At 38.4% G+C, this 235,549-nt stretch overlaps 5 protein-coding genes across 8 annotated transcripts; 3 read left to right on the top strand and 2 right to left on the bottom strand.

The window, feature by feature from the left end:
- Positions 1-8,268: 8,268 nt before the first annotated feature.
- On the top strand, positions 8,269-11,295 carry LOC148870266 (elongation factor 1-alpha-like). Its single transcript, XM_088972403.1, has 3 exons — positions 8,269-8,352; positions 9,267-9,758; positions 9,861-11,295. Exons 2-3 carry the CDS (start codon positions 9,297-9,299, stop codon positions 10,746-10,748), a joined length of 1,350 nt encoding a protein of 449 aa, XP_088828529.1. The 5' UTR covers positions 8,269-8,352; positions 9,267-9,296; the 3' UTR covers positions 10,749-11,295.
- Positions 11,296-22,912: 11,617 nt separating this feature from the next.
- LOC148870265 (vicilin-like seed storage protein At2g28490) lies at positions 22,913-25,707 on the top strand. Its single transcript, XM_088972401.1, has 5 exons — positions 22,913-23,626; positions 23,759-23,943; positions 24,046-24,126; positions 24,225-24,509; positions 24,674-25,707. Exons 1-5 carry the CDS (start codon positions 23,326-23,328, stop codon positions 25,115-25,117), a joined length of 1,296 nt encoding a protein of 431 aa, XP_088828527.1. The 5' UTR covers positions 22,913-23,325; the 3' UTR covers positions 25,118-25,707.
- Positions 25,708-29,356: 3,649 nt separating this feature from the next.
- LOC148870264 (beta-1,4-xylosyltransferase IRX9-like) lies at positions 29,357-31,354 on the bottom strand. The gene is made up of 2 exons (XM_088972402.1): positions 30,542-31,354; positions 29,357-29,514 (listed from the first exon to the last, which is right to left on the bottom strand). Exons 1-2 carry the CDS (start codon positions 31,213-31,215, stop codon positions 29,442-29,444), a joined length of 747 nt encoding a protein of 248 aa, XP_088828528.1. The 5' UTR covers positions 31,216-31,354; the 3' UTR covers positions 29,357-29,441.
- A 16,285-nt stretch (positions 31,355-47,639) lies between these two features.
- Positions 47,640-52,674, top strand: LOC148870263 (protein IQ-DOMAIN 3-like). 3 transcript variants are annotated; one of them, XM_088972398.1, is made up of 6 exons: positions 47,640-48,082; positions 48,664-48,762; positions 48,883-49,230; positions 49,978-50,205; positions 51,125-51,244; positions 51,569-52,674. In XM_088972398.1, exons 2-6 carry the CDS (start codon positions 48,688-48,690, stop codon positions 52,286-52,288), a joined length of 1,491 nt encoding a protein of 496 aa, XP_088828524.1. In that variant the 5' UTR covers positions 47,640-48,082; positions 48,664-48,687; the 3' UTR covers positions 52,289-52,674. The 3 variants fall into 3 exon arrangements, with proteins under 3 accessions (XP_088828524.1, XP_088828525.1, XP_088828526.1); XM_088972399.1 differs by having other exon boundaries at positions 47,679-48,082; positions 48,640-48,762; XM_088972400.1 differs by having other exon boundaries at positions 47,885-48,082; positions 48,567-48,762.
- A 306-nt stretch (positions 52,675-52,980) lies between these two features.
- On the bottom strand, positions 52,981-203,800 carry LOC148870262 (tRNA ligase 1-like). 2 transcript variants are annotated; one of them, XM_088973552.1, is made up of 28 exons: positions 203,269-203,800; positions 202,150-202,638; positions 201,080-201,130; positions 186,297-186,379; positions 185,993-186,092; positions 182,238-182,316; positions 165,325-165,448; positions 157,963-158,069; positions 154,692-154,820; positions 154,110-154,174; positions 153,765-153,929; positions 133,880-134,040; positions 133,708-133,739; positions 112,580-112,758; positions 91,757-91,836; positions 91,374-91,439; positions 90,647-90,936; positions 87,652-87,759; positions 75,019-75,116; positions 74,845-74,905; positions 73,682-73,758; positions 64,444-64,515; positions 64,270-64,346; positions 61,869-61,949; positions 59,409-59,511; positions 56,205-56,363; positions 54,554-54,953; positions 52,981-53,330 (listed from the first exon to the last, which is right to left on the bottom strand). In XM_088973552.1, the coding sequence occupies exons 1-27, from the start codon at positions 203,449-203,451 to the stop codon at positions 54,561-54,563; spliced, it is 3,612 nt and encodes a 1,203-aa protein (XP_088829678.1). In that variant the 5' UTR covers positions 203,452-203,800; the 3' UTR covers positions 52,981-53,330; positions 54,554-54,560. The 2 variants fall into 2 exon arrangements, with proteins under 2 accessions (XP_088829678.1, XP_088829677.1); XM_088973551.1 differs by lacking the exon at positions 52,981-53,330 and having other exon boundaries at positions 54,331-54,953.
- Positions 203,801-235,549: the final 31,749 nt, after the last annotated feature.

Here is a 235,549-nt window from a genome sequence, read left to right as displayed (position 1 = left end):
TTATGCCCGTTATGTAATTCAAACACTAAGGATTTGAATCATCTATTTCTCTACTTTCCTGTAGTTTGGGCGGTTTGTTTTGGATCTTGTTTGGGATTTCATTTGGAGGGCTGTAACAATTGGACAATTACTTCATGGTTGGCATGCTGGTGGTCTCAAATCCCCAATACACCATCAAATGTGTTAAGTCTCTTCAGTCAATGTTCGATAATCATGTGGCATTTTTGGAATGCTCGATGTAAATTGGTTATGGAACAAGTTCCTTTTAATTCCATTTCGGTACTAGCAGTTACCCAAGCACGAATGTCTGAATTGACACACTTTAAAGAAGAGCATAACAGGTTACCTATCCAAGCCATTGTTCACCAATACTCCACTTCCCTTCATTGGCATGTGAAGAAAACTGAAGTGAGGAGAGCTGAGAGTTCGGCAATGAGGGTCTGGGAATGAGAGTTTCGAACTTATTCTCTTTCAGCACCCTAATTCTATTTTATTAAGATATATTTGAATAATTACAAGGAGGTTTTTAGTTGGGTAAGAATTTTCAAATAACTTAATATAGACATGATGGGCCCAAAATAAGACCCATTACAGAAAAATATAAATAATAAGGAAGAAAATACAACTTATGGGCCATTCAGCCCATCTTCTCTACACTTCCCCTCAAGTTGAGCATGGATGTCAATCATGCCAAGTTTGTTGGTATCATGCTGAAGTTTTGCCTTGGGAATGCCTTTGGAGAGAAAATCTGCCAACTGTCCTTCAGATGTGATAAAAGGAAGCCACATTTCACCCAAAGAGACCCTTTCCCTAATGAAGTGTCGGTCAACTTCAATATGCTTGGTTGTATCATGTTGCACTGGGTTGTGAGCAATGTTGATGGTATCCTGATTATCACAGTATAACATCATTGGCTTGTCATATTCAACTCCAAGTTCTTCCATCAAAGATTTTAGCCATAATAATTCAGAAACTCTTTGTGCCATGGCCCTGTATTCTGCTTCAGTAGAAAATCGAGCAACAATCGATTGTTTCTTACTTCTCCAAAAAACAACATTACCAACCACGCAATACCTAGAAGTAGATCTTCTGTCATCAATGTTTTTGGCCCAACCAGCATCGGTGTAAGCTTCAAGTTTCATATGACCATGCTTGACAAATAGAATACCCTTTCTTGGGGAGCCCTTCAAATAACATAGTATTCTCTCTGCTACTGCCATATGAGTGTCTCGGGGAGCATGTGTGAATTGGCTAATGCAATTGACTGCATATGCAATATCTAGTCGAGTTATGCATAGGTACAAAAGTTTCCCAAGAAGTCTCTAAAAGATTCCATTGTCTTCTAACAATGTCCCTTCTGAGGCTGAGAGTTTATGACTCATATCAATAAGGGTAGCAACTGGTCTAGCATCCATCTTTCCAGTTTTAGAGAGCAAGTCAAGAACATACTTCCTTTGGGAGATAAGAATCCCATCCTTGGATCGAACCACTTCTATGCCAAGAAAGTATCTCAATTCCCCCAAATCTTTAATATCAAACTCTGTATGGAGAAAAGATTTTAGATCATGAATTCCTAAAACATCATTACCAGTCACTACAATATCATCTACATACACAATGAGGTATACTGCCAGAGGTCCACTCCTCTTCACAAAAAGAGTATGATCGGACTGTGTCTACACATAACCAAAGTTAACAAGTGTTGTTCTAAATCTCTCAAACCATGCTCTAGGAGACTGTTTTAGTCCATAAAGAGATTTTTTCAGCCTGCATACCTTCCCTTTCATATCAGTTCCGTACATCTTTGGAGGAAGAGACATATGAACCTCCTCATGTAATTCACCATTCAGAAATGCATTTTTCACATCAAATTGATAAAGGGGGCAATCAAAGTGAGCAGCTAAAGATAGAAAAACCCTCACATATGTCATCTTGGCAACAGGTGCAAAGGTCTCTAAATAATCAATCCCATATGTCTGTGTATAGCCTTTTGCACCAGCCTGGCCTTGTACTTTTCAATGGTGCCATTAGCTCGGTATTTGATAGTAAAGACCCATTTGCAACTGATTGGATCCTTCCCTTCAGGCAATTCCATCATTTCCTATGTGTCATTCTTATGTAGGGTATCGATTTCAGATCTCATAGCATCCCTCCATTTTGGAATCTTAAGAGCTTCTGACACAGACCTGGGAATAGGATGAGAAGCAACAGAAGAGATAGGCAAAGTATGAAGGTGAAAGCAAACTGTAAGAAATGTGCTTGGAAATGCAGTGTGCAGTGCACTTCCGTTTTCTTTTCCTAACAGCAATGAGAATATCAAGTTTAGGGAATGATGAATCCAAAAGTGCTGAAACAGTACCTGTTGTTTCATCTGTGACTAGAAGTGTATGAAGCTCATGTGTTGTAGGAGAAACAACCTGTACATTTCTGGATCTTTGCCTGTGATACATATTGGGATTGAGGATAAGACGAGGAGATAGAGTACTGGGACAAGGAGAATGAAACAACTGATCCTCCCTTGATACATTTGAAGGAGAAGCAGACACATCAAGAGGCTTGACAGGGACAGGAAGATGAAGAGAAAACACCTGTGACAAATCCTCCCCTTGTGGACAATGTCCTTCTAGAGAGGAACCATAAAAGGGGGAAAGCTCATCAAAGGTGACATCCATTGAGACATACCGATTGTCAGACTTTGGATCAAAACAACAATAACCCTTCTGTGTGGGGGAATAACTAAGGAAGATACACTTTTGAGCTTTGGGTTCTAATTTATGCCTTTGGACACTTAAAACATGTACATAACAGGTGCAGCCAAAGACACGAATAGGAACAGGAAAAAGGTCATTGTCCGGATGGAGAAGATTGAAGGGAGACTTAAACCCCAAAACCCTAGATGGCATACGGTTTATAAAGTAGGTAGCAGTAAGAACAACATCACCCCAAAACCTGGTAGGAACATGTGAGGCAAATAAGATACGTTTTGCAACTTCAACAATATGCCTATTTTTCCTCTTAGTAACCCCATTTTGTTCTAGGGTCCTAGCACATTAGCTTTGATGAATAACCCCCATGTTAGAGAAATAGCATGATATGTTCTTCTCAAAGTATTCTTTTGCATTGTCAGATCTGAAGATTTTAATCCTAGTATCAAATTGGGTTAGAACAAATTCATGGAATTGTTTTACAAGTCTTGGAACTTCATCACGGGATTTCATCAGGAATATCCAAATGAACCGAAAAAAGTCATCAACAAACAGGATAAAATATTTGTAGCCACCCATGGAGGGTAAGTGGTAAGGTCCCCACACATAAGAATGCACAATATTAAAAAGAAAAGAAGATCTTTTATTGCTCAAAGGATAATTGTTTGTACAAATGCTTAGACAATTCACAAGACTCACAATGAAGATTGGACAAATTAATTCCCTTAAACAGTTCAGGGAATAGATGACTCAAGGCAGAAAAAGATAGATGACCAAAACGACGATGACACAACATAATCCGAGTAACAGACTCTAAAGAGACAGCTCTGAGAGCAACATTCCCAAGATGATCAGTGCATTGTCCCGGAGTATCAAGAAGGTATATTCCGTTCGTCTCATGGCCAATCCCAATCACTTTCTGAGACTCCAAATCCCGAAAACACAGTGGCAAGGAAAAAAGGTTACTCAATAGTTTAGTGATTTGGTTAAACTACTCACTAACAACAGATTTGTATTTAGTTTAGGTACATGGAGGGCAGAAGGTAGGAACAAGGAATCCATAGCCTTGATGTTTCCCTTATCAGAGATAAGGGCAAGTGAATCATCAGTTAAAGTGATTTTATCACGTCCAAGAAGCAAGTCATATGAAACAAACAAGGTAGACAAATTGGACATATGGTCAGAAGCACCTGAGTCAATAATCCAAGGGATCTTGAGATTACCTGAAGTGGTAGCATGATTGGCAGAAGCTTTATATCAGAATGAGCAAATGCTGAAGCAACAGAATTTCCTGAAGGGTTGGAAGGAGATGTCACATCACTCAGCTGACTGATCATCTTCCCAAACTTTTCATATTCTGCTTTCATGGCTGCCAACTGTGCAGAAGTAGACATTTCTTCACTATCTGGCCCACCAGCTACATTCGCACTTCCTGATCTTTTACTATCATGTTTTTTTTGAAACCGAATGGGAACAAGTTTAGGATGTAATTTCCAACACTTGTCTTTAGTGTGTTTCGGCTTCTTGCAGCACTCACATATAATTTTTTTCTTTCTTGTGCCACCAAAAGTTCCAGCATTTCCTTTAGGTTTAATCCCATATTGGCAAAGTGATAAGTAATATTAGCCCCATGAACCTGGACAACCCTTATGCTCTCTTTACTACTCATTAATGCATAAGCTTGTGACAAAGAGACACACTCATTGGAAAGAATATTTTGTTTTGTGATATCATATTATGGGTTTAGTCTAGTTAAGAACTCAAAAACCTTATTCCTTTCAACCAATTTTCTGTAGGTCTCTGCATCATTGGTGGTGTCCCAAGTTACAAGTTCTATTAGGTCAATCTCTAGCCATAAGGACTTCAGGGTTGAGAAATATATAGCAAGAGGTTTCTCCCATTGCCTTAAATTCTTTATATCATTTCTGAATTTATATGCCCGAGCCACACTGTCCCAAATTTCTTTTGCTGAATTCATCAATCGGTAGTGTTGACTAATTTGTGGTTGCATTGAGTTCACAAGCCACCCAATGACAGTGTAATTTTCTTGTATCCACTTCTCGTAGGATGCATCATCTTCTAGGGGAGCCTTTTTACTTCCGGAAATGAACCCCCACTTTCCCCTACTACATACATGAATCTTTACTGATTGTGACTATGCCAGATTATTAGTTCCATCTAGTTTAACTGTGGTCATAGTCAATAAGAAACCACTTGGAGTCCCCTGAACCATTCCATATTCAGCACCACTTTTGTTTTTAAACTCTGAGGAATACATCATGTAAACACTCCAAATATGATTTCAGATGACTTCTACAAGTATACTGAATGAGGACAAGCAATAACAGAGTTTAGCCGACCACAAGAAGGCAACACACTGAATTCATCCGACCACAAGAAGGCAACACACTGAGTTCAGCCGACCACAAGGAGACAATACACTGAGTTCAACCTTCAAGAAGTAAATAGAAATTTCTAAGCATTCAGTCGAAGTACCTTTTCAAATATGGACTTTAAGGTAAATACCACTTGGTATTCTGAAATAGCCCTTTTTACAAACACAGTGTGGGCCATAGAGACAAATCTTATTGTCAAAAAAGAAAAAAAGGCCTCAAGAACAGTTCGTACAGCCCCAAAAACAACCAAATATAAGTAACAACCCATAGCCTTGTTACAAGGATGTTTCGGCAGTTTTGACAGTCCAAGAAGGAATGAAAAAATAGCCCAGAAATTTTTGGGTTGAACTAGATTCAATGGTAGCCGAAGGTAGTACAGAACAGCCAGAGTTTTCGGACACTTCAACGGTCCAAACACAGCTGAGAGTAATACAGAACAACCAGAGATTTTCGGACACTTCAACAGTCCAAACACTGTCGAAAGTAATACAGAACAACCAGAAAACTGAGCACAACTTACAGTTCGAGCTTCAAAATAGAACTGAGCTGTTCCCCTTCCTTTTTTTTCTCTGATTCTTCCTAGCCACCGAACCACTTGTCCAAGAGATTCTAGTATTGGGCACTTCCAATGACCTCTAAGAATCAGGCAATACGAGCCTAATCTTCTAGCCTTAGAATATTGAAGTTCGGGTATGCTCTGATACCATGAAGAAAACTGAAGAGAGGAGAGCTGAGAGTTTGGCAATGAGGGTCTGAGAATGAGAGTTTCGAACCTACTCTCTCTCAGCACCCTAATTCTATTTTATTAAGATATATTTAAATAATTATAAGGATGCCCTTAGTTGAACAAGAATTTACCAAGAACTTAATATAGACAGGATGGGCCCAAAATAAGGCCCATTACAGAAAAACATAAATAACAAGGAACAATAAACAACTTATGGGCCATTCTCTACAGCATCCACGATGCACCTCCTCGACATATCATTAAAACTAATGTTAAGTTGGGACTCAGAATTCTTGTATTGGTATCATCATGCGAGACCACCATGTCTCTCTTATTTTTGAATGCTCTATTTATCTTACGAATGGCAAAAGATTTATGTCTTTCTCACATTATCATCGAAGGAGACACACAAAAGATTGTACTTTCCTTGTTGAATCCTTTCATTGAGGCTACTTTGCGGTTGCATACCATCATCGCAGATTGGAAGGAACTTTTGTGCTCTTTTACTTCATCTCTTGTCTCCTTAACCCCTCGTACAGGAAATTGTGTGGCCCATAATTTTGCCAAAATGGGGTGTAATATTGACTTGGTCTACACCTCCTGAGTTTCTCAAGCGTGTGCTTATGAATGTCTTGTTGCAATAAATTAGCCTACAAGCTTTTCTTTCAAAAATAAAAAAAAAAGAGCTAACTTAATTGGCACATTTGTTGGTTTGTTGCAGTAAAAAAGCACATTCGATTCGCACAGCCACCAACTTTGGTGAGGGGAACCAAAGCAAAAAAAAAAAGAAAAAGGCTATTAGGGGCCAAACGGTACCATGAGAGGGGTAAAACCCTATTTCCTTAGACATGGGCGTGAATGGGTGAATGTGTCCTACCATAAACACTCTCGGCCAAAGTTATGTCGTTACCAGAGTGGGAATGCACCATTCAAATGGGCTTAATGGGGGTTGGGGTGTATCACCAAAATATAAAAAAAAATAGGGATGGATTTTCATGGAGAAATTAAAAATGGGAATGAAAATCCCATTCACCCAACCAAACAAGAAATTGAAACGTGCCAATCCAAACCTCTATTCCTGTGAAAACAAATGAATCTAAGGATTTGTTTGGTTTATAATCAAAATCGGAATCAGAAATAGAATTGAAATCCCTCAAATGGCCTATTCTCATAACCTATCTTGTTTAAACAGGAAGTCGATTGGGAATTGAAACCAATGTTCAAATTATTGGTACAAGCCGATACGTATTAGTACTTTTTGTAGGTTTTTTATTTTTTCAAAACCGATTCAGAAGAATCAATTTAAGGCCTGACTACCCTCTAAACCACTGTTTGGCCCGATACAGTCCCTGGAGGAATGTATCGGGATGCCATTGACACATATGTATTGGCCCATACGTATCTATATTTTGAACCTTCCTCAAAGGGGGATGCCATTCCACTATAACGAGCGATGCCCAAGCACAAGCAGAGATAAGGATTTGAGAAATGGCGAAGAGAGAAACAAATGGAAGAAAATTTTTAATTAAAAAACATTCGGATTTCCTCTTTCGAAGGTCGGTGGGCTTTCCTTTGGATTCTAAAACAGAGCCATGAGGGCAAAACATGGATTTTGGAGGGCAAAAAAAAAAAAAAATTCTTCCTTGAAGGTCGCCGGAAACGACAGGGAAACTTGTTCGTTCTCCCGTTCTCCCCTCGCAATAGCAGGGAAACTCAAAAACAGATAGTGAAGAGATTCGAAAGGCTGAGCTCTCTCGAAGAGACTCAAAACCCCCATTTGTTCTCCCTTCACAACATTCCATCTCATGGGCTTCACAACATTCGAAGGTCGTCATCCTTACCTTGGACGAATGTTGAAGATGGAAAGAAGCGCCTTGGACCGGCCGTTGGTTTGAGGACGACACTTTACGACACGATGGAAGGGAAAACGAGAAATCTCGGTTTCTTTCTTTTTTTAGGTTAGTAGGTAATGGGAGAAGTGGGAGGATGAAAGGGAAGACGAAGGTTGAAGAAGTGATTCGAGAGAGGATGGAAATCGGATACATCTGTGTCATGCACGAATTGTATTCGGACAAAGTGACATGTGCGAGTTTAGTGGAGCCCCGATTTGCACGCTCAAATCTCTCGCACGTGAAGGCATTCCGCATTAAATGATGCCTTTCCGGTATCATAGGTAATACCCCTATGACGCCGGAAAGGTAATTTATGATGGCAGTATCGTGTTAGACTGCTATTAGTTTGACACCGGAGGACACAGTGTTCAAATCAGAGCAGATCCGAAATCGAAACGAACGACATGATGGCAACATTTTAGGAATTTATTATGACTTGGACAGAAGCCTAAGCCATTGGATCAAATAATCCAACGGTTATGATAGAAACCCTAGTCGCTCGGGCTTTAGAGAGACCTTTTAAGACGAGTAGTCTCGCATTACTAACCCTCTTGCTTGCAACAAGTCCCTCCTCTCATACTCTTGTGAGAGGTTTTTACGAGGCGATCTCAGTGTTTCTTCTGCTTCGAAAGGTAAGCTCCATGCTTTGATTTCTTACTTTTAGTTCTTCTTAGTTGATGATTCTGCTATATGCAACTCTTGGATTGTTATTTGTTAATCTATAACTATACGAGTATGAAGTATCATTATTTTATCTGTTGTATTTTTTTTTTCTCCCAGGAATTTCGAATTAAATTTTTAGTATTTGGGCGTTAAGACCCTTTTATGTCTTCCATTTTAGTGATACGCAGGATTTCTTTTCTCGTATTTTGATTGTTTCGGTTCCTACGAATCCATTCCTTTACATGCCTTTATAGTTTAGGAGATTTTACTTTGCAAATGAATGTTCTGAGCTTCGTCTATATCAGTTAGCTTTTTCCATGAATACTCTGGATCTGGAGACTTAGATCCGATTTCTTTGTTGCTAATTTCATCCTGCTTATGTACTTTAGGGCTTCATAACTTCTAATTTTTTTTTTGTGGAAATTAAATTTTTAGTATTTGGGCGTTAAGACCTTTTTATGTCTTCCATTTTAGTGATACGCAGGATTTCTTTTCTCGTATTTTGATTGTTTCGGTTCCTACGAATCCATTCCTTTACATGCCTTTATAGTTTAGGAGATTTTACTTTTCAAATGAATGCTCTGAGCTTCGTCTATATCAGTTAGCTTTTTCCATGAATACTCTGGATCTGGAGACTTAGATCCGATTTCTTTGTTGCTAATTTCATCCTGCTGGGCTTTCATAACTTCTAAGTTTTTTTTTTTTTTTTTTTTGTGGAAATTATGTATGATTTGCATGTTTCTTTTAGTATTCATATTACAATCCTGAGCTTCACCGTTTTAATCTCTGCATTAGATGTTCTTAACAGGCTGTGTCTGTTACCATTTTCTTATTGCAGATTGATAAATATTCTTTGTTGTTTTTTCTTTTTCCGAATGTGCAGTTTATTGTTTTTCTCCCCTAAACGATCATCATGGGTAAGGAGAAGGTTCACATAAACATCGTGGTCATCGGTCACGTCGACTCTGGTAAGTCGACGACCACCGGTCACCTTATCTACAAGCTTGGAGGTATTGACAAGCGTGTTATCGAGAGGTTCGAGAAGGAGGCCGCTGAGATGAACAAGAGGTCATTCAAGTACGCCTGGGTGCTTGACAAGCTCAAGGCTGAGCGTGAGCGTGGTATCACCATTGATATTGCCCTGTGGAAATTCGAGACCACAAAGTACTACTGCACTGTCATCGATGCTCCCGGGCATCGTGACTTCATCAAGAACATGATCACTGGAACTTCCCAGGCCGATTGTGCCGTCCTTATCATCGACTCCACCACTGGTGGTTTTGAGGCTGGTATCTCCAAGGATGGCCAGACCCGTGAGCACGCTCTACTTGCTTTCACCCTTGGTGTCAGGCAAATGATCTGCTGCTGTAACAAGGTATCATTGGAAATTAACATTTTAGTCTTTTTAAGGGAACATTGGCCTTAGAAATGAATTTCTGTTACTGATGATTTGGTTCTTCAATTATGATATGTGTAGATGGATGCCACCACCCCCAAGTACTCCAAGGCAAGGTATGATGAAATTGTGAAAGAAGTCTCCTCCTATCTGAAGAAGGTGGGTTACAACCCTGATAAAATCCCCTTTGTTCCCATCTCCGGTTTCGAGGGTGACAACATGATTGGGAGGTCGACCAACCTCGACTGGTACAAGGGCCCAACCCTCCTTGATGCTCTGGACATGATCAATGAGCCCAAGAGGCCCTCAGACAAACCCCTCCGTCTCCCACTCCAGGATGTCTACAAGATCGGTGGTATTGGAACTGTTCCAGTGGGTCGTGTTGAGACTGGTATCCTCAAGTCCGGTATGGTCGTCACCTTTGGTCCCACTGGATTGACCACTGAAGTCAAGTCTGTTGAGATGCACCACGAGACTCTCCAGGAGGCCCTTCCCGGTGACAACGTCGGTTTCAACGTGAAGAACGTTGCCGTCAAGGATCTCAAGCGTGGTTATGTTGCCTCAAATTCGAAGGAAGATCCTGCCAAGGAGGCTGCCAGCTTCACCTCCCAGGTTATCATCATGAACCATCCTGGGCAGATCGGAAATGGATACGCCCCTGTTCTGGACTGCCACACTTCCCACATTGCTGTCAAGTTTGCCGAGCTACTTACCAAGATCGACAGGCGATCCGGTAAGGAGCTTGAGAAGGAGCCCAAGTTCTTGAAGAACGGCGATGCCGGGCTTGTTAAAATGATTCCCTCAAAGCCCATGGTGGTTGAGACCTTCTCTGAGTACCCTCCACTCGGTCGTTTTGCTGTGAGAGACATGCGTCAGACGGTGGCAGTCGGAGTCATCAAGAGTGTCGATAAGAAGGACCCATCTGGTGCCAAGGTCACCAAGTCCGCTGCCAAGAAGTCTGGCAAATGAACGGTGTGGTTTAAGTCTGGAATGTTTGGGAGGGTTATCCATGGTTACATTCGGTTTTGGTTTTCTTGTCATATCTTCTGTTGATGTATCTTTTCTCTTCCCACTCTATTCTCGCTTTCGAGTATGGTGTTGAGCAGTCGGTAGCAAAGCTGGGTGCTTGACAGGCGGTGGTGAAGGATATATGTTTGTCTTTTTTATTGGGGGGGGGGTTGTTCACAGATTGAGTTATTTTACTGCGTCGTGATTCGAGGAAAACAGTTTTAGCGGTAGAATTTAGACTCTAGTTTTCGATTTAATGATTGGAGTTGATAATATAGGGTGATTCTATCTTTCGAGTATGGTGTTGAGCAGTCGGAAGCAAAGCTGGGTGCTTGACAGGCGGTGGTGAAGGTATGTTTGTCTTTTTTATTGGGGGGGGGGTTGTTCACAGATTGAGTTATTTTACTGCGTCGTGATTCGAGGAAAACAGTTTTAGCGGTAGAATTTAGACTCTAATTTTCAATTTAATGATTGGAGTTGATAATATAGGGTGATTTTCTCGATTTTACTTGTTATCTTGTGATTGCTCAACAAAGTTGATAGGTCTTGATAGATTATAGAACAGAGTTTCTTGCAGCGGACTCTACATATCGTGACAGGCCTCTGGCTCAATTGATAATATTTATGGTTTTTGATGGTTTGACCATCTTTTCCTCCAAGCGGCTCGTGGACTTGCACTACTGTCGGGTGCCAACAGGCGACCACCCTCTGACTTCTCAATCGCTTAAAGTCTTGTTATTAAGTTTCAGAATTCACCCCCACTGTAGGCTTTTGTATTCCCTCTTAGTTTCTACTTGAGGCTGCGTTTGACCGGTGTAGTTAGACACTCTGGTCCTTGGAGCAAATTATACATCGATGTAGATTGAATGGCGTTGAATTTCATCTTTGTCGACAACTATTTACACCACTTTCGAACCCAGCCTAAGATATGTAAAATGGTAAGCTGTGTAATTTGCTTAGTACCCTCCCTGAACCCACCTAGATTATTGTCTTCCCTAATATTCCAAGTTCCAACGATCGGTTTCCTAGTCAAAGAATATCTCAAGATATTTGAAAGAATTACCCCAACGCGAGTCTTGTCCATTGAGTCAATGTATAGAGTTATCGTCATGGCTTTTAGAAAGTTTAACTTAAAAGCAGGTTCCATTCACGGAGTGCCGTGGTTGGTTCAGAAATCTTATGCAAGCGATGCTTAGAAAGTTCAATTTCTTTCGATCCATCTCGTTTTTCTGACGCTCTCTATTTAGGAATTGGGATCATTCCTCAATTGCTTTTGATCCATCTCGTTTTACTGACGCTCTCAATTAGGAATCGGGATCTGTTCCTCATGGAGATGTATTTGTGAGGAACTGATCGGGACTCTTCAATTAGAACTTGGCAATGCCGGAATCCATGTGGGCCGCATGGCTGGCTTCATCAGGCTACCCACCCAAACTTGATAATTAGAAGTAATTTCACCATGTTATATGAGACGTTTCTGTAAAAACATGTAACCACTTATTCAATGAGCACTTATTTTTCAAATAAACACTCTTTAGACCTGGCCGGAATTATATAGGCTCCATTTTGGAATTACCCGCGCTGTAGCCCCGGATTGAAGGTATTCCTTTTAGTCTCAATTACTCAATTATAATGTCATTCTTGACAATGTGGCTCAAAAGTCTAAAAGTGATTCATTCAATTTTTCTAACCTTGCCATGGGTGGTAGTAAGAATTTCCAGTTTATAACTCCTTGAAAACCTGGGCACTTGGATATAAGCAAAGTGTGCATCTCTACAAAATTTAGACTACCATTGATGTAAGAATATAAATTCATGTTCTGCTGTTGGTATTGCAATGCAGTTGCAAACCAACCATGCCGTGTCCCTGTCAATACTAATGATTTGATGAGTTTTCCTTGATCTTTTTTCAACACTTCTCCTGCTTTCCAGCTTCAAGTTCACAAACTCACTATTATTAAATGCATTTTTCATGCAAGAAGGCTACAACTCTTCATTCTGTCAAGAGTTCCTAAACTTCATTAAAATTTTTGAATATCAATCCTCATTAACAATGTACACTTTTACAGTTTGGTTTGAAATTGAGTTTCACAAACTGGTCTATAGGCATCATCTCCTAGGGTTTCAAACCCTTTGATGCCATAGAGAAAACATCATTAAGAAAGAGATGGATTCACCTGCCAAGTCACCACAAGTGTCTCTCACAGTCTATCTGTGATTTAGCTTCTGCTTTCTCTGCTTCACTCGAAGCAAATGCATTGAGTTACTCAACATCCCTTTGATTAGGTAGAAGGGAAGTCATATCTGTCACTTGGTAAAAGTCTGGCCGATACCAAGTTTAAAAATCAACATGGGCAATGGTTTTTTTTAGTGCAATCTATCTTCCATCAAATTCAAATCTATGGTTTCTACTGAAAAACAAGCTTTATAAACATGGTTAAAAACAGTATTTTTGTACCATGCTTTCACAAGAGCATGAAAACATAAGGAGATCATGTTTTGGGAAAAAGAGGAAATTTATCAGCTGACCCCATATAATTGGGATAAGGCTTAGACGATGATGATGATGTTTTAGCAAACATTTGAAAAATATATAATTTAAATTATCATTGAACAGCTGATATAGTTGAGCGCGCACACACACACACATTTGGACTCTTTTTTTTTTTTATTTGTAAGTGGTGCCTAAGCTTCATGTTAAGATCTATATGAGCCTGAGTCGAACTCGGGTCAATACGAATAGTTTAGAGGTATGTTTGGAGCTATGTTGTGTAAATATAAGGACAAGCTTAGTTTCTTATCTTGTTTTAAATCCCTTAGGACAGCAATTTTTGCTTTTCCAAGCAACCACAGAGTATTAAATAAGTATCATCTTTATTATATTAAAGCATATTTATTTTTGGCCTAAATGCCATCATCCAATGTTGGTCCTAGCTATCTGGGGTTTTGGGAGGGGTGGAATGGATATGGATTTAACCTTTTGCATTTTTTTTGGTGGGCACAAAGTGGCCATCAAGTTGAAGTTTTCAGTATGAAAATAAAAATAAAAAACTAGAAATACACTTTACTCTGTGCTCTCATCCTCACCATCCCTCCTTATATGGATAGTTTTGGTAAGTTTGTTTATTTGTTTTTTTTTTTTGTTTTTTTTATAATTTTGACATATGCTCTAAATTCTGAACAACATACTTGTTCGGCATAGAAGAACATGCTATATTTAAATATACTTTGAGAAACTTTCTAAATGTTACTGTATTTGGGATTTTTAGCACCCTTAGATAGGTTGATAAAGTAAAGCATCTTTCTATCAAAATTAAGAACTCATTCATCTTCACTTTAAGTATCTTATACTTAGCATAAGGCCTCAAACAGTTCAAGATACCAGGAGAAGGAACTTCTTTCCACGTTGGTAGTTATTATAACCAACTGCATGTGAGAAACAAATCACTCTAAGCATAAAAAATTCAACTACAAGTATTCCTCAACAGAGTGCATTGGCTTAAATAAATGTCTAATATTATCCCAAGAGATATTTGAAATGGTGAAATGTATTTGCAATACCGGGTCTATATATACATGGTATTTACATATAGAATTCTAACACTCAGTTTTCACATCAATCTCTTTCATTGTGGCAAGTATCAACATGGTAATTAATTCTTTGCCACATTTGCCACATGGCGAAGAAGTAACATTCCATCAACTCATATATGAAAAATTTCAAGGAAATTTGTCTATCGATCACAGGAAATATGCAATTGCTAGTGAGGTAGCACGGGTGATAAGACTACACACGTGGCCAATCCATTGTGTCCACTCCCAGAAATCTGGCCCCTTGTGTGTAGGAGTGTCAATTGGATTGGATTTGGTCCAATCCGCTCCAGTCCAATGTGAATCCATTACAAATGGACCTGGTCCAATCCAGTTCAATGAATATTTTGGATCATTTTGGACCGATCTACAGAGTGTTCAATCTGTTCAAATTCCTGTTAATTTAGATTGGTTTCAACTCAAACCTAATCCATTGACACCTATATTCTTATCTTTTATCAATGAGCTAGATATTGGTACAATCCAATATAAATTCATTATGGACGGACTAGATTCAATCCATTATATTATATTAGTCCATCCAACCATCCAAATTCAATATCTTTTTTTGTTTCATCCAATCCGTTAAAATGAATTTTGATTTGGACAGAATCCAAATGAAAACCGGTCCATTGACACCCGTAATTGTGTGGTGAAAGGTAAACTGATTTCACAATATGTAAATATTCTTGATTAGTTATCGGTTACAGTTCCTCATATGAAAGGTAAACTGATTTCACAATTTGTAAATATTCTTGATGAAGCTTACCTTGATATGTCACTAACCTAAGGAAATTATGTCAGCAAGCAAACACAACGATGAAGTTTACCATATTTTACAACTTCCTCTCCATCATAAAAGAGCTTAAATGCCGGGTATTAATGGATGATCACTTGTTTGCCCTATTTCTACTTCATCATCCCTTTCCTTGGAACACGCAAGTCCTCCCAAAGAGTTATACCAAAAAAATTCCTCCCACAGAGAACCCAGGTTCTTATTGAAGCCAACTTTACCATTATCAGGCTATCAGCAATGAAAAAACATAAAAGAACACCATCAATTCTAATATGTCTATAAAATAGAGGGGATCTGATGGTATGCGATTTAGAAGCTCCTAGTTGGAGAATTGCTTGGACATATTCGTGTGGCGAGCTAGATCAATCTATAAAACTGTACTCAGAGGGACTGGGGTGGAAGACCCAGTGAGATCGTTTCGATACTTAAGTCAGTATTTTGTGTGTTTGCGAGATAAGTATGAATGCTAGAGAGCTTGGGTGCAAGTAATCGCGCGTTCCTTCGCCTTGAGGATCGATGCTCTTATATAGTTGATTAGTCGTGAATCTTACGAAAAGGCTCTGGGATCTCAGGGCTACAAAGATAAGATCCATTCCATTTCTGAAGGAGAGCAATGCGCAAATTGATAAGGTTTATCACTTTCCTCCGATTCGGGCGGAGTGAGGATGAGCCCTATTACTAAACGTCGTGATCCCGAGAAATTCAGAGTCCGTTGGGGAAGCTTCTGGAGTCGACTACGTGGCACTTCGGTTCTTTGGCCCTAGACTGGTACTTCGGTTCTTTGGCCCCGAACTAGCACTTCGGTTCTTTGGCCCCAAACTAGCACTTCAATTCTTTGGCCCCAAACTAAATTGGGTGCCGGGGTGCCTTTATGCCGAGGTGCTCAAGCTCCCGGTCTCCCGAACTGCTAACAAGGCTCCCTTGTTATCCTATTGGCTGATCGCATCCACGTGTGCCTCAGTCGCTAGGACGGGCCAAATCACCCCTCATCAATTGCCCCCCACTCTCCGTGCCAGGGGTTGTAATCCCAATGCGGGGAATTCATGGTCAGTGCAAGCAGGTTGGCCCGATTTCTTCTTGGTTCACCTCCCAGTTTTATGGTTGGACCGATGTTACCCATGTGGCTTAGTGGGAAAAACCATATTACGTGTCGAGGACGCGCAGGGTCAATGCGGTTTATAAACTTCGCGGATGCCAAAATTCGCGCTTAAGCAAAATCTTTCCTCGAAGGAAGTGCAGTCGGTTTTCACGAGAGTCGTAGGATCGCATCGATCTGAACCGTCAGTTCCTGGATATGGTGGCTATAAATAGGGGGTGACCCAAGTCCCCTTTCCTTCGTCCTTCAAAGTGCATCCAAGGGTTGAGGTCACACATCCGTTGTTTAGCTCGTGTTTTGTATCCTGGGTAGTTTGCTTTCTCTTTCGTCTTTTAGTGAGTTTGCCTTGTACCGCCCCTTTTTTACTTCGAGTTTTGATTGTTCCCTTTTTATTCATTATGTCTGGCCTTATTTTAGATAACCTTGTACATGGGAGCAGTGAGTCCGCTGGAACCGAAGTGGGTTCGTCGACACAGTTCGCGAAGCCTCATCCTGCCAAGGTGAGCACTTCGGCAGAAGATGAGGACCCCAATTCATCCGAGGCAGACTCACCTCGGCGAGAGCGAGAAGCTTCTAGCAAATCGGCCTCCTCCTTACACTGAGGTCGCCTGCCAGACAGCTTCAGTCTGTCTACAATGACAGCGAATAGGCTCCTATCCTTAGTAGATTGATATAAACTTCCCAACGATTTCGTTTATAGTATCCTCTTAGGCAATTTTTCCTTGGGATCATGGTCATTTCCAACCCACTTGGGACCTGCCATACAGGACTAAAAACTTGCATCCAAATCTGATCCGTAATCTGGTCAGATTTGAAGGCTTTGGATTCTAACTCGAATCCTAATAGACTTGGACCGATTCGGATTTAATCCGACTCTATTTTAACTTTTTAAAGTACAAAAAAAATTACTTTTCAATTTTTATATATAATAAATTAGTGTAAATATAACATACTGAACTCATTATATATATAATAATAATATATAAAATATAGTTTTTATAATCATAAATATAATTATATAAATTTTATATATTAAAATCAATAGATATTATAATATAATCATATCAGATGGGGTCAAATCCGATCCAATTATTAGTTAAATGTAGATTGTAACATATAAATCCTATCTAAAGTATCATTTTGTTCATATTATATTCTTATTTTAACTTTCATACCAATCTTAACTTATAAATTATAAAGAGAAAAAACTATCATCCTAAGCCTTATTTTATTTAATTTAATTTTAATATTGAAAGTTTATATATAAGATGAGGAATATGCTAGAGTATACAAATCCTTCAATTAAAATATTTTGATTTTTTTTATTTAAAATAAAATATTGAAGACATGGTTCAAAGAAAGTATAATTTGGATACGCAAATATCATGTTTTCAAAGTTTTTAATAGCCGATCCTTTATTTATTTTTTTATTTTCCAGTTTGATAAACTCACAAAATAGGTATGTTAAGATTGGCGTTAATGTTTAAACCTCTGAAAAAGTTCTATTTAGTGCTTTGGTACCCTGAAAACCAATACATATATGCTTTGAACTATTTGAACATAAGGCTCAGTTTCGAAGGAGTATAAATGCAAATTTATAGAGTATAAATAATTAAGATTCGCACGGTTTGTTAAAGGGGATCATGTTTATTGGATAACAATTACTCTTTCCCATTTTTTACTATAGAATTCTATCAGAGGCACGACCGTTGATTGCAGCTACCTGCAACATGCAAGATCTCGACCCGGCGGCAACTGAAACTGAATTTTCCGACTAGTAAAATGAGTGATCTCACAACTTACAAGTTATGGAAGGTTATTGTTGATTAGAGCTCTTTCTCTACAGAACTCCCGTATTGGGTAGAGGATTCAACTCAACTTGTATAATCTTTTGTGAATTAAAACTTGAAATCGGAGTGAAAAAAAAAAAAAAAAAAAAAACTCTGTATTTCAGAGAACGAGGGATAAGCAGAAGTCTCAAAGGAGAAAAGGCAAAATGTAACATCCTTCAAGATGAGGCATTTGCGGTGGAAGAGACCTCAACTCAAGCTCCCTCTCTCCCTCCTCATTTTTCTCTTTTTAGGGCTTCTAGTCCCCGTGCAAAGTGAAATATGTCGATTTCTAACTTAGAGATTCAATTAATTGTTGTGATTGATCATCAATGCGATTTAGTTTTGATCAAATTACTATTGGATATTTTGGTCACAGGTGTATCAGATTAGGTTGGTTGGTTTCTGCAACCAAGATGGTTGAACTTACAAGGAACTGGATGAAATTTCAAAATCTCCTCCATAATCGTCACTGAAATATCAGTTAGAAATTTGAAAATCTCCTCCACAATAGTCAGAAAATCTCTTTGAGAGACCTGGGTTTAATGCACATAATTTTTTGTAAACATCAGCATATATATATATATATATATATATATATATATATATTGTATGTAACTTTGCACTTCTGAAAATGAACGAGATGAATGCAAAGTGGACATGAAAATCTGAACCCATTTTGCACTGACCTGAACCGGAGAAGGTATATTTGTAGAGTGCAAATTTGTATTTGCACTTTGGCTGTATTTGCAAATATGTATTTGCACTCTTTCCAAATGGAATTCTAAAAATAAATAAATAAATAAATAAGACCCCTTTGCAAATGGAGCCTTAGGCTGTGTTTGGTTGCAATACAAATAAATTTGTACTGGTGCAAAATTATGGCAGTGCAAATGATTTGAATGTAAATTTTAACTTATTTTTGTTTCACATTTTAGTTTATCTTATTTGATTGTAGTACAAATAAAGTAAATTAAGACATGAAGCAGAACAAAGTAAAACTTAAAACAAAATTAAATGAGAATTTACATTTTTTTTTCATTTGCACTCCCATACGTTTATACTTGTGCAAATAAAATTGCACTGCAACCTAACACAACCTTAAGTGTAAAATTTGCATCAGTTTAATTGGACCATATCATTTATTCTAGTTTACTCCTCCCAAATAAATAACCTTTCTTCTGCCTTCATTATTTTTCATATAAAGTGGGAACCACATTATTTATTTCCCATCTTAATCCTTAGAATCAAACAAAATAAAGTCAAATATGAAGTAATAATATAAAATTTGGTTTTGCAAGTCAATTCTTATTTGACTTTCATACATTTTCACCCATAAAAGGGAGGGTGTTTGCGTATATGTATGATCATGGTTTTTAAAACCGATTCGGTGATTTAACTAGTCAAGGGTTCGGTTATCAGGTTGAACGGTTCGATTATTTGAATCGAACGCTTGGCCCATTCTAATAGAAAAATTAAAAAAATTAAAAAATTAAAAATGGTCAAAATGGTTTGAACGATTAACCACCCGATTCAGTGGTTCGCTGACCAAAATCAATGGTTTTGGGGGGAAATCTGATTTTTGGAGAAAAGGAACCGGTCACCTGACCGATTTCCGGTTTTTTTGGTCTGACCGTTCAGTCCAATCCAATTTTGAAAACAATGTGTATGATTATCTTTTAAATAAAACAAATGGACTTTTTATGTAACACAGTTTTATTTATTTTTTAAATAAAAAGATAAAAGACTTAAAAATACATTGAATTTTTAAAACGGACATAAAGATACCTTGTAGATTCACCCTACTAGACTTAAACATACCCTCCACCAATGAAACGTTATATGAAAATTCATTTAAATCCTATTTTGTCCTTTAGGCTCAGTTTGGAAGGAGTATACATGCAAATATATTGTAGAGTGCAAAACCTTGTATTTTGTATTATTTTGTATGTATTTGTATTGTATATATTTGTATTTATACTCTTTCCAAATTGAGCCTTAACAAATGAACCTTGTTGTTTATTCACCTATTGTGTTATTTGAATTATAATAAGGATGGCCTTCACTATTTTATTTGAAAAATTACTCGTCAACAATTAGCATGGAAAATAAATGTTACACAATGGTACAAATTAACCAATGCATATCATATCCATTGTATTTTATGGTATTAATTGGAGGAGTAGATCATGAAAGCATAAACGGTTCCACTAATAATTCTTTTAGGGGGCGTTCTTTTTTCGGATTTTGAGAGGGGGGAAAGTTGGTCAATAGGATTTTGGTTCCCATTGATCAAGAATCCCATGTTTTTTTTTGTAGATTTATGTGGGGACCGGGGAAAGTTTATTTTCCTGGGTATCACTTACCTAACTATTTCCTAAGTGGGTAAATAACTTTCCCACCCAGGGGAAAGTTGCCAATACTTGAATGGGACAAAAATTCCCTTTTTAATAATGGATTTTTATAGCTAAAATGGTCATTGCCTTATTTACATGAGAAATAAAAGAGCATGGTAAATACACTTACCTAGTTAAGTGTTTCCCAACTGCACTTATCCAGGTAAATAACTTACCGAAAAGCGAACGGGGCCTTAAAGAAAATGTAGCAGTTTACTAAAACAATTGCGATATTTACAAATTAGATCACGCATAACTCTCATAATGGTAGGTCCTTGCAGCCACAACTCCCCTTGGGGATGTTTGGCATGATGCTGTTTTTTGAGAAAACGATGCCACATCAGAGAAAATGATCAGCAGTGCTTCAAATGCCTTCTTGTTTGGTACCACTTTTCTAGAAAAAGCGTTGCTCGAGTCCATGTCTTGGAAATCGGGAAAGTGTGGTCTATAGCAATGCCAAATTCAATGTTTTTTTTTGAGAAAACGACATGCTATTGCTAGCAGTGCAATGATGTAGCATCAATGTGACGTCATCTTGGACGTTGGATAATATACACCAATATTAAAGATGTTACTGCCAATAGTAGTACCAAACAAAACTAGTGTTGTTTTCTCAAAAAACAGTTATGTAACAGCACAAATTCTAAACAAAAAATAAGTACCATTTTTGAAAAAACAATACAACTCTACATACTCAACACTGTTTTTTAAAACAATGTAATATTCCCAACACGGATGCCAAACACCTACCTTGCTGTCCTAAAAGCAACGCCTCCCCAGTGACAGGATCAACTATTTTGGCTTCCATGTTCTGAGATAGGCGTCCAAGTCCAACAGACCCATATCGCTTGTGCTTCTCGTGCCAGCTTTTCTACCCCGGTAGTTGACTCGGTCAACCCTAACCCTAAGAAGTGAATAAATAGTCCCTTACTTAAATTGCATACCGAGAGCTTCCAGGTCATGATTGATTACAAGTAATTTGTTTTCTGCGCTCAGGAGTCATCTCATCTGGTGCTCTTTAACTTAAAACATCGAATGTTAGAATGTGAGAATGATGGTTCATACCTGGATTAGAATTTTTAAGTTCAAAGTACAGTTGGGGTGGGTGTCATCTTGGAATTTGTGCGAATTTATGGCAGGCAATGGTGTATAAAGTGTCGGTTTTTGGCATTTTGAATGTTTATAGTTTTACAGTTGAAATAAAAAATCTACATTGGGCCTGTCCATACTTTTTCGTAGAATTTATGTAGACAAAATTCAACTTGAACCGGGTGGAGCTCATTAACAATCTCTAGATTTGTATTAAAGCCTCATTTACCCGAACGGTCAGACCGTTCGGCTTGGGAATCATCTAGACAACCGGTTTCATTTTATTCCAAATATTGGCAAAAAACCATTGAATCAATCAGTGACCCGTTGGCCTGGGCAATTGAACTGTCAACCCTTTTAATGGTTTTTTGTTGTTTTTTAGTTTAACTTTTTTTTGTCAGAACAAGCCGCAAGTTTAAACCAAACAGTCAAACCATCAACCTAAAAACAAGTGGCCAAAGCAATTCTGGTTCTAGGTCATTACATTGATGTCTTATTTGGATTTATAATCATTCATTTTGGTTCTTTTTGAAAACTTGAGAGAAATTGAAGAGTAAAAGTCACAAGCTATCTTTTAAGTCTATTTAAAAAACTTGGGGTATATTTAAGTCAACTAAGCTATGTCCTTCAAACCAAACACAGCCTTAATTAAAACTTAATGTATGTTTTAAGTCTTTTACCCAAAATAAAATCCTGCAGTAAACCTATAGGCTAGGTTTGGAAAGAGTACAAAAACAAATATATACAAAAATGTACATTGCAAATACATACAAAATAATATAAAAAAAAACAAGGTTTTGTACTCTATATATTTGTATTTGTACTCCTTCCAAACTGAGTCCAAGAATACAAATATAAATATATATATTGAAAACCTTATATTTTATATTATTTTATAAGCATTTGTACCGTACGTATTTGCATTTGTGAGCCATAGCAACAGAACATTGTCAAATTTATACAATTAAGGGATCAAGCAAATTACTTCCACAGTGATGGGACGTTCTACCATATGAATGTCTTTTGTTTTCATTTGTTTTTGAAATCAAAACATCAGCAAAAAAACGAAAAGAAAAACTGTTCATTTTCAAAGATAAAAACAAGTCAATTTTATCTCAAAAAACATTACATGTTGGAATCATCAAAAAAATGATTTTTAAAATAAAAACAAATTTTGTACATAGTTTAGAAAAGTAGAAATTTTATGACTTATAGAACAAGATATTAAATAACATATGAAAACATGTTTTTTAAACTAAATTTTTTTTTTTTCATTTTTGAGAACAAAAAAAGAAAAAAACCACACACACAACCAATAACACGTTTTTTTTTGTTGGCTTTTGTTTTTGAAAAATAATAAGTTTTCAAACCAGATGTTTTTTATTTGCTTTTGAAATTGGCAATAAGAAAGAGAACTCACGTTGTAAAACGCCCCTTGAAACACTCAAACGAGCTGATGATACAAGCGCGGTTCTGCGTAATAAATGGAAACTAATAAGAGAAATAGACTCTGACTCGGCTTAAGGCATCCACGACCACGAGTGAATCAAAACTCTCTCCAGATCTCAACGGTCGATACATAGAGATGGAGGTTGCAGCAGCATACCCTTAAAACCCCGCATGACTGACGCTTGTGACAACAAGCTCCCCCACCCACCCTTCATAAGCTCATCCCTCTCAAGGCCTTAATTCCACTCGATCAACAGAGGTAAGCCAAGAGAAAAGAGACTGAGACTGAGACAATGGGAATGTCTATGATGAAAGGCAAAGCAACGTTTTTCCTGGTGCTGTTACTGCCGGTGTTCTTCTCCGTAGGATACGCAAGAGAAGAAGAAAGACGAGAGAGAGGGAGAGGAGAGATATTCTTGTTGCAGCATTCGAAGCAAGTCTTCCAGACTGATGCTGGCCAGATGAGAGTCGTCAGAGGACTCAGAACAAAGAGTGTGGAGAGCCCAATGCACATCGGCTTCATAACCATGGAACCAAACACTTTTTTCATTCCTCAGTACATTGATTCCAATTTGATCATCTTCGTTCACGAAGGTACGTACTGGGTGACCACCTCGCTTTGTGTGGCTGTGTCTTCTCTGCTGGGTTGCACGGGTTTCTGATTCTTCTTACGCTGTGTCTTGTCCTGCCTCTGCCTGACTCTTGCATGCTATCTTCAATGCGCAGGCGAAGGGAAGATCGGACGGATCTCCCACGGTAGACAACTGGAGGAGGGGCAATTGAAGGTGGGAGATGTGTATAGAATCCCTGCTGGTTCAGCATTCTACCTGATGAATAACGGAAAGGACCAGAGACTCCAGATCATTTGCGGTATTGACACGTCCGAGAGCATCCAAAGTGGTCTCTTCCAGGTTCATCCATCCTTTTCCTCATCTTAATTTAAACAGAAAACTATATATAGATGAAATGAGATGTGATTTCGAGTCTTGCTCACACTTAATTACTCTCTGCAGTCGTTCTTCATTGGTGGAGGATCTTACCCCAGATCTGTACTCAGAGGGTTTGATAAAACAACTCTTGCAGCGGCATTTAATGTAAGACCACACCTTCTTTAGTTATCGTCATCTAATTTGAATATGAAGGTGAAAGGAACACTCAGAATTAGCAAGACTGAATAATATCATCATCGCAGGTTTCATCGAGCGAATTGGAAGATATCTTGATCGGACAAGAAGGCGGGCCAATCATATTCGTCAAGGACGCCGACCACCTGGACAGATGGACGTCAACGTGGACGGAGCTCCTTAAATCTGAGCACAGACACAGAGGCGTTCCGTCTACTACTGCCTCGTACAGCCTCTACGATAGGAAGCCTGATTTCAAGAATAACTATGGATGGAGTGTTGCCGTTGACGAAGAAGATTTCTCCGCTCTCCGACACTCCGGCATTGGTGTTTATTATGTCAACCTCACTGCGGTAATTACTAGCCTAATTACTTACCCGCCGGTGAAACATTTCTGTTAATCACCTACTATTGACCATAAACAACACCACTGCACGATATCAACTGTGCTCTTTGGTTTACTTGTACGTCGCCGTCGTGCAGTACTGACGTCTGCAATCCATATATTCGATGTTAGGGATCGATGATGGCGCCACACGTCAACCCAACGGCGACAGAGTATGGGGTTGTGTTGAGAGGATCTGGGTTGATCGAGGTTGTCTTCCCGAACGGAACCACTGCGATGACCGCAGAGGTAGATGAAGGCGACGTGTTCTGGGTGCCGAGGTACTTTCCCTTCTGCCAGACTGCATCCATGATTGGGCCCATGGAGTTCTTTGGGTTCACCACATCGGCCCGAAAAAACCGACCCCAGTTCCTGGTGGGGGCCAGCTCCATCCTCCACACCATGAGCGGCCCTGAGCTAGCTACGGCATTCGATGTGAGTGAAGAGAGGCTCCAGAAGCTGATCGACGCCCAGAGAGAATCGATCATCCTCCCATCTACACCTGCAGTCCCAGAAAATACGCAGCAGCAACAAGCCAACAACGGCCGAAGAAATCTGGGCTTTAATTATAGCTAGAACAGAGGATGAGAAAGCTGTGGTTCCCTCTCTCTCTCTCTCTCTCTCTCTCTCATCGTTGAGTTGGAAATAAGAGGATTTTTTTTGTATTTTCACCGGGACTCTCGATAATCAACTATGATGGTTAGATCAGTTACGCCGATCGACTAAATATCAAAATCAAGAGAGTGATCTCAGATATAAGAAGAACAATAAAACGTTGCAAAATCGAAAATATTGAACTCTGCAAAATAGGAGAAAATATTACAAGGTAAAAAAACAATTAATTAAATATTAAAGTTCCATCTGACTAGTTCTTTTTCATGATTTTCTCTGCTATCTACTACTGGTACCTTCTGATTGGGCGAGAGAACATCGTTGATTTGGTATCATGGGGCTTGGTATGTGGAGATGCCATAACATGATTTTGGAGCAATCTTCTGGTGGGATTCCCTTCAATTTGGTCTCGTCTTCAAGAACCACTTGCTGAATAAACTTCAACGAGTTCTGTGGAATTAAATATACTACGTTAACGGGGTGTTTGGATAGTGGTGGTTTGATTATAATGCCAAAGAGAATCATTTATAAGAAAATCATCCCATCTTACTACATAATAGTGTTTGGTGCAGTGGTTTCTGTTGTCAAACTTGCTTTTGTTAAACATGTCTGAGGACATCAAATTTTATATTTCAGTAGAAGTAGCAATTTGTATTGATCAAGCAAAACGTTACAGCTGCAACACAACACTATTGTACCAATTACACCTTTTCAAATCCTCAGCAATGGGTTATATACTTAGGTATCGATAGGGGCTGGAATTAACTTTTCGTTGGGTGGAATCAGAATATTTCTGATGGAATGACATTCTTTCATTTGGGAAATGGTCATTCAAGGGAATGAAATTCCATTTCAGCTTATTTGAATTTCTGGTCTGAAAATGTGTTAACCCCTGGCTTATGTAGTACATCATGGTTCTATCAAAAAATAAAATTGCTATCTGAATCAAACAGACTATGGGAATTAGGACTGTAATCGGATCAAATGCAGTAAAATCCGAATCCGATTCAATTTCTGAGAAATTACACTCAAATCGGATTTAAAAACGGATTTGAATTAGAATCCTAACGGACTTGGATTGGATTTAGATATAATTAGACTCCACTGTAATTTTTTTAAAATATTAGAAAAAATTAAAAATTTATTTATTTTCAACTAATATATATAATAAATTAATATAAATACAACATACTAAATTTATATATATTAGTAATCGGATGGGTCAAATCCGAATCCAATTCTATTACTAATCGGATGTAGATTGTAACATCCAAATCTGATCCAATTACACAAATGCATCATCCGAATCCGAGATAATCGAACTGGATGTCAGATTGGGCCTTGGATTTTCAGGTACCACTAACAGGCCTAATGAGAATAGACCATTCCAATTCCCATTTTGATGCATCAGAATCACTGAGACTGATCTTGTTGCATCTTGAATTCACCAAAACACAAGTATCACCAAGGATCATGATTTTCAACCACCGTTGACCTGGACAATCGGACCATTCGGCCCGTGAACTGTCCAGGCAACCGATTCCATTTTACCTCAAACCCGATCCCTGGCTAAAACTATTGAATCGATCAATGACCCATTAATCTTGACCTAGATAGTCGAACCGTCAACCTATTCAACGGTTTTTAGTCATTTTTATCTTAATTTTTATTTTATTTTATTTTTTATCAAAATGGACCATCCATTCAAACCAAACAATCAAACCATCAACCCAGAAAACCGATGGCCAAAACGATTCCTCCCGATCATTTTTTTAAACATTGCCAAGGATACTATATACACTTGCTACGAGACCAACTAGGCATTATGGCCTTAGGGGTGCCCAATTTGAAGTTCTACATGGATCTAGGCATTTGGGCCCAACCTATTGAAATTTTAACTATTGCTCAGCCCAACTCGCCACTAATTGCAATCAAAGCACAAGGCTCTGTTTGGTTGAGAATTTTGTGGAAAAAAATCTTATATTATAAGCAATTTTGCCTCCAACAGTTTACAATGTCCAATGACATTGTGGTTGTATTGCGAGCAGACGAGACCTAAGGCTCCATTTTGTTTGTGGGATGGGATTCTCTTGTTTATTTTAAGGGAAATAGAGGGATGGGATTAGAAAAATGTGGAATGACAGATCCCAAAATCGTGGAATCGAGATTGCAGCAAAACATTGCGGCCTCAGTGGAAAAACTGAGCAACCACTGTTACTTCCTCTTCCCCGTTTGAACCTAGAAGGAGAGCAGCGGTGGCGACACCCCCTCTCAGCCACTCCCTTCCTCCTTCTCTCCTCTCTTCTTCTCTTTCTTCTTTCGTGTTTTGTTTTTTGCAACACTATTCATCATCTTCTCGACAACGAACACAGGAAAGAGCAAAGCAGCGACAGTGACCAAAGCACTGTTCATCATCTTTGCAACATTGTTACATCTTAGCTTTCCGCCTTTTCGTGTTTTGTTTTTTGCAACACTGTTCATCGTCTTCTCGACAATGAACATAGGAAAGAGCAATGGCGGTGACCAGAGCACCCCACAGTGGCTATTCGTCTCCGATCATCCTTTGTTACAGAGAAAGTGCGAAGAAAGGGGAACCATTTGTGGTGGTTGATTAAGCACCGGTGGAGGAGGGGGGAGGACATCTTCGGATCTTCAATCATGGAGTTCTCAGTCTCTTCGCCCATTTTCCTCTTCCTCTTCCCCCTCACCTTCTTCTCTCTTCTCCCTAGTAACAATGTTTTCCTATTATTTTCCCATATATAAAACCAAATAATGGAAAGGTAAATTTTTTACACTTTCCCATCCCACTGAAACCTTCCCACAAACCAAACGAAGCCTAAAAGATTAGGCCTTGGGATGTGACCATGTGACTGAAACCCAGAGTTGGCGCACCCAAGGTGCCTAATGATAAGGCCCCATTTGGCTCACAGGAGTAGGAGTCTAGAATCTGAATCTCATTCTCATTCCTCATGGAATGACATTCTCCCTTTTGAAGGAATGGTCATTCCCTCACCCACCATCGGGAATCAAATCCAATTCCTATTGATTCCAATTATCACTCCCATTCTTGTCGGATCTAACAGACTATGGGAATGGACCACTTAGATTTCAATTCCAATTCTAATTGTAAACTAAACAGAGCCACACTGTGTTTGGTTTGAAGGAAAAAGTAGGAAAAGGTAGAAAAACCTTTACAAACCTTAAATGACTTTCCCTAACTTTCCCTTCCTTTATCTACCTTTTCCTTCAAACCAAACCAAAGTACCAAACATAACTTAAACATCTTTACAATATAATCCTCGTTTTTAATTTTTTGCCTTGACTTTACATCAAAATGGCCATTATTCTAAAATTTTACTGTCTTCAAATGCAAGTGCAATTCAAAGTGTGTCAAAATTTTGGCTTCACGCCAAAATGGCTCCATAGTTTAGTGAAATAATGGTGTTATCTTCGTCTTGAATATATTTTTCAGCGAACGTATATTATTTAAGTTAATGAGTAAATTATATTACGTATGAAGCGTCTGTAGTTCAGTGGATAGCGCGTTTATTTCTTAAACAGAAAGTCAAAAGTTTGATTCTTACCTAGTGCGTTTTATTTTGATTTTTGTAAATTAAAAAACAGATTTTACCAAAATAAACAAAAGAAAAAAAAAATCAAAGCATAATTAATAACTGGTTCAACAGATCAAATAAAAAACAAAAGAAAACAATTCAAAACATAATTAATAATTGGTTCAACAGATCAAACCGAATTACACAAGACTGAGAATGAAAGAAACAGGACGGGAATCCAAATATCCAAAACATGATGCAAAATTGAAATGTGATTCTCCGTGTCCCCCAAGTTTGCATATGACATAATTAAGCAATTCAAATCTTACACACACTAAAATTGTGTTTGGTTTGATAGAAAATAAAAGAGAAACAGAGCAGTTGAGAGAGTTCTTAACAAATTTTATTAAATTTCTTAAGGCTGCAAAATTTATAAAATTTCTTAAAGTTGTGTTTGGTTATGGTTCAATTTTATTTGTACTAGTATAAATATTGCATTGGAGTGCAAATAAAAGGAATGCAAATTCTGGTTTGCTTTTATTTTGGGTTTGCTTTACTCTGTTTCATGTCTTATTTCATTTCATGTATACTGCAATCAAATGAAATTTGGCAAAATTTGAAACAAAAGTTAAATCAGAATTATTTGCACTGCCATAATTTTACTTATTTCCATGCTAAAAACCATTGAATTGATCAGCAATTCATTAATTTGTACAGTCAAATCGTTGATTCATTCAATCAGGTCCTTCAACCACAATCCTCTTCTTATTTGCAGAAACAAAAGCTACTGGCCATGTCCCAAAGGCCCTGCAATTAAGGTGGAGTTAGGGTTAATTCACTTAATTGTTGAGTTGTCAAAAGCTACAGCTTTAATCACTAATCACAAGGTTGCCATGTGCGCTTTTGGGAGGGCTGAAGTGCTGCACATTCTGGCTGTTTAAGGTGGGCCTCACATAGACGGCCTATAAGCTATATTTGATGAAAAATCCAGAGAGCCAAATTGGCTATTAAAGGACTATCCGCTTCAGCTTTTATGAGTAACTTATTTCAGGGCGCATCAGCTTATATCGATATTCATGGTTGTCAGAAATCATATAATAATACAACCTTCATGGTTGTAAATATGATAATACAACCTTCATGGTTGTCAGAAATCATATTCTGAGCTGGGTCAGAAACCCTTGGAATAATGGGTTTCCTACTTTTCATGGTTGTCAGAAATCAGGATAATATTTTGTGTTCCATTTCCTCCTAATCGTCCTTAACAACTGCACTAACTAATCTATAAATTACAATCATATAATAATACTAAAGTCTCTTAATATTTAAACTGCTACGTACTCTCCACCCATACCAGTAGATATAATATATCAACCAATCCACCTAAGAGCTAAGAGGCCGACCATAATTAATGCCTAACACTAACACGATGAGCTGCATTATCTAAATCTGCAGTAAACATATGTAATGGCTGTGCAACTCTGACAGGCAAAACAGGGTTGGCTTGCAGAATATGTTTACAGCAGAACCCAGCTCTGAAAACGAAGCCAAAAACAAGAACCCAGCTCAGAATTGGATTTCCAAAAAAAAAAAAAAAAATCATGGGCTTAATCATATCGTTAGGATCATAAGACGTCATGAGAATTGAGACCCATAAATAATTCGATTTGGATTTCAGTTCTTTGTGTGCCCTGTTCAAGGTAGGGGTGGTAGTACTCTGGAGTCAGGCGTTTGGAGGTGATTTCGTCATTTCTCTTCTGCACGAATAATGGAAACTAATAAAATATGAAGATATTTTATAGAAATATAGAGTGGAAGGAAAGGGATTTCATACTCGATTCCTCTGACCTCCTGGAAGAAATCAAGATCGTAGACATTGGAAGCTGCGGCAAAGTGAACGATTCCATTTAAACGATGGTGCTCAATGTGATTAAGCGCGACGTTCCTCTGATGGTCCAGCTCTGCATCTGGGTCTGTGAAATTCTCTTTGAAAACCAAATGCCGGTACATTATTCCAGATTTCCTCAGCATCTCTGAGAATCCCGAGGAATCGGTCTGGGCTTCCACAACAATCCAAAGAAGGGGAGGAGGAACCAATTTCAATGTGTTAGCCATTTTCGTCAGAAAGGCACCTTGAGTAGGATCCTTTGATCTTGTCGGTGTTATAAGAATCAAAAGCTTCCGCGGAACCAATTCTGCTTCATCTTCCTCCACCAGAGATGTCTCCTTAGAATCTCCGGAACCAGTGGGAACCGCCACCTGGGTTTCACCCATCAGGCTCTTATCGAAGTTCCCAGCCTTTGTCAATTGATGCAACATCTCTATCGGTTGAGGCGAAAGTTCTCGACGCTCCACTGATTGGTTCCACGCAAAGCTACCCCAGAAAGTAGAAGTTCTGCCGATGGGAAAGAAACCCGTGAAGAATCCAGTAACGAAACATAACAAGAAATGGAACACGGCCTTCTTCCACATCTGAACACTTTTCTTGGATCTTTCCGACGAACCCATCTGTCTAAATCAGAACAAAGCTAAGGCACACCGCCCGGAACTAAGACCGGAACCCAGAATTTCCGTCGATGCACTGTCGTGTTTCCGCTTGTTATAATCCGGTATCTCAACTCCTTGTCAGCTATTGCAACAAGGAGTTGGCGACTTCCAACGCATAAAACATAACATTAGATTTTATATTTCAAACGTGAGAGAGTGAGTAGGAGCTGTATCACAGAAAGTGCAGCAGCCAACGGAGCTACGACCTACGAGTGGTATTGAGTATCGACGAGCTCAAACGTCTATATTATCGAGCACTTAGGTGGCAAAATAATCATTAGACATTAGGTGAGAGCTGATCCGTTTCCTCCTGGGTGCCATTGGTCCATTGCTCAACTTGGTGCGGCCTTTAAGTTAAAGAAAGCATTGAGTCGGACTGCTGCATTTCACCAAATTGTTGTTCAGATGGAAACCTATCACCTAAACCCTCTTTTTTATATGGTCTTTTCTCCAACAACCGCTGCTATCCGAAATGCATGTGAGATTTGATGATCATTCTGTATTATTTATTCCCGTAGGTGGGACCTCCTCGCACTTGACCTCCAAACATTTGGTGTTGGTGTTCATATTCAGTCTTGACGATCATATTTCATCAAGAAAGTAAGGAGGGTGACCCAGCACTAGTGGAATTATCAAGCCAAATTAGGAGGTAATTGGGTTCCTATAAACCAGCTGATGTAACGAAAGGAAAGAAATAAAAGAAGAGAAAATGGCGTGGAGTGAAGCTGAGAACGAATGCAGTCGTATTTTTTGGTAGAAACAATGAAATGAGAAAGATGGAGCATTATTATTTTTCATGCTTCAAGTTAATCAATTTTTGTGATATGAACTGATTTTTCATTCTAAAAAGAATGTGGCCCTTGGCAATAATTTTGTAATCAAATACTATGATGTTATTTATTTTTGCCCATTCTTACCTAGAATGAACATGGATTAAGAGAATGAGACCCAAAGCAGTGGACTAAAAATGGCCTCAGCTGCATAAGTCACTCTGGCCTAAGTCTTATTATCTATGAACTCTCCTATGTACATGGGATTCTAAACTTATTAAGGCTTGGTCGATTTCTAAAAAGCTAGGGCGGGAAAGTTGGTGGATTCCATGGAAAATAAATAAAATCATGTTCATATTTAAGTGGTGTATTCTATTAATTTTTGAGTAGCAGGTAAATAATACTCTCTTAGGACTTGGATAAATCAATTACTTACTTATACTAATACTTAATGGGATAATATTATACTTTTAATAATGCTACTTTTTTTGATAAAATGGTTATTGCACAACTTTACTTAATAAAAAATTTATTGATGAACAAACTTATTGAAATAAGTGTTTTTCAAAAAACATTTGTTCATATAAATGCATTACCCAAATAAATAACTTAAAGGAGACTTTAGGAGTTTTTTGGCCCAGGTAGTAAAAGTAATGAATCATGGAAAGATCCATTAGGGTGATTAACATAGACAATTTAGGAGACAGACAGGGTGGAGTGGGATTACCACTGGCTTGTTGCTGCGACGGTAAATGCACAGGTTGAAGGTTTAGGCATGAAGTTTGGGTTTGAACCTGCTACTGCAATCACCAATTCACCAAAGGAGGAAACGAGGGTTGGCTGTTGTTATTGTTTTCAAAAAAACAAAACCATGCATTTTTTGGAGGGTTCTATTTGTTTGTAACAATGTTTTAATTTAAAATCCAACCTGGAATTGAAACCATTTTAGTCACTAATTTTACCAATTGCCTAGATGGTTCCCAAGCCAAACAGTCCGACTGTATGGGTCAACAACAGTTTAAAAATACGGGTTTGTAATATTAAACGGAACTAGGTATAAGTTTTGCATTCCATTTTGTTGTGACAATAATTTGCACTTATGTCTAACACAAAAGTTGCACTTTTGGCAGTGTTTGTGGTGAAAGGTACTTATGCACTAATGTAATGTATGGTAATGAATGAAAATAGGTGTAACAACCATGACCATTAGTGCTAATCAGGTTCGGCCATGCAGTGGCATCTATATTTATATTTTCTTTTTCTTCATTTTTTTTTGGGGGGGGGGGGGGCGGGGGGAAGAAGTACAAATTTGGATGCACTTTTGCAGCCTTTTCAAGGGAAATTTGTGAATCAAACAAGTGGACACAAACCTTAACGGATGTGCTCCTACGATTCGGTGTTTGTAACTTTCAAAATTTAATACCTTGGCCGTTGGCGGCATGATTATGACTGAGGTTTATCTGAATGTTTTGGCTGTGTAGAGGGCTGTGCAATTAATGTGTAGAACTTTATCATTAGTTCCACAGCCCGCTGAACGGTCAAAGCGTTCAGTTAATCCAAATACATTAGGGTTTTTAGCAGAGAAGGGCAATTTTTTCCCTTAATATCAATAAAAATAATATTTTTATATAATAATTAAAATGGGATAGTTTTTTTGGAAAAATATAAAAAAAGGGCAATGAACATTGTTGCTCATCTTCCTCCTCAGCCTCTGTATTCAGCGAATGGAACTTTTAAAAAATGATGAGAGAAAACAAGAATCCTGATGATAAATTGTCAGGTTTTTCTCACATGCACAAATCATATTGGATTTGAATTTTGCTGGATCCGATCTGCTTCTTGGATAATAATGAAAGTGATTCATATTGTCATGGTTCAACTATGGTGCATTCATTGTTATTGGTTACATGCTAAATTCAAATGTCAACTAATTACTTTAAGGACGCCTTACTTTTCATTGATTTGCTTATCACAAACTGTACTTTCACATTTAATAAGGTATAACAATCCGTGATAACTTTGTTAAAAGTAATTGTGTCAAAAAGAGCCTTGCCCCATTCCCAATTGGGTCAAGTCTCAAGTGAGATTGAGTCCAATCCAAAGATTATTTTTTGATTATGTATTGTTGTCAAAAGGAGCCTTGCACCATTCCCAATTGGGTCAAGTCTCAAGTGAGATTGAGTCCAATGCAAACATTATTTTTTGATTATGTATTGTTGGATAAATTATTATTAAAATTATTATTTTTTTGTTAATTTAAAACTATAAATTTTCTTACATCATTAATTTTATTAATAAATTTATAGTAGTATTTAGTTTTATTAATTTTTACTAACTTTTATTATTTTATGTTAGAATTTCTAATGGCTACATTAAATTAGTTTTAATAAAATATATTTATTATTTTTATTAATTATAATTTTTAGTTTATTATTATTATTTTATTGATTTTATCATTAGTTTTTCAAATGCAATACTATTGGATATTAAATTATAAAAATTTATTTCAAAAATAGTAATTTCTTACTAATATTTGTTTTGTTTTATTAATAACATTGTATTAATTAGAATTAAAATAAACACAAGCTTAGTGATGATCATGGGTGTAGCCAAGTCAGCCCCATGATAGGCTTAACTCATGTGATAAGGCTTTGGCCAAAGCTCGGGCCCGACCTGGGTTCTAGGCTAAAAATATAAACCCATAGCTAGTCCTACATGAGCCACACCTAGGCTTAGCAATTGTAATAAGGGTTATGGCCTATGCTTGCATAGGTTCATGCTTAATTTCAAACCTATGAATTTTATTATAAAATAGTGAATATCTTATATTATATGTACTATAATATCATATTTATATTATATGATATATATTGTATTATATGTCATATAATATGTATATAAAAATTATTTTGTAATATAAAATATCTTATATTAATATATTATCTGTACTATAAGTATGCATATATAATATAAATATATACGAGCCATAAGGGGCTTGGGCCAGGTGTGAGGTGTTGGGCCCAAGCCCAACCTTGCAGTTTGTTGTGGTAATACAAGCCTAGGCATGTGTCACATTAAAGAGTGAAAATGATCACCCTATAGCTAATTGAATTTTAAAATAATAAATATTAATTTTAAAATTAACAATATTGTTTAAATTTAATTTTACTAAATTTTTTTGATAATTCACATTATATTATCAATTAGCTAAGATTAATAAAGCTATTATGTTTAGTTAATTATATACTTTGGTTAAAATAAAACAATTATCATATTATGTTTTTATTAATGCAAACTATATCTGAGTAATAAATTATCCTTGTACTACAAAAAATAATTATTAGTATGCCTAATACAACCCTTAAGGAATTATAAAAAGTAACACCCACATATTACACAAAACCCAATAAACACACCCAACGTCTTTAAATTATAAGTAATTATAAGTTAAAAACAACCAGCACATCAAGGGAATTTTAAAAATTGGTCATTTAATATTCACATTAAATGATTGATTAAAAGTCTCCATTACCCTATTCTCAAGATTGATTGAAGTTTCACTTGCTAAGCACGAAAATTTCCCTTGCGGTTTATACATTGCATGGAATTATTTAAAATAAAAAAATAAAAATTAAGAAAAGGAGAAAAAATATAGATGCAAGATCATGGAGTTACATGCTTATCATGTTAATGCCAATCACCAACCAGTAATCTACTTGAACGTAGGGCTTTGTATGAATTACTATTTACTGGGCTTGGAAAAAAAATCAGACATGCATGGTTTGGTTTTGAATCACCTTTAGGGCAACTAATTCCGAAGTACATAACGTGACGGGTTATCATCAAACCAGATCATGCAACTACGTTATCTCGACCAATTGAATCTAAACAGTTTGGGCTCGATATGCTCGATTATACTAAATATATATATATTTAAATAATAATATAAAATTTTAATAAAAGTAATAAAAATATTAAACTACATATTTATATGTTAATAAATTAAATATTTTAATATTATTACCTTATTCATTATTTATCAAATTTATCATTTCAAGCTTAAAATATGATTAAAATTTTAAGAAAAATAGAAAAGTGTTATATATATATATATATATATATATATATATATAATAATTGATTGACAAGACATGGAACCAACCCAAATTAATCAGGACAAAATCATGGAACCAAAACTAATCGCTTCAATTAGTTCGGGCCCATTGGATAGGCTCAATTCATTGACAACCCTATCGAACATACACTCCCGCTTTACAAGCCTATTTGGTTGTAGATGAATTTTAGTGAGGGTGGGAATAAACTTATCCAGAAAAGAGTTTGTCCCCCGCATTGACACAAAAGCTATTGTCTCAAGCCTCCAGCAAGGCACTTGGCAGTAGGAACCCTAGTGAAATAAAACATGTGTTTATCCATTCTACTAAATATAATAGATATTAATCAGAGTCCGTGTAATGCACAAGCTTTGTTAAAAATAATTGTATTGAAAATGAGCCTTGCAACATTCCCACTTGGGTCAAGTGAGGTCGAGTCCGACCCAAAGATCATTTTTTTTTTTTTATTATGTATTGTTGGATAAATTAGTGTTAAAATAATAAAATTATTATTTTTATTAATTTAAAACTAAAATTTTTCTTACATTATCGTTTATTGTAGTATTTAGTTTTATCAATATTTTACTAACTTTATTATTTTATATTAGAATTTTTAATGTTGTTATTTTAAGTTGATTTTAAAGTCAATAAAAATTTTTAAAACTAATTTATTATTATTAATTATAATTTTTAGTTTATAGTTATTATGTTTATTGATTTTATCATTGTTTTCTCAATGCAATTTTAGTGGATTTCAAATTATAAAAATTAATTTTAAAATTAATAGTTTTACTAATATTTGTTTTGTTTTACTAATAAACTTGTATTAATTAGAGTTAAAATAGACAGAAGCAGAATAGTGATGATCACAGGTGTTGCAACATTCCCACTTGGTTCAAGTAAAAATTTTCTTACATCATTATTTAATGTAGTACTTAGTTTTATCAATATTCTACTAACTTTATTATTTTATATTAGAATTTTTAATGTTGTTATTTTAAGTTGATTTTAAAGTCAATAAAAATTTTTAAAACTAATTTATTATTATTAATTATAATTTTTAGTTTATTGTTATTATATTTATTGATTTTATCATTTTTTTCAATGCAATTTTAGTGGATTTCAAATTATAAAAAATTAATTTTAAAATTAATAGTTTTACTAATATTTATTTTGTTTTATTAATAAACTTGTATTAATTAGAGTTAAAATAGATGGAAGCTGAATAATGTTGCCATATTGGCCCTACTGCCCTAGGCTGGGCTTAGTACATGTGATAAGGCTTTAGCCCAAGCTTGGGTGTGACGTAGGTTCTAGGCCAAAAGCATAAGCCCATACCTAGTCCTACATTGGCTTGGCTTAGGTTTAGCAATTGTAATAAGAGCTATCACCTTTGCTTGAATAGGATCAGACTTAAATCCAAACCTATGAAATTTATGTATAAAAATAGTGCATAGATTTAAAGTTTTATATAATATGTCATATAATATGTTTATAAAAAATATTTTATAATATAAAATATCTTATATTATATGTATTATAAATATGTGTGAGCCATGCGGGGCTTGATTTATGCTTGAAGTGTTAGGCCCAAGCCTAGCCTTGCAGTTTGTTGTACTAATAAAGCCTCAAGCACGGGTCAAGCTGAAAAGTGAAAATGATCACCCCTATGAATGTGTGAATTTCAAATTAGTAAATACTAATTTTCAAATTAAAAATTTTATTTAATTTTAATTTTACTAAAAACTTTTGATAATTCGTGTTATATTATCAATTAGTTAAGATTACTTGAATTATTTAAATTTAATTAATTAAATTATAGTTAATTATATAATTTATTTATAAGTAAAATAACTATCATATTATACTTTTATTAATAATATAGTTAATAAATGTAACCTATTAATATTACTTTATCTGATTATATGTGAGTAATAAATTATCCTTATACTACAAAATGTAATTATTAATACACCTAATAAAACAGGTATTTGAGTAATAAATAATCCTTATATATACAAACTAATTATTAGTATGGTATAACCTGTAAAATAACACCCACCTAACCTATTACACAAAACCCAAAAAACACACCTGCTGTAAAGTGAAAGTAATTATCGTTTAAAACAGTTAATACATCAAAGGAATTTTGAAAGTCTCCATTAGTATGCCTAATGCAGTCTACCAATTTTGAATTCATTTACTTCCTTAACACGAAAATTTCCTGAACTCCTTATAAATAATACGGAATTATGTAAAATTAAAAAAGGAGAAAAGAGATAGAAGCCATATCAAATTATTCTATTTTAATAGATCATACCAATGTTTTTAAAATCGGACTGGACCAAATGGTTGAATCGGAAAAATTTGGAACCGGTCACCTGACTGGTTCCGTTTAACCCCAAAACTGCTTTTTGGGCCAAAAATCATTAATTTTGTTAGTGAATCATTGGTTCAGGCGGTTGGATCGTCGAATCATTCAAGTGGAGAATGGTTTTTGACCATTTTTTGGATTTTTTTTTTTAAATTTTCTATCAGAATGAGCTGTCCATTCAGACCGAACGGTTAGACCGTTCGACACAGAAACCGGTCCCAGAACAGTTCCCCGTCCCGTCTGATTTTAAAAACCTTGTATCAAATTATTTCGTTTTGTGCAGTGCGGTGGATTCACCATATATAGATTTTACCTACATTGCCAAAATAAATTTACCAATAAACCTTGTATGATCAAAGTTCAGTCCTAGCCTGTGGTAGATGTAACTTTAGGCTGTCGTTTGATTTGAAAAAAAGGTAGGAAAAGGCAAAGAAATCTATACAAACCTATATTAGGTTTTCCTTCCTTTTCCCTACCTTTTTCATCATTTCATGCAAACCAAACACAACCTTTAGTTTGATACTCAAACATGTGCAGGATGTCACCTTCTTGTGACTCCAATAATATATGAACATGCCAGTTGTTGTCTTTTATTCAAGCATTTGTGTGATATATGCTTTTTTTATTTGGTAGCTGGTGTATCCCCGTTGTCTTAACACAAAATCCTCCCTTGTGGTTGTGGAAAGGGTCAATTATGAAAATAAGAGAATTGTTCACCCGATGTTCTGAATTTATTAGCATCAGTCCTGTTCCATTGGAGGGATTAAACGTGAGTGTGGTCACAGCAGATGTGAACTCTCGCAGTATCCCTTTGTTATCTCCCAATGAAATACGAACATGCTGCTCTCTATCCCTCGTAGATGATAAATTTAAAACAAGCTGCTCTCTCTATATTTTTTCCATCGCAGTATCCCTTTGGGATGTGAACTCTCGCAGTATCCCTCGTAGACGTGCCCTCCACTTTATTAGTGGTTGCAAAGTGCTGCACCGTAACTGCACTAGATGTAATTTTGGGGTTCTTGGCCAAGAAAAATACACCATAACAACAATATAAGTCGAGCGGCTCATATTTATATTATATGCATTTGGATTGTACACATTCGTATTTACTCCTATATGACAGATGAGCCATTATAGCAAAATACATGAATAGATGCTTCCTAAAAAATACCATTTTAAACTGTGGGTGGGTGGGTGTTGGTTTTCAAATTATTGTATTTTTAGCCGCCTTTGGGGAATTATAACTGCTTCCATTTAGTTAATTGACTAATTCTATCCTCATTATTTATATATTATTTTTAAAAGTGTTTTTAAGTTTTTTTTGGCAATTGTCTAATACATTCATTGTCATTAACTTTCCATTACATTATTCCCATGTAATTGATATATTTTTCAAAATCCCCAAAATACCCTTTTATAGTTCCACTCCATTTCAATCTTTGCCTCCATCTCATTCTGTTTCTATCTCTGCCTTCGACTCCGATTCCGTCTCCGTCTCCTACTTTGACTCCTACTCTTATTCTGTCTTCATCTCTGATTTTGTCTCCAACTCCAACTCTGACTCCCTTTCTGTCTCCAATTCCTTCCTCTTCTCATTTCCAAATCCATCATTTGAATCATCTCCCATCATTGGAGACCCCACAAGTCTAATGCACCCACTAGTCGTTTCAAACCCACCACCACAAAGGGTATTTCATTTGACTCTCTCTCTGGATGAGAATGGATGGAGTAAAAATAGGAGGATTAATCCACGGATTTGAAACTAAAGAGAGGTTGGGAAATAGGTAATAGTAAATCACTGAATTTTTGGATAGATGGATGGATTAGAGATAAAGCTATTGTTGATTTGGTTCCTCAAAGAAACATTATTAATGAGGGACTCTTAGTTAATGATGTGATTGATCGAGATAGGAATGTTTGGAATAGAGAGAAAATATGCAATCTTGTTCCATATGATATTTGGTTGAAGATCAAAACTATTTTCATCCCGTCAGAGTCAAAAGAGGATGAGTTGGTGTGGTGGTTTAATGCTAATGGAAAATTTTCATCATATTCTACCTATAGATTGAAATGTGGTATTGTTTCAAATCCAATAAATAGTTTTAATTGGAGTAAGAACATTTGGAAGCTAAAGTGCCTGTCAAAACTTCAAGTGTTTATGTTCCTATTGCTGAACATTCGACTTCCCTCTAAGTCTCTTCTTAGACGCAAAGGGTTCAATATCGATGGTGGATGTGATGTTTGTGGTGAGGATGAGGATGTTGATCATATTTTTAGAAAATATTCTGTTACAAGGAATTATTGGACGATTATTCTCCCAACTATTCAAGGACTTGAAGACTAAGATAGGTTTATAAAAGATTGGTGGCCGGACCTTTCAAAGAGTTTGTTACTCGAGGAGGAATGGCAAAAGGAAAAATGTGTAATCTTTAGAAGAGTAGAAATTTGAGGGTTTTTAAGAATCTTTCGATTCCTCAATATAAGGTCATTGATAATGTCATTGGCTTGCTTATGGAATTTCAAGAGTATACACATGAGTCTAAGGGTGAAAGTTTAACCAAAGATTGTAGCTATATAAGGTGGAATCCCCCTGACTTGGGTGTGATTAAAATTAATTTTGATGCTTCTCAAATGGAGGATGGTATGTTCACCATTGTGGCTCTTGCTAGGGCTGTTCATAAGAAGACCCAACCCAACCAAACTGACCAACCCGGACTGACCCAACCCGAATCGATCGGGTTTTCTTCAGCACTGGTTGGTTTTGGTTTTCATATGTGAAAGCTTAAACCGACCCGAACCGAACAGACTCAATAGTTAGTAGTTAGTTCCTAGTTAGTATTTACAACCTACTTAGTTCCTACTTAACTAAGTTGTCTCTATCCTAGTTACAACCTAACTTAATTTCTAGTCTTCTAGTTAAGAATGACATTAATGGCAAGTATTGTAAGACAACTAGACAAGGATTTTTTTTGGAAAAGTTTAAAGAAAAGAATCAAATGATCCTATTTTTTATGGTCTTTTACACCAAATAGGCAATCAATTACAATTAGAATTAGGTGTCATTTTTTACTTAGATTAGAAGGTTTCTTAAAATATACAAATTTTAGTCTTTTTTCTCTAATACAATTTGACTTTCTATTTTCTTGATAACTTCTATTCTAACTTGGTCCGCCCCCTACCAATTTCAGTCTTCTTTCTCTAATAGAATTAGGTGTCATTTTTTACATCAAATTTCAGTTTTCTTTCTCCAATCTACCAATTTATTACCATGGTTGAATTTAGAGTCGAAACCGACCCAAATCGACCCAACCTAACTCAAATCGACCAGGTCGATTTTACTTAACACAGGATCGGTTTCAGTTTCAATTTCAGGTAACCTGACCAGGTTGGGTCGGTTGAAAAAATCTCAGTAAACCGACCCAACCCGACCTGTAGGCTCCTAGCCTCTCTCCTTTGTCAAAGAAAAGCTGCAACCTTTAGGAATTAACAGACCCTCTTGATTATTATCATTCAAAAATTAGAATCACACATAATCCTTTTTTGATTTGGGTTTCTTGTAGATTTGAAAGATAACTCAACAGAAACTTCCATGCAGAGTATCTCTTAGATCTGAAATTCTGTCTACCTAGCGAGGGAGTTTCTGTTGAGTATCTCTCTGCAAGGAACCCAGATTTGATATCTAAGAGATACTCGGATCTGAACAGGTCTGAAAGGAACCCCAGTTTCTGTTAGTGCTTAACGAACGCTCATTAAAGAACAGCCAGGTCTATGCAATTTTCAGAGCCAGCTTGTAGAACCGGTTATAGATGTTATCTTGTAGAACTGGCTTCAACTTAGATTTAAAGTAGAAAGGTCTCAACTGGGTTTTACTTTGAAAATTTGAGAAATAGTAAAGGATAAATTTGACATTTCATTTATTTCTATTAGTACTTACCGATGATGTCAATTTTCAGAAAACTTGAAGATACTTTAAAACAATATATAAACAATAAGAATAGAGTTAATTAATTAACTAAACCATAAGGATAATTTAAGAAAATTTCCCTATATATATAAATAAAATATTAAATATTGGGCAATTTAAGTTCATCTACAACATGTGTTCAATTAAGAAATTGAATATAATATAGACATCTTTTTAATGAATTTGGATCCGGTCCCAATACAGCATCTCAACAGCCATTGCAGCTGTATAAGGGAGATGATCCTAATGCATGGCTGCGAGGGCTGTTGGGACTAAATCCAAACTCCTTCTCAACACCAGCTCGTACATAGCTTCTTTTGTTTCATTTCAATTGTAAGTCCATCATTCTTGAAAGAAGAGGGATATTGAGTGGGTGTTTTGTACTTGTGGATTAATGCTTGGCTATGAAAAATGCCACATCCATTAGGCATTCTTTTTATAGGGCGTTGCATGTTTTGAACCGGGATCCGCTGCTCACACTATTGTTTATCACTTTCTATGTGATCAAAAGACCAAAAATTAGTATTTTCTTGTTTGGTAATCAAAAGCTGTTAAGATCAGAAGATGCATGTACAGAATGATCCGAAAAGATTGAAAATGGCAAATTTCGAAAAGTTTCAAATGAAGTTTTATGATCTTTTTGTACGATAAATATCCTTTAAACACATTTATAAAAGCCAGTAGACCGAGTCACTTGACAAAGGTCTTTATTTTCAAAGAGAAACCCCAAAAACTTAATACATCTTTTAACCATATAAGCTAATGAAGGATCTTTCTGAAAAGACATACCAAACAATACCTTAGATGATTACTGTACAATATAATAAATGCCTACAGTGTTTTATCCAAAATTTTGATAACAATACATTTCATCACAGAACATAATTTCAACCATTCTGTAATGGCGCCCAATAGATTTAAACACATGTAGGGGTGTCAATGGACCGGTTTTGGGTTGTACTCCGTTCGAATCAAAATTCATTTGGATGGATTGGACAGACCAATAAGATATATTGAATTTGGACGATCTGGATGGACTGATATGAATATTGGATTGGACCTGGTCTGTCCATAATTTATATTGGATTGAGCCTATATCTAGTCCATTGATAAAAGGTAAATATATAAGTGTCAATGGACCAAATTTGAATTAAAAAATCAATCTAAATTAATAGAAATTTGAACAGATAGGACAATCTCTGAACCAGTCCAAAATGATCTGAATTGGACCAGGTCCATTTGTAATGAATTCACATTGAATTGAACAAAGTTGGACCAAATCCAATCCAATAGACACTGCTAAACACATCACACCTTACAAGATCACACTATGGTACACTTCCCTAATTTCTATAAATTACAATATTCACAATCCAATACATACATATTACATTTTATATATAGATATAAATATTCAAAAACTATCAAATGGATCACCTCCATCGGATCAAATTCCATATTGAATTTTGATTCGGATAAACGGATAACATTTGCAGCCCTACTTGCATCCCCACCGTGGAATCAACTAAAGTCAATAAGTTAATAGAGGGTCCCACCCAAGGCAATCCTATCTCACGGCCTTAAAAATTGGTAGGTGAGTAGTCATATACGACATATCTGGATACAGGAAACGCATATGGCGGCAAGGCTGTCGATTCTTTCCCAAATAATTTCAGTAGGACAAGTAGGTTATTATTCTTTAACCAGAAAATAAAAAGTAAACGATTGATTGTATTCGAACGTTTCTTTCTCAAAGTAAAGCTGATTACTCTCCAACTGTTGGACAGGAGGACTAAAAGCATCCAATCCTGTTGATTAAAATTTCAAAACCCATCGGCATTTCTTTTTGTTCAATTCAGCGCCAAACAACCACATCCACTAGCAGCACAAGTACAACACAAATTGCTTCCCCTATAGCTGGGGCCAGTGATTTGAGTTACTATATATGAGGTCAGTCTGTGCTGGACTGGCCAACATCTTGGTAGGGCAACATCTGGGGTCAGTGATTTGAGTGCACGTCGCCAATGCAAATTTAACACGTCATCATTCATAACGGCGTTGTGGAAGGCTGAAATTAATGACTTTTATTATTATTATTATTTTATTATGTTTTGAAAAACTCACCAATCCTTTTTCAATGCTTCATCTTTCTGCCCCTTCTATTCCACACCAACCGTTGGCGACGATTGCACCATCGGACATTGACCGCAGGCGATGGTTACTTCTTCTTCTTCTTCTCTCTCTTCCAATTTTCTTGTTTCCTCTTCTTTCCTCTTCCTTCGAATCGACATTCCAGCACTCCGTTCGGGCTACTGTTGCAATCACCGACGCTGCTGCAACCACCAGGCATTAGAACATCTAAAGTGACAATCTATAGATATGAGAAAAATGAGTTATTCCCTTCTTTTACCTTCCTTTGTTATGTTCCACCCATTAACAAATGTTCAACCCCAACTCGCTCAATTTGCATCTCTACTTTATTCCTTACTTCATGAAATTTACCTTTTTGATTTTTTGGATCTTTGAATGTAAAGTTATTGTTCAGGTACTTGAATGCTGCAACCTTTGAGAAATGGTTATATTCATTAATAGGTAATTACAAATTATTACTTAAGAAAAATAATTACCCGGATTAATAAAATAAGTACTTAATTACGTAATTGATAGCATTTGATTATAGTAGTTAGTGATATGTTTAGAAGCATTACTAAAATGCTCTTTATCTCCGAATGCTTTTCATCTTTCACTTATAATGATTCATGATCCATATAGTCACAGACTCACATACACAAACATGATTCATCAGCAACAAAGCTAATTAATCTAGTCAACAAGAATAAACATTCATTAAAGAAAAGTGGGTTTTAGAGCTTTAGTCCGGAATGTAGATGCTAGATCCGGATATACACACATTTTGAAGTTCCTATCTATACTGTTGGAATCATATTTTCAAATTTATAGGTCAAAGTATCAAAAAATTAAAATAAAAAAATCAAAATCTGCTCTTCTTTTAGAATTGATTTGTATATTACAGGTTCTTCAATGTCTTGACACAATCATCAATGTTGTGTATTGACCAAGCAAAACCCAAAGGAGATATTTAATAATCTTTCATTTCCATGTGTATTGACCAAAATCTCATGGCTGCATGGATGCACTGATCAATTTTTATGCTTCAATATATATTGAGATCCCTCTCTATAGATATTAATACATTGCTTTGTACTCTGTACACCAAAATCAAGTACAATTAAAAGATAAGGGAAATTTGAGAAAAAAACAAACTAAAGATTATTGTTTCCCTTGAATTCAACTAACTCTATAAAGAATTCAACAAAAATGAATTTACATTTGAGATTAGAGGAGTATATAACTTGCTATAAGTATGAAACTAAAGAAAGAATAAGAAACATTTAGGTGGTTGACCAAGTTTAACTATCTTTGCAACAAGTCAACACAGTCATCTAGGAAGTTGGTAAGTTGAGAAATATATAGATTTGGGTTATTTCTGAAATGATCAATAATTAAGGAATTTGATAGATTAGGTATTTCATTTGACAAGTAATAGTAATACTAACCTGAATTCGTATCAATATCATAAATAGTCTCGTTAAATAGGAAATATAATCAAATTAGCATTAAACTAGACCAAAATTCAATGATGGGTGCATTCAACCATCATTTAACCCAAACCCCAGCATGAAGCAACCCTCCAAACCCCAATATTTAATCAACTTCTTTTACTGGAATTCTTTTAAAAACACAGAGAAATATTATTAGTATCTATAACAGAGCGGGATGAGAAGGAATAAGGGTTTGATGTAACGCATCAATGGGAAGACGATTGGGATGAACACTGAACAACTAAAATTAGGTATGCATATAGCGAAGAAAAAATCTGAAATATATATATATATATATATATTATGTATAATGGTTCAATCTAGAGAAGCAAAAACTATTAGAAAAAAAGCAAAAATCCCGATCCCTTAATTATTGTAGCAAATAATCAACACCGAAAACAATAGACATTAACTAGGATTTTAGGGTTCAAAATCATAAGAGGTTAAAATTTTAACATGTTGTTCATGCTTTGTCCGATGCCCGATGGTTGCAGTAGCATCAATGATTGTAGCGGTGGCCTAGACGGAGTGCTGGGTTGTTGAGGAAGAAGGAAGAAGAGAAAAACTTGGGGGGGGGGGGGGAGAGAGAGAGAGAGAGAGTAATCATTGCCGGCGATCAATGTCTGGTGGCGTAACCGTCGTCAATGGTCGGTGGTTGGTGTGGACCAGGGAGGGTGAGAGAAAGGAGTGCTGAGCAGACGATGTGAATTCCCAAACAAGAGGAAGGGCAAGAGAAAAAAAGAGGGGACAGAAAGGAAGCACCAAAAAAAGACTAGTGGATTTTTCAAAACATAGTAAAAATAATAAAATAAAAAATGATCGTTAATTTCAGTTTTCCACACTTTCGTCACTAGCCAATGACATGGTTGCTGAGTTTTTTCTACAACCACGATGCAGACGATGTAAACTCACAAATTGGGACAGGGTAAAATCAGAACTGACCCGGTAAGAAATCGAATTAGACCTTGTAGGGTTGTAATTTTAGACCAAAAAATGAATTAATTGATTCTCGAAACAATTGGATCTGACCCGATAGACCAATTATATATATAGTTTGGGTCCGATAATAATTAGGGCAATACACTAAAACCGCAACCAATTTATCGGTACAGATCCTAAAACTAGAACTGGCACAATCGATTCAAATCCATTGGTCAGATCCGATTCATTGAAACTTGAAAGCCCTACATCTTTGAACCGGGATTATGGTGGGATCATGGTCATATGGGGCTACTCAAACTTGGGCCTGAAATGAGGGGCGGGCTCGGTTGTGCCACGTGCACCTGGATTCATGCTTCATTCCAAGGATGAGAGAGAATAAGTAAAAGAAAGTATTGAAGGAGTTGATGAGGGCAGATGGTAACATGTGATGATATTAATGTGACCACCCCATACACGCCGATCTCTTAAACCTCTGATGTGAATTCAGATGATCAGTTATTTTAACCGATCAGGGACGTTGGGAATTTAATTAGCGTCTACGCTTTGCATCTTTCTCATTCTTCCCTCTGTTAAAGAAAAGCTGCTTTCTTTTCTTTTTCCATGGCAGTGAAGTGAAAGAGTGATTTTCAGTCATTTTCATTTTGGGCACATCCGCACATGAGAGAGAGAGATTGGTTTCATTAAAAAATGGGTGTGCCCATATCACTCCAGAATTTAATCTCAGTTATGCAGGCATGCAGCAGCACCTGCGGAAAGTAAATTCAGAGTCGGGCAGAGACAAGTTGGTTTTGTTGAGAAAAATTCGAGTTCTTATTAAATGGGACCAAAGCTTGCTTACGTAAAGTGGGTCCCAGTGGAAAAACCCAGCTGTTATTCTCCATTTCTGGTCGTTGAAATTTCCTTGGCAAGATCTGGTTTTTCTCCCTCACAGATGCTTGCAAGGTCTAATCTTTTTCTCCTCTCGTTCTGTGGAGGGAAAGATAAACACAGAGAGAGAACAAGACCTGAAGATATTTTACAGAGATCTGCAATTTCATTATCAGGTATGTTTGTTTTCCTATTGCTTTGAATATTGAATGGAAAATTGGCTTTTTTTTTTTCTTGAGATTCATTTTTCTTCGCCTTTTTGTGGGTTTCGGTGCAACTCTTTTTTCTCCCTGGTTTCTCGCTCTCCTCTGTGTGTGTGTGTGTCGGCACGTCTTTTGTAATATAGATATGGGTTTCTGGCTTTCTTGAAGATCTTGCAATTTCTTCGATTGGGTTATATACTGCCCCATTTATTGGTTGGAAATTGAAGTGAAGATTTTCTTCGTCCTTCACACTGTTGGCGTTTGTTTCCAAATCGATTATTTCGTTGAATTTCCAGGTTCTGACTCTCGTAGATTTTTCTTGGTTTTCGATTTTCTTTTTGTTCATGAAGTTTCGATTTTGGTTTGAGATATGGAAATGCGGCTATTTTAGAGACCTGTTTTTTTTTTTTTTAATTATTTATCTTTATTTGTTTCATAGTCTTTTTCTTTCCCACAGATCGGAAGTGGTATTTTGTTATACTTGGGTTCCTACTGTTTATTAGAAAGATGGCTTCTTTGATCTGATTCAGATTTGGGTTGTTTATCTGTCAAAGATCGAGTCGAGGAATGACAAGGAGATGGGGAAGAAAGGAAACTGGTTTGTTGCAGTGAAGAAAGCTTTCAGTCCTGAATCCAAGGAGAAGAAAGATCAGGTTCGGAGAATGCCATTTGTTTCATTTTTTTTTTTTCTGGATTATTGGATTGCCTCTTACTTTTAAATTGCCTTCTCATTCAACCTTCTTTCGTTTTCTTTCCTTTATATTTTTAATCAGAAAAGCAGTAAATCTAAGAAGAAATGGTTCGGGAAAGAGAAACACCCAGATCCCTCTACTTCCTCATTTGAAACTGCTTCTGTGGTGCCCCCTCTTCCCCAAAATTCTCCTCCTCCACCTCCTCCACCTCCACCTCCCGAGGAAGTGCAGCTCACCGAAGCAGAAAATGAACAGAACAAGCACGCATACTCTGTTGCGATTGCCACCGCTGTGGCTGCTGAGGCCGCCGTTGCTGCAGCTCAGGCTGCCGCAGAAGTTGTTCGCCTCACATCAGTGACCCGTTTTTCTGGTAAATCAAAGGAGGAAATTGCGGCTATCAAGATTCAAACGGCATTCCGAGGATACCTGGTATTAACTCCTATTTCCAATGGGCATTCATCCTCCATAGGAATGTCTGAGATGGTTCCCTTATTTTGTTTTTGAAATCTGAACAATAAACAATTTGAATTTTCCATCATCCTTTCAAAAAGATCAACATCTGGCAAGTAAATTAATGATTTTTTTTTTTTTACATTATTATTTGTCTTTGGTTTGTGAAAGTAACGGGAATCAAAATAACTGCTAGCTAAGAACATCAAACATCTTAAATCAGTTGCAATCCTTGTTTTTTAATTTTCAAACCAGTACAAAGTATCTTGTAGATAGGAGCCATTGCTTGGTGTGATGGTAAAATCTCGGCTGACATGACTACTGTGAGAACGTGGGTTCAAGTAGGTGCCTCTGAAAGATGAGCTAATGACTCCCCTTTGGTGCTTGGTTGGTTATGCTCAAGAAAATTCATATTCCTTAACTGTTTCAACAATATATTTTTTTGCATTTGTTTTGGCTATTTGTCTAATGTTTCCAAATGTATATTCATTTTAGATACTTTTGGCTCTACTTGTTTCCTGAAAAGTTTTGCACTGAGAAAAACTAAAAGAAGAAATCATATCCATCTTGGATAATCTTCAGTACCTTGGATGGCTTTGATTAGATATTTGGGGGGGGGGGGGAGTAGAATGCAAAGGACATTGTGAAATGTGTTTCTTATATATATATAAGTGGATATTGTGAAATGTGTTTCAGTATGGTTCTTCTTCTTTGTCATTTTTACAGGCAAGGAGAGCATTACGGGCCTTGAGAGGGCTTGTTAGGTTGAAATCACTCATACATGGAAATTCAGTCAAACGTCAAGCCACAACCACCTTACGATGCATGCAGACACTGGCTCGTGTTCAGTCGCAAATCCGTTCAAGGAGAATCAGGATGATGGAGGAGAACCAGGCTCTCCAGCGGCAACTCCAACAGAAACGTGAGAAGGAACTTGCAAGTTTACGAGCCTCTGTAAGTGCCATGATTTGTTTTGTTTTATTCTTCAAGAAATAGTTAACCAAAAAAAGTAGAAATTTTCAAGAAGTTACTTTATGTACTTCACTAGTTCACTTGCTTTTTTATTTGTTTCTCTAATTTCCAGTCTAACCAATCTCCTTTGTGTCATTGACTATTGACAAATGACAATCTGCATTTTGGCTGTAATCTTTCAGAAAATTAAGCTGTACTGATTTGCAGTTGGAAATTTTATTTCGATTCCTCAATTTTTCCCAACTTGGAGATAATTCAAAACTTTATTCAACCTGTGCTTTTTTTTTTCCTCCGTTATGCATGGAATGCTTGGCAACTGCCTGGCTATGGCACTTTTACTTGGGCTATTGCCATTACGGGTTTGGTTACACTTTAGACAAAGCAGGAGTAACATTCACCAACATGATTTTCAACAAATTGGACCCGAGTTGGTAGCCTAAATGGATCTACTTTTTTCCATATCACCCTCCTTCCACATGGCAAGTTTTAAACCAATAGGCCTCTAGCACAGCGCAGAAGATTATTCTTTCATCTTTGTTGCTAGTTCAAATTTCAGGGGAAGTCATCTTGCCTGGATGTTTTATTCATGTGGCTGATTGGGAGATGCCCTAATCAGCCACATGATGGATAACTTGGCTTATCAAGAGGTTCCTCATTAGATAGATAGTCTCAATCTACACATCACCCTCACTGTGTTTGCTCCTTCATTAGGTTTGCTCGGTCAGCAAGTTTCACTACCCATTTGTCCGTGTCTAACCCTGGGTATATTAGCATTTCTGTTTCATATAACAGTAGGTTAATATTACAACAAATATAAACATTTACCAGGGAATTATTTTCCATTTAACCTCTTTGGAAATCCTTTTCTATCTGATTTGTGTACTTTTTAACTCTGTGACAGATGGGAGAGGATTGGGATGACAGTCTGCAATCCAAGGAACAAATTGAAGCAAGCCTATTGAGCAAGCAAGAGGCTGCTATGAGAAGAGAAAGAGCTCTTGCTTATGCATTCTCTCATCAGGTAACCTCCTTTGCCACTTTATCTTGGTGTTCTCTAAGGTTTTATATTCCATGTTTCTTGTTTCTCTTCCCTGCTAAACAACTTGAATCAACAGTAGTTGGGATTCAGGAGAACTTGATGAGTCAACCTGTGAGGTTTACCTAGTAAAAGAGGAGGTGATTTAGCTTGGATGAAGGAATGCCAAAATCTGATTGGATTTTCCTTTAGAAAGCCAATGTTTCTCTTTGAACCTTAGAAATTTGCCAATTATATTAAGATTCACAGACCTGCAATCTTCAGATTAACTAGATTACGTGAATAACTCGGTATGAGATGGTTCTGCAGCAAATGTGGAAGAATTCAAGATCTGTTAACCCAACATTTATGGATCCAAACAATCCTCACTGGGGATGGAGTTGGCTAGAGAGATGGATGGCAGCCCGGCCATGGGAGAGTCGTAGCATGACAGAGAAAGAGCTCAACAATGACCAAGCATCTGTAATAAGTGCAAGCCGCAGTGTTGGAGGAGAAATCAGCAAAGCTTATGCTCGTCGTGAGCTCAATGCTGAAAAGCCTTCACCAACAGCCCAAAAACCAAGCCGCTCTGCTACCCGCCAATCCCCATCAACTCCTTCCAAAGCAGCTTCATCATCAGTAGCTGGGAAATTGAATATGGCAAGTCCAGGGGGGAGCTTGTGGGGTCAGGATGATGACTCAAGGAGCATGTTCAGCATGCAGTCAGAGAAGCATCGGCGGCACAGTATTGCAGGGTCATCAGTGCGAGATGATGAGAGCCTGGCGAGCTCTCCATCTGTCCCAAGCTACATGGCACCCACCGAGTCTGCAAAGGCTAAAACACGATTGCAGAGCCCATTGGGGTTAGAGAAGAATGGAACCGGGACCCCGGAGAAAGGATCTGCAGGGTCTGTTAAGAAGCGTCTGTCTTACCCAGCTTCCCCAGCGGCGTTTAGGCGACATTCAGGTCCGCCCAAGGTGGACACCAGCTCCATTAAAGACATTGGCATACCTGCAGAGCACAGTGTGAGCAATGGAGGGAGCAGGTAGTTGGCACCTGATCAAATGGGGAGCAGAAGACAAGACACACGCATGGGTTAGAGGGATCTCAAGAAGAGGGGAAACAGGAAGAAGTGATCAGGTTGGTTTCTTCAACTATTTTAGAGCTCTCTTATTTATTGTGTAGTAGAATCTGGATTGGTTGAAATTATTCTTCTGCCTTTTTTCTTTAATTTTATATGTTTTCGTAGTATTTTTCCGGAGGTTTCTTCCCTGTTTCTGTTATTTTTTGTTTTCATGTTGTTTTGGGTTGGTTCCATTGATATTCTGAAATTAGATAAGAACCCGATTCTTTGTATTGGTTCTCTAAAACAAACGCTTGTGATTTTATTTTTGTATCATTCGTTTACTTGAATGGAAGAAATCATTTGTTGTAAGAGGTGTGGCCTGATGCTCTATATGTTATTTTTGGGTAAATATGGTTGAATGGGTTTAATGTCCGTAATAAGGGATATATAATCGGGCCAGATTGAAATGAGATCCAGCAGCATTCGTGATCGATTCCTTTATGGTTTATATGGTTTAATATCGAATTTGAATCCGGTCGGAATCGTAATCGTCTTAAATATGGAGTATGGACAGTTGGACACGTTAGTGATCTTAGTCCATATTTGGTGAAAAAGTGTCTACCATGAGCATTTTAAAAATCACATGACAGGCCAAGATGAATCAGTGCCTAAAAATACGCACCGGTGTCAAAATAAATTTATTTATATTCATAAGCATTTAGTGGGGTTTACTTACCAAACGCTAATAAGCATTTATTGGTGTTGTCCACTTATCCTGACCACAAGTGCGTGCTTATTTTAATAAGCGCTTAAAATTAAGCACTCCCAAACATGGGCTAAAAAACGCATATCACCTGGAATTTGTATGACGTGGTCGCTGCAGATGAGCTTCCGCCATCTTAAGAAATAAGAACGACATTTATAACCTGGTCAGACCGATTGCACCTTTATCAGTTCTAATCCTCGCACGTTACATTCTTCGTATGGCGAAGTCCGGGGTCTAGAGATACATCACCCATGGGAACCTGTTGTAAAACTCGTAAGTCTTCAAAAATGAAAGATCGAAGCAGATTGCACGTTGCAGACTGCATTAGGAAAGCCAAAATTTTCCATATAGCTAGAACTTTAAGGCTGTGTTTGGTTCGAAAGAAAATGTTAAAAAAGGGAGGAAAGGGCGAAGAAATTATACAAACTTAAACTATGTTTTTTTACCTTTTCCCCATCTTTTCCTTCAAGCCAAGTACAGCCTAAATTGACTTAAAATGTACCCTAAATTTTTTAAAATGACTTGAACATAAATTGATCTTTGTTTGTGGCATTTTGTTCATCTTGTAACAATGTCTCAAAACAAAAAACAATTCAATTTTGGTTGAAGGCTGAAGGTGCTGCAACAAAGGAGAACCAAATATATGCTTTGGTTATTGGTTTCAGAGAAACAGAATGAAGGCAAGAGGCTTCTCATATCTCATCTCAATTTTCTTTTAAAAATAGCAATGGTTACTGGTTAGCGTTGCAATTTTTTGATTTCCACTTTTCCACTTTTCCCTTAATCTTTATTAGGCTTATTCTCATTTCTTTTCCATTAATAGGCAGCATAGATACCAAACAACCTCACTGACACCTAATACAAAAATAAACAGACAAGTGCCTTTTATTAAGCTGTTTTCCCATGGTGAGATGGGCCCACCAATTTGTCTTGTTTGATCGTTCCAATCCACAGTTTCGAGTTTTTATAGATTGACTCAAATGTGCCCCGAAAAATAGAGGCAATCTGATACGTCCACCATCAATGAGTTTGAAAGTTTTAGGGTATATTTTAAAAATTTGAAAGAATCAAACGGTAAAAGAGTCAAAAGGTATATTAAGTCTACTTGAAAAACTCAAGGTATGTTTTAGTCAATTTATAAAAACCCAGGGTATGTTTTAATTTCCCATGTTAAATTGTTAAATAAGAATTTCCTATGTTTATTGGAGGGGTCATGTCCACCACTAATCAAGAGCAACACAAACTTGGGAAGAGCTTGATAAATTGAACTATTTGTTTTTTATTCTATCGTAATTTGACAAAATGTACACCTCTAAGCTATATGATATAGTCTATACAAAAATTTTCCCTTTCCCCACGGCATCCTTCCGTTTTATCCCATACCCGCAAAATCCAAGGAGGAAGTGGTTAAGTTATCCAGGATGTAGAGACATTTGAAAAGCAACACAAGACCCAGACAGTTCATATGTAAACTAAACTCACCAAGAATTCAATAAAAATCCAATGTTCCTAATATTTCGATTGGTGGGTCTATGTTGATGCGTGTTGCCTTCCCCTCGGAAAGAAGCTGTGGTAGCGTGTTTGCTTCCTTGGCTGCAACTCCTTCTCCAGTCCATATGGTGACATGGGGCCACTGGTTTTTTGAGATTATTTTCTCACCATCAACAGAGCCAAGGTCTGCCTCAAGTGCAGCCAATTTATCAGAAAAGAGCAGTGCTGTCAGATAAACTGGGACATTTCCATGGAGGAACACGCCATAACTGGCAACAGCGGTGACACCATGGCTCCTCTTATGAGCAAGAGTCACATGAGCCTTCTTGAGGGAATTCTCCATATCTTTATCCTTGAGAAAACCTTTAACCTGAGGATTCTTCTCGGCCATCTGTTTGAAAGAAATGTGTAATTGTTATTTTTTGAAAGTGTCATCAGAACTGAGAAAGCATCATTACCTATCCATAATGCTAAAGTAAATACACCAGAACAGATGTCTAACCGTCCTAAACAACCAATCTAATAACTTTTCTTGATTGCCTAAAGAACATACCAAGATCATGGAACATCTGCCTAAGATTATAGGTCAGGTTACTTTTCCACCTGTGCTGTGCAGGTTGGGGGATAAAGTCTTGGTCTTTCCAACTTGGATTAAACAGTATTCCCTTCATATATCTGGATTTGACTGTATGGTTGTCCTGATCTATCCAATTCTAGTGTAGGCATCAAATGGACCAGCACATTAAACCTGACTGGCCCCAACGTGGCTGTAATTGCCACAAAGAACTTGAAACTTTCAATATTCAGCCCCAGAGACAGACTCTGGTCTGCAGATGATTCATTTGGGCATGAATATAAAGATAAGGGCCTGGATTATGGGTCTAAAGCTGCAGAACCTTAATAGGCTGGCCCACTGCACAGCATTCTGTTGTTATGGGGAAGAGTTGTATATTTTTGTCTCATTAATACAATATTTTACAGTTCAAAAAAAAAAAAAAAAGAAAAAAAGAAAAAAGAAGCTTGCAGGACTGAGCTGTATTCCCTAAGATGAATTTGTAAAAAGTGTTGCATGGATTCTCCTAAATGGATGACACCTCTGACACATCTTGAAGTCCAACACTCCACAGATTCTCGAGGACACTTAACATTTCCTTTTTATCTCCTAGATTGTTTGACATAAACGAACAGCTAATTTATAAGACGAATGCCATTCTTCATATATAATGTTAAGGTTCGACTACAATACAGGGAAAAACTTGAAATCAATCAACCAGTATCATAACAGTGGTAACCAATTAGGTGGAATTAATCCAAATTGGGGGGGGGGGTGATTGGGAAAAGCTCTTCTGGTATATAATGTCTCTCTGGAAGCATAGATTTTCCAAAATGTTAGTAACAAAAACAACATATTTTTTCAGGTATACAATGCTAGAATTCAAAAAAGATGTGAACCATTATAATAGTATATACTTTCCCAGACTGCCCATGAGCCCATATTTTCTCATCTAGCTAAGTCAGGCACTTGGACACATTGGATTTTGACCCTCCATGTCCATATCCATGCACCAGTGCTTGTCAACAAATATTAACACCTTTCAAGAAATGCACAGAACCTAGTAGGAAAATTTAGATGGAAGACTACCTTACTCAGAAGGCTACTGATCTCTGCGACAGGTAAAGTAACAGCTGCAAAAACAATAGTTCCAAACTTCCTCTTCTCTGTATTGGATGTTGTATAATCACCTTTTGCAACAATTTTTAATTGCTCCAACACTTTCTGAACAGAATAATCAAATGGAACCTGAAACAACCGTTACAGGGGTCACATTGTTGCTATTTGTTATTGACAAAACTGATGATACTCAATATAACATAGAAATTAACCCTGACCAACAAAACAAAGAAACAAAATATGGATATTTTTATTGGCGACAATCAAACAAGACTTATTACCTAAGGCTCTGTTTATTTTTAAGTAAAAAGGGTTTTACCTGAGTAAAATCTTATGAATAAAATTTAGCGAGTTAAATAATAGTTCCATTTTAGTTCAACTTTTAAACCATTTTGTTTCTTTTCTTGCTTGCATAAAGGAAAATGCAAGCAGAAAATGAGACCAATATGTCAGTCCAATTTGTTGGTCATGTTGGTCCTAATGGGCCCTACATGTTTTCACCCAACATGTGATTCTCTTATATTGGTCACATTGTATGGGACCACTTGTTGGTCATGTTGGACCCATATGCATGCTTTACATACTGGTCCATATGGATCCACATGTTGGTCCCATTTTGTGGGTCTATATGTCATACACAATCCTGCATAAGGGGTCTAACTTGGGTCAGGCTAACTTGAATCCAACTCAAAAAGTCAGGTTGACAATCAGGTTATTAGGATTTATGGACCTGAATTAATTTTAGGTTGAATTAGAGTTTGACACCTTGGGCAACACTGGAACAGTCCAGCCCGAACACAACTCTAAATATACGGCATAATATAAGATATAGGTAGTTCCAATGCATTTCTAACATTTCTCATCTATTTAATCAAAGTTTTAACCCTAAAGCAACCACTTTCCTCTCTTTTGTTTGCCAATCTCTCTCTGTTCACCAACCTCCATCTCTCTGTTCTCTATGCTCACCTTGGATTTTGGAGGGATATTCTCCGGAAGCTCTGGTTTCCACCTTTAAGACTTCTAAATGTTCACTGACCTCTGCCTTGGTCATCATAGACCAACTTGCTGTCGGCCATCAATCAGTGGCATATTAAATAGCCAGCACCTGGGCACCAATCAGTGGCATATTCAAGTAATAGGTTTGGACTGATGCCCCTTTCTTATCAACTCTTCATTAATTCAACCATCAGTTCAAATTGAGAACTTAGTTGCGTGGCAAAATTTCTACTTCTCACACCCTTTTGAATTGAAAATACAGAACAATAAGTGGGCCTTGGACTGAAAATTATCCCTAATTATAGCTCTCTCTCTCTCTCTCTCACCCACACTACACACACAGTTCTCTCAATTTTCATTTATTTTTTTAAAATTTCACGAGTTTCCTACCATTTATTGCTTCATCCAGCATTTATCTTTATTAAATGGATGGTTTCTGTTAGGGATAATTTTCACTTTTTCAGCATTTTGCTTCAAACCTGGACTCTATCAAACCCCACTGGTTAATTTTCATATTGGACAAGAGTTTATTCCCAAATGTTTTAAGGAGCAGAGAGAATGCTTCTTTAATTTCAAGGTAATTTTTTAATATTTGGATGAGATTGAAGATCCAAAGCAAATGGTGATGCTTTTGTTACTCATTTGGTGATATTAAAATTATTGTTGCTTAGAAGCTTTATTACTCAGAAGATTTTTTTAAGTTCTCATGTAATGGTTCATTTTGTTGGTTTTTGGTGTGCTTTCATTGTATCATTGTCAGAACATATTGCCAAATTGCTTTAGCAATTTCAATTTGACTTTCAAATCTTTCTGTCCAGTCTTTCATTTAGATATGTTACCAATTACTCTATAAGGCTTCTTAACAAAATTGCCAATTAGAAAAAAAAAACAGAAAGTTCTTAAAACTACCATTCAAACAAGTCCCTTCAAATTTAACACCCTTTTTTCTTTTTCAATAAAACTCCTTTTTATTTATTACCAAAAAGATGTTGGAATCCCTTCAATCTCAGAAATGTTATTATCATAATCATTTCCAAGTTTCAACTGTTGCTTCCTTTGAAGTTGTGCTTAGATTTTAGTTATAACGAAGTTTCAAGTTTTATGTATTAAAAGAACTAATAAAAACACCAAATGGGCAAAGACCAATGAAAAAAATATGGTCATGATAGTTGAGTTTAGGTCCCTTAGACAGGAGATTTTAAAGTTGGGCTGAGCCCAACAGTAAGTAAAAAGGTTGGGTAATGGTTGACGAATTTTAAATTGTTGGTTTTTAAAATTTACTCTCCAAAGTAAAATCTCTGGTCAGCAAGAAGTATTTTACTTAGCCAAGTCAAATTGAAAGGGAGTCATTGCTTGGTGGATGGGTCTGAAATGCTGCCACTCCATTCAAAACATGCCAAATGTTAGGTCTGTATCCAGTGAAGCCTTCCCAAGCAAACAATGGCTCTTTTCTGAGTTTCTCTGAGTAAGATAAAAAACCAACCATAGTTTTCAAGGTGCCAAGGCGAGGCTAGGCAACCGGGGGGGGGGGTTGTCGCCTAGGCAATAGATTTTTTAAAGTAAAAACATGTATCCTATGGTAGTTCCCTAGGTTCCATAATCATATTTCCTTAATAAATATCCATAATTTTCATAAGTATAAACTTCATGTTAAAGTATAGAAAATCAACATATTCCAACATATTCATGAGAAGAAAAGGAAAGAAAAGAAAATTAAAAAAATATAGGGGCTGAACCCCTATTTCTGTTAGTATATAAACACACAAAATTAGTAATGAAAAATAAGAAAATGTGTTGATTGGATAACATTTTATGTTCTTCCTTGCTTGTTGGTTCAGGTTTTGAAATCTTTGAGGGTTCAATACAGCATTCAGCAATGTTGTGTTGATTAAACCCTAACAAATAAGAAAATAATAAAAAGAAATTAGTATATAAACACACAAAATGAATATTTTAGCTTAAAAATGTCTATTTTATAACCTCAAAAAATTAAGAATATAAAAGTTTTTTATAACACACTATAGAAAACTACTTTGTGATTATGTGAGGCGAGCCTCCAAGGGCGCCTTGTCGCCTAGGCGTCGCCTTGACAACTATGAACCAACCAAACAATGGAAAAACCGAACTGAATAAAAACTTCAAAACAAATGGAGCCTTAAATAAAAGGATACTACATACCTGAACAGAATTCAAATAATCTGCATTCCCAAATAGGACTTCCCGTAATTTCTTCTCCCATTTAGCCCACTCTGCCGCATATGCTCCTTTAGTGGAATCCAATCTAAATTCAAGAATTTTAAGAATAAAAATGAGAATGCAGTAAAATAATAATAAAGGGCCTGTTAGGAATGTACGCATAAAATCATGACACCAATAATCATTTCATATATTGTGTTGTTGATAGTTAATACTAGTGATTCATCAGCATGAACGAACAAGCCTGTTATAGGTTGCAGACTTGTAGTCATAAGTCAGATCCATCTCCAGCAAAAGGAGGAACTGGTTGTATTTAGAATGGCTCGATCAACCCTAGGTTTGATGGTTCTATTTAGAATTATTAGTTTGAGGGGAGATGTTGTTAACTCAATTTCCTATCTTTTATAAACAATTGGGTTATTACACCTACTCCAAAAGAAGGAAAAATGAAATGGTTAAGCATTAAGAAGAGAAACAAAAGATGAGGGAAGGACTTCTCCTAAAAGACGTACACTTCTCAGAATCCTTACAAGTTGACAGCATACATTTAATTCTCCCAAGATGGCCTATATGATGGAGGCATAATCTTTCAAGCCCTTTTTCTTCAAGGTTTCATTTCCTAGCAATCAAAAGCTCCCACTAAGATTTGACATAGTGGGAGTTCATAAGCCAGAGAATGATGTGAAATTACTTATGTCACCATTGAAGCTTAGGTTAATGATGTAGACTCACTTCAATCACATTCAAACCCACATATTTTACTAGGGGCCAAATGTCATATCTTTTAAAGGATCCTATTCCAGCTATTCCAAGAAGTCTTAAAGGAATTAAAATCCAAAAATGTAAATACTGCACATAATAGTAGAGGAATTCATCACAGTACTTTGGGCAATATCTTGATTCAACTCGGCTCAGTCTTAATCCTTAACTATTTGGGCTTTGCTACTTCAGAACACCTATGATAAACCTAAGAAATAAATTTCAGGCATTCATCTGATATAAATAAAAAATGTGAGAATAACCAAGTACCCTTTTAATCACTCCTGTCACAGATCTCTACCCAACAAAGCTCTCTCCGGCCATATGAGGTCAGCCACATGAATTCTATTTTACCATTCATCCATGTTTAATGCCATATTCATTGTTAACTTGTGGGGCCATCAAATCATTTCAAACCACTTCAATTCATGTCCATTTTGGCCTCCCCTACTTCTAGACCCTTAACTTTTAAGTTTTAAAGGTCATTTCTTTTTACTGGTGCCATAGATGTTCTTTGCACATGACAAAGCAATCTTAGTCTACTTTTCCTTATTTTAGTTTCTTGTCACAGATCTATAGCATGTCCATAAATTTGGCATCATTTTTCCAATTAATGTGCACATCATTGTTACATTAGACTTGTTTTAGAGAGGAATATCAAATATGTTTTCTTGGTTAACAATCTAGGCATCAGGACATGTACATGGAAAAATCAGGGCAAAACTAAAATCACAGAATTATGATTTCCTATTATTGATGACAGGATTATGACACATAAAACATGGAACTAGATTCAACACTTTGTAGCCAAGGGAACATCATGTGTTTTATCACAATTTTCTCCTGCATTTTTTTATCAGAAACAAATCAAACCAATTTTACTAAGATACTATTGAATGAAAGATACAGATATAGCAAAGCTACAGGAAACTTAACACATGTACCTATAAAAAGGAAACTTATGACTGCCTATCTCCAAGGAAGACCAAACCATGCCCATAATTATATGTATAATTCCTATACATCTGTTAAACATATGCAACCAAGATATGGGAGTTTGGTTTGGCCTTGATAGGCCCACTCCATCTTCTGATTGGGCCTCAAGGTGTTCAGGTGCTGATATGGGGCAAGGGCATGGATATTCAAAATAGGGATACAGAAATTTCTTGAAATCCAGGACTAGGTTTAGAGAATAAGTATCCCATTTAATATGCTAATACTATGCTTACACTTATAATTTTTTAAGCTCATTGTCATTTTTTAACATACATATTGTCAAATTTACAGAAATTCTAATATACAAACACTTTTTATAGTATAAATTTTTAGATATTTCATTTTTTTATATTTTAAAAGTATTAATTTCATAAGTGTCTATGCAGTATCCAGCATCGTATTGGGTACACTTTGTGTATAAAAGGGGTACACTAATCATGAATTGTTGTCCAGGTATTCTATACTGGTTCCATTGTTAGGCTGGGATTTGTTGGGAAACATAAACCTAGCTCAGCCTGGTTTTTGCTGCTGCTTGCTACCTCTAGTTATGGGGCAAATGGTGAACAGCTTTCTTATGTGCTTGTTAGTCTAAATGAAATATTTAAATAAACCCAGCAGATAGTCGCAACATACAGATAAAAAAAAGTTTTTATGCTTTCGTAGACCATTTCAAACACATTAATTTACCTTCCGTGCTTGTTGGTATGAAGGCTGTAAAGACTTAACCCTTCTTCTAGTACAGATTTCACAGGATCAGGTAAAGGATTCCTGCAGATGCATAAACAATCAGACAGAAAAAGAAAAGCAATGACAAAAATGTTAAAAGAGATCAGTGAAAATGATAGGAGACTGGCTGCATCCCAAAAGATGAAAGATAAATATGAGGCAAAAATTTCCCAGAAATGTTTCATTATCATTTTTTTTCAGCAGACGAGCTACAATAACCACAAATTCAACATCTAAGTAAGATATGGAACTGCAAAACATTGGTTTGAACTTTGAAGCATAGGAAACTATCATTAAGGATCTGAGCATTGAGACTAAAAAACAGGGCCATACCCAAAGTTGGTCCTGAGCCCTGACTATTTGGGGTCTTGGGAAGGGTGGACAGGATGCAGACCTAATCTTAGCCACTTTTTGCACAAGGTGGCTTTTTATGACTAAACATGCTTCTCATGCTTGTCAGATAGAGATCTTACATACATTAGAAAGGCATTGAATCCACTGGCTAGCAATTAAAGCATCCATAGGCAAGTTATCTGAATTTTACATTTTTTCATCAATAACAGAAGAATTTCGTTTATTATGGAAACAAGTACAAAGAAGCACCACAGAGAGAGATAAGCTCTCTCAACTCACTCCGGGATGACCACTAGAATTATAAATTACAACACAGCCCCCAAAAGTTGATCCCTTCCCAGCCCTTGCTTAATCAAAACATCAGCAAAAGCATTTGCACTTCTTTTTACCTACTGCAGCTTAGCTTCCATATTTTGTGTAATGCACTAAAACTTTCTTTTTTCATTAGCAAAATTCTAACAACCAATCTCCTCTTTTTGTAGCCAGCTTACTACTAACTTTGAGTCCCCTTCTATTATCAGCCTACTGATGTTCAACTCCTTTGCCTTTTGAATTCCATCCATTACAGCCATGGTTTCAGCCCTCAATGAATCACCCATGCCTATCAGACCTGAGTAGAAGGCAATAATTGTTCCCTCCCCATTCTAGAACACTCCTCCAATGCCTGAAGGGTCCGGATTCTCCCCACTACTACCATCAAAATTCAACATGATAAGCCCATGAGGTGGGAGCCAAGTTGGCCTGAGGACACCTTTAAAACTGTTCAAAGTTTTTACCCATTGGATCACTCTTATGGTAATGGTCTCAACTATCACATCACTACTCATTTCCTTGTATGAGAAGACTCTTTGATTCCTATCTTCCCAAATCGTCCAGCACACAACTGCCTTAGTTTCCTCCAGATAACAAGGGTAGACTCAAACAAGCCTTGTACATTTGGTGGGGGGTTCCACCTGCACCCAAATAAAGAGAGAAACCATTCCCAAATAATAGCAACAAATGGGTATGATATTAATAAGTGGTAGCAAGTCTCACCATTTGCCTTACAAACGATACACCGGTTAGGGGAAAGACACCAATTTTGTCTCTTTCTTTGAAGAAGATCACAAGTGTGATTCTTTCCATGAAACTTCCCAACATAAACCACTCACCCTAGGGGGAATAGGTTTGTCCAAACCTCCTTAACCAAAAATGGCATTAAAGAACTGTCTGAGGGTTGGGTCAGGGATGAAAAGAATGAAGCGCAAGTAAAGGAGCCAGACAAAGCCAGACACCAAATCCTACTTTCTGACTCAGAAGGGTTCAAGATTCTGAATTTTACATTTAAAAGGTGAAAGATATGAGGGCTGCATTCATGGGAACTTAGGGTTGCACAGATAGGTTACAAGTTGAGGATAAGTCAAGTAAGATGGTTTGATTATGTGCTCTAAAGAGAATGTACTGATGAGAATGAGTTTGGAGCAGGTTGAGGGCATTAATAATTGTTATCTCTGAAAATAATATAAACAAAGTTTTATGGCCAAGAATAGCTGGTGCCACTGACACTAGAGAGCTTATTTTTGGGGGGTGGGGTGGGTTGCAGATGAACCTCCCTATGTTTGTCTTTAGATATTACAATATCATATGACAACTATAATTTTTTTGTAAAATTGTAATATTAGGTTAATCCAAATATGGAAATGACACACACAATTGAACTACTCATTGATGAAGAATCTAAGTTGTGAATCATGTCTCTTATGGGAGGAACAATCCTGCCAAGGTTATCGTGGATTAATCTCCCTTGTACAGTTTTGTTTATCCAAATCATAAACCCTTGGTTCAATCAGAAAGAGAGATGGGGGAAAGGGGAGCAAGAAAAAGAAAACAATTTCCTTTTTGATCAGGATAATAACAAAAAATGTTATTAACATCTCTATGAAGCTACAAAACCAATCTCATCAGAAAATTGATGCTAGCTTGAGACAGCTCGAGTTTCTATCATCAAATACACCGGAAGACCACTGACCTATCTGCATTGAGCAATGGCATCTTGACAAGGGCTCCAAAACGTTCAACTAGTTCGCTCTCAAATTCTTTGCGATTCTAGAAAGAGTAAGTTGACATCAAAAAGAAGAGGATGAAAAAAGGGTCAGAGTCAAAGTTATGAAATAAATACTCCATTAATAGCAAAGTGCCATACCTTGCCCTCATAAAGGTGGTAAAACATCAGCAGGACATAACCAGCATTTGCAGATGCTTTGTCAAGATTTCCCTTTAAAAATACAAAAAAAAATGTTAAGGCATGAGAAAATTGCTTGAATTATATATCACGTACAGTATGCCTTCTTATAATCATTAATCTTGCTGGAAAGGAAATCTATTACTTTTTTTTCATTTTTTTTTGGAGAAGATAACTAAGCATAATGCATTACATGGAAAAAAGAAGGTTGTAGGGCAAGGGGTTGCACAAAGAATGCATAGAAATTGGAGCAGAAGCCCTTCACTTGCATAAAACTAATCAGGTAAGAAGCTTTCACTATACAAAAAGACCCTCCCAACCCCTAACTTGGCTAGCCAATCTGTTATTGCTCTTAATGCCCTAAAAATCTAGCACATCTGAAATTCTGAATTGAGCTACCAATTACTTATTAGGAAATATTAGTTAGGAGTATTATAGTGTACCTTAATTTATATTTATTTTATGCATGCCTTGCCTTTACCTTTACAACTTCCTTGTATGCATGTAATAAACTAACAGTCCAATGCTAAAGTCATAACGCTAGTCTATTAAATAAATGCTCATCAACTTGACCAGAAAAAGGATAGAGGAAAAGGCTAGACCAGCATATAAAATGGACATACCGTGACGTAAGGCCATGTAAGAGTTTTTCATGTCCTCTTTAATGATTGGAATTTCTTATGCACCATTACAATCATATCTTCATCTTGAAGGACTTTGGAATCATCACTTCATTATTGAATGAATTAACCATCTCAATGATTGTCACAGCTGATTGGAATTAAGGACACATTCTAAACAAAAATGAGAACAGGTAATATGCATAGGGAAGTGGTGGTGTTTGTTTTTACCTTTGTTTTGGAGGGGCATCTTGGAGATATGGACCATGTGTTAGTGTTGATTTTTTCTATTCAGCCACATATGCAGAATTCTAGGATCAATATTATGCAATAGTTAAAATAGCATCCGATCAAGTATCCCTTAGACTAGCCCACCCCACCTTGACCCAAATCACCTTGGATCTTGCACAGGTTGTGTCAGTGATTTAAAAGGCATGCCTGGGCGCACAGGTGAAACTCTAGGAACCCCCTATTTGCTAATGTTGTTTATTCATTCCTCCTAATAAAAGATATTTTACAAGATAATTAAAATTATAAAATCATATTTTTTTGTAGCAATTAAGAATTTAAGACCCTAACATGGACTTGTTTAGGCTTGCCTCAGGGCTTGGTACAAAGGTGGCTCGTAGAATTAGGAATGAACAATATTTAACATCACATTATCTATTTGAAATAATGCATTTGAGAAAGAAATGAAGAAATGAAAAGTTTGACATGTTTGAATATGTTTTGTATGTTATTTTTTATTTTGTTTTTGCATTTTTCACTTTGAACATGTTTTTGTATTTTAATATGAGCTAATAGGATTTTTAAAACATTTAGTTTAAAATTAAAGTTTGTATTTTTTAATTAATACTATTTTAATATTTTTTAATTTATTTTGATTTTTTACTTTTTTTTTTTTTTTAAATTTTCCGCCTTGCTTCGAAGAGGTGTGCACCTTGAGTGCAAAATGGCCTTTGCATTTTTTTTGCACCTTGAGCTTTTAAAACACGGTTCAGTTCATTTTGAACCTTTCCTAGGTTGATGCCTCCATGTTAGATGGAACAATCTTTAACAACCCAGGGAGGATTCCCTATTGCCCCTAACAAGGTAGCAACCTTTCCACCTTGCTTTAGGGCTAGATTGATGATAGGAGTTATGGTTTAGAAGATCGGGAGATATGCCTCACAGTTTCAAAGATGGCAAGTTATTAGGTCAAAGGCTTGACTATATATTAGACATGCAGCACAGTTTTCGCAGCCTAAAATAGATGCATGAACAGAGAAACCCCCAGAGTGACATGGCAAGTTATTCTTGGCTTGGAATTCCACATAAACAGGATTCTGTTAGGATCTTTGAGCAGCGAAAAATAACTTTTAGGCCATAGGTTGCCTTTTTGACGATTATAGATGTGATGATTGAAAGGTTCTTGAAAAAACTGCACTAGCCAATCTACTAGTCTATCTTATTTCTCTTTCTCCATGCTGACATGGGTGGTGGAGATTCTTGAGAAGAAAATGCAGTTTCTTCCCTGTTTTGGTGGGATGACCCAAAAGATGAAATGTGATAATCTTGTAGAGTAACAAAGGATTTCCTCTCCAAAAGAAAATGGGGGCCTTATTATTAAACCATTTCAGTTGATGAACAAGTAATGTAGGCATGGAAGCTTCTGTAGATCTATAAATTAGTCCACTCATAAAATATTCTTGTAGATCTATAAAGGAAAATGACAACTATTTAATGGCAATTCTTTTTGTCCATTTGTAAGATATTATTGAGCCTTACTGTCCACTTGTAAGCTTGTAAGCTTCTGTAGATCTATAAAATGGCAGTTCTTTTTGTCCACTTGTAAGATATTCTTGACCCTTATCATCAACTATTTAATCTCCCTTAGTCACCTTTCACCTCTGGATTATGTCATTGCATAGCCTTTGTCAGTCTTAATCCATGCGCAGCAACCAACAACTAAGACTTGTTGCATTTCCAAATCCAATAGTTTTTAGACTTTAAAAATCATTTAATGTAACATTAACATATAAAGTGATGTAATATCTCAGTTATGTACTGAAGGAGTACTTTGGTCCATTTACCTCCTTTTATGTTATGTATGGTTGCCTTAATATATAAATAGAATACCTGGTGCCACCAGCCAGAACTTTTGACTCTCACACTTTTTTTCTCTCTTCTCTCCTTCCTTGGAAAACATGGTACCAAAGCAGGACGGTGCTCTCTAAATCTGTTCTTCTCTGATCATAGCACATCTTCTTTCTTTCCTGGACTGAGAATGGAAGGAACAAACTTGTCCCAGACCTGAGAACACTTCGGCCCCTCTCTCTCTACTCAGAACTTGACTGTAATCTAAGAAGGACAATATCAGAGATATGTCGATGGTTGATTGAAGCTTTTCCTAGTGATCGGTGATTATTTTTTCTGTTCTTTTGTTATTTCTGGGTTGAAATCTTCAAAGAATCTTCTCAGACTGAACAAGGGTAAGAACTAAATTGTTTGTAGCCTTGGTTCTTGGCAGTAAGACCAAGGACAGGCTAAGTTCTGCATTGGCCGAATGGTGTAGGGGTTGTTTGACCCTGCTTTGGATCTGTAGATCCAAAACTGAAAGGTTTGAAACCTTTGTAGGTCATGAGTGACCTGGTTCGATTGGCAGGGTAATGCAGTTGCTTCTATTGATGTTTCTGTGGCTTGTATTGACCTTGGAGAGGTCTGACAGAGATGTACATGTGTGTGACAGCGGTTGCTGTGTGTGAATGTGCTTTTTGCATGCATAAAAATCTCTAGGGAGTGGGAGTGGTTGTCATCTGTGTGTGGACTGAAAGATAACAGTTTATTGTTCACTCTAGAGTTATTATATATGGAAATTGAAGATTCTGCAACATCAGGAACTACATCTAATCAGGGTGGACTGAATGGTGGTTCTATGACTATCACTCCCTTGGATGGTAGGAATTACTTGGCTTGGTCCAAGGAGATGCGGCTGTATATTACAGCCAGGGTCGTATCAAAGGGAACCTAGATAGGGACTGCTGAATATGACAAGTGGGACCAAGAGAACTGCATGATTATGTCGTGGCTTTTGACATCCATGTTACCTTCCATTAAACAGAATTTCACGTCGGCTGAGACAGCTAAGAAATATGGGAACAGGCAAAAGCAACGTATTCAGAGCAAAGGCATTATGCCAAAATTTACAAATTACAAGTAGAATCTTCAACATGTAAGCAGGGGGAGAGGAGTTTATCTGCCTACTATTCAGCCCTAACTTCACTCTAGAAAGAGTTGGATTACTACTAGAGCATTGAGTGGGAAAGTGAAAAAGATGCCAAAGCTTATAAACAACTTGTATCTCAGCAATGTGTTTTTGCTTTTCTATTGGGCTTCAATCCCATGTACGAGCCCATGGGTAGTGACACGAAATTTTACTGGAATTGACATTTCCCCAATGAACACTACCAGCACTATGTGGATACAAGAGATAGTTTCCATTTCCATTTCCATGGGTAGCAGCATGAAATTTTACTAGAATCGACATATTCCCCAATGAAAACTACCAATACTATGTGTAGTCCAAGAGATAGTATTATAACATAAATTGGTGACAGCATTGTAGATATGTGAAGTAACAGTGTTATTGACTACCTAACCTACATGATTATCACTTGGAGCTAGCTCAATATTCATTTCAAACATGAAGTTAAATATTAGCTTTTTGTTTGTGTAATAGATTATTTGGTTGATCTATTACAACCATTTACATTTTCTATGGGTTAAAATTTTGCTTTAACTCATTCTATTATGAAGCTCTGAATCTTAAGGTTTACAGGGCAACTTCAGAACATATTCTTTTGTCTATAACCTTAGTTTCTTAGCTTTGTTTAATGATTTGGAACAAGACAATAATTCAAAAAGGTGTGCTTATGCTTCTTTATCATTTCATAAAATACCATTCTATATTTTGCATATTTTACAATGTTTCCTCCATGTCTATAATTTTTACAATATTTTCATACGGTATTTCCAACATGTTTCTTATATTTGGATGACCAACATTTCCACCGACAATGTTTTCCTTGCTAGAGTGCAGATCTTGGGCAGCAAGGACCTTCCATTTGTCCAAGAGGTATATATGCCTTAGTCTAGCTAGAGGAAAGTAGGAAATCAGCTATGAATGCTCTTGAGGGAGAGATTATTGCCTGAGCAATAAGGGGAAACATAAACTTGGGAAAAAAGGGGAGAAGGCCAAAAAAGAGCAAATGATAAAGACAAACTGTGGTGCACTCATTATCAGAAATCCAGGCACACCCGTAAAAGTTGTTGAGTTGACCGGGAAGCCAAAGTGGGCGAGCAAGAAGTCAGCACAGGATCAGAATAAGAAACCAAATAAGAAGAAGTATACCTCAACCAACTTAGCATCACAGGATTCATAGTATTGGCAATTCAGCAGTCAATTCATCTCAAGATTGCCTCCCCTGTTCTGATCTCAAGGAGGATATTATTAACTCCTTCCATGACCATTTGGAGCAATAAGGTTAGGGCTCTCCAACATGCAGATACTGAAACTACACCTTTGGCTTCTTTTGCATCCTTCTCAGGTAACTTAGCCTTTGCTTTCCATGTAACCTCTAGCACTTTGAAATCCCCATGGATTATTGATTCCGGTGCCTCGAACCATATGATTGGTAAATCAACCCATTTCTTTGGCAGAGAGATAAAGTGAGTTTAGCAGATAGATCCTTCTTCATCATTGCTAGCTGGGGATCTATATCTTTGCCCTTTGGTCTTCCAATATCAGATGTCTTGCATGTTCCAAGATTGCCTATTAATTTATTGTTTGTTAGCAGCATTAAACATGCATTGAACTGTTCATTAACCTTTCTTCCACATTCTTGTGTTTTTCAAGATTTGGCCTTCGAGAAGACGATTGGCGAGGGATAATGGTTGATGGCCTCAATATGCTAGAGAATAAAGTTGGTCTTACCTTTCAGAGTCCTTGAGTCAGTCGAGTAAGAGTCAAGTCATGTTGTGGCACCATCATTTGGGCCATATGTCCTTTAAGTCTTTTTAAGTATTTATTTCTAGATTTGTTTAAGTCTGTTAGTTAGTGACTTTTAATGTCAAGTGTGTCAATTGAGTAAGCACTGTAGAAATTCATTTCCTTTATGTAATAAAATATCAGATCTTCCTTTTTATCTTGTGTATTCTGATGTTTGGGGCCTTGTTAGTATTCCAACTGAGAAAGGTTGTAAGTACTTCATTTCATTTATTGATGATTTTTCACAATACACTTAGGTTTGTCCTATGCACTCTCGAGAAGTTCCTAGACTAGTGAAAGACTTTTAGCACATGACCTATGGTGATCTGACTTTTTTGCTTCCTATGGCTCCTTTCACCGAAGCTCCTATGTTCGAACCCCTCAACAAAATGGGGTTGTAGAACGGAAATATCGTCATCTCCTAGAAGTTGCTCAGGAATTACTCTTGCAAATGAATGTCCCAAAAAGATTTTGGATGGATGTTGTCATTACTCAACCTATGTTATCAATCATATGCCATGTCGGTTATTGGAATATAGGACTCCACATGAGCTTCTTTTCCCTAAGGTTCCTTTGTTTCCCATACCCATGTGTGTCTTTAGTTGACAATGCTTTGTTCATGATCTATCTTCTCCCACTTGAAGTAAGATTGATCCTAAAGATATTGTTTGTATTTTCCTTGGTTATCCTCTTTCTTAGAAGGGTTACCATTGTTTTGACCCCATTTCTAGAAAATAGTTTGTGTCTATGGTTGTCTTGTTCTTTGAGAATACTCCCTATTTTCGGTTACCTCCTCTTCTTAACCCTCCTCCATTCTATGTCTTCCATAGACAATGTTATAAAAGCTAAGGCAGCAAAGTTCAACAGTTATGGAGCAACTTGAAGTTGTGCAACCAATGCCATCGGACTCTCAGGGGTTAGATTCCTCACCCCATCCGGATACCATCATTCTGGTTGATACCCCTGAACCTATTGATATTGATACTTCAAATTATGACCTGGATTTTCCCATTGCAAAGAGGAAAGGTGTCAAATCATGTACCACACACCACCCTATGGCTCACTTCTGATCCTATGAGAATATTTCACCCTCATTTCGTGCTTTCCTTTCAGCAATTGATAGTGTTCCCCCTTCCTAAGAGTGTTGTAGAGGCTTTATCAATTCCCGAATGAACAAATGCTATGAAGGAGGAGATTAATGCCTTGCATAGAATGGCACATGGGAGTTGGTAGATCTTCCTGAAGGAAAGGAACTTGGGTGGTGTAAATAGGTGCACAATTGAGAGATATAAGGCTCGCTTGATTGCAAAAGGTTTTACTCAAGTGTATAGGGTTGATTGTATAGAAACCTTTGCTCCAATAGAAAAAATGAACTCTATTCAGGTCCTCCTCTCTCTAACAGAAAGTCCGGATTGGGAACTCCAATTATATATTAAAAATGCTTTATTGAATGGTGATTTGGAGAAAGAGGTGTACATGACCCAACCTCCCAGTTTCCGTGCTAAGGGTAGTGAACAGAAAGTTTGCAAATTGAAGAAGTCTCTGTATGGGTTCAATCAATCCCCTAGGGCCTGGTTCAGATAGTGCCAAACTGACCACACTCTTTGTAAAGAAGGAACAAGGAAAAACTGCAGCCTTGATAGTCTATGTGGATGACATAGTTATTACTGGCAATTAGGTCTTAGAGATATGGTGGTTTAGGAAATTGACAAACTCTACCCCTACTGTTTACATATGGTCTTAAGTTTCTGACAAACTCTACCCCTACTGTTTAGGAAACTGACCACACTCTTAAGTTTCTGACAATTGACCAATCCTCCCTTGTTGCTAACATTCGTTAATAGAAAGAAGGAACATATTTTGCCCATCAGTCTTCTTTAAATGTTCAAAATGAAACATTTGAATAACACCTTGCTGCTCTTTCCCATATTCTCAAAGGAGAAAACCCCAAAAACAAGAACAACCTTCCCACTTCTGGAAACCCATCCACCCTTCTGGAATTCCTTTTACCTTTTATTAGTTTAAATTGACACTGTTTGGGGCCCACTCTGAACATAAACATTGCCCCACTACAAATCCTCCAATTAAACCAAAGAGTCCGTCCTTCCCTGTAATTCCTAGAAAACTGCAAAAATCCATTTGGTTGTCTCGTGATCTAAATGAGGATCCACATTGTCTAGTAACTCAGGCATTTCTTTTGCCATTCAAGCAATGGAGAGAGCTAACCCAATACCCTCTTCTTAACCATCCATGGAGTAGATTTCTAGCAGCCACCATCTGGCTGGTGATACCTGAATGTCAGCCATCTGGGTGGCCTGAGAAGTTGTTCCACAAAAACAAGAAAGAAAGAAAGTGGGGTAGAACTAGAACTGTGGAAATTTCTGAAGAATACCCACCCTCCCAAGTAGAACTGTTCACCTAAAGCAATGGAGGCCATAATGGCAACAACCAGGTTTGTACAGGTTGGTACACTGCCACAAACACATGGTCACCCCTGTCAATGCACCAGATCTGAACAGCGAAGGTGATCCCTGAAGCTACCACTCCCTGCAACCCAGACGGTCCTCAGGTCATTATCAGTAACCCAAAGTACACTCATCTATAATAATACTTCATTGCAAACAGTGAAAAGCACTGAGAAAATGATTAAAGTATACCTTCTACGCTTTAAAGTACCCCTAAGTTTGCAATAAAGTATTGGAAAAGGTATTATTATCGAGCAAATTTGCTCTATCCATGCAAGATATCGGCAACATATTGAAACACAACCATTTATGAACGATGTGGTTGAAGCAAACTGTTCAAGCACAGAATCACTGACCAATGGTTTATTGGGTTTTAAAAAATTTCTATACATCATGTGGTGTCACATGTGAACAGTTTGTGATGAAACACTAACAGATGTTAACAGCAAGGGAGGACTTAGTCAATTGTCAGAAAACTTGGGGGTACTTTAAGACAATATGTAAACAGCAGGAGTATGGTTGGTCAATTTCCTAAAACTTAGGAGTACTTCAGGAAATTTGCCCTAAATAGAATACATGACGCTGCCAGCCAGAACTTTTGACTCTCACTTTTTTCTCTCCTCTCTTTCTTCTTCTCCTTTGAAAACATAAAACATCACTGTTAAAAATACATAACATGAATAGCATCTATTTGGCCTGGCCTGATTGGGTTTTGAGGAACCTAACCAAGTCCTGCCCATCATTATACAGGCTTATGACCCTAGGAAAAGGTGGCCCATGAGTAACCTTGCCTGAGATTTTGGAATTGCTTTGATAACTGGAAGAGAATCATCTTTATATCTAACAGTAGTGCATAGATGTATGCAAACATGTAAACTTTGAACATTGACTACCCTATAGAGGCCAATTAATATTTTGTATAGGGGTTTATCCTTCAATCAATTCATCAATATGAACTTGCAATTATGTTTGCAAAAAAGTTAATTACAAAATAAGAACTATTGTATAGAGGTGATGATTAAATTTAACCACACAGCACATATCCTCTTCACCTAAAAAGAGAATTAATAAAAAAAATACAAGCATACCGGGTGATTAACTCGCTGAAGCACACGGAAAATGAAAACAGCTAATGCATCAAGTGAAAACGGATTTGTATCAGTTCCTGTAAATTTCAAACAAAAAGATTAAAAAAAAAAGAGCTTATCCAATGGTGGATGTACACTGAATCAAATTTTGCAGAAACTAGGTGATTTTGGCATCTCAACCTATTGTGACTTTTTTTATGAGTACCAATTGTAACTTATTTGATTAGTGGCCTATAGTTTTTCCACTTGTATGCCAGAGAAACAGTAAGAAAAGGCCACTGTGATGCATGCTCTTATCCCAGTAAGAGCAACTATGAAAGTTTAGCCAGCATTCTAAAAGGATCAAAGTATCAAAGGTAAGGTACAACTAGAATGACACACTGACAAATGATAACAAAAATATGCAAGAAAAGAATTGCTAAAATAAGAAGCTTTGTGGTCATAGAATGGTAGCTAAAAGGATCGAAGTATCAAGGTGATAAAATGGTAGTTAAGCATCAAAATCATGTCTGACAAATAGTGCAAAATGCATAAACTTTGCCTCTCAACATAATATAGTGAAAATAGTAGATTATGTAGCATGCAAGGATGCATGCACATGGATGAAACGGGCTCATGGGGTACCCAAGCCCCAGAAAACTTGGGGAACGAGCTGCCTCTAGAATAATGCAGGCCATAGCTGGGCCTAAAATTGTTTTCTTTTACTAGTGTGAGGGCACGTGCTATGCACTTGTGCAAGTAAAGATAACAATATGTTATCAAATTTAATTTTTCATGACCTGCACTAAAACCAAGGCAAGCAAGGTTCATATTACAAGAAGTCAGTCATCCCAGAGCTGGGCCTAAAATTGTTTCTCCTTGCACAGTAGCTAAATTTTTGTAATTCTGTAAGGATGACTAATGGCTAAGTTTCCAAAAGCAATTTTAAGGTTTACTTTGAACAATAAAGTAATGTCCATCGCTATTGATAATCATCAATGCCAATGTCCATCGCTATTCATTGTGGAAACACAAATCTGGTTCTCCAATTCCAATCCTTTAGGCGATAACTTCCTTAAAGGAAGCACTCAGCAAAGAAGACATGCTAGATGTGGTAAATTATTGCACCAGAGACAAACTGAATGCAAATGGAACTTGTACTTCCAAGGGAACAAGATAATAACCTTCAGAATCAGGAATCACTGGAACAGCAGAAGCCCTTGTGCTTCGACACATGTCCTCAATCTGCAAAATTGGAAAATGTCCATAACAGTGAACCCTTACAGAGGGAGAAGGATGTGGTAAATAGTGTACATTAAAACAGTACATGTTAAAAGTCATATAGTGCCAAAGCTTACCTGCCTCCAGACCTCTTCATTAGGTGCATTTTTGTCAGCAAGAGTAATGCTATATGGTTTTCTCCTGCGTTCCTCTGCAACCTTCTGCCAATATCTTCCTGTGGAGTGTGGACAACGCAATTGAATGAAGAAAGATTGAATTAATACTAATCACAAACATTGGTTGAAAGGTTCAAAAGCATAGTACTGACTTTATGACAATGTTTCATTTCAAAATTTTGACCAATCAATTCAGGCTTTAGACTAAATCTTGATTTTTCATAAATTTCTAAGAGCAACTTAACATATCTCATCATCACAAAGAGGTTCATGATCCCCTTCTGTATAAAACCATATAAGGTGAAACTCAGAAATTGGAATAGATGTCCATTATTGAATTGACAGAACTATATAGCAACATTTTCTGGAATTCTGGGTCTCAAAATAACTGAACATATATTACTTGATATATGGGGATACAAACAGGATGTTTACCAATGGTTTTTGTTGTATCATTTTCCCCCCTTATTCTGGAATCAACAATGGAAATTTTCATTAAAATATATGAAAATGTGTACATGGTGGTGAAAGAGGAGGTAACATTGTTTGCATTTCTTTTTCTGCCATGAAAGAGGAAAAATAGATGAAAGATGTTATACAGAAGTTTTCTGGCCTTTTTTAGTTTTTACAATACAAGTGGATCTTTTGGATTTTATTTGCTTCCAAAAAAAAAAAAAAAGAAATTAATAAAACCAACTATTATGTTTGTGCCTTGGATTCTTTATTGTGACCCACGTCATGACCCGCTCCAGATCAAGTTGAGAAAATTCCAACAATACAAGTGTGACCCACATCATGACCCATGCCTTGAATTCCTTATTGTGCCTTGGGTCCGACCTGAATACGATAAGTTATGTAGTTTGTAGGCAAAATTCCAGCTTTTGGGTCCGGCGTGAACACAATAAGTTATGTAGTTTGGGGTTTTCTCTATTATGTATCTTTTGGCTTGAGAGAGAAGTTGAGAGGTTTTGGGTGTTTTGGGGTTTAGGATTTCTGTGAGAGAGGTTGTGCTCTCTTCATCTTATTGTGCCATTCAAATCTGTATTTTTGGCCTCCGAGGTACTAGTCAGCCCATCATACCTTGAAATCTGACAAGTAGGAATTATAATAATATGCCTCTGCTCAATGTATTGATGCAGCTTTACAATCAGATTGAAACTCACAATGATGCTCATTTTTATGCTCCCAATGGTTATCTGGTAGTCTATTTGAGCTATTTCAGCTTCCTGGTGATTTATTTCATTCAGAAGTGAATGAAGAGAACAAAAAAGAAAGCAGGATGACAAGAGCACTTCATGGATATGAAATTCAAATTTTCTGCTGAAAGATGCTAAGAGATAAAATGCATTGCTACTTCCAAGATTGGCAAGCATAACATTATAATTGGTTATGTTTGCATACATCTCATATCCACATGCACAGGAAAGGGGGAGTGGGAATTGGGGTGGAAAGAGACATGGAATGACACTTCAAAAATAAGCATACATCTCATATTCACATGCACAGGAAAGGGGGAGTGGGAATTGGGGTGGAAAGAGACATGGAAAGACACTTGAAAAATAAGTTCAGGATTCATGCTTAGTATAGAATAGTTGGTTACTTGGTTCCCTTTTGTTCTCTACTGATTGCAAGTGTCCAGTCCAAATTCTTCAACTTCAACTTTTAGCATCTCAAATATGACAAAAGCATCGGCTATTATTTTCTAGTATGACAGCTCATGAGTGTTATTCTTCCATTATCTTTTTCTTTTTCTGATAAATGATAGAGTTTTATTAAAAAAGAGAAGGGAATACATCAAAATTTACGAGACAAGCCATCTCAATAGGGACGCGAGGTGTGAACCTAAACTACAACAACACAAATTACAACTGAGCCAAAAAAAAAGTTCAGACTTATTCACCCCCATCTTTGCAGAAAGAAAAAACAAACACTTCCTTGAGGTACCTCGAGGGATGATGTTATATATGAATGTTCCAAAAAAGTTTTGGATGGATGCTATACTTGCAGCTGCTTATGTCATCAATCACATGCCCTCCAGAGTGCTGAACTACATGGTCTCTCATGAGAGTATTTGGTTGTCGTGCCTTTGTCCATGATTTATCTCTGCCTTGTAGTAAATTAGACCCTCAGTCCATTCCCTATATCTTTCTGGGGTATCTCTCTTCTCAAAAATGGTATCGGTGCTTTGATCTCGTTAGTCATAAGTTTTTTGTCTCTATGAATGTCTCATTCTTTGAGTCTGAACCGTTCTTCCCTGCTTCTCTTCAGGGGGAGAGTAGTGTAGAAGAGGAGAAGCAGGTTCAGGTCTGCTAAGTCTCTCTTCCTTCTATTTCGGACCTTGCCCCCTTTCGTGTCTTCCAACATACATGCCGTAGAGATCAGCAATGTGACAAAGATGTGGAGCTACCAAACATTGAGCAACCGACACCGTTAGACTCCCAAGAGGTAAGTCCAAGCCTTGTTGCATCTATTGATGCCCTTGCTCCTACTGTAGATGACCTTGACATTCCTATTGCTCAAAGAAAGGGAGTCAGGTTGGTGAGGCTTGGTGCAGAGCTATACCCCCTAGGGTTGGTAGTTTTTGTTGGGAAGCCTATCTGGAAAGAATCAACACTGGTGATCTGCTCCAAAAGAAGAGACCCAATACTTGCTTGTCACCTCAGTGGTGTGTTCTATGTAAAGCAGATGAGGAGACTGGTTTTCATCTACTGGTGTCTTGCCACTTCGCGAGGTCAATTTGGGATTGGGCTTTCTCCTTATTTGGATGCAATTGGAATCCCCCATTAAACTTGCAGGGCCTTTTCTCCCCTTCCTTTTTTAGGTGGCGGATAAAAAGGGGAAGGACAATGTGGAGAGGACTAAGGACTGCAGTATGTTGGACACTGTGGGAAGAAAGAAACTCTAGGATATTCTCAGAAACTCAGAGAGGAGCAGCAGATCTGAGGGCTATCATACATATTAGGGCGGTACAGTGGCTGAAATCTTTGGAACTATTCACACATTACACTGTGGATGACATGTTGAGGAAGTGGGGTGAAATTGCAAACTGCACGCAAACCAAGTCAGTAATGAGTGTGGCTTGGACCCCCCACCTAGTGGATTCTTGAAATTAAACTTTGATGGGTGTAGTAGGGGAAACCCAGGACAATCGGGGATCGGGGGTGTTTTTAGAGATGAAAATGGGGTCATTTCTGCTATGTTCTCAGGCCCAATTGGAGTGGGTGAATCCCTTAGAGCTGAGATCTTTGCAGTTATGGAAGAAGTCTGGAAAGCTAAGGAATTGAACATCAAGAAACTCATAATTGAAGGGGATTCATAGGTGGTGATAGGGTGGCTGACTAAAGATCAAAATGATTTATGAAAGTACAATAATGAGAGGAGGAAATTCAGGTGCGGGAGATGGAAGTTAAGACATGTTGGATTAAAAGATCGGCTAATTCCTTTCTTGAAGCTCTTTGTGACTCTTGGAAGATAAGTGTGTTTGTCTTCCACTTGTAAATTTTCTACTGATGAATTAATGAAAGTGTTATTGATAAAAAAAAAAAAAAGAAAGAGAGTCAGGTCATGCACTACCAAACACCCCATTACCCAAAGAAGAAAAATAGTCTTTGAGAGTGTGGGACTGTTTAGAATAGATGCAGAAATCAAAAGAAATCGAAAAAACAATAGAAAATACTTCTTCTATGGAGTAGAAGGTGAAGAAGGAGATGGTGGCAATAAGGGTTTAGAGTATGAGAGTTTCAAACCTTACTCTCTCTCTAACACCCTAACACTATTTTTATTAAGTTAAATTTGAATAATTACAAGGAGGCCCTTAGTTGGGCAAAAAATTACAAAGAACATAACATAGAAAGGATGGGCAAAAAAATTACAAATTACAACCCATCTTCTCTAAACTCCCCCTCAAGCTTAGCATAGATGTCAATCATGCCAAGCTTGCCAGTATCATGCAGAAGTTTTACCTTGGGAATGCCCTTGGTGAGAAAATCTGCTAATTGTCCTTCATATGTGATGAAAGGAAGACATACTTCACCCGAAGAGACCCTTTCTCGAATAAAGTGTCTATCGACTTCAATATGCTTAGTTCTATCATGTTGCACTGGGTTGTGAGCAATGTTGATGGCGGCCTGATTATCACAGTACAACATCATTGGCTTGTCATGCTCAACCCCTAGTTCCTCCATCAATGATTTTAGCCACAATAGTTTAGAAACTCCATGTGCCGTGGCCCTGTATTCTGCTTCTGCTGAAGATCGAGCAACAACCGGTTGCTTCTTGCTTCTCCAAGAAATAACATTACCAGCCACCAAGCTGCAATACCCAAAAGTAGATTTTGTCATCAATTTTCCAGCCCAGTCAGCATCAGTATAAGCTTCAAGTTTCATATGACCATGCTTGGCAAACAAAATTCCTTTCCTGGGGAGCCCTTCAAATAACACAGGATTCGCTCTGCTACTGCCATATGAGTGTCTCGGGGAGCATGCATGAATTGGCTAATGCAACTGACAACATATGCAGTATCTGGCCGAGTCATGCATAGGTACAGAAGTTTCCCAAGAAGTCTCTGGAAGACTCCTTTGTCTTCTAACAATGTTCCATCTGAAGCAGAGAGTTTATGACTCATATCAATAGGAGTAGCAATTGGTCTAGCACCCATCTTCCCAGTTTCAGAGAGCAAGTCAAGAACATACTTCCTTTGGGAGATAAGAATCCCATCCTTGGATCTAGCAACTTCTATGCCAAGGAAGTATCTCAATTCCCCCAATCCTTTAATCTCAAACCCTGTATGGAGGAAAGATTTGAGATCATGAATTCCTGAAACATCATTATTAGTCACAACAATATCATCTACATACACAATGAGGTATATTGCCAAAGGTCCACTCCTCTTCACAAAAAGAGTATGATGAGAGTGTGTCTGTACATAGCCAAAGTTAACAAGAGTTGTTCTAAATCTCTCAAACCATGCTCTAGGGAACTATTTGAGTTCATAAAGAGATTTCTTCAACTTGCATACCTTTCCTGTCATATTTGTTCCATACATCCCTGGAGGAAGAACCATATAAACCTCCTCATGTAATTCACCATTCAAAAATGCATTCTTTACATCCAACTGATAAAGGGGCCAGTCAGAGTGAGCAGTTAGAGATAGAAGAACCCTCACAGATGTCATATTGGCAACAGGTGCAAAGGTCTCTAGATAATCAATCCCATATGTCTATGTATAGCCTTTTGCAACCAGCCTGGCCTTGTACCTCTCGATGGTGCCATCAACTTGATATTTGATGGTAAAGACCCACTTGCAACCAACTGGATCCTTCCTTTCAGGCAAATCAACCACTTCCCAAGTGTCATTCTTGTGTAGGGCATCAATTTCAGATCTCAGAGCATCCCTCCATTCTGGAATATTAAGAGCTTCTGGCACAGACTTGGGAATAGGGTTAGAGACAACAGAAGAGAGATAGGCAAAGTATGAAGGGGAAAGCAGACTGTAAGAAAGGTGTTTGGAAATGCAATGTGCAGTACACTTCCGTTTTCCTTTCCTAACAACAATGGGAATATCAAGGTCAGGGAAAGATGGCTCCAAGGGGGCTGAAACAGTACCTGTTGTTTCATCTATGACTGGAAGTGCATGAGGCTCATGTGTTGTAGGGGAAACAACCTGATCTTTTCTGGATCTTTGCCTTTGATACACCTTGGGATTGAGGATAGGACGAGGAGGTAAAGGAGAAAGAACACTGGGACAGGGAGAATGGAACGACTGATCCTTCCTTGATTCATTTGAAGGAGAAGCAAACTCATCAAAAGACTCAACTGGGACAGGAAGAGGAAAAGCAAACACCTGTGACAAATCCTCCCCCTGTGGACAATGTCCTTCCAGAGAGGAACCATAAAAGGGAGAAAGCTCATCAAAGGTGACATCCATTGAGACATACCGCTTGCCAGTCTTTGGATCAAAACAACAGTAACCCTTCTGTGTGGGGAAATACCCAAGGAAGATACACTTGTGGGCTTTTGGTTCAAATTTATGCCTTTGGACACTTGGAACATGTACATAACAGGTGCAGCCAAAGGCACGAAGAGGAATAGGAAAAAGGTCCTTGCCCAGATGAAGGAGATTGAAGGGAGACTTAAACCCTAAAACCCTGGATGGCATACGGTTTATAAGGTAGGTAGTAATGAGAACAACATCACCCCAAAACCTTGTAGGAACATGTGAGGCAAACAAACTACTTCTTGCAACTTCAACAATATGCCTATTTTTTCTTTCAGCAACTCCATTCTGTTATGGGGTCCTAACACAGGAACTTTGATGAATAACCCCCATGTTAGAGAGATAGCAGGATAAGTTCTTCTCAAAATATTCTTTTGCATTGTCAGATCTGAAAATATTAATCCTGGTATCAAATTGGGTTAGAACAAATTCATGGAATTGTCTTACAAGTCTTGGAACTTCATCACGGGATTTCATCAGGAATATCCAAGTGAGTTGAGAAAAGTCATCAATAAACAAGATAAAATATTTGTATCCACCCATAGAGGGTAAGTGGTAAGGCCCCCACACATCAGAGTGCACAATATTAAAAGGAAAATAACTTTTATTGCTCAAAGGATAATTGTTTCTACAATGCTTTGACAACTCACAAGATTCACAATGAAGACTAGACAAACTAATTCCCATGAACAGTTCAGGGAATAAATGACTCAAAGCAGAAAAAGAAAGATGACCCAAACGAAGATTACACAACATAATTCGACTAATAGACTGAAGAAACAGACCCAAAAGCAACATTCCCTGGATGATCAGGACATTGTCCCAGAGTATCAAGCAGGTATATTCCTTTCGCCTCATGGCCACACCCAATCACCTTCTGAGACTCTAGATCTTGAAAAACACAGTAGAAAGGAAAGGAGGTTACACAACAGTTTAATGACTTGGTTAGACTACTTACAGATAACAAATTTGTATTTAGTCTAGGTACATGCTCCAGATCCTGAAAAACACAGTAGAAAGGAAAGGAGGTTACACAACAGTTTAATGACTTGGTTAGACTACTTACAGATAACAAATTTGTATTCAGTCTAGGTACATGAAGGGCAGAAGGTAGAAACATCGGCTAAGGTGATTTTATCACGTCCATGAAGCAAATCATATGAAACAAACAAGGCAGAAGCCCTTATACCTGAATGAGCAAATGCAGAAGAAGTCAAATTTCCTGAAGGGTTGGAAGAAGAAGTCACACCCTCTAGATGACTGATCATCTTCCCAAACTTTTCATATTCTGCTTTGATGGCTGCCAACTGTGCACAAGCAAACATTTGTTCAGTATAATACTTGTCACTATCTGGACTAGTAGCCACATTTGCACTCCCTATCCTTTTACTGTCATGCTTTTTCTGAAACCGAATGGGAACAAGATTAGGATGTAATTTCCAGCACTTGTCTTTGGTGTGCTTTGGCTTCTTGCAGTACTCACATACAACCTCTTTCTTCCCAAAGCCACTAGAAGTCCCTGCAACTCCTTTGGGTTTAACCCCCACATTCGCAAAGTGATCACTAATACCAGCCCCTTGAACATGGACAATCCTTCTGCTCTCTTCACTGCTCACCAATGCAAATGCTTGTGACAATGAGACACTCTCCTTGGATAAAATATTCTGTTTTGTGATATCATATTCTGGGTTTAGTCAGGTTAAGAACTCAAACACCTTGTTTCTTTCAACCAGTTTCCTGTAGGTCTCTGCATCATTGGTGGTGTCCCAAGTTATAGCTTCTATTAGGTCTATTTCTTGCCATAGAGACTTTAGGGTTGAGAAGTATACAGCTAAAGGTTTCTCCCCCTGCCTTAAATTCTTCACATCACTTCTCAATTTATAGGCTCTAGCCACATTTAGTTTTTGGTAATAGGTTTCTGCAACATTGTCCCAGATTTCCTTTGCTGAATTCATCCATAGATAGCGTTGGCTAATCTGTGGCTGCATTGAGTTCACAAGCCACCCAATAACAACATAATTCTCTTGCATCCACTTCTCATAGGATGGATCATCCTCTGGGGGAGCCTTCTTGCTCCTAGAGATAAAGCCCCACTTTCCTCTACTACATATATAAATCTTTACCGATTGTGACCATGCCAGATAATTAGTTCCATTCAGCTTGACTGTGGTCGTAGTCAATAAAGAATCAACTGGAGTCCCCTGAGCTTGTCCAAATTCAGCAACATTCTTGTTTTCAATCTCTGAGGAGTCCATCATGTAAAACACTTCAAATAGGATTTCAGCCGACTTCTACAAGTGTATTGAATGAGGATGGAGCAAGGACTGTGTTAAACCAGCCTCAAAACAGCAATACACAAAGCCAAACCACACCCGGAAGCTGTGAGAACCAAGTCTGAAGCAACACCTTGTTGTTTACACGAGACACTAAACAACTTGGTTCGGCCTTCAAGAAGTAATCAGAAAACCTCCAAGCACTGTGCACCCAATCGAAGCTCCTTTTCTAATCAGAAATTCTAGGTACTCGCCAAAAAGTACCCCAAAAAGAGCAAAGACCAGTCCATATTGATGAAGAGGCCTTTTTACAAACACAGTGTGGGCAGCAGAGAAGACCCCACTGTCAAAGGTGAGAAACACCTCAGGAACAGTCCGTACAGTGCCCAAAAACAACCAAATAGAAGCAACAACTCGCAGCACTAAATCCAAAGATGTTTCGGCAGTTTGACAGTCCAGAAAAGGAATGAAAACAACCCAGAAATCTCTGGGTTAAACTAGACTAAAAAACAGCTGAATAGCTGTACAGTTTTCAAAGAAACTTCGAACGCTTCAATAGTCAAAAAACAGAAAAATAACCCAGAAATAACTGAGCACAACTTACAATCTCTAACTTAAGCTCCAAATCAGAAACCGAACTGTTCTTTTTCTCTGATTCTTCCTGGTCACCGAACCACTCTCCAAGAGATTTGAGTCTTGGGCACCCTCCAATGACCTCCAAGAATCAGGCAACACAAGCTGAAGCTTCCAGCCCTAGAACACTCTCATGCAGTCGACTGGACTACACCCACATGAAAGCCCAAGCCAAGTTCAGGCCTGCTCTGATACCAAGAAGAAAAACAGTCTTTGCGAGTGTGGGACTGTTTAGAATAGATGCCGAAATCAAAAGAAATAAAAAAAAAAAACAACAGAAAATACTTCTTTCATGGAGTAGAAGGTGAAGAAGGAGATGGTGGCAATAAGGGTTTAGAGTATGAAAGTTTCGAACCTTACTCTCTCTCTAACACCCTAACACTATTTTATTAAGTTAAATTTGAATAATTACAAGGAGACCCTTGGTTGGGCAAGAAATTACAAAGAACATAACATAGAAAGGATGGGCCTAGAATATGGCCCATTACAGAAAGGAACATAAACAATAAGAAAGGATAAACAGCCTATGGGCCATTCGGCCCATCTTCTCTACACCCAATATGTCTCCTATGATCACATTTCCCCCTCATACCGAGCCTTCCTATCTGTAGTTGATTGCATCCCTGTACCCAGAAATGCTGCAGAAACCTTAAAATACCCTGAATGGACAGATGCTATGAAAGGGGGGATTAATGCCCTCCATAAAAATCAAACTTGGGAATTGGTGGATCTTCCAAGGGGGAAAGACCCAATGGGGTGTAAGTGGGTGTTTACAGTTAAACACAAGGCAGACAAGATAGTTGAAAGGTACAAAGCAAGATTAGTAGCAAAGGGGTACACTCAAGTGTACGAGGTTGACTATGATGAGACATTTGCACCAGTAGCTAAGATGAACTCAATTCGAGTTCTTCTGTCATTGGCTGCTAACCTTGACTGGGAATTGCATCAATTGGACATAAAGAATGCCTTTTTAAATGGTGACCTAGAGGAAGAGGTGCACATGGTTTAACCTCCTGGATTCTGTGCCAAGGGAAGTGAAAATAAGGTGTGCAAACTGAGAAAGTCTCTTTATGGCTTAAAACAATCTCCCAGGGCTCAGTTCAGTAAGTTTCATATGACAGTCCAGCAAGTAGGATTCAAGCAATGTCAGTCTGATCACACTCTCTTTGTGAAGAGATGTCAGGAACAGGTTGCTATATTGATAGTGTATGTGGATGATGTCATCATTACAGGAAATTGGAGTTCAAAAATACAAAAGTTGAAACAATTCATTGCATCTCAATTTGAAGTGAAAGATCTAGGTCCTCTAAAGTATTTTCTTGGAATTGAAGTTGCCTGCTCAAAAAGGGGCATCTTCATTTCTCATAGGAAGTACACCCTTGATATGTTACAAGACATAGACAAGCTAGGTGCAAGGCCAGTAGATACTCCCATGGATGTTGATCATAAATTGGGTGACTGTGATGGTGAACCTCTGAAAGATGTGAAACAGTCCCAAATGTTAGTGAGAAAGTTGATTTATTTGTCCATGACCCGCCTAGACATTACCTATTCAGTTGGGGTCTTGAGCCAATTCATGCAGTCTCCTAAGAAACCACACATGGAGGCAGTAGAGAGAGTTCTTAGATACTTAAAAAAGTATCCAGGAATAGGTCTACTATTCAATAAACATAATCATCTAAAGGTGGAAGTCTTTACAGATGCGGATTGGGCAGGTGTTGTGGATGATAGAAAGTCCACAAGTGGGTATTGCACATTTGTGGGAGGAAACCTAGTGACATAGAAAAGCAAGAAACAAAGTGTGGTAGCAAGGTCAAGTGTTGAAGCGGAGTATAGAGCTATGACACATGGGATGGCTGAAGTTCTCTGGCTAAAGAACCTTCTAGGGGATCTTGGAGTTGTTCATAATCCTATGTCTCTTTACTGTGACAACAAGGCAGCCATAAACATCGCCAACAATCCTATCCTACATGAGAGGACCAAGCACATTGAAGTGGACAAACACTTCATAAGGGAAAATTTGGAGAAAGGGGAAATCTGCACCCCTTATGTCAACTCTAAGGAATAACTTGCTGATGTCCTCACAAAAGGACTTCCACACTCGCGACACAATGAGTTATGTGATAAGCTGGGCATTATTCATCCCTACTTGAGGGGGAGTGTTGTTAGGGTTATTTATTTGTTTTTTATAGTTGTTGTTAGTATGCTATCAGCCTAAGATGCTGTCAGCTAGTTCCTTCTTTTTTATTTGTTCGTTATTAGGGAGTGCCGCCAGGGGCATATTTGTAACCTCCTACCTATTTTACGTTAAGTTAATATAAATAAGAAGCTGGGCGCTGCTAGCTATAGTTTTTGACTCTCAGTCGGATCTCTCTCCCTTCTCTTCTCACTCTTCTCTTCTCTCCTCTCTCTCTCTCTCTCCAAGAAAGAAAACAATAACTAATCATTGATCTATGTAAATAATAATAATAATCATATTATTATTAAGAAAAACCAATTAGGAGAAGAAATGAGAAAAAATAACAAACTTCGGACATTACATTTAGAATAATAAGAAAAATCTCACTTGATTTATTCAAAACTAAGAACTTGATTAGTCCCTTTTGTATTGAACTACCTTAAAACACTAAGAAAAACTAACATAATTTGATTTGCCTTATTAGTTTTCCATTTTTACTTTTTTATTTGGTCCATAATTATTGAAGTGTTTTTCCTATATGTTTTAAATTATACAAAAAACATTTTTTTTTGCATTAAATCACTAATTAATCATTGATATTTGAGGCTTACGCCTTTTTACACCTCAGGCTACGCCTCACACCTTGAGGCTTGAAGCTTGCGCCTCATTTTAAATTATACAAAATCTGTGTGCATACACCTCACGTTTCAAGGCTTAAGCCTTTTAAAATAATGCTGCTTGGAACTCCACAAAAACCAAGTCCCCTATTCCAACTGGCCTGAGAAAACAGCAACAATATGTCCATTATTCCTGAAAACTCCTATGTCATACGGACCTGGGTTCCCTAGACTGCCACCACCAAAGTTCAACTTGATAAAGCCTTCATCAGGAGGTTCCCAAGCTACCACTGGTTTGTTCCTCGAAAGAGAAATCTGAGAACTTCTAGCTACAGCTCCCCAGTTTCTCCACAAGTCATCAAAAGATAAATCTGAGAACAGGCTTGAGGCTTTAACCCAATGTATAGCTCTATTTAAGATACGCTCTCACACTGCCTCCTCACTCCCTTCTTTATCACTGAAGACTCAGCCATTTCTCTCTTCCCACACCTTCCATTATCATCTAATGTTAGTTTTAGTTACCAACCAGAAAAACATTTTTGGTCAAACTTTACCTTCTGCCATGGTGTCACAGATTCTCAGCTGCAGTGAATAAGAAGATTGCTTATAAGTAATTAAGTGGTAGCTATTTGATTCCATTGTCAAATTGCTTTAATACAAAGGCACATGGTAATGAATGAAAACATGAGTTAATATCTATTATTCAAATTAGATATCTAAATGGACCAGAATATATTATCCCTGACTGATAATCATGTGACAAACAGAAAACTGCAAGAACATGTCATTTCATTGGCTAAAACTAAGTGTTTCCATACTCCAGTCCTGATTCTTATTCCACAAGCTGATTCAGAAAGCAAACTATTTATTATGACAACAAATATCCATACCACGAACCTTTGATTAGGTCACCCATGAGGCTATTTACAGGTCGTTCGTCCCCAAGTCCACCTGGAGAACTTAGAATTTCCTTGCACAATGCAGACTTAGCACAACCTGGTATACCTGAAGTGGGAATGAATTAAGATGGTTATCAGCGTGGAGGCAAAACTTTCCAAGCAAGAGATGTTTAAAGTAATCAAATTTGTCATTGAATACTTTTTTCTTTAAGATTAAGATATTAGGAGCTCTTAGGATAGAGAACCAAGGAAAGAAGTTATCAAGAGGCAAAAATTGCTAGACAAACAAAAATAGAATAGCAAAGCAAAGAATACAAATCTACTATATAATGCAGACACTTGCCTTGGTCTCCGTGCAGGCAATAAAAGTTAAATCAAACTATAGCATCGTATCATATAAGGTTAAGGTGTTTTAAAAAAAGTAAAGCAAAATTTCAAAATCTGTCTAGTCATTTTTTTTTTAAACTTTTTGCCTTTTTTTATCTTTACTTGCACAAGTGCATGTCGCTTTCCCTACACTAGTCCTATATAATGCCAAAACATACTTTGGCAAGTGGCCTCATGTTAGTGTGACCAACCACTTTTGTAGATGCCTATAAAAGTTAAACCAAGCATCTCTAGCAGACCCTAATAGTTATAAATGTCCTAACTGAAGGGAATGAGAGATCCATCCCATGGACGCCCAAAGATTGCGGAATAAGGGGCGAATTTCAAAAAAAAATTTCTTTCCCTTCAACTGGGAATCACATTCCCTATTTAGAAAATCATATTTTCAAGGATCAATCTTGAACCTTAAACTGAACCAGATCTGAACCAAAAGGAATGGGAGAGAATAATACCTGATACGGAGAAGTAATATTTGCCAACGAAGGTGTTCACACCCAAGGAAGGATCCAAAGACTGCTCCCACTGAAGATGGCGTAGTGTAGGATGGAGCAGAATCAGCAGTGTTCTTCTCCAAGAACTCTGTCCTTCGCAAGAAACAGTAGGATGGAACGTGAGCACAGCTTCCTTTTCAATCCTTTCTCAAAGAACTGATGTCAAGATCCAATCTTGACTTCTCCCACAGCTAGAGATCGAACTGGCAAACAGGGCGGCAAGAGCAGGGAGGCGGCAAGAGAGTATTCGCAGGGTGCAGAATTCTCTCTTCTTGATTTCAGCACTAAAGAGGATTAATGTGTTTCTTGTTCTCTCTCAAGGCTGCCGCCCCCTCCTTCTTTTTGTTAACTTGAAAAGATCAGCTCCTAATCCCATTAGGAGGTGCTTATCCAAATCATATTTGGATCAGCCTTCTCTTCTAGTGATAAGGATAAACCCTTATCTTATCTGCAAATTAGATTAGCTTTATCCTAATCCCATTAGGAGGTTTCTAGATCTGAATCACATTCAGATCTGGACTCTCTGAGTGGATAGGGTTAAGACCCTATCCTATCTGCTAATCTATCTCAGAATTCGCCCCTTTAATTAACTAAATAAATAACCCAGTTCGAAATGGGCTTTAGGCCCATTAAGCTTATGTGCTCACTTAACCTTCCTAACTGCTGCCCAGTTGGGCTTCCTTGTATGGCGTGGCACCCAAGCATTGATCTACACATCAGCCACATGGGTTCGGCCCAGCCTTTGTTACAAGGCCTGGTCGAATACACTGTTAAAGACAGCGCACCCCCTGAAACCCATCAAATGGGCTCTATGGGCCCAACACTTACCCTAAGTGGTCCTTGGGCCAAGCCACCTTGTAACACCCAGGGACTGTGGGCAGATGCAAGATTAGCCCATCAGGTATTATCCTCAATGGTCTTACACTTAACCTCTCAGCCCATAATGATCTTACACTGCCCGACAAGAGAGGACCTCTCCCTCGGCTGCAAGGAATAGTGTTGCACTCTCCACTTATATGGATCCCGGGAATTAAAACCTTTTACAAACATTTTAGAAACCATAATGTATATACTTTTATATCTCATATAAAATATACTTTGCAAAACAAATTTCAACGGTTGAAATCGGCTGCCGGTAGTCTTGGTTTCCAACAGTGAGAGCACATCCCCGATCATTACCTTTGTCCGACAAAGGGGCTGATTCTGTCACTATGATCACCCACTCAGATGAATTCTCGGATTGTCCCAACATACCCAGGTTTTGACCCCCGCTAAGGATCTCACTGATTGGTACATCAAAGACACCCCGATCCGACACCTAGTGCAGTATCATAATCGAGTCTAGGGGTCGGGTGTAACTTTCCAGTTTTTCCCATCAATCTCCAAGGTCCAGGGCAATACTGGAAATCTAGTCCAGTTCAAAGATTCAATTAATCCCACACTGTATGTGCCTAGGGTCTCACCCCGGTAGCTGAGACAAGCCACCCCAACCGACTTGGTGGCACCACAGTGTCAGCCTTGTCAGGATAGGTCTCCCCAGACCGACCCACTGGCTGTGAACATTCTAAACTAACACGAGTCTCAATAAGTGTCCAGTTTAAGGGTATTACACAGAAACATACCAAGGGAACATGAATCGAATATGCACTTTCATTCATTTACAATAAACTCATAAAGTACATCAATTTTGATTGAAGCTAAGGGCATACAAAACTGTCCAACACTAACTTCACCAAATGCATCTTTCTAAGGATAAAGTTTATTTCAATTGTACCTTTTTGCATTTCCCTTTATAAGCTTTTTTCTTTTTTTTTGAAGAATAAAAGGAAAATGATAAGATATCATCCAAAAGGAGAGAACAACTAAATTATTATCCTTCTCAAAAAAAAAAAAAAAAATCAGCTACTATCTTATAATTTGCATGTATGCCCTAATTGTATATTTGTATTTGGGTAAGAGAAGAATTTTAATATCTATGTGCATTTCCAACCTTGATAAATACTTGTTGAAGCTAGTACACACCCAAGCCAATGAAAGTTACAGGTTTAGTAATGATACACACGAAATAGATACAGGAAAATATAATCTAGGTTGAGCTCATCAGGAGAGTTTTACCTGGAAAGAATACAATCAGACCCTCACTTTTTGGAACTATGTCCTTCACTGTTGGACTCAGACTTGAAGGTGATACTTCCCGCTCTGTCTCAAGGTCACCCTCTTCATCCCTGCCTCCTTCAACAATGGCCAGAAAATCTTCAGCTCTTATTAAGTTTCCAGCAGATCCTATCAGAGCTTGATTCTCTGGACTGCGCTTTGCATACTGCTCCAGGAAAGGCTCAGCTTCACTAAGATAAATGGATGATGACAGTTGTTTGTTCCCACATTTCCTCCTTATGTACACAGCCCTATTGATGAAAAAAATATCCAACTGGCATATTACTTTTTTTATTGATAAGGGAGCTTCTCTACCTGACATGACCTATTTATGCCATATGATCAGATCCTGTGGCCAATCCATATCATCCATTAGATGGGAGACCTACAGGATTGGCCACATGTTCAACTGAACTCCATGTCAACCTTATACCCCATATAGGAGTTTCCCAATATATGGTAACCATCAATAGTTTTATTTTTTTAATATAATTTCACATGGTAAGGTCTTTCGGAGCTGAAAACTTTTCTCTGAATCAAGGGTGCAGAAAGGAATACGAAAACTCCTTTGAACATCAAAACTGAATAGAAATCCAGTCCCCATCATCATCAATAACATAATGAAAAAAGAAGATAATGAAAGTGTAAGATATAAAACAGAAAGCATCCAAAGTAAGACTAACAATACCATTCGTCTAGCATCTTGCTGAGTTCCCTCTGCTTTGCAGCTGATGTGTTCCATGTTTTCATTTGCCTATCAATGTTGAGATGCCAATCATATATTAGGTAATTTAAAAGTGGAAATTATTAGTATGATGGTTGTAGATTAGACTGCAGTGAATCACAAAAGGCAAGAGCTCAACTGCAAAGATTAGAGAAATGACTATATTATGGTATGGCTGTGTTCAAGTGACTTTTATATTGCCAATCTGAAGAACCCTTATCTTGAATTCAAAAGACAATTTCTAAATTCACAGCCTAAAGTAATTACATAATGCACACAATACTGTCATTACTCAACCCTCTAATTAATTGCATTCTATAACAGTTTGGTAAAAGAATTATACTCACCTCAAGTAGTATGCTTTGTAAGCAGATGGACCTTCTTTGAAGAGAATGGATAAGCCATTGCGTATCAAGAAAGTTCGTAACTGTGCATTATAGACAACAAAAGCCAACCACCAGAGTGTGAAATATGTTCTCACATAGCACACGAATATACATATCCATCTAATAGTAGCAATATTACATTTCCATATAGGAAAAACAAGGCTTAGATCCTATTTCATCCACATAAATGCAAGTAGAAGATTTGAATGTGTTTGTTGGTCGTTCAGTTAAGATAAGTCAAAGACTTGGATTATTGCTTACATTCCTTTACCCATTTGCTTCTAGACTTTTATCTGCATTTTATTTCCTCCCTTCATAGAATTGTATCAAGTTCATATTTTAAATTCCAACTATGCCTCATTTCCTCTTTTGACGTCTGCTTTTTATAGGAAATGGTAACTTCCATTGACAATTTGAAATAAAATTACAGAATTACAGATTTACCACCCACAGGATGGATAAAACATCAGAACAAAACCTTACAAACAAGCCCAAAACAAAGCCTCCTTAGTAACTAAAGTATCATCCATTCCATTTGCTGACCTTCTTACCCATTTAAATTGCACCTCAACCTCCCTTGCTAAGCTAATAATCTCTCTTAGAGGCTAAGTGGCCAAACTCCCAAGTTTCCAGATTGCATCCACCCTATTACCAGCTTGGAGTCTCCTTTCACTTCTAAGTGCTGCATTTTCCATCGTTTTGCCAATCTCAGGCCTTGGAGTAAGGCCATGACTTCTGCCCTTAAGGGCCAAGACTTTTCCTTCCTCATTTCTGAACACACCCCCAACTCCCAACTGACCTGAACTACCCAAAGAGCTTCCATCAAAGTTTAACTTCACTCTGAATTGAGGCGGTGGTAACCAACTTTCTTGAACCACAGGGGAGGAGGGAGAGGATACAGCCATAGCACTCCAATTTCTAATTAAATCAGCTGAGGAGAAGTCCTTGAAGAGATGTTGCATTTTCAGCCAATGCATAACCTTGATGGTAATAACCTCAACAATTGCTTCCTTGGACTTCTAGTGCCCTTGGAAGATCCTATTGTTTCTCTCTTCCCAAATTGACCAAAGGATGGCTAAAGTGGAAGAAGTCCCAAGAACGGTGGAAATGGAAATAGGCGAAACTCAGATTGTGGTTTGGTTGCTGTCATCAGTGGAGGAGAGATTGTGGAGAAACTTGTGGGAGGTAGAAGATGATGACATGGCAAGGGTCAAAGAAAGGGAAGAAGAAATAAAGAAGATTGACAGCTCTTGCAAAAGAAAGGAAGTTGAATGGTCATCATATTCGAAAGTTCGAAATTGGTGCATTAGTGAAGAGGTTAAATACGAACTGTCTATTAACGCACGCATGACCTGTCAAAGATCTTTTGCAGAGGTGACAGCTGGAAGAGGCAGTAAAACGTCATTTAACTTTAAACACACATCAGTAGTCAAACCAATGGGTGAACCGAGCGAACCAAGGGCTCAGATGTGCGGGTCAGCCCAAAGGTTGGTGGACAGTTGCAGGGGTCTATCATCGTCTTTTTCGATCCCTGTTGCTCGTCCCCCGCCTTGAGTTTGACGCAGAGTTGCAGAGACGCCTCTAAAGCTCATGGGGACGCCAAAAAAAGTGGTACCCCCACATGGGGATGGATGCCAGTGCAGACGAGCAACTCTACATCTCCAGATAAGCCCAATCCGAAATTTAATAGGCACGAGGGCGACGAATCTGAAGAGGATAGCGACTGGGAAGACCTAAGGCAAGAAAAGATGCATCAATCAGAGCTTCTTTTAGTATCAGAAGTGTCAACACTGCTAAAACGTGTATCTTGTGGGACGACGAAAAACTGGGAACAGAGTTATTGTTCGAAGACCCCTCTACCTGCGCCAGCGTGGCTCCAAGAGATGAATACGGTGATAGTCCTGCCCCAATCTTAGTGGTGAACCCAGTTTCAGTTAGAAGAGAAGATGGAGAATTCCCAGGGGAGGCACAGCGACAAGATATTAATAAAGGAATGTCAGATCTTATTACTAACCCAGACAAAGAAGCACAGGAGGAACAAAACAGTAATTTTATATCAGAGTTGCCTGCCAAGGTTACCGAACCAGTGGGTATTGATAAAGGGAAGGACTCGGGATTGCTGACACATGGAGTCCCTAACCCCTCTTCTTCGTGTTTACCTTTTCAGCTTGTGAGTCCTTGTTTAGATCCCTCTAAATTATTATCATGTGTCTGCGCAGGTACAGCCAATGCCACTCCTCTCAGGAATCTCTAAATGAAAAGTGCCACAGCCCAAGATTCTGAGAACCTATCAGACAATAGTCTAGAACAAGAGGGAGCTAGAATTTGGTCCTTAATTCTGGAAAGCCTATTTGACCCGACCCTAGTGATGGAGAGTAATGAAAATAGAGTAAACCACCCTGTGGGTGTTAGGAGGTTGAATCGGGAGGAGAAAAAAGAGGCAAAGGGAAAGAGAAGAGTGGGAAGGAAGAATGAAGGAAGTAAGGTATACTTGAGGAAAAAAGGAAAGAAAAGAAGAAGAAAGTGAAGCGAATTAGAGAAACTTAAGTGTGGAATAAATTATGAGAAGGAGGAGGGGAAAAAGGAAAAGAGGGGAATATTAGGCAGCCAATGATAAGGGGTCACAAACAGGTCGAAATGAAGATAGTTAGCTGGAATGTAAGAGGCCTAGGAAGTGCCAAAAAGAGGGGGATAATCAGGAATACTTTCAGAAAAGAAAGACCGAATATGTTATTGATTCAAGAAACCAAACTTTCAGAGATAATTAGAAGGTGGATAAGAAGTATTTGGGGAGCCAGGGGTCTAAGCTGGTCGTATGCCCCATCATGGGGAGCCTCAGGAGGGATTTTGACTATTTGGAGAAATGAGGAAATGGAATGTGTGGAGGAATTGATTAGTAGATATTCAGTCTCCCTAAAAATTAGAAGACTTTCAGATGGGAATGAATGGGTGGTAACAAATGTATATGGTCCTAACTCCTATTGAGACAGGGAGGCTTTTTGGGAGGAATTATGTGCTACTAGTGGAATCTGGGAGGGACCATGGTGTGTGGGAGGTGATTTCAATGTCATCAGATTTTCGGGAGAAACAAACAAGGACTCACTACCAGCATGAGAAAATGTTTTGGAATGGTAGAATACTGATGTATTTCATTCTATTGCCAATTGGCATATTTATACAGTAAGCTGCTGCAATAAATAGAAAGAAGAAAAAAATAGAAAGAAAAGAAAAGAGAAAGTAGAAAAATAGAAAGAAAGGAAAATAGAAAGTACGAGAATAGAAAGAAAGAAATAGAAAGAAAAACTTTCTAAATCAATCCTTCCACAATCCTAGGAATATATACAATTCTATTTTTACACAACTACCAAATATAGATCTACACCAATAACCCCACGTTTTCCAACACTTCCCCTCAAGCTGGTGAATAGAGATCCTCCATTCCCAGCTTGGCTATAATTCTTCGAAAGTTTGTACTATTGAGCCCTTTAGTAAGTACATCGGCCAGTTGTTCTTTTGTAGACACATAGGGAGTGCAAATCAACTTGTTGTCCAGTTTCTCTTTTATAAAGTGTCGGCCAATTTCGATGTGCTTCGTCCTGTCATGTTGAACAGGATTGTGATCAATATTGATGGCTGACTTTTTATCACAATATAGTTTCATAGGCTCTTCTCGTGGAATCTTCAGGTCTTCTAAAATTATCTTCAACCAAAGTAATTCACACACTTCTTGTGCCATAGCCCCGAATTCTGCCTCTGCACTTGACCGAGCCACTACATTTTACTTCTTACTCCTCCAAGTGACTAAGTTTCCTCCCAAGAAGGTATAGTAACCGGAAGTGGACCATCTATCTACTGGAGATCCTGCATAACCGACATCTGTATATGCTTCAAGAGCTAGTCCCCCATTTCTTCTGAATAAAATTCTTTTTCTTGGATTGGCTTTCAAATAGTGCAGAATTCGATGAGCAGCCTGTAGATGAATTTCTTTAGGATTATGCATAAACTGACTTATTACACTTACAACGTATGCAATATCTGGTCGTTTATGTGCAAGATAAATGAGTTTTCCAACTAGTCTTTGGAACATCTCCTTGTCTACACTTGCATTCTCGTTGGCTTCTCCAAGTTTATGATTGGGATCTATAGGCGTGGAAGCTGGTTTACATGCCATATTTCCTGTTTCTCTCAAAAGATCAACAACATACTTTTGTTGAGAGATAAAGATGCCTTGTTTGGAATGTGCAACTTCAATTCCGAGAAAATAATTTAGTCTCCCCAAGTCTTTTATCTCAAGTTCTCTAGAAAGGCAGTTTTTCAATGCTTCCTTCTCCTTTTTATCATTCCCAGTAACGACTATATCGTCCACATAGACTAATAGTGCAATAACTCCCCTTGAGGCTGTGTGTTGATAAACAATGTGTGGTCATCTTGACTTTGCTTGTAACCTGTACTAAGCATCACCTTTGTAAACCTTCCAAACCATGCTCTCGGAGATTGTTTGAGGCCGAATAGTGCTTTCTTCAACCTACAAACTTTGTTCCCCTTAATGCCTTCTCCAAAACCCGGTGGAATGTCCATGTATATCTCCTCTTCTAGATCACCATGGAGAAATGCATTCTTTACATCAAACTGTTGCAAATCCCAATTATAGTTAGCAGCCAAAGACAACATCACCCTTACTGTATTCAAATTAGCTACTGGGGCAAAAGTTTCCTGATAATCTACCCCATAAGTCTGTGTATATCCCTTGGCTACTAGTCATGCTTTGTACCTTTCTAACGACCCATCAGATTTGTGCTTAATCGTGAACACCCATTTACAACCTACAGTCTTCTTGTTTCTTGGTAGATCCACAACTTCCCATGTGTTGTTCTTTTCTAGTGCCTCCATTTCCACTCTCATGGCTTTTCTCCACTCCTTATTAGAAAGTGCCTCAGCTAGACTATTAGGAATTGGAATGGTGTTAAGGCTGGCTAGAAAACTTTTATGGGATTTAGAGAATCTTTAGAATGACACAAATTTGGTTAAAGGGTACAATGGGCGTTTGGTACATTCTCTGGTTCATTTTCTCAGTGCAATAGGTAGGTCATACTCAGACTGTGAAGGCGCAGGTTCAGGTTCTGCATATCCCTTAGTTCCAGGATTAGGAGTTGAATCTTGGACTTACACAAGTTGAGGATCTAGATTTCTTCTCCTAGAGTAAACCTGCATATATCTCACATCATTATGCACATCATTGGTGGGGTTAAAAGTGTCTGAATTTGGTTCAATGGTCGGGTTGTTTGACTCATGTTGAGACTCGGGAATGTGGGGCTTAGAGGATTGTGACTCAGAGGGATGTGACTCTTGACGGTTGGATGACTGTGAGGAGGGTAATACATCTAAGGAGAGTAGATCCGAGGCCTTATCTTCCATTAATGAGGGCTCCCCCTAAAGATAAGGTTGAGTGAAAAAGGATTGTCCCTCCTCCAATGTGACACCGATGGAGGTGTAGAATTTTTTGGTGGTTGGATGATAACATTTATAACCTTTCTGAGTTGGGGAATATCCCAAGAAGACACACATGATTGCTCGTGGTTCCAATTTTCCCTTATTATGGACATGAACAAAGGCAGTGCAGCCAAAAATTCTTGGTGTGAGATTATTTGAGGCTCAAATATCAGGGTAGGATTGAGAAAGGACTTGTATTGGGCTTCGTTTGTCAAGAACTTTAGATGGTAGTCTATTTATGGTGTATGCAGCAGTAAGGACAGCTTCCCCCCAATATTGTTTTGGCACCCGGTTTTGAAAGAGAAAGGCTCGGGTGGTTTGCAAAAGATGGTCATTTTTCCTCTCAGCTATCCCATTCTGTTGGGGAGTGTTAAGACAGGAGGATTCATGCACAATGCCTTCTTTCTGAAAAAATGGGGACAAATTCTGGCTAAAATAATCTGTAGCATTATCAGATCGAAACCTTTTAATTCTCACACCAAACTGAGTTTGGACCATGTTATGAAAGTTGGGAAGAATGGTACCCACATCAGATTTAGACTTAAGAAGAAAGATCCATGTGACCATAGTGCAATCGTTAATAAAGGTGACAAACCATCTAGAACCAGTAATGTTGGGAATTTGAGAAGGGCCCCATATATCCGAATGAATTAAATAAAAAGGAGTTGAAGATCTTTTATTGCTGATTGGGAAAAAAACCCTTTTGTGCTTAGCAAGTTCACAAACATCACAATGAAAGGTTTCAACATCAATTCCTTTAAACAATGAAGGAAGCATCGTTTTTAAAATAGGAAATGAAGGATGATCGAAACGGAAGTGATGACGCCAAATTAAATCTTTATTGGAGGTAGATAAGAATGACTCGTGTGTGACATGCATAACAATGTGAGATGGTTTGCTGGTTGTTTCAAGGTAGTAGAGTCCATCTCTTTCCTTAGCAAGTCCAATCTTCTTCCCCGAAACCTAGTCCTGAAATACATAGTAAGAAGGAAAGAACACAACATTGTAGTTCACATCCTGGGTGAGTTTATGTATAGAGATAAGGCTAGTGGATAACTTAGGAACATGAAGCACATTTTTAAGCAATAGGGATGGAGTAATTTGAATATTCCCAATCCCTGCCACTATGGTGAAAGAACCATCAACAACAGAAATTTTTCTATTACTAGGACAGGGTGTACAGGTGAGAAAATGTAGTGAAGAGGGTGTCATGCGGTCAGTAGCTCCAAAATCAAGAATCCATGGAAAAACACTAGCCGCGGCATGTAATCCTAGAGATAAAGACTCACCTGAGAGAGCAAGAGAGGTAGAACCCCTTCCTGGTTTCAAGGATTTCAGGAAGCTCCTTAGCCTTTCAATTTCTTCATCATTAAATGGTCCCAGACTTGAGTGTTCTTGCTGCGGGGTTGTGGAGACATTATGGGCCTGTTGAACTCCTTTTGAAACTCCTCAATTTCCCCATTCCTTGCTGGATGTTGGAGGTTTCCCATGAAGTTTCTAGCACCGATCTTTTGTGTGTCTGGGCTTCTTGCAATAGGTGCACCAGAGGTTATCGTTAGAGTCACAGGTAGTTGTGTCACGAGCCAAGTTGTGATTGTTCTCACCCTTTGAACCACTGTAACTTCCTCCCCTTGCCACCATGGCTGAGCCTTCGGGATCTTTAGGCTCAAGCGTGATTCCACGACGGCTTTTCTCAGCTCTGACAAGGGCTATGACTTCATTCAATGGAGGCACTTCTTCTTTGCCAAGAATTTGTATTCGGACCTGATCAAATTTAGCATTTAGTCCGACCAAAAAATCATACACCCTATCTCTTTCAATAAAATTCTTCCAAGATCACAGCATCATCAGGTCACTTTGTCTCAAGAACCCGATAATGATCAAGCTCATGCCATAAATTTTGCAACAGATTTGCATACTTTGTAACACTTCTGCTCCCTTGTTTGGCCGCCACTGTCTTCACTTTGACCTCATAGACATGAGCAGCGTCATGGGCTTTGGAATAGGTTTGTCGGACAACATCCCAAATAGCCTTTGCAGAAAGAAGAAACATACAAGTATCATTGGTCTCGGGTGTCATTGAACTCCACAACCATGACATAATCATGGAGTCCTCTTCGTCCCAAGCATCAAAATTTGGCTTGCCCAACTTTGGCCCTGTTCCAAGAAGGTGACTAATTTTTCCTTTTCCCTTCAAATAGGTACATACTAGTTGTGACCACTTCAAGTAGTTCTGGCCATTCAGTCTATATGTTGTCCGAATATTCTGCAAATCACCAGTGTGAGGATGAGAATTTGTTGCTCCTTCATCGGTTTGGACGGGAGCACTTGTTGCAGTCATGTCGGATATTGTTAATGGAGGAAAAATAAGGCCAACAGGAAAGGAGAATAAAGGATGGAAGAACTGGCCGGAATAAAGAAGAATAAAGGAACACTTCCGGTTACAGATCAACACAGAAGGCCAGAAGAGAAAAACACGAAAAACTAGCAATGAAGGCCGAAAAAAAAACTCAAGGTTGACAAACCTAGAGCTCTGATACCATGTTTTGGAATGGTAGAATACGGATGTATTTCATTCTATTGCCAATCGGCATATTTATACAATAAGCTGTTGCAATAAATAAAAAGAAGAAAAAAAATAGAAAGAAAGGAAAATAGAAAGTACAAGAATAGAAAGAAAGAAATAGAAAGAAAAACTTTCTAAATCAATCCTTCGACAATCCTAGGAATATATGCAATTCTATTTTTACACAACTACCAAATATAGATCTACACCAGTAACCCCACGTTTTCCAACAGAAAGTTTAATAACTTAATTGATTCCCTAGAATTGAGTGAACCTCCGATACTAAGGGTGGACTATACTTGGTCAAATTTTCAATCCCCCCCCCCAACCTATTCCAAACTGGATAGGTTTCTCATTACTCCCAACTAGGAAGAATTGTGGGGCTCAATAGTAGTGAAAGGGCTACCTAGGGTTACTTCAGACCATTGCCCCATTTCCAGTGAAAAGGAAAGTCCAAGACGAGGCCCTACTCCATTCAGGTTTGAAAATATGTGGTTTGAGGATCACTTATTTAAAACCAGATTGAAGGAATGGTGGCAAGAACTCAGACCTTTGGGGAGTATCAAAATGTTAAGCTTTGCATGGAAATTAAAGAGGATAAAAGGGAAAACAAAAGAGTGGAATAAAGAGCATTTTGGGAGGGTAGAGGAAATAAAAGTTAATATAGTGAGGAAGATTGAGGAGTTAGACAAGAAAGAGGCTATCAGAAGAAGAGAGAAAAGATTGATGGAAAATCAAGCAAGAATTGGAAGAAAGAAAAACTAGGTTGAAGGAGATGGTAGCACTAGGTTTTTCCATGTAGTTGCTATAGAGAAGATGGGCCGAATGGCCCATAGACTGTCATTTCATGTTATGTTATGTTTCTCTCTGTTGTGGGCCTTATTCTGGGCCCATACTCTGTAATGTTCTGTTTTTTTTATTTTCCTGCCCACTCGAGGGCCTCTCTATAATTTGTCAAAGGTTAACTTATTAATAAGATGTTTAGAGTGTTAGAGAGGGGTTATGTTTGAACCTCTTACTCTCTAACACTCATTGCCGCCAGCTCTCTCTTCTCTTCCTCTCTTGCTGGTTTATTTTCTCGTTTGCATCTAATCTCAAACAGTTCTGTACATCAAGTGGGTTGTTTTTCAACTTGGTATCAGAGCGGGCCATTGCTTGGCGTGTCCCTCATGTGGTTCTAGTTCAGTCAACTGCATGAGGAGGTTCTAGGGCTGAAAGTTTACAGTCATCCGCCTGGTTCTTGGAGGTCATTGGAGGGTGCCCAAGTTTCTATACACTTGGAGAAAGGTTCGGTGACCAGGAAGAATCAGAGAGCAAGTTGTTTGACCTGATTTGAAATCAGAGAAAAAGAATTTCGAAGTTGTCTCAGAGAACAAGTGCTCGGCCTGGTTTATAGTTCAAACTAGAGACTCTCTTACTGTAAGTCTTTTCTCAATCCTTTGTTGGGTTATTTTTTGTTGTTTGGGAGGACTGTTAAAGCATTCAAAGCCCACCTCCATTCGGCCCACTATTGCTGGACTGATTCTACTCAGAAATTTCTGGGTTGTTTTGGAAGTACTATTCGGCTGATTATTGGACTGCCAAGCTGCTGAAACTGATCTAAACTAAGTGGTACTAGTCTCATCTTCATCCCAGCCTCTTCTTGGACCTATACTAAACACTTTGAAGTGGTTTCTTCTAATTAACAGTAGGCTGTTAACTACTGCATACTGAGTGTTCGACAAAAGGTCTCTTAAAGACTGTGGCCTTTTTTTTCTTCTCTTTGGGATAACGGCTCATGGGAACCTGAAATACCTTGTGATTGGAGGTTTGCTGGGTGTCCTTTGAAGGCTGAAACAGTATAGAAAGAACTACCACCAAACTGGACTGTCACAGTTATCAAGATTGAACTGATTCTGTGAGCTAGTTGTTGTTGCCTATTCAGCTCAAACTAAACTCATCAAGACCCCAGTACTTTGGGAAACCTATTGAAAATCCTAATTGGAGCCTTTACATAATGGACAGATTTTGGGAACCCCAACCGATTCTATGCTGGCTGTAACTACAGTTAAGCTTGATGGGACCAACTACTTGGCTTGGTCACAATCAGTGAAAATCCATATTTGTAGCAAAGGAAAATGGGGTTTTATTTCTAGGAGCAATAAAGCTCCTCCAGAGGATGATCCATCTTATGAGAGATGGGTGCAAGAAAACTATACAATGATTGGGTGGCTTGTGAACTCAATGCAGCTACAGATTAGTCAACATTATCTGTGGATGAACTTGGCTAAAAAAATTTGGGATAGTGTTGCAGAAACTTACTCCCATAATTGAATGTTGCCAGACCTTACAAATTGAGAAGTGATGTGAAGAATCTAAGACAGGGGGAGAAATCACTTGCAGCATACTTCTTAGTCCTAAAATCTCTACGACAAGAGATTGATTTGATAGAGGCTATGACATGGGATACCCCTAAGGATGCTGACACATACAGGAAATTGGTTGAAAGGAATAGGGTCTTTGAGTTCTTGACAGGGCTGAATTCTAAATATGACATTACAAAGCAAAACATCTTGTCCAAGGAAGATGTTTCATTGTATCAAGCATATCAGCAGTGAAGAAAGTAGGAGGCAAGTGCAGTTTCAAGGAGTCAGTACCAATGATCATTTTGCAAATATGGGAATTAAACCCAAAGGGGTTACAGGAGCTCCCAGTGGCAAAGGATAGAAGGACGTGGTGTGTGAATATTGCAAGAAGCCGAAACACACCAAGGAAAAGTGCTGGAAATTGCATCCCAGTCTTGTCCCTATTCGATTCCAGAAGAAGATTGATAGTAGAAAGACAGGAAGTGCACATGCAACCACAAGTACAAATACAGAGGTTGAGTCGCCAGTGCACAATTGGCAGCCATGAAATCTGAATATGAGAAGTTTGGAAAGATGGTCAGCCAGCTTGAAGGTGTAACTTCATCATCCAACCCTTCTAGAAGTCCAGCCACCACTGCATTTGCTCACTCAGGTATAACGGCTTCTGCTAACCATGCATCCACCTCAGGTAATACCAATACACCTTGGATCATTGACTTAGGTGCTTCTGATCACATGACCAACCTTTCCACTTCGTTTGTGTCATATGATTTGCTTCCTGATCGTGACAAAATCACCTTAGCTGATGATTCTCTTGCCCCTATTTCTGGCAAAGGAACTGTCAAGCCTACAAACTCTTTACTCTTATCTTCCACTCTTCATGTACCTAAGTTAAATACCAACTTGTTATCTGTAAGTAGCTTGACCAAGTCATTGAATTGTTTTGTAACCTTTTCCCCTTCTCACTGTGTGTTTCAGGACCTGAAGTCTCGGAAGGTGATTGGGAGTGGCCATGAGGCGAATGGAATATACTTGCTCGACACCCCGGTCCAATGCTTTGATCATCCCAAGAACGTTGCTTTTGGTTCTACTTCTTCAGAGTCTGTCAGTCAAATTATGTTGAGTCATTGTCGGTTGGGTCATTTACCTTTTTCTGTTTTAAGTCATTTGCTTCCCAAACTATTTAAGGGAGTCAGTGTGTCCAGTCTCAATTGTGAGTCATCTCAGTTGTCAAAGCATTGTAGAAAAAATTACCCTGTGAGCAATAAAAGATCTTCTTTTCCTATTCATATTGTACACTGATGTGTTGGGGCCTTACCACTTATCTTCTATGGGGGGTTACAGATATTTTATCCTGTTTATCGATGACTTTTCTAGATTCACTTGGATATACTTAATGAAATCCCGAGATGAAGTCCCGAGACTTGTGAGGCAATTTCATGAGTTTGTTTTAACTCAATTTGATACCAGAATTAAGGTTTTCATATCTGACAATGCAAAAGAGTATTTTGACAAGAGTTTATCCTTGTATCTCTCTGACATGGGGGTTATTCACCAAAGCTCCTATGTTAGAACCCCTAAACAAAATGGAGTTGCTGAGAGGAAAAATAGACATATTGTTGAAGTTGCAAGGAGCCTTTTATTTGCCTCACATGTTCCCACAAGATTTTGGGGTGATGTTGTACTTACTGCTACCTATCTCATAAACCGTATGCCATCCAGGGTTTTAGGGTTTAAATCCCCCTTCAGTCTTCTTCATCTAGACAAGGATCTCTTCCCAATTCCTCTTCATGTATTTGGCTGTACCTGTTATGTTCACATTCCAAGTGTACAGAGACACAAGTTTGAACCAAAAGCCCACAAATGAATCTTCCTTGGTTACTCCCCGACACAAAAGGGTTATTGTTGTTTTGATTCAAAGACTGGCACCCGACATGTCTCAATGGATGTTACCTTTGATGAACTTTCTCCTTTTTATGGTTCCTCTCAGGAAGGACATTGTCAACAGGGGAAGAGTCTGCCACAAGTTTTTGCTATTCCCCTTCCTGTCCCAGTTGAGTCTCTTGACAAACCTGTTTCCTCACCAAATAAATCAATGGAGGATCAACCACTTCATTCCTCTTGTCCTAGTGCTCCTATTTCTTTACCTCCTCGTCCTACCCATAATCCCAAAGTGTATCAAAGGCAGAGATCCAGGAATGAGCAAGTGGTTTCCCTTACAACAGATGAGGCTCATACACTCCCAATCACAGATGAGATAACAGGTACTGCTTCAGCTCCCTTGGAATCATCATTCCCATTGATGTCCCCATTGCTGTTAAGAAAGGAAAGTGGAAGTGTACAGCACACTGCATTTCCAAACACCTTTCTTATGACCTACTTTCCCCCTCATACTGTGCCTACCTCTCTTCAATTGCTTCTAACCCCATTCCTAGGTATGTATCAGAAGCTCTTGGGATTCCAGAATGGAGAGATGCCATGCAGATTGAAATGGATGCTCTACATGAAAAAGGTACTTGGGAGGTGGTGGATTTGCCTGAAGGGAAGGATCAAGTTGGGTGCAAGTGGGTTTTTACCATTAAAAACAGGGCAGATGGGACTATTGAGAGGTACAAGGCCAAACTTGTTGCAAAAGGCTACACACAGACATATGGGATTGACTATCTGGATACTTTTGCCCCTGTTGCCAAGATGACATTCGTGAGGGTTCTTTTATCTCTGGCAGCTCACTTTGATTGGCCTCTCTATCAGTTAGATGTAAAGAATGCATTTCTGAATGGTGACTTACATGAGGAGGTCTACATGTGTCTTCCTCCAGGAATGTATGGGAAAGATATGCAAGGAAAGGTATGTAAACTGAAGAAATCTCTTTATGGCCTCAAACAATCTCCTAGAGCCTAGTTTGAGAGATTTAGAGCTGCACTTGTTAAATTCGGCTATATTCAGACACGGTCAAATCATACTCTTTTTGTGAAGAAAAGTGGATCTCTAGCAGTGTATCTCATTGTGTATGTTGATGACATTATAGTGACTGGTGATGATGCCTCAGGCATTCTGACCCTTAAGTCTTTCCTCCGTATAGAATTTGAGATTAAGGATCTGGGGAAGTTGAGATACTTCCTTGGCATAGAAGTTGCCAAATCCAGGGATGGGATTCTTATTTCCCAGAGGAAAAATGTCCTTAATTTGTTGTCTGAAACTGGAAAATTGGGTGCAAGACCAGCTACAACTCCTATTGATATGAGTCACAAACTTTCAGCTTCGGATGGAACTTTGTTGGAAGACAAAGGGGTCTTTCGAAGACTTCTTGGGAAGCTTCTGTACCTGTGCATGACTAGGCCAGATATTGCGTATGCTGTCAGTTGCATTAGCCAGTTCATGCATGCTCCTAGAGATACCCATATGGCAGCAGCAGAACAGATTTTGTGCTATCTGAAGGGCTCTCCAGGAAAAGGAATTCTATTTGCCAAACATGGTCATCTGAAACTTGAAGCCTATACTGATGCTGATTGGGCTGGAAATATTGATGATAGAAGATCTACTTCAGGGTATTGCAGTCTGGTGGCTGGTAATGTTGTCTCTTGGAGGAGTAAGAATCAACCAGTTGTGGCCCGATCCTCCGCAGAAGTAGAATATAGAGCCATGGCACATGGAGTCTCGGAATTGTTGTGGCTAAGGTCCTTAATGGAAGAACTTGGGATTGATCATGACAAACCCATGATGTTGTACTGTGATAAGCAGGCTGCCATCAACATTACTCACAACCCAGTACAACATGATAGAACGAAACATATTGAGGTTGATAGACACTTTATTCGAGAAAGGGTCTCCTCTGGTGAAGTGTATCTTCCATTCATTACTTCTTAAGGACAATTGGCAGATTTCCTCACCAAGGGCATTTCCAAGGCAAGGCTTCAACATGACACTGGCAAGCCGGGCATGATTAACATCTATGCTCAGCTTGAGGGGGAGTGTAGAGGAGATGGGCCGAATGGCCCATAGACTGTCATTTCATGTTATGTTATGTTTCTCTCTGTTGTGGGCCTTATTTTGGGCCCATACTCTGTAATGTTCTGTTTTTTGTATTTTCCTACCCACTCAAGGGTCTCTCTGTAATTTGTCAAAGATTAACTTATTAATAAGATGTTTAGAGTGTTAGAGAGGGGTTATGTTTGAACCTCTTACTCTCTAACACTCATTGCCGCCAGCTCTCTCTTCTCTTCCTCTCTTGTTGGTTTATTTTCTGGTTTGCATCTAATCTCAAATAGTTCCATACATAAAGTGGGCTGTTTTTCAACTGTTGCAAATGGAAGAAAGAAAAACTTAATCTTTAGTGTGGAGGGGGGTCAGGAAGTAAGAGAGAACGAGAAGATCATAAGGATTTTTGTAAACCATTTCAAGGAAATTTTCATAGGTTCAAGCGGGGTGACAACAGAGCTACCAAAAATGGAAGGGGATAGGATCTCAGAAGAGCAATCCTTGTTTTTGGAAAGGAATTTTACTTTGGAAGAAAATCAAGGATGCAATCTTCTCCATGGAAAGATCAAATGCCCCCGAGCTGGATGGATTTTCAATGGCCTTCAATCAAGAATGCTGGGATTGGATGAAAACTTATATTTTGGAAGTATTTAATGAGTTCTTTCTCAAAGGAGAGGTGCCTCGAGGGGTGAATGCTACTTTTATCACTCTAATCCCGAAGAGGTGAGAGGCCAAAACCCATAAAGATTATAGGCCAATCAGTCTTATTGGGAGTGTATATAAAATTATTGCAAAGGTTCTCTCAGAAATGATCAAGAAAGTGTTACCATCAATCATCTCACCTTTCCGAGGTGCCTTTGTGGAAGGAAGGCAGATTGTGGATCAAATTCTAATAGCCAATGAGTGTGTTGCAGAAAAAAGAAAGGGTGAAGGAAAAGGGTTGGTGTGTAAAGTGGACCTAGAGAAAGCCTATGATATGGTTAACTGGGAAGTTCTTCAAATGCTAGAAAGGATGGGCTTTGGAACCAAATGGAGATCTTGGATTAGAGGATGCTTAAGTTCTGTCCATTACTCAATACTTATTAATGTAGCAAAGGATTTCTTTTCATCTGAGAGAGGAATTAGGCAAGGAGACCCTTTATCCCCTTTTCTCTTCATTGTAGTGGCTGAGGTGTTAAGCAGAATGGTGGCGAAAGCTAATTACCAAGGACTGTTTAGAGGGTGGAGGATAGGTAGAAATCAAGTGGTCGTTACCCATCTTCAATTTGCAGATGACACAATATTCTTTTGTAAAGGTGGTAATGAGGAAGGAGTGGTAAACCTAAAATTGCTATTGGATAACTTTGTGGGGGTGACAGGTTTAAGGATAAATTGCTCTAAAACAGGCATTGTAGGGGTCAATCTGGAGGAAGGGGAACTACATAGATTCGCAAAGATTTTGGGGTGCGAGATTAGAAGTTGGCCAATGAGCTACTTGGGGTTACCTTTAGGAGGCAATAGGTCAAAAGGTTTTTGGGAACTAGTCATTGAAAGATTTGCTAGGAAGCTAGCAATATGGAAGAGGAATTACATCTCTCTTGGTGGAAGGATAACCTTGATTAGAGACACTCTGGCAAACCTCCCTATTTATTTCCTTTCCACCTTTAGAATACCATGTAGAGTAACAAGGATTTTAGAGAAGTACATGAAAGATTTCCTTTGGGACCCAGGAGAGGAGAGGAAGGCTCGCTTGATTAATTGGGATCAAGTTAGAAAGCCCAAGGACCAGGGGGGTTTGGTAATGGGAAACATCTCACTCAGGAACTCAGCTTTGTTAGGAAAATGGCTGTTGGAGATTCCCTTTTGAGAGAGACAGGCTGTGGCACAAAGTCATTGAGAGTATTCATGGAGTGGATGGAAATGGCTGGGATGCAAAAGTTTCCACCCATGCTTCTTCAACTTTTCCTTGGAAAGAAATTTATGAAATTTACCCGACATTCCTTAATTTCATTCGACTTAATGTGGGCCAGGGTAATAAAACATGTTTCTAGGAAGACCTTTGGGTGGGAGATAGTCCACTTAAGGACCTCTTTCTTGACCTCTACACTTTGTCAAACTTCAAAGGTGAAACAGTAAGAAATTTGGGAAATCCTAGTCCAAATGGGGTTAATTGGAATCTGGGTTTCAGAAGGGGCCTCAACGAAAATGAATGCGACTCCAAAATATGGAAAGGCTCCTCAAGTGACCTCTTCTCTTGTTCGTCCTTCTTTAGTGTTCTTGCTTCACCTAGTATCCCAGTGGGGGATTTCCCTGTGAAAGAAATCTGGAGTAAGCCTATTCCCCCAAAAATTCAAGCTTTCTGTTGGAAAATCTTCCTTGGCAAGGTTAATACTTGTGATATGCTGCAGAGAAGAAGGCCTTTTCTATGCCTTTCTCCTCACATGTGCTCCATTTGTATGGAAAGTGGTGAGACCCTAGCACACCTATTATTATCTTGCTCCTTCGTGCATAACATTTGGGAATTTTTTTGTACTCTCTTTGGTTGCAAGTGGGTTTCCCCTCAAGATGTGGCAGGACTCTTCAACAAGGATTTTTTGAGTTAACCAAAGAAAAGAGGGAAGATTATGTGAAAAGCTACAAAGGCAGCTATTTGCTGGGTAATTTGGGAAGAAAGGAACAACAGAATATTCTTGGACAGGAGTAGAACAATGGAGGAGGTAAACAACACCATCAAAGTTAAAGTAGCTCACTGGGTAAGATCTATGCATATCTTTCAAGATTTCTCAGTCATAGACATTATAAGATCTTGGACAGAAGTAGCACAATCCTCAAGACTGAAAGAGAAAGTAAGGATGCAATGGAAACCTCCAGATGGTAACAGGTTTAAACTGAATTTTGATGGAAGCTTGTTTGGAAATCTGGGACTGTCAGCTACTGGGATAATCAGAAATTCTGAAAAGAGAATATTAGCTTTGTTCTCTAGACTGATTGGCATGGGCAATTCTCTAAAAGCTGAGTTAATGGCATTTCTACAAGGACTGAAGATAGATAAGAAACTTGGAATGAGGGATATTGAGATTGAAGGGAACTCCAAGGTGATCATTTGTTGGGCTAAAAACAATAGAAGTATTCCGTGGACCTTCAAACAAGTGATAAGGGAAGTGGAAAAGGTCGCAAGGGAGGTAGAGGCTGAATTCAAATGGGTTAGAAGGAGTGCAAATGGGCTAGCTGATTATCTGGCTAAACAAGGGGATCTAAGGCAACAATTGTTTTGGGCTGCAAAATCAAAGTGTGACAGAAATTTGTAATAGTATGGGTGATTTAATCCCATACACATAGCTATAAAACCTTGCTGATCAAAAAAAAAAAAAAAGGCTGCTCTAGTTATTCTCCACATTACCTGCCTCTTTTCCTTGGTTGTCAGAAGAAGCTAGAGTCAAAAAGGTTCAGCACACCCGAGGGAGGATTCATTTGCAACCAAAAAGAGAAGAGAATCAAGGTTCACTGTCTCACCATTTCTTAAGCAAAGGCAATAGACATGTGGGGAAAGGCCTCCTGCTACTAGAGGTGATAACATGGTTTTGGTTATTGGTTTCAAGAGAAAACTGTATTACATAAGTTCGCACCTATACACAAGGGTCCCCCCCCCCCGGTTTAAAATCTTGCAACATATTGGGTTGTATTGGCCGATACATATTGTTCTACAAGGGCCCAATACGTGAAACATGTAGAAATTGTTTGTGTCATTCCTTTCCATTTGTATTGAATAGATATGAGTCAGTATCAAGTAGTTTTCGGTCTATATCGGCCAATATGGGTCCAATAGAGTCCAATATGTTGCATGTATTGCCAATACATTTGGATTTTTATTTGTTTAATAAACTCTCTCTCTCTCTCTCTCTCTCTCTCTCTCTCTCTCTCTCGGTATTAGCAACATTTCAAATTCAAAATTACTTATTTAAAATACTCCCTCTCTCTCTCCCTCAATTAAAATTTGCATTTACCTCTCCCTCTTACTTTTGCCAACTTTTCAAATTCAAATTTAATTATTTGATATAGTTCCCCTTCTCTCTCTTAATTAAGTGTTACATTTTAATTAAAATTTGGATTTAACATGCCATTAATTTAGCCTATTAAAAATCACAAATAGAACGTAAGAAGATATGAACCCTAGTTATTAGCTTATAATGACCAGTAGTCCACAAATACACCATACAAAGTAGATGGTTGTAAATAAATGCTAAAATTGATTCTTAAGCAAGCTTTCTCCTCTAAGTGGATGGTTGTACATAAATGCTAAAAATGATTATTACAATTTATATACTAATAAATATTAACATAAATTATATTGATTTTCTAAAAATTAAGGTATGTATGTTTGTATACATTTTCAATGGTACCAATTGTGTCCCAATATATTACACTTTATATAAACTATTAAAAGTATATTTTGTATGTTTAAATACCTTATTTATAGTTACATAAAACTGGTATTTATTGTTATCAATATAATTTTAGAATTTATTTGAGTTTCCCAATGTATCCATGTGAATCTTAATTTTTCATCTATATCCATAGAAATCCAAAGCGTATCCTAATATGTCTCTTAATTTTTTTTATAGGAAAACGGTAACTCCCATTAAACTTTTAAGGAAAAGTATTACAATTGTCACCTTCAAAAATAAGGTGACCTCCCATAACATAATTAACTTACAAGCATGCCCAAAACAAAGTCTCCCTATTAACTCCTTGCTTTGCTAATGCGTCAGCCAAACCATTTGTTGACCTCTCCAAGTTCCCTTATTAGGTTCATTATTTCCTTTACATGTTGTCTAAGGGACCAAGTTCCCAAGCTATTTGTTTGTATCCAACCTATGACCAACTTTGAATCCCCCTCCACTTCTAACTATCGGAAACCCAATTGTTTAGCCAATCTAAGGCCTTGAAGTAATTCCATTACTTATGTTTAAGTGAGTCACCCATCCCTATTGGGCCAAAGAAAAGGGCCACGATTCTTCCTTCCACATCTCTAAGAACACACCCCCAACTCCAGAGGGACCAAGTTTACCCACAGATCTTCCATCAAAATTCAGTTTCACCCTAAGCTGTAAAGAAGGGGACTAATCCTCTTGAATGGTAGGAGATGAGTAGGAGGAGGAACCCAATACTGTGCTCCATCCTCTAAGCAAGCCATCTACAGAAAAAATCTTTAAGGGATCCAAAGTTTTCAACCAATGTGTGATCTTGATGGTGATCCCTTCTATAAGTTCATCTAACGATTTTTAGTGCCCTTGGAAAATTCTGTTATTTCTCTCTTCAACCACCCAAACAATAGTTGCTCTCATTGTTCTCCACATCACCCTTCATCTCATAAAATTGTCCTTCCAATACATGTTGTGTTTCCAATACTTGAACCTTGCTCCCTCCTCGAGACCCTATATAACATAAAAAATTCCAGTTTGGTCAACATGCATTGCTGATTATCCATAACCCACCAAGCATGATATTCATTTGATCGACACAGTGAACCATCTAGTAAGCTCTTCTATGCATTCAAGTTCATTATTGTCCCACAACACCAATATTCCCACCAAAGACCACATGAAGGTGCCATTGACCAGCAGATGCTTCTCCTTGACCAAATACTTCTCATCCATCTTGAGTCTAGTTTCTCCTTTTTAGAATCCTGAATTTTTACAATTTGAGGCTTGACCTTCCTCAGAGTCCTTAACAATCTCCTCTTTCTGATACTGTTTATCCCTCTCATATTCCATCTAATAGTCCTCCATCTTTATTGATTTTTTGACCCTCTAATCTCACCTGAATGAGTACAATGTGATAACTTTTTTACAGGAATTACAGTGACTTACTAAGTGGATCACATTAAAAATAAAAGCCAATTTTCCAATCACAAAATCCCCATTTTTCTTCTAGGAAAATATTTTCGAAAAAAAAAACAGTGACAAAAGAAAAATATCAAAAAATTTCACTGATATTCTGCAATTTCAAACGTTAAATGTCCAGTTTATCAACAGCATTCAAAATATGCCCAATATATAAGCAATGTGAGAGGAAAAAGATTATTGGAATGTTCTGCATCACCCACCAGTGAAATGAGGAGATTAAGCCAAATCTCTTTGATATTCCAAACCATGCTCTAAATCATTGCATTTCAATAGCCATATATCGCAAACAAGTATTTCTTTATGAAATAACATATATCTAACAAACTAATAAAAACATTTCATCACACAGACCTATTCTATATAGGTTGCAACTCATCTAGATATTCCATTAACAAGAAATTATGCATACTTTGTGTATAAGAAATCAATTTGGTCATTAACAAGTTCAAAAGAATTTATTAATCAGAGGATAAAAAAAGAAAAGGAACATGAGATCATTAAGTTTGAACTTATCAAGCACCTTATAAGTAAGAAATTTTAACTTGATCATTAGATTTGCATCTTCATCAGCCAAATCGGTTCCTGATGCTTTTGGGTCGGAGTTACCATTGATGCTTTTTTCTAGTATGTTGCCATCTTTTGCAATTTCTGCAGCTTTCTCCTTATTCACCTTGAATAAGTTCACATCAACAAAGAAACCTGGGAAGAAAATGGAAATATGAGAAAAAGGCATGACTATAAGTCATGCAAAACAGAATAAATAGGATACTTCCCAAAGAATAGTAACTTCCACATAGACATGTTTAGTAATACAACAACCAAGAAAATATCTCCAAAGCTAAACAAAGGCAAAACTCAAACAGAGAAAAATCCTCTTATATTTGATGATAATGAAAAGTGATATCTTAATAAAAAAAAAAAAAAACTTCTTACTTCAATGCTAAAAATCATAACAACCATTTACCCAACAAAGTGACATTCCTCTCCTGAATATTCCCAATACCTAGGCCACCACACTTACTCTTACAGACCACCTCCCAACTTACCCCATGATCCTTTTTTTCCTCCCCTGGTTCCCTTAGGAAACAATTGTTTTGGGCTCAGATATAAATTGATAATTTCATGGAATAAGTGGCCGGAGCAGCCAATGTAAACAGAAAAGGAATGGTAAGTAACTTTAGGAGGCCATAAGTTTTAATTTCTATTAGTACTCTCTTTCTTTCAAATTTGTTCCATTCTATTTCTTCACTATGTAGAGGTTAGAGATGACATAGCCTTTTCCTGTCTATTCTTTTCTTTCTTTCCTTCTTTCTTTTCTTTTACGTGAAGCCTTTGTGCCCATAATAAGTGAATGAATTTGATAAATAGTAGCGTAAGTTGAGGTCAATAGGTTTAGTTTACCTTTTCTCAAAAAAAAAAAAAAATAGTAACATAAGTTTAGGTCAATAGAATGTATCCTTTAGAATAAGATGTTACTTGCACTACTATGAGGGTTTTCAAAATAGAGGAACAAAAGATTTTTTTTACTGAAAAAAAAAACAACCTTGGGTTGTGTAAAGTCATTTCTTATCTGACAGCATTATCTTCAATATTGAAAGAACTAAATAGTCAGTTATCCTACCTTTTGAGAAATGAGAAGTTAAGGGAGGATTAGTTTGTACTGTTTCACAGATAGCTTGATTCTATAGATTTGCCAGAGCCGTTTCACACAGTTCCCCAATTATTTTAATTATAAAGCCAAGGGAGAGTTAGAGGCTTTGATTCTCTCTAATTATTCCTACCAAAATTCTTTCTGATCCATTCATCATCATCATCCACACCTTATTCCAACTATATGGAGTCAGCTACATGAATCTTGTGTCACCAATCCATTCTTCTGATCCATTAAAGACCAAAAAGACTACCAAATTCTATCCAATGTATTTTGATCAAAGAGTGAAGTGACACATATCCATGAGGTTGTCATATAATGATGTTGATGGTTTAACCAGTTTTTCATTCATTGAGATTTTTGTGACTGCGCAAAGAGATATACCTCATGATTCTCATCATCTGACCATTGTATAAGCATTCTACTCCAAAAGTCAAAATTCAAATCATGACCAAGGGCTATCCAAGCCTATCATTAGTATTTTTTTTTTTATTGGTAACAAGTAACTTTATTGATTTGAAGAAAGATTTGGATATATTTACAAGAACGGTAAAGTTTACAGCACCCCAATCACCACAAGTGGTGACTTATCCCCCTGTTTCTGTCCCCAAAGTGTTCAAAATCAGGTTACAATCAAGAACCAAGCGATACTAGTTCCCATTCACAAATACAATTGATTTCCGTACACCCCTTGCCTAGCTAGTGCATCAGTTATTCCACTGAAAGACCAAGATACCCACTTAAAATACATGCCTATCATTCCAGCCAGGTGTATAGCCTCTATCATAAAGTATCTGTATATCCAAGAGCCTTTCCTGTTCTTATTCATCTCAGAATCACCTTAGAGTCAACTTCCTTCCACTTCAAGATTTCTAAAATGCAACCGCACATCATTGATTGTTTCTAAATAAATATTCCTCCAGTTCCCGATTTGCCTGGGTTTCCAATGCTACACCATCAAAGTTCCACGTCATTAGCAATTCCCCCAAAGATAGATGGTGTTTGGGGAAATCCAATTCCCCCAAGGATTGAGGCATTTGCATGGCTTGTGGCAATGGACAGTAATTGACAGTGGATCATCTGAAGTCCAGGGGCTTTTGCATGGCCGACATGTGTTTTCTTTGCAAAAAACTTGCAAGGTAGCTGGTTTCTTGTGGAAGTTCTACACCTCACTGTTTGGGTTTCCAAATTCTCAGCCAGAAACTGCTGCAGAAAATTTTTCTTCTTGGCCAAAGCTAAGAGGAAGTAAAAAAACAAGAACTTTCTTGAGCTGTTTACCATTCGTTATTTGCTAGAACATTTGGAACGAAAGAATATAAGAGTTTTCGAAGACAAATACTGGAATCTAGGTAAGATTGTGGCAGCTGTTAGTAACTTGGTTGCAGATTTGATTCTGGTATCTCCAGCTCTTATCCAAGTTTCTAAAGAGAATTTGGGTGACAGATTAGGTGTTAGTAACTTCGATGGATTTTACTTTTTCTTTTCTATCAGCTTTTGTTGTTGATTGTATGAGGGTGATTTATTCCAAAAAAAAAAAAAAAAAGGTTGTATGAGGGTGATGCCTTATCACCTCTCAGGATGTAATTTTTTTTCTTCTTTTAATGAAATTTCATTTTTACCTTCAAAAAATAGATAAGTTCCACATCATGTTCCCCATTCCTGGTGAGGTCCAAAACTCCTTGCTTAAGAAGGTGAAGCAATTTGGTTCCAGCATCAAACGAGATCATCAAAGGAGAAATGCACAAATGTTGGTCAAGTTTTACAGGTCTAATATGATGTCAAAGATTTTTCTCCAAAATGAAGGTTAAAAGTGGTATTTGCAGTTAATATGGTGAATTGATAATCTAGTGGGAGTTTTACATTTGCATTTTTGTTTAGTAGGTGTGGCAAAATAAAGAGGGAGAGAAGAAGAAATGAAGAGGGAGAGAAGAAGAAATACTTTTGTATTGATAATGTGTTGAAAAACATGTTGAGCATACAACTTAAATAAGAAAAGATAGGAAAGACAAACTCCTAGGATCTCTCTCAATTAGGGATTGATTAAATCTTTCCCTTAATCCTAGGATATGACTTTCCTGATTTTATTCAAATCTAATCTTTCCTAAATTTATTCAAATCTGTAATCAATCAAATCAAATATTTATAAATTTGTAGCAAATCATATCTTTCTTAATTTGCCACAAATCATATCTTGCCGACACTCCCCCTCAAGTTGGTGCAAAGATATCTATCATGCCCAACTTGCTAACTTGAAGTTCAAATGGCTGTCTCGACAAGCCCTTAGTCAAAACATTTGCAATTTGCTGCGTGGTTGGTACAAACGGAGTGCAAATTATTCCTTCTTCAAGCTTCTCCTTTATAAAGTGTCTGTCAATCTCAACATGTTTAGTCCTGTCATGTAGAACCGAATTATGAGCAATGCTGATAGCTGCCTTGTTATCACAATACAGTTTCATAGGAAAACTCACTGGTATCTTAAGATCTGCTAGCACCCTCTTTAACCAAAGAACCTCACACACTCCTTGAGCCATTGATCTGAATTCAGCCTCAACACTACTTCTAGCAACTACACTTTGCTTCTTGCTTCTCCAAGTAACTAAATTGCCCCAAAGAAATGTGCAGTACCCCGAAGTTGACCTTCTATCAGAGATCGAGCCTACCCAATCCGCATCTGTATACACTTCAACCCCTCTCTTCTCATTTTTCTTGAAGAAGAGTCCTTTTCCTGGTGTGCCTTTTAGATACTTAAGAATTTGATACACAGCTTCAAGATGTTCTTCGTACAGAGAGTGCATAAATTGATTCACCATGCTCACAGCGAAGGCAATGCCAGGACGTGTATGTGACAAGTAAATCAATCTTCCTACTAGCCTTTGGTATCTACCTACATCTACTGGAACCCCATCTTTAACTTCTTCGAGCTTAGCCTTAACTTCTATCGGAGTGTCTGAAGGTTTGCATCCACTCATTCCAGTTTCTTTCAGAGGTCTAGAATATATTTTCGTTGTGAAACCACAACGCCCTTCTTTGATCTAGCCACTTCCATTCCGAGAAAGTACCTTAGTTGGCCTAAGTCTTTAATCTTGAATTCCTTGGCTAAGCTCTGCTTTAGTCTGCTCATCTCTTCAATATCATCTCTAATCAAGATTATGTCATCAACATAGACAATCATAACCGATACCTTGTCTTTGGTGGATCTTTTTGTGAAAAGAGTATGATCAGATTGTCCTTGACTATATCCTTGACTTTTAACAAACCTTGTGAATCTTTCAAACCAGGCTCTGGGAGACTATTTAATTCCATATAGAGACTTTTTTAACTTGCATACCTTAGTTCCAAACTTTTCAGTGAAACCAGGTGGAGGCTCCATATATACTTCTTCTTCCAAGTCTCCATTCGAAAAGGCATTCTTCACATCCAGCTGATTCAGTGGCCAGTCAAGATTAGTTGCAACAGATAAGAGTACTCGAACTATGTTTAGTTTCGCCACTGGAGAAAAGGTCTCGGAGTAGTCCACTCCATATGTCTGAGTAAAGCCTTTAGCTACTAGGCGAACCTTGTATCTCTCCAAGGATCCATCTAAGTTGTACTTCAGAGTGAACACCCATTTACAACCAGCAACTGTCTTTCCATCCGGCAGATCCACTTTCTCCCAAATAGCATTCTTTTCCAAAGCTCTCATCTCCTCAAAAACAACTTCTTTCCACTCAGGAACATTTAGAGCCTCCTGGATACTGTTAGGAATGGATACACTAGACACTTGTGAAATTAAGGCACAATATGAAGGTAAAATATTTTTGTAAGATACAAAATTTGACAGAGGATGTTTTGTACAAGACCTAGCACCTTTCCTAAGAGCAATGGGAAGATCAAGTTGATTGGAAGAATTAGAATTACCTGGAGGAATATTTTCAGGTATTTTTGGAGAATTGTCATGAATTTCATGATCCACCCTTAGATCAGATTCTTGTTGATGTTGCGGAATAGTGCTTCTCCTTTTCAGTGCTAGATGTTCCCTTGAATATACAAGGCCTTTATGCTGTTTTGCACGTATCTCTGTTGTTTCAGCTTTTTCATTTTGATATGGCATCACCGAAGGTTGTTAATTTTCAATATTTAATTCATTTGTTTCCACTAATTTTGTATTTTCTGCCTCACTTTCTTTCGATGACTGGTTGTGAGGAACATCATTATGGACAAATTCAAAATTAAATCAGAACCATCTAAAAGATCATCTTCACTAGTGTTGCTCTCCCCCTGAAGATGGGAGTGTCTGTAGTATGAGGTTCCTTCAAAGAATGTGACATCCATAGTCACAAACATCCATTTCAAAATTGGATCAAAGCATTTGTAACCTCTCTAATTAGTGGGATAGCCTACAAAAATACATTTATGTGCTTTTGGATCAAGTTTTGAACGTTTAGGATCATGTTATGAACAAAGGCCACACTTCCAAAAATTTTTAAGGGAATGTTTCTCACTAGCCGAGAGTTTGGAAAACAGTCAATGAAAACCTGTATGAGTGTTTTAAAATCCAAAATTCATGTAGGCAGTCTGTTAATCAAATAAGTGGCTGTTAAAACAGCTTCTCCCCAAAGATACTTAGGAACCTTAGTTTGAAAACTTAGGGCTCTAACAACTTCAAGGAGATGTTTGTTTTTCCTTTCAGCCACCCCATTTTGTTGAGGTGTATTATAACACGAACTTTGGTGTACAATTCCTTTCTCAGCAAAAAAATTCCCTAACACATTGTTAAAAAATTCCTTTCCATTATCACTACGAAAAATTTTAATTTGAGTCTGAAATTGTGTTTGAACCATGTTATAAAAAGTTTTGAACACAGTTCCAGCATTTGATTTCTCTTTTAAAAGGAAAACCCAAGTGACCCTAGTATGATCATCAATAAAAGTAATGAACCAACGCTTTCCAGAAAGAGTTGTTACTCTAGAAGGACCCCAAACATCACTGTGAATCATGGTAAATGGTTTTGATTTTTATATGGTTGGGACGGAAAAACAACAGGAAGATGTTTTGCTAATTCATAAGATTCACACTTAAAACAAAAATGATTTTTATTCATGAATAACTTGGGAAATAGATGCTTTAAATATTGAAAGCTAGGATGTCCTAATCGATAATGCCATAACAAAACTTCGCTGTCACTAGAAACAGAGATAGAGCTGAAACAAATCTGTCGGTCTTGCCTTCCAAAAGTTGATCATTTATTAAAGAGGTAGAGACCACCATCCAGTTTAGCACCCCCAATCATCTTCCCCGAGGTTAAATCCTGAAACTCACAACAAGAAGATCAAAAATTAACCCAACAATTATGATCAAGGGTTAGTTTGCTAACAGATAAGAGATTGTATGATAGGTTAGGAACATGTAGAACATCTTTAAGGTGTATGGAAGGAGAAATAGACACAGTTCCTTTCCCAGCAACAGTAGCAAAGGAACCATCTGCAATTTTAACCTTTTGATTCCCTGCACAGGGTGTATATGAAGTGAAGAATTGTGAAGTGTCGGTCATATGATCAGTGGCGCCTGAATCTAATATCCAGGAACCATTAGATTTGGTACAAGCAATGGCTGCAGTGAAAAAGTTACCTGATTGGGCTAGAGAGCAGGATGGGTTAGAATTTCTTAACGATTGGGATTGAGACATTTTATATAAGTGCTCTATTTGTTCCTTTGTGAAAGGAAGAGACTCTGAGGATGATTGATAACCTGGATCCGAATTGCTTACCTGAAGCACGCGGACATCTCCCCTGACTTGTTGTCACTGTCTGATTTTTTCTTCCAACCTGTTGGTTTCCCATGCAGCTTCCAGTAGGTTTCCCGGGTATGCCATGGCTTTTTACAATGATCACACCAAGGCCTTTGCTTTCCTTCTCGTTCATCTCCGTCTACGTCTGCACCTCGGGCCACAAGAGCGGACCCTTCATTCTCAGTTTTTATTTCATTAACATTCTTCAACATCACTTGCCGCCGTGCTTCTTCTCTACGCACTTCTGAAAAAACTTCTCTTATAGTAGGCAAGGGCTTTCGCCCTAAGATACGTCCCCGAACCTCATCGAGTTCTTTATTCAAACCAGCCAAGAAAACAAAGACCCGACCTCTTTCTATCTTCTTTTTGTACCGAGCACTATGACTCGGACTTTCCCATTCTTCTTCTTCAAATAAATCCAGCTCCTACCAAACAGCCATCATCTCATTATAATAAGCAGTTACTTCACGCTTACCTTGCTACATCTTCCACATTCGGGTATTTGTGAATGATTATCCAGATTTGAATAGGTTCCCCTAACAGCTTCCCACACATCATGAGCAGTTGGTAGGAACATGAATGGTTTTCCAATCACAGGATCCATAGAGTTGATCAACCAGGCGGTAACCATTGAATTTTCAGAACGCCACTGCTTGTACTTTGGATCATCAGTGGCTAGCAGTTTCACTTCGCCATTCAAATAGCCAAGTTTCCCTTTGTCGTCGATCACCAACCGCACAGACAAAGACCACTCAAGATAATTCTTTCCGTTGAATTTGTGAATGGTAATTTGAAGAGAATTCTCAGAAAGAGAGATGGCAGCTGACTGAATACCTCCCTCCGAAGATGTCACACCACTGGTAGCATCCGAAGAGGCTGAATCAGAGTCAACTATGGCAGCCTTAAAATTCATGATTGGACCCTAAAGCTCTGATACCATGTGGCAAAATAAAGAGGAAGAGAAGAAGAAATGAAGAGGGAGAGAAGAAGAAATACTTCTGTATTGCTAATGTGTTGAAAACCATGTTGAGCATACAACTTAAATAAGAAAAGATAGGGGCGACAAACTCCTAGGGTCTCTCTCAATTACTCCAAGAATCTCTCTCAATTAGGGATTGATTAAATCTTTCCCTTAATCCTAGGATATGACTTTCCTAATTTTATTCAAATATGATCTTTCCCCAATTTATTCAAATCTGTAATCAATTAAATCAAATCATTCTAAATTTGCAGCAAATCATAACTTTCTTAATTTGCTGCAAATCATATCTTGCCGACAATAGGCTTAAGTGGGATTCATTTTGCAATTTGATTGTCTTTTTATCTTGATCATATTTCTAGATTTGATTACAACTGCTTGTGCCACTTCCTGTTCTTGCATTTTGTGTGCATCTTCTTTAATATTAAGAACAAATAAAGATGCTCACTAGTATAACTCAGCAATTAAGCAAAAACATATAGGTATCAATAGGGGTGCAACTTGGGCAGGCCCAAACTGACTCACCCCCACAAGTTTACAAAGGCTGGGATTGAATTTTCACTCCTTGGGCCAAGAGTGGGCATATCCCTTAGGTAGCCCGAGCCCAACTTAACTATACAAATACATGCATACATATATAGAAACAGTTGAAAAACAGTCCTCTTGATGTATGGAACTACTTGAGATTAGATGCAAACCAGAAAATAAACAAACAAGAGAGGAAGAAGAGAGAGAGAGCTGGCGGGAATGAGGGTTAGAGAGTAAGAGGTTCGAACATAACCTCCCTCTAACACTCTAAACATTTTATTAAGAAGTTATTCTTTGAAATATTATAGAGAGGCCCTTGAGTGGGCAAGAAAATACAAAAACAGAACATTACAGAGTATGGGCCCAAAATAAGGCCCATTACAGAGGGAAACATAACATAACATGAAATGGCAGTCCATGGGCCATTCAGCCCATCTCCTCTACACTCCCCCTCAAGCTGAGCATAGATGTTAATCATGCCCAGCTTGCCAATGTCATGTTGAAGCCTTGCCTTGGAAATGCCCTTGGTGAGGAAATCTGCCAATTGTCCTTCAGAAGTAATGACTGGAAGACACACTTCACCGGAGGAGACTATATCTCGAATAAAGTGTCTATTAACCTCAATATGTTTAGTTCTATCATGTTGTACCGGGTTGTGAGCAATGTTGATGGCAGCCTGATTATCACAGTACAACATCATGGGTTTGTCATGAACAATCCCAAGTTCTTCCATTAAGGACCTTAGCCACAACAATTCCGAGACTCCATGTGCCATGGCTCTATATTCTGCTTCTGCGGAGAATCGGGCCACAACTAACTGTTTCTTACTCCTCCAAGAAACAACACTACCAGCCACCAGACTACAATACCCAGAAGTAGATCTTCTATCATCAATATTTCCAGTCCAATCAACATCAGTATAGGCTTCAAGTTTCAGATGACCATGTTTGGTAAATAGAATTCCTTTTCCTAGAGAGCCTTTCAGATAGCACAAAATCCGTTCTACTGCTACCATATGGGTATCTCTAGGAGCATGCACGAACTGGCTAATGCAACTGACAGCATACACAATATTTGGCCTAGTCATGCACGAGTACAGAAGCTTCCCAAGAAGTCTCTGAAAGACCCCTTTGTCTTCCAACAAAGTTCCATCTGAAGCTGAAAGTTTGTGACTCATATCAATGGGAGTTGCAGCAGGTCTTGCACCCATTTTTCTAGTTTCAGACAACAAATCAAAGACATATTTCCTTTGGGAAATAAGAATCCCATCCTTGGATCTACCAACTTCTTTGCCAAGGAAGTATCTCAACTCCCCTAGATCCTTAATCTCAAATTCTGTACGGAGGAAAGACTTAAGGGTCAGAATGCCTGAGGCATCATCACCAATCACTATAATGTCATCAACATACACAATGAGATACACTGCTAGAGATCCACTTTTCTTCACAAAAAGAGTATGATCTGGCTGTGTCTGAACATAGCCGAATTTAACAAGTGTAGCTCTAAATCTCTCAAACCAGGCTCTAGGAAATTGTTTGAGGCCATAAAGTGATTTCTTCAATTTACATACCTTTCCTTGGAGGAAAACACATGTAGACCTCCTCCTGTAAGTGACCATTTAGTAAAACATTCTTTACATCTAACTGATAGAGAGGCCAATCAAAGTGAGTTGCCAGAGATAAAAGAACCCTCACAGATGTCATCTTGGAAATAGGGGCAAAAGTCTCCAGGTAGTCCATCCCATATGTCTATGTGTAGCCTTTTGCAACAAGTCAGGCCTTGTACCTCTCAATAGTCCCATCAGCCATATATTTAATGGTAAAAACCAACTTGCAACCAACTGGATCCTTCCCTTCAGGCAAATCCACCACCTCCCAAGTACCATTTTCATGTAGAGCATCCATTTCAGTCTTCATGGCATCCCCCCATTCTGGAATCCCAAGAGCTTCTGATACAGACCTAGGAATGGGGTTAGAAGCAACTGAAGAGAGGTAGACAAAGTATGAAGGAGAAAGTATGTCATAAGAAAGGTTTTTGGAAATGCAGTGTGCAGTGCACTTCCGCTTTCCTTTCCTAACAGCAATGGGGACATCAAGATCTGGGAAGGATGATTCCAAAGGGGCAGAAACAGTACTTGTTATCTCATCTGTGATTGGGAATGTATAAGCCTCATCTGTTGTAAGGGAAACTACTTGCTCATTCCCGGATCTCTGCCATTGATACACTTTGGGATTATAGGTAGGACAAGGAGGTAAAGAAATAGGGGCACTAGGACAAGAGGAATGAAGTGGCTGATCCTTCTTCGATTCATTTGGTGAGGATACAGGCTTGTCAAGAGACTCAACTGGGACAGGAAGAGGAAGAGCAAAAACTTGTGACAGACTCTCCCCCTGTTGATAATGTCCTTCCTGAGAGGAACCATAAAAAGGAGAAAGTTCATCAAAGGTAACATCTATAGAGACATGTTGGGTGCCAGTCTTTGGATCAAAACAACAATAACCCTTTTTTTGTGGGGGGTAACCAAGGAAAATGCATTTGTGGGCTTTTGGTTCAAACTTATGTCTCTGCACACTGGGAATGTGAATATAATAGGTACATCCAAACACACGAAGTGGAATTGGGAAGAGATCCTTGTCTGGATGAAGAAGACTGAAGGGGGATTTAAACCCTAAAACCCTGGATGGCATACGGTTTATGAGATAGGTAGCAGTAAGTATAGCATCACCCCAAAATCTTGTGGGAACATGTGAGGCAAACAAAAGGCTCCTTGCAACTTCAACAATATTCTATTTTTCCTCTCACCAACTCCATTTTGTTCAGGGGTTTTAACACAGGAGCTTTGGTGAATAACCCCCATGTCAGAGAGATACAAGGATAAACTCTTCTCAAAATACTCTTTTGCATTGTCAGATCTGAAAACCTTAATTCTGGTATCAAATTGAGTTAAAACAAGCTCATGAAATTGCCTTACAAGATAAAATATCCGTAACCCCCCATAGAGGATAAGTGGTAAGGCCCCCACACATCAGAGTGCACAATATGAAAAGGAAAAGAATATCTTTTATTGCTCACAGGGTAATTGTTTCTACAATGCTTTGACAACTGACATGACTCACAATTGAGACTGGACACACTAAGTCCCTTAAACAGTTTGGGAAATAAATGACTTAAAGCAGAAAAAGGTAAATGACCCAACCGACAATGACTCAACATAATTTGACTGACAGACTATGAAAAAGTAGAACCAAAAGCAATATTCTTGGGATGATCAAAGCATTGGCCAGGGGGGTCGAGCAAGTATATTCCACTTGCTTCATGGCCACTCCCAATCACTTTTTGAGACTACAGGTACTGAAACACAGTGAGAAGGGAAAAATGTTACACAACAATTTAATGACTTGGTCAAGCTACTTACAAATAATACGTTGGTATTTAATTTAGGTACATGAAGAGTGAAAGATAAGAATACGAAGTTTGTAGGCTTGACAGTTCCCTTGCCAGAAATGGGGGTAAGAGAACCATCAACTAAGGTAATTTTGTCACGACCAGGAAGCAAATCATATGAAACAAACAAAGTGGAAATGTTGGTCATGTGATCAGAAGCACCTGAGTCAATTATCCAAGGGGTCTTGGGATTACCTGAGGTGGATGCATGGTTAGCAGAAGCCCTTATACCTGAGTGAGCAAATGCGGTGGTGGCTGGACTTCTAGAAGGGTTGGATGATGAAGTTACACCTTCAAGCTGGCTGATCATCTTTCCAAACTTCTCATATTTAGCTTTTATGGCTGCCAACTGTGCACTGGTAGACTCAACCTCTTTATCTGTACTTGTGACTGCATGTGCACTTCCTGTCTTTCTACTATCATTCTTCTTCTGGAATCGGATAAGGACAAGACTAGGATGCAATTTCTAGCACTTGTCCTTGGTGTCTTTCGGCTTCTTGCAATATTCACACGCCACCTCCTTCTTTCCTGTTCCACTGGGAGCTCCTGTAAACTCTTTGGGTTTAATTCCCATATTTGCAAAATGATCATTGATACTGACTCCTTGAACCTACACTTGCCTCCTACTTTCTTCACTGCTGACCAAAGCATATGCTTGAGACAATGAAACATCTTCCTTGGACAAAATGTTTTGCTTTGTGATGTCATATTCAGAATTCAGCCCTGTCAAGAACTCAAAGACCCTATTCCTTTCAACCAATTTCATGTATGTTTCAGCATCCTTAGGGGTATCCCATGTCACAGCCTCTATCAAATCAATCTCTTGCCATAGAGATTTCAGGGTTGAGAAGTATGCTGCAAGTGACTTCTCCCCCTGCCTTAGATTCTTCACATCACTTCTCAGTTTGTAGGCTCTAGCAACATTCAACTTCTGGGAGTAAGTTTCTGCAACACTATCCCAGATTTCTTTAGCCGAGTTCATCCACAGATAATGCTGACTAATTTGTGGCTACATTGAGTTCACAAGCCACCCAAACACTATGTAGTTTTCTTGCACCCATCTCTCATAAGATGGATCATCCTCTAGAGGAGCTTTATTGCTCCCAGAAATAAAACCCCATTTTCCTTTGCTACAAATATGGATTTTCACTGATTGTGACCAAGCCAAGTAGTTGGTCCCATCAAGTTTAACTGTAGTTACAGCCAACATCGAATCGGCTGGAGTTCCCAAAGTCTGTCCATATTCAGCAGCATTCTTGTTTTCAAGGTTTGAGAAATCCATCATGAAAAGGCTCCAATTACGATTTTAATAAGCTTTCCAAAGTACAGGGGGTCTTGATGAGCTTAGTTTGAGCTGAATAGGCAACAACAACCAGCTCACAGAATAAGCTCAATCTTGATAACTGTGACAGTTCAGCTCGGTGGTAGCTCTTTCTATATTGTTTCAGCCTTCAAAGGACAACCAGCAAACCCCCAATCACAAGGTATTTCAGGTCCCCAACAACCGTTGTCCCAAAGAGAGAAAAAAAAGGCCACAGTCCTTAAGAGACCTTTTGTCAAACACTCAGTGCGTAGTAGTTAACAGCCTATTGTTAACTCGAAGAAACCACTTCAAAGTGTTCTGTATAGGTCCAAGAAGAGGCTGGGATGAAGATGAGACTAGTACCACTTAGTTTAAATTAGTTCCAACAGCTTGGCAGTCCAATAACAACCGAGCAGCTCTTCCAAAATAACCCAAAAATTTCTGAGTTGAATCGGTCCAGCAATAGTAGGGCAGAATGGAGGAGGGGATTGAATGCTTTAACAATCCTCCCAAACAACAAAATAACCTAGCAAAGAACTGAGAAAAACTTACAGTAAGAGAATCTTTGATTTGAACTTCAAACCAGGCCGAACACTTTGCTCTTTGAGATAACTTCAAAATCCTTTTCTCTGATTTCAAATCAGGCCGAACACCTTGCTCTCTGATTCTTCCTGGTCACCGAACCCTTCTCCAAGTGTGTAGAGACTTGGGCACCCTCCAATAACCTCCAAGAACCAAGCGAATGACTGTAAACTTTCAGCCCTAGAACCTCATCGTGCAATTGGCTGAACTAGAACCACATGAGGGACACGCCAAGCAATGGCCCGCTCTGTTACCAAGTTGAAAAACAGCCCTTTTGATGTATGGAACTGCTTGGGATTAGATGCAAACCAGAAAATAAACAAACAAGAGAGGAAGAAGAGAGAGAGAGAGAGATGGCGGCAATGAGGGTTAGAGAGTAAGAGGTTCAAACATAACCTCCCTCTAACACTAAACATTTTATTAAGAAGTTAATCTTTGAAATATTACAGAGAGGTCCTTGAGTGGGCAAGAAAATACAAAAAATAGAACATTACAGAGTATGGGCCCAGAATAAGGCCCATTATGGAGGGAAACATAACATGACATGAAATGACAATCTATGGGCCATTTGGCCCATCTCCTCTATAGAAACAAATTTGCATACATGTAAAATTTCTGTGTGGACTGATTGAGCAACCCAATCCTGACCTGGGCCTGAGCCCACCCCCAATGCATCAAATTTCAGTGAAAGTTGGGCACAGGTTGGACAAGTGAGCTTGGCCTCGGGCTTGGTCCAAGCTCAGGCTTTAGGCCCAATTCTTAGGGATGGGCTTGGGTTGACATCCAAAGGACCAAGGACACCCCAAGCCCAGTAAGGGGTTCCCCTAGCCAAGCATTTAGTATGGCAATGATAGGGGATTGAATTGCTTGTACAGTAGAGATGCACTAGCTATTACTTTTATCCAAACTGTAAGTGTTTTGACTTCATATAAGCCACCTCGCAACTGAAAGTACTTACCAAGAGCAGGAACCTTCTAAACACTTTATAAGGAAAAAGGATATTAGATTAGAACAACTGTAAGTGACTGTAGAGAAGATGGGCCGAATGGCCCATAGGCTGTTACTTTATATTATCTTTATGTTCTTCTCTGTAATGGGCCTTATTCTGGGCCCATACTCTTCTATGTTCCTTTTTGTAATTTCTTGTCCAACTAAGGACCTCTCTTGTAATTACTCAAAGATTAACTTAATAAAAGAGTATTAGAGTGTTAGAGGGAGGATTAATTCGAACTCCTCATCCTCTAACTCTCCTTGCCGCAGCTCTCTCTCTCTCTAACCTTCTCTAATCTTCTCTTGTTAGTTTTTCTGGTTTTCTAGCACAGGCCCATACTTCTAGGACTGTTTTTCAACTTGGTATCAGAGTGGGACTGAGCTTGGCGTGGCTCTCATGTGGTTGTAGTCCAACCGACTGCATGAGGATGTTTTAGGGCTGGAAGTTTAGACTCACTTGCCTGACTCTTGGAGGTCATTGAAGGGTGCCCAAGACTCTATTCGCTTGGAGATTAGTTCGGTGACCAGGAAGAATCAGAGAGATAGAATGTTCGGCCTGATTTGAAGCTCAAAGCAGAGATTCATACGACTGTAAGTTGCTTCAGTTATTGCTGAGTTGTTGCTGGGTTATTTTTCTGATTTGGGGAGCTATTAAAGTACTCGAAACTCCTCTATATCTGCTCTACTGTTCGGCTGTTGCTGGACTGTCTTTTACTCAGAGATTTCTGGGTTATTTTCTTATCTTATTGGACTACCAAGTAGTCGAAACTTGTTTGGGCTCAGTGTTACAAGTCTCTACTTTGGTTCAGCTACTTCTTGGACCTATACGAGGTGTTCTTGAAGTGATTCCTGCTAGTTAACAGTGGAGTGTTGACTGCTGCATACATAGTGTTTGTAAAAAGGCCTCTTAAGTACTGTGGATTATATTTTTTGTTCTCTTTGGGAAAATATTGTTGGGAACCAAGAGTACATAGTGTTTGGAGGTCAGCTGATTGTTCCTTGAAGGCTGAATAAGGCCTTCTTCTTCTTGAAAGTGCTGCCACCGAACTTGGTTCTCACGGCTGTTAGGCCTGAACTGAGTTTGTGAGTTGTTGTGTTTGTTGTTGATTCAACTCAATCTGAGTTCTTTAAGATCAGTATACTATTGGTGGCTTGCTGAAACCCTAATTGAAGTTGTTACATAATGGACTTCTCAGAAATTGAGAACAAGAGTACTGCTGAATATGGACATACATCGGGAACTACAACTGATTCCTTGTTGGCAGTAACTACAGTTAAACTGGATGGAACCAATTATTTGGCCTGGTCACAATCCATAAAAATTCATATTTGCAGTAGAGGGAAGTGGGGGTTTATCTCTGGGAGCAAGAAAGCTCCCCCAGTGGATGATCCCTCTTATGACAAATGGATGCTAGAGAATTACACAATGATTGGGTGGCTTGTGAATTCAATGCAGACACAGATTAGTCAGCATTATCTTTGGATGAATTCGGCCAAGGAAATCTGGGATAGTGTTGCGGAAACGTACTCCTAGAAACTGAATGTAGCCAGAGCCTATCAACTAAGGAGTGATGTGAAGAATCTGAGACAGGGGAAGAAATCCCTTGCAGCATATTTATCCACCTTGAAATATCTGTGGCAAGAAATTGATCTAATAGAGGCAGTGACATGGGATACTCCCAATGATGCAGAGACCTACCGAAAATTAGTTGAAAGGAACATGGTTTTTGAGTTCCTAATTGGGCTAAACCCTGAATATGACATCACGAAACAAAATATTCTGTCCAATGAAAGTGTCTCACTATCACGAGCATATGCTTTAGTCAGTAGTGAAGAAAGTAGAAGGCAGGTACATGTACAAGGAGTTGGCACTAATGCATTTGCAAATATGGGGGTGAAACCCAAAGGAGTTATAGGGGCTCCCAATGGCACTGGAAAGAAAGAGGTTGTCTGTGAGTATTGCAAGAAGCCAAAGCACACCAAGGACAAGTGCAAGAAATTACATCCCGGACTTGTTCCTGCTCGATTTTAGAAGAATAATGATGGTAGGAAGACAGGGAGTGCAAATGCAGCCACGGGTACAGATGCTGAAATTGAGTCTGGCTGTGCACAATTGGCAGCCATGAAGGCTGAGTATGAAAAGTTTGGAAAGATGATCAGCCATCTTGAAGGAGTGACCTCATCATCCAACCCTTCAGAAAATTCAGTCACCACTGCATTTGCTCACTCAGGTATAAGGGCTTTTGCTAACCATGCAACCACCTCAGGTAATCCTAAGATCCCTTGGATCATAGACTCAGGTGCTTATGATCACATGACCAATCTTTCCACTTTGTTTGTTTCATATGATTTGCTTCCTGGTCGTGACAAAATCACCTTAGCTTATGGCTCTCTTGCCTCTATTTCTGGCAAGGGAACTGTTAAGGCTACGAACTCCTTACTCCTATCCTCCACCCTTCATGTACCTAGATTGAATACTAATTTGTTATTTGTAAATAGCTTAACCAAATCATTGAAGTGTTGTGTAACCTTTTTTCCTTCTCATTGTGTTTTTCAGGACCTGGAGTCTCGGAAGGTGATTAGGAGTGGCCATGAAGCGAATGGAAAATACCTGCTTGACACTCCTGAACAATGCATTGATCATCTTAAGAATGCTGCCTTTGGATCTACCTTGTCAGAGCCTGTCAGTCGAATCATGTTGAGTCATTGTCGTTTGGGTCATTTGTCTTTTTCTGCTTTAAGTCATCTATTTCCCGAACTGTTTAAGTGAGTCAGTGTGTCCAGTCTTAATTGTGAGTCTTGTCGGTTATCAAAGCATTGTAGAAACAGTTACCCTTCGGGCCATAAAAGATCCTTCTCTTTTTAATATTGTGCACTCTAATGTGTGGGGGCCTTACCACTTATCTTCTATGGGGGGTTATAGATATTTCATCCTGTTTATTGATGACTTTTCTAGATTCACTTGGACATACCTAATGAAATCTCGTGAAGAAGTTCCAAAACTTGTGAGACAATTTCATGAATTTGTTTTAACTCAGTTTGATACCAGAATCAAGATTTTTAGATCTGACAATGCAAAAGAGTATTTTGACAAGAGTTTATCCTTGTATCTCTCTAACATGAGAGTTGTTCATCAAAGTTCCTGTGTTAGAACCCTTGAATAGAATCGAGTTGCTGAAAGAAAAAAATAAGCATATTGTTGAAGTTGCAAGGAGCCTTTTATTTGCCTCACATGTTCCCACAAGATTTTGGGGTGATGTTGTTCTCACTGCTACCTATCTCATAAACCGTATGCCATCCAGGGTTCTACTGTTTAAATCCCCCTTCAGTCTTCTTCATCTATAGAGACAAGGATCTCTTCCTGATTCCTCTCTGTGTGTTTGGATGCACCTGTTATGTTCACATTCCAAGTGTCCAGAGACATAAGTTTGAACAAAAAACCCACAAATGCATCTTCCTTGTTTATTCCCCCACACAAAAGGGTTACTGCTGTTTTGATCCAAAGATTGGCACTCGATATGTCTCCATGGATGTTACCTTTGAACTTTCCCCTTTTTATGGGTCCTCTCAGGAAGGACATTGTCAACAGTGGGAGAGTTTGTCACAAGTGTTTGCTCCTCCTCTCCCTGTCCCAGTTGAGTCTCTTAATGGGCCTCTGTCCTCACAAAATGAATCAAGGGAGGACCAGTCACTTCCTTCTTCTTGTCCTAGTACTCCTATCTCTTTACCTCCTCGTCCTACCCACAATCCCAAGGTGTATCAAAGGCAAAGGTCAAGGAATGAGCAGGTTGTTTCTCTTGCAGCAGATGAGCCTCATACATTTCCAATCGCAGATGAGACAACAGGTGTTGTTTTAACCTCTTTGGAACCATCTTTCTCGGATCTTGATGTTCCTATTGCTGTTAGGAAAGGAAAACGAAAGTGCACTGCACACTGCATTTCCAAACACCTTTCTTATGACCTACTTTCTCCTTCATACTCTGCCTATCTCTCTTCAGTTGCTTCTAACCCTATTCCTAGATCTGTGTCAGAAGCTCTTGAGATTCTATAATGGAGAGATGCCATGCAATCTGAGATGGATGCCCTACACAAAAATGATACTTGGGAAGTGGTGGATTTGCCTGAAGGGAAGGATCCGGTTGGTTGCAAGTGGGTCTTTACCATTAAATATCGGGCTGATGGGACTATTGAGAGGTATAAGGCCATATTGGTTGCCAAAGGGTACACACAGACATATGGGATTGATTACTTAGAGACCTTTGCTCCTGTTGCGAAGATGACATCTGTGAGAGTTCTCTTATCTCTAGCAGCTCACTTTGATTGGCCCCTTTATCAGTTGGATGTAAAGAATGCATTTCTGAATGGTGACTTACATGAGGAAGTCTATATGTCTCTCCCTCCAGGAATGTATGGAAATGAGATGCAAGGAAAGGTTTGCAAATTGAAGAAATCTCTTTATGGCCTCAAACAGTCTCTTAGAGCATGGTTTGAGAAATTTAGAACAGCACTTGTTAAATTTGGCTACACTCAGATACAGGTAGATCATACTCTCTTTGTGAAGAGAAGTGAATCCCTGGCAGTGTATCTCATTGTGTATGTTGATGACATTGTTGTGACTGGTAATGATGCCTCAGGAATTCGTGCTCTTAAGTCTTTCCTTCATACAGAATTTGAGATTAAGAATTTGAGGGAATTGAGATACTTCCTTGGCATAGAAGTTGCTAGATCCAAGAATGAGATTCTTATCTCCCAAAGGAAGTATGTCCTTAACTTGCTCTCTGAAACTAGGAAGATGGGTGCTAGACCAGCTGCAACTCCTATTGATATGAGTCACAAACTGTCTGCTTCAGATGGGACATTGTTGGAAGACAAAGGGGTTTTTCAGAGACTTCTTGGGAAGCTTCTGTACATGTGCATGACTCGGCTAGATATTGCATATGTTGTTAGCTATATTAGCCAATACATGCATGCACCTAGAGATACTCATATGGCAGCTGCAGAACGAGTTTTGTGTTATTTGAAAGGCTCTCCGAGAAAAGGGATTCTGTTTACCAAGCATGGACATCTAAAACTTGAAGCCTATACTAATGCTGACTGGGCTGGAAATATTGATGACAGAAGATCCACTTCAGGGTATTACAGTCTGGTGGCTGGTAATGTTGTCTCTTGGAGGAGCAAGAAACAATCAGTTGTGGCCCGATCCTCAGCAGAAGCAGAATACAGGGCCATGGCACATGGAGTCTCTGAACTGTTGTGGCTAAGGTCATTGATGGAAGAACTCGGGATTGATTATGACAAGCCAATGATATTGTACTGTGATAATCAGGCTGCCATCAACATTGCCCACAACCCCATACAACATGATAGAACTAAACATATTGAGGTTGATAGACACTTTATTCAAGAAAGAGTCTCTACTGGTGAAGTGTGTCTTCCATTCATTACCTCTGAAGGACAATTGGTAGATTTCCTCACCAAAGGTCTTCCCAAGGCAAGGCTTCAGCATGACACTGGCAAGCTGGGCATAATTAACATCTATGCTCAGCTTGAGGGGGAGTGTAGAGAAGATGGGCCGAATGGCCCATAGGCAGTTAGTTTATATTATCTTTATGTTCTTCTCTGTAATGGGCCTTATTCTGGGCCCATACTCTTTTATGTTCCTTTTTGTAATTTCTTGTCCAACTAAGAACCTCTCTTGTAATTACTCAAAGATTAACTTAATAAAAGAGTATTAGAGTGTTAGAGGGAGGATTAGTTCAAACTCCTCATCCTCTAACTCTCCTTGCCGCAGCTCTCTCTCTCTCTCTCTCTCTCTCTAATCTTCTCGTGTTAGTTTTTCTGGTTTTCTGGCACAGTCCCATACTTCTAGGACTGTTTTTCAACTGTGACTAAGGACAGAGATTAGGAATCTTCTCCCCAATGTTATTCTGAAATGTGAATATTTATCCCATCATATAATGAGAAAATTAATTTGAGATTGAGAGGTTTAGGAAAAAGAGGAAGAAACATATGGAACACAGTTCCAGCAGCAGTTTTGTGGATAATCTGGAAAGAGAGGAATAATAGTCTTTCTCAGGAAGAGTAGTTCAATCGAGTCAGTATATTTAAAGATACCAGGAAAAATGCATTCTTGGGTGGCGGTATATAAAGAGTTTATGGGAAGAGATTACAAATCTTTTTATTTTTTGAATTCAAAATCTTTTTTGTCAATAGTAAGGAGGTGATGGTATAGGGTTCAGAGATGTATTTTTATACATTCCCATTGTATAGATAAATTGAAACTCTAAGTAATAACTAGATAAATCAAATCTTTTACAAAAGCTTCAAGGTCATCAAGCTAGAAAAATAAACTCTAAGTAATAACTAGATAAATTGAATCTTTTACAAGAAGAAATGCATCTTACCTCTATACAATGGCCACAATCCTGGTTTATACCTGGAAAATGCCAAGCTCTTCTTTATTCAGAAAATAGAGATAGACTAAATAGCATGGAGAGACAAGGAATTTTTAAATTGTAATTGATATGGATAATATAGGTAATCATATCATGTAATAAAATGTAAATTAACAAAGACCTCATCTCCTTCTGGTATCGTCGAAAAGCTGAATCACTGTGCACATGGATAACCATCTTAAAGTGAAGGTTGTCATCATCTAAAGGGTCTAACTTGTGGAAGTTATAGTAACACTTGAAAGCAGCTGGGTAACGTTTTTCTCTCATCAGACGAATCATTTCCTGGCACATTGAAAAACAAATATATCATTACAAGACCAAGACCAATAGATAGCCTATCCTCTGATAAACAGATCACATCATTGAAAACACATTGGTTATGATCCATAAAGACCAAAGCAAAATTAATGATCAATCATAATGCTAAAAGAAGCTGAGACAGATTCATTACATGAATGATGAATCCATAAAAAGCAAAATCTAGATGGTGGATTAGGATTCATTTGCAAAATTGATATCATCACATGGAATGAGATTTCTAGATGAAATGATGCACAAGTTGGGAACAGATGGTGTTGTTGGATACTGGCATATGTTTTACTAGTAATTTTCCATTTCACAGCTTCAAAGTCCATAAGCTTTCAAATTGTCAAACAAACTCAAGGACAGCCATTGGATTCTTACTCTTGTGCCTGTATCCATGCAATACCACTTACATCTGAAATTTCGTAAGATCAGATAAACAGAAGTTGGGGATTCAGCAACAGGACACACAATGCTAGACTTCAGTCAAAAGTCAGTCTTGACTTTAATCAAGCAAACACAGGCAATAGCCAACCCAGCCTCAAGTATCCTTGGTTAAAATATGATGAAGCTGTGTATGTTTCTTAGTGGGGTTTTACCCTAGTTGACTTTGAGGTCATTTGTTCATGACCCCTTTCCTTCAGAACTTTGTAGGGAACAATCTACTGAGAAAGGTAAGTATCACCGGCTAATTTCAGTCATGGTGTGCTATGGTGGTTTTGTCCCTTCTGCCCTTCTGTTGGGTTAGTGATTTTATTTGGAGCCTCTTGAGGCTGTCATTGTATGACAGCTTTTGTATAGAGTTGGCTTTGCAGGATTGGTTTTTTTCCTTTTTCCTTTTTCTTTTTTCCTTTTTCCCTGGTCTAAGGTTGGCTCCATAGTTGTCAAGGCGATGCCTAGGTGGGTGCCTAGGTGACGCCTAGGCGACAAGGCGCCCTTGGAGGCTTGCCTTGCCCAGTTGCCAAGTAGTTTTGTGCACTATGTTATAAAATACTTTTATATTTTTAATTTTTTGACATTATATTTATAAAATAGGCATTGTTAAACTAGAATACTCATTTTATGTGTTTATGTACTAATTTCTTTTTATTATTTTCTTACTTTTTAGGGTTTAATCAACACAAACATTGCTAATTGCTGTATTGAACCCATGGTTCAAAGTATCAATACACCTCTGTGTATTGGCAGAGGTGTATCAGTACTTATAACGATACTTCCCCTATTTTTTTATTTCTTTGGTTTTCAACTTCATTTTTAAATATATACATATATATATATATTATTTTAAAAAATGGGTTCCCAAAAACACCTGTAAACATGTGTATTGGGACGCCAAAGATACAATACAATACACCCGATACGGGGCATATCATATCAAAGTTTTGATCCTTGATTGAATCCTCAAAGATTTCAGAACCTGAACAACTAAGCAAGGGAAGAACTTAAAATTTTGTCTAAACACATTTTCTTCTTACAGATCTTCTTCTTCCACCTTCTCTTATGAAAATTATGGATAATTATTAAGATGGTTATGGAACTTAGGGAACTACCCTAGGATATATGGTTTTACTTAAAAAAAATACATCACCTAGGCGACTAGGCGACTAGGCAACAAGGCGCCCCCTGTCGCCTAGCCTCATCTTGGCGCCTTAAAAACTATGGTTGACTCTTTTTTGTTTGCACTCCCTTTTGGGGGTATTTCTTTTGTTTGTTTGGCTGGGCTCTTTGCCTATATACCTCTCATGTACATTTTTCCTTTTAATAAATTTTAATTGACTAGAAAAAGAATTGCAATTGATTTAGGAAATCAGAGTGACTTAATCCATGGAAAATTTGATTTCTTTTACTAAACACTCTAGTTTTCAACAGCTGAGTTTCTTTCCTTAGATTACTGTGTTAGGCCTAAAACCTAAGTATCTTTGAGCTTTCTTCACTGCACTCCTGCTTGTCATTTGTGATGAGTTACTAATTCTCTTAAACTTTTCTTGCTGTAGGTATAAAAATACATGTATAGAAGACAGGGAAAATAAAGAGAAGTTAGAAAAAGGAAAGGAGAAAAGGCCAAAGGGAATGCAAAGATCAATAAAAGAAAACACAAAATAAACCAACCCAACCCCCAAATATCAAAAAGAGCGCCACTACCAATTCATGCCATGACAGAGAATACCTTGCTTCAGCCAATAAAAGGGCTAGCTTAAAGAGCCAACTCACAAATAGCACAAGAATGCAGCAACCTCAATGCAAAGAGAACCCTATGGAGCAGCACAATTAATAATTTAGAAATGGCTCTCCGACATCTGCCCCTTTCTCCATCCCTGGCGGCATCTTTCCCATTTTCATGAGCCCCTTAGAAGGGGCCCATACTCCATAGAAACAACTGTGAAAGTTGAGTATGATAATACTGAACAAAATACACTAAGGTGCACCCCAAAAACAAAAATGGAGTTCCTCCTTTCTAAAGTTCCTCACCAACAAAAATATATCCCATAAGTCCTTTTTATACAAGGTTTCTAGTGGGTGGATAATCCCAGCTTCAAGACATCAATAGTGTATCATCAATTCATCAGAACAAGCCCATCTGATTCCTAAGAGAGTTAAAAAATAGGGGAGCAAGGGTTCCAAATTTTAGAAGCAATCGATAGTTCATGAGGAGTCTGTTAATACCAGAAACCTGCAACAATGGAGACAATCAACACCGGAGTCTGTCAACACCGGAAACCTGCGACAAGTCCTAGATTACTACAACGATGAGAAAGTCAATAGCAATCGGTTCAAAATCCTTTGAGTTTGACACAAAACCTATCAAACAAGATGATTTTATAATGCTAACTAAGAGAGGAAAGGGTGGTTGGTCGAGAATATCCCTGAAAGCAGAGGAGACGACCAGGATGAGAGGTTTCCTCCAAGAGGTGATTTCCCCGCAAACAAGAATAGTGAAAGAGCACAAACACGCTCATAGAGGGAAGGTGTTATTAATTCAACAAAGTGAAAATCGTTGGGGAAGATTCTTCCGTTTAAGTTGTTAGGAACTCACCAAAAAACAAAGGTCAATATGCATACCGGAAGAAGAAAAGAAGTCAGGATGGAAGATTTTTTTCGAAGTGCTCGACTTTTTCACCCCTAAGCTTGGACCTTCAGTCTCTGAAACCCCAGTTGCCTTCCCGTCACTGACAATCGGGCGGAGCAGAGTTGTGAAGGCTGGAGGTCCGGCCCATATCTCTATCGCCACCCAAGAAAGACCTTTTGGAAATTAGAAGAATGCATTTGTGTGCACCAAAACTGACGAAATGGGTTGGAACGAAATCGAACTCGGCCTCTCAGCAAATATTCACTCTCTGACCCTCATCCATCTTCACCCCTTCTCCAGTAACAATGTGGTGGGGTTCGCTCCATCTGAAGATCTAGCCTTTGCTTGGGCTAGAATGGAGAATTTCTACATTTACGGCAATTGAGTGAATCTAAACCATTGGTGGCCAACTACAAACGCTATCCCCTTAGATCTACTCTTTGATGGATGGATCACCATACGTGGACTCCCGTTTCACTTGTGGAAGGAGGAAGTTTTTGAGATGATAGGAATTCTGTGCGGAGGACTAGAAGAAGTCGATCCCAAAACAAAAGGCTTGTCTGAGTTGAGGGAGGCTCGACTGAAGGTGAAAAATCGAGGAATACACTCTATCCCTCGATCATTACCAATCCTCGATAGGAATATTTGGTTTTTTGCTTTGGTCATAGTGGAGAAGACAACTTAGTCAAATATCAAACTCGATGAGTCATCTCGGAGCAACGATACACAAACACGTGGGAGTTCTATGGCCCTCGATCAACTAGGAGTTGGGGCAGGTCGGTTACGTGCAAAGGAAGGAAAACCTATTGCGAGTTTTGATGAGATGGGCGAAGTCAAGAATAGGCGGGTTTTTGCTCTACCGGGAAATAGAAAGAGAAAAGGAGCAAGAAAGAGTAGCTCAAAGAGCCGGATTAGGAAGCCTTTTCAAATTTTAAAAGAAGCCTCAGCTCGGAAGTTCAGCTCAAAGACAAAGGTGTTTCTTTCGGGTTTGGGTGAGCCACGTCAGCACAAAGATGATCCGACTAGGAACCCTAGCCTTGTCTAGAGCCGAACCCACCTCTCCCAAGATGTTCGCATGCGTCAAGGTACTCACACGCATAGCCTCTCTTCGACTCCCACTTACAACAGACGGGACTTCCTTGAAACCCCCCCAAGCTCAAAATCTCGCCAGAAAGAATTCTTCCATTCATTGGCACTCGAGTACCCATCGTCAAGCTACTCCGAAGAAGTAGAAGAGTCGGAATCAGATGAAGATATGAATTCCTACAAGACGGAGACAGAGGTCGACCCACAGGAAGTAGTGTTTTCCAGAGCCAAAGTTCTACTTGACGGAGGAAAGGAGTGGGGGGTGCGTCAATTTGTTGGAAGAAGTCTGCTTAGTTGATCCGAAGTACGGGAGTTAATTGCCTACTTACAAAATCCCTGAGGACAGATGAGGAAGAAACTCACTGCACTCTTTGAACACAACCTCATCCAGATCTTGCTCTTCTTCAAACCTCGGCCTTCCTTACTCTTTTTCAAACCTTGAATCTACTCGTCTTTTTAATCATTGTAGCTTTCCTCCTCGTTGTAGCCATTTGTTTCCTTGTGTTCCAGGTTTAGGCGACCAACAATCCCAACCGTTGGACAATCCCAATATTCACGACCACAGTTCTGGTTCAAAGGAAACTTCGCTAGCCAAAGCAGGAGTCAAAGTTACAACATGCCAAGAAAAGGAAAAAAGAAAGTAACTGAAGTTACAAAGATGGCAGGGAAACTAGGAATTCACTGTAGTGGAACCAATGGGATCTCGAGCTTGGAAAGAAAGAACACAAAGGAAGTCAGTGAGCCTAAGGAAGTAAACGATTTAAAGCAAGGAAAAAGACAGGGACCCAATAGGGAATTAAAGTGTCTACAATGAGGGATAGTGGACTAGAATGCGGATAGCAAAGGGGAAGAGAGTAGAAGATTAAGTAAGGGAAAGCCAGCTAGAGTAAACTAATAAAGATACTGAGCTGGAACGTCAGAGGGTTGGGTGGTGATGTCAAGAGAAGCATAGTGAAAGACATGTTGAGAAGAGAATCCTAACATAATTCTCTTGCAGGAAACAAAAAAAGTATATGTGGACAGAAGATTGGTAAAAGCAATTTGGGGAACAAGAGGCAGAAATTGGGTAGCCCTTCCGGCTACAGGCACCTTAGGAGGGATTATCATAATGTGGAGAGAAGATGTAGTGTTGGGAGAAAAAGTAGATAGGTGAATTCACGATTTCAGTCCTGTTCAATAACAAGGAAGCGGATTTCACCGGGATCCTAATTGCGGTTTATGGTCCAAACACCCCCTCAAAGAGGAATCAGTTTTGGGAGGAGCTGGATTCCCTTCATGAACAGGCAGACATCCCCTGGGTTGTGGGTGGGGATTTCAACGTCACTAGATTCAGCTATGAGCACTCAAACGGGAAAAGAGTTAACAAAAGTATGAGGGAATTCTCCAAATTCATTTCTAGACATAGGATGCATGATCTTCCCCTTAGAAATGGTAATTTCACCTAGTCCAACACGCAAAAGAATGATCTAAGGTGTAGGCTGGACAGATTTCTAATATCACCAGAATGAGAAGATCTCTATCCATTGACCTATCAAGAGATCAGGCCTCGATGCATCTCTAATCATTGGCCAATCACACTTACCACAAATCTGAAGCATTGGGGAAAACCCCTTTCAAATTGGAGAAATTTTGGACCAAGCACAAAGATTTTTCAAGGAAGGTAGCAACCTGATGGGAGGAATGCAAAGTGGAAGGCTGGCCAAGTTACAGATTTCTAGAAAAGCTAAAGCATGTAAAAATGAATCTAAAAAGGTGGGGGAAAGAGGAATTTAAAACATTCAAGGAATAGAAATTACTCTTGCCATCAGAATTAGATGACCTGGACCAAAAGGAGCAAACCGGCCAATTAGAGGAGAGTGGAAGAAGGAGAACCATCTTAAGACAAGAATGGGAAAAGGTGGTAAGGCGTGAAGAAGTGTATTGGAGACAAGATCAAGGATCAGATGGCTGAAAGAGGGAGATAAAAATTCCATATTCTTTCACATATATGCTTCTGGAAAGAGGAAAATGAATCACATCTCAAAAATAAAAATTGAGCAAAGAGAGACGGAAGACCCTGAAGAAATCTCTGAAGCCTTTGTAAGTTTTTTCGAAGATCTCTATTCAAAGACTGAAAGTATAAACTCTCATCTATGTTCTTGGGAAGGCTCAAAAATTTCAGAGATAAGTAAAATATGGTTAGAAAGGGAATTTCAAGAACAAGAAGTGATGGAAGCAGTCTTTAATATGGATGGTGAAAGGGCACCAGGGCCAGATGGATTTCCTCTTTTTTTCTATCAGATTTGCTAGAATACCATTAAAAAAGATCTGCTAGAGGTGTTTAAAGACCTTTACCACTCGGCCATAGTAAATAAGGGGATAAATCCAACTTCATATGTCTGATTCCAAGAAAGCAAGGCACTCTTGAAGTGAAAGATTTCAAACCTATCAGTTTAGTTGGAAGTGTTTACAAAATTCTAGAAAAGGTGCTGGCTAGGAGACTAAAGGAAGTCCTAAGTGAGATCATTTTGCTTAATCAATTTGCCTTTGTAAAAGGGCGGCAAATTGTTGGTACCATTCTAATAGCAAACGAAAGCATGGAAGAGAGGAAAATGAATGGCAAGTCGGGGGTGATTGTGAAGCTAGACTTGGAAAAAGTATACGACAAAGTGGATTGGGAATGTCTATTAGAAACCCTAAGGCTAATGGGATTTGGAAGAAAATGGATTTAGAGAGTGGAGGGATGCGTTAAATCCACGTGGTTCTCAGTCCTGATCAATGGGCAACCTAAAGGCTACTTCAAGGCTAGTAGGGGATTAAGGCAAGGATGTCCCCTCTCCCCCTTACTATTCACTTTCATAATTGAAATTTTTAGCCAATTGGTGAAGAAGGCAAATCTGTTAGGGTTGGTAAGGGGTTTCGAAGTTGGAAGAGATTCAATTCAGGTGACACACCTTCAATTTGCAAATGACATTATGATGTTTTTAGAGGCTGAAGAAGACAATGTTGTCAACTTGAAAAGGATCATAATCTGTTTTGAATGGATTTCGGGGCTCCATGTTAACTTCCCTAAGAGCAGTATTGCAGGGCTGAATGTAGCAAATGTTCAGTCCCTAAACGATTTTAAGGAAATTCTTGGCTGCAAAGTTGAAAGCTGTAAAGAGATTGGGCCAAATGGGCCTTGGTATCTTTTCTTGTAGTATGTTTTACTTATCTATTAGCTAATGGTTAATGGGCCTATTATTTCTTTTTTGCTAGTTCTCTTTATGTTACTGCCTAGCTGGCTGCCCACTTAAGGGTACACTTGTAATTATGCTAAGATTGAAGTTTAGTAAAAGGATTAGAGAAGGGAGGGAAGAGATATTTGAACTCTCCTTCTTCCTCTTTTCTCTCTAATTTTTCAAGTTTACATCAGTTTTAGAGCACTGATTTACATCTTGGTATCAGAGAAGGTTTCTTTCTTCCTTCTTTTCTTCTTTCTCTTTTCCCATGCACCCTTCAATTAAGAGAGTGTATGGAGAGATAGGTTCTCTATAGTTCAGAGGATCTTTTGCCTAGTTGGTAGAGGGTTTGGAGAGTTTAAATCTGGCCAGAAATTGCCAAGAAGTGATGTTGTACTGTTTCTACCCAAAACCCTAGCCAATTAGAGATTTTCAAAGTTACAGGTAAAAGTGAAGCTTTGGGTGTGGTGCTTTGTGCTTGGGAGGTGCCTTTTGACTTCTAAAAGAGGGTGGTTCAGTTTTGGAAGAGGTTGGGAAGCTCTAGTAGGAGCGGCTGCATCTTCTCTCTTTCTCCCCAACAGCCAGACGTAGTGAAACCCTAGATTTCAAGCATCTAGGTACTGGTTGACTTCAAGTATGTTTATAAAGACCAAATTTCTGGTTTTTTTATTTTCGTTTGATTAATGGAGCAATATAGAAATGAGTTCAAGTAGGTGCCGGTTTCCAGGCTTAGCTCGGTAGATTCCGTTTTGACTGGTGTAACCACAATTAAGCTAGATGGGACAAATTATCTTGCTTGGGCACAGTCTATAAGGATTTATGTCTATAGTAGAGGAAAATTAGTGTATCTCACAAGCAATAAAGTGAAACCCGAAGAGACAGACCTTGAATTTGAGAAATGGATGCAGGAGAACTATACAGTCATAGGATGGTTGGTCAACTCTATGAAGCCTCATATAAGTCAGCACTATCTCTGGATGTCCTCGGCCAAGGAGATCTGGGACAGTGTTACTGAAACCTATTCACAGAAGTTGAATGTGGCTTGAGTCTACAAGCTGAAAAGTGATAAGAAGAACCTAAGACAAGGGGAAGAGTGTAGCAATCTACTATTCAATACTGAAATCCCTATGGCAAAGCATTGTAGACAATCTTATTCAGTAAGCAATAAAAGATCTATTTCTCCTTTTCATATTGTTCACTCTGATGTATGAAATCCTGGGATGAAGTACCAACTATTGTGCAAAAATTTCATGAACTCAAAAGATTTCTTAACTCTAAATTTGAGATCAAGGATTTAAGAGATCTCCGATTTTTTTGGGCATTGAAGTTGCTAGATCTAAGGATGGTATCTTCATTTCTCAACACAAATATGTCATTGACCTCCTTGCTAAGACTGGTAACCTTGGTGCAAAACCAGCCTCCACTCCTATTGATCCCAATCATAAGCTTTCTGCTATAGATGGTGAACTTTTATCCGATAGGGAAGTGTTTCAGAGACTACTTGGGAAATTGTTATATCTCTGCATGACTCGGCTGGACATCTTCTATGCAGTGAGTGTTATTAGTCAATTTATGCATTCTCCTAGAGATACTCATTTAGTTGTTGTAGAAAGAGTTCTGTGTTACTTGAAAGGTACTCCAAGGAAAGGTATTCTATTTGTCAAGCATGGACACATGAAGCCGGAAGCATACAATAATGCTGATTGGGTAGGATGTATTGATGATAGGAGATCCACCTCGGGTTATAGTGCTTTGGTGCCAAGGAACATTGTTTCATGGAGGAGTAAGAAACAATTTGCTGTTGCCAAATCCTCTACTGAAGCATAATACAGGGCAATGGCACATGGTGTGTCAGAATTACTGTGGCTACAATCCCTTTTAGAAGAATTGGGGGTTGACTATGAGAAGCCAATGATGTTCTACTGTGACAACATCAACATGATAGAACTAAGACATTGAGGTTGATAGACATTTTATACGGGAAAGAGTTTCCTCAAGAGAAGTTTGTTTACCATTCATCACCTCAAAAGAACAATTGGTTGGTATTTTGACCAAGGGTGTTCCGAGAGGGAAGCTAACACACTATATAAGCAAGTTGGGCATGATTGACAACTATGCTCAGCTTGAGGGGGAGTGTAAAGAGATTGGGCTGAATGGGCCCTGGTATCTTTTCTTGTAGTATGTTTTATTTATCTGTTAGCTAATAGCTAATGGGCCCATCTTAATGGGCCTGTTATTTCTTTTTTGCTAGTTCTCTTTATGTTACTGCCTAGCTGGCTGCCCACTTAAGGTATACTTGTAATTATGCTAAGATTGAAGTTTAGTAAAAGGATTAGAGAAGGGAGGGAAGAGATATTCAAACTCTTCTTCTTCTTCCTCTTCTTTTCTCCATCTTCCTTCTTTTGTGTTGTTGTTCTCTTCTTTTCTTCCTCTTTTCTCTCTAATTTTTCAAGTTTACATCAGCTTTAGAGGACTGATTTACATCTAAAGCCTTCTCTTCTCCTATCTTGGAATGCCCCTTGGAGGAAACCCAAAGACTCAAAGTTTTTGGGATCCAGTAATAGAGAAATGTGAAAAAAAAAACTGGCCACATGGAAAAGAGACTAACTGTCCAAAGGCGGGAGACTCACCCTAATCAAAGCTTCTTTGGCAAACTTGCCCACATACTATCTCTTGTCCTTTCGAATGCCAGCCAAAATTGTCAATCAGCTGGAAAGACTTCAAAGAAATTTTCTGTGGGAGGGAAGTGGGGAAAAGGGTTCCCATTTCATGAATTGGTCCTAGGTGTGCAATTCTAAGGAAGAAGGTGGTTTGGGAATAGGTCATTTGAGAGAAAAAAAACACAGTTCTTCTGAGTAAATGGCTGTAGAGATTTCCTCAAGAACCAAATGCCCTTTGGACTGATATCATCAGAAGCAAGTACGGGAAACAAGTAAACGATTGGGATTGCAGGTTGCACTTGAACTGAATCAAGGACATAAACCCTTGGAAAGGTATACTCTCAACCTACCAAAATTTCATCTCCTTTATCAGGTACAAAGTGGGAAATGGGGATAAAATAAAATGCTGGACTGATGTTTGGTGGGGTAACTCTACCTTGGCTGAATCCTTTCCTCATCTCTATAGCCTTACCCAAAACAAAGAAGCTCCCATCTCCCTTGTCCTATCCTCACATCACTCTCAGTACAACTAGAACCTAGACTTTAGAAGACCTCTGAGAGAAAATGAACTTGAGGAATTATCTAGATTCTTTACACTCTCAGAGAAGTGTACCTTTCCCCAAACACCCCTGACACTCAAGTCTGGACCCTACACGGCTACACCCAGCAAGTAAGTTCCCAACCAAGTCCTACTTCAAGACTCTAATCAAGAAAGATCAGTTAACTGAACTTTTCCCATTTAAGACAATCTGGTGCACTCACATTCCCTCCGGAGTTTGATTTTTTGCATGGGAAGCCAGTCTGAAGAAGATCAACACTTTGGATCTTCTCCAGAAAAAGAACCAAGGAAGGCCATATTTATCCCCTCATGTTTGCTGTTTGGGTTTAAAAGCCGCAGAATCAGCCAATCACATTCTGATCCACTGTGAGGAAACCAGAAAATTCTGGAATTTCTTTCTAAATTATTTCAATTTTAGTTGGACATTCCCCGAACATGTGATAGACTGTATCAGACAATGGACAGCAAGAAAGTTAAGCAAAAGAGGAAGGATTCTATGGATTTCCGTAGCACATGCCATCTTATGGAGCATCTGGGAAGAAAAAAATAACCGAATCTTCAATAAAAGAGAAAGAAACCTTGAGGAGTTTTTGTCTATCATTTCTCACAGAATTTTCGTTTGGACCTCCAACTCAGAGCATTTTAAAAGAGTACCATTTTCTGACCTCCAAAGAAATGCTGCAGAATTTATGTTCTCCAAACACCAATCTTTAATCCTCCCTACCCCACATTCTCCTGTGGCAGAAGGGGAGATAACCTTGTACTTTGATGGAAGTGTGTTTAGAAACCCAGGTGCAGCAGGAATTGGTGGACTTTTTAGAAGAAGAGATGGCACAGTTATTTGGGCTTTTAGTGGACCGATAGGGATAGCCTCTTCAACAAAGGCTGAAAATATGGCAGCACTAACTGGAATCAGGACTGCGAGAGATCTGGGTTTTCAGAACATCACCATAAAAGGAGATTCAGCAAGTACAATCAGGTGGCTAGCGGACTCTGGCAGTAGGCTATGGGCTTTAGCTCATTTTTTTACTGAAGCAAGGGATATCCTTCTCAACCTAAACGCACAGGGTTGGATCCCTAAGGAGCTAAACACTGATGCAGATGGTCTAGCAAAAGCTGGTGCTCACAGGGATGTCTTGTTTAGTGATAGTTCTCTTCCTACTTAACTCTTGAGTTGTAATTTCTGTGTACCCCTTATGTACCCTCTATTTCATAAATAAAGTTAACATCTTTTTTCAAAAAAAAAATTAGAAGCAAGAAATAACAATTAAAGAAATTGACAGACCTTAAAAAAAGGAAAATAAAAAGAAATTTACAAGTTCCACATTTGGCAGGTTTAAGATACACAAATGAGGAAAGATCTTCCAAGTCCTGCATCACTATAGATGCATTTGATGCATTAACCTTTTCGGTTGTAGTAACCTCCAAACAATAAACTATAATTTGGGATTAGAAATGGTACTTCCACAACACCTTATAGGGAAACTCAAAAGGGATACTTCCATTCATAAGAAAAGAGTTATGAATGAGAAAGAGAAGATTTTTTTTATCAAGCATACACAAGATGAATAGTATTTTGTCCAAATTAAGATTAGGGAGTATGCTTTGGTGAAGGCCAAAGGTTTATAGAACCAGATGGAGAATTCCCATGGGGTGAAGAGATACTGTCAGGCCCACCATGATGGCCCTTGTGGAAGTTTATGACGGTTTTGCTTACATCATGCTAAATATATCCTTGTATGGTTTTGAGATCACAATGAAAACGTTAGTAGAAGGTTACGTATTAATCCTGTCAAATACTGTAAGCAAAGGCAGTTTGCTAGAACAAAAGTGGATAACCTTGGGTTGTTGCAGGTGGTGGTAGTGGTTAGCTGGGTACATCTCACACACAAGAGGTCAGGTTTGACTGTTTGAAGTGCAGACTTGAAAAGGCATCAAACCCAAGAGGTGTGGTGTTCGTGGCAAGAACTTCCGCGTAAAGGGAAAATGACATTGATCTTTGTACTGTAACAATCATAAAGATTCTATGAAATTATGTAAGTAAAGAGATGTATAGCTATGCTACCCAATCATCTAGAGACAATGTTGAATACAAAATATGCACTAAAAACTAAGTATCTGACACGATATAGCACCATTATACAGGTATCCAGCTATCACAGATGTAAAGAAAAGAGCAGATCAACCTAAGAAAGAAATTTATAATGTATCAACTCTACACCTATATTGCCAATCAAATAATAATTCTCTCCACTAAGGTCATCAATTTATTCAAAAGCAATTAAGAAAAGTCAAATCCATTAGAAAATTAATTGAATCTGAAATTTGTAAGTACAAAAGGCCTTTCAACTTTACTATATAATGCCAATATTTGCCTTCACATCTAGGCAATAAAAGTTAAATCAGTATTTCAAATCTTCGATAGTACCATATAATATCATTATATCAAATGCTTTCAAATGGTAGTTGTCCAAATATTTTCATTTTTATCTAATTACTAAGTTAAGGCAGTACAGTAAAAAAAATCTAAACCTAAATCTCTTTTCATCTTTTTACCCGTGTGTCTTGAATGTGTACATGACTGCATGGTGTGAACTAGATTCAGATCTAGAAGAAAACAGATCTAGGCGTGTCAAGAATAGTCAACCCCCACCCCCAAAAGCCTCTTTAATATTAAAGAGATAAAAAGTATGTACAGTTACAAGAATGCCCTTACAAGGCTGAAAGATAAAAAGAACAAATAAAATAATAAGAACTATGATATTGTACAATAAGGACTACTCTAATAATGTACATCAAGATATATCTTCAAACTCCCCCTCAAACTGATCCGTAGACATCAGCATCAGTTTGCCCACAAGAATGAGATGTCGACTCTTAATCATGGCCTGGGTGAAAATGTCGGCAATCTACATGTGAGAGGCAACATGAGGAAGAGATAAAAAGGCTGCAACAAGGAGATCTCTAATAAAGTGACAATCCACCTCGATATGTTTAGTCCTCTCCTGAATGACTAGATTAGATACGATCCTGATAGTGCTCGTATTATCAGCATATAGAGGGATAGGAGTAGGAAGAAAGATCCCAAGATCAATGAAAAGTGACTTCAGCTAAACAATCTCGCTACATGCAGAATACATAGCTCTATATTTGGCTTCAATGGAAGACTTAGAGACAGTTTGCTATTTCTTGCACTTCCAAAAGATGAGAGAGTCACCCATGAAGACGCACCACCCAGTAGTGAAGCGACGAGTGTCAGGGCAACCAACCCAATCAGCATCATCATAAACCCTCAACTATATGGATGATGAGGAAGAAAAGAATAGTCCCTGAGAGGTTGTGTCTCGAACATAACGGATGATGCGGCAAACTATAGTCGTAAGGGGTTGTCTCGGGGTAGAGACAAATTGACTGACGACCTGAACAGCATGTGAAATATCAGGCCGAGTCATAGTAAGATAGATCAAAGAGCCAACAAGTTAACAGTATGGGGTGGCATCAAGAAGGATGAGGCCTTCAGATTTAGATAGCTTGATATTCAGCTCCAAGGGAGTATCAACATGTTTCTCATCAGTGATTCCAACTAGTTTGATGAGATCAGAGGCGTATTTTTGTTGACAAATAAAATACCCTCGACTGCTACGATGAACCTCCAAACCCAAAAAGTAAGTGAGAGGACCCAGGTCCTTCATGTGAAATGAGTTATGAAGTAAGGACTTCAGCTCACAAATGCCGTCATGATCATCCCCCATTAGGAGCATGTCATCAACATATAATAGAAGAATAGTAATACACTGGGTCTTCTCTTAATAAAAAGGAGTAGTCAGAAGAACTCTGATTATACCCAGTTGCAACAACAACATCCCGGAAGCGCTCAAACCAAGCCCTAGGTGCTTGCTTCAGGCCATAAAAAGACTTCTTCAGGCAATAGACACGTGAAGGATCACTGCAATATCCAGGTGGAGGTTTCATGTAGACTGTCTCCTTTAATTCGCCATGAAGGAACGCATTATTCACATCTAATTGGTAAATAGTCCAGAAATAAATAGCAGAAATGGCCATAAGAGTCTGAACTATGATGATCTTAGCGACCGGGGAAAATCTTTCTTCATAATCAATCCCATATTCCTAACAGTATCCTTGGGCAAGTAACCGAGCCTTATATCGATCAAGAGAGCTATCTGATTTCAGTTTGATCATATAGACCCAATAGCTTCCAATAATAGAAGCCTTTGGAGGAGCTGGCACAAAATCCCAAGTGTCATTCTCATGGAGGGCTTGAATTTCGGCATCCATAGCTTCTCTCCACTAAGAACTTCTAATGGCTCACTGATAAGATCTAGGGATATCTATGGAAGAAAGTACAGCAGAAAAGGAACTATAGTTTGAAGGAAAATCATAGCAGTCAGGAGGTCGAGAAATACGGGTAGAACGACGAAGTGGAATAACCAAACTACTATCTAAAATAGGAGAATCTTGGGTCAAGGTATCACTTATAAAGGATATCTGAGATGAATGCTCTGGACCGGGTGGAAGGGGGTTGTAGGCACAGGAGCCGAGACACGTAGCCGCTTGCGAGTGAAGACAATAAGATCTCTATCATTTGAGGAAGTAGTAGTGTCATTTGAATCAAAGACCTACAAAACAGAGATTGAAGGAGCAGACAATCTAGCAAGCCCAACAAAGAAGAAGATATGTTCAAGAAACACAACATTCCGAGAAATCAGAATACGAGGAATAGTAGGATCCTAACATAAAAATCCTTTGTGGTTAGGACTATATCCCACAAAGGCACACATAGCAGACTAAGCAGTTAATTTAGATCGTTCACGAATAGGAAGATGGACAAAACAAAGACAACTAAAAACATGAAGGCTAGAGAAATCTGGGGGATAACCAAAAAGTTTTTGGAAGGGAGAAGTGTTGTCTAGAACAGAGGATGGAAGAAAATTGATCAAATACACGGCTATACTGGCTGCTTCTACCCAAAACGAAGTTGGAGTATGAGACTCCTATAGTAATGTCCGCACAACACAGAATATGTTAGTTCTTCCGTTCAGCTACACCATTCTGTTGTGGAGTGTCTGAGCAGCTGCGCTGAGACTAAATTCCATAACTCCTCAAGTATGCCAAGAAGTCTCCATCTCTATATTCTCCCCATGAATCTGAGCGGAGGATAGTCACATTGCACTTGAATCGATTTTGCACCATAGTATGAAACAATTTAAATGCACCAAAGACTTCTGATTTGTGTCATAGAAAATAAATCCAAGTATATCTGGTACAATCTATAAATAATATGAAATATTTGTACCCAAATCATGAAGTAATAGAATCAAACCAAAAATCACTATGTATTATCTCAAAAGGTTTAGTGGCATGTTCAGATGTGTGAAAGAAATGGTAAAACATGACTTTTACTCAAACAACACGTAGTGCAAGAAACATCAAAAGTATCAATAGGGGGAATTTTATTCTTAATCAAACCAAAGTCAAACAAAATTTTTAATTTTTGGGAATATGGATGACCCAATCGTTTATACCATAAATCCCAAACATTCTCTATAACTCAACAAAGAATCAGACAAAGAAGAACTAAGTAAAGCTGAGGATGCCCCCGATTGAGATTTCTCGAACTCCAGTGCAAACAGAGGCCCAGCCTACGCCCCTTCCCTTTCACCTTCCTAGTGTACCGGTCTTGTATCATTCAACCATCATGAGAAAAGGTGAGAACATTTCCTTCATCAACAAGTTGGCTAATAGAAATCAGATTAGTAGTAAGGTTGGGTACTAAGAGGGTTTTGGAGAGAGGAAAGGATCTGATTGGTGACAGTTGAAGGGATAGATCATTACTACCAATGATGTCTAACTTTTCACCATTAGAAGTGATAATATGTTTATGGTGAGTTTTAGTGGAAGGGATTGGATGATTGAGATAGGCTCCTGTCATATGGTTGGTGGCACCTGAATCTATAATCCAAGCATGTGAAAGGGAAGAACAATATGCAGAGAACTTACCAGACAAGCCAATAGCAGAGAAAGCAGAGGAAATAGCAAAAGATACCAGTTGCCAAACCCTTTCTTCATCCATGACACCTGTTAATTCACCTTTCAATGAAGACTCACCCTTGGTAGATACAGTGTCTGTTGCTGGTCCATCTATAGCCTAATAGGCCAGGGGCTAAGTCTTTTTTTGAGAGCCCTTAGTTGGTCGGACTTGACAGTCTGGAATGATGTGACCATGTTGCTTGCAATAGGTACACAAATTCTTCTTCTTACAGTGAGATGCAATATGTCTAAAACCCTTACACTCATAGCACTAGGTTTTGGAGAGGTCCTTGGAGGTTGGCTTCTTACCTCCATGAGTAACAAAGGTTGTTTCAGCCCCAACTTCAGCCATCTTCCCATCAAGCCCAGCTACAGTGAGAAGTCTAGTCTCTTCTCTCAGAAGTTCCCCTACAACAGAATCAATATCTAAAAGTGCTCCCCTACTCAGAATGTTGGACGTGATTATCTCATATTCAGGTCTAAGTCTCATCAAGAACTGAGTCACCTTTCTCTTCTCAAAGTGCTTCTTAAGATATTTCACACACTCCACTAGATCCGAGGGTTCAATGTGAACAATCTCATATTCAGCCCATAAATCAAGAAAACCAGAATAATACTCCTGTATCCTCCTATCTCCTTGGTTGTAAGAGAATATTTCTGATTCCACCTGATACTGCTTAGATACGTTGGATTGTTGATAAACTTTTTATAGATACATGTACATCTCATATGTTGTTTTCATTCTCCTCATGGGTACAGATATATGATAGTCAATAGAATTCAGAATCCAAGAAACAAGTTTACCATTGTCCAACTTCCATTGTTGTAAAGCTTTAGCCTCGGTCTCGGCTGGTTTGGTGACCGTTCCATTCAGATATCCTTCTAAACCCTTTCCCCCAACATAAAAGTCAAAGTGGAACTTCCACATCCCATAGTTCTGTCCATTCATCTTTACAGGGATAATATCACCTCTGTCTGAAGCCATTACAGCAAGAAAATAGCACAAATAGGGTTCAGCTGAAATTTAAAGAAGTTAATCTGAAGTAAAACTTGATCCAAAGACAAGTAAAATAGGCTGTAATCAATCCAAGAGAGTCAAAAAAACTGAGATAGAAACCCCTTACTTTCACCGGAGATTGTTCAAGATCCAAAACAAAGAAAAGTTTAACACACAGTCCAGAAAAGGAAAGTCTGGGTGCAGCCGCCAAGAAAAAGAGTCCAGATCTCTCTCAAAACTTCATAGATCTCCATAAAAATTGCAGAATATGTTGAGAAGGGCTAGGCAACAACTCCTTTCAATTCTTGCTGCAAACGGAAGTCAAATGAGAGAGATCCAATAAAATCTCCCTCTGGGTGCACAGAAAACAGAAGAGGAGTTCCTGGATAGATCAAAACAGTCCGGGACCACTCAGGAGAGCTGTAGGTTTTCAATAGATCACAAAGGCAAGATGGATCAGAGAGAAGGAAGGTCAAAGAGCAACTTACTCTGATACCATATGAACTGGATTCAGATCTAGAACAAAACAGATCTAGAAGTGTCAAGAATAGTCGACCCCCACCCCAAAGAGCCTCTTTTATATTAAAGAGATAAAAAGTATGTACAGTTACGAGAATGCCCTTACAGGGCTGAAAGATAAAAAGAACAAATAAAATAATAAGAACTATGATACTGTACAACGACTTCTCTGATAATGCACATCAAGATATATCTTCACACATGGCACATGCCCTTACACTAGTATTGCTAAAACCATCTTCATCCAAAATGAACCATGTTCCATAATACAACAACTTACTCCAACCCACTAAGATTTACAGCCAGGAGAGGATTGCAGCATGAACCAAGGAACAAGATATGTCATTAAGAGCAGAATAAACTCCAAGAAGGCAGGCATCACTTGACAAGAAAAGAAAGATGGGACTCAATTCCTAAATAGATTTATACATGAAGACCTGTTCAGATGGTCAACCATGAGCACCTTGTAACTCCACTTCTCCAAATGCAATCAGCCTCAACCAATTCAACCAGCAAAGACAGAGGCGAAAGCACATAAGAGGACCTCAACAAGGACATACCTTTAAAATCCTACTTCTGAACAAAGCAATTGCTTTTTCTAAAAGTACAAAAAGAATATTACCATACATTTAAGAAGTCCTCTGTTGCTAAAATATTTGGAGGATTCTCAACCTATTATTAGTAATTCGGATGCTCATTAGAGATGATGCAGGAGCCTTATTTTCAATGGTTCTTTCTATAACTATTTTTATACAAAAAACCTTATCTCAATAGATTCTTTCTAAAACATTTGGGGGATTTTTGCATACTTGTAATAGTAACTCCTGATAAGGAGTTCATGATCAACCACTAAAGAGTTGAAGCCTACACTTAGCCTATTGTGTATTGTTGCTTCATCAGCAAGTAAGAGGTGCAGTACAGCAATCATCTTCCCTCTTCTGGATTTTGGGTCAGATATTACAGAGGATTATTCCTTTTTCCATTCTTTAAAGATTCAATAAAAAAATGAAACAGAAAAACCACAAAATTTTATGTAGTTACAAGGTTGTATTTAATGGACTACAGCCAAATGTCAAAAAGAATCCAAAGACATCGATCATCTTGCTTTATGAAATGATTATATTTCTTTGGTCTTTCGGAAGGGTCAAAAAGTACAAATTCTGTTCATGTTGTGTATGGAAATGATTTATCATCCTATAAATTTTTTTATGAGCATTACTTTTTCCATTTTTGCTAGTGATCAAAAGAAAATATAATTAGTATAGTTGTTTAGGGAGAAACTCTCCCAGGATAGCTTTAATTTTTATTTCTCGACCTAGATAGTTTTGATGCTGTCTGGCCTTCTCTGTTGGGAAGCCAAGGAGTCTAATCCCCTTCTTGGGCATTTTAGATGGCTTTGTTCTCACTTCAGACCCTACTGCTTCTTAAATCTCTTTATTAATAAGTTGATGATCAAAGATAAAAATTAAGCACCCAAATACAGGAAAATGGAAAACTGGAACAAAAAAATTAGGTAGAACTATTTCCAAATTATAGGAAATATGAAGAACTTGGTTAGTAGCCTCACCTGCAATTTGGTAGTGGCAAAATCAGCAGGATGTGCTTGCAAAAACTTTGAAAGGATGGATCGATCAGCATTTCTTGAATGGACATCACCTTTTCTATTTCCAAACCAATCTGAGTAATCAGGGCAGATAGAGGTCCCAACACTTTGAAGCAGTGCCTTAACTTGCTGGAAAAGTAAAAAAGTTAATGACAGAGTATGATAAATATCTCAGTCTTCGTCAAAAACATAACTGGAAAGAAACTAAGGTAATATCATTTATGTTCATATATGTGTGTCCTTGTGCACATGTAGAAAGAGGCAAAGAGATAAAGATCATACTCCTTACAGGAAGGCAGTCCAACTTACCTGATTTTCATCTGACCGATTAGTTGCGCATATTTCCCGAAGGCTTGGCTCTAAGTTCTGACCAGCTAGAGTTCAAGGAAAAACATTATAAATGGAAAAGTTTACTATACAACAGGATTTTTAATAATGGAAAAAAAAAAAAAAAACACGGAAGGAATAAGAAAAAACAAATACATCTTGAGTTAACTTACATCCGTTGTTATTGAATCAAAAAATTACTAGCACATAGGATATTGAGAAGACCTCAACCCTCTCCACCAAAAAAACCAGGTGACAAGGATTAAAGTATAAATAAAATACTGGATACTTCTGGATATCCTTAGTTTTATTTTTAAGTAAATTAATTGTAAAAAGATACAAAGAGGCTATGCATAATCAACTGTCATATGCATATGAATATGGATGCATCTTGAAAAATAAATAAATGGATTACAACATAAACATAAAACCAAATGGAACAAGCTACATTGGTTGGAACATGGTTGCTGATGAGAATGGACTTCAGCACAAAAGATGGGAGCACATGATAGATTGTGTTATCCGGTCAGATTAAAACAAGAGAGGCAGGCAATAATGCTTTACCTCCATCTAATGGAGGTGAAGGAAATTCTTTCAAAACTTTCTCCATATGCTTCGAGCTCTCAGGACTAACTATACGAGCCACAAGACCCTCCAAGATTTCACCTTGCACCTTTATATGGTCTTTTGATCCTGCACATTGGTACAAACTATCAATATTATTGATAGAATTTTATAATAGAAATATCAACCAAGCATAACTACTAAAAGGAAAAGAAAGGATGAAAACTAGCTTCATCAACTTGAAGATGGAAAATAAGCAAAAATTAATATTAGTATAAATTTTGGTTAGTATAAATTAAGTCTGTCGTTTTCTAAAAAATGGAGCAGAAACACATAGAAACCATTGCTTCCAAAGTGGATTCACAGATTGTATTCCACCTCTATTCTTATGGAGACTGTACTTGGTGTTGCAGTAATGTGCAAGGTGGGTAAGCAATTTACAGGTAGAATACTTACTTTACCAATGGGAACTAACACACCACCTACTAAGTAGGTTAGGTGCTAATCTAATACCACTCTAAGACAAGTAGAGTGAAGGAAGAAGCTCTTACTCTCTTAGGGGTAAGGTGCTAATCTAATGTCACTAACTTGCTGGCTTGCTAGTGCAGCTAGAGTGGCATTTTTTCTTTTATAGTGAAATTTTATATTAGAAGGGAGAGGTCTCCTTCAAAAAAGTGTACAAAAGTATCTATATACTTGTAAGCTGTTATGTACAAAGATATCTTCAAATTTTGTTTGTATGTTTAATGCGAAAGTTTCAAATTTTGGGTTTTGTTTTATGTTTCTTTTGGGGTGTTTGGTTTAGTAAGAGTTTTGTGTGGTTGGTGTGATGGATTTGGGTGTTAAGTTTTCAAGAAAGTGTTTCGGAGTTTTTTGGTCCTAAGTTTTGTTTGGAGGTGTTCCTCAACACCTCTCTAGGTTTAATTCACTTTTTCTTTTAATGAATTTTCTTTTTACCATCAAAAAAAAAATCTTCAAAAGAAAAGTCGTTATCTCTTATGAGCTGTTGCTAGTCGTCATATAAGTGCTTGTACTGAAAAACCCGCAAAAAACACCAGCATCCTTTCCATCTTCCCAATGACTACTTCTAATGGATTTTGGCATTCTTTGAAGATTCTATTGTTCTGTTCCTCCCAAATGAACCAGCAGACAATCCTTTGAAGATTTCATCTCCAAAAAAAGAGATATCAATCATATCCCTATGCTAGTTGTATTCATCTATTTCTGAATTGTACATGTCTATGAGGCTGTACATATTGTACTTTTCTTATAGTCAATAAAATACAACAGTTATTCATCAAAAAAAAAAAGGAAAACACAGTGGTTTAGCATACCAATTCACTTCAAGCATTCAGAAAACAAGTCAAGCATGCGATCTGAACAGTCCTCCATGAATAAACTCATGGACATGCAGACTTACAAGTCTACCAAATGTGGAGTGTCCATTCAAGATGCAACACTGCAATTATTTGATAAAAGAGGGTCCTTGAAAATAGATGTCACTGTGTGGCTTAGAGATCCAGACTCACTGATATGGTGTTATAGAAATGAAAGGAAGAAATTCAAATGGGTAACACAACATATGAATTTGACTATACAATGGGTGGGAAGAGAGGCTAATGCATTTGCTGACCTTCTAGCCAAGCAAGGAGTAACTAGGGATCAGTTATATTGGGCCCAACTGTAATCTTTGTGCTGTTTTCTTCTCTTAAAGAGTGAGGCTGCATCTCGCGCCTCCCTTTGGGATGCTTGTAACAGTTTTTTATCTTCTTGATGATAATGAATTCTTAATGAACTTTTATTTATAAAAAAAAAAGGGTGCCACTGTGTGGAATGGAGAGGAGTATGTATCCCACTTACACTGTTGCCCCGTGTCCTACAAGGTTTGGTAACACAATCATTTCTCAAGAGGTGTTCCAAAAGACAATCCTACCTTCATTTCCTCATTGCTGGTAATTTGTTTCATTCTTAAAGACTGAATCTTATGGAACTGAGGTTTATAATGTCAGTGTCAGTGGAAAAATCTATCACCCAAATATAAGAAACATGTCAGAAATGTTGTATGGAAAAATTGTAAAAATTACAGACATGGTAGAAACAGTGTGAAATATGCAAAAATATATAATGATATTTTGTGAAATGATGAAAGAAGCATAGATGCACCTTCTTAAATCATTATCTCATTCTAGACCAATAAACAACGAAATTATGGTTAATAGACAAAACAATATGCTGTGAAGTTGGTATGTGTACTTTAGGAATCATCATGATAGATTGAGTTAGAGCAAAACTTGAACTCGGGGAAAGTGCAGATCATCATCGCCATACATGCCTTATCCCAATTATATGTGGCCAGCTACTGGAATCCTGATAGATTGAGTTAGAGCAAAACTTGAACTCGGGGAAAGTGCAGATCATCATCACCATACACGCCTTATCCCAATTATATGTGGCCAGAATCCTGTTTTGCCATTCTGTTCTGTTTAATGCCTTATCCATTAAATTATTAGCACTTAAATCATTTCTTACCACTTTGACCCATGTCCTTTTTGGTCTACCCATACCCCTTTTATCCCCTTCAACTTGCAACAGATCACTTCTCATGAGTGCTGTCCAAGGTCTTCTATGCATGTGACCAGACCATCTTAGTCTACTTTCTCTCATTTTATTGCATAGAAAATGCAGATGATTCTAACAAATCAACCAAATAATCTATCACAAACAAAAACTTAGATTTAACTTCATATTTGAAAAGAATTCCAAGCTGGCTCAAAGTGGTAATCATGTCACCATATCTTGTACTCTACATTAAGCTATTAGTTTTCATTGGGGAATATGTCAGTTCTAGTAATAATTCGTGTAGACACCCTTGGAAATGGAAATATGTCAAGGACATTAGGAAATATATGGACACTTCAAACCATGCATGGAACCTTACCCCTTTTTATCTAGTCATTTGGAGAAGTTATCAAGTAAATATTTTTCTAGAGAAAACTTATTCTCTAAGGTGGTTCTTACAGCCCTAGAAAGCTATATTTTTTGAGTTTCTCCTTTCTTTGCTCCAATTGATCTACTTCTGAAACACACTTCTATAGTATTTTGTGTATTTTATGCCGTTCTTCTGCTGCTTTCTTTCACTAAAGCTATACTCACATCTTTTTTTGTTTACAACTTTGCATTTAAACCTATATGAAGAATGATATGGCAAAGGCAACAAAGGAATGCTTTAGATGCTGAGATTATTAAATCAAATGGCACTCAGAAGCTCAACCTGGTACAGAAATATCAGCAACTTCATCAAGAGCCTTACAAACAGGTGTTGCAGTTCCTTCCTCACATAGCGCATCATATGCAGCAAAAAAAGAGGCAACAGATTTCCTTCAATAATAAAAAAACAATAATCAGAAACTTAGAACTTAGATCTGACAAATGAAACTTCTAGGACTTACTCTGGTCTAACAAAAAAAGCTCACCATTTCAGAACTAGAATTATTTTTTTAATTGAAGACATGTTTTATCACAATGTAAGTTTGAATATCATTTCAGACAAACAATAATAGGTACCAAAATCTTTGTAACTTTGCAACACCGCATGTTCCTCAAATCATTCATCACCATATTTAATGAAAAATCATAGGAAACCTATGATACCCAGGTACCTCTACATGCCTAAGGTATCAGACACAATACATAACCAATACAACACCAGATACTGCATGGATACTTCTAGATACATTCTATAGCATTAACACTACTAAAATATGTAAATGGTATGCTTTAACAAATCATACTATAAAAAATCTAACTAAATTTGGCAAGACATTAGTTTTGAGAAATAACAGTTATCTTCAAAACATGCGATATCCATACTGGTAAAGATTTCCAGGATTTTAGTAAGAAGAGAGCAGTATCCCCATTTTCAATATCCATGTCCATGAGATTATCAAAGCTGGCTGTTTGAGCAAAAAGAAACAATTCAAGCAAAATAAGCATCCAATAATGAGTAGAACAAATAAGATACCGAATCTCTAAACAAAACATAATCAGAGTTTACACACCAGTTGCTCTCCTCAACCCTTTTTTTATCAGCAAATAAACTTTTATTAAATCATCAATTACTGATGAGAGTACAGAAGTTTTAAAGTTACAGCAAAGTAGTGACCCAGATTACAATATAGCCCTAAGCTAGGACATCCGCCAGTCCATTTGCTTCCCTCTTCACTCAACCAAAGCTAGTATTAAACCTCCTTGCAAGTTGGTCTGTTTCTCTGAAGACAAATCTAAGCTTCCAAGGTACTGAACTGATTTGGTTTGCCCAAGATATGACCAGGAGTGAATCTCCTTCAATTTCCATTTATGTTGTTTCAATCTACTCAGCCAGTTCCAGGCCTTGTAGGAGAGCCAGCATTTCAGCCTGAATTGAGTCACCAAGGCCCATTGATCCTGACAAAAGTGCTACAATTGTTCCTTGATGATGCCAATTCTAGATCGTTGTGTAATGTATAAGAAGAATCATGAAGCTTATCACATGTATGTATATTCATCAAGCTAGGTACTTGGATGCTTTTTCCCTTGACTTTCTGTTTTTCTCTTACTTTTTATCAAACCAAGCACAATATAAGTTCTAACGATGATGGCAGACCAAACAAAAACATGAATCGATAATTGTTGGCAAAAGCTCAGAAAAACCAAAGTGGAAGAGGAAGTAAAAATCCATTGATGCAGGAATGATTGCTACTCTTACTCCATCTCCTTGCCTATACCTGTCCCTCAGTTTCACATCATGCTAGATCAAAAAAAATTGAAAACCATGGTTGTTAAGACATCTAGATGATTCTAGGTGACAGTGAAGCACCTACTAACCTAGGCAGATATAAATTCTATGTTCATTCGCTAGTCTTGTATACCAATCAGCAATTCAGCATGTATATAAATTGAAAAAATAGAAACTCCCTTCATCAATAACATTAAGTTTCCTCTTAAAACACAGCAAATCATCGTATCTAAAAGACAATAGTATTTTCGGAAAATCATCATATCTAATAGTATTTTGAATCTACTTTGTTTAAGTAAAAGGAAATTTTCTATGAAAGGAAAAAGAAAATTACAAACTGAGTAGGTGTTAAGGCAACATCTAGAATCAACTCTAACAACAGCAAAAACAAAAACAAAACTAATGATTGCCAATAGACCAAATTACAACTTTGTAATCCCAACACCTCCCAAAGACTATCCCCAAGGTCTTCTTTCTTGACTTCTGTAAATTCAGGCATCACCAAGACCCAATCTGCAACAGATTTACAAACATCCGCCACTAACCTATCCAATTTCCATTCCTTGTCTTCAAAGAGTCTTCTATTTCTCTCCTTCCAAATATTCCAGCATATGGCAAATGGTAGACATCTCCAAATTACCCTAGCCATCTTAAAGCCTCTGGAACTTGGCCTTGAATAGAAAATCTCTGCAGGAGAACTTGGCTGAAAATTCCTAACCCCAAACATTGCAGCTTTGTCGCTTTCAGCAGCACCATATCTGGACTGAATTTTATCACTACACTCCTTACTAAAACCTTTCTTCCTCCATCATTCAGACTAGACCTGTTCATGGGCCAGGCTCGGTCTTGGCTTTTGTCAAAATTCTAATGGGCCTGGCCCGAAGCCCAAGCCCATGACAGTGTAAAGTTGGTCCCGAAGCCCGGCCCATGAACATTCTAATTCAGACCCCTAAAATTCCAAGACAGCAGTCTCATTTCCAGTTTCAACCTCCACCACCCCTTATTTCCTTTTCTTATAACAGCCCCTTCACTCTTCTTCCACCAAATCCTCTTCCCTTTCTTCGCCTTCCTCCCACTCCTCGCCTCTTTCCCCTAAGACTTTTTCTTTTTTTTTTTTCAAATAACTCCCTTTATTTTTTTATGAGTAGATAAAAAAATTTATTTAAGAGAAAAGAGGTTATAAATGAGGGTGACAAGTCATCACCTAAGTACAAGACCAACTTTCAGATTAAATAACAAGCTCTACATTACATATCTGATAACCCAGGACCTCTCCTAACCTAATCCCAAAATACTCCTTTTCTAACTGACTGAATTCTGGATGTAGAGAACACTAATGTGGATTAATCTTATCATAAAGAATCAATCCTAATCATAACTTATTGCTGACAATACGAACAGTGGGGACCACCTTAGTGGGGTCCACATTAGTGTTCTCTACACTGGAAGAATCAGCACCCATTCTATCACTGAGTTGCCCACAGCCGCAACCATCTTGTCTGCTGCATACTTTGTCTTCGGAAGTCCTGTTCCTCTCCTTCCAGATGTTCCAGCAAATTGCAAATGGGATACAGCTCCATAACATCTTCACCTTCTTACTCCCACTCAGCCTGGGCCAAGTAAATAAAATCTCTGCTGTTGAAGTTGGATAAAAACCAGAGACCCCGAAAATAAATGTAAACACCTTCCACAGGAAGCCTGAAAAGTTGCATGATATGAATAAGTGAATAGCATTCTCTTCCTGCCCCTCACAAAGATAGCATATGCTAGCCATATTAAAACCTCTGAATTTCAAGTGATCAGCTGTCAAGATGCTATCCATTGCTACCAGCCAATCCAGAGCCTCAACTCTTGGAGGGACTGGGTTTCCCCAGATGCCCTTAATATGACTTGAAACTTCCTTTATTCTTCGTCTACAAGGAATTGTATTCTTCCCTTCTATGACTTGAAACTCTTGGAGGGACTGGGTTTCTCCTTCATCCCACACCTCTCCCCCCTTCCCCAATAGCCCTCCTTTTATTATATTCTTCCCTTCTATTCTTTTCAAATTGTTTGATTGCCTTCCTCGCCACCCTCTCCCCACCGAAGAAGAATAACCCCAGTGACTTTCCCACTTTCACTTGTCTATCCACTAGATGCTCGACGTCCACCCTCCCCTTATTGATGTTTTCTTCTCCTAAAATTTTGTCTCCTTCGATCCCTTCTGCCACCTCTCCTCCCTCCTATTCTCTTCCGTTTCTTTCTGGACTTCCACTCCCCCTCCATCAACCTCAACCCTTACCGCATCCTGAACCGAAGCTCTTCTCTCTGTTGTATACCCTCTACTGATGCTCAGTCCTATCACACTCCTCAGATAATCTTGCTCTTTAACCTGACTACCCATCCTTCCACTTCTCCAGATCTAGAACTCCACACCTCTCCCTCCCTTTTTTTGAAGAGGTAAGACAATTTTATTCAAAAAACGAGAACATACAACAGAGATCAGGCCAAGATAAACAGCCTGAGAACAACACAAGTTACAAGCTCCAACAAGACAGACTGAAATAAAAGAGGCAAATTCAGATGTCTGAACTCCTCAGTAACAGACACCCAAGAAATCAGCTTGCCCACTGCTCTCTGCACTAGCTCTTCAGGACTTTTAACTCTATTACAGAAAATTCTGTTGTTCCTTTCAGTCCAAATGGACCACAAGACTGCTGCAGGGATGGTCCTCCACACTAATTTTCCTTTCTTATTTAGGCCTACTACTTTCCAACAGCAGAGCAGATCCTTGACCGACCTAGGCATAACCCAGCTGATGTCCATGAATTTCAGGAAATGCTCCCACACCTGCGAGGAGACTGAGCAGTGAAGACAGAGATGATCTGTAGATACTGGGAGGGAACCACAAAGACCAGAAGAAGGATCCAAAATTTGAATGCCACGCCTCTCGAGATTAGATCTGGAAAGGCATTTGTCTAGGACCATTGTCCACACCAGAAAGTTGGAATTAGATGGGCTTGTTGGATTCTAGATCTGAGTAGCAGGGAAGTCTGTGAGGCCTGAGATGCACATTTTAGAAGCTAGAGACTTGACAGAAAAACAACCATCAGGTTTCCATTTCCAGCACCATTCATCTTCCAAGGATAGGTCTATCATCTGCTTCTGTAGAAGCTCCTATCAGCTCCATAATCTCTTCCAGCTCCCAGTCAAATAAGTTCCTCCTAAAGAGGGGGGTCCAAATAATAGAGTCTCCAGAAGAACAATAACTCTCCTAAAGAGGGGGGTCCAAATAATAGTGGGCCTTCCAGACACCAAGGGTCCTTCCAAATATTAATTCTATCCCCTTTGCCTATCTTGACTGAAACTCCTTCCAAAAAATTAGAGAAATTCTTCATGATGCCTTTCCAAAGGGAGTTACCCCAAATTGGAGGAGGATCCCTAGATCTCCAATTGCCCCACTCCACCCCATATTTTCTAGCTATAATGGTTCTCCATCAAGCATTTCTTTCAGAAGAAAATCTCCAAATCCACTTACTGAGAAGGGCTGAATTAAAACTCTTCAGTTTCCTTATTCCCAAACCACCTTCTGCCTTAGGAAGGCAAACTTGATCCCACTTAACTAGGTGAATTTTGTTTTCATCTTCCCAACCCCTCCAAAGGAAATTTCTCTGAAACTGCTCCAATCTTTTTGATACTTTGTTTGGGATAGGGAATAAAGACAGGAAATAAGTGGGCAGATTAGAAAGGGTACATTTTATTAGAGTTACCCTGCCCCCAAAAGAGAGGTATTTTGCCTTCCAGGAAGCTAATTAATTCCCCAATCTTTCAATGACTAGGTCCCAAACCGAGGAAGAAGAACAATTTGCCCCCTAGGGCAGACCCAAATATTTCACAGGGAGGAATTCAGTCTGACAAGCCAGCACCTCAGCACAGTCTTCTAAATTGGCAACTTGACCCACTGAAATAATTTGACTTTTGTTCAAATTAACTTTAAACCCAAAAACCACCTCAAACTAGGTTAAGATCCCAAGCACTGGATCAACCTGAACAGGGGAAGCATCCACAAAGCATAATGTATCATCTGCAAATTGGAGAATATTGACGTTTCCCCCCTCAAGGGATATTGCAAATCCTTCCCAGCAGCCAAAATCAGCTGCCTTCTTGCAAAAAAGAGAAAGAATTTCCATAACACAAATAAAGAACAAGGATGAGAGGGGATCACCCTGTCTCAAACCCCTTGAACTGTCAAAAAAACCTGTTGATTGACCATTTATCAAGACTGAGAATTTAGGAGAGGATATACATACTTTGATCCAATTCCTCCATTTCTAACCAAAATTCATCTGCTGCAACACAAAATCAATACATCTCCAACTAACATGGTCGTAGACCTTTTCAATGTCCACGTTGGGGACTCCCTCTCTTCTTCTTCTTGAATGAATAAGCTCATTAACAATAAGTACTGAGTCAAGCATCTGCCTTCCTGGGACGAAAGCACTTTGATTGTTTGAAATTACACTACGTCACTACCTAAAACCCCTTTCATTCTCTCAGCTAGAACTTTAACCAAGATCTTGCAAAAACTGTGTTAAGAGAATGATTGGCCTGAAATCTTTGATATTTACAGCCCCTTCAATTTTTGGAATGAGAGTGATAAAGGTAGTATTTAGACTTCTTTGCAGAGAAGCATTTGCATAAAATGCCTCGAAGACATTCAGCAAATCTCGTTAAACTATATCCTAGCATTTTACATAAAAGAGATTGGTGAGACCACCCGGCCCTGAAAACCAGCCGATAAAGTATTTCTGGTCCTTTATTTGCTAATTCTCCTCCGCCTGGGTTGGAAGTTTCTAAAAGACCAGAACTAAGCTCATTATTCAATTGGGTGATGATCTCAAGTGTTTTCCAGGTATTTGCTCACCCAAAGGCCCCTCCAAGATACAGTAGCCACTAGATCATTTGTGCAGGTATTCAACCCTTGAAAACCAGTTATAAACCTCTTTGGTGCAGGTGGACTCCATCGTTGGCTCAGTCCCTTTGTTCCAATTGTGGCATCAAATTCTCTACCACCTCTATATCCCTTAGCTTCTGTAGATCTTCTCTTCCAGGTGAGCCGTTGTCTTCTTCCTCTATCTTCCTTCCCTCTTTTATTGTTATCTCTTGTTCCCTTCATATCTTGTCACAACCTAGACCCAATCTTCCTGTAGTTTCTCCTCTCTTCTTTGGCTCTTCGTCAAAATTCCCTCTCTTCTTCAACTCTTATTGTCAAAATGGATTCTCAATTCCTTCGATCTAAGCCCCCATTTTCCAAAAATACCCCTCACCATTTGAAACCGCCTAGCATGGACTTGTTTGAGCTTTCTTCAAGGGCTTGGTACAAAGACGGCTCATAGAATTATGAATGCAAGATGTTTAACTTTTATTTATTTCTGAATCTTTTTGAAAATTTTTAAAATTGTGTGCCTCGCTTCAAAAAGGCACATGCCTCGGACACAAAAAAAAAAGCCCTTAGTGCTTTTTCTCACGCGTTGTGCTTCTAAAACACTAGGAATGAAGTCATTTTAAGAATCAGTTTGCACAATTGCTTATTTTTAGTGATTCTCTTGTGTAAAGTAGGTTTTCCTCCCTCACTTTTTCATGTGCAATTTTAAACCTCTCACACAAATGATTAATCTGAATACGAGTTATTTATCCCAGAAAAAGAAAAATACTTTTTGGAGAAAAGGAAATTTTCATTTAATAAAAACAAGTTCGCACAACCAAACAATCAAGACAAATCAGGATTAACCCTACACTTCTCCAGCATTTACCAATTTCTAATTGTTTAGTTTTGTGCCATCTGCTATCAACATGATGGTTTATATCATAGATCATCACCTTGTTGAGAACAACCACACATGGTTGGTTGGCAAGCGCCACTTTCTACAAAACGCAATTATATCGGGTGTGGAGTAGAACTTCGGTTTCCCATGGCCCAATTCTGTTACTGCTGTCACTACAACTGCTCAGAACAAAGTTAGCATGTGACTATTAGGGAACTTTGTCAGGGAAAAAAAGATAGAGAAGTTATAGTATGACACATTACACAGGTCAGTCCCATTAAGAAAATTATGAAAACAAAAGAAGATATAACCTTAAAAATATCTTTTATATCTAAGATGCTTAAACAGAAATACAAAAGTTGAGTGACAGGAAGAGAACTTATCTAGAATTACTTATAAAAAAAAAAAAAAAGAGCTTATCTAGAAAGAATTGACAAATCCAGAACCCAACAAACTCGTGCTAAAAATTAAAGCCATCAGAAATTAAAATTCCCAAAGAACACCAAAATAGAAAATAAAAATGAATAATCTTTCTTCATCTAATGCATTGAACCACATGAAATAAATTACATTGCAAATACAACCAACAAAAGGATTACAGTTTTTCTTTTTTCTTTTTTTTTTTGTTTGATTAGTAACGGTAACTTCATTCAAATTAAAATTTCAAAGTACAATTGTCACACAGTTGACCCCTTAAATGAGATAAATTACAGCAAAGCTCAAAAGAGATCTTCCCTAGTAACCCCTTGTTTAGCTTAGGAGTCAGTCAACCCATTTGTCGTCGGTCTGGAGTAGAGAGACAACACTCTTCCTTCTCCATCTCTTAGAGCTCCCCCAATGCCTGATGGACCCAGATTACCAAAAGAACTTCCATCAAAATTCAGCTAATCTTTTGATGTGCCAATGGAGCCCAATCTTCCAGAATTACAGACCTTGAACTTGGAGCATACCACAACATTCAAGCCCCTTAGTATATTAGCCATGGAAAATTCCTTGAACATGTCAAGAGTCTTCACCCAATGCTACCTTGATAGAGATGCTATCAATAATTTCTTCCTTAATCTTTCCTAGCCCCTAAAAAATTATGTTATTCCCTAGCCTCTCTACATTGTCTAAAGAAGCTTGCATCAAAAAGTCCTGCCATATCAGAGGGAGGGTTCCACCTACAACCAAAGAGATAAGAAAACCATTCCTGAATAAAAAGCAAAAGGTCAGGAGATTAGAAGCTGTGATACCATCTCTCCACAACCATATCAAAGGATACAAATATTACGGGAAAGACACCAAAATGACCTTCTATGTTGAAACATATCATAAGTGTTGATCTTCTTAAGAACTACCTCCCAGCAGAAGGAAGAGGGGTTGGCAGTGTTTGATAAATTCTTTGAAAGGGGAGTAATCAATCCAGGACTCAATTCTACTTTCATTGCCTTGGTGCCCAAGAAAAGTGATGCAATTCATCCTCATGAGTTTAAACCCATAAGGTTGGTGAACAGTCTACAAAATTATTGCTAAGGTTCTGTCATTGAGGATTAAGGTTGTTGTCCCCTCTAGTATCTCTCCAAATCAGGGTGCTTTTGTACATGGTAGACAAATCACCGATCAAATTCTAATTGCGAATGAGTGTTGGAGGATATTAGAAGAGAAGGAAAGAAAGGCTTCGTTTGCAAGTTTGACTTGGAGAAAGCTTACAATATGGGATTGGTCCTTCTTACTGGAAGTCTTAAGGAGTTTTGGTTTTGAGGAGAGATGGTGCAAGTGAATAAGGTGTGTAAGGACTTGCCATTATTCCTTGCTAGTGAATGGAACAGTAGTGGATTTCTTTCCAGCCATGAGGGGAATTAGACAAGGAGATCCTCTTTCTACTTTCCTTTTTACATTAATTATTGAGGTTCTTGGGAAGTTAACTTCTAAGGCAGATTCACAATAATTATTGAGGGGCTGGAAAGTTGGACATGGTAGAGTTCCAATTACACACTTGCAATTTGCAGATGACGCTTTATTATTCTATGAAGGAGGAGATAGAACTTGGGTCATAAACCTTAAGTTGACAATCCAATTATTTGAGCCTATCTCCAATCTAAAGGTGAACTTTGATAAAAGCTGCATAACAGGTGTTAATATGGAAGAAGGGGAAATGTTGGAGTATGCAAGCATTTTGGGTTGTGAAGTGTCACAATGGCCCATGAGATATCTAGGGCTACCTTTGGGAGAAAACTCAAAAAAGAGTAGTTTTTGGGACCCCGTGGTAGAAAGATTTTCTAAGAGACTTGCTACTTGGAAGAAAAATTATTTGTCTCTAGGAGGAAGGATTACATTAATAAGAGCAACTTTGGTGAATCTTCCCATGTATTTTATGTTTGTTTTCAAGATGTCGATTAATGTTAGTAGGAAATTGGAAAAATTGATGAGGGACTTCTTGTGGAAGCCAAGGGGGGATAAAAAGGATCAAAGGGTGAGCTGGGAAATAGTGAGTAAAAGCAAAAAGTTTGGAGGCTGTCTTAGGCAATTTACAAAAAAGGAATTAGGGAAGTGGCTTTGGAGACAACCTAGAGAAAAGTATAAGCATTGGGCAAAATTTGTGGTAGGAATACATGGGCTTGTAGCTAGACCTGTTCATGGGCCGGGTGGCTCGACGGGCCGGCCCGGCCCCCGGACGGGCTTGAACAGGTATATGGGCCCGCGGGCTTAACCTCGGGCCAAAAAGCCCAGCCCGACCTATAATTAAACCTAAGTAAAAACCCTAGTCGAGTACCCCTCTTTTTTTCACCTCTTTGCCTCTTTCCCTTCTTTTTTCCAGTTGAACCCTTCCTCTCCAATCTCCACATCCTCCACACTCCACAATTCTCATCCTCACACTCTCAGGCAGCCACAATCGGCAAGGCGGCGAACGATCACCGGCACAACAACTCCGACGGCGGCGGTGAGCTCTCTCTCTCTCTCTCTCTCTCTCTCTCTCTCTCTCTCTCTCTCTCTCTCTCTCTCTCTCTCTCTCTCTCTCAGATGCGAACTGATCATTGTCAAAATCGCAGGTCAGGCTCGCATCTCACAGACCACAGACACCGACTCACCGCGAACTCTCCGGCGAATACAATCACCGGTGGCGGCGGTGAGTCCTCTTACCATTTTATTCTATTACAATGTTTAGCGTTTACTGTTTACAATGTTTAGTGTTTACTCTTTACCATTTTATGTTATTGTTTGTCTTACTGTTTACAATGCTATTGTTCTATTACTGTTTACAATGCTATTGTTCTATTACTGTTTACAAATTACAACAGAATCTGCGACAACAATAGAATCTTAACTATTTGCTCAAGTCTTCAATACAAGCAGTAATGCAGGTGCTTCTTCCAAACAACTTTGACATTGAGTACCATCACTGACCATTCCAATTGTCATCTTCCACACTTGACACTTCCTCGTGTGGTGTATACATATATACCGGATTAAATAACTTGCTGCCAACCGTCCAAGTATAAATGGTGAAGGTTGATCATTTCAATAAGTAATACACAAATACGTAGACAAAGCAACTTGATATAAGATAGAGAAACTCACTATCAAGCAACATCACCCACGATCATCATATATCATTCTCACTGTGCAAACAACTAGCCATCCTTTATATTAGAATTAGAAGGTCTTCCAATGTTGAATTGTCGCTCCAGTTCTTTCAGCAGATCATCAATAGCCATTCGGTCTTGAGGAATCAACGCCTCCTCCCACCGACTTTGTTTTCTTGTAAACCTTCACTTTATTTATTTAGGACGAACGAGAAGAACTTCAGCAACGCAATTAATATCCAACTGTGCTACTATTGTAGCTTACGTTGTCACAACTTCTATTAGGACTCTGAGAGTTGGGAACTCGGGTTTCTCCAGTCAAGGAGAACCCAAACAGTTTACAGCCAGTTTTGGGTCCAAATCTTGAGTGGTAGGAGAAGATAAATTTTCTAGAGGCTTCAGCTCTTTTGCTGTATGATTTGAACCTGGATGGCGCTCCTCATCCCTGATGATATGAAAGAACTTTTGTTGTGCAGACACTAAAGGGTGGAAACTCCCTCTCTGAAAATTGGTCATGTATGGGTGCATGATGGGATTATGGTTTGATTTGTACACGTCATTAAATGGCACATGCATGGTTCCGATGCCATCTGGAGCAAGCGGGTAGTGATATGGGTTGGATCCTTGGTACATGTTGTAACCGAGATCATTTTTCCCCCAAGCATTAAGGTTGAACTCAGCACTTTTATATTGAATTTATATTCTTTTTTAATGTAAATAAATTCTGATTTATATTGATTATTGAATTCAGAATTTATATTTTTTTTTAATGTAAATAAATTTTGATTTATATTGATTATTGAATTTAGAATTTAGAATTTATACTGCATTTATATTCTTTTTTAATGTAAATAAATTCTGATTTATATTGATTATTGAATTTAGAATTTATACTGAATTCATATTCTTTTTTAATGTAAACAAATTCTGACTTATATTGATTATTGAATTCAGAATTTATATTGAATTTATATTCTTTTTTTAATGTAAATAAATTCTGATTTATATTGATTATTGAATTCAGAATTTATATTGGATAATCTGCAATTGGTTTTTTTTTTTTGCAGATTCAGAAATTATATTCTTTTTTAATGTAAACAAATGATTATTTTTCTTTTAGTTTTTTATTTAATATATGCTTGTCTTATTGATAAAATTAGAATTCATTATGCAAGTTATTTCATATTTAATAATTACTATCATGTCAATGGCAAGTGAAAATGCGGCTGCTAGAGTAGATATAGTTGATGATGACTATCAAGAGTTTGACCAGACTTCCACTAAGAAAAGATTGACATCTAAGGTGTGGGAAGAAATGGAAAAGATTAATTCGGAGAAGGCACGATGTAAGCACTGCATGAAAATATTACAAGGTAAGTCAAGTAAGGGAACTACTCACTTGAAGCGTCATTTAGAGCGTTGCCCTAGACGTAGAATTTAGGATATTAGACAGTACAAAGTAACTACTCAATCAAACACTGATGGGAGTACTTCTTTGATAAACTAGAAGTTTGATCAACAAGAGTCTCATAGGGCATTATCAATTTTTCTTGTATGTGGAAAACACCCTTTTACTACTGTTGAAGAACCTGGTGATTTTTTTAAAGTTCGTTGTTGTAGCCATATTTTGAATCTTATTGTGCAAGCTGGTTTGAAAATTGTTAATGATGTTTCTAAGATTCGGGATGGTGTGAAAAATATAAAGAAATCAGCTGCCCGGAAGCATAGATTTTATGAATTTGCTGAAAAAAAAATTCACTTAAACACAACTAGAAGATTGAGGTTAGATATGTGTGTGAGATGGAATTCAACTTATTTGATGCTTGAACATGCCATTTATTATAAGCAAGTCTTACAACATTGGGGGCAAAGGGATAATATTTTTAAAATGTTTATGCTTTCAGAAGAAGAATGGGGAAAGGTGGATAAACTTCACAAGTTCTTAAAGGTTTTTTATGATGTTACTTGCATGTTTTCTGCCACTAAGTACCCTACTTCAAACATTTACTTCAAGGGAGTGTGGATGATAAATAGACTTTGATGTTAGTAAGGAACCTTAGAATTTTAACTGACATGGTTAGAAAACTGAAAGAGAAATTTGATAAATATTGGGCTGAATATAGTATGATTTTGTCTTGTGCTGCTGTATTGGATCCTCATTGCAAGATTAGGTTAGTGGAGTATTGTTTTGATAAACTTTATGGGAATGAAGCTGAGGAGCATGTTAATGCTATAACTAAAACTCTCCATGATTTGTTTAATGAATACAAAGAAAAATTTTCCTCCACCTCCTTTGTTGGATTTTCTAGTCAATTTGACATGAGTGAGATAAATGATGATAATGATGGATTTGAAGATTATGAGCAATTTTTGAATTCAAGAAGAAAGATTCAAAGTGAAAAAACTCAGACATTTACTTAGAGGAACAAAACCTTGATATCAAAGCAGATGTTGATGTTTTGGAGTATTGGAATAAGAGTTCACTAAGGTATCCTGAATTGGCATCAATGGCTCGAGATATTTTGGCTATTCCTATTTCCACAGTTGCATCCGAATCTGCATTTAGCATTGGAAAGAAGGTGATCAATCCTTGGAGAAGTTCACTTAAGTCCAAGACAATTCAAGCTTTGGTTTATCTTGAAGATTGGCTTCATTGAATTTTTTCTAATAGATTTTCCAATTGTATGCAGGGGGATCAAGCTTGTTAGAAGAGAATGGAGAATCAAATAGTAGTCATGATGATGATGAAAATGTTGAACTTGATGATATGTTTTAAGTATTATAATAACATATATTTCCATTATTCATTTGTCATTTGACATGATAACAAATTACATATGTGACATGGGTACTGAATTTATCTCTTATTTTCTTTTGTAGGATGGCTTGGAACTTGGAACTTGGAATGTTCAATCTTGCTAGTGAATTCAAGAATGAATGGAGATGGCTAGAAGCCTAGAACATGTTTTGTTTGATATGGTCATATAGGCAATGAAGTCTTTTATTTTATTTTTGATAATAGCTTGGAACTTGAGAGTTGGAATATTCCATCTTGTTGGTGAATTCAAGAATGGATGGAGAACATGTTTTATGGATTTTGTTTGTCTTATTCAATTTATTTTTTTATGACTTTGGAGAAACATGAACTTGAAGTAATATGAATTTAGTTTTAGTGTGTGATGTTATTTGTAGGAATATGAACCTATATGATTTGCTCTTATGTGTTTTATTTCAGGTTTGCCTTGGTTGTATAGAAACAACCAAACAACAAGGAATATATTAAACAACCTCAAAGAAGGTTGTTGATTCACTTGATTGTAAGAAAAAAGAATGAAATTAAAATGGGTTATGTGATGTCCATTTGAATAAATTTTTTTTTATTTAAGAATGTAAAACTGTGTTTTAAAACATAAAAGAAAGGGAAAAAAACCATCTTGTAGGCCAATTGTTCATTTAAATAGGGGAAAAAAACATCTGAATTAAAATAGATAATGTAGGGAAAAATTCTAATTTCTTCTATTAGGTCGGACTTCAGGCTCGGGCTCGAGCTTTTTATCAAGGCCGGGCTCAGGCCCAAGTAGCAGGCCCGTTGGTCGGGTCGGGCTCAAGCTCGGGCCTAACATTTTTCCGTTAATGAAGAGTAAAAGCCCGGCCCGAGCCCGGCCCGGCCCGGCCCATGAACAGGTCTACTTGTAGCTGATGGTTGGGATGTTGGATTATTGATTATGGCTACTAGAGCTTCCCCTTAGAAGGTCATTCATGCTATATTCTCCCATCCTTCTTGCCTTTTGTCAGGTTCGACCTATGTTCTAGAAACCTCATAAAATTTTGGGAACAGGTGTGAGTGGGTAACCTCTCATTGAAAGATAAATTTCGATCAGTTCTTGATGAGTCTTAGACCAGAATATGAGATAATCACGTCCAACATTCTAACTAGGGGAACACTTTCAGATATTGATTATGTTTTAGGGGAACTTCTGAGAGAAGAGACTAGACTTCTCAACTGCAGTCGGGTTTGATGGGAAGATGGCTGAAGTTGGGGCTGAAACAGCCTTTGTTGCTCATGGGGGTAAGAAGCCAACCTCCAAGAACCTCTCCAAAACCCAATGCTATGAGTGTAAGGGTTTTGGACATATTGGATCTCATTGTAAGAAGAAGAATTTGTGTACCTAATGCAAGCAACATGGTCACATCATTCCAGACTGTCCAATCCAACCAGCTCAGAGCTCTCAGAAAAAGACTCGGCCCTGAGCTTATTAGGCTACAGATGGACCAGCAACAGAAAGGGTGCGTCTTCAGTGAAAGGTGAATTAACAGGTGTCATGGATGAAGAAAGGGTTCCACAACTAGTATCTCTTGCTATTTCCTCTGCTCTCTCGCTATTGGCTTGTCTGGTAAGTTCTCTGCATATTGTTCTTCCCTTTCACATGCTTGGATTATAGATTCAGGTGCCACCAACCATATGACAGGAGCCTATCTCAACCACCCAATCCCTTCCACTAAAATTCACCATAAACATATTATCACTGCTAATGGTGAAAAGATAGACATCATTGGTAGTAATGATCTATCCCGTCAACTGTCACTAACCAGATCCTTTCCTCTCTCCAAAATCCTCTTAGTACCCAACCTTACTACTAATCTGATTTTTATTAGCCAACTTGCTGATGAAGGAAACGTTCTCACCTTTTCTCATGATGGTTGAATGATACAAAACCAGTACACTAGGAAGGTGAAAGGGAAGGGGCGTAGGCTGGGCCATCTGTTTAAGCTGGAGTTCGAGAAATCTCAATCAGGGGCATCCTCAGCTTTACTTAGTTCTTCTTTGTCTGATTCTCTATTGAGTTATAGAAATAATGTTTGAGATTTATGGCATAAATGATTGGGTCATCCATATTCCCAAAAATTAAATTTTTTGTTTGACTCTGGTTTGATTAAGAATAAAATTCCCCCTATTGATACTTTTGATGTTTCTTGCACTACGTGTTGTTTGAGTAAAAGTCATGTCTTACCATTTCTTCATACATCTGAACATGCCACTAAACCTTTTGAGATAATACATAGTGATGTTTGGTCTACTTCTATTACTTCACGATTGGGGTACAGATACTTCATATTATTTATTATTATTTATAGATGATTGTACCAGATATACTTGGATTTATTTTCTACGACACAAATCAGAAGTCTTTGGTGCATTTAAATTGTTTCATACTATGGTGCAAAATTGATTCAAGTACGATGTGACTATCCTCCGCTCATATTCAGGGGGAGAATATAGAGATGGAGACTTCCTGGCATACTTGAGTTATGGAATTTAGTCTCAACGCAGCTGCCCAAACACTCCACAACAAAATGGTGTAGCAGAACGAAGGAACTAACATATTCTCAGTGTTGTGCGGACATTACTACAGGAGTCTCATACTCCAACTTCGTTTTGGGTAGAAGCAGCCAGCGCAGCCGTGTATTTGATCAATTTTCTTCCATCCTCTGTTCTAGACAACACTTCTCCCTTCCAAAAACTTTTTGGTTATCCCCCAGATTTCTCTAGCCTTCATGTTTTTAGTTGTTTTTGTTTTGTCCATCTTCCTATTCGTGAACGATCCTACTATTCGTCGTATTTTGATTTCTTGGAATGTTGTGTTTCTTGAACATATCTCCTTCTTTGTTGGGATTGCTAGATTGTCTGCTCCTTCCATCTCTGTTTTGCAGGACTTTGATTCAAATGACACTACTACATCCTCAACTGAGAGAGATCTTATTGTCTTCACCCGCAAGTGGCTACGTGTCTCGGCTCCTGCGCCTACAACCCCCCTTCCACCCAGTCCAGAGCATTCATCTCAGATATCCTTTGTAAGTGATACCTTGACCCAAGATCCTCCTATTTCAAATAGTAGTTCGGTTATTCCACTTCGTCGTTCTACCCATATCTCTCGACCTCCTGACCGCTATGGTTTTCCTTCAAACTATAGTTCATTTTCTGTTGTACTTTCTTCCACAAATATCCCTAGATCTTATCAACAAGCCATTAGTGGAAAGAAGCTATGGATGTCGAAATTCAAGCCCTCCATGAGAATGACACTTGGGATCTTGTGCCAGCTCCTCCAGAGGCTTCTATTATTGGAAGTCATTGGGTCTATATGATCAAACTGAAATCAGATGGCTCTCTTGGTCGATATAAGGCCCGGTTAGTTGCCCAAGGATACAATCGGGAATATGGGATTGATTATGAAGAAACATTTGCCCCAGTCGGTAAGTCACCATAGTTCAGACTCTTATGGTCATTTCTGTTGTTTATTCCTAGACTATTTACCAATTAGATGTAAAGAATGCGTTCCTTCATGGCGAATTAAAGGTGACAGTCTACATGAAAGCTTCACCTGGACATTGCAATGATCCTTCACCTGTCTGTTGCTTGAAGAAGTCTTTATATGGCCTGAAGCAAGCACCCAGGGCTCGGTTTGAACACTTCCGAGTTGTTGCAGCTAGGTATAATCAGAGTTCTTCTGACTACTCCCTCTTTGTTCAGAGAAGACCCTAGGGTATTACTACTCTTCTATTGTATGTTGATGACATGCTCCTAATGGGGAATGATCATGACGGCATTTGTGAGCTAAAGTCTTTACTTCATAACTCATTTCACATGATGGACCTGGGTCCTCTCACTTACTTCTTGGGTTTAGAGGTTCATCGTAGCAGTCGAGGGTATTTTATTTGTCAACAAAAATACGCCTCTAATCTCGTCAAACTAGCTGGAATCATTAATGAGAAACATGTTGATACCCCCTTGGAGCTGAATGTCAAGCTATCTAAATCTGAAGGCCTCATCATTCCTAATGCTACCTTGTACAGTCAGCTTGCTGTCTCTTTGATCTATCTTACTATGACCAGGCCTGATATTTCACATGTTGTGCAGGTCATCAATCAATTTGTCTCTGCCCCGAGACAACCTCATATGATTGTTGTTCGCCGCATCATCCGTTATGTTAGAGACACAACCTCTCAGGGGCCGTTTTTCTCTTCCTCATCATCCATACAGTTGAGGGTTTATGCTGATGCTGATTGGGCTGGTTTCCCTGACACTCGTCAATCCACTACTAGGTGGTGCGTCTTCATGGGTGACTCACTCATCTCCTAGAAGTGCAAGAAATAGCAAACTGTTTCTAAGTCTTCTACTGAAGCCGAGTATAGAGCTATGCCTTCTGCATGTAGTGAGATTGTTTGGCTGAAGTCACTTTTCATGGATCTTGGTATTTCTCTTCCTACTCCTATCCCTTTGTATGCCGACAGAACTATTTCTTGACACCCCTAGATCTGTTTTCTTCTTGCTCTGAATTTAGTTCACAGCTGATGTATTAGTAAACCACGGGGTAGGAAGGAGTCATATATTTTGGGCTCAATTGTAATGGCTAATTTCTACTATGGAGAGTTAAGAAAGTTTACCTCTCCTGATCTTGTAATTGTTCTTTATTAACTTTAATGAAATTCTGTTATTGATCAAAGAAAAAAAAACAGAAGGCCCTAATCTTTGGGGGTACAAGACTACACCAAACTTCTTATGCTAGAAAATACCCTACCAAGCTAGTTGAGTAGAGGACACTGAAGAAAGAGGAACAAGAGAAGACACCCAAAAGAAAGCCAACCAAACCTTTTTTTTTAAGAATAAAGAAAAATTTTATTAATAAGAAAAGGAGATACAAGTTGAGAGGTGACAAGATGGTACCCCACCAATAAGGACAAACTGTTCACTATTACAGTTTTGTATTTCAAGAACATTCAAAAATCCCCCTCCCCCCAAACCTGACCTGCTAATTTGATCAAATTCAGGGAGCACCAAAACCCAATCCAACACAAGTTGCCCAATCAAGGCCACAAGAAGTTCAATGTTTCTGGACTTGTCTTCAAACAATCTCCTATTCCTTTCATTTCAGATAACCCAGCACACAGCAAAAGGAATACAGCTCCAGACAATCCTTGCTTTCCTACTTCCATTGAGCCATGGCCAGGAAGAGAACAACTCTGCTGATGTCCTTGACAGGAAAACACTAACCCCAAATAGGAAAGAATAGAACTTCCATAAAAAATTTGCAACCTTGGATGAGTAGAACAAGTGATGAATAGACTCTTCACCCTAGTAGCAGAGGTAACAAGAGCTTGTCAAGTTGAAACCCCTTCTTTTTAAGTGGTCAGAAGTTAGGATACCGTCCAAGGCAACCAAGCATAAGAAAGCTTCCACTCTAGGAGGAACCAGATTCCCCCAAATTGCTTCCACCTGACCTGAATCCAGTTGATCCTTGACTAAAGCCGGATTGAAAGACTTCACAGTAAGCTTTCCATCCATGCACTCTTTCCACCAAAGACCTTCCCTTGAAGAAGTTTAGTTTGCTGCAACTTTTCCAACAACAGTATGCATTCTTCTACTTCCTGATCCAGAAAGGGTCTTCTAAGTTCAGACACCACACAACCTGATCACCGCTCATCTCATAACATTGATCAACCAAAACTTGATGATCAGACAGCCTGCATAATCTTGGGTACAACTCGTACAATTTCCCTACACTAAACTCATCCTCACAAAATCTAAACCTTGACCCATCTCCCCCTTCAATCTGATCAATTCTTTGAAATCCTGACTGAACTGCATTATCCCTTTCCAGACACTCACCCCATAAGAATTTGAAACCTCCCTCCACTCCCACTCCAAACTTCCCAACTACCACCCTCCTCCAAAGAGATTACCTCTCCTTCTCCAACCCAAACCTCCACAACCATTTGCCCAAGAGAGCCTTATTAAAAATTCTTATTCTTATAAGACCCAGTCCACCTCTTTATTTTGGCCGACACACCTTACCCCACTTTACTATGTGAAATTTCCTAGGACCCCCCACCCCTTCCCACAGAAATGGCTCAAAATTTTCTCAATTCTATCAGCCACCCTAGCTGGAATCTTCAATAATGAAATTAGTAAGTTGATAAGCTTGAGAGAACACACCTAATAAGTGTAATTCTACCCCCTAGAGAGATATTTTGCTTTCCACCTCTCCAACCTCTTTTCCACCCTTCAACTATTGCCCCTCCAGCTCTCTACTGCAGATGGCTTAATACCCACCGGTAAACCCAAGTAAAGAAATGGTAAATCTGCAGTCAGACAATCAAAAGCAACAACCAAATACTCCAGCTCCTCCCTCCCTATTTCCCCACACCAATTAATTGGATTTTATTAAGATTAACTTTGAACCATGTTAACAATTCAAAGTTGGCTAGTATGGCCCTTAAATTCAGCACCTGGTCCACTGAGGCATCCAAGAAAATAAGTGTGTCATCGTATTGGAGATGAGTGATACAAGGACCCTCAAATCCAACTTTAAAGCCTTCAATCCATCTCAATTGTGCACCCTTCTCCATGAGCAAACTCATCACTTCCATAACTAAGACAAGGGGAAATTGATCCCCTTGCCGCAATCCTCTAGAGGCTTGAAAAAACTCTGTGAAAACCCCATTAAGGATTAAGGAAAAAAAGACAGATGAGACGTAAGAAAACGTCCAGCTTCTCTATTTTTCTCCAAAACCCATCAATCACTGCATCTCCTCCAGAAAACCCCATTCCACATGATCATAGGCTTTCTCAATATCAAGCTTACATACCAACCTCGATCTCCCATTCCTAAGTCTCAAATCAATACACTCACTAGCCACTAGCATCCCATCCAAAATTTGCCTCGCCTCCCTTCCACAAATGTCATTTGGGTTTCTCTCACCACCTCATGAATTACTCCCCTCAATCTTCTGGACAACACCTTATCCAATAGCTTATATGGACTACTGATTAGACTTATTGGTCTGAAATCTTTAACATTCACTGCCCCATCCTTATGAATAAACTTAATAAAGGTGGCATTAAATCTCCTATCTCTAACTCTTTCAAAATACAACACTCCTTGATCATATGCACAAAATCTTCTTCCAGGAAGCTCCAACCAGCTTTGATAAAGTAAAAATTAAATCCATCTGGGCGCAAGGCTTTATCCCCATTGATTCTCTTCAAAGCTTTTTTGATTTCCTCAATCTCAATCTCCCTTTCCAACCAATTAGCAAAGAACTCACTTAATTTCTTAGGCACCAAACCTCCTAGAGCAAGTCAGCTTCAACCCCTTTCCAAATAGTCTCTTATAGAAACCAAACACCTTTCTTTGAATCTCCTCCCAATTGTCCACCATATCCTCCCCCACATGAATTCTTGTAATTAGGTTTCTCCTTCTAGAATTTGCAAATGCATGGAAATAAGTAGTGTTTCTATCCCCCTCTTTCAACCAAATTGCCCTTCCCTCCCCAGTTGAGCCTCTCTCATAAACACCCCTTCTTCCCCAAGCCTGTCCAACCTCTCCGTTTTTTTTTTTTATCAGTAAAGGTAAATTTTATTAGAACAGTTGTTAAACTTGAGCTTACAATTCTGTGGGTAAGTTATCCACATCCATAGTATTATCCAGCTACAACTAGACTGCAATCCCCAAACTCAGCCTTATAATTTAGTCCAAAATAATTGTTGCCTATTTGCCCCCTGTTTAGCTAAAGCACCTGTCATGCCATTTGCAGTTCTTCTCGCCCATTGCGAAATAACATTTAGGTTGTGTTTGGTTTGAAGGAAAATGTAGGGAAAGGAAGGGAAAGGTAGGGAAACCTATACAGGGTTTGTAAAGGTTTCTCTACATTTCCCTTCCTTTCCCTACTTTTTCCTTCAAACCATACATAGCCTTAATTCCCTTGTTAAGATTTCAACCTCCCTGATCTTGTGCTTGTAAACGCCAAAAATTTGTCCAGGAAACAACCACCTGGGAGTCTCCTTCCACTTCTAGCGTCTGAAACCCAAACTGCTTTGCTAATTTCACCCATTAATTCTTCTGTCAAAGAGTCTCCATGCTCTACAGGACCCAAATAAAGTGCTAGTATGATTAGTATCTCACCTTCTGAATCTCGAAAAACACCCCCTAAACCAGCCCTTCACTTCCCAAGAAGCTTCCATCAAAGTTTAGTCTCACAACAAAACATCACATATTTTAGTTCTTTTGACTATCTCCACAGAATCATTAAATGACAATAAGTAATGTTGTGTTTGGATAAGCTTCAGTTTTTGTACTATTAAAGCCCCAATTTTAGCCTTTGTGCTTTGAGACTTAAAGTGTTTTGGCTTCAAATTGCTATATCTTTAAAAGCAACTCTTAACAAATGCTCAATATGCTTTTTTTAACTCAAATTAGAGTCCTACAGCCCAAAGCTCAAAAGCAAAAGTTTATCAAAACAGAACGTAAATTGGCAATTTCTAGAAGGTGGATTTGATCAGAGTTATTCTACCACACAAAAGTAATTCCTTTTCTATCTAAAAGTTTCTTTGATCAATGCTAAAATATTTTCATAAAATTAAAGATCACAATACTATTGTGAGATTTTGGAAAGATGAACGATGTGTGGAGAGAGACCTTGTAATATTTGACCAAGATTCTATAGACCATGAAGAACATAACAGTTGGTCAATGTTTCAAAAAGAGGGGTGAGCAGATAATATGTGGAGTCCGACTTTCAGGCATCTTCTGTTAGAGAATTGGAAGAACTTTCTATGTTGTTTGTAGAAATCTGCTGAATTAAAAAATATGAAAGAAAGTAGTTTCTTGAAGAGAGAAGGAAGAGAGAAGAAGAAGAGAAGAAGAGAAGTTGAAAGAAAAGAGAGCAATGATCTGGCCGCCCCCTTCACTTATTATTTATACTAAAATAATATAACAGTACAAAGACAACTATGCCCTTATAGGGCGGCAAAACATAAAACAGCATATATAACACTCAAAAAACATAATAAAATTTGGACTCACATAACTACTGTGGTCCCCACCTCCTATTTAACAATTAACATAAAACATCTACTCAGAAAAACATCATAAAACTAATTAATCTTCAACATTGTTTTGAAATTTGGAGGCTGTGAAGGTAGATGCAAATGAGCCAGATACAAGATGGTGGGAAAGAATGTATGGATGGGAAGTTTTCTATTAAAATGCTTTATGAAGTGGTAACAAGAGATCAGGTTGAAAGGTCTGATGTTGAGGGGTTGTGGGGAAACCCAATCCCTCCTAGGGTTTTTCCAGATGCCAAGTATTTGTTTGATGCATAAAGAACATGCAGAAAACATGAGATACTTGTTCATTCACTGTAGTATGTCAGAAAATTGTGAAATTTCTTCTTTTCTCTGTTCAACATACAGAAATCAGATCCTTCTCAGCTAGAAGAGGTATTTTCCAATTGGCCACACAATGGGAATGGTAAGAAGGCCAAAGTTCTTTGGAGCATGATTCATTCTATGGTATGTTGGGGCACATGGAGAGAGAAATGGATGCATTTTTTGAGGAAAGCTAGGACTAGAAGCAAACTAATTGTTGATAAGTTAATTGAACCATTTTGTACATGCCTGGGTGTGTAACACACCAAAGGGGTTGGATTGGTTCAGCTCCAACTCCCCTAGAAACCATTCTATAACGCCACTCATTCAATCTATCAGTGGCCTCTGCATATCGCTTCTTCCCTGTCTCATCCCAATTCCCCAACCATAAAGGCTCTGCCATTGCCAAAGCCCTAGGCCATACATACACCATAAAGGCTCTGCCATTCCCTGACCACTCATTTAATTAGTGGCCTCTACATTTGACTTTCAGAAATAATGATAACATTTTTAATAAATTCCCTGGTTCAAAGGAAAATATACATACACACACAAGGATTAAAAGGCCTAATTTTTAGCTCCACATGCACTCCTATTAATTCAATATCTATTTAACCACTGCCTAGTTGATCACTTAGGTGGTAGGCCTCCAAAACTCCCGAACTTCTTTCTTTTTTCTTTCTGGTGGTTACTCCCAAAACACCTAATTGTGATGGCCAGGTGATGCTTTAACCATACTGAATAGAAAAATGGCATGCAGGTAATTCAGATAGGCTACATAATGCAGTGAAGCAAGTTCTGAAATTGACTAAAAAGCCAACTGTGAAGCAAATTTCAGCATCAGCTACCAATTAACTCAAAAAATACAATTAAAAAAATCCTACAAACATAAAATTTATGTAAAATAGAACAGAAATTTAGTAATAAACATCACAGACAAGTAACCAGAGAATTTATCATCATCATCTAAGCCTTGTTCCAATTATATGGGGCTGGCTACATCAATTCTGTTTGGCCATTCCGTTCTGTATAGAAGTAACCAGAGAAAACTAAGAATCATAATTTGGTAATTTTTAGAACTTCCCCTGTATGGGACAAAACTCTGTCATCCCAGCTTTTACAAGATTTCAATGAATAATTCCTTCTATTGGGAAAGGAGGAATGAGAGAGAGAGAGAGAGACAGAGGAAGAATATACCATAATCTTCCCGAGGCCGTTGTCCATGGTCTCCTAGAACAGCAGTTACTAATTCCATTGATATGCACATACGGTTCCTCTGGAAACAAAGTCAGAAATTCATTATCTCTACAAATTCCAAGAAACTGTAACTGTAACAGGAAATGTATGAAACTCTGAATTATTCGTTTCCCTGGAAGATACAGACATGTTAAATGATCACAACTTCAACAATAACAATTGTTTGTTTGCTTCAATCAGTAATACATCAAGTAAATTTTATTACGTAGATGAAAAGTGAGTAAAAATAGAGCAAAAATTTAAAACAAAACAAATGCATAAGCCCTAGGCTGTGCACATGACCTGCCCATAGACTATATAACACAAGAATTCCTGATCAGGTAGGGCTTAAACCAATTATAACTTGTCCTCCCTATCCCACTTCAAGCCAAAGAATTAACCAGCAGATCAAAATATTTCCTCTGGTTACCTATGATCTACCTCCTCAAAGACAATGACTATAGCACCATAGGCCTCCCTCCCCCTCCTTCCTCATCCATAGGAAAAGGCCAATGCAAGTATCCAAAAAAAACTTCCCAAATCCCCAATGTATAGCAAAACCAACCATGTTTCACAAAATGTAGTCTGTAGACTAAAAATAAGGGACCACGTACACTCACTCACTCAGTCACAAGCAGCACATTAATGTATTCACAACAAAAACAGCTTTCACTTATTCATATTGAAATCGTTGAATTTAAAATAAAATGATGTACCACTTGTAATAGTACTGAGTTTTGTACAAATCCATGGAAGAAACCAAGACGGTCTTCAAAAAATTTTTTCACTTTTGATATGTTCTGGGATCCTTAAAAAACATAGCTTAATCAACCATGAATGCAGTCTGTACACCAAACAGGGGATGACACCAACAACACCTCATGGATCTCTGAAGAGTAACCCATGATTCATAATAGGAATAAGCTAGAGCCTAAAGGTTGGCCAATAAAACATGTATAATATTCTACCAGTCAATACCATGCAATAGATTTAAATGTTGTATTTAATGCAACATCATATAGGCTTGGGGAAGGATGGTTAACTGTTTAGACAGTATAACCACAATATAGGTAAAAATAAGTCCAGGAAACACACATTGAGGGTAGGAACAACTTCTCATAAAAAAGGGAATCAGTAAATCCTTCTAGGTGGAATTTTTGGCAGGAAAATGAATTGAAGATACAGTAATTTGAGTGTAGGAACCACTTCTCACCAAAAGGGAATCAGTAAACTCTTCTTGGTAGAAACCACTCAACCAATGGAAAGGAAAGTCCCCATTCGGATTTCACAAGTTACGGATCTTTTTTCACTACTTCAAAGAGGAGTTGGCTAAATGGTGGATAGAGATTACTAGAGAAGGGTGGGATGGATACAGATTTTTAAAACATTACAATACATCAAGAACAAACTCACAACATGTTGTAAAGAAACATTCAAGTATAATGAGGAGAAGAGAAAAATTTTGGGAGAAAACACCAATCTGGATAACAAAGAGATAATAGTCTCTTGGACATTGAAGATCATAGGACAGACAATACACACAATGAGAAAGAGGAAGTACAGTTCATAGGAAAAAAATTAGTGGAGACAGATCTAGGGTCATTAGATTCTCCAACATATACACAAATGAGAGACGTAGGAAAAATTATATTAGTAAGCTACAGGTGGAGGTACAAGAAATTAAAGAGGAAGATTTAAACAAGGATGAGATTACTTCTTTCTTTAAAACCCTGTACTCGGGTACGTGTTGGAGGCCATGCCCTAGGGGTTGCACTCGTTCAGCCTGGTTCCCAACCTTAATTAATGGAACACCTATAGTTTTCAAGGCACCAGGGTGAACCTAGGTGACAAGGGAGAGCTCCATCACCTAGTGTCTTAGAAAAGAAGAAGGAAAAGAAGGGACTAAGCCCCTGCTTTTCGGCTCTTTTTTTGGTTTGGAAGGATCTGAGATGATGGTTGAGCATCAATATAAATTTTAAAGAGGACTTTTTGTCTTCTTTTTTGGCTGTTAATATTTTTAGAGGCTCTTAATTAGGGGTAATCATTTTTAGTGTTGGTAACCCAGGCCCTTCTGGAATAGGAGTGTTAAGAAATGAAAAGGGAGAAATCTTGGGGTTGTTCTCGGGACCAATTGGGGAAGGAAACTCTATAAGAGTTGAGCTAGAGGCAGTTCTGTTTGGTCCACAAAAAGCAATCGAGTTAGGCATTCAGAAATTCATAATTGAAGGGGACTCTAAGGTGAGACTAAGCTGGTTGAGTGGAGAGGATAAGAGTCATTGGTGGTCCAGAAATGACATCAAAAAAATTCAGAAGTCTGTCCAAAGATATGCAGATTTCAATCCAGTGGATTCCAAGATTGGCAAACAAGTTAGCAGATCAATTAGCAAAACAAGGGGTTAGAAGAGAACAGATTTTCTGGGCATGGTTGTAATTTAAATAGCTTTTTTCTGGGTTTGTCTTTCTGTTTTTCTCCCGTTTGTTTACAAGGGTAGCTAAGGCTGCTCTCCATTGTAAATTTCTTCTATATTAATAAAGTTTCTCTGTTTTTACTGATCAAAAAAAAAATAGGGGTAATCATTCTTGGCCCAGCCCGCAAATTTCTGCATCCAGGCCCAGGTTTTTGTGTGCAGTCCCAACACAGCCTGCAATATATATATATATATATATATATATATATATATATATATATATATATATATTTTTTTGCATTCCCATTCCCAACATGAATGTTGTTCCAACCTCCAAGTTCCACATTGCTTAGGAATGGGAATGAAGGCCTTGCTTTCATCTATAAAAGGACAGACAAGCCAAGCCAAGCCTAAGACTTATATGAGGCCCATGGCCCCATGCATTGTGCCATAGGCCCAGCCTAGCCAAACTCGGCCTAGCTTGGGCTTGTGCAATATTTTTTTCATGTATTATACATCATTTAATTTAAAATATTCTTAATAATTATATTTTTATTATTAGATGCCATAGACCCAAATTCCAACTTGGGCCCAAGGTCTGGGCTGGGCCAGGCCCAGGCCTAGGCTATAACCTTTATCACAGGTGCTAAGCCTAGCCTAGCCATAATCACCCCTACCCTTAATGGTGCTCATATGTACAGAATCCTTTGTACAATTAAGCCAATATACTTGTATATCTTTCTTTTGATTAATACAATTTTACTTTACCTCTTCAAAAAATAAAGATTTGCCAGCAGTTTGTTAGATGGTCTAGCAAAACAAGGAGAAACAAAGAATCAATTGCACAGGGTTTGATACGCTAAGGAGAAGCTAAGGGAAAGCAGATCAGTGACTAGAGGGTCATTCTTCATTTAAATATCAATATAGTTATCAACAGTTACTAACCAAAATCACACTAAGAAAAACTGTTCTGAACTTCTAAGTCTTGAGTAAGCACAGAATAGAAATTAAAATTAATGGAACTACTAAGACCAAGTTAAAGCCAAAGCAATGTTCCATACAGATGAAAGACAAGTGGCAGCATTATAATTGAGTTTGGCTTCTGGACCAATAGTGGTTATTTTAAGGTTTTAGTGTAAACTGGAATTTGAAATACAATATCATTCAGGTATCAACTCCATTAACTGAAACACAACGAAGTTGATTCACTAAAATAGCAACCAATAATTCAATATCAAGGTCAGGCGTTTTAGATCAAACAACACAGGTAACTGTCTGCTGCATTCCTCAAAAAAATCTGCAAATTACCTCAAGAAAGTCATTGAATTCTGCTTGCTTTCTGCTTGCTTCAGTGCCCCATGCCTCAGAAAACATCCGCCCAAGAACAAAAACACCAACAGCAGTGTATCTGCACTAGAAATACAGTTGCCAATGTTTCAACTCAATGTTCGAAACTAAAACTATCAAACAACCATGGGGAGAAAACAATGAAAGAATCAAAAAGAAAAATTAGAAGAAGAAGAAGAAGAAAGATATCCATAGAACGAATTGAATTAATGACTCCATTTTCTGAGTTAATCATAAAAAAGAACAAATTGAATAATTTGCGTACATATTCCCGAAGCTGTTCTTGGCATATGCTCCACCTTCATGCCCCGCATACATAAAAAGAGACCCAGAGTGTTTTAGTGAGACCTGTAAAACACTTGTCTATGAAACATGCATAATTTCCATACCTTTTCATAGAAACACCCCACAGGATCATTTAAGCAACACCAATCATATTCTTAAAACAGAAAATATGAAAGAATAAGCTAAAGGAAGAAGCAAAATATAGTTGCACATTTTGCTTGTAATATTTTTTTAAGGTAAAACGAAATCTTCATTAAAAAAAAAATACTTACAAAAGACCACACAGACATTTTTTTATAAATAAAAGACCATAGAGACATTGTATGCTTCAGTGGTTTAAAATCAGGCATGCCTAGGCGCACAGGCGTGGCACATTTTGGGATATGCGCCTCACCCAAGTCCTAGACGCACCTCCTTCAAAAGGCGCACGCCTGGTGCGCCTAGGTGTGCACCTGATGCGCCTTGCGCCTCAGCCCAGGCATGCACCTTTTTAAAATTTTGCGCTTTTTGCTGTTTTTTGAGTCTAATGGCTGGGCCCGACCACACCCCTCGAGGCAAGCCCGAATTCCCTCGAGGGGCATGCTACAAAGGCGACATTAACTACTTGAAGCAATGCAATTAAGGAAAAAAGTGGAGCGGCTAGGATCTTTTACACATTTGGATGAAGCAACGAGTTCATCCTCACCATTGGTAGAGTTTGTAAGACCGTGACTGATACTGAAAGGGAATGAAAGGAAAAAATAGCATGTCGTATCAATGGAGAACTCTGAGAATACTTCATCCTTACTGGATTGATACAAAATCTTATTTGAATTTTTTAGCGCGACACAAAATTCATACAAAATTGGGTCGAGTGAATAAATGGATAGAGCCCTATGGCTCCAATTATAGAGAAACAAAAAGCAGCAAGCTTCTGTTCTTAATTTGAATGATTACCCAATCTAATTAGACGTTAAAAATAGATTAGTGCCTGATGCGGGAAAGGGTTCTCCTATGAGTGGATTATCGATTTTTTTAATGAATCCTAATTATTCTCCATTATAGAGTGAAGACAAATGTGTAGAAGAATCGGTATAATGATAAAGAATTTTTTTCTTTTCCAAAGTCAAAAGAGCAATCGGGTTGCAAAAATAAAGGATTTCTAACTATCTCATTATCCTATAACGAACGAACACAAATAAATTTAAATTGGATGAAAAAAGAGAGGATAGAGGATCCGTTGATTAGCCTACCTGTCCCCGAGGTATCTATTCCTTTCTTACTATATACATTGTTTTGACTTGACCGCACTATGTATCATTTGATAACCAAGAAATATCCTACCTTTGGTTCAAATCAAATTTCAAATGAATGGAGGTATTACAAAGATATTTAGAAATAGATAGATCTCGGCAACAAGACTTTCTATATCCACTTCTCTTTCAAGAGTATATTTATGTATTTGCTCACGATTATGGTTTAAATAGATCAGTTTTTTTATGAACCTGCAGAAAATTTAGGTCCTAGGCACACCTCTTTCGAAAGGCACGCACCTGGCGCGCCTAGGTGTGCACCTGATGCGCCTTGTGCCTCAGCCCAGGCGTGCACCTTTTTAAAATTTTGCGCTTTTTGCTGTTTTTTGAGTCTAACAGCTAGGCCAGGGGCTCCACCCCCGGACCCCCAGCCACGCCCCTTGAGGCAAGCCCGAATTGCTTTGAGGGGCGTGCCACAAAGGCAACTCATAGAATCAAGAATGTAATATGTTTTGCATCACATTCATACTTGAAGCAATGCAATTAAGGAAAAAAAGAGATTCTGGGTTTTTCATGCTTGAAAATGCTTTATATGTTGGCTTTTATTTTTAAATTTTCATTTGAATACACTTTACAGGTTATGTTTATGTAGTTTAATTTTAGATAATAGGTTTTTTAAATCATTTATTTTAAATTTTAAGTTTATATTTTTATTAACATTATGTTTAATATTTTTTGCATTTTTTTTTATTTTCTGACTTTTTTTATTTTTTACCTTTTTTTGTAATTTTACGCCTTTCTTAAAAAGGCACGCGCCTCGCCTTGCGCCTCAGTCGCAAATTGGCCCTTGCGCTTTTAAAACACTAGTATGCTTGTAATATCAAAGGGAGAATAAAGAAAAATAAAGGGTCACTCTATAGGTGCATTAGGGAAATTTTTGAGTCTTGCATGTTTTTGTGTTCATTTCCTTTTGTTGTTTTATCCTGTTTTTCCTTGCTCAGATTATGCATATCAGTATAGCCCTTCTCATCTGGCCATAATAGGATTTTTTTAGTGGTAAATGATGACTTTATTGATAAATAATTAAAAGAAATGAATGCGCACAACATGCACCCCTACCGCCCATCCCAAACTGATATAATTTCATAAATTACAAGATTGTTTGTAATAAAACAAAATTTATTATAAAAGAAAAAAAATTGAAGGTAGAAAGGGGAGTGACCAGAAGTAACTCAAGAAAGAAAAGAAAAGAAAAGACAAACTTCAACTTCCAAAGAAGATCTCCAAACCAGACACTTAACCCAACAGAAAAAACCAGCAAAAACCCAAGAACCCACAAATCCACCTAATATAAACCTCCACATCACCCAACACCCCCAAACAGTCCAAACAGTCCAAACCAAACAAAACCATAAAGATAGCACAAACAATCAAACTTCAAGTCTTCAACCCAACAAGAACATCAGCCTCTCTCAACAAGACCAAGAACAAAACCACCCCCAAGAGATAATACTCCGACCTTTAAACCACTAAACTCTTCTTTTAGTCTAGCGAAAACATGTTAATCCAATACATCTTGATTCTTTCTCTGTTTTTTAAGTCTTCTACTTGCTAAAACACTCTTCCTGAGCTCCAGCAAAAAAAGCAGGGTTCTCATTAATTCTTTCCAGTTCCAAAGCTGTGTTTTCCAGAAATTACAAGCTTTCCCCTTGGACCAAAACAGTTGTTCCCTGCTAGCACTTGGTCTTGTTAGTGTACCATACTATTGGTTGATTTATGCATCCATACAAAAAGAACATGGGTTGAAGTACATGCATGGAAGACCATCTACAACAGCCATAAGAAGAAGCAATCTGTTGTAAGTTGAAGGAGCTAGAAGGGTCAGGGGCAGACTGAAAAAGACATCGATTGAAGTAGTAAGGAATGATTTAAGCATTCTGATCAAGAAAAAAAAAAGAAATGATTTAAGTACTCGATTTAAAAATGGATATCACTGAACAGAACGGAATGGTAAAACATGATTCATGTACCCCATATAGTTGAGACAAAGCCTAGATGATGATGATAATGATCCATACAAGAGAGGCCAAAAGCACCAATTTTTTTTTTTGAGAATAAACATATTGTATTGATATATAAGAGAGTATGTTGTACATGGGGAGGAAAAACCCCTCATGTACAAGTATAGAGGGAATTGCAAAAAAGGGTTTCAATTAATAGCTTAGAAGTTTTAGCCCAAGAGTGGATCTTTGCTGTTAAGTTATGGGTGATTTCATCTAATTGAGTGGATTTGCCTTCAAAAATTAAGCAATCTCCTATTCAGCATTACAGAGGGAGCAATTTAAGGAAGTGACTGGGATGCCTCTTCTACTTAGTTTGTCCTTGGTAAGGCATTTACCTCAGGCTGCTGTCCAGATATGAAAAGCTACTTTTGAAGGCACTTTCCATGCCCAAAGAACTTTGATGGGAAAGGAGAGGTTGCCCCAGTGTTTTAAAAGCGCAAGGGCCAATTTGCGACTGAGGCACAAGGCAAGGCGCGTGCCTTTTTAAGAAAGGCGCAAAATTACAAAAAAAAGGTAAAAAATCAAAAAAAAGTCAGAAAATTCAAAAAAAATCAAAAAATATTAAACATACTGTTAATAAAAATATAAACTTAAATTTTAAAATAAATGATTTAAAAAATCTATTATCTAAAATTAAAATACATAAACATAACATGTAAAGTGTATTCAAATGAAAATTTAAAAAATAAAAGCCAACATATAAAGCACTTTCAAGCATGAAAAACCCAGAATCTCTTTTTTTCCTTAATTGCATCCATTGCTTCAAGTAGTTAATGTGATGCAAAACATATTGCGTTCTTGATTCTATGAGTCACCTTTGTACCATGCCCCTCAAGGCAAGCCCGAACAAGTCTATGTTAGAGTCTGAAATTCTTATTTCTCACATAAAAAATAATGATTTTATAACTTTCATTGCCTTTTAAGAAGATATTTTATTGCAATGAATGAATGAACAACATTAGCAAATAGGAGGTTCTTGGTAGAGAATTACCCTTTTTTATTGATAGAGAATTACCCTTTTTTATCCCACTTCCAAATTCTGCCATCTTCCTCAGAAGCAATAGGCTGAAACTGCTTGAGCTGAAGTAACATGTCTTCAAGGCTCTCAATCTCCCAGTCAAAGAGATTTCTTCTGAAAATAGGAGACCAGGTGCCATTACTGCTGTCAGTAGAGAAGACCTCAGCTACAGTTGCCTCTTTATTGACAGCTACATTAAAGAGACTGGGATAATAATCTGCCAATGCTCTGTGGGGTATGGAAAGGGATCTATAAAGCTTATCCTCAGTTTGTCAAAGGAATTAAATATAAGGTTGGGAATGGTACCACACTGAATTTTTGAAGTGACATTTGGTGTTCTGACATCCCATTGAAAGAGTTGTTTCCAGTGTTATTTCTTCTGGCTTCTGATAAAGAAGCTTACGGTAACTGATTGCTATGTTGTTTCTGGAGATTCTCTTGTCTGGGTTGCCTCTTTCAGAAGAGATTTTAACAATTAGGAGATTCCTTAGGTGGCAGAGTTGTTGTCAAGGTTGCAAGGTATAAGGTTAAACCCTTGGCTCCAGATCAGCGTTGTTGGGGATGGTCCAAGTCTGAATCCTTTTCAGTTAAGTCCTTAAATACTGGTTTGGAGACTGTCACTCTAGATGCTTTCCCCAGTCAAATTGCCTGGGGTGGTCTGGCCCCCACTAAGGTGAAATTTTTTGTTTGGGTAGCTGTTGGAGAAAAGTGTTTGACGAAGGCTTTGTTGGTTAGAAAAGGGTTGGTGTTGAGAGATGTCTCTTGTGTCTTATGCGGTAAGGGGGAAGAGACTTCCAACCACTTGTTTCTCCACACTGAGTTCTCACCGAGAATCTTGACACATTTTTTCAAGGCTATTCAGTTTTCCTTCTGCATGCTTAGCTATGTCAAGGCCATTCTTGAAAGCTGGAAAGTTGGGAGTATGAGCAAAAAGGGTAGGATCTTGTGGAATGCAATTCCTTTGGCAGTTCTGTCATCCATTTAGAGGGAGAGAAACAGGAGGATTTTTTAACAAAAGCAGTTCCAGCCTTCCAGGTAGAAAAAGGTGACAAATTTAATTATAGATCATCTTAGAGGGTGGCTGAGTACAAATTTGTTTTTCAAGGCGAATGTTTTGGCTTCATGTGTGGCAGTAAATTTTTTTGAGGGCTCTTAAAGTTGTTCATAGCATTCTGGACGAGGTTAGGAATGAGCTCACCCATGAGGAATCTGGGAGTTCATAGCATTCTGGGCCAGAGTTGGAGTAAGACATGGCAAGGTGTTTACCTAAGGCGAGGAAGAAGGCAAGGAACTCTAGAAAGTGGCAAGCAAGCCAAGGGCTCTGGAAGGCAAAGGTCTCTTGAGAGTAAGGGTACTCGAAAGCAAATGGCAAAGAAATGCGCGACTAAGGCCCCTATTTAAAGAAAATTGGACGGCCCAGATCATGCCTAATCCAACGACTATGCGACGACCACCTCTGCGGTCCCGCCCACTGGACGACACGCGTCACTCACCTCAGGAAGACAAAGCGATGCCATGCGAACCAACCAGTCAGCCCACCATATCTCGCCGGTCTAGCCAGCCAAACCGGTCCAGCCAACATACAACCTAGCTTGCATGGGTCCTGTCTCCTCCATGGTTCACAGGCCAAATAAGACAAGCTCCACCCGTATGCGGCCAAGTCCCCTACTCAAGCACCCAAATGCCCCGCCGAAAGCACTCATAGCCAAAGTCGAGGCATCCACGGATTCGCATCCACGCCAGCACAGGGCAGGGGGGCAAGGCCTCCTCCTCGTCCCCCCACGGCGACGGTCTTGGGGCCGAGGCTGAATCCCCCAACAAAAGGAACCTTAGCAACTCCACGAGAGAAGGAAGCGAAGCGAAGACGGCACCACCACAGGACACCTCGTCAGAAGACCCAACGGTGCCTCCCAACGCTACCAACACACTCCCTTCGGCCAAAGCCAAGGCCTCCAGTTTGGACCTCCACCACGGCCTCAGGAGTGGGGGGCAAATGATGTAGGCGCATTCAGCTCGACCAATGGCAAGCCTACACATGCCAGTCAATGCAGCTCGAGGCAGAACTAATCAAGGCACACACAGAGCCGAGCCCGGCGGGCCTCGCGGGACCAATCACAACGCACTCAAGGCTGAGCTAGGCAGGCCTCACGGAACCAATCGCGCATGGTCACCTAGCGGCCTTAGATGGTCACGCTCCCCTACAGACTCCATCTCGACCGCCCGAGCTCTACCATGACCAAGCGGCCTCAAGTATAAATAAGAGGTGCTTACCCCCAAGGTAAAGGGTCCAGTTGAAAAACAGCCCACTTGATGTATGGAACTGTTTGAGATTAAATGCAAACCAGAAAATAAACAAACAAGAGAGGAAGAGAAGAGAAAGTTGGCGGCAATGAGTGTTAGAGAGTAAGAGGTTCGAACATTTCCTCTCTCTAACACTCTAAATATCTTATTAATAAGTTAATCTTTGACAAATTACAGAGAGGCCCTTGAGTGGGCAGGAAAATACAAAAAACTGAACATTACAGAGTATGGGCCCAGAATAAGGCCCACAACAAAGAGAAACATAACATAACATGAAATGACAGTCTATGGGCCATTCGGCCCATCTTCTCTACACTCCCCCTCAAGCTGAGCATAGATGTTAATCATGCCCAGCTTGCTAGTGTCATGTTGAACCCTTGCCTTGGAAATGCCCTTGGTGAGGAAATCTGCCAATTGTCCTTCAAAAGTAATGAATGGAAAACACACTTCATCGGAGGAGACTCTTTCACGAATACAGTGTCTATCAACCTCAATACGTTTGGTTCTATCATGTTGTACCGGGTTGTGAGCAATGTTAATGGCAGCCTGATTATCACAGTACAACATCATGGGTTTGTCATGATCAATCCCAAGTTCTTCCATTAAGGACCTTAGCCACAACAATTCCGAGACTCCATGTGCCATGGCTCTATATTCAGCTTCTGCGGAGGATCAAGCCACAACAGTTTGTTTCTTACTCCTCCAAGAGACAACATTACCAGCCACCAGACTGCAATACCCTGAAGTAGATCTTCTATCATCAATATTTCTAGCCCAATCAGCATCAGTATAGGCTTCAAATTTCAGATGACCATGTTTGGCAAATAAAATTCCTTTTCCTGGAGAGCCTTTCAGATAGCACAAAATCCGTTCTGCTGCTGCCATATGGATATCTCTAGGAGCATGCATGAACTGGCTAATGCAACTGACAACATACGCAATATCTGACTAGTCATGCACAGGTACAAAAGCTTCCCAAGAAGTCTCTGAAAGACCCCTTTGTCTTCCAACAAAGTTCCATCCGAAGCTGAAAGTTTGTGACTCATATCAATAGGAGTTGCAGCTGGTCTTGCACCCAATTTTCCAATTTCAGACAACAAATTAAGGACATATTTCCTCTGGGAAATAAAAATCCCATCCCTGGATCTGGCAACTTCTATGCCAAGGAAGAATCTCAACTCCCCTAGATCCTTAATCCCAAATTCTGTACGGAGGAAAGACTTAAGGGCCAGAATGCCTGAGGCATCATCACCAGTCACTATAATGTCATCAACATACATAATGAGATATACTGCTAGAGATCCACTTTTCTTCACAAAAAGAGTATGATCTGGCTGTGTTTGAACATAGCCGAATTTAACAAAAGTGCAGCTCTAAATCTCTCAAACCAGGCTCTAGGAGATTGTTTGAGGCCATAAAGATACTTCTTCAGTTTAAAACCTTTCCTTGCATATCTTTCCCATACATTTCTGGAAGAAGACACATGTAGACCTTCTCATGTAAGTCACCATTCAGAAATGCATTCTTTACATCTAACTAATAGAGAGGCCAGTCAAAGTGAGCTGCCAGAGATAAAAGAACCCTCACAGATGTCATCTTAGCAATAGGGGCAAAAGTCACTAGATAGTCAATCTCATATGTCTGTGTGTAGCCTTTTGCAACAAATCTGGCCTTGTACCTCTCAACAGTCCCATCTGCCCTGTATTTAATGGTAAAAACCCACTTGCATCCAACTAGATCATTCCCTTCAGGCAAATCCACCACCTCCCAAGTACCATTTTCATTTAGAGCATCCATTTCAGTCTGCATGGCATCTCTTCATTCTAGAATCCCAAGAGGTTCTGATACAAACCTATGGATGGGGTTAGAAGAAACTGAAGAGAGGTAGGCACAATATGAGGGGGAAAGTAGGTCATAAGAAAGGTGTTTGGAAATGCAGTGTGCAGTACACTTCCGCTTTCCTTTCCTAACAGCAATGGGGGCATCAAGATCTGGGAATGATGATTCCAAGGGAGCAGAAGCAGTACCTGTTATCTCATCTGTGATTGGGAGTGTATGAGCATCATCTGTTGTAAGGGAAACCACTTGCTCATTCCTGGATCTCTGCCTTTGATACACTTTGGGAGTATGGGTAGGACAAGGAGTTAAAGAAATAGGAGCACTAGGACAAGAGGAATGAAGTGGCTGATCCTCCTTTGATTCATTTGGTGAGCATACAGATTTGTCAAAAGACTCAACTGGGACAGAAAGGGGAAGAGCAAAAACTTGTGACAGACTCTCCCCCTGTTGACAATGTCCTTCCTGAGAGGAACCATAAAAAGGAGAAAATTCATCAAAAATAACATCCATAGAGACATGCCGGGTGCCAGTCTTTGGATCAAAACAACAATAACCCTTTTGTGTGGAGGAATAACCAAGGAAGATGCATTTGTGGGCTTTTGGTTCAAACTTGTGTCTCTGCACACTTGGAATGTGAACATAACAGGTACAGCCAAACACACGAAGAGGAATTGGGAAGAGATCCTTGTCAGGATGAAGAAGACTGAAGGGGGATTTAAACCCTAAAACCTTGGATGGCATACGGTTTATGAGATAGGTAGCAGTAAGTACAGCATCACCCCAAAATCTTGTGGGAACATGTGAGGCAAATAAAAAGCTCCTTGCAACTTCAACAATATGTCTATTTTTCCTCTCAGCAACTCCATTTTGTTCAGAGGTTCTAATACATGAACTTTGGTGAATAACCCCCATGTTAGAGAGATACAAGGATAAACTCTTCTCAAAATACTCTTTTGCAATGTCAGATCTAAAAACCTTAATTCTGGTATCAAATTGAGTTAAAACAAACTCATGAAATTGCCTCACAAGTCTCGGGACTTCATCTCGGGATTTCATTAAGTATATCCAAGTGAATCTAGAAAAGTCGTCAATAAACAAGATAAAGTATCTGTAACCCCCCATAGAGGATAAGTGGTAAGGCCCCCACACATCAGAGTGTACAATATGAAAAGGAATAGAAGATCTTTTATTACTTACAGGGTAATTTTTTCTACAATGCTTTAACAACTGACATGACTCACAATTGAGACTAGACACACAGACTCCCTTAAACAGTTTGGGAAGCAAATGACTTAAAGCAGAAAAAGGTAAATGACCCAACCAACAATGACTCAACATAATTTGACTGACAGACTCTGAAGAAGTAGAACCAAAAGCAACATTCTTGGGATGATCAAAGCATTGGCCAGGGGTGTCGAGCAAGTATATTCCATTCGCTTCATGGCCACTCCCAATCACCTTCCGAGACTTCAGGTCCTGAAACACACAGTGAGAAGGTAAAAAGGTTACACAACAATTCAATGACTTGGTCAAGCTACTTACAGATAACAAGTTGGTATTTAACTTAGGTACATGAAGAGTGGAAGATAAGAGTAAAGAGTCAGTAGGCTTGATAGTTCCCTTGCCATAAATAGGGGCAAGAGAACCATCAGCAAAGGTGATTTTGTCACGACCAGGAAGCAAATCATATGACACAAACAAAGTGGAAAGGTTGGTCATGTGATCAAAAGCACCTGAGTCAATGACCCAAGGGGTCTTGGGATTACCTGAGGTGGATGCATGGTTAGCAGAAGCCCTTATACTTGAGTGAGCAAATGCGGTGGTGGCTGGACTTCCAGAAGGGTTGGATGATGAAGTTACACCTTCAAGCTGGCTAATCATCTTTCCAAGCATCTCATATTCAGCTTTCATGGCTACCAATTGTGCACTGGCAGACTCAACCTCTGTCTCTGTACTTGTGGCTGCATGTGCACTTCCTGTTTTTCTACTATCATTCTTCTTTTGGAATCGGATAGGGACAAGACTGGGATGCAATTTCCAGCACTTGTCCTTGGTGTGTTTCGGCTTCTTGCAATATTCACACACCACCTCCTTCTTTCTCGTGCCACTGGGAGCTCCTGTAACCCCTTTGGGTTTAATTCCCATATTTGCAAAATGATCATTGGTACTGACTCCTTAAACCTGCACTTGCCTCCTACTTTCTTCACTGCTGACCAAAGCATATGCTTGAGACAATGAAACATCTTCCTTGGACAAGATGTTTTGCTTTGTAATGTCATATTCAGAATTAAGCCCTGTCAAGAACTCAAAGACCCTATTCCTTTCAACCAATTTCCTGAATGTTTCAGCATCCTTAGGGGTATCCCATGTCACAGCCTCTATCAAATCAATCTCTTGCCATATAGATTTTAGGGTTGAGAAGTATGCTACAAGTGACTTCTCCCTTGTCTTAGATTCTTCACATCACTTCTCAATTTGTAAACTCTGGCAACATTCAATTTCTGGGAATAAGTTTCTGCAACACTATCCCAGATTTCCTTAGCCGAGTTCATCCACATATAATGCTGACTAATCTGTGGCTGCATTGAGTTCACAAGCCACCCAATCACTGTATAGTTTTCTTGCACCCATCTCTCATAAGATGGATCATCCTCTGGAGAAGCTTTCTTGCTCCCAGAAAACCCCACTTTCCTTTGCTACAAATATGGATTTTCACTGATTGTGACCAAGCCAAGTAGTTGGTCCCATCAAGCTTAACTGTAGTTACAGCCAGCATAGAATCGATTGGGGTTCCCAAAATCTGTCCATATTCAGCAGCATTCTTGTTTTCAAGGCTTGAGAAATCCATCATGTAAAGGCTCCAATTAGGATTTTCAATAGGTTTCTCAAGGTACTGGGGTCTTGATGAGTTTAGTTTGAACTGAATAGGCAACAACAACTAGCTCACAGAATCAGTTCAATCTTGATAACTATGACAGCCCAGTTCGGTGGTAATTCTTTCTTTACTATTTCATCCTTCAAAGGACACCCAGCAAACCTCTAATCACAAGGTATTTCAGGTTCCCAACAGCCGTTGTCCCAAAGAGAAGAAAAAAAAAGGCCGCAGTCCTTAAGAGACCTTTTGTCGAACACTCAGTGTGCAGTAATTAACAGCCTACTGTTAACTAGAAGAAACCACTTCAAAGTGTTCAGTATAGGTCCAAGAAGAGGCTGTGATGAAGATGAGACTAGTACCACTTAGTGTTAGATCAGTTTCAGTAGCTTGGCAGTCCAATAATCAGCCGAATAGCACTTCCAAAACAACCCTGAAATTCTGAGTAGAATCAGTCCAGCAACAGTGGGCCGAATGAAGGTGGGCTTTGAATGCTTTAATAGTCCTCCCAAACAACAAAAAATAACCCAGCAAAGGACTGAGAAAAGACTTATAGCAAGAGAGTCTCTGGTTTGAACTATAAACCAAGCCGAACACTTGTTCTCTGAGATAACTTCAAAATTCTTTTTCTCTGATTTCAAATCAGGCCAAACAACTTGCTCTCTGATTCTTCATGGTCACCGAACCCTTCTCCAAGTGTATAGAAACTTGGGCACCCTCCAATGACCTCCAAGAACCAGGCGGATGACTGTAAACTTTCAGCCCTAAAACCTCATGTAGTTGGCTGAACTAGAACCACATGAGGGACACACCAAGCAATGGCCCGCTCTGATACCAAGTTGAAAAACAACCCACTTGATGTATGGAGCTGTTTGAGATTAAATGCAAACCAGAAAATAAACAAACAAGAGAGGAAGAGAAGAGAGAGCTGGCGGCAATGAGTGTTAGAGAGTAAGAGGTTCGAACATTTCCTCTCTCTAACACTCTAAACATCTTATTAATATGTTAATCTTTGACAAATTACAGAGAGGCCCTTGAGTGGGTAGGAAAATACAAAAAACAGAACACTATAGAGTATGGGCCCAGAATAAGGCCCACAATAGAGAGAAACATAACATAACATGAAATGACAGTCTATGGGCCATTCGGCCCATCTTCTCTACAGGTCCAAAACTTTAGACTCTCGAGCTCTCCTTGAGATTTCTTATCTTCCCTTGTGACCTCATCTGAGCCCTCATACCTCAGACCTCGGTCACCCCACACCAACATACTAACTTGACTGTCGGAGTCTCCTCCTCGGGTCTCAACCCAGGGCCTTTGGCGTGTTCTCTCCCTTTATAGGATCGATCTACCTGCCCTCGGCCACCTGGGCCTCGTGCCCCTCGCACCTCAGCTTGGGAGTAAATTGATCGTGTTGACCTCGGCCATTCCAAGCATCAACATGCCTAAAAATAACGACGCCAAAACCCCTAAGGACTATAGATCAATAAGTCTTGTGGGTATTATGTATAAGATAGTGCAAAAGTTCTGGTTGGTCGACTGAAGAATGCCAGTCCTTTGTCATTTCTCAGAACCAAGGAGCTTTTGTAGAAGGGAGACAAATAGTGGATCAAATCTTAGTGGCAAATGAATGTGTGGCAGCGAAGAGAAAAACAAGGTGGCAAAAGCTTGATTTGTAAATTAGACCTAGAGAAAGCCTATGATATGGTGGATTGGTCTTTCCTATTGAATCTCATGGAAAAGGTGGGTTTGGGTGAAAGATGGAGACTATGGATTAAAGGATGTATTAGCTCAGTACATTTTTCCGTCCTTTTAAATGGGGTAGCGAAGGACTTCTTCTCGGCCAAAAGAGGACTGAGACAAGGTGACCTCTTATCCCCCTTCTTGTTTACCTTTGTTGCTAAGGTTTTGAGTAGACAAATCATCAAGGCTGACCAAGAAAATCAATTTAAAGGTTGGAGGATTGGCAGATCAGAGGTGGTGGTGTCTCACCTGCAATTTGCAAATGATACTATCATTTTCTATGAGAGTTGTGATGAACCTAGTTTGAGGAATCTGAAAATTTTAGTGGATTAGTTTCAACAGGCCTCAAAACTAAAAGTGAATTAGGGAAAAAGTTATGTAGCTGGATTAAACTTAGAAGAGGGTGACATCCAAGATATTGCAGATGTGGAAGAGAAGTTTTAGAGAGATTCACTAAGAAGTTGGCAATGTGGAAGAGAAGTTATATTTCCTTGGGGGCAAGAATAACCTTGATAAAATCCACCTTAGCAAATCTGCCCACTTATTTCCTCTCCACCTTTAGGATCCCGGTGAAAATAGTTAGGAAGTTAGAAAGGATAATGAGGGATTTTTTGTGGGAACCCAGTGATGAAAAGAGGGATCATTTAGTGAAGTGGGAACAAGTCTGCAAACCTAAGGAGCAAGGTGGCCTAGGTATAGGGATCATCTTAAAGAAAAATACAGCCCTCCTAGGGAAATGGCTGTGGAGGAAACCATTGCTCCAACATCCCAACCATCCACTACAAGCCCGTGAATACTCACCCACAATTTGTCCCTATCCTCAGGTAATCTCCAAAACCATTTACCCAATAAAGCCCCATTTTTCTTCTACAGATTTCCTAACCCTAGACCCCACACTCCTTACTTCTACTTACTACTTTCCATCTAACTCTATGATCCCTCTTCTCCTCACCAGGCTCCCATAAGAAATCCCTCATCAATTTTGAGCCCCTTTTTTTTATTAGAAAAAAAATGATTTTATTATAATATTTGGAATGTAGGAATGATTAATACAACTTGTTTGACCAGAGTGTCAATACCTACTTGCAAACCCAAATTACAAGGACGCCCAAAACAATTGTTGCCTCATAACCCCTTCTTTAGCTAGGGAGTCAGCTAAACCACTTGCACACCTTCGAAGCCACTTAAATTCAGTCACTATTTCTTTTGCAATCTTTTCCACTTCCCTTAGCACATACTGAAGGGACTAAGGAATACGCCTCTTGGATTTGGCCCATGTTTGAGTCCCTTTCAACAATGATATTAGTGTAGTTATTACTTTTTGCCAACTTTAATCCTTGTAGGACTGCATGACCATGGCCCTTTACTATCTCATCAAACTTGGTTTTTATTACTTTGGTATTTTTCCCTTCAATGACTTTTTTTTTTTTTGTTTATTGTCAAAAATAAAGGAGACTGCCCATTGACTCAACTAAAACAGTCTCATCAAAACTATTTATGGATTAGGAACACAAATCCCATATTATAAAGGTTCACGTCTTCTATTAAACTGTGAAATTGAGGTCAATTACAAAATTGGAAAAGAGAACGAATATAATGCTTTCTGTGAAGCAATGGAGAGACATGAGTATAAAAATAACCAACTACCAATTCTCCTAGCATTATTAAGCAAAAAAAAGGCATGAGTATCCCTACCTCTAATGTAGCCAGGCCACAAGAGACCATCTCAGTCATTCTTGTTCTAACCTGGAAGTACAAAATAAAATAACCAATCACCAATACTCCCAGCAACAATAATGCTAGGAAAATCAGTTATACTATCAGTTAAAACAAAATGAACAAAACTATAGATGATTTTATCATCTGAAAATTAACCTTGTAAAAGGTCAGAAATCACAAGAATGCCCAAGGATTTCCCAATATTATCAAAATAGAAACATGTAAGTTTCAATTGATTTTTTATAAGCATAAATTTCAATTGGTAATCACTAAGGTAGGATATTATGGCAATACACACCCAACAATATGAGATATTATGGTCAAAATTATTGGGCAACATAATTCTTAAGGAAGTGGTCTATCAATAATGGAAAAAAGTTGAAAAAGTAGAATTATCGTGTTGGTATCATGTTGCCCAATAATTTTTTACTCAGTGGCAGAGTAGTGGCTACAGCTACTAGCAAATTTATGTTGTATTCTTATTCGAAAAACTGGAATGGTTGCAACAGCACCTATACTGACACCAGGAATAACCATATATATCCAAAATCCATAAGTAGGACAGCAGTGAACTTGATCTTGCCAAAAATAAATAAATAACAGCAGAGCTAAGTAGAATAGTGTGTGTGTGTGTGTGTATTGAGAAAAAATTTGGATTTAAGAGAAGACACACAAATGGATATTGACTACAAAACTTATTTATTCTCTACCATCTAAAACCCCACTTTCTAGATTTGACCTTTAACTCAACAAACTTCATTAAAGGATTTAGCTACTAAAACCTCAAATACCTATTGTAACTCTGCTTAAAAAGATTAAAATGCCCCAGATCAAACTTGCCCCTTTACCCTTTCTTGACAATTCAAATTATCAGTCTTGGAATTAAAACTATCAACATTTTATGACTTAAGAATCAATTAAAACTATCAACATTTTATGCTATGAACAATATTGAGGAGAGATAATTGTTCATCTTTGGTGGAAATGTGAAAATTTGGATCCATAATGCCATATATCCAAGAACAATGGGAAAGGAAGATTAATACCTCTTGGTCTGATTTCTCATTCTCAAATTTTGGATAAAAGGTTGCCCTAATTTGTGCCAAAGAGTACGTGAAGTTGTCCACAGAAAAATTTGCTCCCAGGGGACCTTTCAATAACTTACTCAACCCAGAGCAACCTTTGTTGCTTGCCACGGTTTCAACATCATTTGCCTTGATGTCAACTGCAACCGAAGTTTGATCAGGAGCTACAGTTTTAACTTCAACAGCTGTAGCTCCACTCATCGTCCCATATGATCTTGGCTTCCAAATAGCTGTCTGACCTTTGACAGGTACATGGCTCGCCATTTGAGCACTTTCAAATTTTATAGGTGAGAATGAAAGAGAGGCTTGTCCACCATTTTCATTTATATTCAACCCAATCAGATTATCTGCAATAGCTTCAGTAATCATAGGCGTACTCTCCGTGGACAAAGATGGTCTATCATATTTTGGCCTCTCTTTCCACTTCTGTTCTCTTATTCCTGCTTTTCCCTGCATTAAGATGTAAGGGAGTTCAGCAACATTAGCAAAGAATTATGTACGCATGTAAAGGTGAAAGCACAGTTTTACTCCTTCAATCAACTAACAACTAATCATATAAATTACCACCACGTTCTGAAGTTCTTAGTCCGCATTAAGCAACAGATAGTACAAAGGCGAGCACGTGTCTTAAAAACTTTTTTTTCATAAGTGTCTTAAATACTTTATTTCAAACGTCTAATTTTGGCCTTTGCATGTCGAGCCACAAAGACAATCAACCCAAGAGAAGGTTGAAGAGGATTAAAGTCCAGCATTCAGATAGACAGTAAATACAAGTATACAACTTATCATGTTTGAAAGATCAAACGCGTAAAGTTCAACGAAAACAACAGAATTGTCACGAAAACAACAAATAGTGCGTAAGAGGCCTTATAAACAGAATAAGATTATCACTATCATCAGCTTTAGATGATGAAACAAGCCACGCCAATGCCAATTGCCAAATGATAGAGCTTCATATTCGTAAAATCATTAAAAAATAAAATCGAACGATTCAGCTAGGAGGGTAGTTAGACATTCTGTAGATAACCGTTCGAATAAAACGTAAGTTAGCCGAAACTCGTAAGAGATTGAACGTCGTACCCGGCGATTCGGCATGGATGAGTCAGAGACAGAGCTAGAAAATCTGAGCGCCTCAGCTACTGCAAAACGAGCTGAAAAAGAATGTAAAGAATAACAATTAAATGGAAGAAAAGTTTTGGTCTTAGGTGCCGATGATGATACACTGAGTGCGAAAACGCAGAAAATCCGGCGCGGAGCAGACATTCATATAAACTCCTGTGGCAACGAAACGGGAGGGATGAATTAGGTTAACAAAAGCTAATATTTTATTGTGTCGATTTCAGCTATTCTCTGCCGCCATGAACACACGGCGCTCTCTACGCTCTCCACTCTCCACTACAGTAAAATTCTGCTTAGCAAAAAATGGAGATGAAGAAAAACTGCTTGGTATGAGTCATTTGAAGGAGCCAGGTGGCATGCTGATAAAGTCTCCGGGTGGTTTTCGCAAAGACGGAAAGACGTGGGATCGAAGTCCGCCACAACCAGATTGCAGGGTTTGAGTTTGAGGATTCGGGTTTGAGGGAGTCCAAACTCCAAACAACGTGAATCTTCAGGCGAGACGGGGTATTCAGAAAGTAAAAATTGTGCACACACTCTGAAAGCATCGATCCGTGCATAAGGAATATCTCTTCGTATAAACGACGAGAGATATTCACCATGTGCGGCTGAATGTTGTGTTCTCAGGGTGTGTATACGATTTTCGCTTTCAGGACCTTTCAGGAAAGCGAAATCGAGGAAAACCTAAACCTAAAAAGGTCCTTTTAAAATCACACCGGTTACCCTTTTTTGAGGAGAGTCCGCACCTGCTCGAGCAATCTTCTCACCAACCTCACAACGGGTATCATCCGCGTACAGGGAATATCTCTCTGAACGAAGCTTTGCATCGGGAATATCTCCATATTTATATATTTTGTTAGGATTCTAGTGGATAAGGGTAGTTTTTAGGCCTTAATATCAATTAAAAAAACACAATTCATATGGCAACTTTTTTGAAAAAAATATCAAAAAAGAGCAGCTGTATAAGAAAAGAGAGCATCGTATGACATACAATTCATATTTCCTTTTTTTCATGACAAGATTGCCCCTTTATTAATTTTGAACAAAATCTTTCGATCCTCTTTCCCTCTTGCGTGCGAATGTTTTTTTCTCTCTCTCTTCTCTCCTCTCTAATCCCTCAAGTCTCCCTTATGCTTTTTTCGAATCTTCAATCTTTTCTCTCCTTCTCTGTAATCACTCAACTACAAAAAAGCTTTAGCTTGGGAGTTTTTGAATCTGTTTTACGATTCACATTTCACATTTTGGAGCTTGGCGATGGATTCTTCGACCTGCACAATTCACATTTCACATTTTGGAGCTTGCTCAAGGGAAGGTTTGCACATTCCCTTTTATCAAATTCTTTTGCTTCCTTTCTTTGCTACTTTTTTTGGTTTCTTTGCCTTGCTTTCAACTAAGAAACTGCGTTTCCATTCCAATGTCGCCGATGGAGGGTCTTTTGTGCTTCTGTAACTCTTTTTGTCTTTCTTTTATGGATTCCTTTTCTTATAGTCTAGAAACATTATCCAAACAAGATTGGGAGAGTCCTAAGTTCACTAATCTAAAATCTTGTCCTTGTATAAGCTGAAAACACCATATGCATGAATGAGGTCATATGTCCTTGGATATGTAATGAAGGCTTTACACCTGAACCGGATTATTTATGCACTATTTGTTGAAAAAGTACTAAGTACTACATGCAATGTCTGGTATATGGCAGGATAACTGCTAGTACATGCATTATTTAGGTACTCTACTACTAAAAGTGACTTAAAGATCAAATTGTTGATAGGTAGCATCTAAAATTAGTATAATTAAGACTGTATGTTGTATTACTAGCAGGTTACCAATTAGACTTTTATAAAGCAGTCATATGACTAATATTGCTATGTGAAATAAAGTGTTGGGCAATCCGAAAATATAATTCAATTTGGTTTTCAAGTTGCCCACTTAATGTCTGTAATTAGGATTTAACAGTTTTCATGGTGTGGTGACTTTTATTTAGTAGTTAAATGATATTTGGAAACCTTCTCTTCAAAACCATTTTAGTGCTTAGTTTGTCTTCACGTTTCTCTTGACAACAACCATAAACATAATGCTCCTATCCTGTTCTGCTTTATCAGAAAGAAAAGAAAAGAATTTTTCTAGTTTACTTGGCTCTTCAAATAGAACAAGAAATTTATTTTCTCTTTTGATTTGAGGGGTTGCATTTGTAGATTATTTCTTGGAAGCATATCATCCAGTCAGAAAATGGAATTTCTTCCTTATTAGAGGTGGAATGAGGAGTATTGGATTTAAGGTTATTGAGACGGACCCAGTAGATTATTGTGTGGTTGCTCCAAACATTGACATCTTTTGTGAGGGAGAGTTAGTAAGGAGGAAGGATGAAGATGGGTTAGATGAAGTAGGTTATGATAATGTTAGTGGAGTTAGAAAGCAACTGGCTCAAAAATGAGAATTAGTGGAACTTTCTCTGAGACCGATGCTTTCTTCTTCAGTATTAATGGACTAGAAATTATGTCAAAATTAGCTAGAGAGAGTGAAAGTAATATCAGAAAGGCATTTGAAGGAGCTGAAAAGAATGCACCCTCTATTATCTTTATTCATGAAATTTATTCCATAGTTCCTAAATGAGAGAAAACAAATGGAGAAGTGGAAGGGCATATTGTTTCTTAGCTCTTGACACTTGTGGATGGATTAAAGTCCCAAGCACAAAGAAAGAAACTGCCACTTGTCCCCTACATCTTAGGATTTAGGGTTCATAACATTTCTCGATTTTTTAAAACCAAGAAAAGTTGTTGAGCCCATATGTGGCCACATTAGAAAGAAAAATTGTCACCTTGGCCATTAGTGTGAAGGTATGCATCATATGGATTATTCACCCAAATAAGCAGAAAGAATTTATCATTTGTCCCCTATATCTTATGATTAGGGCTGAGAACCATTCTCATATATGACAAACCAAGAAAATTTATGGAACCCACATTTGGCCAAATTAGACTAATTTTTCATCAATCTGACCACCAGTGTCCAAGTTTACATCATCCGGATTACTAACCCGAGCACAAGGAAAGAAACTGTCACCTAGCGCCTGCATATTAGGATTTAGGGTTCAGAACCTTTCTCGGTTTTCTGAAAACCAAGAAAAGTCACTGAACCCAAATGTTGCCAAATTAGAAAAAAAAATATGTTGTCACATTGACCATTAGTGTCAAAGTGTTCATCATATGGATTAGTAACCCAAATGAGCAGAGAGAAATTATCACTCATCCCTAAATCTTATGTTTAGGGTTGAGAACCTTTCTCGGTTTCTGAAAATCTAGAAAATTTATGAAACTCATATGAGGCCAAAATTGAGTAATTTTTTATCAATCTGGCACCAGTGTCGAAGTTTAAATGACTCGGATTAGTAACCAAAGAACAAAGAAATAAACTCCCAATTGGCCCTTACATCTTAGGATTTAGAGCTCAGAACCTTTCTTGGTTTTGAAAACCTAGAAAAGTTACTGAACCCAAATGTAGCCATATTAGAAAAAAAAATTATCACCTTGTTCATTAGTGTCAAGATATGCATCATATGCATTATTAACCCAAATGAGTAGAAAAAAATTGTCACGTGTCCCCTAGATCTTGGGTTTAGAACTAAGAACTTTTTTTTTTTCTAAAACGAAGAAAATTTACAACACCCATATGAGGCAAAGTTAGACTAATTTTTTATCAATTTGGACATTGGTGCCAAAGTTTACATGACTAAGATTAGTAACCAAAGCACAAAGAAAGAAACTCTCACCTAACCCCTACATGTTTGGATTTAGGGTTCAAAAACTTTTTTGGGTTTTGAAAACTAAGAAAAGGTACTGAACCCAAATGTGGCCATATTAGAAAAAATTTGTTTCCTTGGCCATTAGTGTCAAAGTATGCATTATAAGTATTATTAACCCAAATGAATAGAGAGAAATTGTCACTTGTCCCCTAGATCTTTGGTTTAGGGATGAGAACTTTTCTCGGTTTCTAAAAACCAAGAAAATTTATGAAACCTATTTGAGGCCAAGTTAGAGTAATTTTTCACCAATTTAGCCATTGGTTTCGAAGTTTAAATGACCCGCAATAGTAACCAAAGCACAAACAAAGAAACTCTCACTTGGCCCCTACATCTTAGGATTGAGGGCTCAGAAACTTTCTTAGTTTTGAAAACCAAGAAATGTTACTGTGTCACATTGGCCATTAGTGTCAAGGTATGCATCATATGGATTTTTAACCCAAATGAGTAGAGAGAAATTGTCACTTGTCCCCTAGATCATGGGTTTAAGGCTGAGAACGTTTCTTGGTTTCTAAAAACCAAAAAAAATTACTGAACACATATGAGGCCAAGTTAAACTAATTTTTCGTCAATCTAGCCACCAGTGTCAAAGTTTACATGACTCGGATTAGTAACCAAAGCATAGAGAAAGAAACTCTCACTTGGCCCCTACATCCTTTGATTTAGGGTTCAGAACCTTTCTAGGTTTTTAAAAACCAAGATAAGTTTCTGAACCCAAATGTGACTATATTAGAAAAAAAAAATTGTCTCCTTGGCCACTAGTGTTAAGGTATGCATCATATGGATTATTGAACCAAATGAGTAAAGATAAATTATCATTTGTCCCCGAGATCTTTAGTTTAGGGCTAAAAACTTTTCTTGGTTTCTGAAAACTAAGAAAATTTATCGAACCCAAATGAGGCCAAGTTAGACTAATTTTTTATCAATTTGGCCACTAGTGTCAAAGTTTACATTACTCGAATTACTAACCAAATCACAAAGAAAGAAACTCTCACTTGGCCCCTACATCTTTGGATTTAGGGTTTAGAACCTTTCTTGGTTTTTAAAAACCAAGAAAAGTTACTGAATCCAAATATGGTAATATTAGAAAAAAAATTGTCACCTTAGCCATTAGTGTCAAAGTATGCATTGTAAGCATTATTAACCCAAATGAGTAGAGAGAAATTGTCACTTGTCCCCTAGATCTTGGGTTAGGGCTGAGAACATTTCTCGGTTTTTGAAAACCAAAAAAGTTTACGGAACCAATATGAAGCCAAGTTAGACTAATTTTTCATCAATCTGGCCACCGGTATCGAAGTTTATATGACTTGGATTAGTAACCCAAGCACAAAGAAAGAAAGTATCACTTAGCCCCTACACCTTACGGTTTAGGGCTCAGAACCTTTCTCGGTTTTTGAAAACCAAGAAAAGTTATTTAACCCAAATGTGACCAAATTAGAAAAAAAAAAGTCACCTTGGTCATTAGTGTCAAGGTATGTATCATATGGATTCTTAACCAAATGAGTAGAGAGCAATTGTCACTTGTCCTCTAGATCTTGGGTTTAGAGTTGAGAACTTTTCTTGGTTTCTAAAAACCAAGAAAATTTACCGAACCCATACAAGGCCAAGTTAGACTAATTTTTCTTCAATCTAGCCACCGGTGTTGAACTTTAAATGACTTGGATTAGTAACCAAAGGACAAATAAATAAATTCTCACTTGGCCCCTACACCATAGGATTTATGGCTTAGAACCTTTCTTGGTTTTTGAAAACCAAGAAAAGTTACTTAACCCAAATGTGGCCAAATTAGAAAAAAAAAATGTCACCTTGGCCATTAGTGCCAAGGTATGCATCATATGGATTTTTAATCCAAATGATGAGAGAGAAATTGCCACTTGTCCCCTAGATCTTGGGTTTAGGGCTGAGAACCTTTATCAGTTTCTAAAAACCAAAAAAAAAATTACGGAGCTGATATGAGGCCAAGTTAGACTAATTTTTTTTTTATCAATTTGGCCACCAGTGTCGAAATTTAAATGACTTGGATTAGTAACCAAAGCACAAAGAAAGAAATTCTCACTTATCCCTACACCTTAGGATTTAGGGCTTAGAACTTTTCTCAGTTTTCGAAAACCAAGAAAAGTTACTGAACCAAAATGTGGCCAAATTAGAAAAAAAATGTCACCTTAGCCATTAGTGTCAAAGTATGCATTATATAGATTGTTAAACCAAATGAGTAGAGAGAAATTGTGACTTGTCCCCTATATCTTATGATTAGGGCTAAGAACATATCTCAATTAAAAAAAAAAACAAGAAAATCTATGAAACCCATATGAGGCCAAATTAGACTAATTTTTTATTAACCTATCCACGGTGTCCAAGTTTACTTCCCTCGGGTTTGTGATCTATGATCTTATGTGGACAATTGTTAGTATATAATTTTAGTACAGTTAGTAGGTTTCCTATAGCCTATTTGTGTTTTTGTTTTCTATGTATTTATTATTTACTTAATCCCATGCCCATTGCCACATATGCAAGAAAATCTTAACATGGAATAGGAAGTTTCTATTCATCTTTTGCCACACTGGTGGTGAGTTGAAGATAGGGGAAAATAATACAATACAATACAATACAATATGTGGGTGGTGTGGGCGATGGATTTACTATAGATGATACAATGACACATGAAAGTTTCGTTAGTGAGATAAGTCCACGTGTCAATAAAGTATACAATACAAATGGACCCCACACAGTTGCTTCCTTTACGTGGACCAACCGAGTTAAGGTATTTAATGATGTTTAATGAAGGTTTTACCCATGTTTATGTATCATGCAAAAAAGACTTGATCAACGATGTGGTAGACATGCAAAGGTATATATTTGTTACATTACTTTTATTTTTAATGATAAATCATTGTTATATATAGAATAAATAATTTTATTTATGTACTATTTTTAATTGTAGAGTTAATGTTGGGGGACAAGCTAGTTTTTGGCAATCTAGTACCAATTTTGATGATAATTTGGTAGCAGAGTCAAGCAATCATGCAATTGTATCTCATTTATGGAAAAACGAATTGAAAGATATAGGACAAATATTAGAAGATGCAGTGTTTTGAAGTGCACTTATAAAGTATTCAATGGCTCATTGTTTTGAGTATAGGTTCACCACTAATAAACCTGATCGCATAATTGTAGCATGTAAAGTTGATGGATGCCATTGGGTTGTTGGTGCATGTGCTAGTAGAGGAACATACATGTTACAATATACAAGTTCATTCGTAACCATACTCATACTGCCGGTGACATGTGTGCAGTTAACCTCAGGGCATCTCGTAAATTTATAGCAAATGTCATAGAGAAAAAGTTTCGAAATAGTCCTAAATACCCTCCTAGAGAGATTATGAACGATTTACATAGAATTTTTTTATGGACATTGATTATTTACAAGCATGAAGGGGTAGAGAGGCAACAAAAGAAAGAATAATTATTGTACTCAATTTTGGTGAGAGGTCAAATGGGCATTCCTTTCTTTGTAGCTAGCCTAATAATTATTGTACTTTATATTTGGACACACAAGTTCTAGTAGGAATAGGCAAAGTGCACATGCCTACTTGGGGCAGGAAGTTGGAAACATCTTGTGGTTAACAAGAAAGCAATCAACATTCATGTAACTTGAGGTGGAAGGTGATTCTAAGCTGGGCCTTGTCTCTTGATCTATGGGAATAACAAACTAGCATTCCTTTCCAGAGAAAACAATGTGCTTTGCAAGATAGTTTCATTGAGCAAGAGTGTCTAGAGTTTGCAGGATTGGACCATTTCTTAGCTGACTTATAGATCTTTTTGTATATTCCAAATGTACATTCTCTCATTGTACAAGGGCTGAGGCATTTTGTTATCTTTATTTTGCAATACAATACCTTAAAAAAAAAAAAAAAGATTAGCTCATCTTAAGTGGATGAAGTATTCCTCATTATAGGTGTTATTGACTTTGCTGAAAATATGTTGAGCTTTCATAGCTTTCAGTTGTGCAGTAATCTTGCTTCTTTAGGGGTTGAGGTTTTTATTCAAGTTACTTTTCTTGAAAATGTGAAGAGAGCAGTGGTCACTCGACCCCTGCATACTAGGACATCCATCATCGGATAAGCTAGGGATATGCTTAGTTTGGGCATGTAAGACCTTGTCAAAAACTAGGTAAAATTGTCTACTAAAGAATGGGGGAAGCCTCAACTGTCAAACCAGATCCCTTGGGGATCCTTCTTGATCCTTTACAAATTCATTGTGTTTCTCCTTGGTTTGGAAGTTGATCAGGCGTGACTGAGGCATTTTCTCTTCATGGGGGGAGCTTGCAATTTTCTTCTTTGATGAAGAAATGCAAAAAAATTGTGTTGATCTTCACCTAGCCCTTGTGGGAAAATGTTCATATATAAGGCCATTGATTTGGGGGATTTTTTTAACCCCAAACTTTAACGCACGTCTTGTTTGTCTAGGCAACTCTTGCTTCAAATAGAACATACCCTCATTTATCTCATCACAACCTAAGTTGGCGAATGAATCAACCACTATATTTCCTTATTTCAGAATATTGAATGGCCCTGATTTCAAAATCTTCGGTGGCCTTAGTAATTTGATCAACAATGCCTAGCACCTGCCATGGACATGAACAGTTTTTGTTTAGAATATCTATAGCAAACTTTGAATCACTTTCAATCCAAAGGGATCTCAGGTTGAGATCCTTGGCATATAAGACAACTTGTAGAAGGGATATCAACTCGGCCTTCATATTTGAACAAAAGCCAAAGTAGCGGGCAATATAAAAAAGAATGGTTCCCTCATGATTTCTATAAATACCACCCCAATACTCTCCCTGGAGTTACCCCTAGAGGTCCCGTGAACATTGAACTTACAACTGCCCATTGTCAAAGGAACCCACTTATTCCATATGAAGCTTAATCTCATAGGATTCAGCTATTTCAAATGGTCATTGGATATTGAGAAGGGCACTCTCCAATCATTACGTCTGGATTATTGGGTGTTATTTATAATCGTAGGAGAAGAATGGGACTCTATTCTATATAGCAAACTGGGATTGCTCCATAGCATAATGGAAACATGAGTAGGTTCAACTCAATGGACATAGAACCACATAATTCCAACTGAAACACTATTACAGAAGCTTACAATATGTATTGGTCAAGTCACCATGTTTCTCTATGGGTTCTTAGTTGCGAGGTCTCTGCTACATGTTACGTATCCAATAAAATTGGTCATTCATTCATGTTGGTGATCATATAAACGTAACAACCAATACAATCTTATAATTTGTTATAAATACATATTAATTTCAAATTTGATAGATTCTTTTGCTTGTACACTATATGTTCACTTCACAAATGCCATTTTGGGAGCTATTCCTTCATCAGCAAATAGTTGCTATTCTTTGTATAGCGTTTGTACTTCAACCTTCTGGAGTGAGGTTAAGATATCTCAACTTCTGGAGTGCCTCAAAGCAGAAATCCTGAGCTATTTGGATGCTTTGTACTCACTGTTTCACGAAGAGCTGAGGGATTGCTTGATCCAAGAGCAGTCTTGAAGTGCTCATTTATAATGTGCATTGAGTTGAGCATCTCAGCATATATTGATTCGTCTTTCTAATCAAGGGCATCCATCTTTTCTCTGATGCACTTAAGAGCAACTTCAGTACACAAAGCTGCAAGGTCAGCACTAACATGTTTGTATGTATCCTTGGCAATCCTTTCCAAATCAACCTGCACAGAGGAATCATAACAATAACTAAATATATTTGCTGACAGACATACCAAAAAAATTCCTTTTGGTAGCCATACAAAAAAATTCCAGAATTGGTTTGAAAAGTTGTGTCTTAGAGGAAGTTCCACTAGTTCTTGTATTTGAGCCATCTGCTTTCTGACTCCACTAACTTCATCATAACATAATTCATCTAACCCATCTTCATCCTCCCTTACTAACTCCCCCTCACAAAAGATGTCAGTGTCTGGAGTAACCACACAATACTCTGCTGGGTCCGTCTCAATAACCTTAAATCCAATACTCCCCATTCCACTTCTAACAAGGAATAAGCTACAAATGCAACCGCTCAAATCAGATCTAGTAATATGCTAAAAGGCTAATGATAGAAAAAAAAAATCAACAAGAAAATATCCAGATCTGGTAAAATCAAAATGAAATTGAATATCAAGAATACCTGGCTTATATGTGTGTTGAAACTATAGGAAAATGTTTTCAAATGTACAATTAGATAACTGTACTTGTAAAGTGTGTACTGAGTTGTTACTTGCAAGAACTCTCCCCATGAATGACAAGAGAAACATTACCCAATGGGTGCATCAGTGAGGCCCTATGTATTTTATTTTAGATCACATCATGTATTTGTATGTCTATATATGTGATGTAGGCTTCCATCTCAAAACAAGGAACCAAGGACACTTTCATTTTCTGTAACTTTATTGAAAAACTGGTGCCATTAAGAGCTTCATTTATAGAGAAAATAAAGCAAGAGTTGAGGATATTTTGGGGAGTTGAGTGGAGCCTTTGTTCTGATACAAAATAAAGTGAGAACCCTCTGCGCCCCTATGGAACTTTATCACTGTGAGAGGCTCTTTCTTCTCTGTTTTTTCCCCACTCTCTTTTTTTGGGAGGGGGAGGGGACCTTGTGTTACATATACAGAAAAAGATACAGTGAGTAAACAGGGAGACAAAGAATCCAAGTTGGAGGTTGACTCTAGAACCTTGGTTTCCGTTTTCTCAAACAAGCAATTTGTCTTTAAACCACACACCCATCAGAAAAAAGAAAAAAGAAAAACAAAGAAAATTGTAAAGAAAGAAAGAGAAAAGAAAAATTACAAAAAAAAAAAAAAACTCTGACCACATGATAATAATCTCATAACCATTTGTTTAATTACTCTGCTAAGTACTAACTGGTCAAGTTCAATATATTTGCTATTCACTTGCAAAAAATAAATAAATAAATAAATAAATAAATAAATAAAGAGATACATGATATGGTGTCACAGTACAGTAGTGGAGATCATGTGGAAAAGTGTTAAATGGGAAACCCAGATGGTGGGGTCTGATGTGCACCGTGTCTAGTGTGATTGTTTGATGGGTTAAGTACTTAGTAAATAAATTGATAAGCATTAAGATTATTTTTGAGGATGCCAAACTCCCAATAACAATAATTGTGTATCGATTAGGCAGTTGAGATTTAGACAATATGTTGGTCAACATTCTTCGTTCAAGGTCTTTGAAGTTTACAGTGGGCCGTTTGTTTTATACCTTGTTTGGTTGTTGCCTACAATGGACCAAGCAAAAACTATTTGATCTAACAGTAATCGAGATTGTGAGGTCAAGGACAAACCTGATTGATTCAATCAATCACGTACCAGATGTCAAAATATAGCAACTGTACAAAGAATTCTCACACATTATTGTTGTTGTAAAACGAGGTCAGAGGTTGATACAAGTATTCGGGTGGCTGACTCCAACCGTTTCCTCTGGAATATGTATAAGAAGGCATCACTTGGGGTGGTATTTTGGCCCACTTTTAACTGTCCAAGTCCAATAGGGCTCAGCTAGGAAAAGTGCTACCCCACCCTACCCATCAGGGCATTTAGTTACATTCAGTTAATCCTAAATCTAAAACCGGGCTCTAAGTGGTGTTTGCCTACCCTGACCCAGAAAATGTTGGGCTGAAATTGGGCCAGACCTACATTCAACATAAGAAATCAGCCACAAACCAAACCCAACTTAAAACAGGACTGCCATGACTCATGCTAATCCGGTTCAGGTGTAAAGCGTTATCTACATATCCAAGGACATAATGACCTCATCCATGCAAATGGTGTTTTCAGCTTATACAAGGACAAGATTTTAGATTAATGAACTTAGGACTCTCCCAGACCCATATATTGTTTTAAAGTTAATATTATTTTAATATTTTTCATTTTGATAATGCTTCTAGACTATAAGAAAAAGAATCCAGAAAGAATTTCGGTTTTTGACTTTTCAGTACTTAAGAACATTTCAGAATAGAAAGAGGAAAAACACATTGTTCTTTCCTATACATGAACCTTAAGGTTCTCTCTCTTTGGTATGTCAAACTCCACAACTCCCTACAGGTAACATTTCATAAGTTTCAATGTGCTGAACTAAGTACAAAAATGATTGCACTTCATCTTTAACAAATTATCATGCTTTTAATAATGAAATTAAGTGGTTCATTGGGCTGTGCCTGAAAAATATAGCGTTTATAAATATCATGTCGGTGCCACTAAGGCTGGACAATGAACAAACATTTTGACTTGATACTTTCATGTCATATTTAAAAAAAAAATGTAAATTTAGAAATTCATTTTCTGTTATCGAAATTGATTTTTCATAGATCATAAACTCTAAATATCAAACAAGGAAAAAAAAAAAACACAATAAATGGGATATCAGTAGTTGCCTAGAGATGATGTAGAATTTATTTAAGGCCAAAAAGCTGAAGTTTACTAATGACAATGTTCTAAAAGATTTCTGTCCAATTGAGCCATATGCGTCATTGCACCTTGCTGAAAACTTTGCTACCATCTAAATGCCCAACATGGATAACAATGGTAAAGCATCCTCACCCGAATATCAACATAAGAAATGAAAATACTTGGGAGTTACCATCCTATCCATTTCAAAAAGAGCTTTTAACCCAAATCTGGCCTGTCCTAGGAAAATCTAGTTGGGGTAAACATGTTTGCAGGTGGTTTATTTATTTATTAACTGTACAAAAGGGAACTTATTTATTTATTACCTGACCTACTAAATGAATGAGAAGGCCACCATATCGACATTCAGAGCAGCTAATCAATCTCAGAACTTAAAAATTTCACAAGCCATCTTCCACCGCAAAATACTTATATCACTCTGTTAAAGAAAAGTTAATGGGATTTTAACAAGGATTAGTAGTAATTATTTTTAAAGAAAATAATAATGGCTAAGGTGATAATTCTTTTTTCTGATCTAGTCACATTTGGGTTTAGTAACTTTTCTTGGTTTTTCAAGACCAAGAAAGGTTCTGAGCCTTCAATCCTAAGATGTAGGGGCTAAGTGAGAATTTCTTTGTTTGTGCTTTGGTTACTAATCCAGGTCATTTAAACTTCGACACCGATGGTTAGATTGGTGAAAAATTAGTATAACTTGGCCTCGGATGGGCTTTGTGAATTTTCTTGATTTTTAGAAACTAAGAAAAGTTCTCAGTCCTAAACCAAAGATCTAGGGGACAAGTGACACTTACTCTCTACTCATTTAGATTAATAATACATATAATGTGTACCTTGAAACTAATGTCCAAGGAAACAATTTTTTTTTTTTAATATGGTCACTTTGGTTTTCAAAGACCAAGAAAGGTTCTGAACCCTAAATACAAAGATGTAGGGGCCAAGTGAGAGTGTCTTTCTTTGTGCTCTGTTTACCATTCCGAGTCATGTAAACTTCGACACCGGTTGCCAGATTGATGAAATGTTGATCTAATTTCGTCTCATATGGGTTTGGAAAATTTTCTTGATTTTCAAAAACGAAGAAAAGCTCTCAACCCTAAACCAAAGATCTAGATGACAAATGACAATTTCTCTCTACTCATTTGGGTTACTAATCCATATAATGCAGACCTTGACACTAATGGCCAAGGTGGTAATTTTTTTATCTGATGTAGTCACATTTGGGTTCAGTAACTTTTCTTTGTTTTCAAAAACCAAGAAAAGTTCTGAGCCCTCAATTCTAAGATGTAGGGGCCAAGTGAGAGTTTCTTTGTTTGTGCTTTCGTTACTAATCTAGGTCATGTAAACTTTGACGCCGGTGGCCAGATTGAAGAAAAATTAGTCTAACTTGGCCTCATATGGGTTCGGTAAATTTTCTTGGTTTTTAGAAACCAAGAAAAGTTCTCAGCCCTAAACCAAAGTTATAGGGGACAAGTGACACTTACTCTCTACTCATTTAGATTAATAATCCATATAATGCATACCTTGACACTAATGGCTAAGGTGATAATTCTTTTTTTTTTATGTAGTCACATTTGGGTTCAATAGCTTTTCTTTGTTTTTAGAAACTAAAAAAGGTTCTTAACCCTAAATCCAAAGATGTAGGGGCTAGGTGAGAATTTTTTCTTTGTGCTTTGATTACCATTCCGAGTCATGTAAACTTTGACACCGATTGCCGGACTGATGAAAAGTTGGTCTAACTTGGCCTCATATGGGTTCGGTAAATTTTCTTGGTTTTCAGAAACCAAGAAAAGTTCTCAACCCTAAACCAAAGATCTAGACGACAGGTGACAATTTCTCTCTATTCATTTGGGTTACCAATCCGTATAATGGATACCTTGACACTAATTGCCAAGATGATAATTCTTCTTTCTGATGTAGTCACATTTGGGTTCAGTATCTCTATAAAAAGTTTTGTCCCTATTTAGAATGTATGGAGTTCGATATTAACAACTTCCCCCACTGCAAGGGGGGCCAAGGGTAAAGCAAGAATCAAACCTGCATTTATAAACACAATCCAATATCAAATGGCTCCAGATTGACTAAGTTGCATCTATCAAGGTTTAACTTGGTAAAACCTTCTTCATGGGACCTCCAATATATTGCATGCTTATCCCTCCAAGTAGAGCTTTTTGCAACTAATGCCCAATTCCTCTCTATATCATTAATGAAAAACTGTGAAAACAAACCTAAGGCATTGACCTAGTTTCTCTTAAGAATACGATCACAAGCGGTAACCAAATCTCTCTCCTTGTTAGTGAGTGCAAGGCTTTCACGAAGAAACCATCCAATTAAGCCTTGCTGGTATCCAAATCTCTCTCCTTGTTAGTGAGTGCAAGAATTTTATGAAAAAATCACCAATTACACCTTGCATATAGAAAGAAATGGAACGAAAGTTACCAAACCCAAAAGGATTTAATATTAGCCACTTCTCAAAAAGGGCTAATATAATGGTGGATTTCAACCTTAAGCCTTTTATCACACCATCTGCAATTCTCCTTCAATCCCTTTGTGGTTTTTTAGTAACCACTATTTACTTACTCTCCCAATCGACATTGACAACATTTTTTTTATAGATGACATTGGCAACATTGATGGTTAATTGGTTATATTATCATCACTTTTAATGTATCATAATGTCAATAACGCTCCCATCAAAACATTCTTTTCACCATCTTAAATCTATGCACCACCATCATGTTAGGCTACCTAAACTATGAGAACTAAACAATCCCCCCCTTCCAAAGCAACTTATTCACTATTTCTCCCAATTGTTTTATCAAAACACCCGAAAAGTTGTGAATGATTTTAGAGAAATAAGTGAAAGTATTCGACAATTCTTGAACACTCAAAAAATAAAATATATCATTAACCCTAGCTGTGAGAAAAAGAGAGATATCAACATTTTTGAAGAACTCAAAAAATAAATTATATGATTAACCCTATCTGTGAAAAAAACAGAGATATTGACATTATTGAAGAACTCAAAAAATTAGCCCTAAATGTGAGAATAATAGAGATATCAGCATTCTTGAAGAACTCAAAAAAAAATTATATGATTATCCCTAGCTGTGAAAGAGAGATGCTATTGAAACAAATGTCTCGATAGAAGGAGAGAAGAAAAACATAGTTACCTTCCCGAAGTGCTTTGTGTCTAAAAGAGTTATTTCTTGGTACTCGGTTGTACCTCTACGCAACACTCTGTAAGAATTATTATCACCATTATTATAAACATTTGAAGAGTGCTAGTTGATTTATATGTAGCAAATTTAACTAAACTAATGTGCAAAGCTACCATTTTCGATAATTCTGATGATAAAGCGCTTGGGGTTGAACTTTAGAAGAGAATACTTACATCTTGTGAATCTCTTTTTTTTTTTCCTAAATATTTGCCATCTTGTTTTAGTCTTACAAGTATCAGTGTATAACTTCCAAGTGAGAAAGGAGAAGGAAAGGAGACAATTTAATTTAAAGAAAACCCAATTGGCATAAAACCTAATTAAGAAAAGGGAATAGAATGATCTCATCAATTGTGTATATATATATTTTTATGTAGTATTATATGTACAATAATTTCAAAAGTAAACCCATTTGAAACTAAATAATGGAGATCCAAATAAAAGAATAAGGCACTGAAATACCATTATATTTCATAGAGTTTTCAATCTCCCTATAGATGGAAAAAAATAAAGGAACAAACAACCTCTTGAGTCTTTAATGGAGACAATTCCTAGACCTGTTCACGATTATTTTAAACATTATTACTGAATACATAGGAATGGAAAAATCCTAGTAGTTGAAAGCAAGGCAAATAAACCCATAAAAGTAGCAAAGTGAGGCAGAAAAAAGAAACTGATAAAAGAATAAATAAATATCTTACCAGGCAGAAAAACGGTCAGGGTTCCGACCTCGACAGCAGACCCAGGTTGGATGCTCCAGATCGGCGCTTCCATCCAGGAGCCCCTACGATCTGAATTGGTAAGTTTTTTTCTTCAAAATTTAGATATTTTTGCATGGTCCACGACAGAAATGCCCAGTATAGACCCCGGACTCATAATTCACAAGATGAACACTGATCTTGTAGTTAGGTCCATTAGATAGAAGAAGCACAACCTAGCCCCGGAATGGTGGAAAGCGGTCGACGAGGAAGTCGAGAAGCTTCTCGCAACGAACTTCATAAGAGAAGTCCAATACTCGAGCTAGGTAGCCAACCCCGTCTTGGTAAAGAAGGCCAACGACAAGTGGCGCATGTGCGTCAACTACACCGACCTGAACCGGGCTTACCCGAAAGACTACTTCCCGCTCCCCCGAATCGACCGTCTGGTGGACGCAACCTCAGGGCATGAGTTGCTAAGTTTCTTGGACGCCTATTTGGGCTATAACCAGATCAAGATGGATCTGACAGACAAAGAAAATACTGCCTTCATTACGAAGTTCGGCCTATACTGTTACAAGGTTATGCCCTTCGGGTTGAAAAACGCAGGGGCAACCTTTCAGAGGCTTGTAAATAAATTATTTGCGCCGTTAATCGGCAGAAAAGTAGAATGCTATGTGGACGACATGGTCGTCAAAACTTAATTTTCACATGAATTAATACAAGACTTGCGTTCTGTTTTTGAAATTTTGCATAAGTTTAATATGAGATTGAATCCAAACAAATGTGTGTTCGATGTAACCTTGGGTAAGTTCGTAGGATACATCATTAACCGGCGCGGCATTGAAGCCAACCCAGATAAGGTTAAGGCCATCATGGACATGAAACCACCCCAAAAGCTGAAGGAAGTTCAGAGGTTGAATGGCCGCATAGCCGCCCTAATCCGTTTCATGTCTAAATCGGCGAACCGCTGTCTGCCGTTTTTTAAGGCAATAAAGAGCAAAGGGTTTGAATGGACCCAAAATTGCTAGCTCACGCTCGACGAGCTCAAAGAATACCTTACTAGTATGCCGACCTTAACCCGGCCCGATGAGGGCAATGTTTTAGAACTCTACCTCTCGGTGAGCGACGTGGTGGTCAGTTCGATACTAATTAAGGAAGTAGATCGGGTCCAACAACCCATCTATTATGTTAATAAAGTATTGCAGGGAGCATAAACGAGATACCCAAAGATGGAAAAGCTAGCATACGCATTGATAATTGCAGCTCGGAAGCTCCGCCCATACTTCCAAGCTCATACTGTTATCGTCCTTACCAACAAACCTCTAAGGCAAGTATTGCTTAAGCCTGAGGTCTCCGGTTGGTTGACGAAGTGGGCCATTGAGCTCAACGAGTACGACCTCCAGTACAAGCCGCGAACTGCCATTAAGGCCCAAGCCTTAGCAGATTTCATAGCCGAATGCACATTCAGCTCCGAAGTTCCCTGTCTGGTTGAGCGCGAGGCTCTCACCTCGGGTGAGCCCGAAGCTCCCGGATCGGTCGAGTCTGAACCCCGTGAAGTAGTAGCCAGTGTGGCACCTCTCCTAACTCGACCAACCGTGAGCTGAGATGAGGAGCCTTGGATCCTTCACGTAGATGGCTCCTCGAACCAACAGGGCAGTAGTGCCAGAATAGTTTTGCACGGCCCAAGCAGCATGAAACTCGAGTACGCGCTACGCTTCGAGTTCGAGGCATCCAACAATGAAGCAGAATACGAGGAATTGATAGCCGAACTAGCCTTAGCCAGAGAAGTAAAATCCAAGCACATCATTATCTGCAGCTACTCCCAACTCGTGGTCAACCAGGTCACAGGCGAATATGAAGCTCGCGAGCCGGCCATGGTCGCCTACTTAGCCAAAGCTAGAGAGGCCCTACTCAACTTCCAGTCACACTTCATCATACGGATACCTAGGTCGGAGAATGCCAAGGCCGATGCCCTGTCCAAGTTAGCCAGCACTAGGGACATCACCATGAGAACCGTGTACATAGAGAACTTGTCTCGGCCTAGCATTCTCTGGGGGGTAGAGGAGGTCGCTCCCGTCGTTCGAGCAGAGCCAAGCTGGATTGACCCACTCATGAGCTTCTTGTTACACGGGACCGTCCCTGCAGATTGCAATGCAACCAGAAGGATGCAACGCCAAGCAGCTAAATACGTTATGATAGACAAGCGACTATACAGGAAATCCTACACGCTCCCCTACCTGCATTGCTTGCGACCTACCGAAGCCGAGCTTGTACTCTGCGACACTCATGAGGGTCTGTGCGGCAGACACTTGGGGGGCAGGGCCCTTGCCCAAAAAGCGCTTCGACAAGGGTATTATTGGACAATAATGAAGGCAGACGCCATTGAACTCGTTAAAAAATGTGACAAATGTCTGAGACATGCCAATATTTACCACCAACCCGCTGCCAACCTCAAGTATCTCACCAGCCCGTGGCCCTTTGCGCAGTGGGGCATCGATCTACTCGGGCCATTCCTGCCAGCAACAGGTGGAAGAAAGTTCTTAGTAGTGGCGGTGGACTATTTTACCAAGTGGGTAGAAGTCGAGCCCCTTGTGACCATCACAGCCCGAAATGTCCAAAACTTCTTTTGGAAGACCATTGTATGCCTCTTCGGACTACCTCGGGTGTTGATTTTCGACAATGGTAAACAGTTCGAGGACATCAAATTTCAAGATTGGTGCCGAGACATGGGGACCCAACAAAACTTTACTTCAGTCGTGCACCCTCAAGCAAACGGTCAGGTAGAAGTCACGAACAGAGCCATCCTCCGCGGACTAAAGACAGGACTGGACCAAGCTAAAGGATTGTGGGCAGATGAACTACCCAGTGTCCTATGGGTCTACCGAACCACGGAGAAGACCGCCATGGGAGAAACACCCTTCAATCTCACCTACGACACTGAAACAGTGATTCCCGCATAGATCGAAGTACCTACGTTGCGCTTAGAAGCATACAACGATCAAACAAACGAAGATGAGCTACGTACCAACCTCGACCTACTCGACGAAGTAAGGGACCTCGCATACATTAGGACCGTAGCCTACCAGCAGAGAGTAGCTTGGTACTATAACACCAGGGTCAAGAGGCGAAACCTCTGTGTTGGCGACATGGCCCTTCGTAAAGTTATGGTGCCCGAGCCCAGTGCAGGCAAGCTTGGGTCCAACTGGGATGGTCCTTACCGAGTGAAACGAGTGCTCGGGGAAGGAACATATGAGCTCGAGACCCTCGAAGGGAAACAAGTACCTCGAGCATGGAATATTGTCAACCTGAGGCAATATTATCTATAAAAATCAAGCGGACTACGGGTCCCTCCCAAAGCCTAAGGACCAGAAACCAAGCTAACATGACCTCGGCACAAGAAGACCCCAGTTACCACTTCGGCTTGGGAGAAATCTAGGAGCGGACTACGGGTCCCTCCCAAAGCCTAAGGGCCAGAACACTGGGCTAATATGACCTCGGCACAACAAGACCCAGCCGCCTCTATGTCATGGGCAAACTCCGCGAGTGGGCCACGAGCCACTCCTTCAGCCCAAGGGCCAAAACACCGAGCTAACAAAGACCTCGGCGTGAAGAAAGACAATTCAGTGGTGAAGGCAAAGTATGAAATATCAAAAGCGTAAGCAGCTCGGGTTTAAACCCTGCAAAGCATAGCTCGTCCCAACACGTTGGTCGAACTGAGGAATAGCCAAACTCGGACATATGTTGTAATCACTCCGCAGTATACCACAAGGGCCTTAAACATGACAAATCGGGATAACGCCTACCGAAAAGCCCTACTTCAAGTATGTAACTTTAACAGCTCAAATGATGAGATTGCTTTAGTAAAAATAAAGGGAGTTCATCATACTCAGAAAAAGGAAGAAACTTTCATTGTCAAAAAAATAAAAAAAAATAAAAAATAACAAGAGCAGTAACTGAGCTAAACAGCTTGGGAAAGGTTTGATCATCATAGGGCACAACTGCCCAACCGAAGACTTGTGAAAGACCGAGTTTATGGCACCTAGAAGCCACAGAAGCCCAAAGAAACGCCACCTCAAGAATCCACCTCCTCATCCTCCGGAGAACCAGGCTCCTCTTCATCCGCTTGGTCCGCTGTCTCAGGAGACAGACCCTTCATAGTAATGCCGTCGAGGTTGAATCCGGAGAACTTCTTCTGAACCAGCCACCGGCAGAGCTTAAACCCTGAGCGGTACGAATTCGAACCATACTCCCCCTGGAGGTCATGAAATTCCTGGGAGTCTTTAAAATCCCATACCGCTTTCTCTCGCTCAGCCTCCATCATCTGATCAAAGTTTTGGGTCTGATTCAGAAGAGTGGACTCCAAGTCCTGCACCTACTGCTTGAGAAGCTCCCTCTCCCCCGCCATCCTCGACGATTCCTCCCTATAGCATGCGCTCTCTTCAGTAAGCCAAGCGATTTGAGCCTCCTGGTCGTGGACGAGCAGCTCCTGAGACTCGCTCCCCTTGCGGGTGTAATGGAGCTCACCCCGGATCCGGTCGAGCTCGACCTAGAGCTTCTGGTTGGTGGCATGCTGATCGAGGGCATCGACGCGATGGCTACGCGTCTGGAGAGCCATGGTATGGATGGTAGAATTTACCTATCGACGAAAAAGAAAGATCAGAAGACAACAGAAAAGGGCAAAACAAGAGAGGAAGAGGGAAGAAGGTCACTTACCACCATGCAGTGAGCAAAGGCGAACGCAGAGAGATCCCCGAGCTCCATGTTTCCCCACTGAGCGATTTCATCATTGATGATTGTCTTCCGACTCCTCCAGCAAGCTACCAGATAATCATTTACCCCTTCCTACTTTCCCACTGGGAATCGAGGGTAAGGACGGGGCTGAAGGGGGTTAAAGGGTGTATCGAAACCTCGGGCGAAGGAGAGGGCAGGACTGACTCGGCAGACCTAAACTCAATGCTTTCCGAAGGCGGGGTTTGGTCGGGGCGCGTCCTCTTTACCTGGCGTCTCTGGGTACCCGAGAGAAGGCGGTGCAAATCGGCACTAGACATGATGGCTGCCACAAGACCACAAGGCATTAGTCCAACAATAAACAAAATGCATGTGTACACAATAGTCACAAGGCACTACGCGACCTAAAAGTCCGACCTACCCGGGCTCAAGCCTGCCTGCACGAGCTTCTCCTCGGCTAAGTAGTCTGAGCAATGGAAATCTACTGACGCCCAGGACAGCATCTTTTTCCGAGTCTCAAGGTTCAACTCGGCCCCGGGGTCCTGGATAGCGCCCCTCCAACCAGTGGGAAAGGGCCACCCCTCAGGGTTACGGACCACAAAGTAATTCCGCTTCCAGGCGGGAATCTTATTCGACAGCTTGTATAAGAGCTTATAGCCGCGACAGGGGGAGAGGTAATAAAAGCGCCTCTCCGGAGGAGCTCTAGGAGCAACATTCTTTATGCAAAGGATAGAGGCAAAAATATCAAGGTCCAAAGGAAGGTAGTACTCGTGACACAGGGATTTAGTCCCAACCATGTTCCGAACAACGTTGGGATGAAGCTGGTCAATAGTGACATTGAAATGATTCAGCACCTCCACTATCAAGGGGTGCAGGGGGAGATGCAAGCCAACCTCAAGCTATTCTTGAAAGATCACTATATCATTGGGACCATGCTCCCAGGGGAAGTTGCAAGTAGGGAGGCTGTAAACTAGGTCCCCAGGGAGGTGAAAGTAGCGGAACAGAGACCTGAGTCTCTCCGCTGTCATTAAGGAAGGGCCAAAGGTATCAGGCTCCCTCCCCCTAGAAGTAGACGTCGTGTCGCCAAAGGCTTCCCGAGCCTCCAGGATATGCTCCCAGGTTCCTCCTGAGCTCGAGGGAGCATCATCATCCAGGCTATCGCCCCTGTGATAGGTATGGCGTGGGTACCTAGACATGGCTAACAGCGATCGGGACTCACCAAAGTAAGATAGAACAGAGCAGACTGAGGAACTCGAGTAAGCTAGGTGAAGAACGCGACCTCAGAATCCAAAAGATGGCATGGAGGAAGATAGGGCCCGAGGAGGACCCCCTATTTATAGCCCACGTCCTTTCAAACTGACGACCCGGATCAAAGCAGATCCAACAGTCCGCAGATATCCTGACCGCACACCTTCTGAAAATCGAAGGCAATTGGCGGCACATCTTCCACGATTAAGGTAGTCGCAGCCACACGACGTTCGGAATTAAAGGCCACCTCAGTACGTTTTTGAAATCCAAAAAGTCAGGGAAGTCAAAATATCTCTTAATTCCCGCAAATGCATTTAATGAGGGTAGTCAATCAAGTTTGAATTTCGGTCAAATCAATCCATCGCGCTTCATAAACTCCCCACGCTAAGGCGATACTCTTAGCTCGAGGAGTGGGGGGGCAATTGATGAAAGATGATTTGACCCGATCTATAAAACGGAGACACGTGGGCACTAACCCGACGTAAGTGACAGCTCAGCATTGCGGCCCAGTACAACTAAGTAACGGGCCCATAAAGCAGCTCGCCACATCATATCGCGCAAAAGGAGGAGCTCGCCACGACGCAAGCTCTGGGTTCCCCGAGCTACCCCCAAAGGGATATTCCGAGGCAACTTCAGCTCGCAAGCTAAGAAAACTAGCTCACCCGAGCTCCCAAGAAGACAAGTCATCCCGATGACTAATTCTACTAAGGGTACTCTTGAAGTATTCCGAGCTCGCTGCAAAGTAGCTCGCGAGTGAAACGCACGAGCATTCCGCAGGAAGCTTCCATCTGACAGTTCGTACCAATCAGGCTGCGCCATATCCCTTACTGACAGCGCAGTCCCTGTCCTTTCGTCAATCTGCGCCCACGTCTCTCAGTAGGCGGAGGCGTGCCTGTCACTCGCCCGGGTAAGGAGTACGTCGCAACTACCACTTGCGCAGCCTTGGCAAGTAACGACTGTGGTAGGGGGCCTAGTGGCGGTTATGCCCGATCTCACAAAGAGCGCCCCTATAAAAGCCCTCAGCGCAGAGGAGAAACTTCGGTTGGAGACCTCCAACCTCTCGAGTATAGAAAAAAAGCACGACCTCCACTCTTAGCCTTTGTTTTTCCCTTTACTTCTTATACACAGTACTAACTTAAGCATCGGAGTATTCCCACCGGGTAAATCCCTGGGAATCTTTCCTTTCATCTTCTCAGGTGCCGTTCGTTGCCAACAAGGAGCCAGTCAGCAGTCAGCTAGGAGTGCCTGGATCACGGGACATCACATGGCATGTTAGAAAAAGTGTAAATACAAATACATTGATCATATTTGTGTATGCATTATTCTTAGAAAAGCCTATATTTTTAAGGTAAAATCTACGGTGCATCCATTTTGGGGTCCATGATTGTGGACTGGGAGACCCGAATATAAATAAAAATAAAATAAGAGATAAGTGGACTGCAATCCACCTCATAAATTTGAATTGCAGCCCCCTCTTAGTCTATTAGTAGCCTCCCTAAACGACATCCTACTCGTAAATTTGTCATTAATCCACGGGCATGATTCAGTCCACCCCTAAAAATCTTACCTCCACCCTAGGGGTGGACTGAACTATAAAAACCCCTATAAATAAAAACATCGTTCCAAACCGGGAAATTTACAGGTTTTCAGGTTGGGAACCCTTAACAGCTAAGTTTCAATTTGACCATCTTTTACTCCATTCATTGAGATGCAATATGCTTTTAGAAGCCGACTGATCTGCACCGTTCTTTGACAAGTCGACTGATCTAAGCCTTGGTTTCCTTCTCTACTGGGCATGACTCCTGTAGTATAGGTCCATGATCTGAATTATTTCAAATTTTTAAAATATTTTATATTAAAATTTTAGGTTAGGTTTTTTATTTCATTTTTATAGAATTTTATTTGATTTAAGAGACTTACCATATTTTATCTAGAAGAATGGCCCACATCATTTATTATTCATTTGATACCACAACTTATGCTGATATGATAAATTTGATTTTGGTTTTTTTATTTAATTTAGAAAATTAAATCAAGTGTAATTTGCAATTAACAATTTGTAGGCATGGCAAAATCCTAAGTACAGGGCAACTATTATTTTGTTTGTGATTCGGTACTTATATGGTAAGTTTGATTTGCGTATTTTAGGAAGGTGGAGATATTTTATGAAACATGATAATTGAGTATTTTGTGAGAATATAGAATTATAGATAATGTTAAGAATATATATATATATATATATATATATATATATATATATATATATATATATATATATATATATATATATATATATAACATTTTATACATGTAATACATAATTAACTTAAATTACATTTTATACATGTAATACATATCCAATTAATTTTTATTTAAATAGTTGGTTTTAATTTTTTATCACATTTTAATTAACTTAAATTAAATTATTAACTTCATTTGGTTATTTAACCATTTTACTAATTATTCAATTATTTTCTTTTTTTGGAATAATCATTTTTAATAATTATTGGATCATTTTGTATTTCTTTTTATAAACTTAATAATCTATATTTTATATATTAATTACGTACATAAATTAATGAATTGAATAATTTATTTTATGTACTAGGTTGTTAATTTAGCTTATGTTATTGATCGAATCAAATTATTTAAGTTAAAGTAATTAACTTTAATTGAATTAAGGGGCCAATTTAAATTGAATGACCTATATGGCGTACAGATTAACTAAATCAACTTACGTGGACCTATAAATTGTTAAATTAAAGTAATAAATTTTCATTGAATTAAGGGGTCAAGTTGGCTTATCAAAAAAGCGGGTCAAGTTGAATTGAATGACCCGTATAATTTACGAATTAGACATAGTGGGTCAATTTATGTGGATCCGTAGATTGTATGGGTGGCTTAAAAAATACCTGTTTTGCCTGTTAAAAAAACCAGTTTAATTTGTCTTTGGTGACCTATGTCAATTATTTTCAGTTAACTAAGAAGCGTGAGACAATTTGGCCGAGTTTATGATAGTTTTAATGGTCCCACCATGTATTTTTCTTGTTGGGTTGACTGTGCATCTATTTTAAGATTTTGAATGAAAGGGGAAAGTAAGTATTTGAACCGTGTACTTGTAGTAGTCCTTTTAATAGGTCCCACCATGTATATTTCTTATTCGGTTGAGTATGCATCTATTAACTTAAATATTTTGAAAGAGTGATTTGAATTTTAAATTTTATTTGAAAATATAATTAATTCTTTTTAAAATATTGTTTTCTGAAAAATTAAAACACCACGTGTCTGAATAGGAGAGACATAGTCTTCCTTTAATATATATATATATATATATATATATATATATAATAGATATTTGACATGAAAAAGACATTCTATCAATCATTGAGCATTAAGCTCATGATTGAATTTGACTAAAAGACATTTCAAACGATTGACTAAAAGGCATTAAGCATTCAATCAATCATTAAAATTGACTAATTCTATATTTATGGTTTAGTTAATTGACTAAGGCTATTCTTATTGTTTATATATTGTGTTGAAGTATCCTTAAGCCCATTATCAACTCATGGACATAGAGTTCAAGCTGCCATTGGAGAGGTACAAGGAGCACACATGGTGGTCCACAGGTCTGAATTTATTGAGAATGTGATTGGAGGTGGGTAATCTGATCAGCTTCCTCATTATATACCAATATTTTAAAAATTGGCTTGGAGGCTGAACCATTTTTGTCTTCGAGTCACGGGTCACCAGTTCGACCATTCGAGTTGAATGATTCAGGCCATGACATCATAATTAAAAATACTAAAAAAGAGAAAATATATGTATAGACATATAGTATATTTATACATATATAAGAGCTGTATATATTTGTCTAAATGCAAATATATATATATATATATATAACACCAATTGGAATAACAAAAAATGCCTAAGATTTACAAAAAGAGTATATATAAATAGCAAAAAATGCATGAGAAAAGCAAAAGAAAGTACAAAAAGTTATCAATGATCATCCTTGAAAAATGACATTTTCAGAATATGCAACCAATTCAGGAATATCATTCTCAAAAAACCATAACAAAATTTCAGATGAGAAAATCAGAGATAACAAAATTTATGAAAAATAAAAATTTTCCCTTTTCAAACTTCAAACTTGAAGCTCCAATCATACAAAGCCAAAAGGATTGCCGACTTGTAGGCTTGCAGTCGTTAAATGATTAAATCAATAAGGGGATAACAGAAAATTTGGAAAAAAAAAATATAAGTTCATGCAAAACTCCATATCCAATTGTAGGTCGCCGAAGATAATGAATGTGGTTTCCGACGCTAAATATCTCATTCAATGGTGGTGGGGTTCTCTTCTTCTAACAGAAACTCCTCTTCCTTTTTTGTATATTAGAATAGTAGTCCTTGTTGTATAGTATAGTATTTTTATTATTTTATTTGTTATTTTTATCTTTCAGCCCTATAAAGGCATTCTTGTAATTGTACATATTTCTTTTATCTCTTTAATATAAAAGAAGCTCTTTGGGGTGGGAGTCGACTATTCTTGACACCCTTAATTATGTTGTCTTCTTGCTCTCAGTTCGGTTTACATGGTATTAGAACAAGTAGCCCTTTGATTCTTTTTTTTTTTCTTGATCCACCTTGTTTTCTTGATCTGTTGAGAACTTGCATCTTTGCCGACTGGTCCTAGACTGTCTTGATCTTTCCATGAAACCATTTTTCTGCTTTCAACGCATCTAGAAAGAGAGATTTCATTGGATCTCTCTCGTTTGACATCCGTTTGCAGTAAGATTTAAAAGGAGTGTCGCCTAGCCCTTCTCAACATACTCTGAAAGTTTCATTGAGACCCGTGAAGTTTTGGAAGAGATTTGAACTTATTTTCTAGACGGCTATGTCCAGACTTTCCTTTTCTGGACTGTGTATCCTGTTTTCTTCTTCTATTGGATCTTGGACAATCTCTAGTGAAAGTAAGGGGCTTCTTTTCTCAGTTTTGACTCTTTTGGGTTTCGATTACTATTTGCATCACTCATTTTGATAAGTTTCTACTTCAGTTTAGTTCCTTTAGACTTCTATTCAACCCTGTTTTCTTGTTGTAATGGCTTCAGATAGAGGGAGATGTTATTCCTGTGAAGATGAATGGACAGAATTATGGGATGTGGAAGTTCCATTTTGACTTTTATGTTGAAGGAAAAGGTTTAGAAGGATACCTGAATGGAATGATCACTAAACCAACTAAGACCAAGGCCAAGGCTTTGCAGCAATGGAAGTTGGATAACGATAAACTTGTTCCTTGGATTCTAAGTTCTATTGATTATCACATATCCGTACCTATGAGGAGAATGAAACCAGCCTATGAGATGTACTTGTATATGGAAAAAGTTTATCAATAGTCCAACGTATCTAAACAGTACTAGATAGAATAAAAAATATTTGCTTACAGCCAAAGAGGTAGAAGGATACAAGAATATTATTCAGGTTTTCCTGATTTGTGGGCTGAATATGAGATGACCCGGCAAAGTGTATGCAATATCTCCATAAACACTTTGAGAAGATGAAGGTAACTCAATTCTTGATGAGATTTAGACCTGAATATGAGATAATCAGGTCCAACATTCTGAATAGGGGAATACTTCTAGATAGGGATTCTGTTTTAGGGGAACTTTTGAGGGAAGAGACTAGGCTTCTCACTACAGCCGGATTTGATGGGAAGATGACTGGAGTTGGGACTGAAACATCCTTTGTTGCTCATGGAGGTAAAAAGTCAACCTCCAAGGATTTTTACAAAACTCAGTGCTATGAGTGTAAGGGTTTTGGACACATTGCATCTCATTGTAAATAGAATAATGTGTGCACCTATTGCAAGCAACACGGTCACATCATTCCAAACTACCCAATTCGACCAGCTAAGGGTTCTCAGAAAAGGACTCAGCCCCGAGCCTATCAGGTAATAGATGGACAGGCAATTGACATTGTATCCACCAATGGTGATTCTTCAATGAAAGGTGATTCAACTCGTGTAATGGATGAAGAAAAGGTCCATAAATTATTATCTTCTGCTATTTCCTCTACTTTCTCTGCTATTGGCTTATCTAATAAGTTCTTTGCATATTGTTCTTCCCCTTCACTTGCTTGGATTATAGAGTTAGACGCCACCAATCATATGACAGGAGCCTACCTCAATCACCCAAATCCATCCACTAAAACTCACTATAAGCATATTATTATTGCCAATGGTGAAAAGTTAGACATCATTGGTAGTAATGATTTGTCCCTTAAATTATCACCCACTAGATCCTTCCCTCTTTCCAAAACCCTCTTTGTAGCCAACTTTACTATTAATCTGATTTCTGTTGGCCAACTTGTTGATGAAGGAATTGTTCTCACATTTTCTCATGATGGTTGCTTGATACAAGACTGATACACTAGGAAGGTGAAAGGGAAGGGGCATAGGTTAGGCCATCTGTTTGCACTGGAGTTCGAGAAGTCTCAATCAGGAGCATCATCAACTATTCTTAATTCTTCTTTGTCTGATTCTCTATTGAGTTTTAGAAATAATATTTGGGATTTATGGCATAAATGATTGGGTCATCCATACTCTCAAAAATTAAAGTTTTTGTTTGATTCTGATTTGATTAAGAATAAAATTCCTCATGTCCATACTTTTGATGTTTCTTGCACTGCGTGTTGTTTGAGTAAAAGTCACGTTTTACCATTTCTTCACACTTCTGAGCAAACCACTAAACATTTTTAGATAATACATAGTGATGTTTGGTCTGCTTCTATTACTTCACGATTGGAATACATATACTTTGTATTGTTTATAGATGATTGTACCAAATATACTTGGGTTTATTTTCTATGACACAAATCAGAAGTCTTTGGCACATTTAGATTATTTCATATTATGGTGCAAAATCGCTTCAAGTATAATGTGACTATCATCCACTCAGATTCAGGGGGAGAATATAGAGACGGGGACTTCTAGGCCTATTTGAGGAGTTATGTAATTCAGTCTCAGCACAGCTGTCAAGACACTCCACAACAGAATGGTGTAGCTAAACAAAAGAACGAACATATCCATAGTGTTGTGCAGATATTACTACAGGAATCCATACTACAACTTCGTTTTGGGTAGAAGCTAGTATAGGTGTGCATTTGATCAACTATCTTCCTTCCTCTTTTCTTGGCAACACTTCTCCCTTCCAAAAACTTTTTGGTCATCCCCTAGATTTCTTTAGTCTTCATATTTTTTGTTGTCTTTGTTTTGTACATCTTCCTAACCACAAAGGATTTTTGTGTTATGACCCTACTATTCGTCATATTCGAATTTCCTAGAATGTTATGTTTCTTGAACATATTTCTTTCTTTGTTGGGATTGCTAGATTGTCTACTCCTTGCATCTCTATTTTGCAGGACTTTGATTCATACAACACTACTACTTCCTTGACTGAGAGAGATCTTCTTGTCTTCACCTGCAAGCGGCTAAGTGCCCCAGTACCTACACCCACAACCCCCCTTCCACTCGATCCAGAGCATCCCTCTTCTATACCCCCTGTAAATGAGACTTTGACCCAAGATCCTCCTATTTCATATGGTAGTTTTGTTATTCCACTCCGTCGTTCTAATCATATTTCTAAACCCCTGACCGCTTTGGTCTTCCTTTAAACCATAGTTCCTTTTTTGTTGTTATTTCTTCCAAAGATATCCCTACATCTTATCAGCAAGCCACTATAAGTTCTTAGTGGAAAAAAGCCATGGATGCCGAAATTCAAGCCTTCCATGAGAACGATACTTGGGATCTTGTGACAGTTCTTCCAAATGCATCTATTGTTGGAAGCCGTTGGGTCTATACGATCAAACTAAAGTCAGATGGTTTCCTTTATCAATATAAGGTTCAGTTAGCTGCCCAATGATACAGTTAGGAATATGTGATTGATTATGAAGAAACTTTTTCCTCGGTTGCTAAGATCACCACAGTTCAAACTCTTCTAGCCATATTTGCTGTTCATTCCTGGACTATCTACCAACTAGACGTGAAGAATGATTTTCTTCATGGTGAATTGAAGAAGACAGTCTACATGATGCCTCCACCTGGATATTGCAGTGATCATTCATGTGTTTGTCACCTAAAGAAGTCCCTATATGGTCTTAAGCAAGCACCCGGGGCTTGGTTTGAGCGCTTCCGGGATGTTGTTGTTGTAACTGGGTATAATAAGAGTTCATTTGACTATTCTCTCTTTCTTAAGAGAAAACCCCAGGGTATCATTATCCTTATATTGTATGTTGATGATATGCTTCTAACTAGGGATGATCATTATGGCATTTGTGAGATGAAATCCTTACTTCATAACTCCTTTAACATGAAAGACCTGGGCCCCCTTACTTTTTGGGTTTGAAGGTCCATCGTAGTAGTCGAGGGTATTTCATTTGTCAGCAAAAATATGCCTCTGATATCATCAAATTAGTTGGAATTACTGATGAGAAACATGGTGATACCCCTCTATAGATGAATGTCAAGCTGTCTAAATCCGAAGGCCTAATTCTTCATGATGCTACTTTGTACTGTCAGCTTGTTGGATCTCTAATCTATATCACTATGGCCCGGCCTAATATTTCACATGCATTTCAGGTTGTTAGTCAATTTGTTTCTACCCCTCGACAACCTCATATGACTACTGTTTGTCACATCATCTGTTATGTTAGAGACATAACCTCTCAGGGACTGTTTTTTTCTTCCCCATCATCCATACAATTGAGGGTTTATGCTGATGTGGATTGGGCTTGTTGTCCTTGCTGATCCACTACTGGGTGGTGCATCTTCATGGGTGACTCTCTCATCTCTTGGGAGTGTAAGAAATAGCAAACTGTCTCTAAGTCTTCTACTGAAGCCGAGTATAGAGAGCTATGTCTTCTACCTGTAGCGAGATTGTTTGGTTGAAGTCTCTTTTCATGGATCTTGGTACTCAACTTCCTAATCCTATCCCTTTGTATGTCGACAATGCCAGTGCTATCAATATTGCATCTAATCTTATATTTCATGAGACGACTAAACATATCAAGGTGGACTGTCACTTTATTAGAGACCTTCTTGTTGCAGGCTCTATACCTCTTCCTCATGTAACCTCTCACATGCAAATTGCCGACATCTTCACTAAGGCCATGACTAAAAGTCGACACCTTGTTCTTGTGGGCAAATTGATACTGATGTCTACGCATCAGTTTGAGGGGAAGTGTGAAGATATACCTTGATGTATGTTATTAGAATAGCCATTGTTGTACAGTATAGTATTCTTATTATTTTATTTGTTCTTTTTATCTTTCATCCCTATAAGGGCATTCTTGTAACTATACATAACTTTTATCTCTTTAATATAAAAGAGGCTCTTTGGGGTGGGGGTCGACTATTCTTGACACCCTTAATTCTGTTCTTTTCTTGCTCTCAATTCGATTTATAGTTTCTTCTCAACAAACCCTCCAAAACTCTAAATCTGATTACAAATCCCCGGAGATAACCACTGCAATTGTTGGCGCTAAATCTCTCATTCAAAGATGGTGGGATATCTATTATCTTCTTATGAAAGATAGAAATTCCTTCTTCGTTTCTTCTCATCCCTAAAATGAAAAAATAAAGTAAAAGGAGAATGAAAATAAAAGAGGGTTGGGGTTGGGCAAAGGGTTAGGACACGTCTGGCATTTTAAAAAATTTTAAACCTAACCGTCACCCACTAACCGGGTCATCTTGGTTGACGGTTCAACCATCTGGATCGACAATTTGTTGACTTGATCAACGGTTTTCCATTAAAAACAAGTTTTAGTGAAACTGAAACCGGAAATGTGGTCGGGTGATGATTCAGACGGTTTGACCGTTCGAATCAACAACGGGTTAAAAAATTGTTATATATAGAATCAACTATTGTTGTTGCCATGGCAGATGCATCACTGCATCGCTCTTGAAACGCCAAGCTGCATTCCTCCCGTCTCTTATAGTTTTACGGGTTTACCCAAAGCAAAGCTTCCACAAAAAGTCCACACACACGCATAGAGTCCATAGTTCCATTCCCA

The sequence above is a fragment of the Nelumbo lutea genome, chromosome 2 (genome assembly GCF_056320005.1).
Source record: "Nelumbo lutea isolate HS-2025 chromosome 2, American lotus-T2T, whole genome shotgun sequence".
NCBI classification, from domain to species: domain Eukaryota; kingdom Viridiplantae; phylum Streptophyta; class Magnoliopsida; order Proteales; family Nelumbonaceae; genus Nelumbo; species Nelumbo lutea.
Note: the sequence above shows the minus strand (reverse complement) of the source record. Positions and strands in the feature narration are given on the sequence as shown.

What these genes read in the sequence shown, in the direction of transcription:
- LOC148870266 (XM_088972403.1), top strand. Translation starts at nt 9,297, where the DNA reads ATGGGTAAGGAGAAGGTTCACATAAACATCGTGGTCATCGGTCACGTC. An exon ending in TGATCTGCTGCTGTAACAAG is followed by an intron (nt 9,759 to 9,860) that starts GTATCATTGGAA and finishes TGATATGTGTAG; the next exon opens with ATGGATGCCACCACCCCCAA.
- LOC148870264 (XM_088972402.1), bottom strand. Translation starts at nt 31,215, where the DNA reads ATGGGTTCGTCGGAAAGATCCAAGAAAAGTGTTCAGATGTGGAAGAAG. An exon ending in CAGGAGGTCAGAGGAATCGA is followed by an intron (nt 29,515 to 30,541) that starts GTATGAAATCCC and finishes CCTTAATTGCAG; the next exon opens with GGCCTTTGGGACATGGCCAG.
- LOC148870265 (XM_088972401.1), top strand. Translation starts at nt 23,326, where the DNA reads ATGGGAATGTCTATGATGAAAGGCAAAGCAACGTTTTTCCTGGTGCTG. An exon ending in TCCAAAGTGGTCTCTTCCAG is followed by an intron (nt 23,944 to 24,045) that starts GTTCATCCATCC and finishes TACTCTCTGCAG; the next exon opens with TCGTTCTTCATTGGTGGAGG. An exon ending in CTCTTGCAGCGGCATTTAAT is followed by an intron (nt 24,127 to 24,224) that starts GTAAGACCACAC and finishes TCATCATCGCAG; the next exon opens with GTTTCATCGAGCGAATTGGA.
- LOC148870263 (XM_088972398.1), top strand. Translation starts at nt 48,688, where the DNA reads ATGGGGAAGAAAGGAAACTGGTTTGTTGCAGTGAAGAAAGCTTTCAGT. An exon ending in CGGCATTCCGAGGATACCTG is followed by an intron (nt 49,231 to 49,977) that starts GTATTAACTCCT and finishes TCATTTTTACAG; the next exon opens with GCAAGGAGAGCATTACGGGC. An exon ending in TTGCAAGTTTACGAGCCTCT is followed by an intron (nt 50,206 to 51,124) that starts GTAAGTGCCATG and finishes ACTCTGTGACAG; the next exon opens with ATGGGAGAGGATTGGGATGA.
- LOC148870262 (XM_088973552.1), bottom strand. Translation starts at nt 203,451, where the DNA reads ATGTCTGCTCCGCGCCGGATTTTCTGCGTTTTCGCACTCAGTGTATCA. An exon ending in AAGAACAGCTTCGGGAATAT is followed by an intron (nt 186,093 to 186,296) that starts GTACGCAAATTA and finishes TTTCTAGTGCAG; the next exon opens with ATACACTGCTGTTGGTGTTT. An exon ending in TTCACCTCCATTAGATGGAG is followed by an intron (nt 154,175 to 154,691) that starts GTAAAGCATTAT and finishes CTTGAACTCTAG; the next exon opens with CTGGTCAGAACTTAGAGCCA.